At 42.6% G+C, this 203,798-nt stretch overlaps 2 protein-coding genes across 3 annotated transcripts; one reads left to right on the top strand and one right to left on the bottom strand.

Annotated features, from left to right (window-relative positions):
• Positions 1-31,956: 31,956 nt before the first annotated feature.
• On the bottom strand, positions 31,957-58,834 carry C2H5orf22 (chromosome 2 C5orf22 homolog). The gene is made up of 9 exons (XM_006114259.4): positions 58,614-58,834; positions 52,252-52,397; positions 50,755-50,904; positions 43,785-44,235; positions 40,509-40,571; positions 38,279-38,400; positions 34,883-34,949; positions 34,284-34,423; positions 31,957-33,522 (listed from the first exon to the last, which is right to left on the bottom strand). The coding sequence occupies exons 1-9, from the start codon at positions 58,689-58,691 to the stop codon at positions 33,402-33,404; spliced, it is 1,338 nt and encodes a 445-aa protein (XP_006114321.1). The 5' UTR covers positions 58,692-58,834; the 3' UTR covers positions 31,957-33,401.
• A 123-nt stretch (positions 58,835-58,957) lies between these two features.
• On the top strand, positions 58,958-158,782 carry DROSHA (drosha ribonuclease III). Of its 2 annotated transcripts, XM_006114260.4 has the most exons (32): positions 58,958-59,095; positions 64,444-65,298; positions 68,391-68,483; positions 69,151-69,382; positions 70,165-70,306; positions 74,319-74,473; positions 78,632-78,712; positions 81,554-81,640; positions 81,738-81,824; positions 86,438-86,509; positions 87,958-88,039; positions 89,492-89,563; positions 93,872-94,041; positions 99,586-99,710; positions 101,673-101,772; positions 105,217-105,324; positions 114,845-114,952; positions 117,542-117,680; positions 118,778-118,838; positions 120,372-120,431; positions 122,775-122,874; positions 126,926-127,028; positions 137,296-137,366; positions 138,843-138,887; positions 141,160-141,317; positions 143,083-143,188; positions 148,026-148,167; positions 151,873-151,955; positions 152,045-152,148; positions 154,045-154,137; positions 154,866-154,912; positions 158,088-158,782. In XM_006114260.4, exons 2-32 carry the CDS (start codon positions 64,451-64,453, stop codon positions 158,216-158,218), a joined length of 4,005 nt encoding a protein of 1,334 aa, XP_006114322.2. In that variant the 5' UTR covers positions 58,958-59,095; positions 64,444-64,450; the 3' UTR covers positions 158,219-158,782. The 2 variants fall into 2 exon arrangements, 1 of the variants encoding a protein (XP_006114322.2); XR_012901729.1 differs by lacking the exons at positions 152,045-152,148; positions 154,045-154,137; positions 154,866-154,912; positions 158,088-158,782 and having other exon boundaries at positions 148,003-148,167.
• The last annotated feature ends 45,016 nt before the right edge of the window (positions 158,783-203,798 follow it).

Genomic DNA, 203,798 nt, shown 5'->3' on the forward strand with positions numbered 1-203,798 from the left:
TGGGGAGGGGCAAGTAGCCCTGCATCTCTTTATGCAAGGAAAAGGGTGAACAATATGATCTTGCTCCATCTTCCCCCATATTTCCTCCAAAATATACCCCAATATTTTCCCAGAAAAATGAAGTTTTATATACTGATAGTCACCTGTTGTTGTGGTTATAAACACTAATTGTCCCCCAGGAATTTATCAAATAAAAATGGAAAATGAAGGGCCTTAAAGATGGATAATTCTTCCATGCTGGCAATGAGATATACATACATATGTCAAGTATCAGAGGGGTAGCCGTGTTAGTCTGAATCTGCAAAAGCGACAAGGAGTCCTGTGGCACCTTATAGACTAACTGAAGTGTAGGAGCATGCATCTGACGAAGTGGGTCTTTGCCCACGAAAGCTTATGCTCCTACACTTCAGTTAGTCTATAAGGTGCCACAGGACTCCTCGTCGCACATACATATGTGTTTAAATCATTCCCAACAACTATAATCATAAATGATCTGGTAAAAGGAATGACCGCGGAGATGGCAAAACTTGCACATAATACAAAACTACTCAAGGTAAGTCCCAAGCAGATTGCCAAGAGCTCCATAGTATCTCTCAGAACTGGGAAACTGGGCAACAAAATGGCAGATGAAATTCCATGTTGACAAATGCAAAGCAATGCACATTGGAAAACATAATCCCCACTATTAGATGATGGGATCTAAATTAGCTGTTACCACTCAGAAAAGAGCTCTTGGGGCTCATATCGACTACATTCCTCTGTCAAAGAGGAATGTAAATGAACCAAATCAAAAGTGCAAATGAAGCAGAGATTTAAATATCCTGCACTTCATTTGCATATTCACATCTAATTGCTGTTTTGAAAAAGGAGGTTTTTCAACTTTTTTTTTTGAAAAAATGAGGAATACGGGTTCTTTTGAAAAAGGTTTTTTTTTCCTAAAGAACCCCATATAGATTGCGGTTTCACTTTCGAAAAAGGGTTTTTCAAAATGGTGATCGGACGCAAATATGCAAATGAAGCATGGATATTTAAATCTCCGCTTCATTTGCACTTTCAATCGGGCTCATTTACATTCCTCTTTCGACAGAGGAATGTAGTCAAGACAAGCTCTTGGAGTCACTGTGGCTAGTTTTCTGAAAACAACCATTTAGTGTGTAGCAGCAGTCAGAGAAAGCTAACAATGCTGGAAATCATTAAGAAAGGGGTAGATAATAAGATGGAAAATATCACATTGCCTCTATATAAATCCATGGTATAGCTGCATCTTCAATACTTCATAGATGTGGCTGCCCTACCTCAAAAAAGATATATTTGAACTGGAAAAGGTTCAGAAAGGTCACAAAAATAGAGGGAATGAACTGACTTAATAAGTCTGGGACTTTACAGCTTGGCAAACTGACAAGGGGGGGGGGGAGGAGATTTTAGAGGTGTATAAAATCATGACTGGTGTGAAGAAAGAAAATGAAGTATATTCCTCATACCACACAAACTAGAGGTCACCAAATGAAATTAATGGACAGCAGGTTTAAAACAAAGAACAGGATGTATTTCTTCACACAACACACAGTCAACCAACAGTCAAGTTGATCTAATCTTAGTGTCTGTATGACTCTGTATAGGGCTTTGACCCTGGCTCTGTGACAGTACTGGTGGAGGCCAGAGGGTCTGGTTCCACATGACAGAATAAAGGGGGCACCAAGGAAGGCTGGCACAGTGGTATTTCAGCACATAAAGGGTATTTCTGTGACTGAACCCATCACACATGCCACATTCAGTTTAGAATACGTTTAATTTGGTGAAATATTTCTCCATGTGCCCAAAACACACAATCGTGGTGGTATTTACTGGGTGCATCTACCACACAGACTTCACAGTATCAATAAGCTACTCTTTCAAACCATAGTAAGTTGGTTTTACTACAACAGCCCTAATAACAGCAGTCCTAGCATCATCGTTACAGTTCTGCTGGTCAACCTCCTTCCTTTTTATAATCTTTTTTTTCTCAAAACATTTGTTTCATATCAAGTGGCATGTGCCTATCATGTTTATCCTTCCTGAAAGAAAGTTCTCTTTATCCTTTTCATTCCTTTGAAAATGCCTGTCAAAAGCAAAGAAAAAAATAGATTTTAAATTATTTTTTTGCAGTAATTTAAAAAAATAAAAAAGCAAAGCATTCACTCACGCTACCTTAATTGTCACTATCCCCATGGCTCCCCAGCAGCTGGGTAGTCGGCAACTGTCTCTCTTTCCATATTAGCTGTCTCTGCTCCCTGTTATTAACACACAGATGTGTTTCATCCCTTATAATTTGTATAATTTTCCTTTCACAATGCTCTAAGCTATTTGATCTTGTTGTGTACTTTTGGCTCTGATTGCTTTGCATCTAACCATCACTTTCTATAAACCCAGACAGCAGTTCTGTATGGTCCTGGCTTGGTTATCTGACAAAAAACAACTCGCTTCCTTCCCGTCCCCCATCCCCGATACACACTTTAAGCCCTTACTTGTAATATTTTTTCTACATTTCAGCTGCTTGTATCATAACAATGTTGCCATGAGCTCATTAATAATCGGTATTACCTGGCTCCTGGGCCTCACTATCACCGGACAGGCCCTAAGCTGCCATGTAGTGAAATAAATGTAAATAGGTTGTCTCTTTGAGCACGTGGGGTCACCAAAAGGCAACTTCTTCTTCTTGGGTTTTGTAAAGAGACATGTTTGCAATTATAAATTCCAAATTTGAAAGCACACTTGCAAAAAAGCATGGTTCCTCACACGCTGATCAAACCATCATTGACTAGTATTTTTCAAATATCCATTCCATGAAATCCCATTTCTAATTGGCACAACAAAACAAAATTTCAACAGTTGATAGTTGGCGTCATGATTGTTTTAAGAAAACGCATTTTATGATGTAGCTATAGAATAGCTTCTGATTGGCCCGGTCAAGAGACATGGCTTGCCCCCAAGGTTCATTTTTGGTATTTCCCTAGAGGTAGATATTCTTCTCTCCTCTCTGTGCCATGTTCTCAGTGACACAAGCTTTCTTGTTGCTTTAAAAAATACAAAGACAAAAAACCCTACCAACTCTTTCTAGAAGAGTATTTTGTGTTTCTTGGCTGTTATTGGTAAGAACATAAGAACAGTCGGACTGGGTCAGACCAGTGGTCCATCCTGCTCAATATCCTGTCTGCCAATAGTGGCCAATACCAGATGCCCAAGAGGAAGGGGACACAACAGGTAAACCTCACATGATCCCTCCCCTGTCACCCACCTCTGGAGAAACAGAGGGACACCATTCCCTAGGGACGCCATTCCTAACTATCCTGGCTAGTAGCCATTGATGGACCTAACCTCCATGAATCTACCTAGCTCTTTTCTGAACCCTGTTAAAGTCATAGCCTTCACCGCATCCTTTGGCAAGGAGTTCCACTGATTGACTGTGTGCTGAGTGAAGAAAAACTTCCTTCGTTTGTTTAATACTGCCTATTAATTTCATTTGGTGACCCCTAGTTCTTATATTGTGGGAATACGTAAATAACTTTTCCTTATTCACTTTTTCCACACCAATCATGATTTTATAGACCTCTATCATATCCCCCCTTAGTCTCTTCTTTCCTAAGCTGAAAAGTCCAAGTCTTTTTAATCATATGAGACCCATTCCAAACCCCTAATCATTTTTGTTGCTCTTTTCTGAAACTTTTCCAATGCCAATATATCTTTTTTGAGATGAGGCAACCACATCTGTACGCAGATGTGGGCATGCCATGGTTTTATATAGAGACAATAAGATATTTTCTGTCTTATTCTTCGTCTCTTTTTAAATTATTCCTAACTTTCTATTTGCTTTTTTGACTGCTGCTGCACACTGAGTGGATATTTTCAGAGAACTATCCACAATGACCCCAAGATCATGCTCTTGAGTAGTTATAGCTAAAATAGTCACCATTATATTGTACATATAAAATCATTCATTCATTTATTTATTTTCTCTCTAATGTATATATTCTATTTTTTATTTTTCAGACCTCATTTCAAAATAACTTATTTTCTAAAATACCTCGATTTTTTTACTCTAAAGCACTTCTAAAATTCCTTCCTGTCATACTATACCTTATATTCTAAATTATCTAAAAATACCTATAAAACTATTTTTCTCTAGAAACCTATTGTTCTTCCAACCTTCACATGTTAAAGAAATACATCACTAAGGGTATGTCTACACTACAAAGTTAGTTCGAACTAACGGACATTAGTTCGAACTAACTTTAATAGGCGCTACACTAGCGCTCCGCTAGTTCGAATTTAATTCGAACTAGCGGAGCGCTTAGTTCGAACTAGGTAAACCTCATTTTACGAGGATTAAGCCTAGTTCGAACTGGCTAGTTCGAATTAAGGGGTGTGTAGCCCCTTAATTCGAACTAGTGGGAGGCTAGCCCTCCCCAGGTTTCCCTGGTGGCCACTCTGGCCAACACCAGGGAAACTCTATGCCCCCTTCCCGACCCCGGACCCCTTAAAGGGGCACGGGCTGGCTACGGTGCCCGTGCCAGGTGCAAGCCTGCCAGCACCCAGCCAGCAGACCCTGCACCTGGCACGGCTCGAGCCACCCACCCGATGTCCCCCAGCCCACCCCCTCTTCCCGGGACCAGGCTGGCGGCTCCCGGGAGCTTGCCCTGGACCGCAAGAGGCAGGCACCTGCCTGGGCTAGTGCGGACATCGTGGACCTCGTCCACGATCTCCGCACTAGGCACAGGAAAGTGGCCGTCTAGGGCAGGAGAGCTGCCAGCCTGGCCACCCAGGAGCAGGTGTGCATGAAAATCAAGGGGGTCCACTGAGACCCCCGACCCTGAGCCCTGAGCTTACAATGGCCGTCCTGGGTCAGACCAAAGGTCCATCTAGCCCAGTAGCCTGTCTGCCGACAGCGGCCAACCCTAGGGACCCTGGAGGGGATGGACCGAAGACAGTGACCAAGCCATTTGTCTCGTGCCATCCCTCTCCAGCCTTCCACAAACTTTGGACAGGGACACCACTCCTACCCCCTGGCTAAGACTACTCCATGGACCCAACCTCCATGACTTGATCTCACTTCCCTTTAAACTCTGTTCTAGTTGTAGCCTTCACAGCCTCCTGCAGCAAGGAGTTCCACAGGTTAACTATTTGCTTTGTCAAGAACAACAACTTTCTCTTACTAGTTTGAAGCCTGCTACCTATTCCTTTCCTTTGGTGTCCTCTAGTCCTTCTTTATGGGAACTCAGGAAGAACTTTTATGAATGCACCCTCTCCACCCAACCCCTGCTTTTACAGACCTCTATCCTGTCCCCCCTCCGTCTCCTCTTGTCTAAGCTGAACAGTCCCAGTCTCTGTAGCCTCTCTTCATCTGGGACCTGTTCCCAACCCCTGATCATGTTAGTTGCCCTCCCCTCTCCCAGCCTTTCTCTTCCCCTCTCCCCACCTCCTTTTCCCAGTCTCCCCCAGTTTTGTTCAATAAAGACAGAGTCAATGTTGGAAGAAACGTTATCTTTATTTTGTACATCAATAAGAAGGGGGGCTAGGGAAGGGTAAGTGGAAGGAGGTGAGGGAGGAATGGGGTACGAGCCCCCGATGGGGAGGACTGGGCTGGCTCTGCGGGTTTCTGGGGGTGGAAGCTCTCCTGCAGCCCCCCAATTGCCTCCTCTCCCCAGATGGCAGCCTGCGGCAAGTGCAGCCGGGCTGATGGCCGAGTGGTGTGATGTGCCCAGTGTGGGTACTCCGGGCACTCCAAGCCAGAACTTCTTTGCAAGCGGGGCACCCCTGAGAACTGTGTGTCTGGGGTGGGGGGTCGGGACCCTTTAAGCACAGCCCTCAGCTAGCCTGAGACAGCATCTCCACGCTCTAAGTCCTCCTCTTATGCCCTGCCGGCACTGCTTCCGGCCATCCTTAAACCCTGTTCAGAGTCCACTCAATGTGGACTTGCTAGTTCGAATTAGCAAAACGCTAATTCGAACTAGTTTTTAGTTCTAGACGTGTTAGTTCGAATTAGCTTAGTTCGAATTAACTAATTCGAACTAAGTTAGTTCGAACTAGCGCTGTAGTGTAGACGTACCCTGACAGATTAACACCTAACATTCTCTATTAAATAAATCATCAAACTCAGAAGACTGACCATGGCAAAAGAGTACTTGTTCAGATACGAGACTGGGCATATAAAAAGGGGGCATGGAAACCTCTCAAAGTTTATGATGAGTGATGTTATAGAGTGGTTAATATAATAAAATAGCAGTGTAGCCACGGTAGCATGGATAGTGGCAGCTGAGGCACAATTCAATGATACTAAGAACAAGCCTTCCTGAAACCAGCAGATATATAATATACACAGCACTGATCAGCCAAGCTTCTGCTGCTGCTACCCATTCTACCCTGATTACACTGCTACTTATACACATTAGCTTGATAAGAAGTAGAATAAATTATGTGTACACAAGCAGGGGAAGCACATCCCTATCTGTAGTGTAACACACACACTGAATGATTCTGGTGAAGGAGGATTCTTTGTTCAAGAAAAAGTATGTAGAACACAAGAGTTCCATGGTTTTGTCCATCTCTCTTTGCAACTCATTCCCATGCTACATATCTATTCACTCCTATTCCCTTTGTTACTGTCTTAGATTCAACTTCCTAAATCTCATCAACATATGCATTACCGTGTGATCTTCCAAAGTACAATCACAACACTGAGAGATATGGTATTCCATTCAGTTGCTATAATAGAAAGGAACCATGTTAACTTAATTTCAATACAACTTCTTGAATAAGATACATTTCTGCTACACTCCCTTCCTATAATCTTAGCTGCAGATACATAACATTTTGTGATTGCCACTGTGTGGTAACCAATTCAGACAAGTACAAATGAAGACAAAATATTAGAATAATGTCCTACAAAGGACATCTTTAATCACACCTCACATCAGAAAAACAATTTGAATCAAAAGCATAGAAAGGAAAGAGAACAGAAAGAGGGAAACAGAATATATAAAAAAATCCCAGAGTTTTACTGCCTGAATTGTCACAATAATACTTCAAAGAAACTAAAAAAGAACACTATTCTTGTTGTATTATTCTAATCAAAGGAACTCTGTCTTTTGGGCTCTGCTTCTGAAGCCCTTACTTATGCAAAACTCCCATTGAATACTGGGACTAGAAGACTTATGGAGCTCTTTGTTTCCACCCCCACCTTCCACCAAAAGAGGAAAAAAATTGAGATGCCATATAACAGGTCAAGCATAAGAAAATTCTCTCTTCCATTTTATACAAAAGGAAGCAAAGCACAGGCAGAAGTCAATTATACCAATTTTTTATGATGTTGGGTCTGCATGTAAAACTTTGATATTAACTTGGGAATGGGCTCTTTGAGTGCTCACGTCATTTTTTATCCTTGTATTTGTTTTTACTTGCAGTCCTGAATAGGCGTCAAATGGCAAACACCACCAATTTGATTACTTACATGTACCTGCACAGACAACCCATTTGAAAGCTTGTGTCTACTTTAAGATCAAGTGGTGCCATTACCATAGGATTAGGCATAAACAATGACTCCATCAGGAAATTAAAATGACCATCTAGAAAATGTTTACCTCTGTTTTTTAGTTTAATTACTCTTATTTTAAGACATTAAATTTGATTTGACTTCAAATCACCACAACAAACAAGTTAAAAATAATAGCAATATTGAATACATTTTTGAACAAACATCTTGAAATGTAATCACACTAGAGACTTTTCAAGTCAACATCATCTTGTTCATCATTAAGATCTCTGTTGAAAGTTCATGGGTTACCAGAGTTTCTATTCCCATGACACAAGCAGTTCTCTGCAGGAAAGATTTTTCTGATTATAGACAGATGATTGTACATTGACCCCTACTGTTATAGGCACAATGAAGTTTATAGAAGCTCACATGCCAGCAGGCCCTTGAAGAATACAAGAAGCAATTCATCATCCACATTTTTCCAATGGTAAGTCATACTTGGTTTACAAATATGCGAAGACAGTCTCTGTGGTATTCCTTTGCTTTCTCATTCTGGTCCTACAACACCACTACCAACTTCTGTGCTACAGAAATTGCAGCCTGTCTGTCACTCTTTCCTAGTTTGGGAAGCTATTTGTTTTGATACTATCAAATATGGATTTCCTTGCCCAGTCAATAGGGATGATGTGAAGTTACATCCTGTTAATGTGTGTACATTAGGAAACATGGTTAAGAAGTTAGGAGGGAGAACTTCACAAATTGTTTCGTCAGCTGTGAAGTTGTGTTGGTAATGGTGCCTGTTTCAATCCACATGTTACCTGTGTTTTTTACTTTTGGAAAGTAATAAATAGTATACACAAAAACATCTGTACCAAGTGATCCTATTACTATTGAATCATAAAATCCTTGGGCTGGAAGAGACCTCTGGAGGTCACCAAGTCTAACCCCCTCCCCAAAGCAGGACCAATCCCAACTAAATCATCCCAGCCAGGGCTTTGTCAAGCCAGGCTTAAAAACCTCTAGGGATGGAGATTCCACTATCTTCCTAGGTTACCCATTCCAGTGCTCACCACCCTCCTAGTGAAATATTTTTCCCTAATGTCTAACCTAGACCTTCCCTATGTCAACTTGAGACCATTGCTCCTCGTTCTGCCATCTGTCACTACTTCCTCTTTGGAACCCCTCTTCAGCTAGTTAAAAGACTGCTATCAAATCCCCCTTTACTTTTTTCTTCTGCAGCCTAAAAAAGTCCAAATCTCTCAGCCTCTCCTCAGAGGTCGTGCTCCTGCCCCCTTAGTCATTTTCATTGCCCTCCACTGGACCCTCTCCAATGCGTCCATGTCCTTTCTATAATGGGAGGACCAGAATTGGATGCAATATTCCAGATGTGGCCTCATCAGTGCTGAATAAATGGGAATAATCACTTCTCTAGATCTGCTGGCAATGCTCCTCTTAATGAACCCTAATATGCCATTAGCCTTCTTGGCTATAAGGGCACACTGTTGACTCATATCCAGCCTCATCCATTGTAGTACTCAGGTCCTTTTATGCCTAAAAGTACTCAGGGATGGTGTAGACGGAGCGTGGTCCTGCCTTGAGGGCGGGGGGCTGGACTCGATGACCTCTTGAGGTCCCTTCCAGTCCTATTATTCTATGATTCTATGATTCTAACTGCTGCTGTGCCAGTCAGTCCCCAGCCTGTAGCTGTGCATGGGATTCTTCTGTCCCAAGTTCAGGACTCTGCACTTGTCCTTGTTAAACCTCATCAGATTTCTTTTGGTCCAAACTTCCAGTATGCCTAGGTCACTTTGGACCCTATCCCTACCCTCCAATGTAACTACCTCTCAGAGTAGCTTAGAATCACCAACACCAACAGACACAAAGGCCATATTGGCACAGAAAGAACACAGCAGCATTTTTGGGTCATCTTCTCCTTGAGCAATGCACAAATCTTGGCCTTCAACACCTCCATTGGTGATAGATCTTGCTACTTCATAACTGGGAAAGCCTCTAGCAGGGAGTGTTTGTGAATTGTGAAAGCACACATTTTTTTGCATTTTGAACCACAATCCTTCATTCACAGTTACAAACAACCTCCATTCCAGAGGTTTTCTTAACCCAGAGTCTGCTGTATAGCTGAGAAGCTGTTTTGAAATAATTTAAATAAAATGAAAGTGTTACATGAGATTAAGAAAAATTAATAACTTGATGGAACAGAGGTTGGGACAGGGTATACGTATCATCAGACAAGCTAAAGACACATGCCTAATTTCAACCTGACAGCTCTTGTATAGATTTTATCCACTTCTTACACCCTACCTAGGTCTCATCTGTTTTAAGACATTGAAATAGTACTTCTCGTGCGTTACGCTAAGCACATGTGTAAGTCTTTGCATAATTAGGCTTTTAGATTGTAAACTCTCTGGGAAAGGCAACATATCTTGTATATATCTGTATATCACTGAAGTAGGTGGGGATCTGCTATTGGTTGGAGTTTGTGACAGTCTACACTACTGTGGTCACCAGTTTTACAAAATGATGCTAAATCCTGCACAAAGTGTACCTTGTAAGGTATCATTTGAATATTCACAATATGCTAAATACTATTGTCCTGTTGAAATATTTGTAGCAACCTTGTGTATTAAGGAATAAGATTCTACTATATGTTTGTTACTGAAAGGTGTTATAATACTGGGGAATGCTCCCAAACTAGTTCTTCAGAGACAAAGAGCGGCCCAATCACCCTGCCAGGTGCTAAGAGACTATTGTCTGCTTATGGCGCCAGTCACCATTAGGGGAACTATAATCGAGAAATTTACAGTGTATCTGAAGAATAGCCAGCAGCGTCTGTATGCCTTGGAACTACCTGCCCCCCCCGTGACCCAGGAAAGACTTTTCTATATAAAGGGGTAGAATATAGAAAGTAGACAGTGACCTCATTGCTCTCGCTCTCTCCTCCCCTATCTCTACTCACAGCAGCAAGATTGCTTGGAAGGTAATAGAAGCAGCATTGAACTGGTGGGGGTGGCCCTTGCTGGAGTGCTTTCCACTTAGTTAGGAATTCAAAAGTTTTTGGGTGGCAGACATTTTTGCTTTCTAATCATATTTACTTTGGTTAAGGTTAAGAAATAGCTCGTGTTTATCTGGTATTTCTTTTGAAGTCAGTTCTGATTTTTATGTCTTTACCTCACAAAAATCTATCATTCTCATTAATGAAATTGTTTCACTATTTTATTCAAACCAGCGTGTTTGATGGAAATGTTTGGATATTTGACACCTGACAACAAGACTGGCACCTACACATCAAAATGACAAACAAATTAGTGAGGTAGTAAGATCTAGTAGTCTATGCTGAAGAATTTTTTAGGTGTTGCCCTGGGTATAGTTCATGAGTAGTAGAGTTACCATATGTCCCAAATATAGGACACTCTTAGCTGGTGACCGGGGTAGAGAGTGGTCTGTGAGCCCTATCACACACCTGAGTCTTCAACTGCAAGGACAGAGTCCCTTCGCAGCGGGCAGCCAGGGAGGCTGATGGGCACCCCAAGAGTCTGCCCTGTGGAGGCGGCACGGCTCAACGCTCAGCTCTTACTGCATTTACCCCTGACCAGCTATGATTCTTTTAATTGTGTCTGGTTCTGTTACAGCAACAGGAGGAGTCAGGTTAAAGCTTAAACAGTTACTATTTTATTGTTACACGGCAAGTTTAGCTGTTAAATGTTACTGCTGTGTTATAGATAACACAGCCACTACAAAAGGACAAGACAGAAATTACAATAAAATGTCACTTACATTTTACCATGAAACCCTTTTGGCTCTCTGAGCTCTTATTAAATGCGCGCAAAAACAGACACCTAGCAGGTATATTCTCATCCCTGCGATCTTTACTCCGGCAAAGCCAACGTTTCTCTCAATCCCAATGGGAAGCAGCCAATACGAGATGAAGGCATCCCTAAAGTCTCGGGAGTCCAAGACTGCCTGACCAGCAGGTATGTGGGTGGATCTTTAATTAGAGTGGGGCACAGGGCCCTACTTTATACCCCTGTGGTCACGTAGACACGTCTCTTGTCATTCAAATGCCAATTAAGTTGGAAGGTCTTTGTGACGCCCATTCCCACAGGGGGTCCAAAGCTTAATTTGCACCTGTGAGGTGGAGGTAACTAAATCATTAGGGCCAAACATTCTTTTTCTGATGGGGCAGCAGATTCCTCTTCTGGGATGGTGTGTAGGCGTATCAATACTGGTACCAAACAAAGGCAGCCCAAGGCCCCCGACTGCCTGCTGGCCCAATTGCCGCTGTTATCTGGTTCTTGTCTAGCATCCAGGGCCATTGTTATTCCAGCACCTCTGGAAGCCCTGGAGCCTTTGAAGACAGAGTTTCACTCTTAAGGATTCTCTCTCCCAAGGATGTCAGAAGGCGAAGGAGGGGGTTTCTGTCTGGCTACAGACATCTGATAAAATTGCTCTGATTTAAGTGAGCTCAACAGCAATCAGAGCTATGAAGCACAAACATTCATTATAGCATTAAGTTGACTCGGCCCCCATTAAAAACAGACACTGCATTATTATCTGTCTCTATATTTTAGAAATGTGCATTGTTTGTCTGTCCATCAGTCCATTTGTTCACCAACTACTCCTAAATTAGGGGTGGGCAATAAAAGAAGTGGTGGTTCACCAGGGTTAGTCCCTGGTAAGCGGCTGCCGCCATATCAGGCCTGGGCAAAATACCTTCCAAGGGCTGGATCTAGCCCACCAAGCCACCGGATCTGGCCCATGGACACAGCAATGAACCTAAAGCAGACTCCCTCCTTGCCCTGCACTGCCCACCCCTTCCAACAGTGTGCAAAGTGGGTGCCACAGCCATTTCAATTTCTCAGCTGTGAGCCCAGGGAAGAGAGAAGTGGTGCTTCATACTCTGCTCCCGCCTCCAGCACAATCCCATTGGCTGATTTCCAGCCAATGAGAGCTCCCTGTTTGAAGAACAGAGAGTGTGAAGCACCACTCCCCGCTTTTATTCACCAATGCACGTGGCCCCTGCAGCCTGTGTGGGGGCCGGGCAGGCAGGGAGGCTGCCTGAGAAACGTTCTGGGCTGCTGGCCCAGAGTCAGCCAGATAAGTCTTCTGGGCAGAGTCTGCCTCTGGCACTCCAGCCCCTCCATCCTCCTAACCTTCTGCTCCTTTACCCCACATAAGCCAAACCCTCTGTCCCTCTCCTGAACTCCTTCCCAGACCCTGCACCCAAGTCCTCTGCCCCAAGTCACAACCTCCTTCTGCCCTAGGTCACAACCCACCCCTCCTGTATCCAAGTTCAGCGCCCCAGGTCACAACTACCTCCTTCACCCATACTCCCTCCCAGCCTGCACACCTGCTCCTACACCCAAATCCCTACCCCAAGTTCCCTTCTACACCCAAACTCCATCCCAGACCCTGAACCTCCATTAATATCATGGCTCTTGACTATTTTCCAAAATCTTGGAGTGGCTCCCCCTCAAAAATGATTGCCCATCCCTGAACTATATTTACCTTCATTTCCGCAGGTACAGGCACTCGCAGCTCCCATTGCCCGGGAATGGGACTCCCTGGCCAATGGCAGCTGTGTACCTCCCTGTATCTGCAGTGGTGGAGGTAAATATAGTGGTGTGGGGGCCTGTCAGGAGCTAAACCTGCAGACCAGATCTGTCCTGTGGGTCAGTATTTGCCCAACCCTGCTGTAAATGGTAACAGACACCAGGCCTGCCAACCACGAACCCCAGAGCTGTGGCCTCCTTGGGACCACCCTGAGACTGGAAGCACAACTCCATTCCTCCAAAATAACAGAGGCAGGGGAGGAACTATGATCCCCAAGAAGTGGCTGGGGGGAAGGGGACAGGCGAGCTGGCCTTCTGGGGAACCAGATAGCCACTCCCCTGCCAATAGCCGCCAGCCGGAGGGGCAGCTAGGTAGGTTAGCCAGCTGACAGCCCCTTCCAATAACTGTGGGCTGTGGGGGGCTGGGAAGTGCAGCACCAGCCCCGGGGATGGGCCACTATCCAGTGGGGGGAGGGTCACAGCTGGAGCAGCACCAATCTCACCACAACAGCTGGCCCTGGTAACCTCTGACTTGAGCCCTCAGCCTTGATTCCTGCACACCCTCTACCCACCTCCCACCCCATGTCTACAGCCCCCACCCCCACCATGACTTCTGCACCCCCATCCTTGTCTCTAAGCCCCCCCCACACACACCTTCCATCTCCTACTATAAGTCCCCTGCCCTGCACTCCCAACCCCTGCCCTGAGACCCCCCCTCCCAAACTTCTCAGCCCTCTGGCCTAATTGCCACAGACCCCACCTTCTACCCTGAACTCCACAAGGACCCAGGCAACACTGGATAAATTCTCTAGTAACTAATATAAATTGAATAGATATATTTACAATTCAATGGTTACAGTTTAGAAGTGCCTGCTTTGTCCTCACCTTGCTGCCCTCCACAGTGGACTGAATTTTTCATTTGAAGCAATTTTTTGACGGATCCACTTATTTTTTAGCAACTTCTTATAAAACACAGCGCAGTCTAAGGCAAAATTCACTTACACAAACAAAATAGCCTTCATGGGAGAAACACTGAGACATGATTTTTAGGTGACTAAACTACATTAATTAGTGAAACAACACATTCAACAAGAGCTGTGGTGCATGGCAAACACAAAATGAGCTCCAGGACCTTTGCCAAATCTGAGTGATCTACTGCCTCATTGTCCCTCTCTTGAAAAATGTTCCACCCCTTTTCAGAAATGAGGGTTTTCTGAGGGTTTCAGGCAGACATGGGACACAATACTGGGTTTGCATTTGTCCATTTATCAATAAAAAAACCCCAGTTCTCATCTATTCTCATCTCATCTAGGGTGGGAATTCTTGTGTGGCAAAGGCAAGATTTCTTTGTACATTATCCCACATCAGCATCCTTCTCATCAAGAGCCATGCAAGTTGTCTGTGCACTCAAAGGCTTTCCAGTGTTCAAAGTACCTCAGAGATGTTAAATACAAATTCTTGACTGCATTATAAAACTCCTGTTTCTTAATTTCCCCCTCCTTCAACCAAAGACTGCATCATGGTCTTTGTGTTTGATGTGCTAAACCTTTCCCTGAGCCTCAGGCTAAATTATTTTAAAGGGTAGGAATATACAGTGGAACTTCTATCGCTGATGAGTGATTTTTCTCAATTGCCTCTACCTGCTTTGGAGGCCATCTGTTTGCTTACTAGCCAAAGGAAACCACAGTTTTATTCAAGGGTCACTGAAGACTCTCTCAAACAGTATTGGGTATGTGTCTTGAGAGAAAAATATGTTGTGTGCATCAATAATCAACAATATTTTGTCTAGAGATGGATAAAGAGAGAAAGGAATTGTGTTCTGACTTGCTCTAGCAATTTAAAATACTCAGCATCGACAAATTGGCAGAAGTCTTTCAATTCTTCAGCAGAGTGTAAATATCAAAGTATTTATCAGCTTTGACAGCAAAAGACTACAAAACAACTAGAAGATAGCCAGCACCTGTTTGCAGCAGTTACGGATGATGTGAGCACCACAACCAAAACTAAAGATCTCGTCTCCTAGTCTGACTTGCAAGTTTTCACCACACATAGTTTTTCCCAGCACCTTTATGTCATGTGTTCAGGATATTAGATACAAAAGGACCCAGTAAACACCCAGGATAAACTCTCGCTCTAACTTTATTATACACAGAAAAGTAAAGGAAAGAAATGCAGAGTTCCATAAATCCATTCCAATAAAGGGGATGAGTAGCACAGACAATGTAATCACACCTACACCTAGGACAATATACAAGATACTTAACTTCAAGGATAAAAGCATACATGTACTTATTTATATAAATCACACACAGTTCCACTGTGATGGGGCAGTGGAGCCTGCCTGCGCTGTCTCCGCCGTGGTCCCCAAGCCCCGCACTACTAAATGCCCCATGGTGGCTCTATGCAGGGAAGCGGCAGCTGCACGGCGAACCTGCGCTGCCTGTTCCGGGGGTGCTCCGTGGAATCTGCCCGAGGTGCAGGATGATGTCAGAGTGGGTGCCGGCATGGCTGGACATCAGAGGGCAGTGCGGGGTATAAAAGAAGCCTCAAGAGGCCCCTGGGGGGGCCAGAGGTGGAAGCCAGGAGCGTGAAGGGGGAAGCTCGGGAGAGTCCAGAGTGAGGGGCGTGCAGCGGCTCGGCAGAGGGGGCGCGGCACCTGAAGGGGGAGCAGGGTCCGCAGGAGGGGATGCCCGACTGCCAGAGAGACGGACCTGAAGAACGGATTTGACGGAGGAGAGGAAGTGACCCAGGACTGAGTGGCGGAGCCAGAAGGTCACTCGAGGGTTGGTGAGTTACGGTTGCAGCCCCCACCAAGGGAATCGTGTTCCTGCCCTTAGGATCCTGGGCCAGGACCTGGAGCGAGGGTGGGCCTAGGTCCCCTTCCCCTCCGTTGGACGTCCAGGCAGACGAGACTCAGGTCGGGCGAACGACTGGTATTCCCGGGCATTAGGAATGCTATAGACAGGGGGCAAGGGGGAGAAAAGACCTCATAAACTGGGACACGGTGAAGGGAGGGTGTATTCTAAAGTTGAGGAAAGGCAGGGATAGCCGCCTTAACCCCAATGATGATGGCCGGAGATCTGAGGGGAAGCGCGGACTGTGACATCCACCATTAGCAACTTAAAATTCTCAGATAGAAGGTTGTGGCCTCTTTCTTTCCCCACGTGCAGAGGTGTCCACAGTCCATTTGCTGGTAGGAACAGGCACCAACTTCTTAATTGCAGTGAGTAAGGAAGTGGGGACCCTTCCACTGATTACGTTTTCTACACCTTTATTTATACTTGACTTGGTCATTCTAATCATATCTACCAACTGATTGTGTAAGGCACCTATTATGCTCATTTTGGGGGTACCGGTACATTCTGCTACTCAGGATGCTGCAATACCTATATGCGTAGTTAGCAGTTTTATGGCTGTATTCTGAATTTTTTCTGATCAGAAACAGAGGTACCAGTACAAGATTGCTTGTCATGTGTTTTTGATGCGGTCTCGCTGTACCATACTTAATCTGCATTGTTATGCAAAACATTCCTGACTCTTAAAGCTTCCTCAACCTTGCCTGTGTGCTTGCGTGCACCAGACAGGCCTGGGTTTTAGAGATCCACATTGTGGTCAAGGCAGACATTATTGTCAAGGCAGGGTTGTCTAGGTTTCCCTACACTTTAGCACTGCCAATATTTCTATTGGCACTGTCTGCACATAGCCTAACAAGCTTTTCACTAAGCTTCTCAATCAATTGGTACAGAAATCTGCACGGCATATCAGAAGTTTCACAGGGTAGAGAAAAACCTCAATGTTTGTGTTTACCCCATCAAAGGGAGCAGCTACGGACTGTGTGCAGCTAAAGGGTAGCTCCAGGTGCACGGAGGAGGTAGCTAGGGACTGTGTGTGGTTAAGAGGAGCTAGAGGCCGTGTGCAGACAAGAGGATACCCATTCTCTAAGCCCTGAAGTACCTAGAGGATACTTTGTGTGCCAGGAGGGAATTGTGGTTCCCCCGATTCCTTAGGGCTCTGCCAGCCATGGATCTGGCTCTCTCACCCCAGCAGCTCTTATTGGCTGTGTAAACAGGGGGGCTAGGAGCTGAGGGGCAGCTTCAAACCCCTGCAGAGGAGCAGCGGCAGGAGAGGAAGGATCAACATCACTGCTTGTGCCATGGCACCAGCCAAAGGAGCAGCTGCCCTGCCTGCCTGGCTCCAGCTTTGTGCCTCCAAACTGTGCCCTGTACTTCCACAGAAGTTTGGGGGGTTCAACATCCCCAGCACCTCCCGAGCTCTGCCCCTGGGTGTGGGGGCTTTTTCTGCACAGGAAGATCCAGGGATCTAGGGTTCAGCCCTGCCATTCCTGGCTTCAGTTTTGGGGCGGTGGGCTGGGGATCAGGACTTCAGCCCCTCAGCTCCTGCTTTAAGCTCTGCGAGGTTAGCCAGGGCTTGTGGCTTCAGCCCTTGCAGGAGGGGAGTTTGGGGGATCTTGGCATCAGCTGGGGTGGAAGGACACACTGAGGAGTGGGGCTAAGGCCTGTGTGCTACTGGAAATGCAGGAGTGCTCCAGGGATTAGGGTTTCACCCTGGAGGTTCTGAGAAGTCAGTGTGGGAAGAGCCACCAGGGAATAAGATTTCATCCCTACACCAGGTGCCAGGGATCACAGCTTCTCTCCCGCAGCCTGAAAGTGCAGGCAGACCTCCCTTTGGGAAACCCTGCTCTAGGGTGCACATGGGGAGGGGTGACACACCCTTCACTCACCCCCACACTCTTGTCCATCTATTGCAAACAGACGGCCTCATGGGTCCAGTGTCCCTCCCATAAGGTTGGGGAGGGGCTTTTAGAAGGTGGGCGGGCTCCACCCACCCACCATCCCATGATTTCAAATAGGTCCTACTCACTGTCCTTTTTTCTGCCTCTGAACCCTGCCTGAGAGCACCACCTGCTGGCCACCACTTGCTGCATTCACCGGCCCGCCATGGACAGAAGATTGCTGCTGCTGCACTGACCACAACTAACTAACAAGGGGAATGCAGGAGCTGAAAATACTGGATAATTTGCCCACTTTTATAAAAAAAAAGTTGGGAGAGCTTCAAGAGGGGCTTAAATACAGCACTGTCCCACTAAAAATAGAATGAATGGTTACCCTGACGAGTGCTGGGGAGAGCATTCTTGTTACTCAGCTGAGTGTGACTTTGCATGCTGGTGGCTATGAGTGGACAGAGCTTGAAGAGGTCTGCTATCAGCTTGCAAAACATTGTAAAGCATTAGGGGGCACAGCAGTTCTACAGTCCAGACTGTACCTTGGGGCATGTCACAGATGCCTTGGTGCAACTGCAACATAAATAAATAATAGAAATCTTGGATGTGCCATGTCCTGTATTTGTTTTGCCTCTAATATTTGAAAACAAATCAATATTTCATTTACAATAAAAGTGAAATATCGATTTTATTACAGCAGAAGCAGCCAATAAGCTTTCTCTGGGGAGTCCTGATCTTCTTTCAAGTTACTTTCATTCCGATTTTCCCCATTGATGACACCATAGGGAGAAAAAAAAACTTTGGAAGAAGAAAAAAAAAGACTACCTCTCCTTGAGGAATATCAGCTAGATATATAAGGGGAGGCAGGGAATAAACTGGGGTATCAGGTTACAGGGAAGTGTCAGATTGATACAAACAGGGCCGGCTCTAGGTTTTTTGCTGCTCCAAGCAAAAACGTTTTTGGCTGCTTCCCGCTCCTCCCTTGGCCCACTACTGCAGGGCAGGCACTGAAGAGGAAAGCACCCCTTTCACCTTGTGGGTCTTTGACTCCCAGCACTCCCTCAGGCCAAACCCAGCCTATGTCCTCTCTCCCCTCCACACACATCCCCATCCACACATATCCTGACCCCCTCACCCACTCACCGAACCCAGTTTCCACCTTTTCTCCCCTCCCAGGCAAACCTAACCCCTCAGTGACTGGGCCCAGTCCACCTCCCCTTCATTCCCCCATCTAATCCTCCCTGCACCCTCTCTTCCCTTCCTGCCAAACCCGAACCCCCCGTCCCCACATGACCCAGTACGCTCCCCTCTTCCACCTCCCCCCACTGACCGAATTCCGTCTCCTTTCCCTCTCCCTGTCAAACCCTTGTGTCCTCTCCCCACAGCATGCACGGAAACGATGGAGCACCTTGGGGGAGAGGTGAAAGTGGCACGGGTCCCTCTGGGGATGCATGCAGACACAACCGGGAAACATAATGGGCAAGGCCAGGGATTCGCGGTGCAGCTCCTGGAACAAGGCAGCAACACCTCTCTTCCTTCCCTCCTCCAAATCTCTGAGCCAGGGCAAGTGAGACCCCTTCTCTCCCCCACCCGTGCACAGGCCACACCAGCCAATCTGCCTGCGAGGGGCAGAGCTAGCCCGCCCTGCCTGGCGCAAGGCCAGTGTTTACAAACCGGCAGCCAGGGTGAACCGCCTGACCCCGCCAACCCTGCTGGGAAGACATGCAGGGCCAAGGTGGCTCTGAGAGCGCTGCCCGAGCACCCAGCTTGCTCCTGGCCCGGCTCGGGCTGTCCCACGCCAGCCCCCAGCCTTGCCTTGGTGCAGGAAAAAGCCAGCCTGGGCGAAGCAGGGCCGTGAAGCTTGCATGCCCCATGGAGTGGGTATCAGGCCTTGCACCCGGGCAGACAGTGCAGGGGCCGCAGAGGGGCGCGGGATGGGGCCGCCTTCCCCCGAAGCTGGCCTCACAACACCCGGGGGCCCGCTAATCGAAATTGCTGAGTGCCCTGCCGCTCTGGGTGGTGCAACGGGACCAGCTCTGCATACACCCCACCCGAGCCTGCTGCACTGTCTGCCATGTGCACACACCTGCCCGCTGCTGAGCGCCGCACGCCTGCGGATCCCGCTACCGGGTGAACCACGGCCAGGGCTGTTCACCCACTAGTGAGAGATCTGCCGTAGGCAGTGCGTTTCATCCCTGGGTCTGCTGTGTGTGCGCCCCACAGCGGGCCTCCAACGTGGGCAAGTTTGGCGTGACCACGGTGTCTCACCTCCTACTATGTGTGTAGGCCCCACAAGACATTTTGTTTATTGTCCATGCTCAGGTTTGCCAGATTCCCAGAGCGAAGAGGGGGGCCAAAGGCGGGCCACATCTGCTGTAGCTCTCTCCCTAGCTGCTCACAAAGTGAGCTTACCTCCCGGGTGGTGAGCCCCGCGGGCGATGGCAGCCGGGCCCGGGCTGGTTTCAGGACATGACAGTGACTCCCACTGCACAGTGCCTGGAAAGGGCTGAGATCCTGCACCGGGGCTAGCTCCAGTCAGGCCCCCATCGGCTGTGCTGCGAGCTTCTCCTGGCTGACAGGCAGCTCTCCCCTCCCTCCACGCCCAGCACTGAGGCACTGACCCTTCTTCCCAGGTGGCTGCATGGGGCAACAAGAGCGCATGCTTCCCCTGCAGGCCGCCGGCTCTGCTGTCCCACCCATTGACTTGGGCAGCCACAGGCAGGCCCGTGTCAGGTGTTAAGGCTGGCCAGAATGCCGCACCTGGAAATGTGCCACTGCAAGCATGTGCTTCATTTGCTGGTGCCTAGAGCCAGACCTGGACACAACAGAGCCTAGAATATTTGAAAGATTTTCTGTGCTTCTGCATATGCCAGCATCAGGGTTTGTGAACTGTCAGATTGCTTAATTAGACTAATTACAGCATCACTAGAGACTTATATATGAGTGTAAATTTTGTATGCAATGTTTCTTAGTGCCCCAAAGCTCTCTGCATCTAAAAAGAATTAGGCATGAATTAGTCAGATAGATACTAGCATCGTGTTTTCCAATAGGAGTACACCAGCACAGAGTTGAGGACTTGAAAAAAAAAATCAGATACCACTAGTTTTGCTATACCCTACACCCTACAAATTCTAGGTAGACAAGTAAAGTTAGCATAACTACCCTATTCTGGGAGACCATCTTGGTTATGACCATCTTGTGGACAACAGAGGTGAAGGAAGGTCACTCATGCAGCTTGCTCACTAGACTAGGTTGCCCATTGCTGTGCTAGGGGATGATAAACGCCCTGGATGCTGTACTAGCTACAGTAACACCACAAGTGAAAGCTGTCTTTCTGACAAACACATTCTATTATTTGCTTTCTCACTCTGTATAGCCTAATTTAAAAATAAATAGCATCTGATCTGCTTGAAGATTTCTTCTGTCCATTTGCCAGTGCTCTGGAGGAGGCTGAAAATACCAAAAAGCAGCCTCAAAAGCATGGAGGTCAGACATATTTGAGATCTTCTGGTAAGCTTAACTGGGAGACTGCTTTGGATTTTAACCTCACTATACACATTTCAGTGAGAAGCCAGAAGGAAAAAAACAAAAAAACAAAAAACAAGAAAAAAGTCTGGGACAAGCTGACCTTTTCAGAATGCAAGCAATAAACACAGGGTTGGACCAACTTTTGCTGGTGAGAGAGGCAAGCTTGTCTGTCTCACCAACAGAAGTTAATAAAATATTACTCTCCTCTCCAACCTTGTCTATTATCCTGGGACTCACTCAGCTACAATAACACTGCAGACAACAATACCATTTTAGGGCTGTTAGTGATGGATTTGTGCAAGACTACAAGCAATGGTTTGATCGCTTGGACACCTTGTTAGTTTTCATGACACTACCAGAAATAGCACAGAAGTTGCTGCCCCTGTGAAGAAAAGCCTGATTATCTGCTGCATGACACATTTTATGCAGGTATGAAGGGCTGCACAATATGCACAGGAGAATCAGCCTCTGCAAATATTCACTCACCTGTTCACTGTGGGTGTCTAGAAACCCCCAACTAGCCTCTAAGGTGCAGATGTTTCAGAAAGTAGTACACGAAGTTTAAATTCATGAAACAGAATAGGCTCTGAATTAGGATGCATCTTCCAAATAAACTGTATTTTACAACATCAAATATTAACAAATATAAATAATTGCAGAGGGAAAATATGGCTTTTGATTCAGAATTAAAAAGACTTGGAAAGTCACACACAGCATTTTCAGTCATTTGCTAACCCTGACCTACCTTCCTCTGAGGTAGGTATTATCAGATGAGGAAACTAAAGAAAAGAAGGTAAGTAACTTTCCCAAGTCTTCAAAGGTGTCTGTATCAGAACCAGAATTACAATGTTGGAATTTTTAGTTTTCACCCTGTGCTCTATCCACCAACACTGTCCCTTTGGATGAAGTAGGGAGATATTAAAAGACTATGGAGTACAATGCGCTCAAATCTGGATCAGTGGATACTAAACAAGCTAAGGAAACAATAAGAGACAAGAAAGGGGGAAAATGGACCTGATTCTCTGTTACCTGGCACCTTCTGAGCAACATGCTTTTAAGTTAATTAAAGCATCTTTCAGCCATTTGCCTAATTGTAAATGACTACAGGAGGCACAATGCTGTATGCAATATAATTGTATAAGTCCCGGGATATTACAGAGACAAGGTGGGCGAGGACCATGAAGTAACAAGGCAGAGAGACTTAGAACCTCTCCTCCCTCCATACACACACATACATTTATGAATTAGCCTAAAATTTTGAATATTACAGGAAACTGCGAGAGAATGCGGAATGAAGAGCAATGAAAGCCAAATGCTCAGGAACATTTTGAAATGTCAATAGTATGACATTTTATATGCATCATTAAAAATAAAGATCAATTGTATTATCTGGATTAAAGAGATATACTTCCATTAATATTACTAAGAATTTTTTTTATAAAAGGCTAATGATTAAACTTACTGTCCACATACTGATCCTGATCCTGTAGTCCTGATGCCAGCAAAATCCTACCCTAGGATTTTTTCTAGCACAGGATCATGCCTAGGGGCATTCAGATTAAAAAAAAAATGCCCCCAAATTGTTAAGGTTGATTGAGCCTGGCAGGAATCTCTAAAGTAAGTTTACAGTCACCTGCAGCAAAAGACTTTTCAAAACCACAGGGAAACAGCTGAAGATACAATAAGCTGCCATTTTATTTTAGAAAATAGGTAATTCTTGTGGGAATTTGACCTTGAGTCCCACAGAAGAGGGAGCTTCTTAAAATTTCCATATGAAATCAAAAGGAGGACTGGGAAGATTTTCCTGTCACCAAAGAAGTCGTTCCCTCTCTGAATATGCTATATCATCCCCAACTAAGATGATGCAGCCCAGACACTAAAGAATTTGTTAAAGAGCAAATGTTTTGTCCATGGAATGGACTAGGCTGCTCCAAATAGTAGGTATTTTCAAACTATTTTCTGGAAAAGGCCCCCTCCCTCTCCTTAGTACTTCATGTTCCTTTTTTCTCCACATTACAAGTTGTATCATTACATGCAGCTTATTTTCAAGGACACGGCAAGCCTTTCACCCTAAAGCATAATTTATATGTTAGGTTGCCTAGTGAAATTACCTTGCTTCTTGGATACAATTAGACAGTAGTGTTATCACGGAAACCCTTATTAAAAAAAGTTTGCTCGTGATTATTCGAATGGGATGTACCAAAGTTGAGTGGGGCATTTATAGATTACCACAATACTAAAAAAAAAAAAAAAAAAAAAAAATTCTAAGCCAGCAGGAGGAAAAACACTAAGTGAAAAAATATTCATTCTGTATGTATTTTATTTTCCTTTAGACCATCTGTTTCTACACTGCCACTTTCCAAATTGTGAATCAAAGCAACCAGAAACATTTCCTGATCCAGGTTACCCAAACTAACTAGTTTCTGCTTGGCATACAAAAGCTATGTCTAGACAGTGGAGCTATTTTGGGACATACCATTTCATGTCTTTAAACATGCCCATGATTTCAAAGTATATTTTGAAATAATTGGCATGCTATTCTGGCCCCTCTGTAACATTAAATGACTTATCGGACTAGTGCTTTATTTCAAAATTTGGCATTATGTGACAGCAACAAATTTTAAAATAAGCTATTTCAAAATTTGGCACTGTCTACACAGTACCAAATTTTGAAATAAAATGCTATTCCGAAAAGTCTCTTAATGTTACAGGGATGCCAAAATAGCTATTTTGAAATAACCTATTTCAAAATGACCTCAAAATAAGCTACACAATTTGAGATAAGGGTGTTGTGTTAGATGCACCCAAACAGAGTACATTTAGAATACAGCTGTAGTTACAATAATTATAGACTGACTTTAACAAAAAAAAATCAGAATCTCATCTCTTCAAAAAAACAGACAGAAATCAAGAGTACACACCAGTTAACAGAGAGCAGAACAGCAACAAGCTGGTATAAAGTGTCCATTTCAGGGCTGCAGTACTTTGCCTTTGTCCTAAAGAGCCAGCTCCAGAAAAGGATGAAGAAGAGTGCAAGTACCGATGCAAACAGAAAGGAAGGGACTGTGTTATGCGTACATACTAAAACCATACTTATTAGCATCTTGTGTCAGTTACATCGCTATAAATCTAAAGTAGCTTTGTTGATTTCAATATACTACATCACTGAGTATCAGAGGGGTAGCTGTGTTAGTCTGAATCTGCAAAAGTGGCGAGGAGTCCTGTGGCACCTTATAGACTAACTGAAGTGTAGAAGCATAAGCTGGACATTCTCCTGCACATCTACTAACGTAATATATGCCATCATGTGCCAACAATGCCCCACTGCTATATACATCAGCCAAACTGGACAGTCCCTACGTAAAAGAATCAATGGACACAAATTAATGGGTAGCAGGTTTAAAACGAATAAAAGAAAGTTCTTCTTCACACAGCGTGTAGTCAACCTGTGGAACTCCTTGCCAGAGGAGGCTGTGAAAGCTAGGACTATAATAGAGTTTAAAGAGAAGCTAGATAATTTCATGGAGGTTAGGTCCATAAAAGGCTATTAGCCAGGGGATAAAATGGTGTCCTTGGCCTCTGTTTGTCAGAGGCTGGAGAGAGATGGCAGGAGACAAATCGCTTGATCACTGTCTTCGGTCCACCCTCTCTGGGGCACCTGGTGCTGGCCACTGTCAGTAGACAGGATACTGGGCTAGAAGGACCTTTGGTCTGACCCAGTATGGCCATTCTTATGTTCTTATGTGATATTAGGAATGGCAACATACAAAAACCTGTAGGGGAACACTTCAATCTTCCTGGACACACAATTGCAGATCTTAAGGTAGCCATCCTGCAGCAAAAAAACTTCAGGACCAGACTTCAAAGAGAAACTGCTGAGCTACAGTTCATCTTCAAGTTTGACACAATCAACTCAGGATTAAACAAAGACTGTGAATGGCTCTCTAACTACAAAAGCAGCTTCTGCTCCCTTGGAATTCACACCTCCAGATCAGCTACTAGAAGTGGGCCTCATCCTGCCTGATTGGATCCACCTCGTCATCTCCAGCCTGACTCTGGCCTGCATATTTATACCTGCCTCTGGAAATTTCCACTACATGCATCTGACAGAGTGGGTCTTTGCCCACGAAAGCTTATGTTCCAACACTTCAGTTAGTCTATAAGGTGCCACAGGACTCCTCGCCGCTTTTACATCACTGAGGTAATTATTTTGCCATAAATTTTTTTGCATCAAACACTTGATCTTAGTGGGATAACAGATGAGGCATGGCAGTAGAAAGTAAATGAAAATCAGTACCACTGCTGTAACATTTAAATGTTTGTAGGGCTGGTTACTGACCAAGTAACTTTTTTTGACAGAGGCATTCCAGTAAGAGCTTCCAAAGAATTTTACTGAACAATGAAAAATTTCTGTTCGGGGCTACATTTGCTATGGGATTATCCTATTTTTTTGCATAAAACACTACAATTTTGATAGATGCTTTTCTTGAGCTTCTGGGAGGGTGAGATTTGATGTGACTTACCTCCAAAAAGATACCTGCTTTATTGTCGAATAGTAATAGAGATGCAGCCGTGTTAGTCTGGTGTAGCTGAAACCATATGGTCATGTCAATTTTCTTCCACAATTTGATCTGAGGAAGTGGGTCTGGCCCACGAAAGCTCATCACCTAATAAACCATCTTGTTAGTCTTCAAAGTGCTGCATAGTCCTGTCTTTTGCTTTATTGTTAGGGGATTAAGTTTACATATTTTACAAAAGTTTACAGCTGAGATTGTTACCACAGCAACACCATGTATAATGAAGCGGGCAGAGAAAAGTTTCCCTTTTGCTAAGTCTCCATTCTCTCCTCCTCTTTCTTCACCAAGTCCCTCTCTCCACTAGGCTCTCAGGCTACGTCTACACTGCAAGATTTTTGCGCAAAAACCTGCAGAGCATCCATATCTCACATGTGCTTTTGCGCAAGTAAATTGGCAGTAAAACAGCAGAAGAGGGCTTTTTACAGCGTAGGTAAACCTTCTTTTGTGAGGCATAACTCCTTTTAAATGGCAAGTGTGGATGCTCCACAGGGGTTTCTTGTGCAAAAACCCCCTATGGGAAAAATCACACGTGCTCTGATGGCCATTCTGAGCTTTCTTGCGCAAGAGCATCCATGCAGTCAGTGGAATACCAATAAAGAAATTCAGTTCTCATACTGAGCCATTCATTATTCAAAGTGGTGAGAGACATGACTATGCTTCAAACGGGGTAGTTTGTTGATCGTATAACTCAAGAATTTTGAGACGACATTTCTTTTAGCCATTATCAGTGGTTTTTCTATCAGAAATTACTGGGTGAGTTTCTGTACCCTGTGTTATGCAGGAAGTCAGAATAGATGGTCCATTCTAGCTTTAAAATCTGAGATCAGTGGTTTCTCTCTCAAACAAGTCACAGCCTTTCATTTTTGTTTCTTACACTGCCTGTCTCTGAATGGGACAGTGATAACTGAATGTCATTTAAAGGAGCATTGATCCAGAACTGAGTTAAAAACAAACAAAAAAGGCCCTCAAATGATGCAGGCTTTTTTCAGAGAAGTGGAAGAGTAGATGGGTAGCTTAAAGTAGCATTGCTAACTAGAATGATTCATCTCTTGTTGCAGTACTTTGGCTACAATTTACTTCTCATTAATATAATTGATCCTACTTCTCCTGGTTCGAAAGAAACATTTGAAAGCCTAACTTGATGTAATTGACACAATAGTGTCTGATGACAGCATGAAACAACGTCAGTGTCCTCTCATATGAATGGATTATTAACTTTGAACCCAGGAGGAAACAGTTTCTACCATGCTGAAAAGTAAAAAGGTGAGGCCAGCATACTGTAAACTAAATTTCATTTGATTGTAAACAGTACACAGAACACTAATGATTGTATTATTTTTCTTTGAATTTAACTGAATCCTTAAATTATAATTTGATGCTGTGAAGGGTTTTTCCCATAGAAATCCAAGGACCTTGCCCCAGACACCTTTTCATTGGCTGTGACTGGAAGCAATTAACACTAGCTGATCTATAACTACGGAGAGAGAGAGAAAGAAAAAGATGATCCCCTAAGTGTTTGCAAACCCTTGACTATCAGTTTATTACTTTTAAAAAGTAAAGGCTTTGTTCAGAGGATATCGAGAAGAATTAGTAAATGCCTTACTGCTCTTCAGTGTATTTTCTTGATGGTAACCATGTATCTCTTGGGAATAATGTAGTTCAAAATGGCTTTCACACACATGTGTAGCTTCAAGTTTTCATCTGACTACACAGGGGTATGCTTTGTTAAGCAACCTTGTCTGTGCAATTACAAAATTGCCTATGCTTCCAACTGGTAAGTCTCTCCTCTGAGATTTTGCAGATAAACATTCAGAGTATTAATAAAGGCTTCTATTGGCAAGTTGAGTGATTTAATATCTCTTATTGGACTAATTTCTCTCAGTGAGGGACAAACTTTTGGGCTTTTCCTCAGAAAGGTACAGGGACTGCCTCAACTACATGCACAGTCCCTTAGAACATGTGCAAAATATTTATGCTCAACTCCTTCTTGTGTTCAGAGTAGAGCAGGTATTTAGCAGTGACAGAATCTGAGAAAGAGCTATATATAGCATGAAAGCTGATCTCTTTCACTGACAGAGTTTAGGCCAATAAAAGCTATTACATCACCCACACTCTCTCTCTAATATCTGGGACCAACATAGCTACAACTGTGTTGCATAAAGGCCAAGATTGTCACTGCAGTTTCCTCGAGGACAGGTAGCTGTGGGAAGGCAATCTACAACCAGTACTGATCAGATTACATCCTCATTTATGCCAGTCTTATGCTGTTAGCTGTTGTGCTGGGAGGAGCAGTCACTTACTTGCCCTGCCTGTCCACTTGCATGAGTGTAAATAGCAGCCCTGTGGAGATGACCTCACCTGATGCAGGCAGCCCATGGGTCACACTGCCATCTTGCCCAAAGCCCAAGTCATGCTTTCCTAAGTTTGTTGTGTGTTAGCCATTTCCAAAACTAAAATAATTGATTTTGCTCTTTCTAGCCAAGGCTCTCACAGGTTATGTCTACACTTGCACCCTCTTTTGAGAGAGAGATGCAAATGCAGCTGAGCAAAACTGCAAATGAAACATGGATTTGAATTTCCCATACTTCATTTGCATACTCATGTTATGATGCTATTTTGAAATACCAATATTTCAAAAAAAGAAATGATGCCTAGACGCAGTTATTTTGGGAGCAAACCCTTCTTCTGAAATAACTGTTATTCCTCCTACAACAAGGATTTTCCAAAGAAGGGTTTTCTTCCGAAATAATTGCGTCTAGACAGGTTTCTTTTTTCGAAATAGCGCCATAACGCAAATATGCAAATGAAGCACGGGATATTTAAATCCTGGCTTCATTTGCAATTTTGAATGTCTACATTTGCATCCCTCTCTCGAAAGAGGGTGCAAGTGTAGCTGTACCCACAGTCTTTATGCCACGTCTACATTACCCCAGAGCTGTTACAGCACTGCTGCTGTAGCATCATAGGGTAAATACTTCCCACATGAATGGAAGGTTTTTTTCCTCATTGATGCAGGGGAATACATCTCTCAAAGCAGAGGAGGCGAGGTCTATGGGTGAATTCCTCTTTGCCCTATCCGTGAGGTGGAGCAGAGGCGGTTAGGTAGACCTAACTGTGAATGCTGATTCTTTTCACAGCTCTGAGCAGCTCAGCTAGATTGATCTCATTTTTAAGTGTAGACTGGGCCACCAGTCTTTGCAGAAGGGCCACTCAAAGAATTTTGTTAGGTATTCATAGGCTGCACTTTATTATATTAATGGAGGGATTGGGATGGAGTTTGGGTGCAGAAGGGTTCTCTAGGCAGGGATTGGTGTGCTGGAGAGGGGTCTGGGAGGGAGATTAGGTGTGGGAGGGGATTCTGACCTCGGGCAGGGGGTTGCAGTGCAGGAGGGGGTGCAAGGTACAGGCTCTGGCCCTTGCTGGGAGGCACTTACCATAGCAAGCTCCTAGTTGGTGGCATATGTAGCCAGACAGGAACCCCCTGCCACATGCATCTTGCTTGCCCCTCTAAGATGCCTCAGAAGCACACAGGGCACAGAGAGCAATAAAATCAGCATAGTCTTTGATGCCTTAACAGAAGGCCCGGATATGCTGGCTCATCGTGACCCTGGACAACTGTAAACATAGATAAGAGGGCCATCAAGCCAGTTGTCAACTAAGAGGCTGCAGAAACTGCCCTTGGCTAGCACCGATATTGATACAATCACACAACCGTCCCGGGAGGCACCCGCTGCGTAAAGAATGTCCAGTACTCCCAATTTAGTTATCTCCCTCTTACAAGTGTAAATTACGTTCACAACTCCCTTGTGAGAACTGGCGTCACAAAGACGAACCAGCACAATTTGGCACCTTACATAAGAAAGAGAATACGGGACCCCACGGGTATAAAGATGGGCCCAGCAGCACACTAACTTTGAGTATCAATCTACCATCTACCTGCTGGTCGGGTTATGTGATTGACTCCCGAGGTCCACATGGGGACGCCCAGCCTCGTATTCGTCTTTCTGAGGAATTGAGTAACCGATCCTGGCCTGACACACTGGAATCGAGAGACGCAGAAGGGGGTAAAAATTGTACCTGTGTGTCCTTTTGTCTTAGTGCATGCATGGAATTAGAGCTCTATAAAGATTAAACTGTTACTTGGTACCATTATTTTATCTTCTTTCCTTTGTAACCATTTTAAAGATCTGTATTTGCTAGCAGTTACGAAATAGAGCAATAGCCACTGTAACCATATGTTCTATAAATTTCTTTAATAAATCTGTAAATGTTTAAGCTTTAACCTAACTCCTTCAGTTGTTGTAACAGAACCAGACACAATCAAAAGAACTATAGCTGGTCAGGGGTAGACGCAGTGAGAGCTGGGCATTGGGTTCTGCTGCCTCCACGGGGCAGACCCTTGGGGCACCCGTCAGCCTTCCTGGCTGCCCGCTGCGAAGGGACCCTGTCCTAGCAGCTAAAGACTCAGGTGTAATTCTTTGGGGCACCCGTCAGCCTCTCTTGGCTACCTGCTGCGAAGGGACCCTGTCCTAGCAGTTGAAGACTCAGGTGTTTAATAGGGCTCACAGACCACTCACTGCCCCGACCACCGGTTGACAGCATAGCAGGGCGCTCAGGATGGCTGCCTGCATGCCACGGTGGTCCCCCACAGCTCAGAGCTGCCAGCTGCTACTGGCAAGCATGTCTCCCATTTACCACTCACCCAATTTTTATGTCACCATTGTTGTCTTCTAGGTCATTGATAAAGATGTTAAACAGCATAAGACCAAGGACTTCATTGCAAACTTATCTGTTGGATGAATATTTCCTGGTTATGGTTATATTCTGAAACCTATCAGTTTTTACTCCACTTCATGTGTGCCATGTCAGAAAATTAGATGAAACTAATCATAATGTCATGCAGAACCAAATCAAATGCCTTACAGAAGTCTAAATATATCTCATCAGGATGATTACCTTTATCAACCAAACTTGCAACATCATTACAAATATTCAAGTTAGTCTGATGGAATATTTTTCCCACAAATCCATAGTGGTTTGCATTAATTACATTACCCTTCTTTAGATCGGTATTAATCATGTGCTTTGGTATCTTGATTTTGTTCTCAATTATATTTTCTCATTACAGGCAGTCCCCGAGTTACGCGGATCCGACTTATGTTGGATCCGCAGTTACGAACGGGGCTTTTCTCGCCCCGGAAGACGGGAGCGGCGGGACGCCCAGATGAGCCGCAGTCCCGCCGCCCGCGTTCTCCGGGGCGAGAAAAGCTGCTCCCCGTCTCCCTGGTCTGCTGGTCAGACCAAGGAGACGGGGAGCAAAGCCACAGAGGATGCCCACAGCGGGACAGCCCAGGCGCACCGCGGCTGTCCCACTGCGGGCATCCTCCAAGGCTTTGCTCCCCGTCTCCTTGGTCTGCTGGGGGGGGGGGGTGCAGCTAGTGCCCCCTTCCCCCCAGCAGACCAGGCTTTTCTGCCCACGACGCCTGGGGTAGAGAAGCTGGGGTGCTGCTGGGTTGGTCCCGCAACACCGCTCCTCGGCGCTACTGGACCAACCCAGCAGCACCCCAGCTGCTCTGCCCCAGGCGTCCCCCAGTCAGCTGCTGCTGAAACTGACCAGCGGCTGACTACAGTAAGCCCGAGGCAGAGTTGCTCTGCCCCCGGCTTCCTGGAATCAGCTGCTGATCAGTTTCAGCAGCAGCTGACTTGGGGACGCCTGGGGTTCTTAAGTTGAATCTGTATGTAAGTCAGAACTGGCATCCTGATTCAGCCGCTGTTGAAACTGATCAGTTTCAGCAGCGGCTGAATCTGGACGCCAGTTCCGACTTACATACAGATTCAACTTAAGAACAAACCTACAGTCCCTATCTTGTACGTAACCCAGGGACTGCCTGTAGTTCCTTACAGCCAAAATTTGTAAATATCTTTAGAATATCTGATTTATAGTCAATTATTTAACAGCAAAAATAATAATACAACAAGCTAATGAATACGCTAAACTACCATCAGACACAAAGAACTCAAATCACACATTGAAAATACCACAACAATATTTATTAAAAACAAAATTAATACATGATAGTCAATATTTTCATCATCTTTCCCTTTGTCCTTTCTCAGGTCAGTCCCAATTGTCTCCTGGTCTTCATTTTATTCTGGAGATGACCATTTGCTTTCAACTCCTAAACCTTAAAATTCTAATGTCTATGAGACAGATGTACTTCCTTTGGCAAGGAATGTGAATGCACATGTGGTCAGACAGGATAGATTTATATTCTAGGCACGAAGACTTGGAATAGATTCTTTGGATGAAATCTTGGCCCCATAGAAATCAGTATGAATTTTGCCATTGACTTTAGTGGGGTCAAAATACCACCCTTGGAAACCACATGTTCATACTCTGGAATAATTCTATAATGACCAAGGACACGTGTTAGAAGACAAAGTACATACATACAATAGATTGCATGACATGTATTGTATGTCTTTTAGATGAGAGCTTTAAAAAATCCAGCTTTTTGTGGACACAGAGAGATGTCATGGCATTCTGTGGCAGTGTTGGCCAGTTCTTCGCCACAGTTTTCTCATCCCACTGATGAGCTACAATACTCTTCCATGGAGATAGCTGCTCTTCTGTAGCACTGTATGGGTATAATAGTCTAAAATAATATGAATCCAAATTGCACTCTGTGAATTGAGAAGCAGGAAGTACACTGCACAAATGGAATGGGAGAGGGATAATTGGGATTCATTTCTAGTGCTACCCCCAGTACTGGGAATGAGCAAAGGTCACTGTGTGAAAACAAAGCGTTAATAGTACCATGAATGATCTGTAACATACAATAAACCAGTCTAATTGCAAAAAAGCTAGGTTTGATTTCCAAATATTTTAAGCGTGTCTGATTCTATCACAGAGTGTCTTCATGGTATAAAAATAAAAAGTTTCTCTTCACACTACTAGCCTTGAAAAGTAGTATTGATAACACATAGCATATATAATCTGGAGCCAATAATCTAAGTCTGATCAAAGACCACAATTTAAAGGGATAATGTTTCAGATATGAAACCAGAGGAACAAAGGTAGAGTGCATTTAGAAATCGCCATTCAAATGATTGGATATCTTGGTTTCTAGTGCCACCTGCTGCAAGAGCACTAGCTCTTTTCCCCACACTTTTTCTAATTTGATCTAATGAGAAACTTACAAGTGTATTAAAAATAAATCTGGTTTTGGTGAATTACATAGCCCAAATAAAAGCAAACAAGTGATATAAGGAGATTGTTGTATTCATGTAAAATTAATTTAGGTACAGCGAATCTCTGCTTATATGGAAGTTGTTCTTTGTGGGAGGAGCAGTCATGGTGGGAGAATGGGGAACTACTTTCAGCACAAGACTTTTCCTCTCTAAATATTCCTCTGATGGTGACATCAATGATACAATTCCCCTGAATTAAGAGAAAAGGGAAAGTTTGTTCACTCAGAAGATTAATCATTCAAGTACTCTAAATTAACATCCAGCGTGCCAAACACGGAGCGTAATATATTCAGAACCTTTTCTTGAATAAGGTCTACTTGCTCTGAAGGACAATAGTCATCCAAACTTGATCTGCAACAATGATTTAAAAAAAAAAAAAACATCCATAATAAGAAAAAGACTTTTTGAATATTTTGCACATGAAGAGCCCCTTATATCCAGGGATTTCAAAGCGCTTAAAACACTAAAAGTTCTGCCAGTCCCTTGGCCTCTCTGCGGAGTCTTTTTTTCTAGATCTCCTCTTGGTCTTGGTCTTGGTCTTAGAAATATCTTCCTCTTGGTTTAGGGTCTCCACAGCTGTAATTGTGCCTGGATTCCCAGTTTACCATCAGGCTTAAGGTCCTGTTTTAAGGAACTTTCCTTTAAGTCTCTCAACTCTAGGCTCCCGCATCTGAACTCAGCACAGTCCTTCACTTGCTGAGCATTACCATCAGCTACCTCCCCACCCCCATTCCCAGCCCATCAGATCTGTCGATCCTTCCTGAGAAAACCTAAACTTGAAAGACCCCAGGTATGGGAAGGGATGGTCCCAGCACACACTGCCCTTAAAAGGAACAGGTCACCCTGCTGCATGTAGGAAGCTCCACAGTACATTGAAAATCCTTTAGTGCAATACAGGCTGGCTTGTTAAAGCATATTTACTGCCAGAGCTTGCCAAGCGGCGGTGAGCCCCACTTGCCAGCCGCGCGGAACCGCATGCTGCGTGGCTGCGCCGGGCTAAAATCTACTTGTCACGGGTGAGTAGATTACATTAATTGTCAAGCCCTGTTTATTGCAGCAAACAGATGTTAAATTCACTTTTAGGTTTATGATATTAACAAATATGTTCTTACCGAGCAATTGTCACAAGCGTGGGCTTTGGTAGTTTTTTCAGTACCTGCTTTACAGATTGTACGAGGCCCTCTATCTCCTGTTCAGTACTAACATGATGGGGGAGTTCAGAATAATCACAGGTAAGACCAGCCTGATGGACCTAAACATAAATTAGACACAGATTTCACTACTGCATAAAGTGGATGATTAAAATTAACAAGAAATGTTACTATTCACAAAACTGATCTATACAGAATAATACTTAAATTGTCTATAAGGGCTTAGCAGCTACTGTACTTCTTTAAAATAATTATTTATTACGAGTACAGAAATGTATTTAAAAGCACACACATTATTTGTATTTATACTTTTAGATGTTGCTAACTAGTTTAATTGCTTGTTGTAATGTACCTCCCTTTTCCCATCAGAGGATTCAGGAAGCCTATGGTGGTGAAAGCTAAGGTCTTAAAAAGAGGGCGAGGGTGGGAAGGACTGTTTCAACTTAAGTTTTGAAGTCTTTATTTAGAGAGCCAAATGAGTGATCAGTCTGGAACAGCAGCAGCTATGCACTCTGACCAATTAAGCAGTCTGCTTCCAGTTCCTCCGACCAATGACTTACCATTTCATAGTCAGGGGCTTCCATCCTGTTTTTCAAACTATGCACAAGCTGAACCAGTGGTTTCATTCTGGGGATAAAAAGAAAACACACTTTTTGACCAGCCCTAGTCATTACAGCACCAGACATACTGGAAGGGGTGAAGAGAAGTCAGTAGAGTAGCATAGCGAGACAATCTCCTATGTAAGTTGATACCCAACTCTACGTAAATGAGGTGCCCTTCTCCATACTTCTCCCAGATATGTAGGTTTGGGGGACTGGGTCTGCCCCATAGCTATCACACCTGTACTTAATGTAGCCAGAAACTCTAAGGATATATTACCATGGCTGGCATTGTGTCTCAGGAACAAAGCACAGGCTTCCTGGGACTTCCCCTGCTACTGTGGAAGAGGAAAAATGCCAGCTCCAAGGCACTGCTTTCTCACCTCAACCTGCCCCTGAATTCAGGCTGCATGGGACTGGGGGAAGAAGTCATTCTCTCTGACAGGACCTCCTTGTAGCTCTTCTAGATACCCCATGAAGAAGTTACTTTTTCATGGTCATATTAATTCTACCTGAGTTTCATCCATGGTTGTTACTCAGAAGCCACAGTGGGACTTTGCTAATGGCATCACTACAGGTGGGAGAAATATGGGGATTAGGAGGTTCACCATGGAAGAATGTGGCTTTTGTCTAAACTGTTGATTGAAGAGAAAATTTTGAGTAGGAAAAATTGACAATGCTTATTGGGAGCTTGAGTGTCTCATGCTTTTTCTTGTCTGTGGACTAAGCTTATCAGGTAGCCTCCATCTCCCATGAGGCACTGCTGCCTCACCTCTTGCTGAACCACAACTAGTCACTTACATCCCTAGTGTTGAGTCACTACTCCACAAGTCGCTTCTCCCCCTGGTGGCTCTTCCTACATTTGAAAAGCAGAGCTGCAGCGGGGTTAGCTCCCAGGGCCAAAAGCTAACCTGCTGCGGCTCTGCAGTTCCCCCTTATCAACTAATCAAGTAGTCAATGAAAATTCCATCGACTACTTGATTAGCTGATTAAATGCAATTTAACATCCTTACACAACACATGACAGGAGATGGCAGTCTGGCTGTGAAACCCAGTTTGCAGAGGAGACAACTGAATGGCAACTCCCAGGCAGCGCTGTGGCACTATTACTAAACTGAAAAAAATGTAGATGTTCAGTTTTGACCCAAAAACGTCTATAGAAAACAGACACTTTTCAACTAGCCCTTGTCATTACAGCTCCTTTAAAAGTCATTTTGGAGGGGTAAAGAGGGATAAGAAAAACAGCACGAAGAGACAGGATCTCCTATCTCAGTTGATTACCACGTCTATGTAGATGAGGTACCCTTCACCATACTTCCCCCGCAAAAGTAGGTTTGAGGACTGAGTCTGCCCATCACTGAGTCCTCAGTCCTTTCCCCCAATCACCCTTCTATGCCCTTCCTTAGGGTTTTCTAGATAAGGTCAAGATTTGGCCAAATGTTTTACAATTATAGTTTGGTGGCATAGAACATGAAGTATCAAACAATTACAACTGCTCCTCTTGCACATCGGCAATATTTAAAAATAAACATCCAACTATTCTGCCTGCTGTTTTGCATTAATTTTAATTCTTAGTATTCAGCTCTTTTAAGTGTTCACAAGCCGCCATCCGAGCACAGCAAAACTGTTCAAACACAAATGTTCTCCCTCTCTAAATTGCTTCTACTAACACTGGAAATGCCAGTTTCAGTCACCACCTTTATTAATGCAGGAGAGGGCAGTTTTTCACAGCTGCAGTTTGGAATTAATGAAGAAATATTACAGATTTCTCCTTACAAATTCAGTGTTCTGAAAGTATCCCTGATTTCAGATGCAAGCAGTAAGAACTAAACTTGATTCCTGGACATTCCAGCTGATCATTCCACAGTAGGTGGAGTTTGCCCCTCATCCTACATCCATAGAAAGGAGGAGGGATTTAGTCCTTAGTAGCCAGGAATCTTGGGAGTGCCAAGAGAGGCCAGGTGCATCTGCAGAGAGATGCCACCAAGCTCCCGTATTGACTACTATCTTAGAAGTGTAGTTCACGTATGAGGATTCCAAAATCACTAAGGCTGAATAGTTCTGCCTTGACTTACTTGGGTTCCCATTCAGAGTTAGTGGAAAAATGTTGTAGAATGCAGCTACCCCTCTTGCCTGACTCTTCCATACCCCTGGGATCCAGGAAAATGGTGAGCCAACCAAGGATATCCACTATCCTGTTCTGCCCCTCCTTCCCTACTCACTTTCAGGTCAGAGATGATTGTGACAGACCATTTGACATTCCTTATGATAATATGCTGAATCATATCACGTAACTGGACTATGCTTTATGTGTGATACTTCATGTTAGATATCATTGGAAATGTTGTAATCTACTGAATATGATTATACCATTTGCATGCATCTATCATTCCTATATTTGAATGTTATTAATGTAGACATGCTAAGTGACAGTCATTAGAAATACTCCAAGAATTTAATGGACCAATACTCAGGACAATGATCTGTGAACAGAGGTGTTTTTCCTGTAAACCTGTGAGGAGGGGCTGTGGGGGCTCCTACCAAGACATATGGCCATGTCAGCTAATGCTGGGATCCATCTTGTATGCTGTATTTTCCCACAAGAGTGGAGGGAAAGTGAAGACTGAACTCAAAGGAAACCAAGCACTACAAGAAACCAAACTGAACTTTTTCTTTTACCTTGGAACTTAACTGAACAGAAGACGAGCTTACTTGCTTCTGTGACAGGGTCAGGCTGGAAGGCCAAATCAGAGAATGAGAAAGGCAGCTCGAAAAGGCAGCAAAGGCCCTGGCTAATGAGGAGCAGGGGAGATAGGGCTGCTGTAAATCAATCAGGGCCAGCTGTTCTCATTTGAGGCCGCCAAGGAGCCCTTTAAAAAGAGGCCTTCCCTGCTGGGAGGGGGGGAGAGTGGGAGTGAGATGAGACCAGAACAGATAGGGAGAAAACCAGAACAACTGAGAAAGGAAACACCAGAGACAAGAGAAAAATGGGGGAAGGGGGAGAGATATAAGGAGCTCCAACAAGGGATTCTGGGCTCCCTTTTACCTGTCAGCCTGAGAATCCAGCTGGTAGCTGGAGAGAACTGTTTACCCAGCCCAGGCCGTCCCAGGGGCACCTGTCCCTACGCCCTCTATAGCTGAGAGACAGAAGCTCAAACCCCGGCAAGGGCATGTAGGGCCAGTGTCACACTACCGAGACTACCCAGATTGTGGACTGAACAGGGCTCTGGGACACAGGAGTATGATTATCCTGCTACACCTGTAACTGAAGGTTCTTTGAGATGTGTGATCCCTTCCTGTATTCCACAAGCTACTAGCTGACCAGAGGGTTTTCTTTTAACTACTGAAATCTCTTACCTAGGATATGAAGCCCATCTTTGTAGAGTCTCTTCATTGTCATCGTCACATAAATCTGCAAAAGCTGCTTCCAAATCTTCTAGCTGATGGACACGATTTTCAACGCAGTCTTGCAAGCCCTCCTTTGAATGAACACACATGTAGATGTATTAGGAGCAATCCAAGCATAGGGCCTCATTTCCTTAGTTGAAGGACACTTTACTCAGTGGGTCAAATCCTCAAGTAATTGGTCTGATGGGAATAAGGGACCAGGGATTTCTGGGTGGCTGGTTTGTGGAATATGAGATCAGAATTAATGACCAGATTATCACCTTCAGAGCAATGCAGAACAAAACCCATCTCTGCCCAATAACAACAAAATGTTCTGCATCTATAGTTTGAAGTCTGGGAAGAACTAGAAGTATGTTGGATTAACTGCTGAATTTGTTTGTAAAGCTCTCAAATGTCATGATGATGAATGAAATATGAACACTTAGCAAGAGATGAGCAGTTTTGCCTCAATTAAAAAGTAGTACAGGTTTTTAAAAGCAAAGCTGGACACCTACTGATAAATCCAAAATTATTTTTATTTCAAAATGCACTATGCAAGTTGGAGATTTTTCAGCCACCTTCTGCCTGGACTGCATTAAAAAAGAACAATGAATTCTAGTTAAATGCCTCTTTCACTTGATTTCCGGGAGAAATCTATGGGAATCCATGAGAATATTGGCATGAGAAAACATGCAAGTATTTACAGGATCAGATTATAACAATATCAAATGATAGACTGTTTCATATCACGAGTATGAAAAGATGATCAGCACATTAAATGTAGACAGGAAAAATCACTAATATTTGACAGATTTTAAAATAAGGGATATGACAATTCTGTTTAGTTGGGAACCTGTCAGTTGCTGTGTCCCTGGGAGAATGTCAGCAACTAAACTACATATGCTTAAATGATAATATGAGATCCGATTCTGAGAGGTGCCACTGAAGTCACAACAGAGCATGGCATAAAAAAGTAGGCAGGTATTTTGAATGTAGCATTGGGGGATCAAGATTAATGGAAGATGAATGCATCAATCCCCCTCTACTTCTTTGAAAGATATGAATATTTTATAATTTAGCATGCTTCCAATTTACATCTAAATGCATCTATCAGACACAATCAAGAAGGGTGACTAGTGATTCAATTATATGTGCAGAGCCCAGATCTGGGCACAAACACCTCTGCTGGCTTCTCCACCTCCATCACATAGAAGTTACACTTCTCATTACTAAGTTTAAAGTGCGGTGTGATGCTACCCATGTCTTATTCAGCATTGCCCCTCCTAACCTTGTTCCTCACAACAGTCAGTGTCTCACACAAAGATCCCCATAACATCTTCCTTTGATGCTTCCTATGGCTACAGCACCCCTCCCCCGTCCCCATACACTTGCTACTTCCACCCTGATGCCTATGAGACTTTTGATGACTGTCAGACAAATATGGAGAGTACTGTAGGAATACATTTACACACTGATATTTACAAAATTGTTAGCACAACTGTACGTTTTGTATCTGCTTTGAGTCTTGTTTACGTTGTAACATCTAGGCTGGGATCATCTCAACTTTTTTCCTTTGGAAAGTTCCTAGTGTAACAGCCATCATCTTTGTTGTCATTGGGAACTGCACTAAGAGCTAAGAACATGAGTCTCTAAGGTGAGCTAAACAGTAGCCTAGTTGGCAGCTGGAACATGCTGATATATACTGTGAATCAGGAACAGATGGAGAATATATAATACCTACTAAAAAGTAGGTTACGCTACAATGATATAGACACTTCTGGGTATAAATAAATTGATGATAATACACTGAACGCAGATCAGCTATTTGTCACATCCCAACAACAAAGAAGAAATAAACTAAGGAGGAAAAGTAGAAGTGGAAACAAAAACACCATGGAGGATTTGTTTTTGTTTCACTTTTGTAAATTAGCATTTTGTTTACACACATTAAATTTTACATTCACACTAAATCTCTGTGCAGTTAACAGAACTGCCTAAAAATGTATGTTCGAAAAGCTTTCTGGATGCACTACAGAATAGCATTAAGCATGATACATGGCTTAAAAGGCAACCTGTTCATGAAGCATCTTTCACAGTTTTCCCTCGTGTGTCTCTGCTTCTTGTCACAGCTAAGGATCTTTGCAGTGTAACCAAAAATCATTTTCACATTCCTCACCTACCTCAAAAAGAAATACTGTACCTCTGTTGGATTTCTATCCGGCTTCTTAAAACTGTACAGCTCTTGCAAAATCTTGTATTCCTCCTTTAAGGAAACCAAAAAAAAGTATTTCAGGGGCTTCAACGGAAACATACTGAAATGGAAATACAGTGAAGCAAAACTTTCTGATTCCTGTACCTCCAAAGGCAAGCTACTTTTATAACAGACTTTAACAAGATAGCCTCATTCAAGCAACACAGCAGAAGGCATTCTATATGTGCTCATGATGAAAAGGCTCTGTGGCTTGAGAAGGCCACTCTGCATGACTTCATCTCCCCTACAAAAACATTTTGACCCAAATCAACAAAGCACAAAACCACATGTAAAACGTTCAATTTGACCTCAGTGTAATTAGTAACACCCTTAAAAATCAAGCAGTACCTGTCCCACACTCGCTACACTCATCAACCCGCCTCTCTCTAGCTGCTTTTGTGGCCAGAGAGTGTGACGACATCATTTTGTTACCCGGCAGGACATTTTTTTTTATAGAGAGAGATTATTATAACGCCACCCTCCTTCTCTCTTTCTTTTCATTCTGAAGTTGAAGAGCTTTCTTTGCAAGTTGTCTCAATGATTTCACACAAATGCTAAAACGGAAGGACATCAGACAGTCTGAGCAGAAGTTATACATTTATATAAAGGGAAAGGATGACTTGAGTAAACAGTAAAAGAAAGATAAAAAAATGCCCAAGTTGGGCTATGACCAGTGCATACACTATCCGTGAGGAAAAAGGGATATGGGAGCTTTAATTACCATTAGCAAGTTGCATCTTGGGCCCAAATTTTCCAAACTCGGTTGCCTAGTTGACAAAATCCAACTTTAGGCACCTCAATAAAAGTGTTTTGATTTTTACAAATAATGAGCACCTAAAAATTCCGTTTAAGACATAAGATTGGATGAGGCCAACTAGGTCATTGAGTCCAATATCCTACAATAATAGGCAACCCTGTCATATAATCCATGAATAAATGTATTAAGATCCATCTGAAAATGAATTAGCCTTCTTCCTCCACTGCTATGGAAGGCTGCTCCAAAACTTTATTCCTCTGATGGCTAGAGACCATCTGATTTCCAGCCTGAGTTTATACTCATTTGTTCTTGTGTCAACATTGTCTTTTAGCTTAAACAGCTCTTCACCTCTCCTGCTATTTACCTTCCTCGTGTATTTAGAGAGTGCAAACACTCTCCCCTCTCACTCTTCATTTTTCTAGATTAAACAAGCTCTTTAAGTTTCTCCATGTAAGACAGGCAGGGCTGGTGACAGGTTTCGGCAATGCTGGAGGGGAGGAGGACCCTGGCTGCAGCGCCTCCACTCCCGGAAGAGGCAGAGCCTCGGGCAGAAGGGGTGGAGCTAGGAGCTAGCATCTTCCAGCCAGCCCTCAGTGCTGCCCAGGGTTCCAGCAGTGATTTAAAGGCCCAGGGGCTCTGGCTGCTGCTACCTGGCACCTTATTAAATTGCCAGGCCCTGGGGCAACAATCTCATTACTCTCCCCCCAACATTAAAGGCCATGAAGACAGGACTTCCATTCCACTCATTATCCTAGTGGCCTTTCACGGTACCTGTTTCGGTTTGAATTAATCTTCCTTGAATACAGGTGACCAGAATTATACGCAGTATTCCTGATGAGGCCTTATCAGTGCCTCGTAAAATGTTAAGAAGCGGGAAGTTAGCCAATCGAGTAGTCAATAGAATTTTTATTGACTACTCGATAGGCAGTCAGCTCAGTCCTGGCTCGTGCTAGGTCCAGGACCAAACCCTGCTGCAGCTCTGCAATCTAAAACATAGTGGGAACCAGGGGGTAGGTGGCAGCAGCCCCTGCCTGCCCCTCTGCTGCTTCTAATAGAGGCAGAAGTGAGGGGGAGGGGCACCATAGAGACCGTGCTGGGTGAACCAGCTTTTAAGTTGGCTCCCCCCACCTTACCTCGCTGCCTCTAATACAGAGGCAGCAAGGGGGAAGGGTGCAAGTAGTTGACTCGACTACCTGACAAGCCAAGGCTTATTAGGTAGTAGACTACTCTCTCATATCCCTAACAATGACATTACATTCCTTTCCCTCTGCTGGAAAAAAAGGCAATGAGAGCTGCTGAGCGCTCAGCATTACTGAAAATCACTTCTTATGTTTCAGAAAACATCAGTATAGATTTGGACCTGGGTTTGACATTTCCAGTGAAAGGCAGAACTATGGCAAATGGAGGCCTTTGTTCAGCATAGGGATGTCAATGTTAGACAACTACATGATTAACTGATAGCTCTGGGCTTATCGGTTAATCTTGTCGACTACATGCACTCTCCCCTCCTTGCTGCCTCTGTATCATAGGCAGCAAGTGACAGGGGGAGGGTGTGGGAGCTAGCTTAAAAGCTGGTTCCCCACGAACACCAGACACACCTGTCCTCCCCCCCCCCCCCGTACCTCACCAGCCCCACGCTGCTGCCTCTGATAAGAGGCAGTAGTGCGGAGGGTGAGTGGACAGGCTGGAGCTGATACATGCAGGAAGCACCTGTGTGTGCTGACTCCATGGACCTGCTTCCCCTCAGCCCTTGGGATGGGAGACAGGCAGGAGCTGGTTCCCCCCCAGCACCAGCCCCCCGGTGCTGCCTACCACAAAGCAGGGGTCCGAGTTCCCCAGAGAGAGGGTGCTCTGTATCCCATGGAGCAGCCTCGTCCACTGTGAACCTAAGCCTGCTGCAGACAGAGGCTGTTCCATGCCAGCAGCCCATGTTCGTGGGGGGTCTGAGTTCCCCACAGACAGAGGTTGCTCTGCACAGGCAGGCAGCTGGTCTGCATGGGGAGCTGTTTTTTTAAACTGGCTCCTCTCGCAGACTAGCTCCCACCTGGCAAACTACACTGCTGCCTCTGATAGAGAGGTAGCAACGCGGGTGGCAGGGGCTTCCCTGGGAGTGGGGCCAGGATTGGACTGGCTATTGGTTCCACCTCCAGGAACTATCAAATAGTCATGTAACTGCTAAGATTTCATGCGGTTACCCGAGTATTCAATTCTGAACTAACATAGTTCAGCAATGATTCAAAAGAGCACATCATTCACTGCAGCACATGGGTTTTCTTCTCAGGCATCCCCATCCAAATATTCATATTTTAGCAACTGATTATCTTAGCTAAGGTTAGTTTGGGTATATTTTTTATAGCAATATGAGAATATCCCTGAACTGAGTGGTATAGCTGCAGGATATTAACAGTTGCATTCTCTGTGGTGTTCACGTTTGTCAGAAAGATAATAGGGGCATATGTTATATTCACCTGGGTGTACATTTCTTTGAATGGATTCTTAACTGAAAAAAAATCTAAATCAATATCTAAAACGTATGCATCTCCCTTTTGTAGTACTTGAAGAACATCTTCAACAATCTCCATCAATTGACATGCATGGTTTCCAGGAGAGCACGAAGGCAGGGACTCCAATTTGTCTTGTGTAAATGTTTTCTCTTCTCCCCCTTCAGCTTTTGAATCTGATAAGTCACCCCTGGGAACTTCAGCCTTTGATGAAGAGGCAGTAGCGGTGTTTGCTGTATCTTCTGTATTTAGCTTCAGTCTCTTTGCAGCAAATATGTCATCATTTTTTTCCTGACTGCTGGATGTTTCAGTAGGAGTAACAAGAATGACATTCAAATGTAGAGGCTTCTGGTTTTCTAGCTGATCAGCAGGGACATAAAGACCATCGCTTAGAAAGTAATGATCTGTACTTGTAACCCTGGAATAGAGAATTGAGCATACTTAGTGTACAATTTAACTAGATGAGAAACAACCTCATGTTAACACTTACCTATATTTACAAGTAAGCGATGCTGAGAGAGTAAAGTGGGAGAGTGTGTGTGTGTGTGTGTGAGAGAGAGAGAGGGTATGTCTACACTACAGCGCTAATTCGAACTAAGCTAATTCGAACTAACGGATCCAGACTAAAAAACTAGTTCGAATTAGCGTTTTGCTAATTTGAACTTGCATGTCCACATTAAATGGACCCTGAACCGGGGTTAAGGCTGGCCGGAAGCAGTGCCGGCAGGACATCAGATGAGGACTTAGAGCGTGGAGCTGCTGTCTCAGGATAGCCGAGGGCTGTGCTTAAAGGGACCCGACCCCCACCCCGGACAGACAGTTCTCAGGGGTGCTCCGCTTGCAAAGCAGTCCTGGCTTGGAGTGCCCGGACTACCCACACTGGGCACATCACACCACTCGGCCATCAGACCGGCTGCACTTGCTGCAGGCTGCCATCTGGGGAGAGGGGGCAATTGGGGGGCTGCAGGAGAGCTTCCACCCCCAGAAGCCCGCAGAGCCACCCCAGTCCTCCCCATCGGGAGCTCGTACCCCATTCCTCCCTCACCTCCTTCCACTTACCCCTCCCTAGCCCCCCTTCCTGATGTACAAAATAAAGGACAATTGTGTTCAAAAATGGAATCTGTCTTTATTGAACAAAACTGGGGGAGACTGGGAAAAGGAGATGGGAGAGGGGAAGAGAGAGGGTGGGAGAGGGGAGGGCAACTACAATGATGAGGGGTTTGGAACAGGTCCCATATGAAGAGAGGCTAAAGAGACTGGGACTTTTCAGCTTAGAAAAGAGGAGATGGAGGGGGGATATGATAGAGGTCTATAAAAGCATGAGTGGGGTGGAGAGGGTGCATACAGAAAAGTTCTTCATTAGTTCCCATAATAGAAGGACTAGAAGACACCAAAGGAAAGGAATGGGTAGCAGGCTTCAAACTAGTAACAGAAAGTTGTTCTTCACAAAGCAAAGAGTCAACCTGTGGAACTCCTTGCTGCAGGAGGCTGTGAAGGCTAGAACTAGAACAGAGTTTAAACAGAAGTGAGATAAAGTGATGAAGGTTGGGTCCATGGAGTGGTATTAGCCAAGGGGTAGGAGTGGTGTCCCTGCCCAAAGTTTGTGGAAGGCTGGAGAGGGATGGCACGAGACAAATGGCTTGGTCACTGTCGTCGGTCCGTCCCCTCCAGGGTCCCTAGGGTTGGCCACTGTCGGCAGACAGGCTACTGGGTAGATGGACCTATGGTCTGACCCAGTACGGCCATTCTAAGCTCAGGGCTCAGGGTCGGGGGTCTCACTGGACCACCTTGATTTTCATGCAAACCTGCTCCTGAGTGGCCAGGCTGGCAGCTCTCCTGCCCTAGACGGCCGCTTTCCTGTGCCTAGTGCGGAGGTCGTGGACGAGGTCCACGATGTCCGCACTAGACCAGGCGGGTGCCCGCCTCTTGCAGTCCCGGGCAAGCTCCCGGGAGCCGCCAGCCTGGTCCCGGGAAGAGGGGGAAGGCTGGGGGGCATTGGGTGGCTGGCTTGGGCCGTGCTATGTGCAGGGTCTGGTGGCTGGGTGCTGGCAGGCTTGCACCTGGCACGGGCACCGTAGCCAGCCCGTGCCCCTTTAAGGGCTCCGGGGCCGGGAGGGGGGCAGACGAGTTTCCCTGGGGTTGGCCAGAGTGGCCACCAGGGAAAGCTGGGGAGGGCTAGCCTCCCACTAGTTTGAATTAAGGGGCTACACACCCCTTAATTCGAACTAGTAAGTTCGAACTAGGCTTAGTCCTCGTAGAATGAGGTTTACCTAGTTCGAACTAAGCGCTCCACTAGTTCGAATTAAATTCGAACTAGCGGAGCGCTTGCGTAGAGCCTATCAAAGTTAATTCGAACTAACGTCCGTTAGTTCGAATTAACTTTGTAGTGTAGACATACCCAGAGAGAGTTATAGGCAATGCAATATATACACACACATTATGATTATTTTTAAAGATGTTGTCACGTTACATTTAAAACAGAGTTGTCAATATACACGTCCCCATTTTACAGATGGGGGAAATTAACCCAGAAAAATGAAAGCCCAAGGCCACTTAGGAGATCGGTGGTAGACATGGGAGTAAATGACGTGTCTTCTTTATTTTGCTATCCCTTACAAGAAGGGTAGGGAAAAATAGTTTGGATAAAATTATTTTTATATAAAATTTCTTTATAAAAATAATCCTATTTAAAATTAAATTTGAAAATATCACTTCTGTTCTATATTTAGCTTTTCTCAAAGTGCTTGGAACTAGGAAGACTATCAAGATGCAATCAGTGCCCAGACAGATTACACACACACACACACGCACACACACGTGTGTGTGTGTGTGCGCATCTGCATGTGTGTGTGTATATAAAATCTTTATCAAATGTTAAGACAACACAATCTATTTCAAGAAAGAGAACTCATGTTGTCTTTGATTTTTTTTGGATTCATAAATACCTTTCTTTAGAATTGCACCAATGCTAAATTAAGTAACTTAAAAACATACAAGAAAAGATTGAAGATTATATTATGAAAAATATTTCTGTAAAAATGGGGAAGAAGACACTGGACGGCTCAGGGAAACCTTAATAGGAATCTTTTACCCCTAGACTACCCAATCAAATCCAGCCACAGTCAGCAGTGTCCGCAAAATTGGGGACTATCTGGTGCTCTGTATGAAATTATTGGATGGCCTCAGTCCAGTTCTCAAGTGTTCAGAGGGGAGCAACTTTGTCATAGTCTGCACTAACTGGATGTCTCAGCTGAGATGCCAAAACTGAATGAATGAGGACTGCACTACTGCTCTTTCAACAGGAGTGTTGGGCCAAGCACGCATACACAGTATGCAGGGAAGCTTACACTGATACTGTTGCTGGTGCACTTAGTTTGAAGATAAATGCTGTTGATAGTACTAAATTCATACAAACCATGCATACCATGCATAATTGTTACCTCTCACCCGTGTGCTCATGCAGCCACTCAGGAGAGATTCAAATGCTGCCCAGCTGATTAGCACAGTGCCACAGCTAGGTTCGTTTCTACTAGTGGTGCACATTTGCAAATGCTTTGGCACACACAAAAATTATTCTGCACCCCAATGGAAAAAATCCACACATGGAGGGAAAAGATTAAAGAGAACATTGCCATGCATTCAAATAAAGTAAGATACAAAATGTTTTAGAAGGGGCAACAGATAAAGGGATGTTATTAAAGTTGATAGGCAGGCTGATATAATCCAGTAGTCCAAAGCAACTAGAACTATTGCTCCAAACAAATAACATTAATATACTGTTGGTTTGGTAAGCTGCTGAATTCCTCTTAAAACTCCTGGGGAATTATGAGCCAGATTGTGCTGCTGAACTCAATGGAAGTTTTACCTTCAATGACTAGCATGTCCAAACAATGTAAAACATTCCTGAAAATGTAAAACTGAGCTTCTACGTCTCTTTCTCTTTATACTCCCTTGAATCCCAAAAGACCATAGATAATTAGCTAATGAAGCTAAACATCTCCGCCTAGCTAACTTTTAAAATTAGTACACATGGTTAATTATAGATAGCTAAAATATTTGGGGCCATCATATCTTCCTGGTGAACTACCAAAAATAAGATCCAGTTACCTGGGATTTGTCTACCTAGTTCCAGATATTATGGGGGGGGGTTTCCACTGAAGAGAACATATAATTTTTTGTGTGGTTTCACCAAAACACAATATTTTGATGTTGATAAAATTAACATTTGGTGCCCAACACTCAAGAGTTAAGAGCCAAAAATTACACAACAAATTGGTATGATAAATGAAATTCAGTATGGAGGAATTTCAGTTTTCAAGTGATGAAGTGTTATGATGAACAATACTATAAAAAAATAATTTTAACAGTTGTGAAAAATAGGATGACAGCTGCACTCAGTGGGTCCAATTCTGATTTCGCACCTTTTTTATGCCAGTGAAGCTCCACTGAATCAACTGGAAATACACCTGATTTATACCACTATTAGCAAGATCAGGATCTAGTGCTGTGTGACTAAAGGGCAAGTTATGAAAGAAACAGCCAGACAATAATTCTATTTTTACTTGACTGGGAAAACAATGGAACAAATACAAATCTTTTCTGGTTAATAGTTAAAACAACCACACTTCACATATTGACAGAAACTATGTATCAAGAACGTTTTCTCTCTCTCTATGTAAGTATAAACCCCCCCGTTTCCTGCAGAACAACAGAGTGATATCAGCATATCACTCTACGTCCTGAAGCCCCTGCCCCTCAGCCACCCGGTGTCCTTCCTGCTGCCCTGGATGGTGCTGAGGGGTGGCAGCCATGCAGCCTACCCTGTCTCCTTGATGTTCAGTGGTGGTGAGGAGCAGGCGGGAGCCATGTGGCCTGCCTAGTGCTCCAGGGGGAGGGGCAGGGCAGGAGCTGTGTGGCCTCCCCAGTGGTCCAGGGGGGAGTGTTGGAGCTGTGTAGCCTCCACACTTCCTGGAGCCATGCAGCATCCCCTCTCTCTGGTACTGGGGGGTGGAGCTGCACGGCCTCTCCTCCCCAACTCCCCGGTGCTTATGGGAGAATGGGAGCTGAACAGCCGCCTCCCCAACCCCAGTGCTCAGGGGGAGGGGAGGGAGGCAGAAATGGTGTGGCCACCCCCCTCCCCATGGTGGGGGGGGGCAGGAGCGATGCAGTCTCCCCTCTCCCTGGTGTTGGGCGTAGGGATATAATAATGCAGTTGATTAACTGATTACAGGCAGTCCTCGGGTTACGTACAAGATAGGGACTGTAGGTTTGTTCTTAAGTTGAATCTGTATGTAAGTCGGAACTGGCGTCCAGATTCAGCCGCTGTTGAAACTGATCAGTTTCAACAGCGGCTGACTCTGGATGCCAGTTCTGACTTACATACAGATTCAACTTAAGAACCCCAGGCATCCCCAAGTCAGCTGCTGCTGAAACTGATCAGCGGCTGATTCCAGGAAGCCCGGGGCAGAGCAACTCTGCCTTGGGCTTACTGTAGTCAGCCGCTGGTCAGTTTCAGCAGCGGCTGACTTAGGGACACCTGGGGCAGAGCAGCTGGGGTGCTGCTGGATTGCTCCAGTAGCGCTGAGGAGCGGTGCTGTGGAACCAACCCAGCAGCGCCCCAGCTGCTCTACCCCAGGTGTCATGGGCAGAAAAGCCTGGTCTGCTGGGGGGGGAGGGGGCACTAGCTGCGCCCTCCCCCCCCCCCCCCCCAGCAGACCAGGGAGACGCGGAGCAAAGCCGCAGAGGACGCCCGCAGCGGGACAGCCCAGGCGCGCCGCGGCTGTCCCGCTGCGGGCGGCCTCCGAGGCTTTGCTCCCCGTCTCTCTGGTCTGCTGGGGGGGGGGGGGGGGGGGGCACAGCTAGTGAGACGGGAAGCAGCTTTTCTCGCCCCGGAGAACGCGGGCGGCGGGACCGCGGCTCATCTGGGCGTCCCGCCGCTCCCGTCCTCTGGGGCGAGAAAAGCCCCGTTCGTAACTGCGGATCCGACATAAGTCAGATCCGTGTAACTCGGGGACTGCCTGTAACAGATAAGCAAAAGCTTATAGGTTAATGCTATAGACTACACGCATTTCCCTCCTCCCCCCCCCCCCCCCCACACACACTTGCCAGTACATTTTTTAGCAGGCTGGCCAGCAGCCCAGCTCAGTTCCAGCTCGTGCTGGATCTGGGAGCTCAGACCACCGTCTACACAGGGGCTGCTGCCTCTTTATCAGAGGCAGCAGCACAGGGCAACAGTACAGGTCCACAAGGGGTGGTGGATTTTAAACTGGCTCCCCTCGCAGACCAGCTCCCACCTGGCATCTCATGCTGCTGTCTCCAGGGACTATAGAATAGTCGACTAACCAATAAGAATTCATGAGGTTACTCAACTATTCAATTAACCGATATTTCACATCCCTAGTTGGGGGCAGGTGGGGTGGGAGCGGTGTGAGCTCCCCCCGCCCGCAGGGGTCGGAGCCCTCCTCCCTTCCCAGTGCTCAGACGTGGGTGAGCGGGAGCCATGCAGCCTCCCCTGTTCCCAGTGCTCAGGGAGGAGAGCCCCATAGTCTCTCCCCTCCTCTGTGCTCCGGGGTGAGGGGTGGGAGCTGTGCGGTCTCCCCGCTCCCTGGTGCTCTGGGAAGGTGGGTTGGTTTCAACCTTTATCAACAGAACATTTGATCTGAGCTTAGACGTAACAGAAATGTGACAAGTGTAGTATAATTCTCTACAAAACAGCATTTATAAAAAGTAAGTGAAAAGTCCAATCTGCCAATGTAACAATTCATGAAACTTTTTTCATGATGGGTCCTAAAGAAGACATAGATACAAATTTTTAATTAGAAAGATGGATTTATCACCAGTTTTATCTAAGAATACAAGAAAATGTATATGGGAAACCGTAGAAGGGGAAAAATTAGATCTATAAGAATCTTACTACAAAAAATAACACATAAATTACCTGATTGTAGTGGTAGATGTATCTTTACCGACTAAAAAATCATGTTTTCCTTCTTTGATTTGCTGAGCCCAGATGGGATGAAACCATATCACTTGAGAAAAATGGCCAGCATAAACAACAGGCATAATCCAGTTCTCGATACTCAGCTCGCTGTAAATGAAAGAAGAAGAAATATGAAATTATATTATTAGTTTTCTCCATGTGGACAACATAACAACACAAAAAAGATTATTTTCATATACTGGGAATTTCATAGAAGTGTGTGATTTCCAGCAAGCATCAGTATTTTATATGCTTGTGGTTTATGCTAAAAAACAAAAATTTGACTATTATTTGATTATCCGGATTTTACATCATCAGGATAATCTTTAATCATAAATACTAAAAATCTTAGAAATTGTTATTTAAAATGTCTGTAACAATATTACAAAGTTGGGAGTTTGGCTTTGCAATATCTTTATAGTGCAGAAATGTTATCAATAGTCTTTCTCATAAATAAACTTGATTATAAACTTGCCATATTTATTGCTTCCTGTATGTGTCAAACATAAGAAGAATGAAATTAGTGTTTTCATCACCAATCAAAACTAGAAATAAGAGTCTGCTGACATCAATTTAACCCACCTTAGACATTACTTCATTGTTTTCTTGAATGTAAAAACAGACCAATTAACCCTTACAAAATAGTATTTGAATCACTATTAATACCTCAGTTCCTCAGTGGAATGACTCACACCACCAAACTGTCTGTTGCCTTACAAACCAATCCACAGAGTAGATATTGGATAATACAGCCATCATGATACCATTCTAGTCACTCACCAGTGTATTTGAAATTCTCAAGCTCCTCCATACCCTTTCCAATTACAAGAATGAAGGAAAAACATAAGAATGAAGCACAAAGATAACACAGTGCGTACACATATATCCACTATTGCATTGATCTTTCCTATATCTAAGCAGCTGTGGTGAAATCCTGGCCCCATGGAACACACTGGCAACATGCCCCTTTGATTTAATATGGTCAGAATTTCAACACTGAAGTTAAAACACTATTGCAGCCTTACTTAGGAAAAAAGGCTGATAGATTTTACAGAATTGAGAGGGGAAGGCATTTCATTACATTTATGTTTCAGATTAAATGACCGTTCGAGGCACTGACACATTAAAATGCTATTCAGAGAAACACTACAGTCTAACTGTTAAACAAGTGTATATTGCTGAACCATTAAAAAATGCAACAAAATCACAAGAACATTTTCATGCAAAATATGGAGAGTAACAACCATATTTGACCATAATCTTGAACCACAGAACATCCTTTGAACATGAACAAACCAGCTCTGATCATGAGTGAAAAACCCAAAAATACCCTCGGGGCCAGCTTCTGCTCATCTTGCTCACGCTTACTCTGAAGACAGCTCTACTGATTTTCAGTGTAAATGAGTGGCAAGAGTTGGTCCTTCGAGATTCTTGATGAGGGACATATGACATTACCTAAACAGAGCTTCTTTGTCAAAGACAGTATCTGCTGGCATGTTCACTGGAATAAGAAGGTCTGGATGGGAATCGAAGTGAACAAAGCTGATATTGCTGGCAGGGAGATGCTTTGAACCAATGGCACGATAGATAAAAGGCAGAACCTAAAAACAATATGAACAAAACGCATTAGCTGTTACCAGAGGGTTAAGAAATGCAATGTTGTTAATAGTAAAAATACTGGCAAAATATCATGTCTTGTTTTCTCAGGCCTCATAATTACAAGCAGAAGACAATGGAGCAGTAGTGCACAACTTTGCTGGTAACATGGATTAAGATAGAAACTTTCCCCAAACCCAGGGCTACATGTACAGTGGTTTGCATGTCATTTTTCATTTTTTTAACCTCCCTTTCATTCTGTCAGGACAGTCTTGTTTGCAGCAATGCTTTTCACTAATGCTTTGATATTACTCCTTTGATATTATTTCTTTTTTTCAAATTCATCTCCCTAAAAATGCTCCCTATGTTCTGTGCGAATCAAGCCCCATCCTGCTGGCCTCTCCAACTTCCTGGCTTCCACACACTGAAGTTCCTCCTTCTATACGTTTAGGATGGATCAGACTTTGATCTGTAAAAGTAGGTAAACACTGATTGCACTCTACAGGCACAAACTCATGAAAAATATTGTCATCTGTAATAAGTGAAATTTACTAATAGGCAAGAGAAAAAAATGCTGCTTGAAAACTTTAAGTTTGATTTAAGTTATTTACTTTGTATATTTTGATATTTGAGGTTGACTATTTGTCAACAATCATACATCTTTGACTTTTTGCATCTCAAGCATCATTAAATGATTATTGGCTGTGTAGCCCTGGAATTTTGTAACTAAGAAGTCAGTTAGTTATAATGAATGTATGTTATAGCAAAAGGTTTGGATTAAACTTAAACACAAGATGTGGGCCTCAGACAGGCCAGGCAGCTTGGTTAACTTAGCTCCAGCTCTGTTTGATGTTAGCATGTTCTGATGTTAAAGCAAAGGGATGGAACACTGTAATACGTAGTGATGTTAATATTAGGCAAGGCCTTGTAGTAGATAGAAAGAAGTTTAACATCAACAGACTATGTAACTTGGTTAAAGTGACTAGAAGTCACTTTGTTCCATGCTGCAATTCTCTAAATGTATTGTTTGGGTTAACGAGAGAGGAGAATGTTTTAGGAGAGATAAGTGTGAAGGCCACTGCATGCTCAAATGGACAGACGAGGGGCTGGAGACTCAGAAGCACCAAATAATTATCATCTAAGCGAAAGCACACAGACAACCCCCGTGGTGGGTAAAGAACAGGTTAGGAACTATTTAGAAAAGCTAAACGTACATAAATCCATGGGTCCAGACTTAGTACATCCAAGGGTACTGAGGGAGTTGGCAAATGTCATTGTGGAGCCTTTGGCTATTATCTTTGAAAAGTCGTGGAGATCGGGAGAAATCCCGGATGACTGGAAAAAGGCAAATGTAGTGCCCATCTTCAAAAAAGGGAAGAAGGATGATCCAGGGAACTATAGGCCGGTCAGTCTTACCTCGGTTGCTGGAAAAATCATGGAAGGGATCCTTAAGGAATCCATATTGAGGCACTTGGATGAGAGGGAAGTGATTAGGAATAGTCAGCATGGATTCACAAAGGGCAAGTCGTGCCTGACCAATCTGATTAGCTTCTATGATGAGGTAACTGGCTCGGTGGACATGGGGAAGTCAGTGGATGTTATATACCTTGACTTTAGCAAGGCTTTTGATACGGTCTCCCACAATATTCTTGCCAGCAAGTTGAGGGATTGTGGATTGGATAAATGGACGGTAAGATGGATAGAAAGATGGCTAGAAGGCCGGGCCCAGCGGGTAGTGATCAACGGCTCGATGTCAGGATGGCGGTCGGTTTCTAGCGGAGTGCCCCAAGGTTCGGTTCTAGGACCGGTTTTGTTCAATATCTTAATTAATGATCTGGATGAGGGGATGGATTGCACCCTCAGCAAGTATGCGGATGACACTAAACTGGGGGGAGAGGTAGATATGCTTAAGGGCAGAGATAGGGTACAGAATGACTTAGACAAATTGGAGAATTGGCCCACAAGAAATCTGATGAGGTTCAACAAGGACAAGTGTAGAGTCCTGCACTTGGGACGGAAGAATCCCAAGCATAGTTACAAGCTGGGGACCAACCGGTTAAGTAATAGTTCTGCAGAAAAGGACCTGGGGGTTACAGTGGATGAGAAGCTAGATATGAGTCAACAGTATGCCCTTGTAGCCAAGAAGGCTAATGGCATATTAGGTTGCATTAAGAGGAGCATTGCCAGCAGATCCAGAGATGTCATCATTCCCCTTTATTCGGCTTTGGTGAGGCCGCATCTGGAGTATTGTGTCCAGTTCTGGGCCCCCCACTACAAAAAGGATGTGGACGCATTGGAGAGGGTCCAGCGGAGGGCAACCAAAATGATTAGGGGGCTGGAGCATATGACTTATGAGGAGAGGCTGAGGGACTTGGGTCTGTTTAGTCTGCAGAAGCGAAGAGTGAGGGGGGATTTGATAGCAGCCTTCAACTTCCTGAAGGGAGGTTCCAAAGAGGATGGAGAGAGGCTGTTCTCAGTAGTGACAGATGGCAGAACAAGGAGCAGTGGTCTCAAGTTGTGGTGGGAGAGGTCCAGGTTGGATATTAGGAAAAACTATTTCACTAGGAGGGTGGTGAAGCACTGGAATGGGTTACCTAGGGAAGTAGTGGAGTCTCCATCCCTAGAGGTTTTTAAGTCTCGGCTTGACAAAGCCCTGGCCGGGTTGATTTAGTTGGAATTGGTCCTGCCTAGAGCAGGGGGCTGGACTTGATGACCTTCTGAGGTCTCTTCCAGTTCTATGATTCTATGGGTACGTCTAGACTACATGCCTCTGGCGACAGAGGCATGTAGATTAGGGTACCGGACATAGTAAAATGAAGCGGCGATTTAAATAATCGCCGCTTCATTTAAATTTACATGGCTGCCGCGCTGAGCTGTTTGTCGGCTCAGCGCGGCAGCCATGTAAATTTAAATGAAGGGGCGATTATTTAAATCGCCGCTTCATTTTACTATGTCCGGTACCCTAATCTATATGCCTCTGTCGCCAGAGGCATGTAGTCTAGACGTACCCTATGATTCTATGACTAACAGGGCAGACTGATGAACCCTGTGGTTAGTGGCAAGCACCCCTTGATAGGAAACCAATAACAACTTTCATCAGAAAGACAACACCCCTGAGGGGTCGTCAGCACATGGACATCAAATGACTGTGAGAACAACTTCTTCTCGATAAGCATATGTCGTAGGAAGACTGATTGTGATGTTGAATGACTAATTAAGGCCTGACAAAAATGCATAGACTTGCATGGAAGGAAAATCCTATAAAGGATAGGGTGTCTTATATGGTTCTTTGGGTTACCGTACTCCCAAGAAGAGCATCAGTCTGGACTGACAAGAACCCAGCTCCTTCCTCACATTTGACCTATCTTGCCAACAGGCTGGGTCAAGCAACAGACTGGTAACTATTCCATCAGCAGGGTGTGACTGTGTATGTGTGTGTGTGTAAATGCATGCTACTTTGTTATATTATCAATAAATGTGGCGTGTTGCCTTATCCCCCTGAAAAAGATCCCGTGTGCTTCTTTTAAGCATAACAGCTGATTCCAATGTATTACCTTTTCCCATAATTTCCTGCAACTGTGAAAATAACAATCAATAAAATATACAAAAAGAAAAATCTTTAAACCCATAATCTGGTGCATCTGTTGGAAAAAATGAATAATAAAGGCTAAACATAACCAGTGACATTATCCATCAAAATTAAACGCAAATTCGGTGAAACCTGCATTACTCAGGCTGTAAGACACTCTCACAGGCCCTATACTGTCAACATGGAGATTGCAGACATACAGCCCCCATACACACAAGAGACAGGGGGCAAGGCTAACTTGTTCCCAGTTTATGTGAGGCTACAGACTGGCAGAGTGAAGGGAGCCTTTAGGCAACTGACTCTGCATACAAGTTCTATGAATTCAGTACCCCTGCTTATTGCCAGCAGCACCAGTCACAGAAGACATATGCCTCTGTATGAAATGGGTCTCTTATGAGAAGCGTGCAAAGCTTTTAATGGGCCCTCTTTTCTTGGGTGAATTACACCTGATATGTTCAGCACAGGCCAAAAAGCCCATTTACTATGTTAAGACAGGTTAAATTTTTTTGTACCTTTTTGGATGTTATTTTACTTTGCCAGCATTTCCTAGATTATGTTATGGTATATTTATGGCAAAATAATGTGAAAATAAGATAGACATATGAATGACTGGGCTCTGATTTGAGCCTTTTCAGTTGCTTATCTTACTATATATTTTAGAAATGAGAGTCAGTCTGTGAGTCCATTTGTTCAAGAACTGCTCCTAAATAGTAAGAGCTATGCAGCTTCCTCTTATCATAACTTAAAGCAAGGTCAGGGTTTGGTTGTGCCAGGATAAGTGAATGTGCATGGAAGGTGGTTATTTCACATCAAACAGAAAGGGGTGTGAGAGAGAGCAGGGACCATTATAAACATGCATGACCACAGGGGGCCAGGAAGTGCCCCAGTGAGCAGCTTCTGGCTGTTAGTACGGTGCCCGCCACTCCAGGGAGCAGATGCCAGAAGTGAGTGCTGATCACAAGATTGTCTACAGAGGGGCTTATGATTTGCAATGCTCTGTGCTTCCACAAGTCAGACTGTGCATTTTCTATACTATTTCTGCCAGCGGAGGAGATAGATCAGAACTGTCACAAGGACTATGGGAGCAACCCCCAAACCTGTTCATTGGTGCATAAAGGAAATTCTGGGGATTGGGGAAGCTAATTCCCATTCAGCGATCTTGTATGGATGTGTCAAATACCTAGTCCCTTTACACAATGGCCAAGGTGGATAAATGGCATGTTATTTGGAGTGACTGCCTAAGCTGCAAGGCAATAATTATAAACTGAGTTTTTCATGCAGTTACCAAAGACAATTGGTGATGCAAAAAAGATATTTTGTATCATAGACTAGTACTTGTATAATGGCTACTAAAATAAGGGAGACAGCTAACCAGTACAGTATGTGCTAAAGGTGTGATGCAGTAGGTATCACAGTAAGTAACAATTTAAAATCATGTGTAGGTGCTCTGTTGTGATCTATGCTACAGACTTATGATGATGTACATGTCACCCAGAGTGTGAAAAATCAGCACACCTGATCAGCAGTTACATTGACCAAATTCCTGTTGTAGGAAGGACTATATCTCTGGCAGCGTTTCTGGTGTCAGCATGGGGGAAGTAGAGTACCTATGCTTGTAGGAGAAGTTCTCATTTGTGTAGATAGTGTCCAAGTGCCACAAGAGCACTGCAGCATCCATGTAAACTGTGCTGCTGCAGTGCTGTATGTGCTGACAAGCTCTTTATCTCACAGGCGTCATTCCTGCATAATAATTTGCATAGGTGCAACAGTGTAGTGAAGCAAAACACATGCCCAAGGATAAGTCTATATAGCATTGCAAATCTGGGCTAACCCTCAGATTTGATCCCACCCATGTCCACAAAGAAATCTGTCTAAATCAGGTCAACAAGCAATCAGGACCCAGGTCCTTTTGAGCCTAATGCCTGTCCTACAATACAGGTAGGTCAAAAAAGGCAGCTTATATCAAACTAATTCTATAAGCATGTACATCAAAATGTAGCTCCCACCAATGTAACTCACCCACTACTGACAACTTCAAATCCAGGAGAGGTGCAGTGTTTAGGTCGATGTCACTAGGTTGCTACAGTGTCAGTGTAGACACTGCATTGCTTACATTGATTGTAGCTGCCTTTCAGAAGTCACCCCCCAGTGCCCCACACCAGCAGCTCAATCATAGGTGCAAGCACTTAGTCCTGGAACAAGGACATGTAATGTAGCCACCAAACCTAATGTAATTACTGCTGTGGCTATACATCGTTGTAACTTAGGTCAACTTAATTTTAAAGTGTGAATTAGGTCCAAACTTTGTCTTGCAGCTGGAGACAGCTCCAGCCACAGGCTGAAGTCAGGCCTGCCTATTAACGTGGCTGTGCGAGCCCCAGAGCCAGTAACTGTAAAACCAGGTTTAGCATGTGGTGCCCATGTTCAATTGCAGGCTTGGAAACACAGAGCATGCACCGCAGGCCCCTCAGTCCCGGCCTTAGTGCAGCACAGGCATAATCTCAGAGATTTGGTCGTGGTGGGAACTGACTCCCAGAGACCCAGGGCTGGGCTGTGTCCCTTTCAGCGGTTCTAGCCCCAACAGCAGTCCCGGTGCGGGTCCCAGTTATCACCCCCCCCCCCCAGCACTTACATCCTGGTGATCCTCCACCACGCACACGGGCAGCGCCGGGTAGCTCCGCAAGCGGCCCGGCTGCCCTGCGCTGCTCATGGCGGCCGCGCTAGGCGAGCGTTCGGAGCCAAGAACTTTCGGGCCAGCAACGTTCTACGGTCCGAACGCCGAGGGCCGCGACGTTCCGCGGAGCACCAGCGTGGGACACCCGTGCGGCAAGGGGAGGAGCAGGGGGCGGCCCCCCTCCCCTGCCATGGGCCGGGCCGCCGCGCTCCGCAGCCGGGGCTCCCCCGCAGGGGAGGGGAGCGCACGGGGCCAGGGGCTCGCCGGCCCTTCCTTGGCCCATTGCCCGCCCCCTCTGTGACCCGGCCCGGATGGCTGCGGCTGGGCTTCCGCGCGGGGTGGATGCTCCTCCCTCCCTTTTCCTGTTCCGGAGCCGGTGTCTGGCTGACTGGTGCCCGGCCTGCGCCGCGGGTGTTGGTCTGCGAGGGGGGCTCGTGCAGGTAGGATGGATGCCCCCACCCCCTCCCTAGGAGAGCGGTTCTCTCCCCCCGCTTCGTGCTGGGAGGGGGCTCCCTATTCCCCGGGTCCCACCTCCCCTTCCCAGGAACCAGCGTCTTCCCTCCGCTTCCTTCCCGGCTGGGCACCTTGCTCAGGATGCCGGGTAGGGTTGGAGCTGTCTGCGCTGATTTCACGTGGACCCTTTTCACTGGGTCGCTTAGGTTTGAATGGAGGGGAACCAGAAACCCACTAGAGCTGCTGCGTATCGCCTGGGACTTAATGCCAGGATGGCTTCCTTCCTCCTGCAAGAGCTTTGGGTGCAGACTTGTGTGTTTCCTCCTACCTTTTGTTTGGTGTTTGCAGCAGCTGCGTTGAGTTACAGGTTGACTGCAAAATCCCAAGTTCACAGAACTTTGTCTTGCTTTGTAGTTTGTCCTGGGCACACCTAAGGGCTTGCCCACACTACAAAGTTGTGTTTTAACAGTACAGGTACAGTCAAAACGGTGTGACCTCCCTAGTGTGGATGCAGTCATATCCATATAAAGATGCTTATAGTGATAGAGCTATTGTAGGGCAAAGGAAATAATTATCCTGATAGAAAGTGGTGTAGCCCTGCTACTTTGGATGTGGTTACATTGGTTTATAAAGGTGCTTCCTCTACAGGGAAAAGAAAATCTAATGTGTAGTGGCATAAATCACTTTTTATGCCATTAAAAATATCATCCCTTAACTGAAATAGCCCCTAACTGGTAAAACAGCTTTAAGCATAGGCAAGGCCTAAATGTGATGCACAGCTGATACCATCTATCAAAGCTCTCAGACTGTCTGATGTAGGGCTGCCAACTTTCCTGACTGGATGGATGGGACATCACTGCTGCAAATGGCATCTGGTCTATGAAGCCAGGAAAGCTGGTAACTCTAGATCCGTGGTGCCCAACACCCTAGCCACATGTGGCTGGTTGACTGTGGTTAGTTCGCTTTAGCAATAGCTACTAGAGGATGTGTCTAGACTACAGGGTTTTTTCGAAAAAAGTGGCCTTTTTCCAAAAAAACTTCCCCTGCGTTTAGACTGCTGCCATTTTCTTTCAAAATTAAATCAAAAGAACGTGGCGTTTTTTTCAACTGTGGTAAACTTCATTTTACAAGGAAGAACGCCTTTTTTCAAAAGTGCTCTTTCGAAAAAAGGTGTTCTTGAATGCAAACAGGGCTTCTTCGAAAGAAAGCATCCAGGCTGCCTGGGTGCTCTCTTTTGAAAAAGCGATCTGTTTTTTCGAAAGAAGTGGTTGCAGTCTAGATGCTGTCTTTTGAAAGAGGCTAGATGTAGTCTAGACATAGCCATAGTGGCTACTGCTTCAGAACTGGTTGAACACCACGGATCTGGATGATGGCCTCTTGACACCACCCTTTCTGGCTTAAAGGTCAGACATAAGGCTCTGCTGTTAGGATGGAGCAAAAATAGACTACTTTCAGAAGACTGCTCAAACAACACACTTGTAAATTGCTAGTGTGGTGACTGAGGAATATCTGTGTTAAGATCCTTACATAGTGTCATCACCCACAGTATCTGTGGGAAGAAAACTACAAAATTAGAAAAAAATGAGTGGTCCTGTTGTACCTTAGAGATTAACATAAATATATAAATATTATCATGATTTTTCATGGGCACAACTCACTTCTTTGAAAGAGTAGAGCAGCTTTTTTTGCTCCATTCTTCTGAAGAAGTGGGCTGTGCCCACAAAAGCTCATGGTACTATTTAAGTATTTTTGTTATTCTCTAAAATGCTATAGGACCACTAAATTACAGACTAGCACTGCTTCCCCTCCGAGACTACAAAATTAGGTCACCTTAATTTAGGTGTGTGGGGCATCCTGCCTCACAGTTGGGTCATCACCCCAGGATGAGGACTTAAGCTGTGAGCCCAGTGCCAGGTTGACAGCTGGGGGGTGGGCAGCTGTAAGCCCCATGCTGGGCGCAATATCAGGGCAAGAAGCATATTAGCAGTAAAATTGACATTCTTGTCAGTTTCAAGACGCTAGCTCTGACCTTTGCCACTGATGCTCTGAGCTGGAGGCAGCCAGGAAGTTGTCAACAGACAATGTAAGTAACAGTGTCTACATCAGGAGCAGGCAAGATTTGGCCCACCAAGCTTCTGAATCCAGCCCCTGCTCCCAGCCTTGATCCCTCACTACAACCTCATTTGCGGCTCTGGCCTCACTTCCGGACCCAGACTAAGCCTAGGCCTCCTTGGTCCTTGCCATATTTGCCTTCCCTTTCCACTCTGAGTTGTATTCCCACGCTCAGCCCCTGGCAAAGAATGCACAGCATGGACAGAGGTAAGGAAGGGCATGATGCTGAAAAGTTTGGGGCCACTGGTTTGTTGATACCACCAACATATTTTGAAGAGCCAGAAACAGAAACTACATTTTTTTTTTAATCTTTGGTATTCTTGTGAATGTGTGTTTTTTAAAGATAACAGGTCAGACCTCAACTTCAGTAGCTATAGCTCATCTAAAACGTTTTCCTCTTTTCCCCTAAAAGGAGACCGTTATTGTTACCGTTTATATAATCAGGCACTCTGTCAAACAGGGATGGAAAAGAGGGAGGAAGAAAATTTCTTTGTAAAAAGACCCTACGATTAAAGGGAATATGGACTACTATTAAAATGAAAGCAGTACTGGTTCATGCCTCATATGTCTAATGCTTTAAGTGTTTTTTTTTTTTTTTTAAATAGTTACCCATTTTAACTCAGGACCTGTCGCCCGGCCTGCCTCTAGTTTCGCTGCAGCTGTGAGGTCACATCGCATGGCCAGGGCCACTGCTATCCAGTGTGGCTGGCTGCGGGCAGAATTCACTGGCCAGGGCTGGTTAATCAGTAAGCACACCAGTAACTCTCATGCAAACCGGTATGCTTACTTTTTACCCATTTTATATCCCTAAATAAAAGCTTTGATGTTGCCATAGGATTTGGCTTGCTGAGGGCTCTGTGACTCAACCCCAAACCATGTTTAATTGTGCATGGGTCCATTTATTCCGTTTAAATTAACGGGGAATGTGATTATGCCTTGGTTATCCCTGAATTTGTCCATAGCCATGCATCCAGTTTGTAGATCATATGGCTAGGTAACTGGCAAATGGGGAAGTTGACACTCTAAAACCATTGCGTGTTTTATTTCTTTATCCTTCTTGGGTTGCTTGTGTTCTTAGATTGTGAGTTCCTTGGAAGGCATGATTATGTCTGTTTGAAAATTGCCAGGCATATTTTGGACGCTGACATAATCCCATTAATAATGATAAAACTGGACTGAAGCTCTGGAGAAATCAAGGCTTCAGCCACATTTCTCAGATAGATTTGATCAAGCTTTCACCAGTTTGTGAAATATTGGTATGCCCGGAGTACCTTACAGACTGGCACTACGTGCATAATAAGACTAGAAGAAAAGAAGGTTGGAAGCAGGTTTCCAAATGTGGTTATATTTGTAGGGTAGGCAATATCTGTAGGGTAGACAAATTCCTTCATGATTCAAGGAAGACTTTATATTTCTGACACAAGTTGTTTAGTTATTATGTGCTTGTTTATATGAAATTACTCCAATTATATTTTAAGACACTGGTGGGTTTTCTTTACTCTTTTCTCTGTGTTTTAGCGAAATGCCGTCAAATTGAAAACTACATTTAAAAATAAATCTTTATCCCACTCCTTAAAATATCAAGGTTGAAAGAATTTTAAATATTGAATGTATTTATCCATACCATTTATGTATTTGTTTCTTTTTTTCTCACATTGACTAGTCACTTCCACTGTCTGGGTCCCATATGTTAATACAATGCTACAAGTTGTGGTTGCAACCAATTAAATGTCACATTTCATTGCTTAAATGGAGGCGGGCAGGGAGCTGCTGGTTGTTGCTGCTGGTTAATTGGTTAATAACTGACATCCCTAGTTGCAGTTACTTTATGGCACTGATTCTGCAAAAGCCTTATTCATGTGCTTAACTTCATACACTGTGAGTAGTCCCATTGTCTTCAAAGTCCCATAGCATATAAAGTGGAGTGTATTGTAAGTCTTTATAGGATTGGGGCCAAAAGAGGGAGCATAAACTGCCATTGTCTTTCTGATAATAGGTTAGCTGGGATTTGATATAATAGGAAAAGTTAGTGAAATTCTTATGCTTAAGGTTTAAAATTGTATGAGTGGCACTTTTTGTGTACATTTATATTATGGTTGTTGCAGAAGTTAGAATTAATGTGCCAGCAAAACATATTACTGGATTAGTGATTTTTGGAGAGTTTTATGAAAATTATAACCAATATTCAGGTATTAGAATTAGGAATGTGAATGACTAGTCGGTTAGTTAACTCTCCGCTAAGCGAATGCTTATCAGATAGTCGACAGGCTAGTCAACGAGTTGCTTTCTCCCACCCACTCCTTGCTGCCTCTATCAGAAAGAGGAAGTAAGTGGGGGGAGGGGAGGAATGGGGTGCTTCAAGGTAGCAGGGCCACGTGGAGCCTGGTGTCAGACTCTGGGCTCCATGAGGCGCTGCTGCTTTAAAAGGCTGCACAGCAGTGCTGCATGGAGCCAGGGGTCTGCCACTTTGAACTGCCACGTGCAGCCCAAGGTTCCCAGCTGACCCTGGGCTCTATGCAGTTTGTGGAGCCTGGGGTCAATTGGGGACTCCCCTGCTAACCCCAGGCTCCCCGGGGCATCTCAAAGTGGCAGAGCTGCATGGAGCCTGGGGTCAGCTGGGAACTAAGAGTGCCCATCTGACCCCGGGCTCCAAATGGTGCTGCCGTTTTGAAACACTTTGAGGAGCACAGGGCCAGCGGGCCTTATCCTCCCCACAGTGCTTTTGTCTTTGAAGTGTAGCAACAGCCCGAATTCGATTAGCCTAATAATCAACAATTTACGTCCCTAAGTGAGCCAGTGACAGACTGCTCCTGTCTGCTTTGAGGGGAATGTCAGAGCTATCTATTTCAGTAGTTCAGGATCGGGCCCATACCACCTGATGTAATTTTTTCCTTCGCTCCACTGTTGAGTATTGATTGATATTTTGCTGATATACAGTTTTCTCCTTGACCCTTACAGATGCCTGGCTATATGGAGAGCAGACTCATATAGATAGTGTCTGCCATCCAGATCTTGGAAGAGAATTGTTTTTCCCTTCAGTTGAATGTAATTGGGTGCACACAGTAAGGGGTGGGTGCCTTGACATTTCAGTTGGGCTGGAGCTTGATATTCAAGAAGTTATCGTTGCTAGAAAATGAGACTTAAAAAGGGTGGCAAATAATTAGCCATCCCCTTCCCTAAGACTCATGGCATTGTACCTTTAATCTCCTCTTTTCCTTTGAAGGTGAAAGATGTCTTTCCATTCTGGACGAGGATGCCCACGGGGTCGAGGAGGACCTGGTGTAAGAACGTCAACACAAACCTTCAGACCTCAGAACCTGAGACAGCTTCACCCTCAGCAGCCTTCAGTACAGTACCAGTATGACCAGCAAGTAGCTCCTCCCACTACCTACTCAAGCCCTCCAGCCACAGGCTATGTGCCTCCCAGACCGGATTTTGTACCGTATCAATCCCTGGTACCTCCTTCAGCACAGAGTCCAATCAGCCAGTGTCCCATGAGACCACCTTTTCCAAACCATCAAGTAAGGCAGAGTTTTCCAGTCCCTCCTTGTTTCCCTCCTGCTCCTCCACCAGTGCCAAATCCAAGTAATTCCCCATTACCAGGGGCCCCTTCTGGACAAAACACTTTTCCCTACATGATGCCTCCTCCTGCACTGCCTCATCCTCCACCACCACCTGTGATGCCGCAGCAAGTGAATTATCAACCGGTCTATTCTACAGGCTATTCACAGCAGCCTTTCCCACCTCCTAACTTCAGTACTTATCAGCATAACTCAAACTCCTTTCAGAGCAGCAACAGCAGTGGTAGCAGTAGCAGTCATTTCCGGCACACAGGCCAATATCAGGTAGAAAAGACCCAAAGTGAACGCAGGTCTCCCGAGAGGAGTAAACACTATGACGAGCACCGGCACCGTGAACATAGTCACGTGCACGGAGACAGACACCGGTCCAGTAATCATGGGGATCGGCGGGATCGAGGTAGGAGTCCTGACAGGAGAAGACAAGAAAGCAGTCGGCACAGGTCAGATTATGATAGAGGAAGGACTCCGCCTCGCTACAGAAGTTATGAACGAAGCAGGTAAATCATGATTTATGAATTTAAGGTGGGGGGCTCTAACTGTTGCCTCTAGAAGGAGACTGTTTTGTTTTGAGAATAGCACTTGATTGCAGATGTAGGCAGAGACTGCCCCAGTGCCTTACCCCAGTTCCTAGCTGTCATGGTGTGGTGGGCTTGCACAGTTGGGCTCTGATCTACTTAGAGTTTTTTTAGTTGCTCCAGGTCCTCATGCAGTTTGTTGTCCTGCCCACTGTCCAGAACTGAGGATGTTGAATATCAGTTAATATAATAGTTAATTAACCTCGTGAATTCTGTCAGTTACTCAACTATTCTGTAGTCCCTGGGGGTGGGCCCGGCAGACAGTGCGCTCCAGCCCTACTTCTGAGGAGCACCCTGCGACTCTGCACTACTTCCTCTGTATCAAAGGCAGTAGTGCGGGGTGCCAAGTGGGGGCTGGTCCGCGCGGGGAGCCAGTTTAAAAACATCTTCCTTTGTGAACTGGCTGCCTGTCTCCCCGCACTGTTGCCTCTGATACAGAGACAGCCGCTCAGGGTGGCCGCAGCCTCTGTGGGGGGCTGAGCTCCTAGACCCAGCACGATCTGGAACTGAGCCAGGCTGCCTGCCTGCCTGCCTCCTAATACACTTTAAATGCAGAGCTGCGGCAGGGGGTAGATCCTGGACCCAGCACAGGCAAGACTCCTATGAGTGAGTCTGTGTGGTTCTGTGCAGGTATGACGTAGCCAGCTGCTATGTTTCCCGTGATGACTGAGAAATTCCAGAACATCTGGTGAGCACCCAACACCATATCAACAAGCTATGGAAAAATGCTTTCACTATCACCACCATCCAGGGTGTGGGCTGATACTGTGTCCACCTGGTGCAAAGAAAAGCAGACATTGACCTGACCAAAAAATCTGGAGAACTGATAGAGACCCCACTAATTAATATGTAACCGTAGGAAGAGGAGGGGCAGGACTCAACATAGGGAGTGTGAATGAACAGAGGAGTTCCAACTTGTGTTGTCATTTTAGTTAATCTTTCACTGAGTGCCTTTGTGCTTGAAATATGGATTAAGTTCCTAGCTTTAAGCATCTTTCTTTTAAAATTTGAGATTTTATCTTAAGAAGTTTATGCCTGCTCTGCAATTGCACCAGCTTCTTGAGAGAAGTGTTTTACTTGAGGAACTTGGAGAAAGAAAGGAGTTGTTAAAAATGGAACAGTCATTTACAAATCTAATGTGTTGGATCTAAGAGAGCAAAATGTGATTAACTGTCAAGCATCAGAAAAAGAAAGGGTCGTGGAATATTGTGCATGATGTAGGTGTTGTAAAGTATTCACTGTATAATTCCACGAACTAACTTTCAAATTTAAAAGTTCAGTTTTACTTGAAAAGCAGCTATGTTAAAATGGCAGCTTTTTGCCCATAGATTTTAAGGCCACTAAGATCTGGGTTTCCTTTATTTTTGGTGTCATATCTATTCACTTTTTAATGACACAAAAGATTTTCCTGCTTTCATTTGTTTTAAATAGTGCTCACTAATAAATCAGATGGCACAGGCCTTGTTCTAGAGATCATACACTCTAAAATTAGACAAAACACAATAAGGAAAGGTATTTACCAGAAAAAGAGGTAAATAGTGGGTGTTAAATTTGTTTGGCAGTGTGTACTTCATAAAGTTACAAGATTTTTAGTGGGCATATATATATAATATTTGGGCGTGTTAATAGGAATTTGAATCCGTTATTATCCCTTCAGAATGAACCCAGCTATGGTGGCAGGCACGTATCTATTCCTTCTTGTGCATCAACATTATTGTTTACTAACTTTCAGTCAATGACACCTGTTCAATCTGACAGCAGTGAGTTAACATCTATGTCACTGATGTCCAAATTAGGCCTGCAAGAACTTTTCGTATGGTGATTATGTGTGAGAAGGAAGGAGCTTTGGTTGAGTTTGCATGACAAGCAGTTGAGAGGAAATCTATTTTTATTCATAAATGGAGTACGTTTGATCTGGAAATCATTGAGAAACAATAAACATGGAATCCCATGATTTAATTTTTGCAGCTGCTTAGCTAACTCCAACCTTTTGAAGCCTTGAACATAGAAATACAACCTCCAGATTTGCCCGGGGAAGCCTTAAGAACTCTGGTTTCTTCTAAGAATTGCCCCCAAGACAGACGTAACAACTGTGACTTAGATGTAAGTTGTATAGTGGCAACTACAATGCTAGAATTGTGACAGTAACTGGCTAATGGTTGAGGATGGTCGGAGAAGTATCTGTATAAAAACACATTTCTCAGCTCAATGGTAAACAAAGGCAAGAGATTCCTCCTGTTCTTCTGGATTGATTATTTTTGTTTTGTGTTACTTTAACTGCATATTTATTTATCTTGGAGAAAGAACTCTGAAATATTATTTTGTAAGCTGTCATGCAGATAGAATTCTTGTAAAAAGTACCGGTGTGTGCTAGTGAATGAAGGCCCCTAACTACAGACCATCAGGAGTGGTGGAGTTTAGGATTGTTCGTTCGTTCCTGTAATTTACTCACGTTTAAGTGTTCACAAAATGTGGTCAGTCATTAGGCTGTGGAGACATCTCATTTTTTTTGTTGGCTATCTCAGTGTACTTTTATACTGTTCTGAGGTGGCTATGAAGGTCAGAGAGGTTTTATAAAAAATGTATTTGAATTATTGCTAGGATGCTGACGTTATTGTGTGTGGAATAGTTTCTTGCTCAGTGTCATAGTGAAAGAGAATGGTAGCAGCTGAAGTGAGCAGGCCTTCAATTTATAATAGAGGAACAGGTAGAATGGGAGTGATTCTAATGGTGTGCTTAATCAGCTGTCTAATCTGAGTATAAATTAATAGGATATTAAAATTGATGTCCTCATGATGAAAGCAGGGAGCATGGCGGGGACTGTCTGTCCTAAATTTCTTGGGGAAAAGATTGACTCCACAAAGCTTCTAGGTTTCGTGAAATCTAATTGTTGGTAACATACCAATTACAATAGTGTTGACAATTAAGTTAAATCTGGTTCCATGCTGTTTCAGGAACAGAATTTACAACATTCAGGAATTCCTGTTTAATCTGTTTGTTTTAAACTCTTACAGGGAACGGGAGAGGGAAAGACATAGGCATCGGGATAGCCGAAGGTCACCATCTTCAGAAAGGTCCTACAAGAAAGATTACAAAAGAACAGGGAGGTAAGATGAGTAGTTAGATTTTGAAAATCTTATCAGGCTGTGCATATGTACCTGTACATTTCTGTGCCTCAGGATGGATAAGAATCTGTCGAGCCTTGGTAACCATTTTCCTTTATATGAAAATGTTATGACTTCAAAGTTTGATATCATGCAATGCTAGAAACAAGGTATTTGTTCAATTAGGTAGCGAGCTTTTCTGCTGCACAGTGGGAGTGCCATAACACCCAATGCTAACCTATATTGTACCAAAATTTCAGAATTTAAAATCATGACATTAAGTGTCAGGTAACTTTTAGGTCAACCAAAATGGAACCCCTTACAAGTCTCATTTGATATGAAAATAAGCATTTTACGCTAAAATGATGAGGGTTTTTTGAGAGTTACAGTGTGCTGAAAAGTAGGCCTTGAAATTATAAAGGGCTTTCAATCTGAACTCCATAGTTGCTACTAAGTGACTCCATATACCAGATTTGTAGCAAAGCCAATATTTACCCTTGAAAGTTAACCCCTTCAAAATTAGGAAATACCAAATGAACTCTATTGCAAGTTAAATGGTAAGGTGGCCTATTGATTTGAAACAAACTAGTAATTTCCTATTATAATTACATCAATATCAAAAAAACCCAAACAACTTGTGATTGCTTTTCTTTCTTTTTTCCCCCTGGAGCCGATCCCCCAGTCGAGAGAGAAAGAGACCTCGATGGGAGGAGGAGAGAGAGAGGTGGTCAGAGACTCAGAGCACTGGTAAAGAGAAGAATTACACTGCTATTAAAGACAAAGAGCCAGAGGAGATCATTTCAGAAAAAAATGAAGAGGAAGAGGAAGAATTGCTCAAGGCAGTGTGGGTTCGTTGTACCCACTCAGAGAGCTACTATTCAAATGATCCTATGGATCAAGTGGTACGTCTATTAAGATCCCTCAGTTGTTTCTAGTAAAGAGAGTACATAGTATTTTAACAGCTCTACATTTTTGTTTTATCCAGTGCTTAATGTGTCCCAAATTTCCTGTTAACCACTTAAGCAGGGGGCAGGTGGGAGGGCAGAAAGGTGCACCCAGATGTCCCCTGCACCTATACCCTCCATTGAGCTAGCTCCACCCAGATTGCCCCACCCAGAACTCTCTTAACTCACACTAAGCCCCTCCATACTTGGATGCTGCCTTGTTGAGCCTATATGCCCACACCTGGTGTACCTGGCATGGAGGGGCGGGGTCTTGGGGTGCTTTGAGGTTGTCCTGGTCCTTGTGTGATGTCAGGGTTGGGGGCAGTCTCACTGCTGAGTTCCTTTACTGGTGGGAGCTGTGTATGATCTCAGAGCTCTTTGCAGCCTGTGGCCTGGGTTCCCCAGTGCTATGTAGCAGCCTCCACATTTATCTGACAAATAACAATTACAAAATTCTAAAATATGTGCTTTTTTTTTTTTTGGTACAGAATTTTTAATGTTTTGGTGCAGAATGCCCTTGGGAGTAGCCCTTTCTCCTCAGTGGTCAGTCCACACTGAACTGGGCTGCCTCCATTGTAGTGTGGGCCCCGATGGGGCAAGCCCAGCAGGACGAGGGGACATGGCTTCTACAGCCCACGGTATGGGGTTAACCTCTTCCTGTCCACTGTGGGACAGGTATCCCCCGTCACAGCCTCCTTTGATTTTCCTTTGGTTTCTTTTGGGATTGTTATCATTATCAGGGGGACTCCACTGTGGTCGGAACAAGTCGGCTCCGAGATTTGTATGAAAGGTTTGAGGAGGAGTTAGGAAAGCGACAAGCAAAAGCAAAAGCAGCCCGGCCACCATGGGAGCCACCAAAGACCAAACTTGATGAAGATTTAGGTAAGTGCCATGTTGGCAAAGACCTGGAACTAAGTAATGGACAGTGACTTCATTTGCTATCTCAGTTTGTGTGTTCTTTTGTATGAGTACACACTGGGTGGTGTTTTCAAAAGCACTCCGCATCAGCCTAACTGTCCTCCTAATGAAATGAGTAGGAATCTTACAATTGCCTTCAGTGGGAATGGTGGAATTAAGTCAGCACTGAGTGCTTTCGAAAATCTCACCCTTTATGTATTAGGTATTACCTTTAAAATATCAAAATGTGGACTGTGGTGGCAGCTGAAAATAAGATTATTGCAAAAGTACAACTGAAAGATGATTGAAGAAGTGGCATGTGCTTATAAAACAACATCCTGTTTTACTTTGGCCATGTAACATGAAGTAAAACACGTGCTAATTAGCACATTGTTAATCTGTGTGAAATATTGTTGGTCAGCTCCCAACTGAGGGCAAAGATTTAATAGCAGAATGTTATAATAAGTCTCATAATGCTTAGAAGCATTTTTTTGCAAAAATATATGTCTGTTTAGCACCCTGAAACATGCTAGGCAAGTCACAAATCAAGTGAGACCTGCTCTCTGCCCTAATGAGCTCACAGTCTAATTTTAGAAAAGATACAATGTGATGGTACAGGGAGGAAGGAGTGACAAGGAATTACAGGACTCATAAATTCACATGGCTTGTTACTGTCCTGATGCTATATGATGGTGAGAGTTGCTGAACACCCTGCACACCTGTTGTGGATCAGAGTCTCGCTGCACATGTTGATGGGTTCATTCTGTTCAGAAGTGCTGGGTTTTGAAATATATTTTTATTTGCATAGCGATGGTTCATAGGCTGAGGATTTTGTACTGCTGTCTATTTGCTAGACATCACAACTAGAACTTAAATGATAATGGCAAAGATAAATGAGCCCAAGAACGTACTTATGGTGTTATCCTTTTTCATGTATTTATTTGGGACCTTGCTCTTTTCTCCTTGCAGTTTTTGTATTTACTTTCATGGAAGCACTTTTGTGCCCTTAAATATTGTTCATCAAATTTAAGTGATTTGCAATGTGTCTCTTGGGCAGGGGTGGGCAAGAGGGCCGTGGTGGGCTGGACCTGACCCACCAAGCGGGTTGATCTTGCCCCCAGAAGTCTTTCTGCTCCCCTGACCCCAGGCCAATTAGGTCCTGAGGGCAAGGGAAAGCGCATCAAATTTCCTCCATCCTGCCAGGAGGAGACTTCACGCACTCCCCTGCCCCCAAACCCTGATTGGCCTAGGGGCAGAGGGTGTGCACAGAGTTTCCTCCACACTGCCCCCACCCTGCGAGGAGCACGCGGCACTTAGAAGTGCTGTGCATTTCTGGCAGGGTGGGAGGAGGTTTTATGTGCTCCCCTGCCCCCAGGCCCTTATTGGCCTGGGGGTGGGGGAGTATGGGAAATCTCCTTCCACCACCAGAGGCATAGGTGCCTAGGGGAAATCTGGGGGAAGCAGAGGGGCTCCTCCACCCCCAGACCCATTATGGTCTGGGGTAGGGTTGCCAGGTATCCGGTTTTCTACAGGACAGTCCGATATTTGCGCTCTCTGTCCAGTAGAAAAATTCAGAAAATACCGGACACATGCAATGTCCAGTATTTTCTGAATTTCTGGCTGAGTGCCGGACGGAAGCCTGGCGGGGGAGGGGGAGTGACTGGGAGGCGAGCTGCGATTGGCGCTGGGAGCCCTGTGGTCACGTGTAAAAGCCGGTCGGGGTGGGGTGGAGCAGAGGCAGTGGCTGAGACTCCCAGCCACTCCCCCCACCCTGCTTCTGCGCACAACCAGAGGCTCCCAGTGCCAATTGCGGCCCCGCCTCCCAGCTGGGAGCCTCTGGCTGCGTGCAGAAGCTGGGGGGGGGGGGAGGGGAATGGCTCCCAGCAACTCCCCCGGCTTCTACTAGCAACTAGAAGGAGTGCCTGCCGGAGTGTTGGACTCTTGCTGTGGCCAGTGGCTGCACCCCCTCTTCTCCTCCCCTCCCCCACCAGCTCTGCTTCCCGTCCCCCTTCCTCCCGGCCAGCCCTGCCCCCCTTCCAGCCGGTCCCTCCCCCGCCCCACCCACGATCAAGAGTGTCCGGTATTTTGGGGGGGGTCTACCTGGTAACCCTAGTCTGGGGTGGGGAAGCCCGGAAGCATCCTGACTTCGACCCTTCCATTTGAGGTCCTGCCCCCGGCATCCTGGCTTCGCCCCTTCCATTTGAGGTTTGATGTGGCCCCCGACAAAAAATTATTGCCAAAAAATTATCCCATCTCTTGGGCCATAGTGTTAATTAGTGATGTTCACCAGTGTATCAAGATAGTTTGAGCTAATTTTTTTATTGAAGTTTTATATCTATGATGAGTAAACAGCTGAGATGCTCAAAACTGAGTTTAGATGGATCATGTATGTATCTTTATTTTATTTCACATTATTTTTCCATAAATATAGTGTAATTAAATATAATGTAATACAGTTTTTGCTGGTTTGTCTACATATGGTGAAATCAATATTTACCAACATTTACAGATACAAATCGAATCCTTTAAAGTTTATGTATATGGGGTTTGTCAGGAGATGTTAAATTTCTACTATAGAGGTTGGCTCCCCACTGTTTTGGTTACTGTGTATAATGTCATTTGGTGGGGAGATCATCTCTTTCGGTGAACTAGAGCAAAAAAGAAGGAAAAAGTAAGACTCCTATAGTAATCCTAGAAATATTGAGATTAGAAAGGAATTAAATTTAGCTTTCCCTTGAGGTGGGGGGGAGGGGGGGGTTGGTGGGGTTTTTTTTTAAGTGACTAAGATAATTCCTGATAAACTCCCAAACTATCACTAGTTTGTGAAAAGCTAATTCCACTCCATGAAATGCTAAGGTTCTTTATAGGAAATCTTGAATTCTGAAGTATTCTCTGGCCTCCAATTTACAATTTAATCTTACTGGTCCTGCAACATTGTTTTTTACATACATCCTTTTCAGAGTCTGGGGGGGGGGAAAGAAATTGGTTTTTACATACATCCTTTTCAGAGTCGGGGGGGGGGGGGGGAAGAAATTGGTTAATAGTTATCTATACAAAAAATAAATAATCTTGGTTACAAACACAAATATATGCAATGCTATTACCATATGAACTTGAAACAATTTATAAAGAAACAAGCTGTATTTAGTTGAGCCTCAGAGATGCAGTGTATGTTTTCATTCTCTTCTTTTTATTATCGTATTTTTTTAGACTATTCCTGTGTGGATTATACATTCATTCATAGCCCTCTTCCCTGCAGTCTTTTAGGGTGTGTCTAAACTACACCGCTCTGCAGACAGAAGGATGTAGATTAGGCACTTCGAAAGTGCAAATGAGCCCGGGATTTAAATATACCGGGCTTAATTTGCATACTCACATTCGGGCGCTGTGCCGATCACGCGCCCTTTCGAAAGTGAAAGTAAAGTCTAGCCTTCGAAAGTGAAAGGAAAGGAAAAAAATGAGGAGTACAGGATCTGTTGCAAAAGCTCCCTGCTGTCGGCAGAGCCGTGGGTAGACTGTACTTTCACTTTCGAAAGGGCACGTGATTGGCACAGCGCCTGAACGTGAGTATGCAAATTAAGCCCGGTATATTTAAATCCCAGGCTCATTTGCACTTTCGAAGTGTTTGATTTGCATCCCTCTGCTGACAGAGGGATGCAGTCTGGAGGTAGCCTTAGTGTCAAACAGTTGTGTTTGGGAACATAGAAATTGCTGTTTTGAAGCTGAATAATGGTCATTGGATCATCAGTTCACACTTGTGTGTAAACAAATTCTGTTAATGCAACTTTCATTACCCTTAGTGTTTGCAGTCACATTTTAAAACTGAAACCTAATTGCTTTCCTAGAATTCAGAAGAGCCATTCTGAATCTTATGTAAGTCTGTGATAACTTGCAGATATTTATGATGCTTGCTTGAGTATTAGAAAATTCCTTGTTGTATTGATAAAGAATGAAAGGAGGTTCTTTTCAACTAACCTCATTTTTACTTTTGAACCAGAGAGCTCCAGTGAATCCGATTGTGACTCAGATGAAAATAGCAGCTGTTCTAGCAGTTCAGATTCGGAAGTATTTGATGTTATTGCAGAAATTAAGCGTAAAAAAGCTCACCCCGATCGTCTTCATGAAGAGCTCTGGTACAATGACCATGGACAGGTATTGTGTGCAAAACATTCACTGTGTATAGAAAAGGTTTGTTCTGGGAGCCATACAAATCTACCAGTCAGATGTATTACAGAATGTGCTAGATGATGCCAGTTGTCTCCTGTTCAAATTCATTTTTTTTTCTAGATAATATTTTGTTTTTGTTCAAAGCAGGTCACTTTCACTCTCAGGCGCTCAATTAAAACCCTTGAACCCTGGTGATTCTTCACCCTTAATCATATTTGACTGCATTTACATTACTGGCAATGCCAGTTTACAATGGTGCTATTCTGTTAGCCTAACAATAGAGGTTCAGGTTGGAAGTCCAGCAACATCCATAGTCTGGCATGGATGTTGCAGGACCAGTGAGTCCTGGTGGATGGCCAACGGCAATGATCCCTGCGGAGCTGGCAAAGCAGTGGGCTGCCCACAGGGAGCTGATGGCAGGGCTGCCCAGTATGTGGCAGTGGGGCAATGCATACGGCCACTCAGGAAGCGGCTGCCCAGAAGCCCCAGCATGCGTGGCTGTCCAGAGCCCCAGTACACAGTGTGCGACTGCTTGGAACCCCAGTGCTGGGCTGCCCAGTGGAGCCATGGCAGCAGGGCCAGCAGGGGAGCCGGCTGGGACACCAGCGGCTGGGCCCAGGGGTCGCTGGCAGGGGTCCAAAAATGATTTCCTCAGGTCCGGCAAAGTCCCTCATCCGGGACCAGTCAGGTCCTGAGGGTGCTGGACGAGGGAGGTGCAAGCTATACAAAGATGAGGAATGAGGGAGACAGAGCATGTAGATCTGCTTTACAAATGATTCACTTAAAAGCACTTATTATATAACGATAAATAATGCCTTAAATATGCTGGTAATGCTCCTAATTTCTTGTCTAATGGTTCTGCTGTAATTACATGCAGATTATAGTCCTAATTAAATGTAATAGGTGAGCGCTTGAAACGTTGTTGGAATACACATGTAACACAGAGATCTGGCATTTGCACCTTTGCCATCGCCATCTTTCTTTTTTAACTCTCTTATAGTCGCTTCTAGCTCTTTGTCAAAGGGTGTCCCTCCTTCTCCCCCAAGGAAACTTCTGTTTTTCTGGCATTTTATTTGAGGCATGAAACTAGGCCACAAATTATAATGGCAGAAGATACAGCAATGCATTTTGTGGCCATTATAATTAAAAGGTCTGTTGATTATTCCATTACTAGCTCTTACTTATGCTCCTAACCTTAAAAAAAGCCCCAGACTAGAAAACTGTTGAGATATTTGACTTTCAAAAATTGTGTTAGGCTTTTCAAGCAAAAAAATGTACATTTTTTTTCAAGCTGCTATAATAGAAGGTTCAATATAAAATATTTGCCAATAGAGAAGTGAACAGTATCAGAAATGCATGATTATTTTCACAAATTTACATATGAGTTACTACTTCTTCCTAAAGGACGTCTGAGAAAAGTTCCCAAAATGTCATTGTGGCCTCCTTAAGAACACACTTTTTACAGATCATTTTTATTAAGTACAGAACAATTTTATATTGAATAGTGTGCTTTCCCATAATATTGTTCATTGTTCACATGCAAAGGTGATAGGCTTATAAATTAGGGATGTGAACGACTAGTCTATCAGAAAGAGGAATTAGGTGGGGGGGTTGGGAGAGGAGGGGATACTTCAAAGCAGCAGCACCATGTGGAGCCTGGGACCAGACCTGAGCTCCATGCGGCACTGCCACTTTGAAACACTCTCCTCTTCTCCTCCCCGTTGGCCCCGTGTTCCCCACAGTGCTTTCGCCTTTGAAGTATAGCAGCAGCCTTAAGGCACTTTTGAAAGACGGAAGCGCTTGATCAACTAATCAGATACAGTAATTCCTCATTTAACACTATAGATGTGTTTCAGAAAATGATCGTGTTAAGTGAAAACGTGTCATGTGGGGTCAAGTTTCCCATTGAAATAATGGAAAAGGTGGGGGTTGCGTTTCAAGCGGTGGTGTTTGTTGGGACCAGGACATAAGGTTGGGGGAGAAAGGAGACTGGGTTTACAGAAAGGAGGGGAGGTCTTTGGCTCTGGGGAAGGAAAGGTGAGGAGAGGGGAGGGGGATTAGGTTGGGAGTATGCCCCTGTGACGGGTCTGCTGGGACCCGCACTGTGTCTGGCGAGTGGGGGGGGTCTCTGGGAAATGGCACGGCAAGCGGTGAACCCCCCGTCACTTTGCAAGGAGGTGGGGGAAGCCCTGCGCAGCCACCGGCAACGGGCTGGCTGGGGAAATCATATTATTCCGGGGATGGTCATGTAATTAAAAAAGTTCTTTAAAAAAAAAATTGTGCTATCAGGAAAACATGTTAATGGGGCACGTGTTAAATGAGGAATTACTTTAGTCAATTTAAATTGCATCGACTATTCAATTAGTCAGTTAGTTACTCAAAATTTAGCATCCCTATTATATAAATGCTTCATGGAGGTGTTACAGACCTTCACTCCTTCAAAACAGCAATGAATGTCAAACATGTCTCACCCAAAACAACCAAGCCAAAAAGAAAAAAAAACTTTATAGCCTCATTGTGTGTAAACTACTCTCCTTTCTTGACTGTCATCTATCTTTAATTTTATGTCATCTATGTCATGTAATATATCTAATATACATTATAAGCATTTTTGGGCCTTACTGGTGATGAAGCTTCGGAGTAAATCCCTATGCACATACCTAAGATGTTACATTAATTATTAAATAGTACTTGAATGTAAATGCCAAGATTTTCAAAAGCGGCTAGTGATTTTGGGACACGTTAAATGGCCCTGATTTTCATGAAGTGTTGAACTAATTGAGTGTTTATTGAATTATTTATCTTGCTTGTCTCTGATATGTAAGATATACAGACAAGTGAGAAAATGTACTTTCAGCTTAGACTTGAAATGGGAATATTTTGCTAATGTTTACTTAGCGCACTTGTTCTTGAAGGATTCCAAAGTATGTGACAAACTGTTTAAGAGGAAAATACTACATCACTCTGATATTAAAGATGCACAGTTAAACACCCAAAGGTGAGGAAATACATCTTATGTTTCCCCAGCATGTATGTTCTGATAGAATCTATGAGGAAACCATGTCAACCAAACAGTCAGTAAATTAACCTTGAAACTGGGCTGCCTCCCCCCTGGCCATATGGAGTCCATTCCCACTGTGTACTGTTGGCTCCTTGTCATTGAGACACCCTAGCCTTCTCTCTGTTGGCCCCCTCGCCCACCATCATGTAACTCCGTTGGGACCTGCAAACTGCTTTTAAAAGTAAGATAAATCCCCTAGTGCGTTTGTATACATGATTGCAGTTTTCTGAAGTTTTAAAAATATATTTATACCTTACAGGGTATAAAATAGTTATTAAAAAAACTTTCCAAAACTGTAAAGCGTTGGGGAAGAGAAAGAGGAACTTAATTTGATTCTGCAGGCTGGTGCCGGGGTTCTGTGGTGGGTGTGATATCACAGCCAGAAAGTATGCTAAGGTGTTGCACTAACTGGAACTGTAAGTGGGCCTAGACTTCACAGGGCTTGGAGGGAAAAAGAAGGTAAGTGTCTATTTTATATTGTACAGAATGCCCCTCATGACAGAGTTATTAGGTATATTCATCCCATAATTTGTAAATGGTCAGCTATTTTTAAAAACATCTATGTGCAGGACACTTTTGAAATACTCCAGTTATGCCTCTAAAGTACCAAATAAGGTCTCAACCTACAAATGTTTACATTTGCTTAAGTTTACAAATTAAGTCAAATTCTGTAGGACCAGGATTTTGCCAAGTAAATTAAGTCACACTTGCATTCAAGTAAAAACCATGAATATATAACGTGCAGGGTTGCAGCCTATCTTGACTACAAGTAGCAGATTGTTCTAATGAATAAAAATGGAAAGGTTATACCTTACACATGATACCGCAGTGGTGTCATTTTGATAACGTTGTTGTCCCTGCACAAAAAACAATGACAGTCTAATGCTGTTGTGCAGTTTCTTTATATCAGTCTATACAAACAGTTTGCTGCTTAAATGGATGTTCTAAAACCAATAAATCTTGTAAGTATGACAGGCTCTTTGAAGCATCAGCATTCATGATGTTAAAACCAAAATGCTTTTCCAGACATAGTTTCTCGTCCTTTTTTCAATAAAAACAGAATCCAATTTTGTTTTTGACAGATGAATGATGGACCACTGTGCAAATGCAGCGCTAAAGCCAGACGAACAGGAATAAGACACAGCATTTATCCTGGTGAAGAGGTAACTAATTTTGAATATTGCACTTATAAAGACCATAATGCCAGCAGTAGGCAGGTACATGTTTTGCTCTGACATAAATTGGAGGAAACTATTGTGTTAGAGTAAACTATGGTGTCATATTAAATCAGTCAGATTTCTTACTGGTTATGTAATTTTACATTTAGGATATGGTAAGTATAACTTAGTTCCTTATGAAAACTATGGAAAATACTTCCTGAACTTAGGCACTAGCCAATTTCTTTTTAAAGTTTCTGAAACATGCAACTACAGTAAAACTCTGATGATCCGGCATCTGATGGTCTGGCACTCCTGATGGTCCGGTACCATCAGGAACACGGAAGTGCTCGGGGCAGCCAGACCATTGGAGCTGCTCTGCCCCCGGCTTCCCCGATTCAGCCGCTGCTAAAACTGACCAGCGGCTGAATCAGGGAAGCCGGGGGCAGAGCAGCTGGGGCGCTGCCGGGTAGGTCCCATAGCGCTGCCCCTCGGGGCTGCGGGACCAACCCGGCAGCACTCCAGCTGTCCCCGATTCAGCCGTTGCTGATACTGACCAGCGGCTGACTCCAGGAAGCCAGAGGCAGAGCTGCTCTGCCCTGGCTTCCTGGAATCAGCTGCTGGTCAGTATCAGCAGCAGCTGACTTGGCTACACCTGGGACAGAGCAGCTGGGGTGCTGCCGGGTTGCTGCCGAGCTGCTCTGCCTTGGGCTTCCTGGAGTCAGCCGCTGGTCAGTATCAGCAGTGGCTGACTTGGGGACACCTGGGGCAAAGCTGGACTATCAGAAGGGGGGGCTCTGAGGGGTCTGGGGTGGCATCCATCCCACCCTACCTCAGACCCCTCATAGCCCCCCCTTCCGATAGTCCGACATATCTGATAATCCGGCATCCCCTGGTCCTAAAGGTGCTGGATTATTGGAAGAGTACTGTACATTAATAATAATAATGTACTAACGCTGAGTCACAGATATCAAAGGGATGCAAAAGTTATGTTTTTGCAGAGTCTTTACTTTACACACCTCTTCTATAGGGAAAGGGAATAAATTAGCATCTTCCTTGCTGATCGTAGCAAGACATACCTCAGTACAGAAACATATCTCCCCTAGAATCTGCTAGAATCTGCTAGATGATTTAAAGTTAGCCAGTTTTTTGATTGAAAAAAAAATTTGCTCAGAAACACACACACTCATGCTAATTTTCTTATGATATGGCAATCTTTCAATGGAAAAAATGTTGATGAAGTGTATTTTTATAGGTAATGGTAACTGCCACATCATGGATGTATTTTGCTGTTTTCCCTCAACATTCTAAGTGCTTTACAGCACATCAGTTTTAATAGAAAACGTTTTGTGATATGAGAACATTCAAGAATGTGTTGGGTTTTTTTTTAACCCTACACTTTTGACTTCATTGGATCTATATTGTTAACCCCTTATTTTATAAACGAATTGGTGATTGAGGAGTCCATAAAATTGAAAATAAATTTCAAAATTATAATATAGGTTCAGTGCTAATTTTCAGTTTGGCTTTGTTCTTATCTTATAATAGTTTGCATGACTGATCATTCATGACGTTGGTCATTAATGAGATTCTACTGTTATAATGTTGCTTTTTCTGTGAGTGACTTAAAGATATAAAAAAATTATTTTGTTTGACAAGTCACAAATTTTGTTTGATACGTTTTTCCTTTTAACTGCAGATGTTCCCTCTGCTTTGTTGCATTTCAGAGTTCATGGACATTTCTGTTTCAGGGGCTTATTGCCCTGTCTCAAAACATTACTTCACACTGAAGCTTGTAGTAAACTACTTCAGACAGAATTTAATTTCCCTCATCCCCTTACAACCCAGTAAATTTTACTGAAGGAAGAAACAAGTTTAGTTGTCTCAAACATTTGAAATCTGACTGACTCACTGTGAAGTAGCTGCAACTAAAGATGAAGATGCTTCTGGGAATTTTTGGTGATCATAAAAGCCCATTGTAATTACTACATTAGCCACTCTAGTTCAAACTAGGGTGGCAGTGTAGGCATACCCTTAGCGACTAACACAAATATATAAATAGTATCATGAGCTTTCATGGGCACAACCCACTTCTTCAGATGACAGCCTCAGAGCAGTGAGAACCTAGCAGAAATAGATCCAAGAAGATGTTCCTTTTGTCAAGTTGCTGGTGAATATTTTTATCCATTAAAACCTGAGAAGGTTAAAAAACCTTAAAAACCGGATCATGGAAACCTTATATTCCATTGAACCAGATGCAGAACTTCCTACATTTAGACATAGCCAATTCATGTGCCTTTCATAGAAGCTATTGTGATCTACTAGTTAAAACAGGACACTGGTGGACTAGAGTTCTTCATCCATTACTAACACTGTTTCACTGTGTGATACTGGACTAGTCTGATTGATGCCTCATATTGTCCACCTGTCAAATGAAGATACCTATTCACCTTTGTCGTGAATTGAAATTGTTCCATGAAAAATCTTTAAGTGTAATTGTTACATATTTTAATTCATTACCTAAAATGAAATTATTTATTAAAAAACAGAAATAAAACATCTCCACACTTAGATGACTGGCTCCTTTATGCAAGAGAGATGCACAACAATATGGAGAATGTATGAATTTCACTTATATTTTGCCCAGAATAATATCCTATTGATGTTTCTGAAGTTCAATAAAAACATGTTATGCTACGACTTCCCTCCTTCTGGAATTCTTGATTATGACTACCCTTGTGGTTTCCTTTTTTTCTAGTGGCCATTTCATGGATGTTAAAAGTATTTTATTCCCTCTTTGTATTTAAATTCACCTTGAATCTGCATATAATTCTATTTATCTTAAAGCCTATTAAGCCATGTCGCCCCATGACCAACAATGCTGGAAGACTGTACCACTATCGAATTACAGTGTCACCTCCCACAAACTTCTTAGTAAGTACTTTATAAACAAGTCCAGGTGAGAGTCCAGTTTAATTTATTTTAAAATTGACCTTTTGTGCCATAGCTATTTTAACTTTTTTCTTTTTAGACAGACCGGCCAACTGTTATAGAATATGATGATCATGAGTATATCTTTGAAGGGTTTTCAATGTTTGCACATGCTCCATTGACAAATGTAAGTATATGCATGATATGCATAGTGCTTTTCTAGAAGGCAGGCTATTTCTGTCCATTTAAATAGCGCTTGTATAAATCAGTTCTTCATGTGCTTTGAGAGGCTTCTTGTCAATTTCTGTTGAAAATGGGAGGATGACATCAGTGCTAATAAGACTTAGGTTTTGTCCTGACTAATTGGCATTCATATTCCTTTCATACCATGATTGAGGCTGTAGTGTGCAACAGAATAACATTTTTGATTGTCAAGGTTTGGCAATGAAATGAACTGCGGATAACTTGTTAAAATTGTTAATTGGATTTAAACAGGTTGAACTTTTTGAATTAGAAAAGGAAAGCCAATCATTTTAACTGATAAAATTGACATGTGTTTGTTCAGATCACCGTGTTTTAAAAACCTGGAGTACAGCAGAAGTTTACAAAAAAAATCCTGTAGTTTTCTATCACTAGTTTAGTTCCCAATTAAATTATTCATAAAATGATACATTTTGGCTACATCTACACTATGAGTTTTCTCGGCAAAAAATATGCTAATGAGGGACTCATTAGCATGAGTTGCCATCTCATTTGCATATGTTCTGCCAATCCGTTTTTGCACAAAAACAAGCAGTATGGACATTTTCTTTTTGCCCAAAAAAACCCTTTTTCCGCAAGATCCTTATGCCACCAAAAAAGGAGGTATGCCGATCTTGCAGAAAAAGGGGGTATTGCGCAAAAAGAAAACAACCACACTGCTTGTTTTTCGCTAAACCCCGTGGCACAAAAACGGATTGGCAGAAAATATGCAAATGAGATGGCGACTCATGCAAATGAGTCCCTCATTAGCATATATTTTGCTGAGAAAACTGTGCTGTGTCAACAAGAGAGCTCCTGGTTATATCACTACTTCCTGTCAGAGAAGTGGTGTACCTGTGTCAATGGGCAATGCTCTCCTCTCAGTATAAGTTGTGTCTTCACTAAGTAGTACAGTGGCACAGCTGTGCCACTGTAGCATTGTAAGTGTAGACAAGCCCTTAGTGTTTTATCACTAATACCTCCATTTTCACTTTGGGGACATAGAGAAGAAAGAAATACTTAGGATTTTTCCTTGAGAAAATATTATATTGAGGATAAAGGAACCACCTTTTCTTTAGAATATCTGTCCACTCCAGCATGGCTTGGAGAATGACTGGCAAAATGTGTTACAGAATATTCTGTCTCCAAAGCAAAGAACATTCATGCTGCCCTATTTGAAATGATACTTGAAGATATTCAGCCTACTTCTGTTGTGGAACTTGTGTGTTTTGGGCACAAAACTATTGGCACCTCATTAACAGTTCTTTTTTCAGTACATTTTTTGCTAACTATTTGAAAATGGTCAGCAGTAAGTGATAATTCTGACAGATTGCTACTCTTTATTGCAGACATATGGTCATAAAGCAATACCACACAGCCTTTTCCAATATCAACAGGATACTAGATAGGCAAGGCCTTCGCAAGGAAACTGCTCTTGCTGCACTGTAAGGCTTTTGACAGGAATTATGGGGGAATTGCCGTTTCAGAGAGATTTCAAGAAATGCTTGATAAATAGCAGATGGCTAAGTGTAGCATCCACATGATTCTTTGCAAGAACAAAGATCACAAACAAAGTATTTTAATGAGACAAATTTGTATAGCTGAGGAAGCTTCGCTTGCACCCTGTAGCTCTGTAGCTGCATTATTAGTGGAGCCGGACAAATATTAGATAAAATATGTCAGATGAGATATGTTAAATGAATAATGCATCATTTGTGTGATGTTATTCAACCAGCTTTAAAACAGTGTTTTTCTTTGAATATATTAGCCAACAAATCTCTTTCTTCCAGGTCTTTTAAGTATAGCTGTGCATGGAAAATTTGTTCCTAATAATTTGGAAGTTGGTTACCTGTCTCAGAGCTTTTCTGCTCTCTGTTCTACATAGAATACAAAGGGAAACAGTCCCTTAACAGTGTCTGTTAAGCAGCTGATCCAAAAAGTCCTGACTTGGTCATCTTTAGACATCTATTTGAAAATAAATAGGCTTTCATTATATTTTAGAATACTGAAATAAATGTGGCTGCATATTTTCCCCCCAAATATTGATTACTATATCTTAATATCCAGATTCTTAATTTCTATTGATAGGTATTCAGGATAAAATACATTTGAAGAAGGAGGATTTGTCATTATCTTAATGTTTGATTGTGAATCTGTTGGAGGTTTTGTTTCTGAATAAACAAGTTCATAACAGGGGTAACAGCTACTTAATAGATATATCCTAAAGTTTAACATTAGTCAGAGCTGGAAGGCAGAGGAGCGGAGAAGAGGGAGCTTAAACCCAGGGCCACACGACTACAAGCAGATGCCCGCAGCCAAGCACTTGTACTTGTGAATTGAATTCAGTGCACCTCTATGCAGGTACAGAGATCATTTGCAGTATTGAGGACTTAGATTGCTTCAGTTTCATGAATCATTGATCATTAGGAGGCGAGCTCGTTGCAAGGACAGTGAAAGCTTCAGCTCTGTTGGTTTAAAAATGGCAAGAATTTAAGTTCCCTCATGGCTCTCTAGAAAGTCATAGAGTTGTATGCCTACTGGATTGCTGCTTGCTTTTTGTACCAAAACCTTCAGAATCCAAATTGTAAAATTGCATGGTATCAGAGAAGAAACAGGCGACCTAGGAGCAGATGGGGAAAAAGGAACTGCTTTATTACCCACTCACGTTTACCTTGGACATACAACACAATGTCTGAGTGGCAACAAACTGGCATTAGTCAAACCCTTTTATCTATTTTAGTATGTTAATTCACATGTTTATCATTACTTTTCCTTATTTAGTAGTGTTAATTCCCATAAACTGAATATTAATAAAAAAATAATAAATACAGTTATACCCACCCCTAATTACTATTTATAGAATTTCTAACTGAATCAACACTTTCTAAATCAGCAGGTTACAGAGATTACAAGAAATTTAACCCTGAAGGTATTTTATACAGCGCCAATGAGGATAGGCAAAAGACACAACAAAGTAGAGCAGCTGCATGCTCATCTATTTTTCTAGGCTGCAAAAACGAAGGGAAAGAGCATGTCCAAGGGTAATGCCTGCTGTGGCTGAAATCCTTACCACGATCCCAGACCTGTATTCATTTTGCATTTCCCAGCATGTGGTATAGGAGCTAAATTTTAAGATCTGTGGAAATGGCATTAGTAATTGAAAGTGAAATTTTCAAAAAATATTATTTAAATATTTCAGTGCTGCGCATGAATGGAGTCTTAGTTACAAATCTAAAAAGTAGCTGTCAAAGTATTTTTTTCATGGTTAAAGTTTAGACTGGCTGTCCATAAATCCCTTGAAAGCATAGAACTGCCATCCCATCCAGTCCACCTAATCTATTTTGTATTGTACAGGAGTACTGGTTTGTTATAACATTTTAGTGATTACTCTGGTGTGATAGGGTTCTTTTTTTTTAAATGATGGAAAGCAAAAAAAATTTTTTAAATGTTTACAGGGATGCCAATGTCTTGAAGACTAGATTTCCATCTGAAAATTCGTCCCAACACTCCCCCCACAATCCCACCCTGAAAATCTATACCTATAACTGATAGAAATTACAGAAGAAATTATCTCTCTTTGGTGCATTTATTTCATGTGTTTGACAGCACTTTGTATCTAGTCAATTGCATTTCCTGTCTTATGTGCTAGTATTATGACATGTGTCTCATGCCCTGATCTGAGGGAGCCCGTTTATTTACTAGTAACAATGGCATTAAAGGTGAAGGGGCTATAGACAAAAAAATGAAAGTGAAGGAGAAATGGAGAATTTGGCTCAAGCATGTGTGGTGGTTATCCTGAGCCTGCAATAGCAGCAGAATGGAAAAAGTTCTGTGATATTTTGACAGGGAGATAGAAAAAAGAATGTTTGCAACAGCTATTCTAGCCAATTTCAGGTCTCTTTTTTTAATTGATCAATTTAAAGAAGTCAGGTTTACATTGTCCTTCTAAAGTGAGGTGGTGGGGGAGCAATCTGCATTTTGCAAGCTTGTGTACTAAAATTAATTAAATATTTGGCTTAACAGGGAATATATTTCCCTTTTAAATGTGTTTTAGCTCTATTTCATGTAAACCTATATATCTGTACTGCAAGTCCCTGTGCCACACTCACATTACATAAAGATGTACTAAGACAATAAGGCTAGTAGAATTAATAGTGGGATAAAAACACTTCGCCTCTAGGTCGTTAGACCAGTCTTGCACACTCTATCATGCACAATAAAGTCATATGCAAATATAACATTTTCAGAATGAGAGAGGAGAGATCAGTTAGTTTAAAGCAAAATTGGTTAGCAAAAGCAAAATTCAGTAATCTCCATTAGATGGCATTGTTTGACCAATGCTTCCTGTCAGTCCTATGTTATTTCACAAGTGGAGTTACTATAGTCCTGTATTTCTCTCGCTCCCTCCTGCTCCAATCTTTGTATGAACTCTCTGAGGCAACAGTTTTACTAAATGCCCTTTTCATCAGATGGAAATTCTTGGGAAACAAAATTGTATGAGTGATGCAGTCAACACCATCTGTCCCTTCAAACTGAACCTCTGTTCTATTTTTCTTCCAGATTCCTCTATGTAAAGTAATCAGATTTAACATTGACTATACGATTCATTTCATTGAAGAGATGATGCCTGAGGTAAGGGGGATAATTAGTCAAGAGATCAGTTTGAGTTATGAATTGTTGATAAATTTAAATGATTAACTCTGTAGCATCTAGTTTCATGCACCCTCAACGAGGTAGATTATAATATTCTGAATGTATGGCTGAATATGAAAGCTATGATTTCTACATAAAGCTATAAGCATATCTCTAGAATGCTACATGTTTAAAATAAAATTAAGAATACTCATCTTTATCCTTACCTCTTTGAACTTTTCAAAGATCTGTACAAATATATTTCAAACAGTATCCCTTGTGAACTGAGGTAAGGATATAACCCTACTTTACAAATGAGGAAACTGAGGCATAATAAGGTGGTGATTTGCCATTATTATGTAAATCTGTGGTGGAACTAAGATTAGTATTTCACTTTTTTAACTCCCAGGCTTGAAATCTGGTCACTAGGACAGGACTGGCTCTTAATCTAAACTGATGCAAAAATAAAAATCCTCATAGATATAAAAAAGCAATTTCAGTTTATATTCTGGTTTGTATTCAGAAAGTCTTTTGGTAAAGCTAAATTTGTGGAGTAAATTTCTGCAATGAAATGTCATGTCTAGCTGTAGAAATAGTATCTATGTTTTACTTAGTGTCCTATATTTACATATTTTTCTTAGTTATGCAAGAGGCTAAAAAATTCAAATCAAGATTAATGTGGATCGCAATGTGATAAACTTCCTGATACTGAATCTACTGTGCTGTCTTCTAAATCTACTTGATTTAATGTAATGAAAAGACTGCAAACCAAGTAGAGAACCTGGCTTTGTGCCTAAGACCTTACTTGCACACCTTGTTTAACAGGGCACTCCTACCAGAAATATTTTGTTGGGTTTGGAATTTTTGATTGGTTTCATATCCATAAACTTTATATTGACTTGAATTATCATTTTATGAAATGTGTGTTGACCTGAACTAGTGTTTTTAAAGTGCAATCTCCTCGTTTGTGGTTGAAAACTAGAGGGGCTTCTTTCCCAGTTGAACGGAGGAATTCCTCTTCTCTTAAGATAACAACCCTCCATTTGCAATGTACTTATTTGTTGCATAGAGAGTGGTGGCGATATAAAAAATGATGATTAATACGCTTTTTAGCTAGAAGAAGCAGGGCGGGGAATCATAAGGGAGGTGTTAGTAATAAATATGTCAACTCTTTAACTTGTTCAGGTGAAAGGCTTTTGTTGCATAATAAATTATCTTGAAGTCTTGAGTTCATAATATCTGTCCCCAGTGTGGATTTGAGCCTTTTATAAAGGGCCCTTAATATACATCAACAGTGCTTTCAGAAGAAGCCTCACATTCTAAAAGATGCATAACAGACAGCCATAAGCTTAAAGATTTACCAATCACTGGGCAGTATTCTCTCCAAATTATATTATTTATGTGTTGAAATGTTTGAATAATGATATTCTGACCTTTTTCTCTTCCAGAATTTTTGTGTGAGAGGACTTGAATTATTCTCTTTGTATCTGTTCAGAGATATTTTGGAACTCTATGACTGGAATCTTATAGGTAACTTCACACTTAAAAGTATACACACGAAGAAATATTAGATCTTATAAACAAATTCAATAATTATGTCTAGATTTTAACACATCTTTGGTTTAGAAAAGAGGGCTTGAAGTCGTACATTTTAAATGTCACGTATACATTTACAGTTTGTTTTTACCAAGAGCAAACAATTTATCAGAGTTTGTTTAATCCAATATGTAATACTTTAATTTTTCTTTTCAGAAAATTTTAATTTTCAGTTTATCAGCGTTCGCCATAGTGGATGTTTTAAACAAGCTGTTTATATTATTTATATTGCACAATAATACATGCATACGGCTTTGTTGTCAGGGTGTCAAATAGAATATTGTCTTTGCCCTGACAAACTCACAGACTAAAGGCATTTGTCCTACTCTACAATGAAATTACAAAATAGTGCTATAGACAGCCTCATAGTATTCCTGTGCTTACTAAGCTGTCACTATAGCTGGAAATTTTACCAGGATATGAAGAAATACACGTACATTTTAAGACTGTGACACAACAAAATTTCCGAGTGAAGATTTTTGCTCAACCTGAAACAGAAGTGTTTCTGAACAACTTCACTTTAAAATATGTAAACATCTTTTGGCGCTTGTTTTTCTTCCTATGAAGATTTATTTAAATTCTTGCTGTATTTATTTAACACTTGCTATAGCACAGAAATGAATATAATATTAATATTTTGTGTGTGCATCCCTTGATTAGTTATTGAATACATGTGTGATCCTGGTTTTGGATTAAGTGTTACTAGCTTTGATTGTATCATCCTTAACTTTTTAAAATTGTAAGTCACGCACCATTTTGGGCTTTTACTTTTCACATGATGTTTTAATTAATATCATTAGAAAGGAGGAAGAAACAGTAAACTAGGGCATTTTGTTTCTCCTCAGTATGTAAAAAGATCAGTACTATTAATTCATTCACAAAATGAAAATTAAAGCAAATTCTTTATTCCTGTCTTCTTATAGAACTCTTTTAATGCATTGATTTATACAAGCAGAATTTCCTCTTTTCCTTTTCATTGCTTCAGAGTAATTATACTAACTATCAGAGATGTATTTGTTCATAGATCTTACTTCCCTCCCTTTTCCCCTTCCCCCCACTTTCTATTTCTCTCTGTCTCTGTCTCGGTCTCTGTCTCTGTCTCTCTCTCTGTCTCTCTCTCTCTCTCTCTCTCTCTCTGTTGTAAATGAAGCTGCGTGCATGGACGTTTCTGTTCTATAGTGGACCAAAGAGAATATTATCTCTACTTGCCTTGCCATTTTACCATGTTGTGATTTCACTGAAGACATAGATATTCCAGGGGAAATTATGGCCCTGTTGAAGTCAATAGCAAAAGTTCCATTGATTTCAGTAAAGCCTGGATTTCACTGTTTTTGAAAATATATTTTCAGAGACTTAGTTATTTTTCTGTTAATTTTCTTATTTAAGGTCCTTCATTTGAAAACGATTCTTGTTGTCCAAGATTTCATTTCATGCCACGGTTTGTGAGGTTTCTGCCAGGTAAGTTTTATGTTCTGTGATTGGATGAAAATTAGACTTGCAAACTCCTATGCATCTCTTTGAACAAAGAAGAGCCATTTATATGGGCCTCATTGCTATTTCTTCAAGTGAACTGAAGGTTCGAGCAGAATCACTTTATTAGTCAGCACTGTGAAAGTTTTATTTGCACTCAAAAGAGCTAGAGATTGGTGTGTTTGTTTTTGTTTTTGTTTTGCTTTTTAGCGGCAGCTGAGATTCAGGAGCAAAGAGTTCCAGGTTGGGATGGAAAGAAGTGTCCTGGTTTTAAATGGCTAAGCTGTAACTTTATGGGATCGGGTGATGATTACCTCCAAAAGGAACAGAAACTAGTTGTCTTTGTACCGCTAAGGCACAATTATACTGAAGGACCATTGCTTAAATATATCTGAACATTTTCCCCTAAAGTAGTGGTTCTAAATCTTTTTGATACTGGGAACCAGTAAACCCATTCACAAGCTTTTGGAGGACTGAAAACATGTATTTTCATATTTGCATATTCATTAAGCAAATAATGAATATGCAAATAAATTGTGCCGCTGGCCCTATCTGTTTGGCAGGTTGTTCTGCCGCCCCCTTCCTGGCCCCAATCCCGTCCGCTTTATTGGATCGTGTACGATAATTTTTCTAAGGACTGGTATTTTTTTCTAAGGACTGGTACTGGGCTGCGGACCACACTTTGGGAAACGCTGCCCTAAAGAATGGAGAAGGACAGTCCATGTAGTCTATTCCCCCTCCTCCGCACAGGGTCTCACACTCTCCGACTTATCAGGAGGAGTCTACAAGAACATATACCATTCAAATTGAAAAGCTTTTCAGTCTAATGTGAATAGGCCTTGGTGGATCTTTTTGCCTTTCTCACTCAAAAACTTCTGGTTTCCTTTCTATTTTTTGCCTCAGTCCTGGATACAGAAATCAATGTTCAGTTTATTTGGCTACTATTTTGGTTTTCTGTGACCTTGCAGAAAGTGAACTACTCTCCTGTTCTTCCCTTAAAGTACAGGACTAAGAGCCATATTGCATTTAGTATTTCCCTCCAGACTGCTTTTGGTGTTGTGTGATACTAATATTGTCCCGAAAAAAAAATCTCCATTTGAAACACTTCTCACAGACACTCACTCTTCTAGCAGAAGGGTTTATTTTTAGTTGCAGTGATTTCAGCTTGCCGAACAAGCGAGCTTCAGCTTTTAGTGACTGATCCACCTTATAAGTACCATGGGATAAGTAGAATGGCTTTTGGTCTTAATCTATTCCAGATAACAGCCCCTAAGAACATAGAGCTTTTTGACTAAAGGTGCAGCTATGGCATAAAACAATTTGTTTTGAGGAGAATCATGTCTAAGACCCTGTCTACACTGGGATTTGATCCATATTTGAAATGGTAAATGCTGTTGTAGCTAATTTAGCTACAAACATAGTTGGCTTGCCTTCAGTGGTCCGGATACAGATACAGGGATGAGTTGTTGGATCCCCCCTACTACTTATGTTTTATGTCCTTCTAACAGAGCTAAAGAAATACCATCTCTAGCTGTCACAGTGTCTGCATAGGCTGGCTGAGATGGCAGGCATTGTGAGGTTCAGAACTTTGAACTAATCAAGTCGTGTTTGCGGAGTGCCTTAGATATGGGAGGGTGAAGAGTGTTTATCTACTGTACCATTTTTTTTAAGAATAATATGAAAAATACATTATTGAGGGTTGATTTTCTTTGGGATCCATGGTGGGAGATGGGGGAATCTACAAACATGAATTATTTTGACCATAAACACTGGAAAAGCCTCAAAGCAGCCAGATTTCAGAACTGGGTCTAGTACAATGTTATTTGGGTTAGACAACAGCATAGACTCTCCTTTTCTAGTTTCATTACCCTCACATTTGTTCAAGTAAGCAATCTGGGGTATATACTCTAGCTGCTGCTGCTCAGGGCTTTCTCCTGTCAAGTTAAATAAATTAGCTACCAGTCACCAGGTGAGAGCAGGTGGGTAATTTTATAAAGGGAATATTTTCAAATTAAGATGTTGGTTTTTTGCATTTTAGGCTGCTATCTGCTTCAGTAATACTTAAGAATGGTTTGTCATAACAAAGGGGCTGTGTCTACACTGGCACCTTTTTCCGGAAATGCTTAAAACGGAACAGTTTTCCGTTATAAATATTTCCAGAAAAAGAGCATCTACATTGGCAGGATGCTTTTCCGGAAAAGCCCTTTTTCTGGAAAAGCATCCATGGCCAATATAGACGCGCTTTTCCGGAAAAAAGCCCCGATCATCATTTTTGCGATTGGGGATTTTTTGCAGAAAAGACTACTGTGCTGTCTACACTGGCCCTTTTCTGGAACAGTTTTCCGGAAAAAGGACTTTTGCCCGAGCGGGAGCAGCATAGTTTTTCCGGAAAAGCAGCTGATTTCTTACAGTAAATCATCACTGCTTTTCCGGAAATTCAAGGGGCCAGTGTAGACAGCTCGCATCTTATTCCAGAAAAGCGGCTGCTTTTCCGGAATAAGTGGCCCAGTGTAGACACAGCCAGGGTGTTTGGGTATGTTTCCCAGTTGTAGGTTTTATATTGGAGCAATGTTATTGCTAGTGAACAAAGTATAATAGAAGGTTATTTGGGTAGGTCATGTTCCTGACTTTCCACAATCTTAGTATTATCTTTATTCCCTAGATCTAATTCTATTGGAACTGGAGAATCACTGTTTATATTGATTGGAGATTTAAACTGTACCACCTTGCTGTAGTGGTTCGGGAAGACTTTCCATATGATTCTCTGAATATTACTGTAGTGTTTGTGTTATAGCATTTTCACCATAATATATTTAGTCCTTCTGCTCACCTCCTTGCATAAGAACCTATTAATGTTTCAGAGAGGATAATGTGACTGGACCGGAACACGCCAGCTTATGGAAGGGAAATGGACTGAAATTTTCTATTTCCGCAATGATGAATTCTCTCACTTACTGAAGTCACCACATTTATAAATTAAACTCTTTTTATTTAAAGAAAGGATTTGAGAATCTCATGTCTGAGGGATTCTTAGGGTATGTCTACACTGCCACCCTAGTTCGAACTAGGGTGGCTAATGTAGGCATTCGAAGTTGCAAATGAAGCCCGGGATTTAAATATCCCGGGCTTCATTTGCATCTTGCCGGGTGCCGCCATTTTTAAATGTCCATTAGTGCAGAATCCGTGCCCGCGGCTACACGTGGCACGGAGTAGGTAGTTCGAATTAGGCTCTCTAATTCAAACTACCATTACAGTAACGGTAGTTCGAATTAGAGAGCCTAATTCGAACTACCTACTCCGTGACACGTGTAGCCACGGGCACGGAGTCCGCACTAACGGGGATTTAAAAATGGCGGCGCCCGGCAAGATGCAAATGAAGCCCGGGATATTTAAATCCCGGGCTTCATTTGCAACTTCGAATGCCTACATTAGCCACCCTAGTTCGAACTAGGGTGGCAGTGTAGACATACCCTTAGTAACATGCCTCATCATCTATCTAAATGTTTCATCCACAACCAAGTTTACTCATAGAATTTGCGTGGTGGCAGTCTCCTCAATAAAATGCCTGATAGGATCATCATGAATGATCCTTTACTTTTGTGGTCCTCACAGCCATGATTAACTGGCTTGTCCTGTCATGGTACTTTCTATACTTTCTCTCATCACAAAATGCAGTATTGTCAATGTGCATTTCCTCACGTCTCAGAAGTAGTTAGTAGTTTTCACATGTACTTGGTTCATCCAGAGACAGTAAGTCAGCATGAGCCCAAGCTACTCTTTAGTCTTCATTACTGCAGGTGCAGCACGTAAACACTGAAAATTAGTCCATAATGCCAGGATAACTTATCGCATGCATCCATAAATGTCTCATAAAATTCTTGAATGTTTCTCCAGAAAGCCATATAATGTCTAAACAGTTTAAAACTATTGTTGTAAAAGGAAATGATAAAATGTATAAAGGCAAAACGTAACTGGTCTATATAATTTATGGTTCTACATGCAGATTTTAGAGCTATTCAGCCACCTAGTTAACTTGAGGCTTTCAAAAAGATTAAGCCGTTATTCCTTCTACCATTAATGTTATTGTTTCTAGTTGAGCAAATTGAGGTGCTTATGCACGTGCATTATTCATCAATAAAAATGTTTGTGTTCTTTTTAGTCGGTTGTTTGAGCAGTTTGCGCTTTATTTAACCCATCTGAACATTTTACTGCATAGCCGTTATTTTCCTTTCATAAATGCTTTGGAGGAGGGGAGGGAGAAGTTTTTAAATAAATGGCTTTTAATCTATTTTTAAGATGGTGGGAAGGAAGTGCTGTCAATGCATCAGATACTACTCTACTTGTTACGATGCAACAAACCTTTAGTCCCGGAGGAGGAGATTGCCAATATGCTTCAGTGGGAAGAACTGGAATGGCAGAAATATGCAGAAGAATGCAAAGGAATGATAGTTACCAGTCCTGGCATGGTACTGCAAACATTTTTGATTTATAAACAAGTCATGTGTGCACTGTAATCTTGGTTCAGTGATTTGGGTGCAGGTTAAAGTGGAATGGGAGAAGGAAGCCAGAAGAATGAGCAAGAGCCTTTGATTTCAGTGCTGTTGGAATAACAATATTGAAAGTATGCTGAAAGTCAGAGAATTGGGTATGCAAAATATTATAGACATATGGCAGCGAATTAACTTGACCCAGTGCCCTATTCTTTGGCATATTGGGAGATGTTTAAGAGCAGGTTTGCAGACTAACAGCATACGAATGTGTACATTGAAATTGCAATGTTTTAAGCATGTGTAACCCTAATTTAGTTCTCTTGTGCATATGTATTATGATAGCCTTTACTTTTACAATCACATACTATTTCCCTTCTTAATTCTGAGGGTGGGTAGTTATTCAATAATCCCTTTTATCTTCCTTAATCAATGTCTGACACCAAGCCTTCTCTACTGCACACCATCCAAAATCCTGTACAGAATACAGAATTGTTAATTTTCTTATTGAGTGCTTCACAGGCAATAATGACTTTATTTTCAGAACATCTCTGTGATTTTAGATGGGGTTAGCATGCCTATTTTACACGTGGCAATCTGATGCAAGGAGATATTAATGGCAACATTATCAATTGTCCACTAACATTGAGTATCCATTTTGACACAAACATGGCCTGGTATTTTCAGAATACTAAGCTTTTTATTGCACTTTATAAATTGAAAGTGTAGTTTTAATCAATTTCAGTTACTGCTGTGAATGCTCAGCCCTTCTCAAATTTGAGCTGACATGCGTCAGGTAGGCACCCAGAAAATGAACAACACACATTTAGTGGTACCTTTTGAAAGGTTGGTTTAAATGTGATGGCTCAACATCACACAGAACTCAGCGACAGAGACAGGATTAGAGTCTCGTGATGTTGGGTGCCATTAACTTCCTTAATTGCAGAGCCATTCTTTTTCTTAGCAGTTGTGCTGCCTATAGTAAATGTCATCGACTTTGACTTTCAAGAGTAAAACACAATAATAGAAGTTATTTTAGGCCAGATTCATTAACTCGGTGGAGTTATAATGATTTGAACAAGCTGAAAAATCTATCCCTCTATATAGGAATGTAAGAGACTAGTTGACTATCCGATAAGCATAAGCTTATCGGATAGTCAACTACTTATGCAAGTAAAAGCCAGATCCCCCCCAGCACCGTCTCTGCGGGGGGCAGGCGAGGTAGAGGCACAGCGGAAACAGCATGAGCAGGGACTGAAGCAATCTCTGCTTGCACCACTTCTGCTGAGATTCTGCTTTTCAACTGCACACGAACCCCAACGGACCCTGCAGTGCCTCAGCGATCCCCTCTGCTCCCGCACTCCCTGCGGTGCCTGAGCCCAATGGAGCTCTAGTACATTTCAAAAGCAGAAGCCCTGCAGGGAGAGCAGGGCTAGCGAGGGGCTCCCCAACTGGTCCCACACTCTCTACAGGGCTTCCTTTTGAAATGGACAAGATTCCCACTCGGGCTATTGTACAATTAAAGGAAGCCCCACGCTCCCTGTCAGGCTCTTGGCCTGGCAGGAAAATCCAATCCACTATTCAATTAGTTAGTTAATCTAAATTTAATATCCCTATCTCTGTTATATGCAAGGCTTTTTATTTCCATTTTTAACCGAGACGCACAGATGAAATCCACATCTAAAAAGGAGAATCTGATGTTCATCCATTCAAACCGGAGAAACACCAACAATGGTTATTTGTATCTAAGAGCTTGTGTACACAGAGTAGTAATGCAGACTATGGGGATGTGGTTTTTAAAGCACACAAATGTGTTTCACATTAATTGATCAATGCAGAGCTATGGTGCACACTATAGGTTCTCTAGTACACTGAATCTAGCATTGTTTGAAACATATACACAAGGCCTACGTCTAGACTGGCATGATTTTCCGCAAATGCTTTTATCGGAAAAGTTTTTCCGTTAAAAGCATTTGCGGAAAAGAGCATCTAGATTGGCACGGATGCTTTTCTGCAAAAGCACTTTTTGCGGAAATGTGTCCGTGCCAATCTAGACGCGGTTTTGCGCAAGAAAGCCCCGATTGCCATTTTCACCATCGGGGCTTTTTTGGGCAAAACAGTTTTCAGCTGTCTACACTGGCCCTTTTGCGCAAAAGCATTTCCGGAAAAGGGCTTTTGCCCAAACGGGAACGTCAAAGCATTTGCTCAAGAAGCACTGATTTCGAACAGTAGAACGTCAGTGCTTTTGCGCAAAATCAAGCGGCCAGTGTAGACAGCTGGCAAGTTTTTCCGCAAAAGCACATGCTTTTGCGGAAAAACTTGCCAGTCTAGATGCAACCAAGGAGATTCAGTTTGTATGTGTGGCGTTACCTTTCATATCTTCTACTTTTTGAGTACTTAACTATCTAGTCTTGATGATCTGGAAGGAAACTTTATGAGATGAATTAGTATGTTTATGTAAAAACATAAAAACTGTTTCCTATACCTTTAAAATTTTATTGTTTTATTATAATACCATTAAGGGAAGAGATCATTAATGCTCTTTTTTTTTTGTAAGTAGGTTGTGATTAGTTTCTTTTTCTTAATATGTGGATTTTTAAAATGTGATTACTACATGCTCTGAGTATAAAAGTAAGTGAGAAATGGATTCTGAGAGTATTTTCAATACATTTTATCCCCTATTTGATTAGGAAACTCAACTTTATTGAGACGACAATATAAAACAGTGCTTTAGAAAATGAGGTCTCTTGAATTCAGTTCTGTCAACTTAATACAGCAACTTAATACAGTAAAAACACTGTAAAGATAAAAAAATAAACATTTATTTAGTTATTTTTCATAATATCATTTGTGAAATAAGAATTCCTGCTGGGAATAAATGAAAAGATAGAAAAAAAAACTTGTTTATTTTAAAATTTGAGGAATAACTACGTTAAATGGAAAAAATAAATATTGTATGAGGCATAAATCTTTTTACTTTTAAATAAAGACTTCATAGAAGTAACAAAAGACCATAGTTGTTAAATATAATATATTTGTCATTTCATTAGTTTCTCAGATTTTGTTTTGGAAAAGTTTTACATTTTAATCCAATACGTAACACTTCAATTTTTCTTTTACAAGTGGTTTCTTCTCTTCCTGTGAATATAAATACATATTTTATGCCGTCATATTGCCCTCACTTGCAATGGCATCAGATTCTTTCAGATATGCAAATGCATGGCTCAGTCGGTATTTGGATGGGGAAAATAGCTGAATAGAACCTCTTTCCTCTCAATCAATAGTGAATCAATATTCTTATATGCTTCCCAGTAGTAATATGTTGCTAGAGGATCCATGGTTTGGATTAGGGATGTGGACCTGTATATGAGTGCACAGTTAACAGCTTAGCCTGGGTCGATCACATACATTCCCCTCCCCCTACTGCTTCTGTATCGGGGCAGCAGGGGAAGGGAGGCAGATGTGAATAAAATCTCAAATATTGTTTTTTTTAGAAATATTATAGAAATCAAGTGATCAATATTTTTGCTTGGATATCTGCTTGGAGAAACTAGAGAGTTGGATGGAGATCTTTTCCAGTCTATAATAAAAGGAGAAGGGATTTGAGTTGTGAGCAAGGAATTCTTTTGTGAGAATTATTGATCAGGTGATGGTTAATATCTGTTAATTCAGAAACAGACCACACGGTAAATGTGTGTTTGGTGCTTCAGGTTAGGCCCACGGCATCTGTATTTAAGTGCCTAAATAAAAATGGTGTGAATAAGCCACTTTGTCTAAACTATAGGCAGCCAAGTCACCTAAATTCAAAAATGCAAGACTAGATTTTTATTCTGTTAATCAGGTTTCGTTTCCATTATTACCCATGAAATCCTTATGCTAACAGTTTCTCAGTTGTCTTCCCAGAAAAAGCAGTAGTTGCTAATATTTGGGAGGAAATCAGAAAATAACTTACTATAATACTGGAAAACCTTTCAAAGTTGTCTTCATAAATCATAAAAATCCAAAAAAATAATAAGCCTATTCTATTTCTATTTTAAAGTGAATGCTAAACTCTGGTCCCTGTAAAGTTCCAGTTTCAGAAACAGCATTCTGTCTTCTAAAAATTATCTCTGTATTTTCATTTTTAGATCCCTTTATTCTTCTTCATATTCTCATTTAAACTATTATGTAGAAAAGCTTTTAAAAAAACTCTATTCTCCTGTTTGTGTGGAAGGAGTAATTTTAAAGATTAAATTTTTGATGGGCAAGTAAAATATTTCATTTTCCATTATCGTGTAAAAAGGATAGCTGATAAACATTTATTTTTCTCTTGAACTGGTAAGACCTACGTCATATTATAATTCTATCCTCTCACAAGCATTTTCAGAATTTAATTCCAGAAGTAGTTATATTCACCAGTGGGGGAAAATTATCCCCTATATAGTTTGTATGTGTTTGAAAAACATATATTTGGAGGGTTAAAAATTTGTCATAAACATGCTTTAACTTTATTATTTAATAGTAATAGCCATTTAGTTTCTAATAATGTCATATGAAATAAGGTAAGTTTTCTATATGTAATTTCTTTGCTAAATTGGCAGCTTTAATATAAAGACAACTCTAAGTAATGTATCTTTTCAGACACTTAAGAGAATCTGATAGCATCATCCAAACTGCTAATTGCGAGGTAGGAAATTGCTTGGTCACATAACAGAACAGCTTACAAGATAATGGAGAAAATATTTGTGCAGAGAGACTCAACTGTGGAACTTTAAAGCTAAGGATTTTGCATAAGCTACAAAAGTGAATATGAGTACTGTAAGCAGCAGGTCAGCTGCAGAATGTGGAGTTACTAATTTTCTCCATTTTTAGAGGTGAAGTGAAAGTCACTTCCTTCTGCAGTGTGTCCTTTTAAAGACAGTTCGCTTTAAAAAGATATTCTGTTTTGAAGTTTTGAAAAAAGGACAATATATTCCTCATTACACAAAACTGCATTCTTTATTAAACACATTGGCTTTGGAGAATATTGTAATGTGGCAGTGCAATGTTTAATGCAACTTTGTGTTATTGGATGGGTCTAATGACATCTTTACTTGCATTAAATAATCAAGAATAAGAACTAAAATTAGAGATATAATGTGATATTATGAACCAGGGTCAGGAATCGTAGTCAGAAATACCTGGATTTGATCCTGGCTCTGAAACCATCTTAATGTTTGGCCGTCTGCAATTTATGTCAGTCTCAGAAACTCAAAACCTCAGTTTTTTCTCCCATGTAAATGAGGATAATACCTGTATTGCAAGATCATTGTGAAAACCAATGAGTTACCATTGGTACAGCCCTATAAGTGCCACATATTACTATATGTTAATGGTTTTCTACTTATGTAACTAAAATATATCTCTTATTCATTTCAAAATGTTGAAAGTCTTCTCAGAATCATGATGTCATTCCTTCGACAATTACTGGATAATGTCATAATGTAGCCAATAAAATATCACTAGCTCTGTTGTTAATTAGATCTATATTGATTTTCATCCTAGAAACCCAGTTCAGTACGTATTGATCAATTGGACCGTGAACAGTTCAACCCTGATGTGATTACTTTTCCCATTATTGTTCACTTTGGGATACGGCCTGCTCAACTCAGTTATGCTGGAGACCCCCAGTAAGAAATTTTCCTTAAAGCTTATGTTAAAAAAAAAAAAAGTTGCTATTTCTTTCGCTTGTTATTAAGGGCCTAGTCATGTGACTGTTGAAGGTGATAGAAAGCTTATTGTTTTCTGCAATGGGAGTGGGAGAATCTGAAATATAGATGCTTTTTTCCTCTTCTCAGAAGCATAATTCTGCTGTGCACTTCCTTTTTCAATTTTAGATTTTCAGCGCAAATATGCAAATTCATGCAATATGAAAATTATGCATGTAGTATAAATGTTATGAAACAGGTGGCTATGTTCTTTTCACCAGTGAGCCATGCCTCTGCTGCTGCTACTACTCATGGTACCTCAACTCCACTGCTCTTTATACTTATGCTACCTTGATGAGAGTGTGCATGAGCAGGAGAATCAGACCCCTAGCTTGGAGTATAGACAGAAACTAAGTCGATTTCATAAATCCAGGCTCTATTGCTGTGTGTGTGAAATACGTATTCCATTTAGTGTGGCTTTTTTCTTGTTCAAGTTTTTTATATTGCTCACTGAAACCAACTATAAATCGATGTTGTTGTTTTTAATCATCATCATTTTCTTATACTCCTGCTCATCTCTGTAGAATCATGGAGTGCCTTCCATGCAAAATCAGAGCAATGGCAAAATCCCTAGTAGACTTTCATGGAGTCTCTGTCATTCTTCTGTTGGCATTTAAAAACAAACAAAACAAAAACACAAAAAGATCTCTTTAGGATGTTCAGGGTTTTTTCTTTTTTTTTAACTTTAAGCAGATAAATGTAGTATCCGTTTTGAAAAATGTTCAGATGCTGGAATTCTGTATTGAAATAAAAAGAAAATAGTGTAGAAATAGCTTATAGATTCTCAGTTTCCAGTTTGTTTTATAGACCAAGTAGACCCTGAAGCCTCTAGGGATGAGGAGATGCACTAGGTAATGATGGAGTGAGATAGTTTACAGGGATCTGTTCATAACAAGGAATGGAGTGGGGTATGTGCTAGAGCTATGAGGATTCTGAAACAGTAAAATAGCTGCAGCTCTATTTGATGGCATGTCAGTTATGTGGAAACTTTGCAGCAAAATCACTTATCTAAACTGGTTCTATTTGTGGAGACGTAACATAGAAGAAAATAGATCACAAAATCAAAAACTTCGATTGCTCCTTTGCTTCATTGTAAAAGTATTTTGCTTTTGTGTTTTGTATCAGAGTTTGCTTCTGCTATGATTTTTTTTTAAATACCTTGCATAAATTGGGCAGTTTTATGTTCTGCTTTGAATGAAACTTTTCTCTTTTTTTACTATATAAGGTCTGCATTTAGTCTTGTTATAGATTATATAGGCTGCATATCAAGAAGATAAGTCTTTCATATGAATCAAAAAAAGGTTTTGACTCATGCCTACATAATACCCTCCTCACTGAAATGTGCCCATCAGAGATACCTTTTTAGAGTAAAGTTTTAAGGATCAGTCTCAGAAGGGTAGCCATGTTAGTATGGACCTGTAGTAAGGCTTGCTTGCCACGTTGTTACTGAAAGCAAATCGGTTCATAAGGTCAAGCAGTGAAGCACTCATGTTGTGTACTTCTGGCACAGGTTGAACCTCTCTAGTCTAGCATCCTTGGGACCTGACCGGTGCCAAACCAGAGAGGTTGCTGAATCATGGGAGGTCAATATTGTCCAACAGCATTCCCAACACTTTCCCTGCTTACTGGGCTCTTAAAAGACATTTAGGGGTAAATTAGAGCTAAATAGCAGCACAGAACACTGAGAGCCAGGACGAGTGGCTATAAACAAACTTTATGGGAAAGTGGGAAGTTTGGCCACACCCATGATAAGTGGGCATCTGACTAACTAAACTCATGCCCAACCACAGACGCTGCTGGACCAGAGTGCTGGGGTAGAGAGGTTCAACCTATACTTACCAAAGATGGAATTTCCCCTCTTCCCCTCCCTGTTCTTTCCTGCAGGTACCAAAAGCTATGGAAGAGCTATGTGAAGCTACGCCATCTGCTGGCTAACAGTCCCAAAGTCAAACAGGCTGATAAACAGAAATTATCCCAGAGAGAGGTATGCTGGACCTTCTTCCATATCCATTGATTGAGCACATAGTATTAGTCAGAAAGAGGAGGGGGTCAGTGTTACTGCATTTCTAAAGAAAAAAGGAAAATAGCGTCTCTGTTATTGTCATTCTCAAGATGATTTTCTTCTCATCATGTTGAGTTGATATTACTTTTTATTCTTTGTCTCCTAATGGAGAGACATTTTCCTGCACTACCTTTTACCTAGTTACAGATACTGCCATACGATGTTGAGCTTCTTACAGCATTTGGCATTAGCGAAGGCAGTGCTTAATGTTGATAGAGGCTTTCCATTCTTGGCTACTCTTGTCAGCTGCTTATAATCTTACATTTCCACGATTTACGCTTAGTTCAAAGTTGTATTTTATTGAAAAATTCAAGTGAGATCCCTCTGGGTGTAAGGAAATGATTGGAGGTAGAGTGATTTAAAAAAGAAAAAACCTTAGTTGTGGATTTATGTGGGGTTTTTTGTGACCAAAAAAACCCAACCCTCTAAAAGAGTTAAAGGTGAGACCTTTAGTTTTTGCATAGTCAGAGTCTTCAGTGAGAAATATGGTACTAGCAGTGTTTGTTTTTGGTTTTGGTTTTTTCCTAAAAAGTTGACTGCTGAGGAGCTCCTCTTGATTTTAGTGGGAAATATCAAGTGCTCAGCACTTCAAAAAATCAAGCCATCTCATTATGAACTAGGAAGCCTCCTTTGAGGCACCCACCTCTTTAAATCTTGCACTAAACCTTGAAAGTTGTTTCTTCGCCTGTATACCAGACATTTTTAGTGGCACACTTAACATACATGTTTATATCAAGGAGGAAGGAACTTATTTACTATATGAATCTTGAGGAAGCAGCTTTTCCATTTTGTCAGAAAGCTCTGTACTCAGTGTTTCATTACAGTAGCTCAATTTTCCTCCCCCTCACTTGCAAGAGTCCTATGTATGAATGGATGTGTGGCATTTGAATGTTACTGCAAAAGGGCACTCAGATATTATACTCATTAATCCAGTGTATATGCTCGGTAGCAGCTGGAAAGAAATGTCTGTGCTAGCGATGTAAAAAAATGGTTGCTAATGTAACCGGGTAACTATTAAAAATCTTAGTGGTTACACACTTCAGGCTCCCTGGGAGTGTGGTAGGCAGGCAGGAGCTGGCTTATGTTGGCCCCACTTCCGGGAAGCCAGCTGCCTGCCCACGCTGCGGGCTCTGATACAGAACCAACAACATGGAGCAGCAGCTGGCTCTCTGCTGGTGAGGCCGGCAGCTGGGAGCCGATGCACACCAGGAGCTGGCTAATAAGCCGGCTCCCAGCGCACATCATCTGCCAGCCCTGCTCCCAAGGAGCTGGTTGCACTGCAGGCTATGCAGTCTAAGCTTTATATCACAGAGCAGGGTAGAAGCCAGCTCCCCAGGAGCAGGACCAGTAGCCAGAGTCGGTGCATGTCAGGCTGATATAGAGCCAGCAGAGGAGGGCAGCAGCCGGTTCCCCAAGAGCAAGGCTGGGAGCCAGCATATAATGGAAACCAATAAGCTCATGTTTATCGGTTAACTGTTAAATGGTTACACTCTTACATCCCTAGTGTGTGCTTTGTGTGTAGGCATGAAGTTCTTTGTGCTTGTTTCTGACTGTCTGTAATCACGTAGCTTACACAAGTGTATAACTTACTTACTTACTTACTGCCCGTTACGCCAATGACGCATAGGGCAGCAACAAAGTCCTTCCACTTCTGTCGGTCGCAGGCCAAAGCGCCTATTGTTCCCCAAGTGTGATGATGGTCTTTTAATAAAGACCATCTATTGCAGCAGCAGCTTCAGCCACGACAAGGTGGCGGTCCATCCTAGAGGGACAAGTGTATAAAGTGGAGTGTAAATGGATTAATCAAGAAGTATTAGTCTGATAGCATCACCAATTTGCTTTTTCTGTAGCAGCTGAAGCTGCTTCAATAATGGCCTTCGGTATATCTGACAGTGGACCAGATTTCATCATTAAAGCAAAGCATAGTATGTAGTCACATGAACATGGGACTTAATTAACATTGTGTTTACAGTATAGTTAAATAAGCCCCCAAATTTCAGCTTTTCTTGTAAATGGGAAGAACCATAGTAGTAAAAGTTATGTATGTTCTAATTTTAAGGAGGAATACTTTTTCCTCTGAAATGGATGATTTTTATCTTAACTGTAGCTTTCATCATCTGCCAAGGAGAACAAATGGAAGGCTGGAACTTTTTATTAAAAATGTCTCTTATTAGTGAATAATGGATGAGTTATTCTTAAAACTGTAGCAGAGAGGGCGTGGGGACGATTACATTTTGCTGCAAAAATGAAGCTCTCCTTTGATATTTATCTCTTCTTGTAGTGTATAGACCTTTGTTTCTAGATTGTATCCTCCAAGATGATGGTTTCCTAAAGTAATTGTCTGTCACACGGGAGATGTATTGAAAACAGTTTTTAAGCAGAAACCTTGCAGTAGTGTTCTCCCACTTTGTGACACTGAGACCTTAATCGATAATTTAGTTGGAGCTGGCTGGCTGCTTATAATTAGCATGTGAATTTAAAATAAGTGTATAAATTTTCTGAATTGGGCACTGATGATATACTAATATGCATAGTCCACTGTATATTTGAGAGAGTTTCTCTGTCCATCAGTCTGTCTGCCAGTCTGTTTGTTCAAGAACTCCTTTTAAACAGTAAGAGCTAGCACCAATTTGATATGCAGCATTCTTTTATCATAACTTAAAGCAAAGTAAGCATTTGATTGTGCCAGAGCAATGGGATGTGCCTGGAATTTGATCGTTTCTCATAAAACGGAAAGAGAGGGAGCTGCTAGCAAGGACAGTTATATTGTATAATGACCACAGGAAGGCAGCAAGCGGTCAGGGATGGGGGACCAGGACAGCTATAACCCCATTGGGGCAGCAGCGGTGGACAAAGGAAGAGCTATCTACTGTATATTTGAGAGAGTTTGTGTGTCTGTACATGCACCTTTCCTCCAGCTTTGCCCTCTGCAGCTGTAGCAGCTGTGGAGAGGTGTTTCTCATATGGCTTCAAGGTGCTGCAGGGAGAGAGGGTTGGGGTAGCTCTCTCTGTCTCTGGGGCAGCCTGCATACCGAAACCCTCATCCCTAGCCCCACCCAAAAGCAATGATTTACATGAAGAAATACAAAAATAATATAGGTTAAGACTCAAGCAACACCGGGACACTGACCACATCTAGCTCTGCCGTACTTGAGAATGTCCATGCCACCTCAGCTTACATCATTATCAAAGGGTGGATGGAGATAATTACTAGATTTAGATTTAAAAATTGCTCTCTGAAAGCATGTTTTCCAAAACACCAAAACCATTCTCAATATATAACCCAGCACGGTTTTCCATGCCCCGGTTGCATATTAATTTGTTGTAAAGAATTTCTCACTGTTGCATCATTCTCTCTCCTCCCAGGAAGCACTGCAAAAAATCAGACAGAAAAACACAATGAGACGAGAAGTTACAGTGGAGTTGAGCAGCCAAGGATTCTGGAAAACCGGCATTCGTTCTGATGTTTGCCAGGTGATTATTAAATCTTAGAGATTCCTCTTGAAATCATTTTCCTTTGTCTGCTATATATTTGAGAGATTTTGTCTGTCTGTCTGCCTGTCCAAGAACTCCTCCTAAATAGTAAGAGCTAGGATCACCAAACTCAGTATACAACTTTCCCATATTGTAATATAAAGCAAGATAAAGGTTAGGGATGTAATAAAATGACCATTCTATCGGTTACCATAATGGTTACATGCCAGTTCCCAGTCCTGCTCCTCAAGAGCTAGCTGTTGGGAGTGGGAATGCTCCAGGAGCCAGCTTAAAAACTGGCTACCAGCATGTGCCAGCTTCTGAGGAGCCAGCTGCTGCCCCTCAGTGCTCAAGACTCTACATTATAAAGCTTATATTGCAGAGTGCACAATGCAACTAGCTCTCAGGGAGTTGGGCCAGCAACTGGGGCCTGGCTTTTGGCACGCACTGGCTGCCAGCCCTGTTCCCGGGGAGCCGGCTGTGCTGTGCACTCTGTAGGATAAGCTTTATACTGCAGAACTCGCTAAGGTTTTCAGCTATTACACGGTTACGTAATTCATCATTTTTTAACATCCCTAGTAAAGGTTTGGTTGTGCCAAGAAATGGGATATGCCTGGAATGGGATTGCTTCTCAGAAGACCATACAGAAAAGAGACCAAATCACCAGGCAGGTTATGGCTGAGAGTGCAGACATCCCCATCCAGGACTGCCCCAGCTGCCAGCCTCTCCCTGCCCCTCCTCCCTATGTCACCCATTAGGGAAGGCAGGAGACGCTGAAGCTGTCCCCTCCCCTCTCAAGAAATTCATGCAGGAACATTGCTAGATGTTCCCCTTCTTCAGAGAGTGAAGGGAACATGCAGTGTGCTGTATTCCTCAATCTAGCAGAGGAGCGCAGAGGGCAGCCAAACCTGGACCTGCCGCAGCCAGGGGAAATGCGCCCCTCCCCCTGCTGTGCCAGCTGAAGCTGCAGCAGCCATGGAAAGATGCTTCTCACCTGGCCCCAAGCTGCCATGGTGAGAGGGAACTGGGATAGTCTTCTCTCCCCAGGGTAGTCTGCACACTGAACCTCTCATCCCTAGCCCCACCCCAGAGCAATCATTTAAATGAAGAAAAGCAAAAATTGAGTTACGGACCCAAGCAACACTGGGTAAATCTTCTAGTTAGTTAATAAACAGCAGGTTGATGTCTCTGAATTTTCCAATGTTAAGACTTTAGCTACACAGGAGGATTGCTACTAATACATTGTATCAAACACTCACTGGTATTGCAGCACTGGTAGAGACCTTGAATTTTGTTCTGGTGGCACATACCCCTGGCTGAAACAAGGTTAATCTGTGCTGGTGCAAATTGTGTCTAATAGCAACTGTACAGCTATGCTGGTGCCTATGAAAAATGTATAGTTAAGAATCCCGTGCTTGTATTGCATATCTTCTCAACTAACCTCATCCTGGCAAAGTTTAAGGAGAAGTCTTAATGGGGAATAAATATTTTTGAGTGGTTTTTGGATTTAAAAAGTTTAAAATCATCTAAGATTTCTTGATTCAAGGACTATTTATATGGTCTGACACAGAATACCAGCACATATGGGAATGTCATCCCATAGCTATAGGAACTTAAGAGTTTGTACTAACTTTTGTTACCTAAAGTTTATTGATGTGCTTTAAGATAAACTTCATATATTTCCAAAATTGAGAGATAATAGATTTGTTTATCTCTTTAGTAAATATTTTACAATTTTATTTTATAATGCCTTATTAGGCATTGTTGTTTTCTTTAATTATTGAAGCAAATGACCAAAGAGTAATGGACATAAAACATAATTTCACTTATTTTGTACATCTAAGACAATAAAATAGACTAGTCAGTTGTTTACATTTCTTTGAGAAGTCACAAGGAGACTAAACTTTGCATCTTTAAACTGAAAGATTGCTATTGCTGTTTTTCATATATACTTTTTGCCAGATTAGAGTACAAACTAAATGAATGTAAATCAATTCTGCAGGCAGACTTAATGCAGAGTGATTTAAAATTATTGGTTTGCTTTAATTCTTAAAACCATTGTAGTTTAGAAGATCAAAATTCTTTTTATAACACTGAAGTACTCTAATAAATTTAAATCACTATAGTTGCACAAACTATAATACCACTACTCTTGGCATTTTCCAAAATAAATCACTTGGAAGTGGAGAGAGGAGAAGTGAAGTGTTCTGATTAAATGGGTCTGTTTTGTAAGTAATTCAAAATTATTGGGCGGGTGTAGGGCACTCCTGCTTCGCTGCTATTAGTTATTATGTACAAATAGTATTTTTTACACAAAATAGCTTTAATAAGATGATGTAATGGCTCTGCTGCCTACAATGGTATAGTTCCAGAAGACACCATATTTCATCAGTATCCATTAATGCAGCTTTTTAAATTTTGTTTGTTTATTTGTTTTTTGGGGGAATAGTTGATGGTGTTAATCTAAAAAGAATTAAAAATGTTAAATAGCCATCACCCTATCTGACAGATAATAATAATCAAATTAATTGAGTAGTTGGTGTCTGGAAAACAGCACTTTGTCAATATAATTAGAAGAGTCTAAGTACATTGTGTGAACCTCATATTTATCGTCTGTGATATATCAATTCCTTACTAGCTGAACTTCTATATAAAATCTAAAATTTTGATATAGTCCTCTTTCCCCAGGGTAGCCTGCACACTGAACCCCTCATCCCCAGCCCACCCCAGAACAATTATTTAAATGAAGAAAAGCAAAAATTGAGTAAAGGGCCCAAGCAACACTGGGTAAATCTTCTAGGGCAGTGGTCTCCAACCTTTTTAAACACAAGATCACTTTTTGAATTTAAACGTAATGTAAGATCTACCTCAAACCCAAATAACCTTGCCCCCCTCCTTTGTACCTCTTCTCCAAGGCCCTGCCCCAGCTCACTCTGTCGTCCCTCCTTCCCCCATTCTCCCTCCCTTTCACCAGGCAGGGGCAGAGGGTTGGGGCACAGGCTCTGGTCTTGGGCAAACAGAACGCTCCCGGAGGGTGAGGGGAACTCCAAGGCAAAGGGCAGGAGGGGCGCAGCAGTAGGGTGAGGGGCAGCTGAGGTGCTGCGCTTGATGATAGTTTCTTGGTCAAACTAGTCAAGATCACCTGTGATGGCTCCAAGATCTACCAATAGATCCCGATCTACTGGTCGGTGACCTCTGTTCTAGGGTTTACCCTAGAAATTCTTGGTGAGCTTAAACACAAAAAGGAAGCTTACAAGAAGTGGAAACTTAGATGACTAGGGAGGAGTATAAATATATTGCGCGAGAATGCAGGGGAGTTATCAGGAAGGTGAAAGCGCAACTGGAATTGCAGCTAGCAAGGAATGTGAAGGGTAACAAGAAAGGTTTCTACAGGTATGTTAGCAAGAAGAGGGTGATCAGAGAGGAAGTGGGGCCCTTACTGGATGAGGGAGGTAACCTAGTGACAGATGATGTGGGAAAAGCTGAAGTACTCAATGCGTTCTTTGCCTCTGTCTTCACAGTCAAGTTCAGCTCCCAGACTAATGCACTAGACAACGTAGTAGGGGAAGGAGGTGGCAGCCCTTGGTGGAGAAAGAACAAGTTAGGAACTATTTAGAAAAGCTAGACATATACAAATCCATGGGCCCAGATTTAATGCATCTGAGGGTACGGAGGGAGTTGGTAAATGTCATTGCAGAGCCTTTGGCCGTTATCTTTGAAAAGTCATAGAGATTGGGAGAGATCCTGGATGATTGGAAAAAAGCAAATGTAGTGCCCATCTTTAAAAAAGGGAAGGTCAATCAAGGGTTCTACAGACCAGTCAGCCTTACCTCAGTCCCCAGAAAAATTGTGGAGAGGATCCTCAAGGAATCCATTTTGAGGCACTTGGAAGAGGGGAAAGTGATCAGGAAGAGTCAGCATGGGCAAGTCATGCCTGACCAATCTGATTAGCTTCTATTTTGAGGTAACTGGCTCTGTAGATATGGGAAAGTCAGTGGATGCGATATACCTTGACTTTAGCAAAGCTTTTGATATGGTCTCCCACAATATTGTTGCCAGCAAATTAAGGGAGTATGGATTAGATAAATGAACTGTAATATGAATAGATATCTGGCTAGACAGTCAGGCCCAACGGGTAGTGATCAAAGGCTCAATGTCATATTGATGGTCAGTTTCTAGTGGAGTATCCCAAGGATCTGTTCTAGGACCAATTTTGTTCAACATCTTTATTAATTACCTGAATGAGGGGATGGATTGCACCCTCAACAAGTTTGCGGATGACACTAAGATAGGGGGAGAGGTGGATATGCTAGAGGGCAGTGATAGGGTCCAGAGTGACCTAGACAGATTAGAGGATTGGGCCAAAAGAAATCGGATGAGGTTCAACAAGGACAAGTGTAGAGTACTGCATTTGGGATGGAAGAATCCCAAGCATTGTTACAAGCTGGGGACCAACTGGCTAGGTAGCAGTTCTGCAGAAAAGGACCTGGGAATATGAGAAGCTGGATATGAGTCAACAGTATTCCCTTGTAGCCAAGAAGGCTAATGGCATATTAGGTTACATTAGGAGGAGCATTGCCGGCAGATCTAGAGAAGTGATTATTCCCATTTATTCGGCTCTGGTAAGGCCACACCTGGAGTATTGTGTCCAGTTCTGGGCCCCCCACTATAGAAAGTATTTGGACGCATTGGAGAGGGTCAAGCAGAGGGCAACCAAAATGATTAGGGGGCTGGAGCGCATGATGTATGAGGAGAGACTGAGGGATTTGGGTTTGTTTAGTCTGCAGAAGAGAAGAGTGAGGGGGGATTTGATAGCAGCCTTAAATTTCCTGAAGATGCAGAGAGGCTGTTTACTAGGTTGGACATTAGGGGAAACTATTTCCCTAGGAGGGTGGTGAAGCACTGGAATGGATTACCTAGGGAGGTGGTGGAATCTCCATCCCTAGAGGTTTATAAGTCTCGGCTTGACAAAGCCCTGGCTGAGTTGATTTAGTTGGGATTGGTCCTGCCTCAGGTTGGGAGCTTGACTTGATGACCTTCTGAGGTCTCTTCCAGCTCTATGATTCTATGATATATCAGTGCTGCAAACTGGGGCCAAAAAATTGCTTCCTATGTAGAAATAGTATTAAAACTCTGGTCTGCACTACTGATTGCCCATTACATTATTTTGTTTGTCTAGCAGGCTTACCACAGTGGCAACAAATGCAGAGAAATTGTTAACTGGTGGACATGTATCATTGGTCCTTGAGATGATTTCATTTTGATAAAGCAGTCAAGAATGAAGATGCACAAGAAGCACAATTATAGAACACGTAGTCTCCCTCCCTCCCCCCCCCCAAAAAAAAAGATTTTTATGAGAGAAACTACTTTAATGAATTAGGTTTTAGTTTAAATCCAAAAATTCGCTTAATTCTCATTCTACTCATCAATAATGTTTTCACTTCCCAGTGCTGTATCCTTTGGAGTAACAGAGTTTGGGAAGAAATCGCTTGAAACACAGAGAGCTGTAGTGGTTGCAAGTTGCCATTTTATTCCATAACACAGAACTAACCAGAACCAGCCAAAACTAGCTGGACTGACCACTAATGACCTAACTCAATTACTGTAACAGCAACAAGATCTATATCTACAACAACACAATACTCAACATATTCTTCCCCCCTTAATAAGAACGTCCCCTTACTAAAACAAACACTATACTAGAGAATGAGGGTAGACTGCCTCAGTTTTTAGCTAACCCAGGGATTGTTTTGCCCCGAAACCATGGGTTAACCTAAACAAAAAATTCCAGCCGTTGAATAGGCCCTCTTTCTCTAGGTGGATTATGGTGGACATCTGGTGTTCTTGCACTCAAAGGTGTTAGGGGTGCGGGCCTGACAATGGGGTCGGGACTTGAAGCACAAACAGGTGAGGCTGTCATATCATCCCGCTCAGGAAGGAGGCTTGTGTTTGTCACAGGCGATGACGGAGGAGGAGAGTCAGGAATAGGTGACTCTTGACTCAGTAGTTCATCAGTAGTGGTGAGGTCAGACAACACAGCTGGAGTTGTGTCCTGAGGGTCGGGAGAACCTGGCAATGACTGATCTGCATGCCACTACCACATGAGATCCTATGCAGTCCAGACAATGAGGGAAACAAGTCCTGTTTGAACAATGACAGTGGCAGGGAGCCATTTAGCTCCAGAAGCATAGTTCTAAGCCAAAACCAGCTGTCCAGGACTAAAGGTTTGGTCTTTTGCTCTGGATGCACATCTGATGACTTGACCTTGCTGTTGATGTTGCGCAATTTGTCATAGTTCTGAAGGTTTCAGCAGATCAAAGCAAGTATGCAGCTGACATCCCATCATTAGAAAAGTCAGGACATTTTGGTTGTAGCCTGAGGTATGTTTCTGTAGGATAGAAAGCAGTTGTCCAGATGCTTTTGCATGAGTGAATGGCCTCTAGCTAATTTTATAGCTTGTTTCATTGTCTGCACAAACCTTTCAGTTTATCCATTGGTGGAGGGGTGATATAGTTCTGAAGTGATGTGATGGGTCCCATTTGCTTTCATAAAATTTCCAGACTCCTGAGAGATGAACTGCTGATTATTGTTGCTCACAAGTTGTTCTGGCAGACCAAAATGACTAAAGATTCTGTACAGTTTTTGGATTGTACTCTCAGCAGTGGTGGACAGCGTTATAGAGACTTCTGGCTATTTGGAATGGGCTTCTACCACCACCAAGAACATGCTTCCTTCAAATGAGCCAGCAAAATCAATGTGAATATGTTGCCATGGTTTTTCAGTCCAGTTCCATGGATATAGACATGCCACCTGAGGTGCATTCCTCACACCCTGGAATGAAATACAAGCTCTTGCCTTCTCGTCAGTGGCACAGACCTGGCCTTCAGATATTTTGGTTGGCTGCCAGGTTTAATGTTCAGTTTCACAGTGATTCCCCTCATACCTTCCAGATACTCTCCAAAAACAGCAGCACGTGTTTTTTAATACATCGGTCAGAACTGTTTCTTCTTTAGTCATCTACTGCACTTTTGCCCAGTTCAGCTGGCTCTTCCTATGCTATGATTTACCCATGAAGGCTGCATAATGGCCTTTTACCACAAACTGGCAATTCAGCAGTCTGCCATTGAGTTCCACCTTAACATCAGCAGTGCCCAGAACAGGGTACTGCTTCTCCCACATGTGTCTTCAGAACAGTATTTCTTGCCTTTAGCTTTTCCCTATACACGTTCTCTGAGACCAGTGAAACTGCAGCACCAGTGTCCAGTTCCACGTATACAGGTTTGCCGTCCAACAATGGGGTTACCCAGTATTCATGTGAGCCCACTGCCAAAGACAAAACGTAGTGTGGCACTACTTCTTCGCACAGGGTGTCACTTTGACCATCTTGAGTCTGCTCAATGATATGTAGATTTTCCTTTTTGGTTCGCCAGACTGCAGACCTCTCTTTCTTTGGTTTTGCAGGCACGTTCAATATGTCCCTTTTTTCCGCACTGTCCACACACTAGGTCCTTACACCAGCATTCTGATGCCTGGTGACCCAGCATACCACAGTGGCAACATTTCTGGCTCCCCACTGTTTTGTGGGTAAGTTTTTGGAGCACTTTAGGCACCCTAGGGGGTACACTGAGGTATTGTACCTCCCGTACGGCCAGTTGCATGGAGACCGCAATATCAGTGGCCTTCTGTAAGGTGAGCTGTGCCCCTGTTAATAGCTTCACTGTGCTTAATAGCTTCCATATAGCTTCACTGTGCAGGACACATACTAAACTTGTCATATTTGGCATCATTTAACATCTCCTTAAATTCATAGTGTTCCACAAGCTTTTTCATAGTTGCTACAAATTATACAACTGTTTCACTTTCTTTTTAGTCTCTTATGTGGAACTTATACTTTTCGGCAATTACCATTGGTTTTGGAGCAAAATGTGACCCCAGGATTTCCACAGTGTCTCTGTAAGATTTGGTCTCTGGCTTAACAGGGTGCAGTATACTGCGTAGCAGAGAGTAGGTCTTAGCCCCTACAACACTTAAGAATATTGGCACCTTAATGTCATTTGCAATAACAAAAAGCTCAAATGGCCATAATACACGTTTCATTGCTCTATAGTCTCCTCAAAAGGTCCCAGTGGCCCCGTAAGTGTAGCCATGGCTACAGGATCTTCCTTCCTTTCTTTTTCTCTCTCTCCCCCTTCCTGCTCCCCTCCCCCAGCTTCTGGGCTTCACTTGGGTCAGAACAAAGCAGACCCTGGTTTTAGTTTCAGTTTGCACTGTCAGTGTAACAGTCAGTTCTCACCCCCACCTTCCAGACAAGCAAAAAGTCTTGTTTCTGCACATTGACTTCTACATTTTCTGTTGCAGGAGACAGCTTGGTATCCTGAAAAAAATGCAGAAGAATGGCTCTTGCGCAAGAGGGTTTTTTTGCGCAAAAGCCTCTTGCACAAAAATGGAGCCTAATTAATTATGCAAATGAGGTGTGGCAATATTCCACGCTTCACCTCATTTGCATATTTTTTGCACAAAAAAGGGGTAGTGTAGACCTAGCCATTATGGTTTAGCTACTATACATCTTATGTTTCTCATTCTTCCAGAAGAACTTTAATGTTGGTGTAACAGAACAGTGTAAACAGTGCTAGTTGTTCAGTTATCAGATATCTGGTCTAGAACCAATGCTTAGAAAAGTGCATAAATGGGGAAATTTTTCAAAGTCATGAAGTACACTTAGGAATTCAACTCTTGTTGAAAGCTACTGGGATTTAGACATCTAATTCCCATTTCAGTTTTGAAAATCTTACCCAGAGCATTTTTGTCAAATGGCCAAATAGCAACTTTGTACTGGCTTTCTGACTCTTTCTAGTGCTCAGTGTCTCAAGGACTCTAGAGTTCAGCCCATCATTACGTTTGACAATATTGGCCACTGAATTCTCATAGGGAAGTTGGTGAAAGCAAGGTGGCAAAGAGAATGTAACTTTACAATGCATTGTTTTCCTACCTGCCAGGGATTGAAAAAAGTACTTAGTGACCTATAAAACGCTGGTTACCTCAACTGTCAAGTGGTATAAAATGACCTTTCCTCCTCTTAGTAGTTTATGAAATATTATATTTTACAGTGATGTCAGAGGTCTTACCTGGTCTTTAGACTTTTTTTTCCTTTTGTACTAATCAAGATCTGCATATTGTAGGAGATGCCAAACGGCCAGTCTAATGATCTGTCATTGCTTGACTTTACTTTGGTATGCCTTGAACGTTCAGCAATATGCAACAGGAGAATCTTTGTTTCACCCAACAAAGTATTTCAATAGTTTTCTTTTTTCTTGCTAATTATACATTATGGATAGGTTGTAATTTGGTTGTATTCATTGCAGGGTGTAAGGCTATAATTATTTTAGTGTATTTCTTATATAAATCAAAACAAAGCTAAACTTTGTCATAATGAGCTAAACCTTTTTGTATGTTTGCTATTCAGTGGCGTTCTGTGTGTTTTGTAAATTAATATTTTTCCTCCTGACAATTGCTTTCCTAGCATGCAATGATGCTTCCTGTCCTCACCCACCATATTCGTTATCATCAATGTCTGATGCATTTGGACAAGTTGATAGGCTATACTTTCCAAGATCGATGCTTGCTACAGGTAAGAAATGCCAAAGACAATTACATACTGCTTTGCCATCTGAATTGTGCAGGATTCAAGCTCTGCTCCTGTGAAGCAAGGGGAAGGGAGAGCTAGTTTAGATAGTTAGGCTTATGTGAACTTACTAACCATGGAGAAATGAGATGTATTTCTGATATTGAGATGCACCTAGTTATTTGCACCTCCTATGTCCCGTGAGAATCTGTAAAATCAGGATCCCACTGCCTTTGGTTGGTACATCATGGAATCCTACAGGATGAAAAGCACTATGTACAAATACAAGATTATATTTTTGTTTTTTATCAGTTTCCTTTTGCTGACTTCTGAACAACCAGTGTCATATTGCAGCGGTATCTGTAAATTTTGCCTTCTACTGTTTTGTTGTTCATTTTTTCATAAAGGATTCTTTGTGTTCAAAGCTGTGAACACACAAATCTCTTCAGACTTAGTCGAAATGTTCACTGTTACAAAGTGAAAGAGAGAAGTTGTGTTACTTTTGGGGTTTTAATACATCTGTGTTGCATGGTCTACCAGTTGTGCAAGTGCATTTTTGCACACTGGGATTCTCTCAGCAAAAACTGTCTATTGCAGATCCAAATGAAAAGACAAAAATAAGTAAGTAGACGTGTGTTATCTCATTTTAGTGCAAAAAGGGCATTTTATATCATTTCAGTTTTAAATGCTGAAATTTACATGTTTTGCTTTGTTTTTGTGCATGTAATGAATTAAGACTTATTAATACTCTCAAATGTATTAATAAAATCCTCTTAAATCCTCCTTGTACAAACGACATTTGTTTGTAAAATGGAGGGGATGGGTCTTATGCTTAATTATGAGCACGTTTTCAGAGGGGTTTTCCCTCCAATATCCTTGATATTAGAGTTTGAAGATTTGAAAAAAATAAAAAAGCCAGAAAAACCTACTGACTACCATGGCGGAACACTTGAGGCAAAAAGCAAATAAGTTATCAATAATATGGGAAGCATAAGACAATGTGACCAACATAAATCACACTGAATGCCCGGAGGCACTATCTAGGCTTGTTCCTTCTGCATGCTTATTGAATAGCTAAGAATTTGTTACAGAAGACAGAGAGAGAGAAACAGACCCAAGTGAGATTTATATTTCACAGTTTAAATAAGTGTTCAAGTCTAATATACAAATAAAGATCTCAGTGATGGTCTAGATTTCATCATGCAGTACACATATAAAGACCTGACAGTGAAGAGAGACTAAGGGGTCTTTCATGTGTGTTTTATTTTAACTATTCTAATAAGTTTTAGGGCTCATCTAGACTACGCTAAAGTGTCGAAAGAGGATATGCAAATTCTACTGGAATTTGCATATCTTCTTCCGATCTTGCTTTTGAAAGTGCAGCTTTCGAAAGTGAAAGTAGTCTGGATGCAGTTTTTTCCGGCATCCCATCCCTTTTTTCGAAACGCCGCATAAACCTCATTTTTTGAGGAAAAGCTCCGCTTTCGAAAGTGAGAACAAAAGAAGTGTCACCTTTCGACATTTCAGCGTAGTGTAGACATAGCCTAAGTGTACTCTATTTTAGAAAAATAAGAGTTGTACAGGTGTAGGTTTGATAAGCTGTAGTTAGTACTGCTTAAGTATTTAACAGGGATTTGGAGGAAAATGTTATAAGTTGAAGGAACAGTTTGCCCTGACAATAGTTTAAAATAAGCCTTGTTTGAATGATGAGGGCAAAGGAGCCTTCAGAAGCTTTTTGTTTAGCATCGAAGGCCCCAGTCTTACAAATATTTCATGAATAACTTTCTGCATGTAAGTTGTCTAATTTAACTCAGTGGGACTGCTAACAATTCTCACACTTATCTGTGCAGTAGTAGGGCCTAAGCTGTATTAATTGCTATTGACACCTCCCACTTCTGCCATTTATAAAGTGATAGCAGCAGAGATGCAAGTGCCTGGTAGCTCTTACAATGCAAGCTAAATATAACTCTCAAGTCTGCCACTCCTATTCACCTTCACTCGTACAGTGCTCTGACAGGGGTCCTAGCGAAGGCAATGAAAATATGGGTCTAATCTTTGAGAGCAACAGTTGTAGAGTCTGGCTTTTAGTGGGCAAAAATGTGATCATCTGTCTTTTACCAACAAAAGATAAGGTGCTCCTTATTGATACTTTGCATATTTTCATTTAGTTACAAATGCTTGAAGTGGTATTGCACTGTAAAGATATATTTATGAGGTAATATTATTAGATTTCATGTTTTTGTACTAAACAAATCTTCATATTATTTAACTTTGCCAAATTAGCAAGCACAATATTTTAGGGGAAGTTGACAATCCAGATTTTTTTTCCTTCAAAAACTGATTTATTTTGTTTAAAGCTTTTGAAAGTTAATTAGCTTAAGTGATGGTAAGGTATAACTGATGTGTTTCTTGACTTATCTGAAGTAGTACATCCTACATTTTAATTGCTTGAACCAGAGTTACTAATTGCCAACAGCACACCATAGCATGTCTTCAAACTGTGAAATAGCTGTTGTTAGCAGCTACCAGTCTAACATTGCTTATAGTGTTTACAAAAATAAATCCAGTTTTTGTCTTGCACATGCTGCATTTTAGCTTGCCATGACTCATCCAAGCCATCACTTAAATTTTGGAATGAATCCAGACCATGCAAGAAATTCCTTGTCCAACTGTGGGATTCGACAGCCCAAGTATGGAGACCGAAAAGTCCATCACATGCACATGAGGAAAAAAGGTGCGCAGTTACACCATTATTGTTTTCTTGCTCGCCATCCTTAGCCTCCAGGAAAAACTGCCTAACTGATGCTTGGTCAGCCTATATTCTTCTTAAGGCTTATCTTCTTTACAGTGTTAGTTCAAGTTTATTCCAACCTGACTAACTTCAGTGGTCAAAGTCAGTGATTGTGTTAGTAGCACAAAATAGTTGCATGCCCACTGTACTATATGGAGTTTCAATAGCAGTTGTGTTTTAACACACACATACTCACTCTCCTACCCATCTGCCCCAGAGGGGCAGCAATCTTGAGTTTAAGATGCCACTTACCCAGAGCTAGAGATTTTTGTGTGTGCATGAGAATCAGATTGGGGCAATACTCAAGAATTATACCTTGAGCTAACATTCCAGTGAAGACTAGCTGTATGAGGGAATTTTAGTGGAAAGTACTAATTCTTGAGCAATAGGAACTAATAAATGACTGGGAGATCTATTATGAATTATTAGATTTTGCCAATTAGCAACAAGTAGCAAACAAAATAAGCAAGAATAATAATAAATCACAGAATGTAATTTATTTTCTTTTTGACAAGTGTATCTATTGATATTTTCAAAATATAGTAAGTATACTCAAGTATATTTTATAAAAAATGATGACATCTTATTAACACTGCTATGAAATCCTTGCTGGATCATTTCAGAAGCAATGCAGTTGTCAAATGAGTGGACTCTGCTGCACAATTTATTTCTCTCATACGTACAGGCAGATGCAGTAATACAAATTGCCAGGTGTTCATACAATATTTGGTGGTGTCGGTGTGGGGGAGTCGGTCTCATTTGGAACCTGACCTTTCTGTGATTTTATATCTGGCTCCATGCATGTAAAAGCAGTTTCCTGTCCGCTGCTATTAGGTAGCCATTAGTCCTCTGGAATTTCACTCTGAATCTGTGGTGTTTCTGCTGTCTGAAAGACCCCATAACATTTTTTATTTGTATGGGTTTTTTTTTATGCAGAATAAGATATTTGCATGGTAAATACAAAATGATGTTTGAAGAAATTACTTCTGTGAAATTGGTGGTGATTTTTAATAACTTATTAGTATTATTTATTTTTGCAGGAATAAACACCTTGATTAATATTATGTCACGCCTAGGGCAAGATGATCCTACTCCTTCCAGGTAAAGAAAGCCGCTAACACTTTGCTTACAGCATTTTATTTAGATGTTAATGTGTGCAGATCAGTTTTTACTTGGACCTAGAAGGTTAACTAGAAATGAAAATTAAGCTCTAGATTCTTAAAAGCCTTTTCAACAGAACATCCCGATGATTTTTAACTGCTGTGAAGGAGGTGTATGTGTACCCCTGTGCATGTGCACAGAGAGGAAAATAACTACAAAAATACTGGTGGGTTTTTTTTTTTTTTTTTAATAAAACCAAATGAATTTTTTGAAAGAGGCACAACGAGAGTGTTGAATAAAAATAGTATTTTAAGGTGCCACAGGACTCCTCGCCGCTTTTGCAGATTCAGACTAACACAGCTACCCCTCTGATATTTTAAGATGGTGTAACTCAAAACTTGCAAAGCCGCTATTTGCCCAAAGCATCCATCTGCAAGTGCACAGAAACCAATCACCAGCTTGGTAATGCATATGGAAAAGAAGGCATTTTAGAGAGTCCCTAAAGAAAATCTGCTTCAGTCCAAGAACTTGAAGAATCACTAATGCTTCTGTCTGGACAACTCAAATGATAGACAGAGAAATGCTAGCTTTATTTTATTGTATGCGCATCAAATTAGCCACTGGGCCAATGGGTCCTGTGCTCTGGGAGCCCTTAAAAATGGGCTCTCCTATGCCCCATCCTCTGCCTGCCTGACGTGATAAAAGTTAAGCATACATGGATAAGTGTTTGCAGCAGTTTGAGATATTGTGTGCTGGAATTGGTCCTTTTCTTACTCAGCTGCTATTGCCTAGCTTTCTGTTTCTTACCTATTAATAAATCTGCTAATGGGAGGGGGCTTGAAAGAAAGGAATTTTGAAACTAAAAAAAATATGATAAAGCACTCTCAGAAGCAATTTAAAAAATGAGAGCAAGGAAGCAAAGAACTCTAAAAGAGGAAAAGAGAAGGAACATAGTGCTTATTAGTTTGATAGAAGACAATCCCTTCAAATATTCTGTTTTCTTAAGTCTTCAACGAGCCTCAAGGAAATAATAGGAAATGGGGCACAGGTCACTTGTCTTTGACATAAGGAGACTGTGAAAAATAAAAGCACAACTATACTGTCATGTAGTTGGAAATGCACCAACAAATCCATTGTAGAGTCATCAGTCCCAGGAGACATTTGTGTTTATCATAGACACTTCCCCAATAGTGCATAGAGCTAAGATTGGTGATTTACTTCCAATCACCGGATGCCCATGGCAAAGCACAAATAGCCTGATCTTAGCATGCCATTATGCACCACTAGTTAGAAATGCTGCTTCCTTTCTCCCTGTTAAACACTGATAAATAATCTATGATGACTCAAAGACCTGTTGTATCAGTTCTGAGTTTGATAACCCATATGTTCATTGCTGTCCATCAAGAGGAAAATATCAAAATAGGAAAGCAGTGGAAACGTGCCTTCTTAATCACCAAAAAAATTAATCTTTACTGTGCAAATAACCAAAATTCAGTGGGATTACTGACAATAAGTCTTTAAAAACTTTTGCAGGATTAACCATAATGAACGTTTAGAATTTTTGGGAGATGCCGTGGTGGAATTTTTAACAAGGTAAGTGTACAGTTTTTCTACAAAATTCTACATTGTGTTGTCATTAATCAAATCTCATATGTTTTTTCCCTTAACATTCAATTGCATTATGTTTTGAAATGTGTAATTTTAGATAGTTTGTATATTTCCCTGCAATGATTTTAAGAGCTGCGCTTCTGCATGTACTTCTTTTTCAAGCCCCTTACAATGCTAGCGCTGTGAAGGGTAAGATTACAAGATGAAAGGCTAGTGTCTCTGTCCTGTCAAATGCTATTTGAAGTTGCTCATGACTGTAAGAGATCAACTTGTCTTGGACCAAATACTTTAGAGCTTATAACCAATTTATAAAAAGGAGAGAGATTATTTTAAAATGTGTCATTTTGTTTCCGTGGCTTCTCTCGATCGCTTCCCCTCTAATCTGAAGAGTAGTGTTTACAAGCAGTATTGAATGTGTAGAATTTTTTAGGGGGATTATTTTCTAAACCTCAGTCCTCTGGGGCACATCTTGTCTTTTAAGAATATATTTACATTCATGTACAAACCATTTGAAAATAATAACACAAAACAAAATTCATAGTTCATCAAAAATCATACCCAATTTTGCCAAGCAGAGTCTTCTGAAAGTAGTAAATACTAGAAAATTACAAAACAACTCAAACTATCCATTCTGAGCTGAGTGCAAGTGGTAGCAAGCGTGGTGAAAAGTGTTGTTTGTGACAAGCAGCAATATCATTCAACATTAACATTCAGTGTGAACGATTTTAAATCCTTTTCTAGAACCCTTGTCAGTCTATTTTTAAGAGGGAAATAGCATGCTTAATGGGAGGCTTTTATAAGAGCTCATGATGTTATGGGTAACAAAATTGCACCATCCATTGACACCCAATAGCTACTCTGGATTAGGGGTGAAGTAATCTGTGGCCTTTTCTATAGGGAGACAGGAGACAAAGTGTTTTTGGTTATGAAACACAAATTCTTAGCAGTACTACTTAAAAGCTACTTCTCTGAGACTCACAAGCCTGTATATTTGGATACTTATGTAAATTTCAATGTACATTTAAAGCTTGTCTATGCAGTAGTGTATCATGCTTTATGGGGTTGTGATTGCTAAAGTGTATTACAATTTTGTGCATTAGCCCTGTACCATAGTGCTGTTAGAAGCAACTCTATATTAGAGTGCACCAAAGATCCTTTAGCATGCATCAACAGGGTTTCCAGACCAATTGAAGTTCCACGTGTGAACATGTTTTAGAAATCACTCCCCCATAAAGCACATTACCCTACCTTGCTAGCTGTAGAGGGCTACCTAACTTATAGTATATTTCAGAAACACATGCAAAATTTCATAGTGTCACATACAATGGTAATAAATACAATTCAACAGAATAGCAGTGAAAAGCATATTATATAATGTAGTGAAAATGAGGATACAGGGTTTTATTTTGAGATGTTTTATTGTGTGCCACACTTGAATTTTTGCATGACCATCTTGGGATAGCTCAAAGAGAATTAATTTTACAGAGAGTGCTGAGCGTGCTTTCTCTAAAGATCCTGCTGCCTCATGATTCTGAGATTGGTCTCCTGTAATGCAGGTTGCCAAAATCACTAGTCACTTTTCAAAATGTTGGTTGGGCGATTTAATGCCAATCTTCTTTTACTAACTTTTAGTCAATTTATAATCCATGGTTTACTTAATTTCCTTAAATTAATTCCTTAATTACCTCATGAAATACTTTATTAAATTCCTTTTGGAGGTCCATTATGTTGTTCCTAATTAAGTTTTGGTGTTAATTACGTTTTCCAGATGTGTCACCTTGGGTAAAAATATGCTAGTAGATTTCACTTTTGCCTAGCTAGTTCACTTTCACGATCATCAGGCTCTTCCACACATGGTTGCAATGTTTGGTTTGCATTGGCCTCAGGGAGAGACTTACCTTTAAAAACAAGCTCCCCAAACTTTTCAGTGAATTTTTTTTAAAAAGTATTGGTAAGAAAATGTTTAAAAATCCTACGTCTTGGGTCAGATTTCATGTTGGCCACTCTGGAGACAAGCTCTTTTCCCACGCCCTAGAGAATGCCTTCTCCTACTGAATGTTTTGCCACGGCATTCTTTCGTTGTAAGGTCCCAACCCTCACTGAATTCTGCAGAAATGGTGACTTCAGGTAGTTAACAGTTTATATGCTAAATAGTATAGTAAAATGATTATCTACACAATACTGTTTTAAAAAAAAAAGTTTTTACCATAGATCTGGTGAAGTTCTGTGGTGGGGAAGGGACTTTGTTACTCATTTAAGGTGTCAACATCTTAGAGACCAGCACATAAATGTATCAGTGTGGAGACAGTTGACTTTTTTTCTTTGCAGTGTCCATTTGTACTACCTGTTTCCAAGCCTAGAGGAAGGAGGGTTAGCTACGTATCGCACTGCCATTGTTCAGAACCAGCATCTTGCTATGTTGGCCAAGGTATGGACAGGCATTTTTATCTGTTTCTCTTTGAATTATGTAGCTATCATGTCTGGCAGTAGGTGGGTTACTTATGGGTCTGTTTACCTAACATCAGTATTTTATTGTATAATTTGAATTTGGGCATTAGGAGCTCTCATTAGTTTTAAAGGTAAACATCAGTTAACATTTCCAATCTGATGGGTGTAAATAAGAGACATTCAAAAGGAGCCAATCCTTCAACTGAGATATGGATTTCTAAGATGTCTGTCATTAAGGCCTCCTAATATTTAACTCTTTGCTGCACTAATAGTGAATGTTGGTAGTGAATGGATAATTGAAGAGCAAACTTGATAGTTGTAGGATGGCCTATAGCAGGCCTGGGCAAAATACGGCCCACAGGCTGAATCCAGCCTGCCAAGCCACCAGATCCAGCCCACAGATGCAACAGGAAGCCCCCAGGCAGGTTCCTCTGCTTGTCCTGCACACCGCTCAGAAAAGCGGCTGCGGGGCCATTCCTGTTTCAAAACTGTGATCCTAGAGGGGAAGGAGGGAAGTCTTCAGGCACTGCCCCCACTCCCAGCATAATCCCATTGGCCAGTTTCTGGCCAGAAACTGGCCAATGGAAGCTACCTGTTTGATTAGCAGGCATCACACAAAGCACCAGGCCCCCCTTCCCTCCAGCTCAGTCATTCACACAAGTACATGGCCCTTGAACCTGGGTATGCACGGGCAGGGAGGCAGGTAAGCAGGCTAGCTGGCTGAGAAACCTTTTAAGCTCTGCAAGCATTTAGCTCTGCAAGCAGGCAGGCTGGTTGGGCTGCTTGTTATGTTTACACAAAGCACACGAGATCTTTTATAGGGGAAAAGGCAGTACGCCACATTTATTGAGAATACAGCCGTTGTATATGCTTTTTAATCATTCAGAGTATGACTAGACTACATGCCTCTGGTGACAGAGGCATGTAGATTAGACTACCCGGCATAGGATTTAAATAATCGCCGCTTCATTTAAATTTACAGGGCTACTGCGCTGAGCCGATCAGCTGTTTGTCGGCTCAGCGCGGTAGTCTGGACGCTCTGCGGTCGACATCAAAGGCATTTGTCGACCTCCCAGGTATGCCTCATCCCCCCCTCTTGCACCCTTACCCCCTCCCAGATCTAGCACCCCAATCCTCTGCCCCAGATCACAATCCCCTCCTACCCTAGGTCACAACCCAAACTCCTGCACCCCAGTCTCCTCCCCTAGGTCACAAACCAAAACCCTGCACCCCAACCCTCTGCCCTAGGTCACACCTGACTTCTTCACCCATACTCTCTTCCAGATCCCACTCTCCCTGCACCCCAATCCCTTACCCCAGGCTCCCTTCTGCACCCAGCCTCCATTTCAGACCCCACACCTCCTCCATTAATATCCTGGAAGAGTTCGGCCCTCGACTGCTTTCCAAAATCTTGGCGTGAGCCCCCTGTCAAAAATTATTGCCAACCCCTGACCTATAGTGTAACATGTAGCAAAAAAACTACGTGGGGAGAAAGGTAAGAAGAAAAACCCATCCAGCTTGGAGGTTCACTTTTTAGATTCACTATGTTCTAGCAAAGAATGATATTAGAAGGGCTTTCTGTGATAAATAAGATTATATCCCCTGACAAATATAAGAAGCTGTATGAAGTTTAGCTTGTTATTAGATTCTGTGAGTGATATGATTTGTTGTTGTTTTTTTAATGTTCCGTCTGATGGTAAGATTAGAATATGATACAGAAACATGACTAAATCTATTTCCACGATAGTTTGTATTCTCTTTAAATTTGTTTTTGTTAACAGTGAAAATCTTACTACATTTGATTTAAAAGAAACACATATGCTACTTACCTTCCACAACAACAATGATGTAGCAGATTAAAGACTTGCTAAGATTACACCAACTAAAATTCATCTTTTAAATATATCACCTATGGATTCAAAATGCCCTTTTTAGTCTTCTTTGTCCATACCCACTAATTTAAAAATTTATTATCCAGTCCTGAATTATTGTCAAAGATTGTGCAGTTAAACTTCCTGCCTTGTGCTCTTCATTTCCTATCAGGAATGGAGGGGCAAAGAATGAACACAGTAATTTTCTTCCAAAAGACTTCTTTAAGTACACAGTGAGCAGGACGATACAGACTAAAGGAAACACTTTCAATCAAGGCATTTATGGCATCTTTTGAGAAAGTTGCTTATGTATCTTATGGCATGTTTTAAAATTTAAATATATTTTATTTATTACATATAAATTTACCTGGTTTTCCGGATGCTGCTTTGTCTCCATTTTCTACTTTCTCCCACTCCCACCCCACCCCCTACTTGAAATATCCCTCTACATCCTCACACTGCATTCAATTTTCTTTCATTCAAAGAAGACAAATAAGATCCCTTATATAGGTTGCTCTGTAATTGTGTGGAAGGGTCATGGTTGAATAATACAAGGAGAATTCTTTTGAGCTATAGTATTCCCTAGCCCTCTGTGTAGTTCTGTAAGGATCCGGTATGTGGGAATATTTCTTCTGGATGAACTGGCCCATACTCTCTAGAAGTCTGTATCTACATATAGAGACATAGAGCACTGGGTTTTCATTATAGGAGTCTCCTTCCTCCATTGATAAGTGTAACACATTTGATTTGCCACAGATAGGTTTGTTTTGCTTGGTTGTGCACTTTTTGTTTGTTTGTTTGTTTGTGTTTGACAGATTGTTGTAAGATACACCAACTTTTAAGCTACCAACTTTTCTAAAAGGCCAAATTTTATTCTAGGTATTGGTGCGTCCAGTTTGCCTAATTTTGGGATTTAAAGTACCAATTTCTGTAACTTCCAAATTAATGTATGAGTAAGATTTTTAAAGTCTATCTGCAGCCTACCTTGATCAAATCTGAAAAGAAAATTTTATTAAAGGAATGAAGCCAGCTGGAAAATTTGGAGCTGACACTAATAGCAGCAATTAAGCTTAAATTCAACATAAGCCACAAAATGTTATTTTGACGTTGATTCTTCAAAGTAGTTTGCCTCAGTGTATCAATGTGTAAAGTTCAGTGCAACATAATTTGTATATTGTACAGCAAATGTGTATGTTTTATCTGTTGAAAATGCAATACTGTTTTTTAAAATTGAAATGCATTTTAGACCATACATCACTAAAATATTTCAGTTTTCCTTCCTCACCTATTGAATACTCTCTATGCGGATACGGATGAAAATTAATGAGACCTTGGTCTGCAGAAATTTATACCAATATGAGGAAAATCTACTCTAATGCACATTTTTGCAATATGCACAAATCCCTCATCTTCAAAAATTCCTGTAAAGGCTTTGTGTCAAAAAAATGACTACATAAAAGGAAACTTAGTAATTCTTACATGCATTTTCATACCAAAGTTGTTATATATCACGTAATGCATGTGATTCAGTAATTGTGACTAACTGGCAAGAGGTGCTATAGATTAGCTCAGAGATGGATGTGAATAGAGCATATCTGGAAGAAAAATAAAGTTTGATGGCACTGTGGACTTGTTGCTATGGTAGGCCTGCTTCAGAAAGGAGCTGGATTTTTATTGCATCCCAGTCAGTGAGGTTTCTACATCTCTCTAACTTCATTCCTCTTCCCTCAGGTGAAATCTTTCTCCCCCTCTTTAATTCCCTCACTTCAGGGAAGAACATCATGAAATGATGTTATGGTGGCAGCATCCAACTATGTAACAGAATTAGGTTCATTCTCATCCCTTATCCCCCCAGTAAGCTCATCCAGACTGGTCAACGTATTATCATTGTTCTACCGTTGGTTTTACTATTTTCCTCCACCCTGGATAGCTGTGTCAGGAGTTCAATATCCAACTCCAATTCTTTATATAGGCCTAATTGTGCACCATTGATAGCTGGAACACTACTTTTCCTCAAAGCAGGCTGTTCCACAATAATGTATCTGAACTAATAATGCCCCAAAATGCTGTACAAATGACAACTTGAATGTTTGTATTTTTATAGCACAAATGGTCAACAGTTTCAGCTGTCCTTTTCACATATTGTGTTGGTATTTGTAGAAGCTGGAGCTGGATCGGTTTATGCTTTATGCTCATGGACCTGATCTTTGCAGGGAATCAGATCTACGTCATGCAATGGCTAACTGTTTTGAAGCCTTAATAGGTAAAGTATGTACCTTCTGTGTGTACATATATGTTAATGTCATGTATTGTCCATAATATTACTTGGAGCATGCAGTAGGAATATGAATATCATTAGATTGTAAGCTTCTTAATTAAATGTTGACATTTTCAGACTTACATATAGTCCTGGAGCCCTACAACTCCACCTCTTTTTGTAAGGGACTAAGCTGCAAGCAGTGTGGCCTAGTGGTCACAGTTGGGCTTAGGTTTGTACACCAAAGATGATAATCACTGATCAAGAATTGCTGGAATTGCAAGAGCTTAGTCCTGAAAGAAAAGGTCAAGCCAGAGTCAGAGACTGGAGAGCAGAGAGAGTAATAGGCTGGACTCAGGAGCAGTGATGGAGATTTTCCATCTGTGAGCGGAGTGAGTTTTGTCTTGTTCACCCATACTGATGTCAAGTGCGCTTGTTTGGATGTGTGCCACCATGGCACCCACCAATTACTAACATATATATAAAAATTTAAATTGTTATGTAAGGAAAGCCCCACTTACTGTGGGAAGGATGGGTTGTACTGCAGTGTGGGACAGTTCTTTGGTTTTCCACATGGGGAGTGACAGCTCCTGGCCAAAGCTGCCTGGGGAAGATGCCTGGGGAAGATGTACAAGAGCGCAGGCCCTGCAATGGAATATTGACTGCACTGACATGCACCAGTGGGTTTGAACACCCAGTCTCGCCCTGCAGCCTTCTCTAGGCACTACAGAATTGCTTCATCCCTCCCACCCCACTCCTCTGCTGCTTAGGTCTTTTTGGCCAAAGGCCAGGCCAATAAACCACCCTGAGCCACGCCAAAAAACAAAAAATCCCTGGAGGCACCAGCCGCTCGCCAGCCATACAGCCTCAATCCCTGGTGGCAGTAGCTGCCCCCAGCACTGTGGCCCCAATCCCTGATGGCACCCGCCACATGGTCCCAACGGCAGCAACCTCCCAGCGCAACCTTGGCCCCGGCGGTAGCCAGAGCAAGCGTCCCCCAATGTGGCCTCGGCCCTGGCAGAAGCCAGAGCAGCCACACCCCAATGGGGCCTCGGTCCTGGCCTACCACGTGGCACCGCCCTTGGGAGCAACATGGGCTGCGACTGCATGGTGGCTGATGGGACCGGGACTGCGGTACTAAAAATAGCACCATGACCCTGGCTTGAGTCCCAGCACACAGGGCATGCTGCCCTGTGTTCCAGGACTAGTACCAGAGTTGCAGAGCTACTTTTAGTACAACAGTTCAGGCTCCAGCTCCAGTAGCCACCACATGGGCTCCTTGAATGGGGCAGCCAGCCACTACGTGGTCCTACTCCCAAGAGCAGCTGGTGCTGCAGCTGTGTGGCTCTGCTGAGGGGACGGGCAAGACTGAAATTCTTGGTGCGTGCCTGCATCTTACAGGGACCCTTGCTTAGGAGACCAGAGGCAGGGTCAGAGACAGGCTGGAGTCATGGACTGGGGATAAGGATATCAAGCAGTTTGGCATTGCAGAAGGCTGAAGTCTGTGTCTTGGTTTCTTATGTATTCCAGTTTGTAAAACTGGACTTCTGTAAAGAGACAAACAGGCGGAAGTTCTAATCTTCATTGTGAAGTTGCACAGACCTACAACATGGAATCCCCTCACAATGAAGAAAAAAATGTTCAAAGAATAAATTAACTATAAAAAGAAGTTCATTATAACTACAGTTTTACTTCCTCCTCTACTCTTTAGTAAGCATCTCTCTTTTCATCAGTGTTTACATATGCTGACTGCTATCCAGATTTTGCAGACATATTGAACCAAGTCAGACACATTTTCCCATGCCTGCTAATTTGCTTTCTGAGATTTAAATAAACCAGCATAGACATCTGCCAAGACAATTTGGTTGGGTTTTTTTGGTTTGTTTTCTTCAAAGACAAACCTTGGCAATTCAACCAGGCTAGTGTAGGATGCTATCAAAACTCTTCCAACAGAAAGAAGAACCAGCATCAATTAAACTGGAGGCACTAAAATCCTGTTTGATGCATGCAAAGGGTAACAAGTGTCAGTGAAGGGAGAAGACCCCAGTGTCATCTGCTGTTATCAAACAAAGCACAGAAAACAAGTTGGCAGGCAAAGAAAATTGATGTGCATTGTATCCCAAGGTATAGGCAAGCATTACTGTATGTAGTGGGTTTTTTAACTAAATTGTCTTCATTTCTGGACAGAATAAAAAAATATTAATATAAATTCATTTATATGTATGTGTGTGTATTTTTGTGTACAATAATAAACTTTAACTTCTCCATAAAAGGTGATGATATATGTCTCTCTCACAAAAGATATGGAGTACATAAAAATAAAATGACCAAGCTGTGAAGTGAAATAAAATTTGTGGGGTGAACTCCAAAGAAATTATTTCATACAGTAATTGAGGACGTTAAAGAAATGCTGTGTTGCTAAGATTTGAGAGGGAGTTGTCATATTATGGGATTAGTATTCATGTCCTTTTTTGTCTCTCTAAAGGCATTTACCCAAATTAGACTTTAATCTGGCAGCTATTTTTTTTTGTATCTTCTAGTATAAATTAATACTTTATGGGAAGCAACTTGAGTTAAGTCTCTGTACTGTGCCAGTCTTGGAGGTGTGGGATTTGAGTCCCCAGGAATAACTTTTTTTTCACAAGATAAGACTGTAGACAGGTATTTAAAAAAAACTAAATGAAACTAAAAACAGCATTTGCCCCCCCACACCCACCCTCAGACACATTTTCTTGTGTCTGTTGGATAACACTGTATTTAAGAGTCTCCTACATTGATTTCCAGTCTTGACTAAACCATACTAATACTATTTTGATTAAAGTATATGGCTGTTTTTTGGCCAACAGAATCCTCCCCTCATTTTTCAATTTAACATGTTTAGTTAATGCTTGCTGGCACTAGCTATTGAGTTCTCTAGGTGTTGTCAATGTACTAATTGTTGTCTTTCTAGTATCATAAATGGTCAGTGTTGGCAGTGATCCCAGTAAATAAAGAAAGTAAACAGTTTGAGGCTCTGTGTTAGAAAAATGTACCTTCAACTAACTACATCAGTGCAGTAACTCTGGCTCAATTTTTAACATGCTTCACAAGTGTAAATGTAATTACCTCCTCCAGGGGTCAGGTGCAGAGACTGGACCTGTATCTGCTGGATCTTCAAAGTTGCTTGTATTTGATCTAAAAGGATACGGTTACTGGTTATTGGTTCCAGTTAACCAGTGAAGGCTGGAGGAGCCTCTGCCCGTGGCGGGCCTGGCATATTGCTCTCGCATCCGGAGAACCCTTGTCTGCAGTCGGTGTGCGTTATACTTCAGCCTCACAGGGAGGCCGAAGCTTAAGGTTTCCCTCTGCAGCGGGACAAGCTGGCACTCATGCTCCATTCCCGCAGGGTTGGGTTGGGGCTTCTGGCCAGCGACGCGGAGACTTTCCATGATCTGGATCAAATTAAGCTGGGGGCTGAATTTTGCCCATGGGCTGTAGGTTCTCCACCCTTGGGCTACGTATTAGAGGAGCAAGAGATTAAGTTGAACTGTGTTGCATTAAATTCAATTGGTTTTGCAGTGGGGGAAAAAAGTATTGGCTCTTGTTTCAGTCCTGTCAGTTCAGCTTTTTATGCATTACACGGGCTTCTAATGTTTTTCGTCCTGCTTTGAAAGATATATTGTAGCTTGCTTAGATGGCAACCGCTATATGGGCTCTGCCTGGGGCCATATTGCATTTCATTTGATCAGGTTGTCCTTTTAACTCTGCTTTGCTTTTCATGAGTGCTTTTGATCTTTAATTTAAAAATAGAAAAGAAACAGAAGAATGAGAACTAGATTTGTATCCTGTGCTTAGTTCACACATTTCAGCCCACTAGGAGATTGTTGTTCTTGTTGTTATCACTGTTGTGGATTTTGATTACTAAGTAAACAGACGTACTCTTTCACCAGAAGTGCAGCAAGCTACACGCACAGTAAGTTTTTGTAAGACCTGTATTTAAAAAGTGGGACACTGTGGGGAGACAATTAAAATAATATATGTTAGAGCCTGGGGCTCCTCCTTTAGGAAACTTAAAATGTCAGGTGCATTTTAAAACAAATAAGCCAAAATATTAACAATAGTCTGGTACTTATGTAGATTATTATGATATCATAATTTGCTTCTGTCCAGCTGTTCTACAAACTACTCTAAAGACTAGTAGTGACCCATTCAGAATATCCATATTTTAAAATATGAAAAGTAAGGGAAAATATCTTCTCCCCATATGTGGAATATTGGCTCCCTTGTTCCACCTTTTCCCCACAACCAGCTGTTTTAAGTCCCTTTTCACTTACACAGTTGTTTCTTCTATGATTGGCTAGGGATGTCAAAGTCTTCCTTGTGAAGAGGCATGGAACAAAGTGTCAATAGTTTAAAAAGATAAAAAGCCTGCATAAGCATGTTTAAAAACATTTAACCAGCTGGTATCAACATTGCAAAATCGACATTAAAAAGGGCTACTTAGATGGGTAATAGAGATTGCTGTTTATCTATTTACTCAGGTATATAAATATGTGTACCATATTTTTGGTAAGTTCTCATGACAAGACCTTGTTTTCAGTTGTTTATAATTTTATCAGACTCTGTTTGGATTGACCTTTTCCAGCCTGAGTATCTGCATCAGGTTGATTTTGGGGGAAAATGTCATCCAAAACTGTTTGGCTGTTTCTGAGAGTGATGCTTAGGAAAATACACCATTTTGACCATGTTAAAAAAAAAAAAAAAAAAAAAAAGTTTGACCTGTTCTTTAAGTAGCTTTACTTTCCCCAGACTTTTGGAGAAGGGACTAAAAATGTACCAAGGATTGGCTTTTGTGTCATCTCTGTGATGTTGGTTGACCACGTCAATATAGAATGTTTTCAGGTCAGTTCACTGCAAAGTAATGGTTAGATGCATATGTGTGTGCTCATGTTTAAAAGACCTGAAAATGAGTGGCTTGTTGCTGGTATTGTGTTCACTCATCTATTCCTGTCATAATGTAATAGCAAACATTTCCATGGTACATACTTGTGTACCTATCTAAAGAAATCTGGTGAAATGATAATGAAGGACTCAAAAGGACATTAACAGAAAATGCTAATTTCATGGCAAGTGCCTATTTATTTATAGATAGAGGTCAAAATTCTAAGTGCCTCAGTCGTCATCAAAGGAAAAGCCCACATGGGTAAAGGCACTGTCAGCTGGCTTTCTGTGTGAAGGAGATGGATTCAATCCTTTATCTCTGGACTTTTTGGATTCCAAAAGGGCCGAATAGCTGAATGAGAAGGCATAGATCCCCAGAGTTATTCTGGGCAGCCCTGCAGGTCTTTTGAGAAACTGACAGTTTATTAAATCACTGCTGCCATTTGGTGTTATAAACTGTGATTTGCCTGTTATGTTTTACCTGTTCTAACCTCCCACTAGCATTCATTCTTTTTTCTTAGCTAATAAACCATTGGTTTACTATAGAAATTGGCTGCCAGCACTGTCTTTGGTGTAAGATATAGAACACCAATTGATCTGGGATGAATGACTGGTCTCTTGGGACTACCTGGTATGGTGTGATTTTAGGGTTAAATAACCTTTTATCACAAAGTTAAGTTTGTCTTGATGACAAGATAGATAGGAGAGGCTTAGGAGATGGTCTGTGACTCCATGATGAGAAAAGTATAGTGATCCAGGAGGTCACACATTTGTTACTGGCTTGGTGAAATCTCATTATAGAACACACCACCAGCTTAGACTGGCTGCACTTGTTTCTGATAGGCACTCATGGTTGAGAGCCACTCTGGATGGTCTGACAATCCCTATGGAAAACTGGCCTATATTTGACCAATTTTTTTTTAAAGTCACAGTTAATACATGCTCAATAGGGACAACTTCAAATTTAGCAGCTAAAAATTCCATAGATTCCACTTTTATTAAACACTTGCAAGCCTCTCGCACCTTCTAATGCTGACTGGACTGTACATGCACCATTTCAACAGAGCAACTGAGCATGAGTATGCTACATCCCCTTATAGCTCATACATATGACCAAGCTGCATGTACATAATCCCCACAGAGCCCCTGAGCATGGTCCTTCAAGCCCTGGGGAAAACTGGACTTTCCCTGTGATGGCTCTTCCCAGCTGCTGTTATCTGGGGTGGGGCTTGGCTCTGATACTGAGAGCATGGCGTCTGTCTCTCCTGTGCTCCCAATGACACCTCTGTGACTAAAACTGACACACAGGCAGTACGGAGGGGAAAGCCATCTGATTCTTATACAAAGGAAGCAAAGTCCAGATGGGAGGGAAAGACAAGACCTTTGGGAACTAAAGAGGTGGGCGAGACTGTGACCAGCTGGGCAAGGAGGGAGGTTGTGACTGCAAATGGGAGTCGGTGGGGGAAAAAACATGGAATGGGAAGCAATGATAACGAGTTGTCTGATTTTAGTGTCTCTACCCAGTCAAGGAGCTGGGTAACCATACAATTTCTTGTGTGTTTGGAGACCACTTAGCAAAATGGAGTCACCATTCTTGTTGGGACTCTTGGTTATCACCATAATACAAATTGCTACCATGATTATTAGCAGTACTAGTAGCTGGTCATTTTCCTGTACTCTGGGTGCATTATCATATTTTCTTCTTATGGCTGCATCTCTCCAAAGGAAGGATGGTAAGATAAACATGTGAGAACAAGAACCCAGACTTTTGTAGACATAGATGTTCAATTGCAGGTTGATTGGTTTTGTATGTACCTTGCCTGCCTATACTGCATGCGCCGTTCAGCTCTGAAAAACCCAGGGTCAAGGTGACTTTCAGCTAGGCCTAAGGGTCTGTGACTGATCCCAGGTAGTCTGTGAAATATATTGCCCCGTTTTTATTTTGGCAGTGCTCTTTGTCCGAGGTGGATGGTATGTGAGGCTGGATGGTATGTGAGGCTGTGATCCAGAATCACACCAAGATACTTTATGAAATTTTTGTGACTGTGTTTGATGTTCCAGAAGGTGACATTCACGTTGGTTGTTCAGGTGGAAAAAATGAACATAGCTGTTTTTCCAAGGGTTTGGTCTGAGTGCCATAACCTATAATGCCCAGACAGCTTTGTTCTGCTTGGGAAGTAGGGATGTAAGAGTGTAATTGACTCACTCTCTCTCTCTTTCTCGCTCTCTCTCACTCACTCGCACATGGCTCAGTCCTGTCCAGGACCTAACCCCGCTGTGGTTCTGCATTTAACGTATATTAGGAGCCAGGTGGATAGACAGCCCAGCTCACTTCTGGCTCACACCGGGTCCGGGAGCTCAGTACTCACCAGGACAGGGGCTGCTGCCACCTCCTGCTATTGCCTTTGTATCAGAGGCAGCAGCGCAAGGCGACAGGCAGCCAGTCCACAAGGATAGCTGGTTTTTAAACTGGCTCCTTTCACAGACCAGCTCCTGCCTCGCATGCCACACTGGCTGTATCAGAGGCAGCAGCACAGAGTGGCAGGGAGCTCCTCGGGATTGGGGCCGGAGTGCATTGGCTGCTGGCCCTGCCCCTGGAGAGTATAGAATAGTCAAGTAACCAATAAGAATTAATCAGGTTACTCAACTTTTCAATTACCCAATATTTAACATACCTATTGAGGAGCACAATGTCATCCACATATCCAAAGTTCCATGACTGGCTGTGCCATACCAAGGTATAATCCAAACCAATGAGTAGCTGTGTACCCCATCTGTCTTATAACCTAGGTTGCCCTTTACAATGCCATGTTGCTTCCTGGACTGCTCTAATATGTCATTCACTCCTATGTCTCTGTGCGCTGCAACCATCCAGCCACATATTAAAATAAATTTAATCCCGTTATTCCTTGAAATAAATATGCATACAACTAGTTACCCACAATGGAGTTATCCAGACGCTTCAACTTGAATGTACTGAGTTAGATAAAATAATCAAATAAATTTTTATTAACCACAAAGAGAGATTTTTAAGCGAGTACAATAATGAGGCAGCGAAGTCAGAAATGGTTACGAGAAAATAAAGATAAAACACTTACTGATGCCTAACTTAATCTACATTAGATTCAAAGAAAAAAAATTCTCCACATGCTTCCAGCAGTCTTACTGTCCAAACCCTTTAGGTCTGGACACTTCACTTAGTATGCAAAAGCTGCTTCCTTTGTCTTTTCAGGTGAGGAGACTATGATGGTCAAGGGAGCACGGGATCTCTTAGTGTGTCTGCCCCCTTCTTTTTATAGACCTGTCTCCTCTTTGAGAAGCAAGCAAGGCAACAGGCAGCCTGTGTAGAAAGAAACTCATGATGTTTCTTTGCTAAAATGTTGATTTCCCCCTTCCCCCTGCCCGTTTAGGTGATTTATATCTATCACCTTGTTTACACCTGGCTGAGGCATCAGCTTGCTCTTTGTGTCTTAGGAACTAGTTTGGGAACTTCTCAGACTTATCTGGAAAACCTACTTGTGTCATCATCTAAGCTTATGTTTATAAATTCTCATATAATACTACTATATGCACTTTGCCTTGATAGTATTGATCAGAAAAGTGAGATTTGAAATGATAGTTCACAAGGCATATCTTGTACAAACACATTCATGTGTACAGTGTAAACGTGGTATGTTCTGTCACACTGGCTCAATGATACTTGGTTGATGTAATTCTTAAAGAGTGAGCGTGCCATGTCAGATCTCTTAGGGAGTCTGCTCTTGAGTAGCCAACGTCAGCTAATCTGTTTCATTAGGTGTATGTGAAATTATGACTGGTGAACATGGCTGTCAGTAGGCAGTGTTGTTCTTCAGGGCGCTATTTTTGACACTTTCAGAAGCAAGCTTTCTCACCAAACATTGTACGTAAAGTTCACAATGGCTACTGCTGTTTTGAGCCCAGAACATCTGCTGCTGACTTGATAGCTGGCTATGAAGTGGGTCATCAGTGTGATTGTCTAATTACAGGTGTTTCATCCACCTCAAAGATGTAATTCTCAAAGATGAGTGCAAATCTTTTTAAAGATCTGGTATGTTATGCATAGTAATATCATCAGGTAGTTTTTTTGAATCAGCAGCTGCTTTCCTCAGTTCAAGATGGCAATTACTTTTCCAATAAGGAACTAACACTTGCATCTCTGTGAAGATCTCCAGTTCAGGCATCCATTTTGGTTAGCCACTAGAAAAACTCTTAAAACCTCAGGATTGTCACCAAAAGACAAGTAGTAAAGGCTGTGGGGAATTAGTGGTGACAAGAACCAAGACTTAATTATGTATCCTACAAACCTGAAGGAAAGAAACTTGACATAAATAACTTGCCTCATTTCTTAGTGGGCATAATTGAAAAGATAAATGAATCGGTATTCTAGAGACAGAAAGTCTGTCCTCTCTGGCATAAAGGGGAACACCCTCGTACTTTTTACAAAGGACAAGCTAAGCCCAGGATATAAGATGAGGTAAAGAGTAGGCCATGCATGCGTAGTGTGATATATAGTCTAATATATAATTAGAAAGATTTCCTTATGATCCAAAATCAACAGGGTTTCTTCCATCTAAAACCACTACAGGTCCCAACATATCAGTTAAACTTCATTCCTCTAAGGTCCTAACAATACTGATATTCAGAACTCTGACACAAGTAATTCCATTTTAAAAAGCAGTATACAACATGCTATTAATCCTAACACATAATAAAAACAGACCCCACACTTATCTCAGTTGGGGAAAATATATTATTTGTGGTACTATTACGTGAGGGGAAAAATTGATGGGTTTGGAATATTGGGAATAATGGTGATAAAGATTTATATGCAGGATGTCAGAATGCCAAAGGGGCAAAATAAATGCCATTTTTCCCTGACTACTGTAAGTTATTTCGTGATTATAAATGTTCACATATCAAGTGTAGGAAGGGATTTTAGGTAGCGTGATACATGAAAACACTTATAAAAACAGGATTGCTTCTAGCCTAATGCTGTTAAAGTTCATTGTTCTGGTATATCAATTTGTATCATTGAGGTAACTTGTTAGAATTCTAAGAACATCTTTTTTTTCTCCATGTTTTATACTGTTGATTTTTTATGATGAAGCTGGATATTCTTTACATTTCTCAGAAAATTTCATTTTGCATTTTAATTACAAAAAGAGAGCAAGAAAGAGAGACTTGTGGTTTCCTTACCACAATTGCCATTTCTTTGGAGGGGATGAAAGAGGTGCCAGGGATTTGTAGTCTCTATCTTGTACTTTTCTGAATATTAGTACACTAGTACTAGTACTCCATTTTTACTCTATGGTATATTGTTCCTTCCATATAGGAGCTGTTTACCTGGAGGGAAGCCTAGAAGAAGCCAAACAGTTATTTGGACGTTTGCTCTTTAATGACAAGGTATTTATTTTCCTGTTGGCTTTGCTACTTTCTAAACAGTTTTGTGTTCATTGACATGTTAATTATGTCAGTTAATTTAAAAACACACAGTTTCATATTTGACAGTGAAGGGTATACTACATATGGGGGGGGGATAGTTTAAAAGTAGTGAAAACAGTGTTTAATGATACTGAGCTTTATTAATCCTGATGGAAACAGAATCACTTATTAATTTGATTTTGTTTGCTCATTTGTTTATCTGAAGAACAAATAATGCATGAATTTTATTAAATTGCATTTGAACAGTTATTACAAATAATAGAAGTCTGGTCTTAGTGGTTCTGAATGTGTTTCTAAATGATAGAATTTCTGTATTTTTAATTAGAAAATTACATTTTTTTTAAACTACATAAAAAATATATTGTTTGCAATTCACAAGCAGCCGGGGAATGAATGGTACCATCCTAAATGCACTATGGCAAATTAATTCTGATAAAGCTTTGAAACCACATAATACCATAATGTATGCAGAATATACCATGTTTGTACTATTTGTATAGACCACCAAGTGTTAAAACTAGATGTTTCAATAACTATCAGTCCAAATACACAGTTAAAATATGTTCCATATTGGCTATGGCGAAGGCCACTGAGAACTGATGTTTGCTGATTTTTTGTTGTTGTTGTTCATTTATGTTTTTGAAGATGTTTTATACAGAAGCATGGAACTATACACATCGCTCGTCTATGTAACCACACATTCTTATTACTGCTACCCTCCTTCTACTTCCCATTGTTTGGTGTGCACACTTGTAGTTTTTGTAAAACTGGCTTGTAACTTTTGGAGTAAGGACTGAGTCATCTTACGCATTCAAAAAGTACTTAATATTTGGATGTTGGGGCACTTAGGACACTAGTACACATAATTACTTACTATAATTATGCTACTTAAGAGAGCACTAACAAAATGGACAGATTATGAATTAAATATTTTTCCTCTTTAAAGATTCAGAGTCTGTAGAATGACAAATAATGTTTGAGACATAACATTATAGCATATAATTTTTGTAGCATATTGTATCTCAGTATGTATATGCTTCTGAATGATGTAAGGAATGAAGCCTACATGACCTACAGTTGTGGTCTTGGCTTTTGGTCAACTTTAAACTTGCTTCTGAGTAGTCAGCAGAAAATAAAGTTCGACCATTAAGGGTTCTTTTTGGGGGATTTTTACTTTCATTTTTTTAAACCGTTTTTATTTGGTTCAAGGCTTTTTCTGCCTCTTCGACACAAACTAATTGGGAGAACTACAGGCAGTTTGAGTAGTGAATACCCTATTTTTAAAATGAGATTACCAACACTATTGAATTTGCAATAAGCAGTGTCAGCATTGGAAACAGCTCAGTATTTCAAGTGATGCCATCTTATGTAGTACTGTACTGCGGAATTTGTTAAATGACTCCCTGGAGCACTAATGGCATCTTTCAATGTTTGCAGGACCTACAGGAAGTATGGCTTAATTATCCACTACACCCTCTCCAAGTAAGTGTGCTCCCCATCTATCATACATTTCATAGCTTTATTTTAGTTTTAAGAATGCTTTTCAGTGGCGTTCAACTGTAGTGACATACTGGAATATGTACTATCAAATAGCCATATTTGCTGTTGTGAGGTTTTTGTAAATAACGAGCTTCTTCCTCACGGCTTTTGTTTAATATATGAAGGGATCTATAGCAAGATAAATATAGTGCGAAGTATCTTTGTCTTCCTCCTGTTTATTTGTTGTATTTAGAAAACCGGGTACAAAAACAGACTGTATGCATATTTTATTGTCCTCAGCATTTGGATCTTAACTTAATCATGGAGGTCAAGGATTTGAATCAAACTGCTTACAAACATATTGCTAAGTTTTGGTTCCAACACAGCATGGCTATTTTTTAACAGTGATTCCAATAACATTAATATTAAATGCACACTTAAATTTAATCAGTCTCTTTTCTCATCTAGTCCCTAAGTGATTATAGTTCTAGTCTAGAATGAGAGAGACTTAGGCCAGATCTGTACTAAATTGGAAGATAGACTTAAGATACTCAACTCAGAGTAGACTTACCTTAAGACGAATTTCTCCTGCTTTCCCACAGTGGGAGCTTGATAGGAGAAACTTCCCTTACTTTTTGTGACCTGCTAAATTGAACACCAGAAGATCAACCTCTGCAGCATCGATCCTCTGTTTAGAATAGACATGGTCCTTAGGTTCAAGCCCCTGCTCTGCCACAGACTCTTGTGTGGCCTTGGGCAAGTCACTTAAGCTCCTTGTGCCTCAGTTCTCTATTTATAAAATGGGAAATAATATAACTGACCTCAAAGGGGTGTTGTGATAAATATATTAACAATTGTCAAGTGCTCAGATGCTATGGTGATAGGAGCAATACAAGTACCATAGATCAGTTGTTTCTCAAAGTGCTTCACGAAACCACTTTGAGAAAGTTGCTAACTGGCCACACCAGTGTGTTTATTTACTGGCTCCACTGTCACAGAGCCTCACAGCTCCCATTGGCACCGGTTCACCATTTGCAGCCAAGGGGAACCATGGGAAACACACCAGCACAGCCGGTTAGCAGCTTTCTCAAAGTGGATTTGCGGACCAGTTTGAGAAACTCTGCCATGATAAACATGATTGTGGTTCAAGGCAACTGGATCTGTAGTTCACCAACGGGCGTCAATTCTATCCTTCTGACTACTCAGCCATCACCTTTCTTGGGAAGAGACCTCTCTTCCCTCACATGATCAGGGCTTTTCCAGGTTGCACAACTCTCTATCTACAGTACAATACTCCCAACAAGTCCCCCACAGAGCTTTGCTTTCTCCACAGAAGCTATAACACATAATGGTCTCCAGTAATAAATTACCACACAACTCTTCTTAAGCAAGAATATTCATTTTTCATATGAAAGTTTTCCAAACAAAATAATAAAAGAACCTACACACATGTTAAAAAACTTGACAGGGATCACTTCAGCTCCAACTGTGGGCGCTGGTAACTGTCAGTCCTTCAAATCCCACAACTGAGTTTTCTTCTGTTTAATGGAAGTAGATTTCAGTTCTAGTTTCAAGGTGGCAGTGCCAGCTGCTGAGAGAGGATTGCCTCATTTTAAGTGTTTTGCCTCATTTTAAGTGTTTTGGTTTCAGAGGGGTAGCCGTATTACTTAGTAACTTTAAAAACAAGAAGTCATCCTGTGGCATCTTAGAAACTAACCAAAATATATAGATTCATGAGCTTTTGTGGGAAAACAACACTTCATCAGATGAATTGGTTTTGGTTTATTCGTTCTGTGTTTCTGCATAGGCACAATATATTTTGGAGCTAGCACCACCCATTTATTGATCATATGTTCAGACAAGTAATTTCTCTTTCTCTCCCTTCCCGTTGTTTGGACTGAAGATTTCATTCCCTCTTTGGCCTAGAATCCAATATGGCATTGATTTTTCTAGGCTCTTGGGCAGAGGCGTCCTGAAAAATACCATTGCAAATATTATTAGAAATTATCTTCCCATGGTTCTTTTAAATGATTTATTTTAAGCATTGTCATTCCTTTTTGTTTATAAAGAAAGGAGGCTGGGCATGATAGTTTGTTTTTGTTAGCTTTTTGGTCAGTACTTTGTTATCCAGTGTCTGTTCCAATTGTCAGGGGGATGTGTTTGTGTGGACATAGTGCACAATTATGTTTGGCTTTCTGTTCTCAAAAAAGAATTTTTTTTCTTTGATATGTATAGCCGTCTTCTCTTGTTAATTTGCATCTGTTATTATTTACAGCTACAAGAGTCCAACACTGATCGGCAACTTATTGAGACTTCCCCAGTTCTCCAGAAACTGACAGAGTTTGAGGAAGCAATTGGAGTCATTTTTACTCATGTTCGGCTTCTGGCCCGGGCCTTCACTTTGAGAACTGTGGGATTTAACCACCTCACTCTGTGAGTCTAAAGCAGAATCCCACATTGATCCATTCTGATCTTAATTCTGTTTTCCTTAATTGCACATATTTAAAAAAGAAACAACCTATCTATGTCCAATGAAGGTCATGATCTCATCGTGCATCCTGAGATTATTAGAAAGCCTGGAATTGCTGCAAAATGTCATGCTTTCTTACATCATCATGTGACAGCATGATTTGCATATAAGAGGAAGAAATTGAGAGAGATGTGAGGGGTTCATAAATTGCTAGAGGAATGTCACAGCTCAAAATACTATTTGGGTTCTTCATCCCTGATGCACTAATGCAATATGTTCACATGGATTTGAGGTGAAAAAGGTGAACCCATGCTTTTGGGAATGAGGACTGGCTTTTTGTTTTGTGTTTGTACAGGGACTAGCATAATAGAGTACAGTCATGTAAGAGGTTCCTAGGTGCATCCACAAGACAAAAAATATATTCATAATTGGTGACACCCAATCCTGAACCTAAAGTTGAGTTAGACCCAGATCCTTTAACGAGTCCTGTATGGACAGACTTTTGATCCATTGAAATCAATAGGCACAGCAGTTTATTTGCATGCAAGAAATTGCAGTATTGGGACTTTATTCGTGATAAATTTAGCACCAGCCCGTACTCCCCAATTATTTCCACATCTGTGGTCTACAGGTTACATTTCTAAAATCCTCGGGTATGTCTAGACTACATGCCTCTGCCGACAGAGGCATGTAAAATAGGCTACCTGACCTAGTCAATGAAGCAGGGATTTAAATATCCCCGGTGTCATTAAAATAAAAATGGCCGCCGCGCTGTGCCGGCTCAGCTGATTGTCGGCACAGCACAGCAGTCAAGACGTGGATCGGTCGACAGGGGAAACCTATGTCGACCGCACCCTTATGCTTCGTGGAACGAGGCATAGTCTAGATGTACCCCTGGACTCTTTGGTCTGGCAACATCTGTGGTGGACCATAGAGCCCCGGCAGGCTAGGTTCAGGGGCTGGGCTGGTGGTGGGGAGCTCAGCCCCGGCAGCTGCAAGGCCGGCATGGTGGGGAGCATAACCTTGGCTGGGGCTGGTGGCGGGGATCACAATCCCACATGAGACAAAGGCAGTAAGGCTAGCGCCTGGAAGAGCAGCACCACCCAGTGAGGGCTGGAAGCACAGCCGCAGCCAGCAGGCACAGAGGGAAGTGCAGACCCACCCATACTGAAAGCAGTGGGGCTGGTGTGCAATAGCGCAGCCTCAGCCAACAGGGGCAGGGAGCACAACCCTGCCTGGGCTGGAGGAAGCAGGGCTGGAGCCAGGGAGTACAGCCTCACCTGAACCAGCACAGTGGGAAGTAGAGCCTCAGCCTGGCCGGAGGCTAGGAGAGCAGCCAGACTGGCGCTCCCAGTGGTGTGGAGCACAGCCCCAGCAGGGTGGGGGCAGCAAGGACGGGGGTGGGAGCAGGACTGGGAGGGGAGCCTTGGCCTCCCCTGGTCTGGCAAACTCTGTGGTTCAGGACTGCTCAGGTCCTGGGGGCCCCAGACCAGGGAGATCCTGCCTGGAGTAATTTTGTTCAACCGCAGCTACCTCATTTGCATTCTTCAGAAAGTCAATGTACAACAAAAAGAATTATTTTCATCGCATCTAGTTTAAACCAGGAAAGTGTGATAAATGTGTTTAAAGATGAACTACACTTGCTTTTAAATGACTATATATTTTTAATTTGTATGTTTTTCCCCTGACAGCTTATTGATCTTGCCACATTGATGTTTCATTTTTCAGAGGCCACAATCAGAGGATGGAATTCCTGGGTGACTCCATCATGCAATTGGTAGCCACTGAGTACTTATTCATACATTTCCCTGATCATCACGAAGGTCACTTAACGGTGAGAATGCTATTGCTTATGCTGTCAAGGAGAGGAGTGTGGGGCAGAACCAAAAATTTGAAGCTAGTTAGTGAGCTATTCTGGATTTGATTAATAATTCAGGCACTCTGTTCTGAATAAATCTTTGTTAATTCAAATATATGACTCCGCCAATTGACAGGAAATGTCAATTTGAGAGGCCAGTGCAATAATATTTCTTCCCTCTGTAAAATGGCTCAGTGGTGGTCATAATCACACTGATGAGCATGGTATATCTGAGACGCATGTAGTGCTTGTTTAATATGGGTGTTTGAAAGGTTGTTTATGAGACAGGCGTCTCACATGAGTTTTTATTCATGTTTGCTGGACTACTGAGTCAACATTTTTCACGTTTATATTGTTGTCACTTTAAGATGTGTTTTTTTCCCCCAGGCATTGCAATTTATTTTACCCTGGTCTGTCCATTATTCTCAGCCTAGAGCTGCCATAACAGTTTTGGATTACATTTTAAAAATAGTTGTAACAATTTATTATTGATTCTCATAGTGTAGGAACTCAAGTTTGGGGGCTTTGAGCACCTTACAGCATTTTAAGTGCACTTTGGTTGGCAATGTTTCGATAGACAGATAGATTGGCAGACAGACAGTCAGCCCTGCAGATTGGTAGAATACTTGAGAAAATTATACTGCAGAATTTTTTGAGAGTCTCAAACAGTAATTGATATACAGTACACAATAAAAAAACACTGCAAATTATTAGGACTGCTAGGTCTAACATTTCCTGTTTAGCAAGAGGATTGGTTAGAGGTTTCATAGATGTTAAGATGAGTTTTCTTACACTTTTATGGAGGAAATGGAGATGCTGAATCTTTATTATAATGGTCTTTGTTATGTTTCTCAGCATTTGTTACAGATGTTTACAGAAAACCCCCCTCTGCCCCAGAAGTACAGTTTAAATAAAAAATATTTTTATTAATTTATCAAGTTTCATGTAAAAACATGTCATCTATACATTCATCCAGGAAGTTCAGATTTAATAAGGCAGGAATTCTAATGGGGGGAGGATATGGAAAAATAGTGTTTCAGGCCAGTTTTAGACATAAAGAATAAAAGGAAGTGTGGGGAAAGAGGGCGACAAGATTTTTTTTCCCTTTGCAGATCATCTTTAAGAGAACTGTTGGGCAGGAAGGGTATAGAGCAGTGGTGCTCTCTCTATTGACCATTGTGAGCTGTATAAGCAGCTCTCTGTGTGTTATGTGGGCCACATCCATTAATACATAGATACAACCTCTATGGCTCTGAGGATGTCACATGGGCTGCAGCTGTGTGCTGACTGGGCCACAAGTCGTCTGCAAGCTGCAGGTCAAGAATCACTGGTATAGAGTGTTAAAATTAATGGCTTTAAAGCCTCAGGACAATGAGCAGCATGTGTTGTTTAACTTCGTCATAAGTGACTTGAAAAGTGGAACTAGTTACATGTTGTCTGAGTTTGTAGATGAAGATACAAAACTAGGATATGAACAATTAACTAGGATATGAACAATTCTTTTCAAGAATTTAAATTTGAGATTTGAGAGCTAGTTGCAGTAGTGGTGAATAACTTAGAATTAGCAATCACTGAGCTATTTATCTATAGCTATCCATCTATCCTTATTTAGAGTCACTTTTCTGATACAAGTAATTAGGGCAGATCTACACTTACTAGGAGGTTGGTGCTGCAGCAGTCGATTTCCCGGGGTAGATTTAGCGGGTCTAGTAAAGACCCACTAAATCAATTGCCAATCACTCTCTTGTTGACTCTGATACTCAACCACAATGAGATGCAGAAGGGATGTTGATGGGAAAGTTTTTTCCATCGATCCCCAACATTGGAGGCTCGGCAGCAACTCGACCTAAGGTACTTCAACTGCAGCTATACTATTCACATAGCTGGAGTTGTGTACCTAAGGTCAACATTATACCGTAGTGCAGGCCTGCACTCAGTCACATATATCTTGAGAAAAGGGATAGCGAGAAGAAATTTTATGAACACTTTCAGATAGTTAACATGGACAAAGTATTTTCTACTGACATGAGAGGGGTATAATCATGTAACTGAAGTTTAAGAAAGGCTTTTTATCCATAACAGTACTACATGCCAGTACTCTGTATTTGGAATTAATTCCAGTTGACTGTAATTGCTGAAGTATAAGAGATGCCTTCCGTAATGGAACAGATTATGACTTGCAGGCTGCAAACCTAGTGGGTGGAATTTGAGATGTTTCAATGACTCTGTTGTTCCTGTATTGCTAAAGTGTATCAGTGTCCTCCTTAGATTCTGACTCTAAATGGGAGGTGGGTCCTTATATGGAAAAAGTGGACTAGATGGACCACTGGTTCTTTCCATCTTCAAAGCACATGTATATGTTATTTGTATTACTGTAGCTCTTAGGAGCTCCATTCATGGATCAGTATTCCATTGTGCTAGGTGCTGTACAAATAATAAGATGATCCCTGCTCTAAAAGGCTTACAGTGTCATAGCAGGTAGCAGTTTACGTGGCATGGCTGCTCAGCACTTGGGTCCCATGGGTTTTATGGTGCAGTTAGGTAAGATTTTATTTTGTTTGGGGGCTTTGAAAGCAGATGAGTAGGTGGAAAGGAGAGAAGGTGGAAGTGATACGCTCATTTTGCAGTCATCCTACTTTATGAAGATCAAGTTGCAAATGTCTACTTCATACATCATTGCCAAAAAAAATCATGACCATGCTGTTCTTTATTTATCTATTGTCAGAGATGAAATATCAAGTACTGAGAATAAATCTTGTTTTTCATAAGATCAGTTGACACACTGAGGCCAGGCAGCATAAAGCTTGTGTCTAATAAGCTGAGCAAATGTGACAAGGAACTCAAAAAGGGAGCTTTGTGTACATATGCAGTCTCTGTGTGTTGGGTGGCTTAGCATGTTTGTTTTGTTTCTTGGTTTAATAAAGTGACTCTTTACTCAGAGGGACCGTTGTGATAATTTAGTCCTATATCCTGTGAGTTGCAGGCCACAGAACCTCACCTACTCACTCCTGAAATTGACCTCCAACCTCTGACATAGTACCTGAAGTTCTCCCAGAAAAGCCCATGCTCTTTTTACTCACATTTGAACCCTCTTAACTTCAGTAATCAGGAGATACTCAAATTGAATGAAAACCCCAAATCATGTTTAAGATCCTTCAGAGGGTAGGTAGCCATGTTAGTCTATACAGGATAAACTTAAAAAACAACAAATAGTCTGGTAGCACTTTATAGACTAACAAAACATGTAGATGGTATCATGAGTTTTCATGGACACATCTGATGAAGTGGGCTGTGCCCACGAAAGCACATGGTACCATCTACATGTTTAAGATGTCTGTGTAGTTTTTATGGAACCATATGCTCTGTGGAGCTCCATGCTTACCATGTCTACATTTCTGCTATAACCAAGGCATGAGACTCAGTTACAATACTGTTGTCTCCTCATTTGGTTACAACCCAACGTTCAAGTACTGTAATGATGTGAGCCAGATCCCTCATCTGGCATAAATCAGCTTGGCTCCATTGACATCTGTGATGGCGCATTGGGGTCACCCGTCTCCTGCACCCCTAAATGGCATGAACAGACTACCCAGCCAGTAGAATGGAGGTAGTTTATTGCTTCTCCAGGATATAGCACAGCACAGATGTAATCTGGTTACAGGAACTGGGCCTGAGAGGCCTCAGTGCCCCCCTTGAGATGGGGGAGTCCCAGCCCCCTCCTCAGCTCCTTCTCCCCTGCTTTCCAGCCAGGAACTAACCACCTCTCCTCCAGCCCTGCCCCCAGCCAGGGCAGCCTTGCACCTTCCTTTGTTTCTCCCCATGGGGGGTGGCTGGTCAGACCAGTTTGGAGCCACCTTCGCATAATGACTCCCCCCTTCCCTGCTGGGTCTTGCTACAGACAGCAGAGGTTACCACAGCCCTAGCAAGGTCGCCACTGCCCTAGCAAGGTATCCCCACTACGTCACAACATCAGACCTATGTTTTAAACCGACTGGATCCCTGGCCTAAAATATTCATCCCTTACCATCCCTTACCCTTCCTTTCCCTCGCACCTCCAATCTAATGGAGTTATGAACCAAGTTTTCTAGTTATGTAGTAGCAATAATCTTTAATGGACACATTTTAAACAGGGATACAGATATTCTTGCACTTTGGATATTCTGTGTTTGTATGGATTTCTGGATATTGTGCTTGTTTGAATTTACTATAGCAAAACATGTTTAGGAAGTATATTTCCAGCAAAATCAAATGGAGTGGTGGGGAGAGGGTATTGTTTTTAAAGAGGAACACCACCACATTTTAAGGTAATGCAGGTTTATGGGAACTGCACCTTCTTTCCAAGCAGGATGGTCTCCATCACCATGATTATGCACTTCTTTCTGCGTAGCTATATAGCCTGGGCACCAAAATTGACTGATGTACACAGTCTGAGTCAGTTTCATGCTGTTACTCCTGCTACTGGTACTGGAGCACCTTACTTATCTGTTAGTTATTTCTGCTAACACCCTTGAAGCCATCACTGTAATAGCTCAGCTTCCTAAGCATCGTCTTCCTTGCCGTCCGCTGGAATGAAACAAGGGAGATGGACAGTAGAAAAGACAATGAAATGAAACTTGGGTCAGAGAGAGTGAAATAAAAGGAGACTCTGTGATAGGCTGGGTGTAAAAACACAAGCAGAAATCAGAATGTACTGAGAAATGCAATAAACTCATCGGGCAAATGAGAAAGGAGACAAGACCCTAACAAGCTGCTTTACTCTAATAATTTAACATTTCTTAATTCTAAAACAGGGTGGGACTCTTTGTGGTTTCAGTTGCTGCGAAGCTCATTGGTGAATAATAGGACACAGGCCAAAGTAGCCGAAGAGCTGGGTATGCAGGAATTTGCCATCACTAACGACAAGACCAAGAGACCTGTGGCTCTTCGGACTAAGACTCTGGCTGATCTCTTGGAGTGTGAGTGCCATTGTGGGATCGTAATCAGACTGTCAATAGAAGACTTATATACTTAATTCAGTATTTAATACTTAAAAAGTCAAAACGTAGAAAAAATAGGGGAAGCTTCGTGACTATGTTGAATAAGTATATTGTATGAAGATAAAAGGCCCTTATTCTATAAGGATCGGGGGAGGGGTACATTGTTTAACAGTACTTTAAAAGAAGTATTATTTTAAAATGCATGTTTTAATTCAGGGTTTTGGTTGGATGGTTCTATATTCAGATCTGTACTTCTTTGAGGGATGGTCCTTATGTGTGTTTCACACATGGGTACACATGCATACCATACACCCAAGCCTAGACATTTTTCCGAACAATGTCTGTTGGCCTGCACATGCACAGTAGTTCTCTTTGTGCTCCCAAATGAAGGAATAATAGGCAGTATGAGTCAATGCATCTCCAGTTCCTCCTTACTGCTGCATAGCCTGAGTTAGAATTGTGTCTTCCTTCATGTCATTTTATTACCCATCAAGAAAACATTTGCAAACCATTATATTTTTAGATTAGTAGTTGCTACTTAAGAAGTTTATAGTATAGAGCATTTCTCCCTCGATTGGAGGACCCTTCTCTGGCTCCCATATTATACCAGATTCCCAAGATTCAAGAATTGTCTCTCTTGCCCTTGATCCTTCTCCATCGGTGAAGAATATCAACATTGCCTGTACTGTCTGGGTGAGGCCATATCTCTGCAAAGTGCAGTGTCCGTCTCTTGTTCCAACTCACAACTCAAGAAGCCTGGGAGCGTCACCTATGAAAGCACTTGATAGAGAAGACTGAGTCCCCTCTCTAATCTGGGTCAGGGAGACCTCCCTGAATGTTGTCCTCAACTGCATAGCAGTGCCTCTCCAAACAAATGCCTTGGAGTCTTCCACATGTAAGCACAGGGATTCTTCTTCCAAGGTTCCCCATGAGAGTCAAGGACACTATTATGAATGCAAAAACAGATCATCGTTGAAGACTGTCGGTAAGAAACAAGCTTCTTCCCCCAAGGCAGTCCACATCAGGTGAAGCAAAATGCAGGACAATGTAGCACTTTAAAGACTAACAAGATGGTTTATTAGATGATGAGCTTTCGTGGGCCAGACCCACTTCCTCAGATCAAATAGTGGAAGAAAGTAGTCACAACCATATATACCAAAGGATACAATTAAAAAAAATGAACAAATATGAAAAGGACAAATCACATTTCAGAACAGGAGGGGGATGCGGGGGGGGGGGGGAGGAAGGAAGGTAAGTGTCTGTGAATTGATGATATTAGAGGTAGGGAGAGTGGGATGTTTGTGAGTTAATGGTATTAGAGGTGATAATTGGGGAAACTATCTTGGTAATGGGTGAGATAGTTCAAATATTTAAGTCCTCTAATACCATTAACTCACAAACATCCCACTCTCCCTACCTCTAATACGGCTACATTTCTATCACTATTCCACATCAGGTGAGACGTCATGAATGAATCCCTAATGAACTGGCTCCAGTGAAGATCCCCATATCAGAGGGCAAAGTGCATTAAAAAGGAAGATCCACTAGTCACCTACATACTAAAGTGCAAAGACAGATGTTTACTTGTTCTGGCTAGAAGTGCAGGTCTGACCCCATTGTTGGTACTGCCTTGTCCATCTAAAGATTCTCCAGTAGCTGCAGAGGCACTGGATTTGTCAAACTTAACTATGGGAACTCCTCAGATACCAGGGCACACGGGATATATGTCCTTACTCTGAAGGAGGAGTCTACATCAGTGACCTAGGAATCATGTCATTTCCAACCATTCAGAAGGACTGCCCTGGTACCTGACGCTATCGATGGTGTAAAATGTCTCAGATAGTAGCCATGTTAGTTTGTAACTGTAAAAATAATAAGCAGTCCTGTGGCACATTAGAGACTAACAAACTTATTAGGTCATGAGCTTGCATGGGTAAATTTGTTAGTCTCTAAGGAGCCACAGGACTGCTCATTTTTACCTATGGACTAGTTCTCTGATTCAAAAGAATTGGAGAGTTGTCAACCTACACTAGGAATGCAGGAGAAGAGCTATTGTACACACGTGGACCAACAGACATTGCTTTGAAGAATTTCCGCACTTAGGTGCATGGCATGCATGCATTCCCATGTGTGAAATATAAATAAGAACCATGCATCTTGAAGAACCTCCAGTTACAGTGAGTAAACTCCACTTTCAAGGGCCTAATTTTAAAATACTAGCCTCTCTCTTTGCATCTTCCACAAGACACAAAGAAGGTGATTTAAGTACCTGATTTTCAGGTGCAATCAAGAACTTATTTGTTGACATGACCTGAATTGTAGCCTGCAAAGAACTGGATGTGCAAAATTGTGGGCTCAGAAATGGAGGGTTGGTACAGGTGTCATCAAAAATTTGTCCCCAAGAGTAAAGCTTTATTGGCGTTTGAGTCAGGAGGGCAGGAGTTCTGTCAAATCAGAGGTTGCAATTCTGACATGCTCTCGTTACATAGAGCAAGAGATGAAAAACATAATGAGTCTTGTGGCACCTTATAGACTAACAGATTTATTGGAGCATAAGCTTTCGTGGACAAGGACCCACTTTGTCAGATGCATATAGTGGAAATTCCAGAGGCAGGTATAAATATACAGGCATAAGAAAAGAGTTCCAATGAAGAGTAAGGAACTCTTTTCTTATGCCTATACATTTATACCTGCCTCTGGAATTTTCACTGCATGCATCTGATGAAGTGGGTCTTTGCCCACGAAAACTTATGCTTCAATAAATCTGTTAGTCTATAAGGTGCCACAGGACTCCTCGTTGTTCTTGCAGATTCAGACTAACACGGCAAACTGTCTGATACTTGAAAAACATAATGTAAGGATATCTCTGTGCTTCCCTGAACTCCGGTTGGAAGTTTCAAAATAACATTTTCACAGAGAGTACAGGGTAGGGATGTTAAAAAGTGGTTAATTATGTAACTTTAACCACTGAAAATCTCAGCGATTACATGCTGTGGGCTCTGCAGCATAAAGCTTATATTGCAGAGCCTACAGCACAGCCAGGGAGCAGGGCCAGAAGCCCTGTGTCTAACCAGGAGCCTGCATATAACTGAAGCCTAGGGTTATCTGTTAATTGTTTAAACGGTTATACTATTGCAACCCTAATTCATAGACACATAGAGCAAGCCTCTCAATCCATTTATGAAAGTTTTTGCCATTCTCCTTCCAAGCCAAAGTGAAATGACAATAAATACTGTGCCAAGAAAGTAATCTCTTCCCAGAGCATTTTAATACATTGTATGAGAAGTTTAAATCTGTTGTCTCTTGCCAAATCCTTTTAGTAAATCAAAACTGTTCACAAACAATCGTGATTTATACCTAAGCATTTATAGTGTACCCAATAGTGATTTATTTCTAAGAAATCCTGCCCTTCTGGTTAAATCACAGGATTAGGAGCCAGGGTCTGTTCTTGACTCTGTAAATGACTTTGTGTATGAACTTGGGTATTTTGTGTAACCTGTTCCTGACTCAGTTTCTTCTCCTACAAAACAGGGATGACACAAATATCCACATCACAGCAGTATTGCGCAGCTTAATTTATTGATGTTTTTAAAGTGCTCTAAATTACTGTAATAGTGCTATAAAAGTGCAAAGCACTACACTCTTCTTGCATGGGTGGTAATACCTAAATATTTTGTTTCTCAGCTTTTATTGCAGCACTTTACATTGATAAGGACTTGGAGTATGTTCACACTTTTATGAACGTGTGCTTCTTTCCACGATTAAAGGTACAATCTGTTGTCTTCATATTTTCTATTTCATTGCAATTTGAGGTGTTACTGCAAACTCTCATACTATCATTGTGGATTTATTGTAGGAATTCATTTTAAATCAGGATTGGAATGACCCAAAATCCCAGCTTCAGCAATGCTGTCTGACTCTTAGGACGGAAGGAAAAGAGCCAGACATTCCTTTGTACAAGTAAGGACCCCTGTAATTCTTTTTATTTTAACAAACTAATTATCAGTCTTTGTTTTACCCAGTACAAGGTATGTTCAGATTCTGAACATCTTTCTTCTACTTTGTCTTTATTTTAAGATTCCATTTGATCATGAGTAGGTGTTAAATTGTTCTGCCTGTTATTTAAAGAAATAATGTGTCTGCTTCCAAACAAAAGATATTAAAAGCAGTCTTGTTCTGTTTGGGAATAGAAATTGTTGAGCCAAATTCTGAGATCTGTGTGTTTTAATCACTGTAAAGTTGAATTAAGAAGACTTCTGCTTTTTATGTTACATAAGGCCTCCGTGAATATATTTCTCTAGGTTTACAGGTAATTTTTAAATGAGTCATTCCATAAAGGATGAAAAAATTAAAAGTGAAAGGAATATTCAGAATGCTCTAGTACAATGAGTGAGGAAGATTGTCATTTGGATATAACCATTGTCTGGGAGTTGTGAATCTAAATTCTGTTCCCACCAGTGCCATGTGACCTTTGTGCCTCTCTTTCCCCAGTTGTAATATAGGGATTATACCTACCTCACTGAGGTAATATTAAACGTTAGCTCTTTCCCATCCACTCCAGTATGAGTGCAATGTAAGTAGCTGGAAAAAGGAGGAAACAAAATGCTATCAAAGTGCCAGGCTTTAATTATCAGTATTTATTATATCCAGAAATAGCCAGGTATATTTCTCATGTTTATTGAAGTAAAGTTTCATATGAAGTGCAGTGTGCTCCAGTGAAAATTGGTTTGCTTCAGAAGTATGACTGAAAAGTGTTACTTTGCAGATCTGTTTTCTCAGGTCTTAATATCTGAGAGCTTACTTCCTTATCTTCATGGAGATAGATACAAAAGAAATTAATCTCTGTTTTTTGTCAAACCCACTGAGTGTAAGTACAGTATGTTTGTTCAGTTTTTTATGATAAATTGATTTGGATAGTACAGCTCAGAGTTAGTCTACATATGCTGTTATCTTCCTATTGTCTTGTTTGATTTTCCTCCCCTGGAGTTCTTTGTTTGACTGCATTTACAACCAGTAGTTTTCTTCTTAAAATCTAGGGTGTGTTTTGTTTGTATATACATTTGGGTTTGCACAGCTCATTAGATGCAGAGTAGTTTGGTTAGATATTTCAAAAATTGATATGAACTTTTGCTGCTCCTTCTGTTGAAAAACAAGGTGGTGGACAGAACTCATCTTGGCGGTGGGGAGAGTTGGGTCTGAGTGAAGAGATAAAAGGAAAAGCAAATTCATTGTGTGTCTAGGGAATTGCCTCTTTTTCCTTGAGACCGTTCTTAATGCATATCATAGGTTCTCACTGAAATGGAAAGGTGGTCTGGTAAGTGACAGAAACGATTACTTTTTTCTGATGGAGCAATGTATTTATTCTGTGAATTTGTCATGTAGAGGAGCAGCATATCAAATATCTACTTCCTTTTAAACCTTGTTAACTCTTTACAGTTTATGGGCCAAAATTTCAGTACACATGGGCTGACTCGTCTGATTAAAAGTGTGTGTCCAATTGCATAACTACTTTTGGCGTGAAATTAAAACTGGGTCCACAGAGTTGCAGCAATTGAATGAGCATGGAAGCATTTTTGCCTATTGATCATCCATTTACTTTTTTAATTGGCCCTATATGTAAGCTCAGCAGTGTTAAATAAATCTGAATATACAGAAAGGCAAATTTTATGTATATGCTTTGTTTTAGCAACCATGGTTTTGGCATGTTCTGGCAAAAGTAATATATACAGCTAGAATTCTACCCTCTGACTGTGCTAATTTTGTTAAATGGACTGAAAGCTTGGTGATATTTATGACACTGATCGATTTATTGTTTCGTACTTTCTGCTTGAACAAATTATGTCTTTCTTATCTCAGGACCTTGCAGACAGTAGGACCTTCTCATGCCAGGACATATACAGTCGCTGTATATTTCAAAGGGGAAAGAATAGGATGTGGTAAAGGCCCAAGGTAAAGTGGAAATGTATGAAATGATTTTAATAAGCAAATTTGATTGTGAAAGACTCTGAAATGACAGCTAAGGAGATGAATATCTGATGATTAGTTGCGGAAAAGGTAAAGTAACTTGAACCACAACTGTGCCACTTTATCCACACTACTGTGCTTCTCTGCCTTAACCTTATGTTAATGGGGCCATATAATAGTGGCTGGAGATAATTCAGTCTCCATGTCCAATTAGTCCTTCACTTCTCTGCCATTGCCTTTTTATTTATTTATTTTTACTGGCAACCTCCAGCCCTCATTATTTTTTGACATAAAAAAATTAGTCATTTTTGTAATGATTTAAAACCTGTAAGATTATTAAAACAGAACCATAAGTACATAATTTTCACTTGTGGCACAGAATCTTTGTGCTGTCAAAATGTCATTTGATATTTGCTGTTCACTCCTCTGTCTTTATTCATTTTTTTAACTAAAACATCCATTTCACAAATGAATTACAAAACAACGTTCTAATAATCTTATTCATCTAATTTAAAAAAAATATAGGAACTATGGCACTATTACGTATACATTTGCAGAAAACTTGATTTATCCACTATGTTATGGGACTGACTGACCAATGAATGTTTGAAGAGTTGATCAAAACAGAGTAATATGAACCCCAGATTTGAGAATCTATAGTCTACCCAGTGAAGCATAGATAAATTTACCATATATTTGTTTGGTTTTGACAGTATTCAACAAGCAGAGATGGGAGCTGCTATGGATGCACTTGAAAAATGTAAGCAGTTTTCTTGGGAAATAGGAAAATTATTGTAATTTACTCAATTGGGTTTTCTTGGGGGGAGGGGGTGGCAGACAATGCATGTTTTATGTGGGGGAAAATAGTCCAAAGAATGTTCACAAAATGCTATGAGCTTTTGAACTTTGATTATTAATAGTTTCCATAAAACTTTTCACAAAGTCAAATAGTACATATGACACGTAGTCCTGGTCGACACTAAATGGGAAGGTCGAAGTAAGATACACAACTCCAGCTACATAAATTACACAGCAGAAAGCCAATGGGAATCAAACAGTCCGGTTGGCTTCTCTTACTCCTCATGAGGAGCAGGAGTACCACCACTGACGGGGGCACTCTTTGAGTTTGGTCTAACTGGTCTATACCACCCCTGCTAAGTTGAACTCCAGAAGATCGACCACAGCAGCATCAATCTTCTGTGTGGTGTAGACAAGCCTATATTGTTCAAAGGGAAATATTCAATAAGCCACAAAGACTGTGGTTGTCCCTTATTATACTTAGTTCCTTAATCACTTCAAGTTTTCCCTTCTTTAATGTGGAACAGAATGGTAAACTTATGTGATAAGGGTGAGTCCACATTTCATGGTGTCTGTTGTGATTAGGGGTATCCATCTTCTAGAATGTTTGATAATGTGAACAGAATAGGTCACTTCTAGGACCAGGCTATGGAACAGTGTTTAAAGCCTAGTTCCTCAGATGTACTGTAAGTTGTTATAACTCCACTAAAGTCATTAGAGCTAAAACAATTTACATGAACTAAGGATCTTCCTCTTTGGTCTTAAACCAGAGGTCACCCAATGAAATGAATAGACAGGAGATTTAAAACAATCATAAAGAAGGATTTCTTCACACCGTCAACCTGTGGAACTTCTTGCCAGAGTGTTACCAGATTTGTCCATTACTCTGGGATATGCTCATTTATTAGAGTTACTCTTATGGGACTGGCGGGGGGAGATTAATACTTCTATCAGTGTGCTGCTTGTGCTACTTGTGTTCTCATACGGAGCTGAATTTTCCCTGCTGTCAATTCCCCCCAAGACCAGAAGTATAAGTATAGCTCCATCAAGGGCTATTAGTCAAGATGATCGAGGATGTAGCTCCATGCTTCTTCTGCCAAATGGTAGCACTAGATGAGGTGGGACAAATCACTCACCGTGTTTGTTCATTCCTTCTGAAGCATCTGGCACTGGCCAATGTCAAAGACAGGATACTGAGTTAGACGGACTGTTGATCTAATCCAGTATGGCCATTATGTTTTTATGTTCTTATCTCTGTCCTCTCCTTCGGGTATTGGCCCAAACCCGCTATCACCACCTCAGACTTGTCTGACTTGAACTTAAGCCTGATACAGCTCAAATATGCACTCGTATTTTTCTAAATGAATATTTATTTTTAGTCTGAAATTATTAACATTTTCATTGATAAAAGTTGATGAACATTGACTTCACAATATACACAGTAACCGATGCAAAAATATTTTTATCAATGATAATATTTATAGATAGGCAAAATAAGAAAAATGGTGCTTGAGAATTTATTAAAGTAAAATCAGTGATTTAGAGTTTTAAATTAGACTGGTCACACATGAACAAACAGACGAATAAGACAAACAGGTTTTATTTGTATATTTTGATGTGACATTGACAATTAGCATGTTAATGGGTTTTGCTTTAACTTCTAAATCTCAACATCTGCTGTCATTTACTAATTGCCTGACCCTCTCCATAATTTCCTGCAACTGTGAAAAATTAAATAAATATATATATTTTTTAAAAGCTTGAACATAACATGAACATTTATAGTCTCCATTGAAATAAGAAAATGAAAATTGAATTCTGCAAAGCATATTTGTTTGGGAGTAACTAAATTGTTGCTTTTGAGAATGGAGTTAGAAATGGTCTGAAGTAAATAGGATGAAATTCATTTCAGGACAAATGCAGTCACGTACAAAATGGGAAGGAGTACTGCAGAAAGGGATTTGGAGGTCAAAGGATCATAAGCTAAGAATGAGTCAATAGTGTAACCCTGTTGCAGAAAAAGCAAACATCATTCGTGGATGCATTAACAGGAGTGTTGTAAGAAAGACACAAGAAGTCATTCTTCTGCAGAACACTGCACTGATAAGGCCTCAACTGAAGTAATGGACCCTATATTTCAGGAAAGATGAGGACAAATTGAAAAAAGTGCAGAGACAAACAGCAAAAATGATTAAATAGCTAAAAAACATGACCCAGGAGAGAAGATGGAAAAAGTTGGGTTTGTTTACTCTGGAGAAGAAAAGATTGGGGTTGAAGGGGTGGGAAGAGACACACAAAAGGTTGTTACAAAAAGGAGGGAGAAAAATAATCCTTTGAGAATAGAACAAGAAGCAATGTCCTTAAATTGCTGCCAGGGAAGTTTGGGTTGGACATTAGGAAAAACGTCCTGTCGGGGTGGTTAAGCACTAGAATAAATTGCCCAGTGATTTTGGAATCACCATAATTAGAAATTTTTAAGAGCAAGTTAGACAAACATCTGTCAGGAATGGCCTAGATAATACTTGGTCCTGCTATGAGTGTGGGGGCCTGGACTAGAAAACCTCTCAAGGTCCCTTCCAGAGCTAAGATTTTATATTAATTCAGAAGTCAGCTATCATTTTTCTAGTCAGAACACTGCCATTATGCTGGGTATCAGGGATGCTAACATGCTAACATTTTTTGTATGCTAACATAAAAAACAGTAATAATGGTAACATCGGTACAATACTAAGAACCAGTTGCTCTTACTTTGTCTGATATTTTAGTTGCTCTCATTCTGCTGTGTTGATTGTATTCTCACTTCACTTTTTCAATCTGTTGCCAAGGGAACAAAATGTGAAACCAAGTATTATTTGGACATGTTACGATGTCAGCATTTTTATAGTCTCTATTTCTGAGTATATAAGAATTGGCTAAGCTCCAATTCTTGAGAGAAACAAATGTTGAAATGGTCTTGAAACTAGGGTGGTCTCATGCTGGATCTCCAGTTTTCTATTGAGCATTAGAAATGAATGAGGCAACATAACAGCATGGCTTTCTTTCTATCCTCTGCTAAAAGAAAAATAAATAAAAAATTGAAGCATTCTCTGGGCTACCAGCTGCCCTTTATTAATGTAAAATATTTCTCCCTGTGTCAGATAACTTTCCCCAGATGGCCCATCAAAAACGGTTCATTGAACGGAAATACAGACAAGAGTTGAAAGAAATGAGGTGGGAAAGAGAGCATCAAGAGAGAGCCCCAGAAGAGACCGAAGAAGTAAGGAAATAAAAGGAGGGCATGGAACCAATGGCATATTTACTTACTTAATAACTCTATGGCCTATGGAGACTTAACCTAGTTTCATGCAGATGATGAATGAAGTGTGCCTGCTGACAGCAAATACAGAATCATGCTTTCTTTTAAAAAAAAAAGTTTATTTTATTCTGTTTTAGCTGTAAAGTCTTAGGGATTTTTTCCTAAGGGTTTTTAAAAAAAATAAAACAAAAACAAAAAAACCCTTTTAGCTTTTATGAAAAATTACGTCAGAGTGGTGTTTGTTTGTTTGTTTTAAATTTTGTCTTGTATGAAACAATAAAGTGTTAATTTCAGAATCACGCCAAGAAAAAAAGCATGATTTAATTAGTGCCTCCTGTGTTTGAATGCTTCTGTGCCAAAGACCTGCAAACACTGTCACACACTCACTCAGTGTTGAAGAGGAAAAAAGAAACTATCGTGGCCCTGATAGTGCAGAGACTTGAACTGGTTCTTAAATGTAAGTGTGTACATAAAGTTAAATTCATGCTTCAGTGATCTGCAGAAATTTGGACTTTTATAAGTTTTTGGCCCATCATAAGTACAATAAATATATAGCAATTTATCATGGGAATATTTGTTATTTACTCCTGAGGGAATTCCATGCCACAAAATTAAAACTTTTGCACACAATATTTTAAAATTCTGCATATTTTATTACAGGCAGTCCCCGGGTTACGTACAAAATAGGGACTGTAGGTTTGTTCTTAAGTTGAATTTGTATGTAAGTCGGAACTAGTACATATTATAGGGGAAACTCTAGCCAAACATTTCTCCAGAGCTCAGATTTATTCTCCCACACCTCACTTCCCTCAGTCCTTTATTCTCAAGCTGAGGTGTCTGCTGAGAAAAGCCGCTCCGCGTCTCCCTGGTCTGCTGGAGGGGGGCGCTAGCTTCACGTCTCCCTGGTCTGCTGGGGGGAAGCAGCTAGTGCGGGGTTACCTCACCCCGTTTGTAAGTAGGGATCCGATGTAAGTCGGATCCATGTAACCCAGGGGCTGCCTGTAGTCACGATAAAGGTTGGACCTTCCTGGTCCAGCACCTTCGGGACCTAACTGGTCCCAAACGAGGAAGTTTGCCAGACCAGGGATAGTCAATTCTAGCTCCTTTGCTACTGGCCTCCGGGTTCTTCCCAGGGGCTCCCCTCTCAGCCACTGACCCGCTGCCAGCCCCAGCCACTGGATTCCGCTGCAAGTCCTGGTCGGGCTCTCTGCACTCCAGCTCTGCTCCCAGCCCCTGAGCAGGTGCTGGCCTGCCAGCTTCCCAGTCACAGGACCAGTTCTGCTCCAGGCTTCCCAGTTGCATGACCAGCTCCGCTCTCCGTCATCCTGGTCAGGCTCCAGGCCACCTACTCCCCGAATGTGGGACTAACTCCTTTCCCAGCCTGGGCTCCAGCTCCACACCAGGCCACCAGCCTTCCGGCTGCAAAATAGGCTTTGCTCCCAGCTCCCTGGCTGTGAGCCAGCATCTGGGCCAGCTGCTCCAGATGTGGGACCAGCTCTGCTATCGGCTCTACTCAGGATCCCTGGACCTGGCCCCCCCCAGCCATAGGACTGGCTCCAGGACTCCAGCACCCCAACCGCAGGACTGGCTCTGCTTCCGGCCCTGGCCAAGATCCCTTCCCCCAGCCACAGGACCAGCTCCACTCCTGGCCCTCCTGGCTGGGCTTTGGGTCACAGGCTCCGGGTCACTGGCTTCCCGACCTTCTCTGCCAGCTCCCCAGACATGCTCTGGCTCTGGTCCCAGCCATGGGCCAGACTCCAAGCTGCTACCTCATCTGCCCTCGGAGTCCCAGCAAGGTGGCAGGCAGCTGGTCTGTGCTAATACAGAGGCAGAAGCACAAGGTGGCAGGGGCTTCCTGGGAGTGGGGCCAGAACGCACTGACTGCCGGCCCCACCCTTGGGGACTATAGAATAATGGTCTAACCAATAAGAATTCATGTGGTTACATGACTATTCTGTGACCCGAGTTACCACTGTACTGAGTCCAATATCTAACATCCCTAGTTGCCACTGTACGGAGTCCAATAACTGGTATTTGGCTAACGCATGCCTTCTGGAAAAGCAACATGTCTTAATCTGAAGACATCAAGAGATGGGAATACTACCACTCCCTTTGGTAGTATTTTTCAATAGCTAATGATCTTCATTACTAAAACTGTATGCCTAATTTCTAATATGAATTTGTCTGGTTTTATATTATAGTTATTAAATATTGTTATACATTTCTCTGCTGGACTGAAGAGCTTTTTAGTACCTAGCATTTTCCCATGTGCAAGGTCATTATATACAGTAATCAGATCACCTCTCAGTCTTCTTTTTGATAAGCTAAACAGACTGAGCTCTTTAAGTAAATTATTTTCTCCAGCCTTTGAAATTTTTTGTGGCTTTATTCTGCACCCTCTCCAAATGTGATAATGCATACCTGGTGCATGATACATCAAATAATTTCATAATCAGAGCCATATTTAGCTTCACATAGAGAACTTTGAGAGTTTTTAAAAAGGTGTTTCTTTCACATAATCCATCCCAGTATGACAAGTATTTATAGTGCTGATTCAGCAAGGTATTTCTAGCTTCTGCTGAATGTGTATGACAGGAATACCCAGAGCAGGTCATCATTATAAAAATGGATTAAAAGTAGACCCTAGGATGGCTGAAAACTTCAGTCAATAGAAGCTTCACCCCATAGTGTCACTTGTGAGCTAATCAAAGTCCATATTTTCAGAAGCATGTTTTTCTATGTAAGCCACCACAAGCAGAAGTGTGTTTCTGAAAATCTGACCCCAAATTGTTCCGCCCCACTCCCTAATGATAATGCCTATTGCTCTGTACCAATGCTAAATATATTTAAAGCCTGGAAAGAGAAAACATGCTATAATTCCCAAGAGTGCTAAACCAATACTGTTGTGAAATTGGCATAGGAAGGCAAGGTAGTGATCTCTGTCAGCTACTGCTGCACTGTGTCTTCTGAGAAGTGAATGCAGCTCCTTAGCAACGTCAATGAGTACACAAAATGCTAAAAAAGGCTTTGCTTTGGTATTGAGTATCTCATTTGCAAATCCCAACCACCTTTACAGGCATTAATTTAATTAATTTAGTTGCACATTTATATGATACTTCTGTTAACCCTGTCAAACAACTTTGAGTTCACCGCAAGTCCTAACACATGTTCCCATTAAAAATAATGAGCATGACTCAGATCTGAAAGATTCCCATTTTTCCAGGGGTTCATCAATTGAAAGAGCCCGCCTGGCAACATCACCCACAATCCCTCCTCTGCCAGAGTGCCTGCAGCTGGCCTATCTGCCCCAGCAATTTGCACTGCTTCTTGAGTGTGGTTACCAATGCACCTGAAGTTTACTTGGATTCAGCAGGTGGAGCCCTTGTTGCCCTTTCAAGCTGCCAACCACAAGTGAACCCACAGGGTAGTTCAGTGCTGCAAATGCTTCCTGGGCTCACCTGGTGACGGCACCATTTATTGGGAGGTAGGGGGCCAGTAGTCCCACCCCCTAGTTTGAACCTCCTGGATTTCATACTTGAGGTCTGCTTAAATCTAAGTACCCTGATTCCAGAGACAGCTCTTAAATGCAACAGAGTTTGAGCTGCTTGCAGCTTTGCCTTTGGGGCAGGGAGTTTGTTATAAAAAGTGGGAGGCAGGTGATTAAGTTCCTTTTGTGTTTTTTGTAGAAAGGAATCTTTATATACTGTTGTCTCAGTCTAAATCCCACCAAAACCAATTGAAAGTCCACCAGTGATTCTAGGAGTTTAATTCTGCTCTCGCTAAAGTGGCAACACAACTCTGAGTGCAGACTCCTTTTAAGCCTCTTGACTGAGGCCATATCTCCCTTTACCAGAGGATTGCTGCTCTGGGGTTTGATTTAAGGGGTCTAGTAAGGACCCACTAAGTCAAACACTGAGGGCTTCCCTGTCAGCATTTCTCCCATCAACATCCCACTGTGGAGACAGTGCCAAGCTCAGCTCAAGATATGTCAATTCCAGCTACATTATTTACATAGCTGGAATTTGTACTTTAAGCCAACCTTCCCCCCACAGTATAGGCCTGGCCTGAGACTGACAGCAATATGTAGGTTCCAGACTATACCATTCAGCACCTCTCCTTAGAAGTTCCAGGATTCTCCAGCTCTTTGAGGTCTGCCTGAAATTACCTGCCCAACAATCTTTGGAAAAAAATAGAATGAAAAAAGAAACAATTTGCTTCTCCCACCTGAATTTACTGTTCTCAAAAGCTAAAGTACATAAGGTATCTTCAGCTTTAGTTATGGGGAAAATAATGAATTGGTTTCATTCTTTGAAAACACTCCATTCACCTTCTTTTGTGTGTGTGCGCTCCTTTCCCTTCTCCCCGCCAAATTCTGATTAGCTTGTCAATATTGTGCAGTCTAAATAGAAAATCTCCTGTCCCCATCCCTAGTTTTCAACTGATCTACCCATCCATTTACATAACTATACATCCTGCTTCTTGCTGTCTGTGACTTTCCGTTATAAGCATCCATTAAATCCATCAAAGTGAGGTTTCATTAGCATTTACGCAAAAGACTGATTAGGAGTTTTGTTTAGGGGGAAGGCCACAGGACCATTATCTAATCACTTCTGCAAGCTCCTCCCCAAGAAAGAGATTGAACTTTTTATCTTAAAATAACAAATTATTGACAGACCCTTGATCCTCTCTCACAAGTACATAATGTACATTTTAGGACACAGATGTGAGAAGTGGCCACTTTTCATGTTCAGTTCCAAATGTATTAAAAAGGTTGAGTTGCAGGAAATTTGAAAAAAGTATCGAACTCGCCTCGGAAATATGGTGGGGGTTTTTGTTTGGTTTCTTTTTTTTCTTCTTTTTTTGCATAGACGTAAGGACTCTAGGGAAAGCGGAAAGAAATGCAGGAGAAGAAAATATAACTAAATCAAAACTACATTGCATTTCTGTACACTAGTTGTCCAAAGTCATGCTGGGTAGGTCTTCCTGGTACTGTCACATCAGTACACCAATGCCCATCTGTGAAGGGCATGGAATGTACAGAATACCAGAAGTGAACACTGTCTTGGGCATCTGCTAGCATAAGGGGCACAGCTTTCCCAAACCACCAGACATGGCCCCTCCCACACTGCCCCCAGAATACCTGCTGTAGGCATTCTGGGGGCGGAGCATTATTCTCAGCACAGCATTATTATCCTGTGCTCTAGGGCAGGGAGGCTTGGGCCACATGCCCTCCCCCTCTCTGGTGTTCCAGGCTGGTGAGGCTGGGTATGTGTCTCTCTTCCCCTCCTAGCAGAGGGGGCAGAGTTGTAGGTGGGTTTAGGTCTCCCCCAGACCAAGCTGCATTTACCCTTGGACACCGTGCTTTACAACATACATAAAAGGGCAACATAATTGTTCTAAGAGGCCTTAAATGTTGATTAGCAGTGTTCTTGCAGCCAGTTAATCCCAGGATATTAGACACACAAGGTGGGTGAGGTTTTATCTTTCATTGGAGTATTGTGTGCAGTTCTGGGCACCACATTTCAAGAAAGATGTAGAGAAATATGAGAAGGTCCAGAGAGGAGCAACAAGAATGATTAAAAGTCTGCATGACCTATGAAGGAAGTCTGAAAGAATTGGGCTTGTTTAGTTTGGAAGGGAGAAGACTGAGAGGGAACACGATAGCGGTTTTTGGGTATCTAAAAGGGTGTCACAAGGAAGAGGGAGAAAAATTGTTCTTTGACCTCTGAGGATAGGACAAGAAGCAATGGGCTTAAACTGCAGCAAGAAAGGTTTAGGCTGGACATTAGGAAAAACTTTCTGTCAGGGTGGTTAAACACTGGAATAAATTGCCTAGGGAGGTCATGGAATCTCCCTCACTGGAGATATTTAAGAGCAGGCTAGACAAACATCTATCAGGAATGGTGTAGTGGTACTGGATCCTGCCGTGAGGGCAGTGGACTGGACTCGATGATCTCTCGAGGTCGCTTCCAGTTCTAGTGTTCTATGATTCTATGATTGGGACTTCTGCTGGTGACAGAGACAGGTCTGTAATCAGAGGGCCACCATTAACTACAGTGTGAAACAGATTGCTTAGTGTAATCCACACACTTAGGCTACAGCTATACTGTAGCCTTCTTCCAGAGAAGCTTATGCAAATGAAGCATGGCATGGAATATTGCTGCACTTCATTTGCATAATTAATGAGCAGCCGCTTTTGCACACATTTTTTCAGGAAGAACAGCTATTGTGCGGGGGGGGGGGGGGGCTGTGCAAAAAGGAGCCGTCTACGCAGCTCCTTTTTGCGCAAAAGCCTCTGGCACAAAAATGGCTGCTAATCAATTATGCGAATGAAGCACAGCGATATTTCAGGCCATGCTTAATTTGCATAAGCTTTTCCAGAAGAAGGCTACAGTGTAGCTGTAGCCCTAGTATGGTTCACCGTCCCATGCAGTGGCACCTAGACAACAGCAATAGATAAGAACAAGAGACCTTTACAGCCTGGGCTAAAAGCCACCTGGCTTTTAGCTCAAAGGATAGAGGCTCCTATACTAAGCTCCCAAGATCCCAGGTTCAAATCTCCTGGATGCGGTTGCATTAGCGTTATTTGTTAACATATATTTCAAGGGTCCATTCATGGTGACGTGGCCGATGTTGAAAAGAGACACTAGATATATGAGGGTATGTCTATATTACAGAGTTTTGTCAGAAAAACAGCCATTTTTACTTCCTCACTGAAATCACGTTCTTTCGAAAGTAAATCAAAAGAACAGAGGGGGTTTTCTGGCATTGGTAATCCTCTGGCTATGAGGAAGAAGCCTTTTTTTAAAAGAGCTCTTTTGGAAAAAGGCATGTGTGGATGGGGAGGGTTTTTTTTCTGAAAGAAGTGGCCTCCAGGAAACAAAGCAGGTGCTCTGATGGCCACCCCGTCCAAATTATTCAGGACTCTAGAGTTCCTGTCTTCTGGACCCTCTCAAAGCTGTAGGCACCCTGGATAAGCTTTGTGGCAGAAAGCCAGCCTGAGAGCAGCACCTCACCGTGGGGTTCTCCCTGCCACAGGCCTTGCCAACCATGGCAGAGCCTCAAGCCCCCCACGACCTCCCTGGCCCTTGCAGGTAGCAGCCCCAGGGGTCCCAGGACCCACCCAGCGGGACCAAGAGGTGGGCACCCTCCTGGTCTGGAGTGGAGATTCTGTCCCTCCTCAAGCTGTGCAGTGAGGAAGACACCTTGCAGGATCTCCGTTCCAAGCGCCACAATGTGGAGACATTCGAGTGCATGGCCAAGAACCTGGCGGAGCATGGACACCCACCCCGGACCTTGAAACAGGTCCAGAGTAAGGTGAAAGAGCTTCATCCAGGATATGTCTGGGTCAGAGAGCGCAGCTCACACTCAGGAGCAGTACCCCACACCTGCCCCTACTACCAGGAGCTGCACTAGATCCTGGGGGGTGGGGAAACGTGGTGGACCATGGCCTCCAGACCCTCTTTGTCACCAGGTCAGAGGTCACAGAGGAGGAGAACCGGGAAGACCCGGAGGAGGAGGAGGAGGAGACGAATACCATCACCATGTCCCTGGAGCTGGTGCCAGTCAGCCAGGATGTCTCCCAGGCCTCATCAGACACCGGTCAAGGATCTTCAGGGTAGTGGTCTCACTTTGTCACACACACGGCAGGGGAGGTGGGCGCACAGCGGGAGAGATGCGAGTGTTGCTCGGGCTGGACATTGTGCTGCCGTCTGGGCATGTGAAACCACGTGTAGCATTAGTGTGTGGCACGCGGATGCAGCAGGCAGCCCCTGAGCATGGGTGGGATCCTGCTACCAGGCTCAGGGAAGGCCACACACATTTGGCCACGGCGGTGGGGGGCTTCCCAGCACCTGCCAAGGCTGGAAGCAGGCTAGCCACAAGGGCGTAGGCAGACCGAGGAGTGCTTCACACAGCATGCGGGCATGCCTGCACATGCGAGGCAGGTGTGTGTGCGGACAACAGGGAGGGCCAGGCTGCTCCCGGCTCCTCTGATGCCCATGAGGCAATCCCACTGTGGTTGGATACTTCCCTTGCCTGCTTGTCTATGAGCTGGGAGGAAGGGACCACTGGGAAGCAGGCAGCACAGTCCCCTGGGCATCTTGGGGTCCCGTGAGGCATGACCTTGCTCCCAGGACATCCCCCTCCTTTACTAAGAGGACTGTTGGTCGCTGCTCACAGAGGAGGGCACGGCCTCAGGGACAGTGTCTGCAGGATGACTGACCACCTCTCCCTCTTTATGTTCTCCACAGCCGGACCAGCCGGGACTGAAGGCAGAGCCACACCACTCAAGCCAGCCACCAGAGCCTGGGGGACCTGAAGGTGCACCATGGTCAAAGAAGACCTCATGCACCAGCACATCAGCATCCTGCGCTACATGCAGCAGACCCTGGTGCACAAGGTCCGCGAGGACTTGGAGTGGCATAACCGTGCATGAAACCAGCTCATACAGCGGTGTGATAACATATGTGCCATCATGTCACACATGATGTCACACCTGCCTGCTGTCACTGCTCCGGGTTTCTACCTTCCTGCCCTGCCTGCTATGCCCTTTCCCCCTCTGCCTGTCCCCCCGCTATGCCCATGCTCCCTCCCCATGCCATGCCTACACCCCCTTCCCAAGTGATGCCTATGCCCCCTCCTCCAGGCCCCCTTCCATCCCTGACCCTGCTGCAGCCTTTCCTCTTGTCCACCCCCTGGGGTTCCCAGACCCACCCCATGCGGGTGGCACATCTAGCCGCCCTCCTCCCCCTCCATGTTTTGAGCCTCCCTCCCGGTTTTGAGTCCCCCTCCCCCTGCACACCTTTTTTTTACTGTAATATAAATGCAGACTTCGTTTTGTTGGCTATAACACAGGAGTTTTTATTGAGAGATCAGGGAAGACGTGAAGGGAGGGGTTGTGGGGAAAGGGATAGGGCAGCAAGCCAGAGGCCCCTATTGGGAGGCCCTGTGGAGAGTTACTGGGGTCTTTGAGAGACTCTCAGGCCCTCCCAGATGTGTACCCCGGCCTGATGGGTCTGGAAAATGGCAGCTGTCCTTGGCTGCTGGAAGGCTTGCCCCTCGTAGCCAACATCTGCCCCCAACCTGGGAGGAAAGCCTCTCCCTTTCTCTCCACAATGTTGTGGAGGACACAACGTGCCACAACCACCTTGGGGATGTTGTGCTTCCCCATGTCCAGGTGGGTCAGAAGGCGCATTGTACTTGGATTCGGGCCTGACTGAGGTGAGCATTAAATTGGTCCCAGCTGGGATCTAGCCTCTGCATCGGGGGGGGGGGCGCAGGCTGCGTCCCCACGATGCACAGTGGCATCTGCAAGTTCCCAATAGCAAGTTCACACCGGGGGAAGAATGTGCCCACCTCCAGCTTGCCGTAGAGGCTTGAGTTCCTGAAGCTGCAGGCGTCGTGTGCCCTGCCCAGCCACCTGACAAAAATGTCCGTGAACTGTCCACAATGGTAGACCAGGGCCTGCAGCACCATTGAGAAGTAGCCCATCCAATTACTGTACTGGGCCGCTTGATGTTCAGGTGCGCGGATCAGGATGTGGGTCCCATCAGTCGCTCCGCCGCAGTTTAGGAACCCCAGGGCAGCAAATCCAGCCACGATTGGGTCCACGTCTCCCAGGTAGATGACCCTCTGCAGCAGGATTGAGGGTATGGCCCTCACCAGCTGCAGAAGGAGACAAACAAACACACAAAATGGAGAATGAGAGAGGGAGTGCCTGAGCCCTTGGGAGGTGCTGCAGGTGGGTGTTACATCTTCGGAGGGCGGGGCCGAGCCAGGCACACAGCTCCCAAAAGAAGGCCTAGGCTTTGGTTGCATACATCAAGAAGTACATTGATCACTTCTAATTATGTGGTATAGTGATGACTGGAAGCTTTTTAGGGTGGCTTTTGGATTATTGTTATCACCCTTCTCCTTCATGTTCTGGTCAGTTTGTATTTCAGATGATGGAGTACTTACATACTTTTTCATGTTTACTAACTTGCCATGACTACCACAATAAAAGGCTATGTAATATAATCAGCGTCATAGCCATTTGAAAACCCATTTGAAAACTTTGGTTCATCATAGAAGGGCATGTGTGTTGATTCCCTGCATGCTCTTCTCATTTGGTCTTCCCTTATGGGGTGGTAGACAATGCTTGTATATGCTAGCTTCTCCTCCCATAGGGATCAGCCGGAATCTGGAAAGGGTCACTCCAGAAACACTTTGCATCAACAAATTGGTAAGGAAGGCAAGATAAATGATGGAAAAAAAATGTACTCAGAAGCATTACTAGTTGACTTATGTCTCCTTCTCTAAATCCTTACTGTAGCCTCCTCAAAGGATCTTTAGGGCATTCAAGAAACATAGCTACCTGTTGATGTTATTTATATGGCCTCCATTATTATAGTGTATGAGAGCCTCACAACCTGTAATGTATTTTATCCTCACAGCACTCCTATGTGGTAGACCTTTGCTATTAACCTCATTTTACAGATGGGGAACTGAGGCTCAGATGCACAGAGATCAATGGAAGTTGGGACCTTAAATATCTCTGTGAATCTGGACCTATATGATTTGCCTGAGGAAACTCAGGCAGTCTTCTGAAGAGCAGGGAATTTAATCTGTTTCCCAGGTTCCAGGATGGCATCCTCCTTTCACTCCCTGAAAACCTGTTGGGTTTCTCCTTGCACACCTGATGTCATCCTTGAAGAAAGCGAGGTGTGAATATGCTTCTAAGAAAACAGAAGCAACTGAAGCCCAGTTAGCTATATACTTCCCAGATATAAGAAGGACCTTGTTCCCTTAATGCGAGCATTTCAAAAGTAATCAGTTTTGAATGGGAGCATCATAAAAAAGCAGGCCTCTAAACAGGCAACCTTATGAACATCTATTTGTTCCAGACAAAGCTCTAAACTCATAGTACAAATGCCCCAAATTGATATGGCAGTGACAAGTGAGAAAAACAAAACAGAAATCCTCATTAGAGGGTTTTTTTTTACCTTAAAGACCTAGGGTCTAATCCTGGCCCAGTGGATGTCAGTGACCCCAGGAAGACTGAAGGAACACTTCAAACAAGCTATGATGCCTCTGCAGCCGATCTCCCATTATTACCTCTGACAGCTGCTTTGCCAGAACAGCTCTGACATTGTGACCAGCTTTAAACATTTCTTTAAGGCCAGCCACAATTATAATTCAACTGTCATAACTATTTCCAGAGGGATAGTTAAATTGGCAAACAAAAAACAGCCATCCTAAAAATCAGCAGCAGTTAAAAATGCTATCCAAGATCCAATTACAAAGTTCTCAGAAAAACTAATGAAAATTCTGAAGAATAAAAATTCATAATGACCTCATTGTACAGGTCAGCCAAAATTACTTCATCAGCCTTCTGTTCCTGGGATGATAAAAATTGTCAAATATATTATGAAAACCTTTTAACTTTGTCTTAATTAAGAAAAATAAACTCAGTTCCATCTAAAATACTATTTAAAACTATCTTTGCTCTAGTCTAGATTAAGACTTCAGAAACTTAAATCTTGAGGCTCCAAAAAACCAAGTCAAAGATCTGAAATTCATTTTCCTTTTGCAAAGGCCTGTCAAATTTTGGAACTAAGATCTTAATCTAGCAAATTAGTCAATGGGACTACCTATGGATTTAAAATCAAGCATGTGCTTATGTGTTTTGCTGAATCGGGGCCTAAAATAATATCTAAAGAGTCTGTCCTGTTACCAAGTGACCGTGGAACTTGAAGCCTTCATAAACAGTGGCGAGCAGAAGAGTTTTTGCTCTGTGATTGTTCTCTAAGACTGTTTTTGCTGCAAAATTGTATTGTCTTTCATAAGGGATTTAGCGTTGCTATCTATTTCTTCAGAGCTTCCCTTTCTTTACTTACAGTTAGCACATATAAAATCTGTTTCTAGTTTGTAATGAGCAAAAGAAGATAAATGTTAAGCACATTACAAGTGCACAGGGCTAGATTTCCAAATGAATGGTGCTGTACCTAGAAAGGCAACAGACTTAAAAAACCCAAAACAAATAGAGTTTATTTTTGTTGCCTGAATCCTTGTGGTGCCATTTCATGGAATACCTGTGGGGTGTTTTATGAGATAATGTAGGGTCTTAATAAAACTTGGGACACTTTGCTAAGTGCGTTCTTCAGCCTGTGGTGTGAATTTCTGCAACTGGGTCAAGTTCATCATCTGTTTTAGCTGACAGTGTGTGTATATAATGTGCATAAGGAAAGACAGGCAGTGGGGAAAGGACTATTACATGAAATACTCAAGAAGAGATATTCCATCAACTCTGACCACTGAGGGATAAATTAATAGACTGCACAAAATATATATATTAGCCACTTTCAAGTAAATAATAAAAATATATTTTTCAAGCTAATACAAATATGATGTGCCCTTTGAGATAATTGACAAGTTTTAAAAATAACAAGATTTGAATTTTTTGTAAAATCAGAAAATGAATCATTCATCTATCTATCTATCTACCTATCTATCTATATCTATCTATCTTTATATATATCGGAGCATGTCTGTCTGTGTGTCTCTATGCAAGTCTGTTTGTTCAAGAACTCCTAAACCATAAGAGCTAGACCATCAAATTTGGTAGGCAGCTTCTTCTTCTAACGCAAAGAAAGGTTGGAGTTTGGTTGTGCCAGGACAACTGGAAGCCCTGGAAAAAGGATGTTTTCCATAACATGCAAAGCGAGGGACCCCTGTTCAGAGAGATGTGATATGAGAGTGTCCACTGGGGTGGCAGCCATACCCCCAATGAAGTAGCCAGAAGGGCTGGGGCTCCACCATCTTGCCTGCCAGCACACCAAGTATGTAGCCCCCCTGCTCCAAACCCTTGCCCCTTGGCCACAGGGGACAGAAAAAGGTCCCGGGTAGCCGGGAGGGATCTGCGAGAGAAAAAGACCCCTGGTAGCTAGAGTGAGAAAAAAGGCCCCTGGCAGCTGTGGGTGCAGTTGAGGGGAGAGAAAAGGCTTGTGTAGAATGGAAGTGGATCCCCCAAGCCTCTCCTCTCCCCCAACCCTGATTCCTGAACTCCCCAGCCTCCTGCACTCCCCTCCCCTCCATATCTCCAGACCCCCTATCCTGACTCCTGCACACTATATATCAGTGGTTCTCAAACTTTTTTGGCTCTGGAGTAAAAATTTATGTGAGTAAAAATGTTACGTGAGTAAAAATGTATGTGGAGCCCCAGCAGTATGTGTTGTACCTATCGATGTTTCCAGTTTGTCAACCTCGCGGAGCCCCTGGAGATGTCTCGCGGAGCCCTGGAGCACAGTTTGAGAAACACTGATATATGAAAGGTAAGAAAAGATAAGAATATATACTTACCTTTTCATATAAAAATGCAGTTGTTAAATGCAGGGGAGATTGGCTTTATAATGCAACATCCAATAATGTCTGTTCAAGTCCAGGGTAACAGTGTCAAATTTGTAGATGCATACCAATACCATACACTCTGTCTCTGTAATTGGCTGGTGAGATTCCTTTGTAGAAGAATGGCTACTTTTAAATCCATGATTGAGTGACCAGGCAGGTTAAAATGTTCCCCTACAGGTTTGTGTGTGTTACCATTTCTGACGTCTGATTTGTGTCTATTTATCCTTTTTTATAGTGACTGTCCAGTTTTGCCAATATACATTGCAGCGGGGCATTGCTGGCACTTGATGGCATAGATCACATTAGAGGATGTGCATTTGTATAAGCCCCTACATTGTGGCTTTTGTGGTTAGATCCTGTGATGGCATATCACATTTATAGATTTGTGGACAGAGTTGGCAATGGCATTTGTTGCAGGGGTAAGTTCCTCGGTGAATGTGTCTGAGGAGTGATGTGTGGTTGTGGGAAAGCAGGAACATTGGGGGGTTCTCTGTAGGCAAGAATTGGCCTCTCTCCCAAGGCCTGTAAGAGTAAAGGATCATTTTCCAGGGTAGGTTACAGATTGTCGCTTTCCAGGGTAAGTTGTCAATGATGCACTGAAGGGGTTTAAGCTGTGGGCTATAGATTTTCTGTTATTTCAATAAGTCCATTCATCTGAAGAAGTGGGTTGTGCCCATGAAAGCTCACTATACCATTTACATGTTTTGTTAGTCTCTAAGGTGCTGCTAGACTGTTAGTTGGTTTTTAAGTTTTTCCAGTTACAGACTAACACGGCTCCCCCTCTGAAGCTTTTGTTATTTTCCTTGTTGGGCCTGTCTTGAAATAGTTAATTTCTGGGTACTTGTCTGGCTCTATCAGTCTATTTCCTTACTTCCTCAGGTGGGTTTTTAAATTTTAAGAATGACTGCCTGATAATGATCTTGTAAGTGTTTGTCTCTGTAGGACTGGAGCAAATCTGGTTGTGTCTTAGGGCTTGGCTGTAGACAATGGATCATTTGATATGTTCTGGATAGAAGTTAGAGGCATGTAGTTCAGAGTAGCAGTCAATACGTTTCCAGTATAAGGTGATGTTAATGTGACCATCATTTAATTGTACTGTAGAGTCAAGCAAGTGTATCTTTTGTGTGGACTGGTCCAGGGTAAGGTTGATGATGGGGTGGAAATTCTTGAAATCCCCGTGGAATTCTTCAAGGGTCTCTTTCTCATGGGCCTATATGATGTAGATGTCATCAATGGAGCATAAGTAGAGGAAGCATGGTAGGGGACGAGAGCTGCAGAAACATCATTTGAGGTCAACCATATGGTGCCCATAGCAGTGCCACTGACTTGAAGATATAAATTGTCCCTAAATTGGACATGGTTGTAGGTTAGGACAAAGTCACATATCACAGTCACCAAGTATGCTGTGGCATCATCAAGGATAGTGTTCCTGACAGCTTTTAGTCCATCCTCATGTGGAATATTGGTGTAGAGCGCTTCTACATCCATGGTGGCCAGGATGGTGTTTTCAGGAAGATTACTGATACCCTGTAGTTTCTTCAGGAAGTCAATGGTGTCTTGAAGATATCTAGGAGTGCTGGTAGCACAAAGTATGAGGAGAGAGTCAACATAGCTGGATAATCCTGCTGGGAGGATGCTGATGCCGAGATGATGAGACATCTGGAATTTCCAGGTTTATGGATCTTGGGTGGAAGATAGAATACTCCTGAACAGGGCTCTGGGTGTGTGTTTGTCTAGATTTGGTCCTACTCTGTAGCAGAGAGTTTCTTGAGCAGATGGTGTAGTTTCTTTTGGTATTCCTCAGTGGGATCAGAGGAAAGAAGCCCATAGAATGTAGTGTTGGTGTATTTTCTGGCAGCCTCCTGTTCATAATCTGACCTATTCATGATGACAAGCACCCCCTTTCTCAGCCTCTTTGATTATAATGTTAGAGTTGTGGGTAGCGTTGCATTCTGCACAACTAAGATTATGTGTCACATGATATTGTTTGTTCATGATGTTAGCCTGTGAACATTTGAGGAAGAAATCAGTGTAGAAGTTCAGAATCTCATTATGGCCATCAGAAGAGGTCCATGTACTTTTTTTTTAAAGGGTTGGTAAGTGGGATCTTGAGGGCCAGTAAGTTGTTCAGTGCTGTTTTGGAAATATTCCTTCAATCTGAGGTGGTGAAGTACGGTGTTTACCTTACATTATTTTTTATTACAAATATTTGCTCTGTAAAAAGAAAAAAATTACACTTTTCAATTCACCTAACACAAGTACTGTAGCACAATTTCTTTTACCATGAAAGTTGAACTTTTAAATGTAGAATTATGTACAAAAAAATCTGTATTCAAAAATAAAACAATGTAAAACTTCAGCACCTGAAAGTCCACTGAGTTCTACTTCTTGTTCAGCCTGTTGTGAAGACAAACAAGTTTGTTTATATTCATGAGAGATCATGCTGTCTACTTCTTATTTATAATGTCACCTGAAAGTGAGAACAGGCAGTCACCTGGCACAAGATATTTATGTGCTCGATGTGCTAAAGATTCATATGTCTCTTCATGCTTCAGTCATCATTCCAGAGGACATAGATCCACGTTGATGATGCTTGTTAAAACAATGAGTTAATTAAATTTGCAACTGATCTCCCTGGGGAAGAACTGTATGTTTCCTGATCTATTTTACCCACATGTTGCCATATATTTCATGTTATAGCAGTCTTGGATGATGACTCTGCACATACTCATTTTAAGAACACTTGCACAGCAGATTTGACAAAACACAAGCAAGGTACCAATGTGAGATTTCTAATAATAAGTACAGTACTCAACCCAAGGTTTAAGAATCTGAAGTACTTTCCAAAATTTAAAAGGGACGGGATGTGAGCATGCCTTCACAGTTTTTAAAAGAACAGCACTCCAATGTGTAAACTATAACATCCAAAGCACCAAAAAAGAAAATCAACCTTACGCTGGTGGCATCTGATTCAAATGCTGAAATTGAATATGCATCAGTCCACTGTGCTTTGGATCATTATTGAACAGAATCCATCAGCAGCATGGACACATGTCCATGGAATGGTGGTTGAAGTACGAAGGGACATAGGAATATCTGGCATGTAAAATATCTTGTGGTGCCAACTACAGCAGTGCCACTTCAGGTGAGATTGTAAATTAGAAGCAGGTAGCATTATCTCCCATAAATGTAAACAAACTTGGGTTTGAGCAATTGGCTGAACAAAAGAGCAATTGGCTGAGTGGACTAATAGGCTCAGGGCTGGCCCGAGCCCTTTTGGCACCCTGGGCCCGGGCCCATGGGCCCACCCCCGGAGTGCATGGCGCATGCACTGCCTAGCCCGGCCTGGTCTGTGCTGCTGGCGCGTGCACCGGGCAATGTAGGGCCCTGCGGCTGTGGGGGGAAGGGCGCTTCTGGCCGGCGCTGTGGGAGCCGGGTGCAAGGTACCTGATGGCAGTTGTAAGGGACGCCGCGTGCCCCTTTCAGCTGCCATCAAGCATCCCCCATCGGTTGGTGCCCTGGGCAGCTGCTGGCTCACCCATGCCTCCGTCTGGCCCTGAATAGGCTATCAGATTTTACAGTGTCTTGGTTGTGAGCATAGTTATGCAACAAAACAATTCTACATTTGGAAATTGCAGTTTCATGAGAGAGTGCACTACAATATGTATATGAGATGAATTGAAAAATACTATTTTATGCTATTTACTATGCAAATATTTAATCAAAAATATAAAGTAAGCTCTATATGCTTTGTATTCTGTGTCGAAATAGAAAACAATATATTTGAAAATGTAGAAAATCCAGTAATAGTAAATGCATTACAGTTGCTATTCTATTGTTTAACAGTGTGCTTAATTGTGATTATTTTGAGTTAATCATATGAGTTAACTGTGATTGACATCCCTAACTAGAATATTATTTATTTGCATTACAATAGCATCCATTGGCTCTAGCTCAACTTGGCATCATTGTCTTCAGCACTACCACATAATGACAGACAGTCTGATGACTAGTGAGTATGGGTTTGCCTTCCAGTTTTCTGTTCCTTGTTCCTGTTTTGGTTCCTGGTTCCTGAACTCAGTCCTGTTCCTGTTTAAGTCTCTGTGTCTGTGTGTGTGCGGGTACACGTAACTTTTTTTGAGGGGGGGAGGCGTAGTCCTGCCAATAGGGAAGGCAAAAGGGGGCAACTGACTCGGGGTCTGGGGTGCCCAGATGCCACTTCTGCCACAGCAGCCAGGAGCCTTTAGACCCTTTCAATCATAGAATCATAGCTCACTAGAACTGGAAGGAACCTTAAGATGTCATCAAGTCCAGTCCCCTGCCCTCACAGCAGGACGAAGCACTGTCTGAATCATCCCTGATAGAAGTCTAACCAGCCTACTCTTAAATATCTCCAGTGATGGAGATTCCACAACCTCCCTAGGCAATTTATTTCTGTGTTTCATCACCCTGACAGTTTGGAAGTTTTTCCTAATGTCCAACCTAAACCTCCCCTGCTACAATTTAAGTCTATTGCTTCTTTTCCTGTCATCAGAGGCTAAGGAGAACAATTTTTCTTCTTCCCTCCTTGTAATACTCTTTTAGATACTTAAAAACTGCTATCATGTCTTCTCTTTTCCAAACTAAACAAGCCCAATTCTCTCAGTCTTCTCTCATAGCTTGTGTTTTCTAAACCTTTAATCATTTTTTCTTGCTCTTCTCTGGACCTTCTCCATGTTCCCCACATCTTTTATATGAAATGGTGCCCAGAACTGGACAGAGTACTCCAACTGAGGCCTAATCAGCACAGAGTAGAGCTGAAGAATGACTTCTCGTGTATTTCTCAAAACATTTGTGTTAATGCATCCCAGAATCATGTTCGCTTTTTCTTTTCTTTTTTTTCAACAGCATCACACTGTTGACTCATATTTAGCTTGTGGTGAACGATGACCCCTAAATCCATTTATTCCTTCCTCGACAGTCACTTCCCATTCTGTATGCGTGAAATGGATTGTTCCTTCTTAAATGGAGTACTTTGGATATGTCCTTATTAAACTTCATCCTATTTCTCTCAGACCACTTCTCCAGTTTGTCCAAATGATTTTGAGTTATGACCCTATTCTCCTAAGCAGTTGCAACCCCTCCCAGCTTGGTATCATCTGCAAACTTAATAAGTGTACTCTCTATGCCATCATCTAAATTGTTGATGAAAATATTGAACAGAACAAATCCCAAAACAGACCCCTATGGAACCCCACTTACCATGCCCTTCCAGCATGACTGTGAAGCATTAATAACTACTCTCTGAGAATGGTTATCCAGCCAGTTATGCACCAGAGGAAAGGCCCATGTGGCACGCTTTAGTTGGAGCAAAGGGCTGGTGGGGAGCATGGCACAGTCTGGGCAGTGCTAAGGGCTGGCTAGCCCCATCCCTTCTGCTCAGTGCTCTACCTTTTCCAGAAGCACTAACCCACCCCCCTTGTTCAGGGGCCCCTCAAATCTGTTGGACCTCCTGCACGTGTGCAGCTACTGAGAGTCCACTTTTAATTATCTGTTCTTCAGACTGTTGTCATATTTAATTCAGACTACTGCTGAGCTATCTGATTCATGGTTATTGAATGTTTTGACTGAAAACATACCTGTGTGCATTCTTTTGTTTCTTGTGTTTTGGATTGCTATTCTGGGGTACTTCAACACCTAACAGTTCTTGCCCCCAAATAACAGGCAATCAAAACAGCTAATGGGAACAAGAAAGAGAAGTGCTTAAAAAACAATGACTTTGGCAAAGTTGCAGATCCGGTTAGTGCTCAAATAAGGAACAGAATTAAGGTCTCTCCAGTCCCACCTAAGTATCTGAGTCATTACACCCTGCTGCTGTTTACAACATCTGGCTCTGTAACTAATCGTTATTTCTTTTCAGTACAGTTGTATCTATTTTAAATGCCATTGACTGGAGATTAGAATATAGTTTTATATGATTCCTTCCATGTTGAATGCCCACCCAAAGGTAATTTTAAATGCAATGAGGGTAGTAACAAATGTAACCCCCTTTCTGCCCAAACTGCTATAGCCCCAGTTACAGAGCTTTTACACATATAGAAACTCTTGCTCTGGAGATTCCCTGGTTGCATTTCCAATGCAATGGCCAAAATAGTGGCTGAAAGACAAACCCAGTTAAAATTTGTACTATATATTGAAGTCTTACAGCAGCCATGGAGTAACAAGAGACAGGCTGTGCCTTGAAAAGCTTCCAGTCTGAGTGCTCTGATCTTGGCACACAGCTTAGTCTCCCGAGGCCTGAAATACTTTAGTCTAACTGAAGTCTTAGAGCTTAATATAGCGGTAGCTGGGTGAAAATTAATGGCCTGCGATAAACAGGTCAGACTTGATGATCTAAAGGGCACTGCTGGCGTCTATGAAATACAAAGCCCCATTGAAGTCACTGTTGCTGTGTGCACACAGAGCAACCCTGTAGCACAGGTTACAATGCAGAGTCAGAGACTAAATAAGTATGTGCTTAATGCTAGCTCACACACAGCCAAAGGATGCATCTCAGTAAACCTGATGGCAGGAAGTGTTGTCCGGAGCTATTTCCATTCTCCTTTGGGGAAATGTCATGACATGTTTTCCTTCCTCCTGGGCAACCATCACAAAGGGGCTTTATATTAACATGTCATCTAAAGATGGAAATAGCATCCCTGCTTCTGAAGGGTGTGTGGGCCCATTTCTGTGTGGGCCCTTTGCACCCATTGATGTTAATGAGAGTTGTTGGTTCTAGAACTGGGCCCCATGGACACTGGCTGTTTGAGCCCAACTCCTGGTGAGGACCTTGAATCTCTAACCTTCTTGCTTCTAGGAAGCTAACAAGAATGTTTCCGGGAATGATTTATGGTCAGCCAGCCAGCAGAGAAGTTAAGGGAGATCAACTACTGAGGTCTGCCCCTGACTGAAAGGAACTGCTAATACTGCAATGAAAAGGCAGAAAAGGTGCCAAAGCCAGAATCCATTCAAATAATAGCAAACAGGGACGATGGAGGATGCCCCTTCCCACACATGCACACACTGACATTTTAGCTCTAGGCAGTATGTTGTGGGAATACACATGCTGTTGTTACTATATTCTATTTAGATGATGGTAGAGCCAACAGATCACAGTCAGGATTCAGGACCCCCATGGTTCCAACTGCTGAATAGTCCCTGTCCATAATGGCCATACTGGGTCAGACCAATAGTCCACCTAGCCAGTATCCTGTCTTTTGAATGTATCCTCTGCCAGATGTTTTCAAGGGAATGCACAGAACAGGGCAATTACTGAGTGAATGCTCACAGACTAAGGGCCGCATCCTATGAGATGGAGAGGACCCTTAATTCCAGTACCCGTTAAAATGAAAAATAGACAAAAAAGGAGTGGAGAATATAACCAACAAGCAAAAAGAACAATTCAATGGCCTCTTCATATCTTGTTGGTTCCATGTTGCCCTATAGCTATGTAGTCTCATGCTTAACTGCTTACCAGCTTATTTTTGGTCATACACTTGTGTTTGTGTTTATAGAAAGGATCAGGAATGATGGGAGTGAAGAAGCCTAGAGAGATATCTACATGAATTCTTCATCTTCTGGGCAGCTGTGCTGTTTGTGTCAGCAGAACTGGTTGGTTTGTTTCATTTAATGATACTGACCTTTGTGTTGAATAGGTTGGCCTATTGCAAGCTAGGATCTTTGGCCTTTTGAGACTACAGTTGCTCGGCAGGTTGAGGATATTTTTTGCAATATTGGGTCCTGAGAAACATGCATTAGGTGACCCCAAACTGCCCTTACAATTCATTTGTCCTTTTTGATAGTCAAAAGATAGACACAATATTGAAAAAAATAACCTTTAATATTTAGTATTTGTTAGATGAAGATATTGAACAGAATGGGTCCCAAAAAGCTGTGTCCTTAAAAAAGTTCAGGAATAAACGGTTTCCTATTCTAAAGAATTGTTTAATATTTTTAAAAAGCCCTTCTTTTTAAAACCACTAATTACTGTGCTGAATTCTTGCAACTCTTTGAGTATTTAGTTAGCATTAGATTTTAACGTGTGCCTTTTGGAAGTGAAACTATTCCTCTTTTCATAAAGTAAACAGGTTTATTTTTAAAAAATGGATTTGCTGGATATTTTTGTGTTCTATAGCTGAATTATCTCCCATAGCAAAAGATTAAATGGAAAAATTTTACTCATTTCTGCTCCTGTGGGAGAAATCAGATTGCCTGTATGAACTTATGATGCATTTTGCTAACATGTAAAGTCCCCGAAAATCATGATTAAAAAAACCAAGCTGCTCTGTATAGACAAGTCCTTTTGAATCCATATAGGCCCAGAAGCCACCGCTCTGGGATAATTTTGCAGAGGATATAGAAATAACCTTGTTTGATTTTTAGATCCCTCGATAATGGTCCTGATCCTGCAAACACTCATCCGTGTGCCTAACTTTAAAGATGTGAGAAGTCCCATTGATTTCATAGGACTACTTTCCCATGAAAAGTTAGACACATATTTACGCATCTGCAAGATCAGAGCCATTGTCTGGGATATAGAAGTCAAGCTGGGTTCTTCTGGCTCACATTTCATCTTCAGTAGCAAGGGTTTTGCAGGCGAATACCACCCCCAATTACACCTGTGGAAGCAAGCTGTTTTCAGTTTGTTGTTCAGGTGTAATTGAGGACATAATCTAAAGATGCTGGGATTGTACAGGTGGTCCTGCAAATGGAACTTAGTTAACAGCTATGTAAATGTGCAAGCCAGAAAAGTGTCCAATTAACTCTCCCACAGCTATGGTGATTCTGTAGGGCTGAGAAAGTAGTAAAATCTTACATTTTCCACTAAATTAGAAGCTTCTAACTTCACACAGGGAGGGGGTCTGCTGAGTAAAAAGGTGCTAATTTTACAGTCACTTTTCACAGCAGAGTTACACTTTAAGAGCCAAAATGGATGAGAACAAGTCATTCTTTGATTCTAAGAGTAAAACCAATATAATGAAAAATAGGTTACAATGCTAAATTATGCAAGATGGACTTTTTTTAGATCTAGAACTAGCTCAAACTTACGGCCAGGTCTTCGATGGTGTTAATTGGAATAGCTCCATTGCCTTCAGTGAAGCAGTGTTGATTCACACCAGCTGAGGATCTAGTGCTAAAACAGCACTTGGCAACCTACTGCCCATCAGAGTTTTCTGTGTTGCCCACAAGACATTTTATTTACCATTGCCCGAGTGCAGGTTTGTCTGATTCTGCTGGTTTCCATCCACATTGTTATTTCCTCCACCGGTATTACAAAAATGACTTGCACATAAAGCAAGGGCATATGAAGTATGGTGCTTGCTGATTACACACAACATTGAATGTGAGAGCAGCAATCCAGGTGCTGCTACGGTTCAGTCGGCACACCGTGCAAATTCTAGGTACACCAGCGTAGTTAGCAAAACTACCCTATCCCAGGAGACAGTCTCGGTTACAATAATCCCATGGTCCACTGAGATAGAGTGGCCCACTCACTAGCTTAGGTTGCCTGTCTCTGCTCTAAAACATTACCTACTAATTTGCAACAGATATACCCTCATATAAAAAAGTGTGGCAGACATTTCCTGTCTGATATCCTGGGAAACAGTATTTAGTTTTGACTCTGACATGGTATGGTCTTTCTCTTTGGGTGGTGCCATTTTAAAAGCAACTGAAGTGAGATTATATCTTAGCCCAGATCTGCACTAGGGAGCTATGATGGATAGGAGTGCTGGCCAGCACTCAGGGTACATCTAGTTTACATGCCTCTGCCAACAGAAGCATGTAAAATAGGCTACCTGACATAGTCAATGAAGCTGGAATTTAAATATCCCTGGCTTCATTAAAATAAAAATGGCCGCCACGTTGTGCTGGCTCAGCTGATTGTCAACACAGCGTGCGAGTCAAGACGCAGATCGGTCGACAAGGAATGCCTTTGTGAACCACTCCCTTATGCCTCGTGAAACGAGGTTTACAGGAGCGGTCGACAAAGGCTTCCCTTGTCGACCGATCCGTGTCTTGACTTGTGCGCTGTGCCAACAATCAGCTGAGCTGGCACAGCACGGTGGCCATTTTTATTTTATTTTATTTAAATCCCTGCTTCATTGATTATATTGGGTAGCATATTTTACATGCCTCTGTTGGCAGAGGCATGTAATCTAAATGTACCCTCAGTGACTAAAGGATTAAACTCAGATAGCTAACAAGGGTGTTGGCAGGGGGCCAGAAGAACCCATGAGATACAGTGCTGAAATTTGAATTGGATATAACTACCTGGTCTGCTCTTCCTTTGTGTGAATTCCAAGAAGGGCTGGAGGGAGCAGATGCAGTACTCAGAATTACCATGCCTAATTACCAAGGAACATTGGACGTGGGAGTGAACTGGGTCTTGAAGTATGGATCAACATGGATCATGGGTAGAGGGAAAATGTTTATTTAGACATTTTTCTTTGTTTTGTTTTGTTTGTTTGGTTAAACTCTCTGTGTGAATCTATGCCTTCCCTCCACCATTCACTATCTAAGAGCATACCCACAGATGTTCTCTGTGTTTTAATTTGTTTTACTCAGTTGCTCTGTAACACCTAGCAACCAAATATGCTTTATCTAATACAGTAAAACTCCACTGGTCTGGCATCCAATGGTCCGGCACTCCTGATGGTCCGGCACCATCTGGAACCTGGAAGTGCTCCGGGCAGCTGGACCATTGGAGCTGCTCTACCCCCGGCTTCCCCGAGACAGTCTCTGGTCAGTTTCAGCAGCGGCTGACTCAGGGATGCCTGGGGCAGAGCAGCTGGGGTGCTGCTGGGTTGGTCCCCTAGCGTCGCCCCTCAGCACCCCCCAGATGCTCTGCCCCGGGCTTCCCGGAGTCAGCCACTGGTCAGTTTCAACAATGGCTGACTCAGGGATGCCTGGGGCAGAGCAGCTGGGGTGCTGCCGGGTTGGTCCCCTAGCGCCGAGAGGTGCATCCCCCCCCACTCCATCCCAGTCCCCTCATAGCCCCCCTTCCAATAGTCTGGCAAATTTGACAATATAGCACCCCCCTGGGTACTAAATGTGCCAGATTATCAGTTTACTGTATATCTTTTTTATTTTGTTAATAAAATCATTGTTTTTAAGGTGATGTTTTGATTCCTGAGTCCTGGAAGGAAACAGGAGGTCTCTGTGCGTGTGCAAGCCTAAGACTAAAAGGTCAGCTACCAGAGACTGCAGTTTGTTTTATCTTTGTTTTTCAAGCTCTCTTGTGGTAAAGGAGCTTGGGGGTACCTCTGTGGAAGAAGTCCAAGTGCTTCTTCATGGCTTCAAGAAAAAAGGGGTTTTCTTTCACTTGGTGGTAACAGCTACCTCCCCAAAGTCAGTGAATCTGTGACTCTGGAGAGTTTTTGTAAGCAGAGCCTATGCAAGCCCCCAGCTTCTGCACTCAGAGTGCCAGACTGGGGAACAGCCCTGACAGCACCTATTTCAAAATAACCCCCCTTCTTTCAAAATAATATGAAGAGTGTCCACACTACGAAGCCCAGTATTTCAAAATAATGGGCTGGTTATTTTGAAATCTGTACTCCTGCTTTCTTCAGGGAATAAACTTATTTCAAAATAATTTTTCTGGGTGTTGTTATTTCAAATTTAGCTATTTCAAAATAATTTTCTAGTGTAGACATGCCCTTAGTCTTTTCAAAGACTTGTTTGTGCTTCTAACTCTGCAGAGACCAGCACACTCCTCCTTCCTTACAATTTGGTGCTCTGGAGTTCTGGCCACACCTATATGGTAATTTTCCCACCAGCTGCATGAGGAGGGAACATCCCAGAATTGGAAAAAATGCTGCTTGCTTTGCTGACGGCAGGTCAGGAGTCAGATCCACAGCAGCCCTCATCTTCAGGCAGCCTTATCAGTGCAGCTGGCCTATAGCAAGCTGCTTAAATGGCCACAGCACCAGCCGATTGGATAGAGAGGCCAGTAAACTGTTTGGTAGCTGACTCCAGCCCTGACCCTAGTCTTTGGTTCCCAATGTCTGCTCCAGCCACTGGGTCTGACTCTTGCTCGGACATTAGGGCAAGACTGTCTGATTGACATGGTACTTCTGCCAGACTACGAAGGTGGTATGCTTGTTGCAGGCTGCCTTGCTCACCTGAAAGTGCTGTGAGGAGCTTTGCCAGGAGGAAGCCAGAAGAGAAATGTGCTGTATTGGTTTCTACTGTTTCAGGTGGATTTCCAGTCACATGTTACTTATACTAACATGCCTTTTTTCCAAGACATCACAGTGGAGGGAAGCCTGGGGACAGAGTGACAGCTTTCCAAAGGACAAATTTGAAGATAGAAATTAGAGCAGCCTGTCTCGCTTTAAAAAGGACCTAATGAGGAATCAAAAAAACATATTTTTAAAATGCCAAAATGTCAGGAGCTGGTCTGCAATACCATATTCGAGTTCCAGCCCATGCACACCGAGCAAGTAATTGTCATATGTGACACACAAACCGAAGACAGAGCTACTCAAAGTAAGCCAGGTCTGCATTGCCTCTGTTTTATTTTAAACTAGAAGATTTACCTGGTGATGCTTGGGTACTAAATTATTTTTTGTATTTTGGAAAATAAAAAGTCAATGTACACACATCATTTGAATCATTGCTCTGGGGTGAGGCTGGGGATGGGGGTTGGGGTCAGTACACAGGATGCCTGAGGGACAAAGGAGCAACTCCAGTGAGAAGAGACAAGAGAGGGGTGCATATCCCCCGGCTGGGGCAGGTCGAGGTTTGTTTGTCTCCTTAGATCCCCAGCCCACAGTGAGCAAAGCAACAAATTGTACTCTTTCACCTGGCTCCAAAGTTTCTGTATAAATAGTGGGAGTTTCAGCCCCCGCCCCTCCACTGAAGGTCACCTGGGAGTGGGAGGGGCTCAGGGTTGAGGCAGTTCTGGATGTGGGGGGTGGGGTGGGGGGAGCGCTCCCAGCCAGCCCCTTTCACCAGCCAAGTGATTCTGTTCCGTTTTTGTATGGTTTTCTGAGAAGCAATCCCATTCTAGGCACATCCCATTTTCTTAGCACAACCAGCCCTTACCTTACTTTATGTAATGATAAAAGGAATCTGCATAACAAATTGGATGGTCCTAGCTTTTACATTTAGGAGGAGTTCTTGGACAGACGGACAGACAAACTCTCTCCAATATATAGTAGATGTTTCTGTCTGGCAGAGGAATAGATATCAGAAGAGCTGAATTGACCCCTCTTCTCAAGGTGTCTCAGTCAGCTGCCTCTGGGGAAGGGGAGATGTGGATTTGAGGGAGTGACAAGTTTTGCTAAATGATACTTCACATATCAAAAGCTCAATAGCTCCTTATTTAAGTTTCAGCTTTTAGCTGTGTTAATCTATGGAAAATCAAAGTGAAATGAGACTTCTCTGGCAACTGATAACTTTGGGTATGTCTGCACTATAAAGTTAGTTCGAACTAACAGACGTTAGTTCGAACTAACTTTCATAGGCACTACACTAGCGCTCCGTTAGTTCGAATTTAATTCTAACTAACGGAGCGCTTAGTTCGAACTAGGTACTCCTCATTCCACGAGGATTAAGCCTAGTTCAAACTTACTAGTTCGAATTAAGGGCTGTGTAGACCCTTAATTCGAACTAGTGGGAGGCTAGCCCTTCCCAGCTTGCCCTGGTGGCCACTCTGGCCAACACCAGGCAAACTCTACTGCCCCCCTCCCGGCCCCGGAGCCCTTAAAGGGCCACGGGCTGGCTACACAGTTTGTGCCAGTTGCAAGGCTGCCAGCACCCGTGCCAACACACCCTGCACCTGACACCCCATGAGCCAGCCACCCGATGACACCCAGCCCTCCCCCTCTTCCTGGGACCAGCCTGGCGGGTCCCAGGAGCCTGCCTGGGGGCGCAAAAGGCGGGCGCCCGCTTGGTCAAGTGCGGAGATCGTGGACCTCATCGAGGTTTGGGGGGAAGCCTCCAATGTCCACGATCTCCACACTAGCCACAGGAACGCGGCCGTCTATGGACGCATGGCTGACAGCCTGGCCGCCGGGGACCACCAGCGCAGCCGGGAGTAGGTACGCTGCAAAATCAAGGACCTGTGGCAGTCCTACTCCCGGGCCTGCCTGCCAGGGGCCAACCTGGAAGCGTGCCCCCACTTTCATGCCCTGGACCACCTCCTGGAGGCTCATGCCGTTCCTGCCTCCCGGGACGTGATAGACCCCGGGGCAGAGGGACCGCTGCAAGAGACCGAGGAGGAGGAGGAGGAGGAGGGCTCTGAGAGCCAGGAGCCTGCCGCCAGCCTGCTCAGGACCCGGGACCCCCGAGGCACCCCACAGAGCCGCTCGCCTGTGTCGTCCGAAGCCGGGGAGGTGTCCACATGTGAGTACCATCGTGCTCCCCTTATGTGTATGGTGGGTTAGGGCAAGAAGGAGCCCCGGGACTGTGCGCCTGGGCCTTGCCCACCACGGAGCAGCAGCTGGGGATCCTGCAGGGGCCCTGGCCTTGCAGAGGGGAGCTGGGTTTCACACACCTGGGCCCCTGGGGTAATTGACCGCTGTTCTTGTTTCACCACAGCCGCAGCACCTGGGACTGCAGGGCGCACCACCCCGCCTGCAGCAGCCACCCGCGCCCGGGCCAGCAGGAGAGCCAGGAACTAAGAGGAGTACCAGAAGCGGCACCTCCGGTTCCTGGAGCAACAGATCCGTATCCAGGACCACTGGGTCCAGGAGGACCTGAGGCTGCGCCAGAGGAGTTTGGAGGCCCTGTAGGAGCAGGGCTGTGCCTTGCGAGGCCACCTCCAGAGCCTGCTGGACTGCTTCCCAATTCCTCCTGCTCCCCCTCCTGCTCCCCCTGCTCCCCCTGGTCCCCCAGCTCCCCCTCCTGCTCCCGCTCCTGCTTCCTCCACACCCCCTGTCCCTCCTGCCCCACCCTCCACAACCATTCCCCAACAACGCCCCCGGACCCGCAGTGTTGCGAGACGGGAGAGGCAGCCGGACCCCCACCCCTGAGCTTTCCTTTCCCTTCCTCGCTTCCTTCCCCTTCCTGCTCCCTCGTCCCAGGTTTCCCCCTCCCCTCTCCTACCCTTCTTCCTCCCTCCCCCCACCCCAGTTATGTAAAATAAAAAGACGTTTTTGTTTGAAAAACAGGTGTCTTTATTTGACAGTAGGTAGGGAGGAGAAAGGGGAAGGGGGGTTGGGTGGAAGAAGGCCCCAGTGGGACATGCAAGGAAGAGGTCAGTCCTCCTCCTCCACCAGGAAGCTCTCCCACAGGGCTTCCCGGATCCGGACGGCCCCCCATTGGGCTTCCCAGACGGCGGCGGTGCGGGGCTGACCGTAGTGGCCAGCCATGCGGTCAGCCTCAGCCATCTAGGCTGGCAGGAAAGCCTCCCCCTTTCTCTCACATAAATTGTGGAGCACACAACATGCTGCCACCATGGGAGGGATGTTGTGTTCGGCCAGGTCCAGACGGGTGAGGAGGCATCGAAAGCAGGCTTTCAGTCGCCCGAAGGTCCTCTCCACCACGATGCAGGCCCTGGTCAGCCTGGCATTGAAGGCCTGGCGGGAGGGATTGAGGTACCCCGTGTAGGGCTTCATCAGCCACAGCTGCAGTGGGTAGGCAGCATCCCCCACCAGGCAGACGGGCATGTCCACGTCCCCGACCCTGATGTGGCGGTCGGGGAAGAAGGTCCCGTCCTGCAGCCGCTGGCACACGGAGGAGTTGCGGTACACCCGGGCGTCGTGTGCTTTGCCGGACCAGCCCACATTGATGTCCGTGAACTGTCCCCAGTGGTCACACACGGCCTGCAGGAGGATGGAGAAGTACCCCTTGCGGTTCACGTAACGGGACGCCTGGTGTTCCAGGGCTCGGATGGGGATGTGCGTCCCATTGATGCCCCCCCCCCGCAGTTGGGGAAGCCGAGGGCGCCGAATTCCCGGATGACGGCGTCCGGGTCGGCGAGGCAGACCACCCTGCGGAGCAGCACCCAGTTGATGGAACTGACCACCTGCGGAGAGAGACACAGCAAAGCGCCAATCAGTGGGGCGCCCGGGTGGCTGGGAGCATTCGTGCCCTGGCAGTACCCCGCGCCCCACTCCCAGAAGCAACCCCCCTGGCGGCGTGTAGTACGGCCGGGACAGACCGACCCCTCCGGTGCGGGGCGTTTTCACCTCCTCCCATCCCCCCTTTGTCCCTGGGGTGGCCCATCCCATCCTTGCAGCCCCCCTCCCCCCTCCGGCGCAGTCGCCGACGAGTGCCATACCTGCATGAGCACCGCTCCGACGGTGAATCTCCCGACACCGAACTGGTTCCCGACGGATCGGTAGCTGTCCGGCGTGGAGAGCTTCCAGAGGGCAATGGCCACCCGCTTCTGGAGCGGGATGGCGGGCCTCATGCGAGTGTCCCTTCTGCTCAGGGCAGGGGCGAGCCACTCGCAGAGCTCCAGGAAGGTGTCCCTCCTCATCCTGAAGTTCTGGGTCCACTGTCGGTCTTCCCAGCGCTCCAGGACGATGCACCAGAAAGTGCACCAGAAGGTGCAGGGCGAGCTGTGGCTCCATGTTGCCACCTGCGGCAGCGTCCCCGAAGGGAAGCACCGACACAGACGGGCATAGAGACCAGCGCTTTGCTGTCCCTCGGCGAGGTTGGCAAGCAAGCAGGAAAAGCTGAGAACCGGCTGTCCGGGGGGTCCCTTTAAGCACGAGCCTCAGATAGCCTCAGGCAGCAGCCACACAAAGCAACTACTGACCTGATGCCCTGCCAGAACCGGTTTCAGCTGCCCTTAAATGTCCCCCTGCGTCCAATCAGTGCTCGGCATCTGCGGGGGGCTGTACCAGGAGTGCGCGGTGTGCACACAAGCCGTGCTGGGGCTGGGAACGCTGGCAGCCCCGCCGGCGCGCGGCCGCGACGCGGCAGACGGGGAGGGTTAGGGTGGGTGGAGTTTCCCCGCCCTGATGGACACGGCAGGCAGCCAACCCGGGGCCAGATGGGCGTCACTAGGAACGCCCGGCCGATGCCGAGAGGGGGAGGCGGAAGCCCGGCGGGAAGTTTAAAAAGGGAACCCCTTCCGCCCAGAAAGGGGGGAGAGAGAGGGCAGGCACTAGCGGGAGGGGGAGTGAGGCCTGGGAGAGGGGAAAGTCGGCGGACCTCCCCGGAGCACAGATCCGGCCGCCACCCAGGCTACCTAGCCCAGCCCCATCGCTAAAGTGCGGGGGCGTACAGGACCGACAGGCTGTCGGACAAACTAAAGGTGACTGACCCCCGGGGGGGGGGGGGGGCACCGAGGGCGGGAAAGGAAGCAGCCCAGGGCAGAGCTCGCTCGAGCTGGCGGGCTGACGAGTTACGGCAGGAGCCCCGTCAGCCGGACCGGAGCCAGACAGTTCCGTGTCCTTAGGGCCCTGGGCTGGGGCCCGTGAGTGAGGGTGGGCCCGGGCCCCCCTTTCCCCCCCCCTGCAGGCACGGGAGGATTATATTGACGGCTGGGCAGCAGCGAGGCGCCCGAGCACGTAGCCGGGAGCCGAATCCCCGCAGCTGAGCGGGGCAACGAGATACTGTGTGGTGCCGTGCCCATCCCGGGGACGCCCCCGAGTACTCAGGGGACCGACGGGTGCGGGCGCACTGGTACAACGCGCTAGTTCGAATTAGCAAAACGCTAATTCGAACTAGTTTTTAGTTCTAGATGCGTTAGTTTGAATTAACTAATTCGAACTAAGTTAGTTCGAATTAGCGCTGTAGTGTAGACGTACCCTTTGTGAGTGAATCATGGGGAAGAGTACTGTACACAAGGGACATTGTGAGACGAGGTTGTGGTTATAAGCTATTTGCGGGGTAGGCACAAACCTGCCATCTGTCATTAACACATGGAAAATGTTAGCTAGCCCACTCCCTCTTTCTTGTCCATACATGCCTTTTTGCAGAAGAGCTCTTTCGGAAAAAGTCTTCTTCCTCGTAGAAAGATGTTTACCAGAAAAACCCCTCTGTTCTTTCGAATTTTTTTTTCGAAAGAATGTGATTGCAGAATGGACATAAGTGAAGTTTTTTCGGAAAAATGGCTGTTTTTCTGAAAAACTCTGCAGTGTAAACATAGCCCCAGAGAGAAATCCTTTTGATTAATTTAGTCTGATCACCTGAATTTCTCAGAACACCTAACTCCATTGTGATTCTCATTAACCTCATTTAAATATTTGATTTAATTGCACCTCGATTGCCTTTGAATCTATTACTAATTATTTTGAGGCTAAATATGAACAAAAAGCTAATTTTTCCTTCTATACGTTCAAGTCATTGCTCCTTTTTGTCACTTCTGAGTCTTGGAATAATTTTTGTCCATCATTTATATAGTTCCCTTGAAGGAAGTTATAACTAAGCTATGATCATCTCTCTCCTGAGTCATCTCTTTTCTACATTAAAAAGCATTAGCTTTCCCAACCCCTTTTCCTGTGTTACTTCCTCTAGTTCATTTTCATTTTTCATCTCTTCTCTGTAATGTTCGTTAGCTTTTCTGCTGCCATTCAGACTTGATAACTTAGCTAGTTTTACACGTCCTTCTCTCACTTACACCTCCCAGGACAGATATACCTAGAGCTAACTCAGCAATGGAAATATATTTCTATAACATTTTCTTTGGCTTTTTTTATCACAGTTTTGATATTGTTTGATATTGTTCACCTAAGGATAGTCTTAGTTTTGCTGCTTTCCAGGAGCATTTTATATCCAATTCCTTCTGATTCCACATTGGTACTTATTTTGTCCTGCTTCCACGCAGCCCACTTTTTCAATCTTTTTCAATCTTGTCAAGTCTTTATACAGCGTGGTTCTCTATCCCTGTGTATTCATTCAGCTTCTGATTGCAGTTTCATCCAAGCAGGTAGTCAGGTTTTATATTAGATAGTGGGAATATGGTCTCTAGTACCGAACTTTGTAATAACTTCCTGTGCTGCTATTTGGTATTCTTGCCACATAAGAAGTGGGCCAGATTCCAAAAGATACTTAGTTTTTTAAAGATGCAGATAGGCATCAAATGGGAATTTTGAAAGTGCCCAGGTGAGTTAAGTATCTTACTCCCGTTAATTTAATCTTTAGGCCCCTAATTTCCTTTGGGATTCTGGCCCTTTGTATGCTGAGTGGGGTAGGCACTCTCATTTGCATATCTCTGTACCCTGCCCAACACAGCAGAGCTCTAAGCTTCTAGTCACTTCTGCCACTTCTCTGGCCTCTAGCCACACAAATGTTGGATAACAGCAATACAAAACAGGAAAGATTCCTGTAAGACTATGTGATAAGAATCACAGTGGTGTTAGAAAAGAGCCATTTGATAAAACTAAAAGCCCTCTTGAAAGACATTTATGCTACTGATGAGAGAGAAAAATGGACTGAGACACAAAAATACCTTAGTTATAATCAGGGGTGGTAAAGCATTTTGTACAGTGAGGGTATGGAGAGCCATTGAACCAAACTGTATCCCTTGTATATAATGGAATCACTTCAAGCTAGCGGGTGCAGCAGCATCCCTAGTTCCAGAAGTGTTGGTTATAATTCAAAATGAGTTGATAATTCTGCTGCTTGATTCTGGACAATTTGTTTGTGCTCCTCGTGCCTCAATCAATTCTTCTGGGAAAATGAGAAAAAAATAGACTTAGTAGACAAGGGAGGGGAAGGGAACAAGAAGTCCGTGTGAACTGAGGTGACCAAGGAAATTATATATTTTTAATTTAATAGCTTTTAAACAGGTGAAGTACCAGAGTTTTCTGACTAGTCTTTTCACCAGTATTACACGTCTCTGCCCTAGAAATGGGCTTGAGTTAAAAGATGTTCAGTCTTAGCAATGACAGGAATCTGCTAAGTTTCTTTCCCAACTGACTGATGCAAAATATGTCTGCTCTGAAAGAGAACCACAAAACAACAAATACAAAAAGAGCTGGTGGAGTTTCAAAGGTGTGTGAGTGAGTCATTTTCCCCTGGAAATTCTAGTTACAGATTCAGGCACTAATAATACATTTTTTCTAACAATGACACAACAGTAAATTACCAATATCTCTGCATCATCAGGTATCAGAGGGATTGCCATATTAGTCTGTATCCACAAAAACAACAAGGAGTCCAGTGGCACCTTAGAGACTAACAGATTTATTTGGGCATCAGCTTTCATGGGTAAAACCCTACATTGCATCTGACAAAATAAATCTCTTAGGGTATGTCTACACTACAGCACTAATTCGAATTAACTTAATTCGAATTAGTTAATTCGAACTAAGCTAATTCGAACTAGTGCATCTAGACCTAAAAACTAGTTCGAATTAGTGTTTTGCTAATTCGAACTAGCATGTCCACATTGAGTGGACCCTGAACCGAGGTTAAGGATGGCCGGAAGCAGTACCGGCAGGGCATCAGATTAGGACTTAGAGTGTGGAGCTGCTGTCTCAGACTAGCCGACGGCTGTGCTTAAAGGGTCCTGACCTCCAACCCAGACAGACAGTTCTCAGGGGTTCCCCGCTCGCTTGTCTAACTCGATGAGGGACAGCAAAGCAGTCCTGTCTTGGAGTGCCCTGAATGCCCACACTCGGCACATCACAGCACTCGGCCATCAGCCCGGCTGCACTTGTCGCAGGCTGCCATCCGGGGAGGGGGGGTCAATTGGGGGAGCTGCAGGAGAGGAGCCCGCAGAGCCACCCCAGTCCTCCCCATTGGGGGCTCGTACCCCATTCATCCCTCACCTCCTTCCACTTACCCCTCCCTAGCCCCCCTTCCTGATGTACAAAATAAAGGACACGTGTTCAAAAATAGAAACTCTCTTTATTGAACAAAACTGGGGGAGACTGGGAAAAGGAGGTGGGGAGAGGGGAGGGCAACTAAAATGATCAGGGGTTTGGAACAGGTCCCATATGAAGAGAGGCTAAAGAAACTGAGACTTTTCAGCTTAGAAAAGAGGAGACTAAGGGGGCATATGATAGAGATCTATAAAAGCACGAGTGGTGTGGAGAGGGTGCATAAAGAAAAGTTCTTCATTAGTTCCCATAATAGAAGGACTAGAAGACACCAAAGGAAAGGAATGGGTAGCAGGCTTCAAACTAATAACAGAAAGTTCTTCTTCACAAAGCAAATAGTCAACCTGTGGAACTCCTTGCTGCAGGAGGCTGTGAAGGCTAGAACTAGAACAGAGTTTAAAGAGAAGTTAGATAAATTCATGGAGGCTGGGTCCATGGAGTGGTATTAGCCAGGGGATAGAAATGGTGTCCCTGGCCTCTGTTTTGGAAGGCTGGAGATGGATGGCGCAAGACAAATGGCTTGGTCATTGTCTTTGGTCCATCCCCTCCGGGGTATCTGGTGTTGGCTGCTGTCGGCAGACAGGCTACTGGGCTAGATGGACCTTTGGTCTGACCCAGTATGGCCGTTCTAAACTCAGGACTCAGGGTCGGGTGTGTCACTGGACCACCTTGATTTTCATGCACACCTGCTCCTGGATGGCCAGGCTGGCAGCTCTCCTGCCCTAGACAGCCACTTTCCTGTGCCTAGTGCGGAGGTCGTGGATGAGGTCCACGATGTCTGCACTAGACCAGGCGGACGCCTGGGAGCCGCGAGCCTGGTCCCAGGAAGAGGCGGAAGGCTGGGTGGCAGTGGGTGGTTGGCTCATGCCGTGCCAGGTGCAGGGTCTGCTGGCTGGGTGCTGGCAGGCTTGCACCTGGCACGGATACCGTGCCCCTTTAAGGGTTCCGGGGCCAGGAGGGGGGCAGAAGAGTTTCCCTGGTAGTGCCCAGAGTGGCCACCAGGGAAAGCTGGGGAGGGCTAGCCTCCCACTAGTTTGAATTAAGTGGCTACACAGCCCTTAATTTGAACTACTTAATTCGAACTAGGCATTAGTCCTTGTAGAATGAGGTTTACCTAGTTCGAATTAAGCACTCCGCTAGTTTGAATTAAGTTCGAACTAGCGGTTTGCCTGTGTAGCGCCTATCAAAGTTAATTCGAACTAACGTTTGTTAGTTTGAATTAACTTTGTAGTGTAGACATACCAGCTACGTCTACACTGGCCCCTTTTCCAAAAGGGGCATGCTAATTTGACAGGTCGTAATAGGGAAATCCGCGGGGGATTTAAATATCCCCCGCGGCATTTAAATAAAAATGTCCGCGGCTTTTTTCCGGCTTTTAGAAAAGCCGGAAAAGAGCGTCTACACTGGCCCCGATCCTCTGGAAAAAAGCCCTTTTCCGGAGATCTCTTATTCCTACTTAGATCCTTTTTCCGGAGGATCGGGGCCAGTGTAGACGCTCTTTTCCGGCTTTTCTAAAAGCCGGAAAAAAGCGGCGGACATTTTTATTTAAATGCCGCGGGGGATATTTAAATCCCCCGCGGATTTCCCTATTACGACCTGTCAAATTAGCATGCCCCTTTCGGAAAAGGGGCCAGTGTAGACGTAGCCGGTACCCTGAATCTTTAAGGAGTTACGGGACTCTTTGTTGTTTCTGCATGGCTTAGTGCATTTGTAATTGGGAATTCAGGGAGCAGATTCTGAAGTCAACGAGAACTGAATTGTCCAAATGTGTAAAGTAACTGAGGGACTCTATGGAAGGTAATCCTGCTGGTTTCTGGGATGATAGTCATTTCAAATCACCTCCTTATTTTCCTCCAGCTGTTACTGGCTGCTATATTGTTTCAATGTTGAGACACCCTAGGCATCGCCACACAATGAGAGTGACTAAATGACAGCCCTGAGATGATTCAGCCAGTGTTTTTGATCAGGGGAACTGTGTGAGAGCACTGTACTTAATTATATTGATTTGTCGCTGTGAGCTCTTTCTGCCACATAAATCTCAAAAATCTTTAAAGATCCTACCCCAGAAGATCACTGTTTTCTTTCTTAGTAAAATGAAGCAGAGTGAGGAATTCATTTCTCAGCATTTCAGCTAGAATATTCCATTTATGAGCCTGCTCTAAATGCATCTCTAATTTTATGTTCAGAGCATTTCAAAACAGCAATATGCTTTATGATTAAGCTTTATATACAAGTAGCACCACAAAGAGCTGTATCCATCTCCTCTTCCTTTTTTCTTACTTCAGGAGGCCTGAATAAAGAAAATTGCCTTTCTTTAACATGATAGAATGTGAGCAGGTATTGTGTTTAGTGTCTCAAGCTTTTGCTATGATGTGCACCACATTTCAGATGCACTTTTTAACTAGAGTGGTGGAAGTGGTATGGCAGTGTTTCCCTGATGAATTGTATTTTCAGATAACTAAACTTTAAAAAAAAATCAGATTAACTGAGGAGTCTATGGCATCAGCTAGAGAAGTATGAATCATATATATTCACTATTAACATAAACAAATTCTCCGTATAACTAAAAACGGATCTTATTCATAAACTGAATTTGTTATCCTTCAGAGACCCATTGGTGTGTAGTTAGCTTTATTATAAGGAAACAAGAAGTTTACATATTAATAACTATCACTATTAACTATTAATGATAAGGAAATGAGATGTAAAATGTCTCTTACATCAATGGCATCATTTTTAGAAAACAGCTATTGTCTGCAGATTAATCAATAACAGAAAACAGCCCGGATCAGGAGGACAAATAAATATGTGAGTATCCAGTATGAGAATGAGCACTCACGTCAGAAGTATCTGCAAGATAAGGTTTTAAGTGTTTCAATAATACAAAATTGTTGGTCTTTTTTTTAAACTTCTTAAATAAGCTTGTAATTATTCCTAACTTTGTCTTTGTGTTCTCTGAGGCAGTATCCCAGTGGCACCTAGCAAGTGGAAACATAGGACTACAAGGGAGCTTGACAGTTCTGGTGACTGAACTATATGACCTGAGGCAAACCAACCCTAACAGGTAGGTGTCTAACCTGCTCTTAAAAACCTCAAATGCCTGAGATTCCCTAGTTAATTTGTCCCAGTACTTAACTACTTTTAAGGCTTGGAAAAATATGCTAACCTAAATCTCTCTTACTGCAGTTTAAACCCATTACTACTTATCCTGCCCTTAGTGGCTAAAGAGAACAGTTTATCACTCTTCTTTTTATAACAACCTTTGGTGTACTTGAAGACTGTTATGTCCCTGCCTCAGGCCTCTCAGATCCAGACTAAACAAATCCAACTTTTTCAATCTTTCCTCATAGGTCATGTTTTCTTGAACTTTAATCATTTTTTGCTGATCTTCTCTGGACTTTCTGGGCACTGTTCTCCAGCTGAGGTCTTATCAGTGCTGAGCGGAGTGGAATTTTTACTGTCTTATTTACAACACTCTCCCTAAGCCTGTGTCTAGATTCAGGCTTCTTTTGGAAGAAGCTTTTTGGGAAGAGATCTTCCAAAAAATCATCTTCCAAAAGAGAGTGTCCACACTGCCAAAGCGCATTGAAAAAACTATCTGCTTTTTCGAAAGATAGCGTTGACACTTAATGGACGGTATCTCTCATTTAAGCTGTGATTACTATGGATGGAGTGGCCACCAGGGTACCTGTGATTTTTCCTCTTTCCTCTTCTTTCAAAAGAACTTCCTTTTCCCCATCCACAGAAGCCTTTTTCCAAAAGAGCTTTCAGAAAAAGGCTTCTTCCTCATAGAACGAGCTTTACCAATGTCGGGAAAAAAAACCTCTGTACTTTTGATTTTTTTTTCAAAAGAACGCAATTGCAATGTGGACGTCAGAGAAGTTTTTTTGGAAAAACAGCTGTTTTTCTGAAAAAATCTGCAGTGTAGACATACCCTAAAACACCCTGTTCGCTTTTTTGCAACAGCATTTCACTGCTGGTTCATTTAGTTTGTGATCTACAACAACCCTCAGATCCTTTTCTCCAGTACTCTTTCTTAGGCAATCATTTTCCATATTGTATTTATATTCTTTACTAAGTGGAGCACTTTATATTCATCCTCATTTAATTTAGTTCAGACCATTTCTCTAGTTTGTCTAGATCATAATGAATTTCAAACCAGTTGTGTATACACATTCATCTAAGCTATATTTTTCTATTTTGTTTATAAGAAGGTCAAGTGAGATGGAATCAAAAGTTGATGAGTTGATAAAGTTGAAGTATTCCTTCATATCCACAAGGGATGTTACTCTGACAAAGAAGTATATTAGGTCGGGTTGTTGTGATTTGTTCTTGACAAATGCATGTTGGCTATTATTTATCACCTTATTTTCTTTAAGGTTCATCGAAATTAGTTTTTTATTATTTTTTCCAGTATCTTTCCAGGTACTGAAGTTAAACTGACTAGTGTATAATTCTCTGGTTTGTCCTTATTCCCCTTTTATGAATAGGTATGATATTCATCCTTTTCCAGTCCTCTGGGATCTCTCATGGCCTCCCCAAGCTCTCAAAAATAATTGCTAATAGTTGCTTGAGGGCCTCCAAACAGGATGTGTCTAGACCAGTGGTCCCCAACCATTTGAGGTTGCCGGGTGCCAGGGGGCGTGCGCCCGGGGCCAGCGCTCTCCCTCCCCAAGCACTGCGCATTCGGGGCCGGTGCTCTCCCCCCCCCAAGCGCTGTGCACCCGGAGCCGGCACCCCCTGCAACTGCCCTGCGCCCAGAGCGCGGGGGGCCAATCCACGGCGCTCCCGGGGCCGGCGCTCATTGTGCGCCATGTGCCCGGGGCCAGGCCAGCCCCGAGCACTTGGCGGGCGCATACAAATGCCCCCGTGGGCGCCATGGCGCCCGCGGGCACCGTGTTGGGGACCACGGGTCTAGACTACAGGGATTTTTTGAATAAAGTAGCCTTTTTTTGAAAAATCTTTACCTGCATCTAGACTGCAGTTTTTTCGACTGCGGAAAACCTCATTTTACGAGGAAGAACGCCTTTTTTCAAAAGAGCTCTTTTGCAAAAAGGCTCCTTCCTCATAGAATGAGGATTACCAATGCCAGAACAACCCCTCTGTTCTTTTAATTTTCTTGTAGAAGAATGCAACTGTAGTGTGCAAATTCCTCAAGTTTTGTCGGGAAAATTCTGTGATGTAGAAATACCCTTATCTCCTTGCACACTGGAAGACAGAGGAAGGCCATGCATGCAAGACAGACTGCTCTGAGCTCCTTGATGTTTATGTGCAGCATCATCTCTTCTGGAGACTACAGGCTAGCAGTCTTGACTTCCACAAGTCTTGACTTCTGAGGTCTGATGCATCCAACACTAGCTCTGCAGGGGGAGGGCAACTCTGGAATGGGATGTCTTGAAGGGTATTCAGTACATTGACCCACCACAAAGAGAAAGAAGTACTGTTGCAGGAAGCATGAGAACCTTGTCCAAGCAATCTCTGGACTGGGAAAAGACTGAAGCCAGCCACATTTGTAGAGGAAGCAGACAAAGTCTGGCATAGTAAATGACATGAACATGAGTGCATGCCACCATGTGTTCTAAGATATGCAGCCACACCTTGGCTGTCATCAGGGGAAACTTGGAAACCTCACTGATGAGGTCTGTTAGGGCTCTGAACTTCACCCTGAGGAGGAATGCCCTGGCAAACATGGCATTGAGTACCACGCCAATTAATTCTATTCTGTGTACTGGTATCAGTATGGACTTTTGGCATTTACTAATAGGTCTTGAGCATGGCAAGTGGACAGCAGGCACATGATGCGACTCTGCACCTGGGAACTGGAGCTTCCCTTGACCAGCCAGTCAAAGTAGGGGAAGATCTGGACATCCTGAAGCCTGAGGTAAGCTGCCACCACCAACATGGATTTGGTGAAAACCCTGGGAGCTATGGATAGGCCAAACAGGAGGGCTGCAAACTGGTCATGCTCTTGACCTACCATTAAGCAGTGGAAGCATCTGTGGCCTTAGAAGATGGAAATATGTAAGTAGGCATCTGAAGAGTGAGGATAGCATAGCAGTCTTCAAAGCTAGAGAGCAGTGCCTGGACCCTGCTCTCGATGGATTGTGGCATGGTTAACGTATCAGTGGTTTAAACAGTAAAGCAAGTGTGGCCTTCTTGTATCTGGATTCCTCGTACCTTCTATTTATGCTTCCATCTTTTCTTAGAGAGAGACCTGAATGATAAAGTCTGATGGGATGTTTGGGGCCAGGCGGTCTCATTCCATCCACTAGGAGGATGGGCCTAGGGTTCTGTGGTTTAGAGCCTAGGTTCCAAAGGTTTTTTCAATGAATGCTTTCTTGAAAGACTAGTAAAGAACGTTTTTAAAAAAATATATTTCTATTAGAGGAGGTTTGAGGGTTTGTTTGTTCTTACAGACTGGAGCCATAATTAGGAAATGGGTTAAGTTTGTTACCAATTAAGATAATTGGCATGAAAAAAAATTGATTGTGTCTTGAGAGAAAGAAGTTCCCCAGCTGAGCTGCAGACAGAGCTGCTTTGTGTAAGGATATAGGTAGAAACAGATGTTTAGAAAAACATGTAAAGGCAACCGCGAGCAAATGTTTTTGTTTGTTTATTAATTAAGATGCATGGATGAGCAGACAGCCAAGAAAGTTCTGAATTAAGAAAAGGAAAAGCTTCAGCAGGGAATTCAGACAAAATTGTGAACAGGCTACTGTTGGTATTTTTAATGAGAGATAAAGGAATAAGTCATCTCAGGCCCTTAGGAAGTTTCAGATAAGTGTACCCCCATGTGTACACTCTTCCTCTTTCTGTCCCTGTATCCACAGGTCTCTTTACATTTGCTGATACATTTCAAGATGCATAGTGGGAACTTAGTGGGTTGAGAGAGTGAATATCTGCAAATATTTGTGTGTTACTTTAGGTCAGAAGTGCATAATGTATGCTGGAACAATTCTGACAAGGAGGAGAAGGGATTTGAAGTCTGCAGTCAAGACTAGACCTGCTTAAAGCCCACCTTTGGTTTGGTGGGATTTCAGAAAAAAATGGGCAGCTGAAAGGTGGACAGACAGCTGTTGAGTATCTAATTACTTGACTTGGATCAGGTTGGGGAATGTAAAGAAGACAAAGGGTATGGATGTGTGCTAAGCAGCTGATTGCTCTCACTCTAATCATGCCAACTCCTCTTTTCCTCCTTTCTATTGCAATGTGAAACAGAAAACATCTATTGATTTCAGATAAAGATGTATGATGATTGTTTTACATCCAATCCAAATGTTCTGAAGTAAACTGTGCCTACTGTTAGCACTAATAGCACCAAACATTTGTAACTTCTCTTCACAGGTTACCAGCAGTAAGAAAAAAGAAATTTGTGACGTGGAGGTGTTGGTGTTTAATACAATGACTTGTGAATAGCTTTGTAATCTGAAGTCTTGAAATCATGATTTGAAGACCCCAGGAACTCAGCTAGAGGTTGGGTTGGGGTTTATTACAAGAAAGGATTGGTGAAGTCTGGGGCCTGCAATGTGCAGGACGTTAAACTAGATTTTCATAATGGTCCCTTTTAGCCTTAAAGTCTGTCTATCCAGTGTTTTGAAACATCTACCAAAGAATGGGAGATCACGGTGATTCTCCAAGAGAACCCCAGAAAGGTTTGGCTCTTGCTGAAAGTGCTGTATTTAATGTGAAAATACGACTGGTCTACATTTGAGAATGCATAAGGAGGAGATGGAAAGAGATGTCCTCATCAATACAAAAGTGAGACAAAGCAGTGTGTGGTCAATCTAGCTCCTGAAGAATAGGGTCAAATGTTGGCCACTTCCATTAGTCACCTGCACAATAGGTCTTAGATAGAGATTAAAAAGTGTGTGAAATCTATTGCTGTTTTGAATTACTGTATCTCTCCAATAATCAGAAAGTAGAAGAATTTTGTTTAGTTAACTTGTCCCTGTGATAACCTGGATGGGCGCAAGGAGGCATGAGTGTGATTTGATTTGAGTTTGGTTACTACACAGATAAAATGGTGACTGCAAGTCTGGGAACAGAGCATTTTACTGTTGGGATGCCTTCTGTTAGGGGTTTCGTTCGTGATGAGGATGTTCCCTGGTAAGTGAGGTTTAATGGAATGGGAACGAAGTGTGAGCTAATGGAAACAACTGCTAGCTGGGATTTCACTCCCGAGGCACAGAAAAACTGGCCCCGCCATATTGACCCATCAGCCTGAACATCTTTTTCTCCTCTTAGGTGCACCAGCAGCCTCACCTCCCTGGTCCATGACTCCCACCCTATCCCCACCAGATTGAAAATGGGACAAACCAGAGGCTTTACCAGGAGGGAGGGATAAGGAGCAGGGGAGGGGAGGCAGCCATCCTGCTTTCCTTACCCCTCCCCACTGGTAAGCCTCATCCATCTGGCTTCCTGGATCCCTCAAGGGAGTCCCTCTACCTCAGAGCCCCTCTCTTGATGCTAATAAGCATGATTCATAGGTGACAGATTCTTCTCACTTCCTCGGTGGTTCCCACTGCTAAAGAGGAGCCACAGTGGTTTCAGCAGCCAGTGGGCAAAGGCCTAGCACACAGAGAGGGACTTCAGCATTGTCCAGGCTGCCGCACCCTCCCATCCATGACGAGTACCTCCTATAGCTAAGATTCTCTGTGCATAGCAGCATGTGTACAGCAAAAAAGAAACTGGCATGGTACATCTTTTGAACTGCTATAATGAAATATTTCCTTTAAGGGAAATTCTGCTTGTATAAAATGTGTCAGTTGAGGTTTGTGTTCATCTTCAATATATGGTCATCCTAGGCCTTAAGCCAAAATTCTCTGAGACTGTCTTCTAATGAAAGAGAAATAACCAAGGAGTAGCATGTATAAGTGTATTACATATGACTGCTCTGCTATGATCTTCATACGCTTCCAGAAGAGGGACATTCCACACCCATTACTGAAGCAAAACTCCTACTGACTTCAATGAAAACTTTTTCTACCTGAAGTCATCTATAAACATAAGTTGCTGTTTCAAACCTTATACTTTTGACCATATGATGGTCATTCCTGTCTTCTTCTTCTAGTGAGGGTCCCTAAGGGAAAATGACTCCTTATTGAATTATATCATTCTTCCTTGGGGCCCACCAATCACAAGAACAGCCTACTTGCTCTCTGTGTGTTAGAAGCCAGGCATTTTCCAATAAAATGTGATGGGTTGAGGCAACTGGCAGCAGTATCAGGATGGTGGGGACACATAATTATTTTAGAAGATTTATACTATTATTTTATGTTAGTTTTGTAAATACAGACTGTAAACTGAGAGAATAAAAAAGGCACATTAGAAAAAAAAACAATTTATTTAGTATCATATAAATAACTTGTTACAAAAATTGATTTGCAAAAAGGCAAATTCACTCCTCCTGTGAGAAATCGCTGTTCAAATTGGTTTCTCATTAAATCTTAACAACAACAAAAAAAGCCATTACAGTGAATAGAAATATAAGGGGGGAAAGAATGCACATTTGCCAGCTGACTGTAACAAATGGCCCAGCCATGCTGAGATAAAAGTAATTGTTCCAGCATGGGGCTCTTTGTAATACAGAGAACTTTCCAGATGTAAACTTTTAAATGATGAAAATCTTATCACCCACAAATGTTCCTCTATGCTGAGCAGTGACTACTTCCATCTGATTCCACGCTCTCTCTGCAGAACAAGGGAATGACAACTGAGAGTAACTGCATGACTGGAGCACTCCAGCTAGTAAATCTTCCTGGGCAATGGCATCAATTTCAATTTATGCTTGGAAGTATTTTTAATTAAAAAAAATCAATACCGAAAAATGTTTATTTTAGGGGTTGAAAAAAATCACAAATCACAATAGGAGTTTGCCAGATTGACTTAGCTCGGCAGCACAGTTAGAATGCACATAGCATTTATTATAAGGCCCATTTTTTAAAGTTTAATTTGCAAAGCAATGAATGTAATCACAGAAATAAAATAGTACAGTGGTTTTGAAGAGGTTTGGGGAATATTTTTGTCAAAAACAAGAACAATGTTGTGTTTGCTATGTTGTTCTTGTGTTCACCGAATGTCTAATAAGTCTATACAATTTGTTTCTTTATTAAACAGTAAACTAATAGTTTATAGAAAACTAAAAGCTTATAGAAAGTGTCTCCAGATGTATTTACATCAATAGTGCAGTCTTGTAGGAAAGGCTAAACAGGCCACGGCTGTGGAAAAGATTTCCCTAAATGCTGGGTTCATGCATTATTTGTCTAATCAAACCTGTTGAAGGAGAAATTGAAGTCTGAAGTCCTCCTTTAAAATAAATACTTGCCAAAAATTATAGTTATTGTAAAACCTCATATGGAATCTAATAACTCTAAGTTTAATGTGGTAGCTCTGCTTTTAGTGTCACCATGGTCCTGCTTAGCATGCAACTGACTACTTAGTTTTTCTCCCCATTTTCTACCACCCCAGCTGCAGCTCCCCCACTCTCCATCTTATTAAAAAACAAAACAACCTCCCTAAACATTCATCATGACCACCTGTTGCTGAATTCCCTGACGAGCCAGTCAATCTCCCTTTGACTTCAACCCTGCCATCGAGGAAAGTTTTGCATGTACACAGAATGCAGGACCAGACCATGCTATTGGTATTGCAAAATGGTGTGCAGCTTAAAGATTGTCTCAGCTATGCCTAAATTAAACTGAAAAGAGAGGGACCATAAACCAATCTTTATTTTTAAGATCCTTTGCTGTATTAATTTTTAATAAGTGAGCTAGCTACTGTATTTTCCTCCTAATAGAATAAGTCATGAAGCCACAGACATTAAATATGGTGTGTTTTACCTTTTTTAAATGGAAAAATCCTCTTAGAAAATTTCCGTTTCTAACTACTGAAAGGAAATTTAAGATGTTGCGGCATCAGTATTCATTGGAGTGGAAGGAAGCTGCTGCATCATAATTCTTGAAGGGCCGAAAGGAAAATAGCCCTTTCAACATTTATGAAACAGTTTTCACCAGACAGGATAAACACAGCAACTATTAATCTGTCAGGTCTCATAATTTGATAAAGAAGTCCAGATTGCAGTATTAATTTAAACACAATGGACCATTGGGACTTTGGACCACCTGTTAGCAAGGCAGCATCCAGATAAGAGATTACAGAGCCAGAGGTGATGTTTAAAATTAAACCATAATTAAAAAAAAGTAAATGTTGTCTTACAGAAGTTTAAACATTCTAGTGGTGGGTTTTTTTTTTTTTTTTTTTTTGGCTAGAGCTTTGCACTACAATGGCACTGATTCTGAGTTATTTTTCCTGTACAAGACAGCTAGGAGTCTGTTTTGGTCTTTGCACATGCAGAACTCCTATTGGAATTCTGAAAGTGTAAGATCGGGCTCCAAGGAATTAACTAAGCATTCATTACTGTC

This window comes from Pelodiscus sinensis, chromosome 2 (genome assembly GCF_049634645.1).
Source record: "Pelodiscus sinensis isolate JC-2024 chromosome 2, ASM4963464v1, whole genome shotgun sequence".
Taxonomy (NCBI): Eukaryota; Metazoa; Chordata; order Testudines; family Trionychidae; genus Pelodiscus; species Pelodiscus sinensis.

Excerpts from the sequence above, each read along its gene's own strand:
- C2H5orf22 (XM_006114259.4), bottom strand. The coding sequence starts at position 58,691 with ATGAGCAGCGCAGGGCAGCCGGGCCGCTTGCGGAGCTACCCGGCGCTG. Across the intron at positions 50,905-52,251 it reads GACAAAGAAGCTCTGTTTAG|CGAGCTGAGTATCGAGAACT; the intron begins GTAATGTCATAT and ends TTTCATTTACAG. Across the intron at positions 44,236-50,754 it reads ACATCTACCACTACAATCAG|GGTTACAAGTACAGATCATT; the intron begins GTAATTTATGTG and ends TCTCTATTCCAG.
- DROSHA (XM_006114260.4), top strand. The coding sequence starts at position 64,451 with ATGTCTTTCCATTCTGGACGAGGATGCCCACGGGGTCGAGGAGGACCT. Across the intron at positions 70,307-74,318 it reads CAAACTTGATGAAGATTTAG|AGAGCTCCAGTGAATCCGAT; the intron begins GTAAGTGCCATG and ends CTTTTGAACCAG. Across the intron at positions 118,839-120,371 it reads GATGATCCTACTCCTTCCAG|GATTAACCATAATGAACGTT; the intron begins GTAAAGAAAGCC and ends AAACTTTTGCAG.